Source organism: Perissodus microlepis, chromosome 3 (genome assembly GCF_051167445.1).
Source record: "Perissodus microlepis isolate ML-2025 ecotype Zambia chromosome 3, ASM5116744v1, whole genome shotgun sequence".
Lineage (NCBI taxonomy): Eukaryota > Metazoa > Chordata > Actinopteri > Cichliformes > Cichlidae > Perissodus > Perissodus microlepis.
Genome location: NC_140463.1, coordinates 31,844,047 through 32,132,404, shown reverse-complemented (window position 1 = coordinate 32,132,404; position 288,358 = coordinate 31,844,047). Strand labels below are relative to the sequence as shown.

General features: G+C 41.3%; 4 protein-coding genes across 6 annotated transcripts; 1 reads left to right on the top strand and 3 right to left on the bottom strand.

Moving 5' to 3' along the window:
• Positions 1–125,873: 125,873 nt before the first annotated feature.
• stim2b (stromal interaction molecule 2b) lies at positions 125,874–185,290 on the bottom strand. Its single transcript, XM_084924088.1, has 12 exons — positions 181,725–185,290; positions 155,982–156,112; positions 139,924–140,035; positions 137,624–137,735; positions 135,249–135,364; positions 134,953–135,130; positions 133,811–133,988; positions 132,990–133,151; positions 131,440–131,540; positions 130,499–130,737; positions 130,210–130,399; positions 125,874–127,964 (listed from the first exon to the last, which is right to left on the bottom strand). Exons 1-12 carry the CDS (start codon positions 181,855–181,857, stop codon positions 127,349–127,351), a joined length of 2,268 nt encoding a protein of 755 aa, XP_084780214.1. The 5' UTR covers positions 181,858–185,290; the 3' UTR covers positions 125,874–127,348.
• Positions 185,291–185,393: 103 nt separating this feature from the next.
• Positions 185,394–214,574, bottom strand: tbc1d19 (TBC1 domain family, member 19). The gene is made up of 21 exons (XM_084924089.1): positions 214,353–214,574; positions 214,144–214,216; positions 214,021–214,066; positions 207,713–207,788; positions 207,516–207,590; positions 207,093–207,156; positions 206,295–206,341; positions 206,106–206,216; positions 205,461–205,533; positions 204,777–204,815; positions 200,072–200,184; positions 197,388–197,462; positions 197,236–197,298; positions 193,701–193,785; positions 193,241–193,285; positions 191,501–191,533; positions 191,286–191,395; positions 191,099–191,190; positions 187,486–187,601; positions 187,311–187,381; positions 185,394–186,378 (listed from the first exon to the last, which is right to left on the bottom strand). Exons 1-21 carry the CDS (start codon positions 214,446–214,448, stop codon positions 186,304–186,306), a joined length of 1,578 nt encoding a protein of 525 aa, XP_084780215.1. The 5' UTR covers positions 214,449–214,574; the 3' UTR covers positions 185,394–186,303.
• A 2,184-nt stretch (positions 214,575–216,758) lies between these two features.
• Positions 216,759–224,666, top strand: cckar (cholecystokinin A receptor). Of its 3 annotated transcripts, none has more exons than XM_084924090.1 (6): positions 216,759–216,956; positions 217,086–217,225; positions 217,786–218,037; positions 221,116–221,377; positions 221,830–221,957; positions 222,212–224,666. In XM_084924090.1, exons 1-6 carry the CDS (start codon positions 216,820–216,822, stop codon positions 222,799–222,801), a joined length of 1,509 nt encoding a protein of 502 aa, XP_084780216.1. In that variant the 5' UTR covers positions 216,759–216,819; the 3' UTR covers positions 222,802–224,666. The 3 variants fall into 3 exon arrangements, with proteins under 3 accessions (XP_084780216.1, XP_084780217.1, XP_084780218.1); XM_084924091.1 differs by having other exon boundaries at positions 216,841–216,956; positions 217,037–217,225; XM_084924092.1 differs by having other exon boundaries at positions 216,857–216,956; positions 217,079–217,225.
• A 1,619-nt stretch (positions 224,667–226,285) lies between these two features.
• rbpjb (recombination signal binding protein for immunoglobulin kappa J region b) lies at positions 226,286–281,451 on the bottom strand. Its single transcript, XM_084924093.1, has 11 exons — positions 281,314–281,451; positions 250,700–250,738; positions 242,498–242,593; positions 238,040–238,205; positions 237,603–237,777; positions 235,726–235,863; positions 235,323–235,435; positions 233,917–234,057; positions 233,528–233,683; positions 233,323–233,426; positions 226,286–230,697 (listed from the first exon to the last, which is right to left on the bottom strand). The coding sequence occupies exons 1-11, from the start codon at positions 281,331–281,333 to the stop codon at positions 230,373–230,375; spliced, it is 1,473 nt and encodes a 490-aa protein (XP_084780219.1). The 5' UTR covers positions 281,334–281,451; the 3' UTR covers positions 226,286–230,372.
• Positions 281,452–288,358: the final 6,907 nt, after the last annotated feature.

The window sequence follows — 288,358 nt, the reverse complement described above, 5'->3', positions numbered from 1 at the left end:
GAGCAAAGCGGCATCGCTGATGTGGAGTGAAGCCACGTTAATGACGACATGTACAATCATTGGAGATGTGAGCAGGACAGACGGAACAATTGAGTGTGTGGACTTTATAGCAGTTTTTAAATTGTGTTGATAGGTCACGTAAAACCAGAGTTATGATAAAAATATGCAATGTTTGGTTTTCTTCCTGAATACTATCGTTGTTTATATTTACTGCGGGAAGAAACGGTAAAAACTGCGTTTTATAAGGAAAGCGCTCTCCGCCTGTGAGCAAAGACAAAACCAAAACCCCACCCTTTCCTATTGGTGGAAAAATGTACCATGTCGACGAATCAAAAAATTATACGGCAACATGGCATTTAGCTGTTTAAGAAGGGGGAAGTTTTAGGAGTGACGGCGGTGTTTTGAGATCTTAGAGATTTGCGACGTTTAGCGTGTGTGGAGTTTAAAGTTAGTGTGTTGTCTTGTGTAGTTAGTGTGTAGTGTAGTTTTGTTGTGTGTGTCAGAACAATGAGGCGACTGCTGAATGTTACAGGTGTTACAGGAGTGATACATCTCCTGTTGTCAGGCCTGCAGGTATCAGGCTGTTGTTCTCCTTTATCTCATAGTGGACAGAAATTATTTTTTGGAGTGGCACAAATAATTTGTGTGGCATCAAATTTGATGCAGAACAGCTGATTGTTCTGTAAATAGTTTGAAATCTTTATTTAAAAAACGCCTTGGCTGCATTTTTAGGTTAAACAGCTGCAAAAAACTTTGTTGTTTGCAAAACTCAGTAACTTTTTTGAAGTAGTAACTATATAATTAATTGTCCAACATTGGTTATTATATACTGTATTTTGCAGACAGAGAGTTACAGGACTCTCTCCCAGACCACAGACTCATAATACAAGTCAGAGCTTAAAAAAAATAAGAAAGTTGTGTTTTTAAAATTGGAGTTCAAGTTATTTTTACTTCCAATAGTGTTAACATGCTACACAGGTCATGAACAAGATTTAATTTTCATTGTAAGTGGGCTAAAGCAGTTAATTAAAAGTAGTCTAACATAAATGCTGTAATTTGATTATTTTAATTAACCATGTAACTTGGATGGATTCGATGCTGGCGTGACCACAGTGCACACGTCTGCTGTTGCTCACAGTGGTCCAAAGGATCGCTCAGGGAGTTTGTGTGTTCGCTCAGACACATGAAAAATTAGAGCGAACATTGGTATTGAGGCATCTGGGAAGGGATCTCAAAACTGGATTATAGATAGCACACAGTTGGTGTCGTAAACCACCGCCTCCGTTCAAAGATGGTTGTTCACAGTGGACATAGATGGCTTCTTTCACTCCTCTTTCAAACCATCTGTCCTCTCTGTCCAAAATGTGAACATTGGCATCCTCGAAAGAGTGACCTTTGTCCTTTAGATGCAGATGGACAGCTGAGTCTTGTCCCGTCGAGGTGGCTCTTCCATGTTGTGCCATGCGTTTATGAAGCTCCTGTTTGGTCTCTCCAATGTAGAGGTCTGAGCATTCCTCGCTGCACTGCACGTAGTGTATGCTGTACAGTGCAGCGCGGAATGCCAATGTTCACGGAAATACAGTCTATAAAATAAAAACAGACTTTGTACAATCCTAATGTGCTTGAAAATCAATGGTTGGTATGACCACCTTTATTCTTCATTGCAGTCTGAGCTCTCTTAGGCAGTCTTCTTCTCATTTAAAGGCTCTTCTTTGGATGTTGGCTGCCTTTTCTTCTGTTCTTTGCCAAGATGATCCCACACTGCTTCAATCACATTGAGGTCAGGACTATGGGGAGGTCAATCCATGACTGATAGTGTTATATTGTGTGTTTTTCTATCCAAGTGTGTTTTTATTGCATTGGCAGTGTGTTTGAGATCATGGTCATGGTGTAAAATGAAGACAGTCAGATGCTTTCTAGATTGCATTGCATGGTTGGTCAAAATCTAACAGTACTTCCCTGTGTTTTGTTTCACGGACACCAAACCATGACCTTCATTGTGTTTTATAAATGGCTGCAGGCACTCGTCCTCTAACCTCCCCCATACATAGTAACAATTTGAAACACCTGATAGAGTCAACTCAGTGCATTTAGACATCTTGACATGGTCAAGACCTACTGAAGTTGAAACCAAACATCAAAATGGGGAAGAAAGGTGACTTTCATCGTGTTATGGTTGTTGGTCCCAGATGGGCTGGTCTGAGCGCCTGAGAAACCTGTTAAAAGAGAGATTTTCCTTCCCACCATCACAAAGTACTTAATCATAGGGGATTGCTGGGGTTTTCTCTCAAATATTGGAGGGTCTTTACCTTTTAGTATAAAGTACATTGATATATAAATAAACAGGAATATTTTCTTGGCACACTTTGGGCCCCATCGACCTAACTGAGCATCACTTAAATCCCACCGCTTACCTGAGTATTGCTGCTGACCATGTCCTTCTCTTTATGACCACATCTTCTGATGGCTGCTTCCCAAAGGATAACTCACCATATCACAGTTCAGATCATTTCATACTGGTTTCTTGAACATGTCTGTGAGTTCACTGTACTCAAATGAACTCCACAGTCGCCAGATGTCAATATAACAGAGCACCTTCAGGATGTGGAAGAACGGGAGAGTCTCATCATGGGTGCACAAACAACAACTGTGTGATGCTGTAATGTAACATGGACCAAAATTGAGTAATGTTTCCAGCTCCTTGTTGAATCTGTGCCACGAAGAATGAAGACATTTCTAAAGTCAAGAGGGGGCCCAACCCACACGGTGTACCTAAGAAAGTGGCCAGTGAGTATACAGCACAGGTTATCCCGTATTAAGTGACTACTGAAAAATGCTTTGGCTCAGAATTACCATAAAGCCCTCTTATTACATGTTACATTCATTTGCAACTGGCATGCAGCTAATAACACACAGTTCACTCTTAAACATACAATTTGGAAATTATTGTCCATCAAAATATAATAAAAATTCTTATTTGAACTCATCAAACTGTGACAAAGATGATCAATGGATTTTATTTGCCAGACGCAAATTCTTTATTACGTTATTTTGATGCTGCAGAAGGTAAATTGCCTCCTATTTTTGGCCAGTAATTTCCAAATTGATGCCCTGCATTGTTGAAAGCCAAGCCGGAGCAGTGACAATCAAAATATCAGCCTGCAAGGTATTATTTAGAAAATTATTTTTAAGCCATCTTTGCTTGTTTGTTAGAGAGTACAAAGTGAAAACAGGCACGGATGATAGGGGAAGAGTGTACGAGCACAGAGAGAATGTAGGGCAACCGTGGTCATGAGTCAGACCCAAACTTAAAATGCACCCAGGGATGTATTAGGGTTTCCCATAAGTGTCCCATAAGTGTTTCCACAGAAATAGTCACCAGTGGCAGATTAAGACAACAATTATTTGACACTTTGGAGATAAATCCAGATGTAGAAAAAGACCAAATAATCATCACTTAAACCAAGAGTTCCACAGATATGTTTAAATTATTGTCAGCAATGTTAGTATAACAGACAAACTTTCAGAAATATTTCAGTTCTACTTTTAAACCCACCATTATAATGAGTTGGAGGGCCTTGAAGGTTAATATACTGCACTGTACTGTGCTATTCTACTATACTGCACTATTCTACTGTCCCCCTTTTGCCTTCGGTGTGATCCCGAAGGAAACAACTTTTATCTAAATGTCAAAAATCTCAGAAAGAATTCACTGCAATGTACCTGCAATGAAACTCATTTCTGTTTAAATTATAACAGTACTAAGAACCCAGATAGGCGTTCTTGCATTCAGAACATCTACTGGCACATTACAAACCTTTTCAAAAGGCTATTTTCTAGCTTTTTTCCAGGTTTTTGCAAGTTTGAGGAGGCGATTGGTATCCCTCTCTTGTCTGAAAGTTGAACCAGTTAGCTTAGCTTGATCCACAGATAAGCTCTGTCTATCCAAAGCCAAGCAGTACCTGTAAGCCAAGGCAACAATCAAGGACCCTGTCCATGTAATAGTCCTGTAAAACCTCAATGTATTGTTTGTAGTTAAATGACCTGTTACATGTTCACTGTCACATGCACAAACATGCAGCTATAAGTTATATGGCTCTTATTTCAGCAACATGTTAGCCATATTATGTCCATTCTAATTGTCTTATCTAAATCTTGTCAAGAAAATGAAACAGCATGGGTTTTAAAATGCCCAGCTATTTTTTAGCTAATACGCTAAGTTAGCCAGGCTTAGCTTAAATGCTGCACAATGTGGAATGAGCGATTTTTACCAGAGTAAAATGCAAAAGTACATTTGGCCCCATGACGCAATCGGCAATCGTGCAGCACTGCATACATCTTTATGCCTAGTTTCACCAACTGCCTGCCAGAAACCTCCAGCAACCAGTCGGGGAATACACATTTTTTTTCCCAGCAGCCGGTGGTTACTTGCTGGTCACTGACTGGTCTCTAGGTCTGTGTGACTGGGGCGTTAACCAATATGTAGTATACATTACCAGAATGCTAGAGTTTTATGGGCAAAATCAGCTCCCTTAGCCTGTGGCATTTCAAGGCAGGCAGTGTTAGCTCAGTCAAATCTAAAAATAAACACACCAATGTGACTATCACACATAGCACATTAGCAAGCAGAGCTTTGACAACAGACAGGCTACGTAAAAGCCAGTTTAATAAAACAGGCAAGGTGATAGGTGCAGGCTCAGCCAGCACTTTCTGTTTTGCATATCTGAGAAACCAGTACTAAATCACCACCTTCCCTATATCTCCCTGTAGATACAGACATCTGACCATATCACACCCATTTAATTCAGCTGTTTGTTTGTTTTAATTATATTTTAGTATTGTTGTTTTTAAGAGATGCAGGCCTGTGTTTTCAAATGATTGTAAAGAATGTGATGCATAACTGCAGACTGAACAGAGCAGCTCAAGCTTAACCATCTGCAGCAGTAATGCTGATCCATACAACAGTAATGGGGAACATTTATCTACAGAATGAATACTTGTACTTTTGATGCTTTATGTACAACTTTCCAGTAATGCAGTTTTATGTGTAGTGTTTTCATAGTGTTTGCTAAACGGATAGTGAATAATTTTGGCAATACAGTAGATAGTATTTTCCAATTCTTCAGCCAGGAGGAGTTCAGAAAGGTGAAGACGTCCAGGAAGAGAGGAGCGAGCTGTAAATATATTTGGCATAAGCACAGACTGGCGACCTGTCCAGGGTGTACCCCGCCTCTCGCCCTATGACAGCTGGGATAGGCTCCAGCGTCCCCCGGGACCCTGAAAAGGATTAGCGGAAGCGAATGGATGGATGGATAGTATTGTTTCAATTCAGGTCTGATATATTTCCAAAACCTTTTGTCTACAAACACTCTTATTTAACCAATTTTACTATGACAACAGGGAGTGAACAGACTTTCTAATCCCTATCTGCATCAAATCACTGTATCCACTCTGGATGGTAAAGTTTTGCAAAAAAAAGTAACTACACTTAATAAGTGAATGCATAATTAAACACATGCTATTTCTGGCTTTACAAACCTATATTGAAAGCATTCGCAGTTTTAACTTAGTAAAAGATAACTTTAAAGGTTAGCAAACTTACTCTGTTCTTGATCAGCCTCATGCTTTATTCAGCCTCATATCAACAAAGTAGACCATGTGACCCGGGGTTGAGTTGACTCATCATCAAGCCAAAGCCATGTTTTCCTTCCTTTCTGCTGATGGGAGCAAAAAATAGATTTCAGTTGGGAGGAGAGAAAGACTGTCAAGGATGAGAGGGAGCGTCAGTTTGCCAAGATCAATAGGTGAATCAAAACCACTGCTGATGTTTCACTCTTCAGTATCCCACTTTCATGTATTCACCTTCCTTTTTCTCTATCAAGTCTTTCTTCATCTGATGCTGCCAGAAAGCCAAAAATGCTGACAAACAGTTGTCTGGGTGCTTCCAGCATCTTTATTTGCACTCGATCCAAGAAGAAGAAAAAGAGGAAGATAAAGAAGAAAAAAAAAAAAGCAACCTCCAGCCGCCCTACACCTCCTCTTAAACACTTTGTCTCTCCCACACTCTTGCAAAGCTGCTCTCCATAGGTGAGCGAAACTTAAGTGCTTGTGCCCCGGAGCTGAGGAACACCCTGGTCCCAAACCTCTGTGCAACCAATTCTCTTACTTTGCTACAGTCTCGTCTTCAAACTTTCTGTTTCTGCAGCTAGCCTTTGCTTTGTCCACCCACACTGCGAGCTTGCTGCATTGATCAGTGTTTGCTGCCGTTATGCTTCCTTAACGCATTTTAACAAATTAACTTTTTGCTTGTGTAACGTATTTTTGCTCCTATTATTAAAGCTTCCCGCTTTTGTCTTGAAAAAAAAAATACAAATTAAGAAACAAACAAGCTCTGAATTAACTATGGAGAGATTCACATATGTTAACCATGCAGGGCATGGAGAAGTGACTGTCATTTAGCAAAAAAAAAAACAAACAAAAACAAAAAGACCTACACCTACACCGGAAGAATAGACTATTGTTTCCAGGCTTTCGTTGTCACTGCAGTTTGAAAGAATTAATACAAACCAAAGGGGTGTGTGGGAGACACTCACAATGCTTGATCTGATTTTCTTCAGGGAAGCAACCGTCCTAAGCTACGAGCCAGAGCCTCCTCCACCGGGCTATTCACGCTAACGTTGATGTTTTGACAAATGGGCAATAACAGCGAGTCTACTTTTCTAACTGAAATTGAATTTGTATAGAAATGAGTGGAACAGGGGTGTAGGCCCAGGACAAATAACTTAACTCCATCAGATGTTCCTGGCAAAACTGCATTAATTTGAATCTATTAAGAAGAGAGGATGGAAAGAGGTGCAAGCAGACCACACTCCTGCTTTCAGTTCCCTGTAGTCGCTTAACAACGACAGGTGAAAACCGTCTTATTGGTCTTAAACATGACCATAGCATGAGTTTCACAATAAAAGATTCTGCATATGCAATAACTGCATAAGAAAAAAATACAGCATATATATATATATATCAAGATATATCATGAAAAATTATAGATTTATGTGACACAATGACACAGTGCAAGCCACGCTATATATTTAAAGGCTAATAGGTTATGGGCCATCACAGGTACATGGCAATTCCATACTGTACCATAAAGCACTTTAAATGCAGTACGTCCTGGGGCAGATGGATCCCATAAATGGCCTACATTTTTGAATTCACACATGTCAGCCACAGCACACACCTGCAGATCATTCCTGCCAGGTGAAAAGCTTGTATTGTGAAAATTTGAAAGAAATAGGCCCTTTTTAAGCCATCCTGCAGAGCTTATTAGATATTCTCTTATATTCTCGAGAATTTTAAGATTAGCTTCTAAGACATAACTAAAATGGATATATAAGGACTTTTTGTGCCCTAGCCGTCTACACTGACCTCACTATGTGGACACACATTATTTTATAGACTTAAAAAAATACTTTAACATGAAATAAGCCTCTCACATATTGCCCCATGCCATTTTATTAAATATTCAGTATATGAATGAATGAATTATTCTGAATCTCATCATCTGGAAACCCCCAGGTAAAACAGCCTGCAAGGTCTTACTGTATGTTCATCTTACTAAGGCTGTGAGGAATAACTTGATAAGTAGAACAAAATAAGGGGGGAGTTAATGTTCACGAATTGTAGTGATATATATATACATGCATGGTAAAAAGAAAGAACACACTCTTTCATTTCTTGGGTTATAAATAAAGAAAATTGTTCAGTCAGATCTTAAAAATTATTGAAATTCGACCTCAGATGAAGAACAACAGATGAAATATTACACCGTGTCATTATTAATTGAAGAAAAAACTGAGCTAAAGTGCAGAAGCAGCATGTGGAAAAACTAACTACACCCCATGATTCAGGAGCTTGTAGAACCAACTTTAGCAGCAACAACTTGAACTTATTTCCTGTTTGGCTCGTGGTCCACTCTTTTTTACAGCATTGCTTCAATTCATTGAGGTTTGCAGGAATTCATTTATGCATATCTCTTAAGGTCCCACCACAGCCTTTCATGCAAGGTTGAGATCTGGACTTCGACCGGGTCATTGCAGCACCACGATTCTTTCATTTTTCAGCCGATCTGTTACAGACGTGCTGCTGTTTCACATCATTGTCCTGTTGCATGACGCAGTTTCAGCCACCTCTTAGCTGTCAGACGGATGATCTCAAGACCTGCTGCTGCAAAAGAAGCCCAAATCATCAGAGCTCCAACCATGCTTGATGATTGGTATGAGGTGGTTGTGCTGATATGCTGTTTGGTGCTGTGCATTATGGCCAACCATCTTCACCTTGGTCTCATCCAAAGGACATTGTTCCTTATGTTGAGATTTGCTCAGATGCAAATTTACAAACCTAAAATTACAAATAATTGTAATTTTTTTGAATACTACTTATTTTTTTTGCACAAATGGAGCCAATGCAACAAAATCTCATTGTGTACTACAAGATGTAAATTTGAATGACAATAAAGTATGTCTGTGTTAAAGAGGCTCTCTCCTGATAGGCTTGTTCAGTCTTGTCTTAATTGTGCTGTCAGGAAGCATAACAACAAATGACAAAACACACCATGTACATGTATGTTCATGTATATAGTGTAGTACTGGAATTATATTACTGGTAGGGTGCAGTAGGGTAGTAGTGCACTGGGGCTACGACATACAAACAGAATGAAAGAACATTAAAAATGATTAAAATCTTTAAAAATAATTATGCTACTAAATGGGTTAGACTTTTACTAATGAAATGAAAACAACTGTGTGACCTTGCTCTTTTGTTTTTACCTTTGAGACCTTACCTATCCTTTATCTGCCATCAGGAATAATATGGCTGTAGTTCACTAAAGAGAGCATCTGTTTCTGTTTGCAGATAGATTCTGCAGATGTGTAAAAAACCTGCTGGTGAGCCATATTAAACCGACCGGTAGTAGACTTTGCCTTTATTACAGTAAAGTTGTGTTTTTATTCCAATTTATTTGCAAGAGATGTGAAATTTTAAACTGTTCACCTCCAGCAAAGTAAAGCAAAAGAAGATCCAAGCACTGAACAGCAAGCAGCTCGTCAGTGCAGTTACTCTGACATTACCGTTAAAAGGATTTCATTTATTTTTTTGAGAAAGAAATTCAGGATATTGGATCTATCCTGCTCACATTATAGACTGCACATGCATTTAATACAAGAAAACTTTATATTGAAAAAGATATAACCTTTTTACGCTGTAATAACACTTTCAGTGTTCCCATGACTCATAAGAGCTTTAGCATACTGACACAGTGAGGAGTCATTTACAGTATAGTTTGGCAAACATTGCCCTCAAACGACTTATAGAGCGTCATTAAACCGTCCTTATGGTTGTATATGATCTCATTGTTTTTCTGGCTGGACTGGCAGCAGCGCGTGATTTGTTTTCTTCTCATTTCCTTTTCATGCCGATTAAATTTGCATGTCGGAGAGAGCAAGCTATATCATCTCTTGGATTTGTTCCAGTGTTGAATGTTTTTCTCTTTTCCTCAAAATAGAAATAAAGTGCATTGTTTGCACCATGACGTGAGTGGATAGTAGGTGTTTTGTCCATACTGAAATTGGAATTGTGGGTAGCTTCTATTGCTGAAATGGAGCTAAATACAAACATATGGCTAAAATAGAAATTGATAAGAAAAATGAATAAATGTGGTAGGAAACGGTGGAGAAAATACGGAATTAGTGAAGCAGATTTGGAAGCGATGATAGGTGAACTTTAAATTTAACACAGGCACCTTCTCACACAGATGGTTTATCATGAAGCAGTAGCATCATAATCCAACGAATGGATTAAAGTGATTAAGTTCCAATTGTGGAGCTAAAAACAGACTGCACACGATTCCTCTTGACAAAAGTGTGTGTTCCTGTGAGGCACAGCGAAATCCGTGCCCCAGTTTTGGATTCTTATCAAATTTAGACAAACCTTGTCACATCAAGCTTCACTTATCTCTCCGAGAGCTCCGCTCCCCTCTGTCCTGACGAGACCTCGCCCCTCCCCGCGACACATTTCATCTTTTGACCTTGTCACCAGTTCACACATGACCGGCATTGGCCTAAACCCCTGTCAACATAAGCTTTATCTCTTCCGATCGCTAAAGTTTTTGACAGACATACGGGTCTCGAAGAGCCACGGTTGAGATGAATCTGCCACAATTTGACCATGGATCATGCTTGATCCGGGATAAAACACTGCAATCTTGGCCCTGTCATGAAAGCTGACAGATCTCCTTTGTTCGCGGGGACCAATCGGACAACCAAAACTCTTTGCCGTGGCAACAACTTTGCCTCCATCTATGGGCCACAGGGGTCCATTTGTGCTGTGAGCTGTCGGTTTGACGGCGCCCTGGGCACACCGTGGGACTGGAGATCCACACACTTTGCACAGAGTTGTCACTCTGTCAGAAAAATGTGCCGCGGAGTCGTCACGAGCGGTGGCTTGTGCGCCGCCGCCAATGTTTTTCATCAGATGCGGTTCACCTCACACGGTTTAGGAAATATGTTTAGCGGAAAGCGCAGGTTGTAGCCGAGGTCAAAGGTCGTGATGAAAGTCATTGCAGCTTATCTTGATCCGTGAGCACTCCATGTGACTTCAGCATCAGCTCGAGATTTCCTCGCTGCCGCTTGCTGAGAATGACATCCTTGGAAATTACGATTTTTTTTAGGAAGTTAACTAATACTGCAGAATGAAAAACACTCTGAAATCCTGAAAAGATGGATGGAGATGGAGAACGAGAATTATTCAGAGGTATGGAGGAGAAAAAAAAAGCACCATAAAAAAAATATATAGGAAAATGTTCCCACCTCTTGGTGCTGCAGTGTGCACCATCAGATTCTTCACCCGGGGACTGTGGAGCACTTAGCTCCGTGCTGTCGTGATTTCTCCAATTATGGGTGACAGCTTCCAATCCGCGTGGGAGGTGGATCACCTCTGGAAGTGCCAGGCAGAATACGAAGCGCACCACAACATTAATAATTCACCGGCAGAACATTCATATTCAGTCTAAGCGCTGCAGTTTGGGGCCCATTAGAGATAAAGGCGAGCCGACGCTCCCTTATACCTTTCCGCTTGATGTTCAATCGCAGGTATAAAGCCCACATGTTTGATTTTTAAGAGCTGAAATGCTTTTATTTCATTGCCTCACACCAGGATGCAACCACGGGAACAAACATCACGAATGCTCCTAAGACTCCAGACTACAAGTACTAAAATACTGCAGGGAAAGTTTGTTATGATCTTAAATGGGGTTAAATGATTTGTTAGGCACTGTTTTCACTACGGACACCAAATTAATCCATCAGTGGCTTAATTATTTACAGAAAAAGAAGTTTGCAAAGGCAAAATAAGTCACAGAGAAGTTTGAAAGACATGCTGAAGTTAATTGTCTATTGGTAGCGATTACTGGCATCGACGACAGACGGCATCGGTGCCCAGCAAGTACATGATGTACCCAACCAACTGCCTGGGCTCAGCAGGCTGCAGCACACATTGCTTTTTCATACAACAAGAAAAAAAACACACCTGTTCTCCAGAGGACCAGAATAAAATGAGCTGAAATACAATACAGAGCAGGCATGAAAAATGGATTGCATGTGGGTGCGCGGGAAAGAAAAGCTGGGATGGCAGTCATAGCAAAGCGATGAGCTTCGGTCTAGACGAGTTTTTAAGCAGCCACGAGTCTAAATTATAGCCACAACACTTTCGAAGTCGGCCTTTAGGAAAGATGTGAATTATGTCTCAGAGTTACATTCAGTTAGAACCTGTTTTGTTGGGTATTTGCAAAATCAGCAATTACAAATCTGAATATAACAGTTCATAAACCATTAATAATTAAGTGTTTTTCGCAAACACTTTACATTCTTATTGAGTCCTTCGAAGTATGACCTCAGGCTACACTAGCGTTTCTTTCTGTCTTCTTAGTCAAAGTAGAAGTTTAGTTGTTCAGTGAATAACACTGACAATAGCTCTGTGACCATGTAAACCCTGACAGTGAAGCCTGCACGCACTGGTGAACCTTGAAACGCAAAAAGAATTCCTTCATTTCACTCATCATTTCTTTACACCTATGCTTTTTCTACTGTGACATGTCAAAATGTCTTGTGTGAAGAAGTAGAAGACAGCTAATCTCAGTCTGTCGCAAACCCTTTCAAACTCACCAGGAAAAAGTAGCGTTGAAACTTCTGGGAGACTAAATGTTCTCGAGCTGCAACTAATTTGCTTGATGAATATGTTTTTGACAAAATGCTTTACGTGTTGGCAAAAATGCCCCCGCGTTCAGCAGGTGTGATCTGCACGATGAGCTGCAAGCGTGTGGGAATTTAGGGGTTAATTGTGTCAGTTAATAAAAATGCAAAGAAGTGAAGGGTTTACAAATAGCCAAACAATAACTGTAACGCAAAATAGTGTCAAGTGCAAAGAAGTACAATTTGCATACAATTTCACAGCCTCAGCACAGCTGTACCGCCTGTGTATCAGCTTATTTATTACTTTTCCCTTGTTGTGTGTGTGTGTGTGTGTGTGTGTGCTTCTCAGTTTTTGTATAGGCTCCTTTGTTGTTTGCATTTCAGAGTATGGACTTTCCGTTAAATGGATAAATGTTCTAGCGGTGGGGATTCAGCTCCATTACAGTGCTTGTCACGTTAGCCGACATTACTTTTAAGACGCGACTGGTAGCATCCTATACAAATTAAAAAAAAGTATAAAAAACTATTTAACAATTTATTTTTTTCCACAGCAGCCGAGTTGTTTTGACCAAAAAACCCAAATTAACTAACAAAAGCAACAGACTATTAATCTAATACGGCCAGAGGTGGAGTCTCCCAAGTAAGTTATTTTGAGCTTGTGCAGGCCACCCAGGACTGAGAGAGATGAAGCAGCAGCCTGGCTGCCCACCTCCTTACTGCCCTTCCTGCAGGCCCACTCATACCTCTCCATTCCCACAGTGAGAGAGATGGAGCAGGAGGGCCTATTTTCCTTCCATGTGTATTCCCCTGACAAATCACTACACAGATGATGTCCCTCCCCTGTTAGAAAGGACACTGAAGAAGCGCTAAGGAGTAGAATTCTGCCATTAACCCCACCTTTCAGTAATGTTCTGGGCTCGTTGCTTCCCCAAAAAGCCAGAGAGCAGTGCTGCAGGATGAAAAACCCTGTCTCTTGAGGGATAATGACTGTCCCTCAGTTGAAGGAACTAAAAATATTATCAGCTTTTTAAAAGTTTTTTTTTTTATTATTTCTAGTTTGGCACAATGGTGCAGTAGTACTGTAGCCTCATCGTAAGAAGATTCCTGGTTTTAACCTGATGAGCTTTTCTGCGTGGTCCTCATCACTGCCTCCCCTCCAACACAACAACACATTACAGCCTTTTCAATATTGTGCCAGACTATTGGCTTGACTAAAAGTCACGTATTACAGATTACTCATTACTTTCTTAAAAGCAGTGCAGTACATTATTACTCACTGGAGTAAATTAATTTTGCGCTACTCCATCAAATGGCCTGAAACGCACGCATTTATCAGTTAACAATGTAAACCCGAGTCCCACACATCGACACAGATCCTCAGTCCTAATGAGGACACACACTGGAGCTTTGTTGTAGTTTTAATGTACGAACACAAAGCAAAGTTGAAAAGCAGCTCAAAGAGCCTTTAAAGTGACAGTGATTCTATTCCAGAAACATCCAGGAAGAAATGGAGACCATAATGCTGCAAGCCTGGCTTCTCATCACTGCATATGTTACCTGTTGAAGATCAGACTGGTTGCTGAGTTGGAGTTGACATGCAATCAGGGTTCTTGGCTAGTTTTGTGTTAGCAGTGTTGTCTGTGCAGATGGGTCCAAAAAGTCGTGGACGCAATTTAACTTTACCACCATGCACTTTTGTGCAGTAGAAATAGAAATAAAATTAATTTCCATATCTTCATTCCTCAAACGCTGTAGAGCACAAGTTTTTTTATGTAAGTGTGATATATTGACATTTTGTAACTATTAAGCTGTGCCCTCCAAAGGAAGCTAATGCATGTTACCCCATATGTGAAGCGTCACAAAATTTAATGCCTGTTATTAAATAAGCTTGTTCATGTATCCTGTTCAGTCCTGTTTCATTTATACAGTAGCAGTTGACAATAATAGTCATCTTCCATGACCTCTCCATGATAAATTACTCATACAAAACATAAACAAAACTGTAATATAAGTGCGCGCCAGGAGAGATTAGTCATTATGTGTGAAGCAGTATACGAGTATGAAAAATGTTTATTATACTGAAGGCACTTTGAAAATGCCGGTCAGGTATTGACCTAGAAGAGTAGTGACTACTCTCTGTAGGAGCTTACTAGTATTTTAATTCTAACCAGTTAAGAACAGGCACCAATTAAATCCTGCTCCTGGTGATCATTCACTGATGAGTCCTTCTGATGTGATAAGCATTCCCCATCAGTCCTGCCGATGCTTATTATTAATTACAGAGCAAATGACACGATATATTGGCATCCACTTCACACCTCAGATGCATTACAACAACTAATACAAGAGCCACAAAAGAGCGTTCTTGAGCAGCATGCTCATCCCAGGACAAATAAACTACCTCCAAACTGCCTTTCATGCCACGAGCTTGGTTACTGTTTCAGAGTTACTGATGGGGAACAAACAACCACTGCGCTATCCTCATTCATCAGAGCAGAAAAAGAAAACACTTGAGCACCCCAGAGTCACAGATAAGTGAATTTTGAAACCTATTTTTGCTGCCAGAATAAGTCATTTTTATGACAAATGCTACTTCATGAACACAGTTTGGCTGGGAAGGAGAGATTTCTGACACCGGTTACTGAGTTACACTTTACAAAGTCCTTTTTTTGCAGTGGAAATGTACATTCATTGCGAGCAGGGCTTCGGGGTTGGGAATGCCAAACCGACATCTCAAGAAATCGGATGGTTTTCCTTGAAACTTAGTACAGACATTCATCATTCAGTGCAGTGGTACGCAGTGACTTTTACAGAACGGCAAGTAGAGACGATGACCTCACACAACACTTCCTCCACTGTTTAGCAAGACAAATTGGTACCGTTTCATAATTTTGTGCTGCCCAAATTTTATTTTTTTATATACATTGACAACCTTTTGTATCTTGCTGAGCCTGAACCTGTTCCACTTGCTTGTTTAATTAAACCCGACAAGACAGAAGTTTCCCTCTCTATCACCAAGTCTTTCCTTTCTAACAGAGTTATTAAAAACTTCTTCACACTACAATATAACTCCTCTAGATCACATGCTGGGCAAGTTGGTTAGCAAAACCAATCTGTTAAGATGATGCATCACACTTGTTTACTTGTCAATGGTCGCTCTATTTCCACATACTGTGCAGATCCTAAATCAGAGTAGTGAAAGCAGAGCCAGTGACAATCTATCACCAGCCTCCTAACAAAGACTAAAGTTTATCCATAATGTGCATGCACAAACAACCAGTAACCAATATAATTAGAAACAGACACCCAAATCAGCAAATCAGCAGATACTACAGATTCCAATGACTCAAAGTCAAGCAGAATTAATCCTGCTTCCAGAGACAGCAGCCAACTGTGGGCACGCGATGGCAGTAATTTAAAGGACGGAAACAGGCCAGATGTTTTTTTCACAGAGTGAAGTTTGAGATACAACGAGAAAAATTGCTTTAACTTTTTTTTCTTCGTGTAATATCTTCCAACCAGATGTGGATATGGTGGCAAAATCAAATTCAAATTCAAATTTTATTTGTCACGTACACAGTCATACACAGTACGATATGCAGTGAAATGCTTAGACAACTGCTCGTGACCTAAAGAAAAAAAGAAAAGGCTACGAATAAGATAGGAAATAAATATGAAAATTAAAAAGGGTAAATTTAACTAGGAAGGAATAAAATAAAATATATAAATTAAAGTTGAAAAATAAAATAACTGTACAACAAATACACAATACACAGTATAGAACTATATAAGAATGTATGAAGAAATATAAATATATATATATATATATATATATATATATATATATATATATATATACAATAACAGCAGCTGTACAAGTATTAACTGGAAATGAAGAATATAATGACCAGTGTTGTGCAATCCACATTATTTAGTGTCTTGTGCAGTGCAAATATGCTTAAAGTGATTTAAGTGATGAAGTGAAAACAATGTCCAGAATGTCCAGTGTGTGTGTAAGAACTATATGTGTGGGTCAGTACTGTGTGGTGGTGTGATTGAGAGACCGTATCGCCTGCGGGAAGAAGCTCCTCCTCAGTCTCTCTGTGTTGGTCTTCAGGGAGCGGAATCGCTTTCCTGACCTCAACAGAGAGAACAGTCCGTTGTTGGGATGGGTGAGGTCCTTCACGATCTTCCTGGCCTTGGTCCAGCACCGCCTGCTGTAGATTGAGTGCAGGTCAGGGAGCTCGGAGCGGATGGTGCGCTAAGCTGACCGCACAACCCTCTGTAGAGCTCGTCTGTCCTGCATGGTGCTGTTCCCGAACCAGGTTAAGATGTTTCCCGTCAGGATGCTCTCTATGGTGCACGAGTAAAAGTTCCTGAGCACCTTGGAGGGCAGTTGGAAGTCTCTCAAGCGTCTGAGGTGGTAGAGACGCTGACGGGCCTTTTTCACCACGGTGTTGATGTGACAGGACCATGACAGGTCCTGCGTGATGTGAACTCCGAGGTATTTGAAGCTGTCCACTCTCTCCACTGGTTGATGACGGGGGTCTGGTAGTTCCTCTCCTGCTTAGTGCTGAAGTCCACTATCAGCTCCTTTGTCTTACTGACGTTTAGAAGGAGGTTGTTCCTCTGGCATGGTAGAGTAAGGTCTTTGTGGTCCATGCCTGAAACCTGAAAAAGTATGGGATGGATTTGGTTTAGGCATTCATGTTCCTCTCAGGAAATGCAGCATCTCCTGAGTTATTAAGGACTATTAATACATAGGGCTGTGCGATATGACCAAAATCTCATATCCCGATATAAGACATCTATCGTCCCAATAACGATATAAATCACAAAAATTTTACATTTTCTGTAAATTCTGTGAATCTCGGGCAGCTCGACTTGCGTGAACTGTTTCCAGCTGAGCGTCGTGTAGCTGGAGTCGAATGTTTTAACCGATGCATGAAACGATACATTTTTAGACACAAGTTGTAACGGCCGCCGTTTTCTTTGTGAGTATTTATTACACGGCGTGCTGCGGGGAAAAGCCTGTTCTAACGTTTGAGTCTGAAGTTTATTTTTTAGCACCTGGCGGCTCTTTTTTACTTCTCATCCGTAAATAATCTGCTCTTTCACGTGATTCAGTTTATTTTGAAAAGTCTCAACAGGATCTTGAGCTTTATTGTGAAAGGTTTATGTGGAAAATAAACAAGCGGACACGCGAGGGTTTTACCATCGTTGTTGCTAACGACAACGCATAAAAACAGCCGCTTGTCCGTCCGTAGTGTGGTTATATTAAATATAAGAGAAAGAGAGAACTTTAAGAAATTAATATAGCCACTACAGTAACTATCAAAACGATGAAAAAAATTGCTGTAAACAGTTCATTTTGCGACACCACGAAACAAACGATAGCATAAAATGAAACGATAGACGTTTTTATATCGTCATCCGATATATATCGTTATATCGAACAGCCCTATTAATACATGATATTCTACATTTTTTCCAGTATTTGTTTACACACCCTATAAATGTCTCATCAACCTCTGCTTGGAAACATTTAAACGCTACGGCAAACGTCAGCATTGTAACATACTACAATACTGTAAACATACTAATGCTGTTAGTGATATCATTTCTAGGTGTTTCTAAGTGTTGCTAGCATGACTTCTGCATTGTTTATACCTTCACCAACGTGCCAAACACAAGAGTAATATCTGTGTTGTGTGTATTTGGTAATTAAATCTTTCTTAGTTTTACTGGCATGTTCATTTGTACTTTAATTGGTTCGGAACATCTGAATTTGACCTAATTAGTAATACCCATGACAATGTTAATTAGAAAAAAACAGACAGGAGAAGATAAAGGAGAGAGATGAATATACTCTTAGCCTGAAATTCATGTTAATAGATGCCCTCGGTGTGCACTGTTATGTCTCATGTACGCCGTTTCACATTCCCACGGCTGAAGAGCACAGAGAATGTTTTTAATAACAAAAAAATAATAACTCATATTCCTGTCGGCAGTGTTTAAAGCCGTGATCTCAATAGCGGTTGCACTTTTAAAAATAAAGAAATCTGTGTTTCTTTGGATCCCTAAATGAAGAGCTCGATTTACTCTTTTTAACATAATTATACATTTCATCGCGTGTAGCATATAGTTTACATATTGCGCGAAGATACTGAAAAGAGCAGCACACGGTGATGCTTTAGCCACGAAGGCGTGTAAAAAGAGTCATTACTAAGTTTAAAGGAAAGTGATGACATTCGCCTGTCAGCAGGTGAGTGTGAGCTCCATGAAAGCCATATGACCTTTTCACACAAAGCCTGCTCTCCACTTAGAAAGGAGTGAAAAGGGTGAAGAAATTGCAAGAGGAAGAAAAATATTTCATTTAAGATTATGAACTCCGTATCAATGGTGGCTGCATAGCGACACCTGATTCTTAATAACCTGATTTCTTCAAAGGTATTCAGCAAATCGCGGTGCATTTACATTTCAAAAGGAGAAAAATTGCTTTCATTTCACTCTCCCTGTACCCCCCCCACACACACACACTCTCCTCCTCTAAAGGTGACTTTTATTTCTGAAAGTGTGTTTTTAAGAGTTTATCTTAAAGTAGGTTTGTCACGAGTGATGTCACATCAGCATATGTTTGGGACTATCTCTGGAAAAGTCCTTGGGAATCATCGCAAAGCAGTGACACAAATTGGTGGCTTTTACATAAATGAGCATTGGTTCAAACAGTTTTGGGGGAGAGATTTAAAGAGAGGCATGAGTACACATTTTCCTCTGCCGGGGTTGCACAGTTTTAAGTGTTACTTTGTGCAGCACGACACGATCTAAATGTACCAGAGTCTGCTTCATCTGGCAAAGCCATATTCCACAGTCATGCTGTATGTGAACTTTACCTTTACCTAGGTAGTCCCTATATATGTCTATGACATAACTGAAAGCATGGTTTAGCTTCTGTAGTGATTACAAGTCGCTTTTGCATAGGCTCTGCACTTGAATTCACAGCACTGTTTCAGACAAGTAGCATCACGGGTTCTGAATATGATTGCTTGAGGTTGAACGAGGTGTTTTAAAGAAAGGAATACATTTAAAAGAGTAATTAATCATCTTAATCTCATGGATGCAATGCTCCACTTTGGTATTTGCCTCAAACGCTGTGAGCTGTTCATCAAAGCCAGCCATGTAGGTAATAACTTCCTCAGTGCTTTAACACCCTTCCTGAATTTGCATTTAGATCACAAGATGATCCCAAGCAAGCTCTTCATAATGTCCATTCATCCCTTATAAAGCTGCAGCCATGCGGTACGCCATGCTGGGTGGATACATACTGTAGTTTGATACAGCAGTAAGTACATAAATGCCAATTGATTTGTTCCGTCTATTGCTTGTTTCTTCCAGGGCCAAATGAAAGGTCTGTTGTACCTTTATGACGTGCATCGTAGCCGGTGAGTAAGCCTTTGCGGGTAAATGTCACCAAAACAATATCTTGTGTTTTTATATATCTAACGCAAGACCGAGCAAACACGGAGCGCTGACAGGCGGGCTGTGTGCAGACAGGTGAGAGATCGTGACACGCTCGCCATAAAGAGAAGCGCGCAGCTGCTTAGAGCAAGCAGTCAACAGGGAAATCACCGCTTTTAATTTCATCTTCGCCAGTTAAACACATGCGCCTCACTTCCTCTTTTACCCTTGTACTCACAGAGAGGCACGCTGGGGGATCGTGCACTGTTTTGTGGGTCGTTACAGAAGGTCACAGTCACGGACCCGTGCCAGTTTGTGAATTGTGCCAGGATGTTATGGGGAGAACAGCCTGAAGTGTTGCTGGTTGACAGCACGCGTTAGATTTCTGAAATCTGATGGTTTCTTTAGTTGTGTACAGAGATGGGCAGTAACGCGTTACTTGTAACGCGTTACTGTAATCCGATTACTTTTTTCAACTAACGAGTAAAGTAAGGGATTACTATTGCAAAATTGGTAATTAGATTACCGTTACTTTCACGTAGGAACGCTGCGTTACTGCGTTACTAAAACCGTGATTTTTTTGCGAGAATGTCTCATGACAGTGACGTTTGTGAAAACAGCTGTGTGCAGATCAACAATGGATTGTCACTTTTTGTCACTTTTTATGGAATCAAACTCAAAGTAAGGTCAGCACTTCCACGCTTTAAACGCTGCACGCTCATACTCTCTCCCGCACTCGATATATTATCCATTGTTGATCTGCACACAGCTGTTTTCACGAACGTCACTGTCATGAGACATTCTCGCAAAAAAATCACGGTTTTAGTAACGCAGTAACGCAGCGTTCCTACGTGAAAGTAACGGTAATCTAATTACCGTTTTTGCAATAGTAATCCCTTACTTTACTCGTTACTTGAAAAAAAACATTAGTGTCCGTTGTGCGTGGGAAGAAAACTTATTTTTACAGCGAAAAAAAACTCCTAAACTTCCAAGCAAGCACCGAGTGCGCTATGACGTAATGGGAAACTCACAGAGAAACTCGCGGATTCTTCCACTGACCACTGCGGCACACCTGCACCAGGGTAAACCTCCGCCTACGCCACTCCTGCTTTACAGGTGAAAATAGAGCAAAAGGGCCGCTGAGTCTTTGACTTTATTTATTTTCTGCTGTGTTTTACTTGCATCTGTTTGAAAGAGTGAGTGTAAACACACAAAAAAACAATTATTTTATGTGCTGGAATGTGCAGAAAATAGGTTTAAATATTAAACAAATTTCTTCCAGTCAGAGAATGTTGCATATAATTAATTTTTTTGCTTGATGCATAAAGTTAAAAGATTAAAACTAATAAAACAAGTTTTAAAAAGAGACTTTTCCATTTGATTACATTTTGTATGATGGATTATGCAGAAAAAGTAGAATTGGGCTGAAAGATCTCTCGCTTTATCACCTACTCAGGTTGTAAATCGTGTTTTTAAAAAGTAACTAAGTAATTAATTACTTTTGAAAATAAGTAATCAGTAAAGTAACGGGATTACTTTTTGGGGGAAGTAATCAGTAATTAGTTACTGATTACTTTTTTCAAGTAACTTGACCAACACTGGTTGTGTATGTGTACTGTGTGGCTTAATACAAAATTAGACAGCCAGCAAAGTACGCTCTACTGTTACTTGATAGGGACTAGTATTTGCATTAGCTGTGTATAGAGTCAGGGTTCTGTTATTTCTTTAATAAATTTATAGTTTAGTCAGTGCCTGCAATACAGTAGGATTAGTATCTCCAACTGCAGGCATTTACATTTGGCAAATGGGCTCTGTTCTGTGCACAGCAGCAAGACCCCCTATATAGAGCAGACCATGCATCACTGACAACAGATATCAAACTGACACAGCATAAAAGAGGCGCGGAGGTTGAGGCAGGTTGTAGATGAGCGGTAAGCTGGCTAAATCAGCTTACATAATGCGCCTTATAATAGATCTGTCAATTGGATGTGCAGAAGGATATCAGTGGAGTCATCAGCTGATGTGGCCTGGCACTGCAGCTGATTTTCATGGATTCGATGTAAAAACTCTATTCAGCGTGGTGCTAAAATGTCATACAATTTGTCCGACTCCACAAGAAACAACCGCTACACAAAAATATCACTGAAATATTATTTTAGCGTAAATTCTTGTTTTATTGAAACTGAACTCTTTCAGTGTTCCAATTCAGTGCTGTTTCTTGCATGAAAGTAGTACTGTTTTATCACTCTGTTCTTTTTCATTATGGTAAAACTTTTTGCATCCATATACGTTTCTGCCTTTCTTTCAACTTGGCCCCAAAATGTGTTATATGGTCAAAGAAAGTATAGTCAAGAAAATGAGCTGCCGAGTTAGTTAGAAATATACTGTTATTGTACAATATATATTATATAATCAGCTGAAGTTATTCATGTCCAGTTATTTACAAATCAATACCTATTGTCCGTCACCTACTCCTACATAATGTTTACAGTGAAAATATAATACTATTCCCTTTAAAGTAAATATTGTGCAAAAAGTGAGAGGTTTGCTCTCTCTGAGTGCTTTTTGTTCTATTCTGTGATCTCTCTCTTTTCTGACCGTCTAATTTACCCGAAAATGTTGACTTTAACATTTATTCCTCAGCTTTAGAACTTTAACAACAGGAAAAAAGTGTCCCTGTAGTGTAGTGGTTTAACAAATGAAAGATCCTGAGTTCGATCCCAGGAGGAGACATACTGTAAATCCCTTTGACAGTTGCAGCAGGAAGGGCATCTGGTGGAAAAATCTGCCAACTCAAACATGCAGAGTTACCTGCTGTGGTGACCCCTTGTGAATAAAGGAGCAGCTGAAAGTAGTTTTACTGTAACAACAGTCAAGAAAGAATAGAAAATGTCTATAATAATACAGGAAACTATAAAAAGTCAGTGTTATTTGTGAATACAGTAAAATACTGTAAATGTTGATGGAAAAATATGAACCCACATGCAGGTCATGGATTGTTCACGAGTCAGTGTTGAACATATTGTGAGTGTTAGCAGGTTAAAACAACCTGCTGCACAAACTCAGGTCTCGCTCTGTTTGAATCCACCCAAAACCCGTCTGCTCAAAATCAGGCTCACTGCCTCATTTAACATACACTCAGCACAGACTGAAGAAAGTGCAAACTACTATAACAATTCGAAGAGGCAGTTGCTTGGATCATGGACAATTTTTGTGCTTGCAAGCTCAAAGACTGTAACACCCACTTAACTAATAACTTATTACTGGATTTTCCAGACTATAAGGTGCACTTAAAGGTAAAATCCTTTAAGTGCACCTTATAATCTGGTGCGCCTTATGTATGAATTCTGGCTGTGTTTACTGACCTCGAAGTGATTTTATGTGGTACACGGCACTCAAAAATCTATCAAAAAAGTTTTTAGTATGACTTTGGTAAGCTACAAAGTGGCACTGCTTGATGGATTGTCGGAGCATTTTGGCTACAGCTTTAAATGAGTTAGAAGTTAGCATGAAGTTAGCTCGCTAGTTTCTACCTAAACATGATATAGCATGTTCTGACTGAGAGATTTCTGAAAAAATTAAAACATACAGCTCTGCTATCACTTCCAACATAAATGAAGACAGAAAACTAAACAGCAGTGACGTTTGTAGGGTTACTGAAGTTGGGCTAGCTGGTATATAATGATGTGCTACGTGATAACTAGCATTACAGCTATGTTAGCATAACAAAAACACAGCGAAGCTGGAGGATGAACGCTAACTTTTTTCCACTCGATAAAAGTTAACGTGAGGGTTCCCGATGGTTAGGGACAAATGCAATCGCATGGCAGGATGCTGTAAACGGACCAAACTTTAGTCAGGAGAACAACTGGGATCCATAATACGAGGTTAGTCATTAGTATACTGGAACAACACGGGAATAGAGCAGCTGCGAGAGAATTCAACATTAATAAATCGATGGTATGGAAGTGGAGGAAGCAAGAAGAATGAGTTGAGTAAAGTTTGACCTTTCTGACTGTTTTGTTTCACTTAATGCGCCTTATGGTCCAAAAATACGGTAGTTAATAAGTTCCGGTTTTGGCTGGCTAAGAACAGTGAATGTTCGGCTAGCACTCGATCACCAGATCACATTCAGGCAACCAAAGCCAAAGAACAGGCAGAATGATACCATAAAGGCACTGTTATAGTTTTACAATAATAACAGAATAATCCTGTAAATGCTTAACTTCTTAAACTTGTTACAGTATAATGGAATTCAATTCAATTAATTCAGTTTTATTTATAAGGCAATAAATCACAACAACAGCCGCCTTAAGAAGCTTAATCTTATAAAGTAGAGACCCTACAATAATACAGACAAACCCCAGCAATCAGACGACCTCCTGTGAACAAGCACGTTGGCGACAGTGGGAAGGAAAAACTCCCTTTCAACAGGAAGAAACCTCCAACAGAATCAGTCAAGAATTAAAGCCATGTAGATCCTTAACAATGACTAATATTTGCTTGGTTTTCCAGCCGCACCTGCAGCTTTTATTTGATCACCTTTTATAACTCTACTGTACCTTAAACATATTGAAAGAATACCATACTGATACACAGTGTGACCTTTCATTTGAACTGTTCCTCAATACCACGCATGAAAGTTTCACTATAGTTCAGCGTTTGGATTTGATAGTGTTGTGATAAGACGTGAACACTAATGCTGTGCTGAATCTGAGTCACTGCGGTCCTCGGTGTGATTTAGTCACTTCATTTGCATGTAAAGGAATCCTCCAACATCTCCTTTCCCCAGCATCTGTTTTCACGCACAGACCAATCCCGGCTCTACTCCTCTCTCCCTCATAATATTGGTTGGACTTTCCTTTAATTCACTCCCACTCATGCACTCTCAAGCACATTGCCTACACAAACCAGATCATTTTTTCAGCATACCTGAAGCCATCCGCTGCAATTTGACAGCACAAGGGCAACTCCATTTCCATTCAGTTGCGAATGCAGCGAATACGCACATCTGAGGAGAACAAGCACGTTAATTTAGTTGCGGTCAGTGACAGTAATTGTCATTCTTTGAGCAGCAGTCGTGCAGCATTCATCTACGTTTTTCTTTAGAAGAAACTCCTCACGTGTGGGATGAAAGGCAGATCCGTCCTCAAATCTCCGACTACAAGGAACGAGCAAGACACAAAACAGTAACGTAGATATAAAGAATTCATTGACGTGCTCGCTGTACTTACTACACCACACTTGTATATGCTTAAACTCATATTGATGCCAAAAAAATACACAAAAACAACTGAACAAATATTTTAAGGTCGACAAAAGTTCACTTTTTTTTATTTGGCATGAAATAGATGAACTTTGAGTATGCTCCAGTAACCCTTTTTGCAGTGCTGAGATGACCTTTAACCCCTTCCGCACGGCCACAACCACTACAGGACTTTAATTATACACCAGTTTTGATAAAAGAGCCCAGAATGCAAAGCATTCAACAAATGCCCCAAGGCCACAAGATCCCAAATTCTTAAGTAATCAGACTGTATAGAGCGCAGTACCTCCATTTCTTTTGATGAAACGTGTGCATTATTACTTAAAGTTAAAACCTTTGTTCTTTGTTTGATTTGACACGAGATTGTTGTTGTTGGGGGTTTTTTTTTCCTCCCTCCTCAGAAGTTAGCAAAGCTTCAATATTCCCAAAGTACCTCCCACACTGCCTGTTCCCTGCTATACTGGTGTTAAGATTCAAAAAGATGATGTTTTATCATTCAGACTGAAGATCCAACCTATTTACAGTAACAGCAGGTAGCCACATCAAGGCCTTCAGTCTGACTGCCTTCATCTTCAGTCCTGAAGTCAACTCCCGTATCAGTGAAAAGAAAGAAGGTGAAAATATTTTACGTTGTTGGAAGAACTAATACTTATTGTATTTTAACAAAGAAAGTGTACTGTATTATTCTGGGAGAGTGGAGACCAGAAGCTAGGTCTCTACTGCCACTCGTCTGAGCGATGGACATTTAATGTGTCCCCACTGGAAGGGCGACAGATTTAAGCAGGAAACTCTTAGTGTAGTCTCCGATTCAGCAGCTGTTTTATTTGTCTGAAAATCTAGCATACTTAAAAAGCTCTGGATTTTTCACAACTACTAAAGTACATAGTTAAGTCCTTGCAACTGTGTATTTTGTTTGTGGTAGCTTTCAAAGATAAAGTATAAAACAGAGATGTCCAAGTCATTTGTCCCACATACAGCCCAAATGACCAGAAGTGGGCCAGAATGCTAAAGCCCTTTCATAAGAAAGGACAGTTTTAAAAATGAGATGTCTGAAAACTGAATTTAATTTATATCTCTTTCACAGTACTGTGCAAAAGTCTTGAGTCTGCTCTAACTGCTTTATATTTTGCTTCCAAGGAGCCAGACTGTCTTGTCATTTTTAATAAGAATGATTTGGAAAATAGTTCTCTGGGCTCTCTGGAGGACTTTCAGCCATTGTCCAAAGTTTTCCTGTGGACAATGGCTGCTTTTTCACTGATTTTCAGTTGAATCCTTGTACCTGACCATTTTCAGGGGAATGTTTTTTTTTTTAGTCTTTTAAGCCACTTTCATAGGTCACACTGACCTATGACTCATTCAAGCATAAAACAGCACTTAACTCGGTGGATAAACCAGCGTTGTGTCTACGCATGACGGACAATTTAGCAAAGAATCAATTTTAAATTGTATCTTTTGGCACTTTGTTACTAGCAGCCTTTCACAAAAATACATAACGAAAAAAATGAAGAAATTGAACAAGTAGAGGACAAAAGAAGAAGTGGCAGGCCTAAAAATATCTACAGGAGATGAACAGTATCTGAAAGTCGTGTCTTTAAGAAATAGGAGGTAGAGACAGGGATGTATCTGGACCTTTAGTAGACACAGCCACTGTTCACTGACGCCTCATCAGAAATGGTCTCAAATGGTCTTCTTTCATAAAGAAGGAAAACAAGGAGAAAAGACTGAGGTGTGCCAAATGACACAACTGAAAATCAGTAGCAACACGTCTGATGGAGTGGTGAATTCAAACTTGATGTTTTTGGTTCAAATCAGTAATCCAGTGCACTTTCTCCTTCTCCCTCTCCCTTATCTTTCCTGCTTGGCTTCTTATGTCTTTTGTATAGTCTTGCTTAATCTCTAACCGTAAGAGAGTCTCCCAGACTTGTTCTTGTTGTGGAGCTCTTTTTTCTCCTCGTCTTTCCTCATGGTGTGCATTTTCCATTGTTATACCTCTCTGGCCTGTCTTCCCCATGTGATGCTGTGTAATGTATGTATGGTTGGAAGGGTAAGATGGCGCTGGCAAAAGGTCGGCAGCCTTAACCCAATTCCATTCGGGGTCAACCGTCAGGATCAATAAAGTTTTATTGAATTGAATTGAATTGAATTGAGACACCTGAACAAAATTGAGTGTCTACAGCCAAGGTTATAGTTTGGGGCTGTGTTTAAGCCAGTTTTGGTGGGGAGCTTTGTCAAAATTGATTGAATAATGAACGCAGAAGAGTACCATTTTGATCTGTCATGGAAAACCATCTGAAAATGATCCGATCGGCAACAGCTTCAATTTTCATGAAGATGATCCCAAACACACTGCCAATGCTGTAAAAGCAAACCTGGATAGAAAAACACACAATGGAACACTATCAGTCATGGATTGGCCTCCCCAGAGCTCGGACCTCGACGTTATTAAAGCAGTGTGAGATCATCTTGACAGAAAGCAGAAAAAGGCAGAAAATCCAAAGAAGAGCATTGAATGTCCTTCAAGACACCTGAAGAACTATTCCTGAAGACTACTTAAAGAAAGCTTGAGTTCAGGCTGTGATCAAAAACAAGGATGGTTATACGAAATATTGACTTTCAAGCTCATTAGAATTGTGCTCTTTTATTATTCTTATTTACAGTATTTCCATCTATTTTTGCACATTTTTTAATAACTCACTAAACCTATTGCCCATTTCCTTGCAAAATATAAATGCCGATGGGGTAGTTTTAGACTTTTGCACAGTACTGTACAGTACAGGCATCACATGTAAACTATTAATGTTCATAAGCAAACACAAGACAGCCAGATGATTGGTTGCTGGTTGGGTTTTGGCTAACTTTTAGTTCATCTCAGAAATGGGAATCAGCCTTTCCAAAGAGGCTCAGATCAGTCAAAAGTCCACTTTTTTGTCAAATCCACAAGTCAACAGACCACTTCTTCAGAGTACTCTTTTGAGCTTATAGAAACTGGAAGAAAGACAGAAAATGTGGGATAGAGAGAAAACAACTGTGCCTCCCACTCACAAGTAAATAACAATTGTCTGTTTTAACCCAGGGACATAAGTCAGCAGTTTAGCGGGCAAACATCGTGATGAGCCACCTGCAGCTCTCCCTGCTAATACTATCATTACAGGGTTGATATACACTTTATCACTTACCACCCCCACAGACACCATCTGTCCCAGCACACATAAACACACATACGATTATCCAAAGACAAGCAGCCCCTGCATTGCTTTGGTCAGAAATTAAATCTTAATCACATTGCTTAAAGGAGAAACAAAAAGAGACAAAGAAAAGTGTCTTCATTTTTATCCTGGCTACCACCCTGTGCTCCACTCTCAATGATTTGTTTGCTTCTCTTTGTCCTTCAAGAAGCTAATCTCCTGCACCCACACTCTGTGGAGACAGCCAGACCCTCCGAAAGGTTTGTGTGTCGACGTGACGCTTCCTTCGCCACATACGTATGCGCTCCATTCACCTTGCAATCAGAGCTTTTGCTTGTCCAGACCCCGAGCGCAGGTGGTCCATACAAAGCTCTTCATCAGGAGACGAGATGAAACCCCTGAAAACGCCCGTGCTGTAGCCAGAATGGATTTGTGTGCTCACAGAGCAGCAACACTCATTTCAATTTGGGGCATGATAACACAGTCGTTTAAAGTACAGAGAGAAGCTTCAGTGTCATGTGATGTTGGCATTTTGAGCTGTTATGCTGGTATGTGGTGCATTTGAAATACGGCACGGCATAATGTGGGGAATTGTCATCTTTGTCTGCTGAGAGATGAAGCATCCCCACATGCTGCCGTCTCTTTCTCAGCCCTTTTATGTGCACACATCTGACAATGGGCCTCGGGCACAAACCGAAAACTAATTTACTCTTAAGTGATAAATACATGAGATCTAAGATGGCTTGCCAATATGTGACGAAACAATGTGTTGCTGAGAGTTTCGGCGATGTTGTTTCTTTTGGGTTTTTTTATATGAATATCATCATTTTTTTAAATCTCGTGGATCATTTTTATTTATGATGCTTGCACAAGCACGAGGTTTTGTTTATGAGGGTAAAATACGTTCAAATTTACCATATTTATCTCCTTACTCCACAACTGCTCCTTAGTCTATAACTGCTGAACTACATGCATGGCGTATACGTAGTAAATGCCCAGTCCTCAACTCTTGATGAATGATCCTACAATTCCCATTTAGATATAGTCTTTTTTCTTCTCCCTCCTACCCTTCGGACCAGTACAACAGCAATCAATAATTCCCCGCTGAGTTGTGCATTTATGAGTTCTTTGATCCACTTTGGAGATTATGGATTTCGTGTCAAACAATGTTCTGCGCATTATTCCTCTCCTCAGTGACCTGTGATAAAGGTAGACTGCAGTTTGGAAATCCAAGTGGGAAAACCGAGAAGTTGGAAATGCCACGGATGAGAAATGGCTCAATGAAAGTAAGTAAAACGCCTCAGAACAAACAGTGAAACTCGGTGGGAAAAGGTGATCAATACGCAGTGATTAAGAGTGCTAATTCAAATGCAAATATTCGCATCACATGTCACGGCTCAGTGCGTGTGTTCAGAAACTGTGGAGAAAAAAACCCCGAGTGTGTGTGAGAGAGGACGGAAAAATATGGCATTGGAACAACAAGCGGTCTGACCACCAGGGTAATTAGTCAAACAGACCGTTCTCCTCATCAAAGAGGGCCAGCGGCCATGACTCTGCTGCCACATTATCAGCCTCGCCTTTGTCCTCAGAGGTAAACAAGCAAACTAAGGCCAGACAACATCAAAACTAAACTCCAGAAATCGCTGCCTATAACGAATGGAGAGCCGGGGGGCGGCTTTTCTCTATCAGGTATGCTAACAGGGTAATTTAGAAGCAAACAACAAAGTAGATAAAATGGCTGCTATGGCGACGGCACTTTGCTGTTTGCAGTCAGTGTGTTTAAAGAGATGTGGTATCCTCTAAAAAGATTTAGCATTCTCCACACACGATCCAAAGAAGTAGAGATAAGTAAAGTCGATTTTACTGTAAATCGTGTTAGATTTCCAGTCAAAGGACAGGTTCAATATCAGCTGCTCTAAGGAATAATCAAGCCACAGAAGGAGTGTTTATGATAAGACACTTAAACGCATCACATTTCATTTCAAGGCTCACTTGACGCTGACCCTCTTAGGCTCGCTTTAGCCTCGACGAATGTTGCCCTCACACTTCAGCAACACAAAGTGGCTGAATGAAGACTTTGGTGGGGGCATTGCGCTCACTCTTGAAGGTCAAGAAGGTCGTGGCAGAAAGTGACAACTTGAGGTGAGATTGTCTCATTTACAGGTGGCAGCCGAGGTGGAAATCACACAGGACGTCTCAAGGACAAAATCTTTAGCTTTGATTATGGGCCTAGACGGATACGCTCGATAGTGTCTCTGCTTTTAGACAGTCTGTTCTGTGCTACACTGTCGAATCTTTTATATACTTTTTAAACGACACGAGAGAGAAAAAAAGTCATTTCCATTAAGCAATAAGCTAATTCAGTAAGTCTTTTTGAACTAAAAGCAGGTACAATGAAAAAAATAGTCTTATTTGATTTCTTGCCAAGACTTTGATGATAAAATAAATACTCACTAAAATTTTATTACACACTGTTTACAGCCCTGCACTCCTACCAGAGCCCCGAGGTCTAGAAAATGACTGTCGGGCATTGCTACATCCAGGTTTAACAACAGCTGCAATACGGTCTATGTGCAATGTTAATGTTAAATGCAATGTTAAAACAAAGTAAATACAAGCAATTTTAGAAACGTATGTTATGATATTGAAGTTGGTGTAACTGCATTGTATTATCAGCTGTAACAGTTTTACAGTGTAGATGTAAGTGTTCTTCAAAGGTTGATTAAAGAGGGGCTGTGGTTGAATATTTCCATGCTAGCGTTACCTCATTTGAAACACTGAGCAGACATTAGTGGTGTACGGATCGATACTGACATATCGATTCCTCCGATACCAGTCATTTATGTTGTAGAATTGATTCTCATATTAAAATATCAATATTTTAGTAATTTGGGGTAAATTTGTAGTTTATCATTAACAGAAATACAGTGGAAAGAAACTATATCGTTCGGATCGTCTAGCTTGGAAGGAACGACTTCCTTTTCCGCCTTTCTTAGTCATATGCGAAATATGACTGTATAAAGGTGTCGCAGCCCCTTGGCACACACACTCACGAGTCATGTGTGGACGTATTTTATCTCCACAAACAGCCAAGACACGGTTTGCGATACATGTGGCAAGACAGTGAGGTGTTGTGGCAACACTAACCTCGTCAAACACCTCAGAGTAAATCATATCACAGAATATGACGAGCTTATGTTGAGGCAAACTGAAGAGGAGGAGAGGGACAGGTGCTGCTAGGGCGAGACAGACGTCTCTCGCGGAGTCCTTTAGTGCTGCAGGCAGGTGTTCAAATAGTGCACAACTTCAGGTTTTTGATTTCTATATGATAATTCTGCATTATTAAGCCATAAGAACAAGTAGTCTGATGTCCTGTTATCATTATGAAGCTATGATTTGAAAAACAATAAAATATTAAGTTTTTGTATAAAGTATCAATATTGGATCAGTATCGTCGATACCACCCTGAATTTTACTTGGTATCGGATCGGAAAGGAAATCAGTGGTATCGCACATCACTGGTAAACATTAGGATGACAGCAACCCTGCGTGCAGTCTGCTTTGGGTGCTAGCGGACTGCACGGAAGATACCGCCTTGCCTGCTAACTTTCTCTAACTACTCACCAGCGACTAATGCACCTGTGAAAAGTGCAACTGAAAATGGAGACTGCCCACCTGCAAATTAAAAGCTGTTTTGTTATCATATTGCCGTCATCAGAAATAAACAGGTAGTTGACGGAAACTATGAATAAAATTGTTGGTCAGCGAAATTAAGACTGGCAAGTACGAGTACTTAACCCATGTTTGCACAGAAGTCAACACCAGTATGGGCAACTACAGTAACCTGCAAGCAGCCAGAGCGATTATAAGGGGGTTGTAAAAGTGTCCTGCAGACAGCTAGCAGACACTTTCCTAAGCTAGCTCACAAGTACCTAAACTGTGAAAGTCATTTCTAAGCAAAGAACAAAATAGTATCTTCATTTATTACTACAATATTCAGAAAACTCTGTATACTTTTGGTAATGATTTGAATTCCTGTCCTGTTTTGCTGGGAATAGTAAATGCAGATTTGTGTGGTCATATCCACAGCCTTACCAACTGAAGTTAGAGTTATTTATCTGTGTAAGGCTAGCACATGATTTGACAGCAGAGAACTAATATTGTTGTGCAACATGCCATGTAATATGCCTCAGCTTTTGCCCACTCCCTCATCATCATAATGAGCACTTCAGAGGCTGCTGGCTGCCAGCGTGTTTTTGTTGCGTCCTCGTGTTCTGAACTGAACACTTCAGCTATGCTGTCTGTGCTCACTGGCACTGGTGCAGTCTACAGGGGCATCTGTAAGCCTGTCTGGGTGTACTCACAGGATTAGCCCCAATAAGGCACAAGATGGTGGTGAGACTGGATGTAGGAGTGTGTGTACATTTACTCTCACACGCTGCCACTCTGGAAATCCATGCACCCGAAGTACCTTAGAAAAACACTGTTATTTTTAAATCTGCACATTTTCAGCCCCTCATTTTCTGTTTTGCTTTTTGTTCACAGTCAATGACTAACCTGGGCTTTGGGATGCTCTAATCCCCTTATTAGGTAGCAACTGGATTTTAGAGAAGCATGTCTGTATCTGTGCGTGTGTGTTTGTGTGCCATTGATGCTTTGTCACCCCCTGATCAACCTACCGCTATTTCCAAAGCCCATTCAGTGTGTGAAATTACAGTTAAATTTCACTTTCCTTTTATTTCAAAAGTTAGATTGCAGATTACAAAAACCAGTGACTTTAAAGTTACAATTTTCTATATTTTTTACCATGGAGAAAATTTTCTATATTATTTTGATAGCAATGTTCCTTTTGTAATGTCACATTGCAAAGGGAACATCGCTTATAACGCTGAGTCTTTAGAGAATAAACAACCAAATTTGCAGCTTCCCATGTTTCACCGAGCTTCACGGCACATTTTAGGTCACCTGTTTCCCTGTGGTGTCTTTTTTTCCCCATCCTCAGCAGCTTTCATCAGCGACAAAGAAAAATCACATCCAAACCACATGTACACAACTTCATACAGTACAGTACAGCCAAATGGCAGACTGACATAGTTGGCAACTAAAAATCGTGTCGCCTGAATTTTTTTAGGCTAATACTAGGTTTACAATTATGTCAAAGCCATGTGCCATTTTCTCTATTAGGTTACCTGGATAATGGCCATATACAGTAAACATAACACATACAGTTGGAATATACAGTCCTGTGAAAAGTCCTGTGTCCCTGTTTCTTATTAAAGGCTATCCAAACCTACGTGATCCTATGTGCCTTTGTAAATCATGAATTAACTATGATTAACCATGTTTTTTAGAAAGCTAAGTTCAATTTCACTAGCAACTGTCACAGCTATTGAATCAAGAAATCCCTCAAATAGAACCTGTCTGACAAAGTCTCTCGAATACCAACACATCATATCGCGATCTAAAGAAACAAACTCACTGACATCTAAAATCAGTGTTGGGAAGGTTACTTTAAAAATGTATTCCACTACAGATTACAGAATATATGGCCCAAAATGTAGTTTGTTAAATATTCCGTTAAGTTACTTAATGTGAGTTTTGCATTCCGAATATTTTGGATTACTTGATATATTGCAGTGCTTTTTACAACTACATGAATGTACTATTGCTGTGTCATTTATTACTATTACTGAAGGCTACTTGCCACCGAGCTAACATTGTTAGCTAGCGTTAGCTGAGGTTAGTTCATAGACCTCAGACTGTTAGACTTGAGGGCGTTAACAACCTGCTAGCTGCAAATAATTATGTGCAGTTCTGAGAGCAACACCAACTAGATTTTTAAATCTTAATATAAAATGAGTAACAGTAGGGTGGACATTAGGTAAGGCTGCATTTTTGCAGTGATCTCATGTAGAAAACTATTTCTGTTGCAGTAACATATTTCTTTATGTCTGCTTTTAGAACTGCACATGATTATTTGCAGCTAGCAGGTTGTAATGCAGCCTTCTTTAATAGTAATAAATCACACAGCGATAGTACATCAAAGATACTGAAGTGGCACAAAACCCAGGTAGCTACCACAACTAAAACAAGGTAGCTGCAGTGGGCTAACATTAGGTTTTTTTTAAATGAACTTCCAGATGTTTCTTTAGGTTGGAGTCTTTTGACGCTAAGAGCAGTGTGGTTGCTGGAAAACAGAGTTTCCATTGCACGGTCAGATATCCAGTCAGAGCCTCTTATTTTTGGTTTTGTTTGGGTTCCCGGCAATAGAGAGGGGCCAGCCTAACATATGAAACAGGAAAAGACCGCTGTGCAATCCATTTATTACAACAAAGTAACTGTATTCTAATTATCACCTATTTACACTGTAACTGTAACAAAATACAGTCACTCATATTTTGTATTTTAAATATGTAACGCTGGTACATTTAATCCATTACTCCCCAACACTGACCAAAATTAATCCAAGAGCGCTTTGACGACTCATCCAGGAGGTCACAAAAGAACCCGGAACAACATCTGCAGAACTGCCGGGCTCACTTGCCTCAGTTAAGCTCAAGACTTCATGGCCAAAAAACTGCCAGCTATCACAAATGCATGATTGCACTTGTTGCTGCCAAGGGTGGCGCAAACTTAGTTATTAGGTTTAGGGGCCAATTAGTTTTTCACTCCGCACCAGGTAGGTATGGAAGTTTTCTTTCCCCTTAATAAATTTACTCAGGTTATCTTTGTCTAACATTAAACTTTATTTGATGAGAAACGTGTGAAAAAAGGAGATTAAGAAATCAAGAGATGGGGGGCAAATACTTTCTCACAGCACTTTAGGTGAGTGCTGTTAAAACTGTAAATTAATAAAACTGATGGTGAAAATGGTAGATGGGTATGGAGAGTGATGTGGAGTGCAGGTGAGAAGCACAAAGAAAAGGAGCTGGCTGGGGACGTTAGTGGTTGGTTACACCGATACGCCCACATGGATCTGTCCAGGGGATTGGGATCAGATACTTCATTTGAGCAAAGCAACACTACATCAAAGACATTCAAATGAAGTAGTCTTCTATTGCAAATTAAGCTCCAGGGGTGTGTATGTGTGAGGATGTGTGCGCAACTGTGTGCTCAAGAGTAGAGAGTAAGTGACGGGAAGCAGGGGGGGAGGCAAAAATCAAGAGAGGAAGAGGCTGAAAGAAAGGTGTGTAGGCCTAAGCTCTTTATCCATATCTAAAAGATCTATAAGAAGTGTACACACTTCATGTCTGTGCTCAAATCTCTGTAAGATGTTGAGAACAGTATGCAATGCGTGCCCGTGTGAAGATATAAAGCACTTTGATGGGGGAAATTCTCGGCAAACAACACGGAGATTTGACCGTGAAAATGTTTAAATAGGGAGATTTATTCATTCTGACCCACCGGATATTAAAAACATTCTTTCTTTTTTTTTTCTTGATGACTTCGTCACCTGGACAGTATTGAATGTGTGACGCCCACAAGTGTATGGTCACAATTGTAATTTTTTTGTGAATTGTTTTTGATGTAAAAGACCTGATTTTATGGTGGTATTGCACTTTTCATTTAGAGTTATGGACAATGTAATTGCGTGGCATTGCCACAAGGGGGAGATAGTGGTGAGTGCGATAGGCCGTTGCAACGCGTCTCTGTCTCAGACGAGGAAGATAGTGATGGTAAATTTGGCTGTCTCCCAATTCAGGGTCTGCAGCCTTAAAGTACGGACTTCAAGGCCAATTACGTCACAGCGGCGCGCCGAACGCTGTCCCAATTCAAAGGCTGCTCGAAATGCGGCCCTGAAATGCGTCCTTCATTTCCCTGAATTTTGAGGCTGTGGCAGTGTAGACTTCGTGGCCCAACATATCCCAGAATGCATAGCGCGGCGATGGGTGTGGATAAATTTGCAGAAAAAAACGGCGGATGAGGGGCGGCCGAAGAGTACACTTTAAGTACTGAATATTATGTCACTTATTTATGTGCAAATGTTTAATAACGAAGAACATTAAACATTACTGTTGGCCACATGTCGGCAAAGTTATGTGACATTAGTGACGTTTGTACTAACTTGGTTTTAAAGCCTTTACTTTAAAATATACGCCGTTCAATAGCTGAGCTTAATCTTACAGAGAATGATCAAAGCTCATGTGGAAACAAACAAACAAATGAACAAAAGATTTTCTCCTTCATTTCTGTCAAACAAAGCTATGACACGTTTCCAGTGGTTAGTATCATGGTTGCTAGGCAACCTGGGCAGCGCAACGGAGGCTTTTTATATATATATTTTTTTTAAACTTTATTGACAAACAACAGTATCAGCGCAACGGAGGCTAGACCGTCCCATTACACAAGCCTCGCACTTCCGGCCTTAGCGGTCTTTGAGTACGCGGCCCTTGAGGATCGTTGAGGCTGCGTACTTTAAGGCTGCAGACCCTGAATTGGGAGACAGCCTACGATTCTTTTTACTGAATCGAGTGTTAATGAGTCACTCACCAAAGTGAATCGGGTTTTTTGAGTCATTTGATTCACTGAGTCAGTTGACCAGAGAGTGCAAAAATTTTACATTTTCACTCAAACTTAATTTGTTTCCCTTTTCATGTAAATCCCACTGCTAAGATGAATGATTCAAAAAAACAACAACAACAACAACTATTTTACAGAGAAAAAAAAGAGCAAAAACATTTCTAAAATTAAGCAATTTCCTATCAAAATTGCTTAATAAACATTTATTTTGTTTATTTGTATTTTATTAGTATTTTCCTTAAGTGTGTCAAATATATATTTTCTCATCTAAATGTCCACTGCGCTGTGAACCAGGGGGCGGTAATGCGCCTTAACATTGGTTGCCAACCAAGAAGAGCTGTGAGTCAGGAGGGAGGGGGTGAGTGAGTGAGTGATTCGTTCGCTCGCTCAATGATTCAGCACAGGAGGGAGGGGGTGAGCGAGTCCTGAGTGATTCGCTTACGCTTACGATTCAGCACAGGAGGGAGGGGGTTAGTGAGTCCTGAGTGATTCGTTCGCTCTTTGATTCAGCACAGGAAGGGAGGGGGTGAGTAGCTCAAATGTGTTGTTAGCATGTTAGCAGCACGATGCTACTGTGAACCGAGGAGCTATTTTCTTGATGTGAGCTTCTACTCAGGGTTTTTTCTTCCAGTTCAGAGCAGAAATGCTTTTGTTACGAAACTGGCTGTTGTTTTTTTCCCCCACAATTTTAATTATAAGCTAGATATATTTCTACTGATGGAATTAGTTTGCTAACAGCAACAGGGATGAGTCAGTTGGGCTTGTGAATCATGATTCACGAGTCAGTAAAGTGATTCTCGAGTATTGAACGATTCGTTCACGAATCGAACATCACTAGAGGAAGAGCCTGCAGACCGAACGCAACTGATGTCTCCTGTCTCTGCTTTTCTGTTAAAAAAACAGTTTAAAAACAGACCCCATGAAGGCCTGTAACACATGTCAGCACATTAACGTAGACGATAATGCACGGCTGCTAAAGCCCGGTGTTCCTCTCTGTGGTAAATAGATCTATAATTAATTCTGAATGTGTATTTAACGTTGGGGGGTGGGGGAAGCTTTAGGTGGCAAAGTAATTTCCACATTCCTGCCGCTATCTCCCCCACGTGCCTCCACGCCAGATCAATAAGCTTTTAACTGATCAGCTCCGACTCTAGCAAGCAGCCAATCTTGTGGTTTTTACACAGAGAGCTGAGAGCAAGCATAAAAGCTACTCATAAACTTTTACGAGAAACAAGGAGCAAATCCTGACATATGGCGGAGAAATTTCACGACTTCTTTGCTCCGAAACGCGCCGGTTCTGGTTCTCGGCGTGGGCGGTAAGATTCCTGCTCTTTAGAGGGAAAAGAGGTTATTTCATTATTAAGCACACTATTCAGAGCTGCCCCTTGGAATATTAACACATCCAAGGGAGGCCTCGAGCAGGCGCTAATCGGCTAAGGTGCTTTAACGTTTTTTGCTGAGTGTGTCATACAAAATGCCTTTTTCTTTAATATCTCCATGTTCAAAGTAAAATGTCGACTAAATAGGCCAGTAATAAGTGTTTATGGGATGTAGGTACGTGACAGAGAGAGAAGCTTAAATCCCCAACCCCCACTTTTAATGTTTATTTCCTCCTGAAAGATTAAAAAGTACATAAGCAAACAGGACTGGGTGTGTTTTGACTGGCCCCCACCTTGGCTAATGTGCTCTAATCGCACGAGAAAACACCCGTCTCCTTGTCATGCGTGACGAGCGTCCGACTGGCCAGAAACTTCCCGTGTGGTAGTATCTCGGGCAGGTAATACCATCCCGTCGCAGCTTTACACCTTCAAAGCTCCAACGCTATCTTGTTTCACCAGAGACAATCGCAGGATTTCAAAGGAGCTGCTGGAACATTTACAGTACACACACACACACACCAGAGTAAATCCTTATATTTCTGACGGGAAGTTAGAGAGGAATTTTTGGGTGCTTGAGGAATGCACCTCTGTGCTTTGGACCTGCAGATAAACCAGCAAAGAAACTAATCTTTTAGTAATTTACACAAAACCTTTTTACTGCCGGCGAGCATCTCCCGGCACGATTAGCAAAAGGATTTATTTTTATATTCACCAGACTGGGAATTAATATTTAAGTCCCCCTGGTAGTAGCATTGTGTCATTTCGAAGCTGATAAGTGTATGGATGTGTCTATGAGATTTCTCTCCACTTGCTGGTGGCACAGAGGAAGTAATCTTCCTCTGTCTTCAGTTTAGACGCGTGAATTTATTGTGGCATTTATGAGTTGTTGTTCTTTTTTTTTTGTATTTTAATGAAAAGTCGCTTTCTTTAAAGAACCATCAGGATAAGGAAATGTCCTCGCATTTTTACCGGCTCGTGTTTTGCGAAGCGTTTTACTGGCTCGCTTACATCGGTTTCGGAGATGGGTGAGGGAGGGGAGCGTGTTGTAACTCTGTAATCTGCTCAAATAAGCAACACGGTTTTATCACAAGCTCTTTAGTCATGCATTAAAAGTAAACACGAGTCGCATTCAATATACTGATTAGATGGAAGGTCATAAAGAGGTTAGAGTTCTCGTGTTTACCTTAAGATTGCAAGTCTCTTTTGCATGGTAGACACACTTCACGTTGACTGATGAATCTTCATGAGTGGCACCTTAAAGGTCTTGGAAACGTGTGCGGATAAATGGAGAGAGAAGAAAAGACATCCCCCAGAGAGATGTGAGGAAAAGTGCATGGAGATGGAAATTAGCTTTCAGGCGTGGTGCATGTCTTTGTGTGTTTTTTGTGATGGCGTCTCTGCGCGCATGCAGTTGCCTGGATGTCCTTTGAATCCATATGCATGCAGAGCGCATAAAGAATATGTTCAGCAGTGTCAAGCTCAATGGCCCTTTTGTTAGATACACCATTCTGGTACGGGATTGGACCTTCTTTTGTCTTCAGAGCTGCCTTAATTCTCCATTTCACAGATTCAACAAGGTGCAGGAAGCATTCCTCAGAGATCTTGGTCCATGTTGACATGACAGAATCACACAGCTGCTGCAGATGTGAATTTTCCCACATCCCAAAGGTGCTCTGTGGGATTGAGATCTGGTGACTGTGGGGGTCACCTGATTACTGGTTTGCTGAACATGACTCGTTGTCATGTTCAGCAAACAGTTTGATTTGAGCTTTGTGACATGCTGTGTTATGCTGCTGGAAGCAGCCATCAGTAGATGCATGACTACACTGAGGTTATAAAGGCATGGACATGATCAGCAACAATACTGGGTGATGGAGCCTCGGCCTCTCCGCTATCATAGGGCGAGAAGTAGAATACACCCTGGGCAGTTATCACAGGGCTAACACAGAGGGACAGACACCCATTTACAACTATGGGCAATTTAGAATCACAGATTAACCCACTCAACCCACAACTCACTCACTCAATCTCTTTCAGACCAGTCTCTGTAAACTCTACAGATGGTTGTGAAGGAAAATCCCAGAAAAACAGCAGCTTCTGAAAGGCTCAGACTAGATTGTCTGGCACCGACAACATCGGCACACTCCTTAAGTCGCATAACATCTACCTGTCTTTTAGCCTGTCTCATGTCTTTTATCCTGTTTTCCTTCTCTCACCCCAACAAGGTCGCAGCAGATGGCCCCACCCCTCCCTGAGCCTGGTCCTGCTGGAGGTTTCTTTCTATTAAAAGGGAGTTTGTCCTTCCCACTGTTGCCAAAGTGCTTGCTCATAGCAATCAAATGATTGTTGGGTTTTTCTCTGTATGTATTATTGTAGGGTTTACCTTACAATATAAAGCTCCTTGAGGCGACTGTTGTTGTGCTTTGGCGCTATATAAATAAAATTGTATTGATTGAATTGAATCTACCCAATTCTGATGCTCAGTTTGAACTTCAGCAGGTCGTTTTGACCATGTCTACATGCTTAATGCATTGAGTTGCTGCCATGCGATTGGCTGATTCGATATATATGTTACTGAGCAGTTGAACATGTGTACCAAAAAAAAGTATATGTATTAAGAAGGACTAGATGGTCAGATTTAGTTATTTTACAAGGACTAAATAAATTTTGTTTCACTGCATCTTTAATTGTCATAGTTTCGTCCTTCATCAGCTATGATGATATTTCTTATTTTTCTACGAGAGTTCCTCCTGAAAACTGTGGAAACTGCTGCAGCACGTCTGAAGGGCACACAGTTAATAACCAGACAAAAGTAATTTGCTAAAGAAGACACACACACACACACACACACAAATATGACAAATTCTCAAATCCAGAGTTCAACCAGAAAGTTTGTAGATGACCTGATTTCACAGTACCGGTAACTCCTTTACTTTAGTTTGATCTTCAAAAAGTCTCGTTACCCCTTTGCACCTGTGACTCATTTCACAGGCTCCTCTTCACAAATGAAAGGCGTTGTAAATTAATGCGCGAATCACAAAGTTTGTTTCGCTTTGTTGTGTGCGCGTCGTAAGTACTGATTTCTTTTGATCAGTCAAATGTGCGGAAAAGAGTTTAAAGACCAAATTATCTCGTGTTCCAAGTCGCAGCTCGTGTGTCGCAAATTTGGCGAAACGAGCTCGTGTGATTCTGTGACCTCTTGCTGTGTTTTGCCCTGCTGGGTTTCTTTTAAGTAATGTCACCGCACTCCAAGGTCCCAACAGTTATCTTAATGAGTGCAATGTTGTTACTAATGATAAGACATAAAGGGACACTCAAAACACATAACCGTATATAAATGTGCCTTTCTTTTCTTTAGGGGAGCACTACTCAGCCTGTAAAAACAGCACTCTAATCTCTTGATTGTGGCTAAGCTTTATTAGGCCTGAGAAAATAACATTGATTAAGACATCAAAATTATCTGTGGTTAGACCTTACATTCTCTTATATATATTTTTAAATTAAGATCTGTTTTATAGGCTGGAGGTGTGGTCATTTTTAAACATAATGATATTTAACAAGCAGGAAATTTAAGTGTCAAGCAGTTTTGAAGCTATATTATAGCTGTTTTAACACGTGAACTGAAGACAGTGTTGAGTTTTTCCTTTCACATATGAGACACACTACAGTAGATAATCCGCTTCAGAGCAGGGGCCTAGAACCCTTGGCTCATTCATGCATGTGTGAACACAACGTTTTGTGAAAATGGGTTAGAATCTCAGCAATCTCGACCTCAGGGTCAAGGTCAGAGGTGAAGTTTTCTAAAAATCATGTGAACGCAATAACTCCATAGGTGCATCTACTAGAAGGGCTTTTTTTCTGTCTTCAGTTCACCATCTTTATAGAAGTGCTATACTTACAGTAATGACTGGAGAGCCCATTTAGGTTCTAATAAAACCCGATTATCCTTTAACTTGCTGTCAGTACTGACACTGAACTGAAAGTGGCCTAAGAACCTGTGGTAGCGGGATGTAAGCCACTCATCAGCAGCTTCTGTTGCTGTGCTGATACTGCTCACACTGTACTCCTCCACACCAGAGGCAGCTGTAAAGTGCTTTAAAATAATAAAGGCATTTAAAGTGGCCATTAAAGTCAATGTCACTTCAGATTAACACGTGCACCCCTGCGGTGTGCGCGCATATGAAACAGACATGACGCTTCATTTATTAAACACAGTCACAGCTACAGTGTCGACTGATCTGCTGATTAAAAGCCGTAGCTAGATGAGGTTACACGCACGCACGCGTTCACGGGACGAAACAATCGTCAGCACTGCTGAAGTGCATTTTAATTGAGGGCAAATTTGCACGTTCTCTCCCCCCGAATGTATCGCCGCGGCGTCCCTCTCGTCGGCATGGTGGGTGGGTGATGAACTTCATCATCTATCATCGTTCTTCCTCCCTTTGCATCTTGCTTTCTTTGCATGAATTAGAATAATAACTGAGCTGACCGAAACTGGTAGAAAGGCAAGAAAGTGTGGAAGGGGCAGGGGGCCCCACTTCACACTTGAAGAATTTCTATGCTGGACACATTGGATGATGCCAGCCGAAACACGGAGGAGGTTAAGTTTGATACAAATGCTGTGAGACATGTGCCCGGACTATTATACGTTTTCCTTACCACCGTGGATTTCTTTCTCTTTTTTTATGCTACAAGTTTCTCTCTTTTTATCTTTTGTATTTTTCTGTTTAAAATCCTCTCCCTCAAGTTGGACTTTTTTCTCCTTGGATGAATTTTCTTTTTCCCCACTATCCCTATATTCCAAGTTACAGCTTGCAGACTCTAAACTCTCTCCTCCCTTTACTTTCTCATCCTCATTTGTCCTTCTATCTCCTTTTCACATCCTTATCTAAAGGCTGTGTCTGATAGATGGATCCGCTACATTTACTTGAATCTGACAAATGCGGCGCTTCTCTTCACAAATCATCACATGCTGTGGTGTGACGTGGAGGGCGGACAGTAGAAAAACACAGCATCGTTGGCACCTCCATGAACATGCAAACAAACACTGGGGCTGTTTGGAGGTAGCCACATGCGTGCATGTTTGTGTATGTGACGGTCCAAACCCTCGTCTGCTCCACTGCCTCCATTATTAGAGCTTTTTTCTATTATTTTTGCCCTTTATTTGGCAGCATGCTACAAAAATATGTTTTTTTTTAGCAAACTAAATTATTAAAAGCTATTAATAATGCAACCTTCAAAGCCACAGTGATTCAACCCAAGTTACATTCATTTCTCATTCATATCCTTTGACTTCACTAAGCAACAGCTTAATACATACAATAAAACTTTTCAAACAACTTTTTAAACATTTTAATTATTTGATTGTGAGGGCTGCCAAATGAGCACCATAAAAAAAAAACCCAAAAAATAACAATAGAGCAGGTTCCCTCTTGTAATTGTGCACTGCTGTTTATTTCACTGAGCTTCAGGAGCAGTAACATTTACACCAATCAGCCACAAAAATAAAACCACTGAGAAGAGAACTGAATAACCTCCATCATCTCGTTGCAAAGCAAGGTAATGCTTAGAAACCCTGAGTCCTGCTTGCATTCACTTTTAGCTTGTACCACCCAAACATTGTAACAGACAAGCTGGGGGCAGGGAGGGGTGCCCAGCGGCATAATGCACCCTACCACACCACAAAGACTCCTTAAGAAGAGCTCAGGGAACAAAACAAAGCAGTAACACAGGCTCCAACCTCTCTAGACTCCAGTCAGATCAGGCATCTAGTGCAGCGGTCCCCAACCCCCGCGCCTCGGACCGGTACCGGTCCGTGAGTCGTTTGGTACCGGGCCACGAGAGTTGAGGCTCAGGTGTGAAATGTATGGTTTTCAGGGTTTTTATCGGTTTTCAGCGTTATTTTGTTATCGCTTTGATCGTTAACTCGGTTTTCCTGGGTCTTTTCACGTGTGTTATGAATAAATCTTCTTTTTTTCGGTACCGGTACTAGTTTTATTTTGTTGTATTTATCTGCAACACATTAAAGGCCGGTCCGTGAAAATATTGTCTGGAATAAACCGGTCCGTGGCGCAAAAAAGGTTGGAGAACGCTGATCTAGTGTACACCTGAACCGACCCACCCCACAGTGAAAGAAAAGTCTTCTTTCCGCTGCTCTTTAGGGGTCACCATGGTAACATCATCTACCTCCACCCTATCCTCAGCATCCTCCTCTGTCACACCAACCCTCTGCACTTCCTCCTCCACTACATCCATGAAGCTTTTCAACATCCCTTGTCCAGTATATCCACTATCCCTCCTCTGCACATGTCCAAATCTGCCTCTCTAACTTTGTCTCCAAACTGCTGAGCCTCAGCCGTCCCTCTCATGTCCTCATTTCTACCTTTGTCTATTCTGCTCACTTCCAATAAAAACCTTAGCATCTTCAGCTCAGCCTCATGTACGGTAACCGTCCCGTATCTTTACTGTTTGAATCTTCACTGTTACACCTGTCTCTCCCTCTTATTCACGCTTGTGTTCACATTCAGTTTTTTTCTGTTGCCTTTCATTCTTTTCTCTCTCCTGGGCATACCTCCACCTCTCACTGCAGATCACAGTGTCGTCTGCAAACATCATATTCCACAGAGACGCCTGCCTGATGTCGTCTGTCAGTTGGTCAATCGGCGCTGCAAACAAGAACGGTTTCAGAGCCAAACGCTGAGTAACCGTGTACTTTTTTACTGTAAAATGTTGTACTTTTGTATATTTATTATGTATAAGTTGCAGATCTCCCGACACAGCCGTGAGGTCCTCAGCCAAGACCCTGGTAGTCATCCCACAATCTCGGCCAAGGATGATCGTTTTGGAATAATCTCCATGAGGAGATCTGATGGGTGAGTTCACTTTCATCTTCTAAATCCCTTTTAAATACCTATTTTTATTAGCAGGCTTTTTCTGTGCTTCCAGTTTAAGTTATTGCTACAGTATGTTGCTCTTCAGAATTATTTTATCACCTTCTCATAGTGATCTTTAACTTATTTTAATTCTTCTATATTTGCTTTTAATTGGCCTTTTTTTGTTTTTATTTTCTTTATTCCATGTTTTGCATTTCATTGTGTTGCCAGCATATATATACCTGATGTAGTTTCACCTTCATCTCTTAAATATTTTATTTGCTGTTTGTTTCCCATCGATCAACCACTCTGAATGTAATTATTATTAATTATTATTTATCTCTGGCTCTCTTCCACACCGGATCTTTTCGTTGCCTGATTTTTGGGTTTTTCTCTGTTTATTCTAGAGTCCTTACTTTAAAGTATAAAATGCTTTGCTATATAAATAAAATTGAATAAACTGAAATTGTTTCAGACTCATTTCTCTTGTTGGTTTTTTTGCACTTGCTTCAGCCTCCTGTACCCAAAGTCCTGGACAGATGGCCACCAGAGCCAGAAGTCCTTCTGGTTATTGTGCATTTATAGTGAGTTCCTCTTTTAGGTCCCTCATCTACTTCACAGTAGCCACTGTTATTGTCATAGAGAAAGCTGATGTTATGGAGACCCTCCACATCTGTCTAGGGATGTCAGTAACTAGGGTTAAAAGGTTTCGCTTGTTTTACACGAAGGTGTCGTACATGTGCCCCTCGTTCAAGCTTATCGCCTGCATGTGCACGTGGGGTAGAAGACGGTAAGAGAAACTCATGCGGGCAGCAAATAGGATGGTGCATAATGGGTAAACTTTTTCCTATATGTTGGTTTGATTTCCTTTGACCAAAAAAAGCGCTTTAAGTGGATTTTGGAAAGACGGAATTTTTGAATGAGGGATAAAATGATGAGAGCATGACAAAAGATTATGCACATACAAAAGGAGAAAGCCATTTTTAAAACAACTAAAGCACTCAGAGTGAGTCAGAGACAATAAATCCAGCAATTTGACAACGTGCGTGAAAGGTGCCATTTGTAGCATTTTTTCCATTCGTTGTCATTTTGTACTTTAAAACGTTTAAGACACAATAGAAAACCTGGCCGTGACAGCGGTTGGTAGCTTTTATTTCAGGGTATTTTTTAATTTGCTTGTTTTGTTTTCTTGGTTATTTTAGTAATTAAAGCTCCGTGTCTATTAAAACATTTCCAGTTTTACCCCCTTAATTACTCAAAAACGTGCTTTTTCCTTTGTTGATTGCTCGTCAGTCTCTTCAGAAACTGCACAGACTTCTGCATTTTTTATAAAATTCAATTGTCAGTAATAAATTCATTTAAATTAATAATAATCTAATTGCATTTTTTGTGCATAACATCATAACTTTAACTCTAGAATGAATTAAATGAATGCATGTGGTTTGAAAGAGGTAGTCTGCAGATTAATCAAGGCCTACGTGTTGGTGTTTACAACTTTAGTAAGAGGACAAAGAAACTTCTTTCTTCTGGTCACACTAAGAAAAAAAAATGTGGGGAAAAAGATGTAGGTTATGATGTGCAAATGACCTGTGAGTCATGGTTCTGTGTTGTGCCCTCAGGTGTATCTGGTCTGGCCCGATGAACTAAAAGCCAATAAAAAGGAGGCAGGACGCTGGTTCTCTGTCTCTCTCCCTTGCCTCCTCTCCCTTCTGGCCCCTGAAACAGCAGCAGTTCGTGCTGATTTAGCCTTTGGTTTGCTGTTTTCTTCTCTTTGATCCATCCTGAAGTCCTTTATGTTTTCACACTGGGTTAGGTTAGAAGGAAAGACACTCAATCTTATGGAGCTTTTTTGGCTGGTCTGATTGGATGAGCAGCTTCTCTTATTTTTGTTCATTTTGGCCACCCCACCAGTCTTCTGTTGATGTATGGTAATTCTTTACTTGATTTTAATAACAATAAAACTTGTGGCTTTTTTGTATTTCTTTCTAGTACCGAGACCTCTGGGGGCTGATAATCAAAAACCAATTACAGCAGGCTGATTTTTGTAGCTTGCAGTCTATCTCACTCTAGTATCTGTATCAGTATTGCTAACCTATCTGGTTAGGACATATTTGATCTTTCTGCATCTGGTTTGCGAGCCACTTCCAGGGCTGGATTCTGTGTCTTGGAAAAAATAAAAAAATCCCATGTAAACATCTGCACACATTATCAGGCAGCAAAGCCATAATTCTTTATTAGGTACACCTTGGTATCAGGTCGGGCCCATGTTTTTGCCTTCAAGACCACATTAATTCTTCACAGCGCAGATTCAACAAGGTGCTGTAAACATTCCTCAGAGATTTTGCTCCATATTGAAATTACAACATCACACAGTTGCTGCAGATTTGTCGGCTGCATGTCCATGATGTGATTCCCCTTTTCGACCACATCCCCAAAGGTGCTCTACTGAATTGAGATCTGGTGACTGTGGTGGTCATGAGTACTGTGAACTCATTCTTGTGTTCAAAGAACCAGTTTGAGTCGATTTGAAATTGGTGACCATCAGAAGATGGGTACACAAAGAGGTGTTCGACAATTCTTAGGTAGGTCGTGTTTAAATGATGTTCAGTTGGTACTAAGGGGCCCAAAGTGCGCCAAGAAAATATCATCCACATCATTACACTGAACCGTCGATATGAAGCAGCATGCTTTCATATTGTTAACAAATAATGTTGCAGCAGAAATTGAGACTCATCAGACGAGGAAGCATTCCTGCTGTCCACTTTTGGTGAGCCCGTGCAAATTACATCCTCAGTTTCCTGTTCTTAGCTGACAGAAGTTGCTGACTGGTGTGCTCTTCTGCTGCTGCTGTAGCCCACCTGCTTCAAGGTTCAACATGTTGTGCATTCAGAGATGCTCTTCTGCACACCTTTGTTGTAACGAGTGTCTATTTGAGTTTCTGTTGGTTTGAAGCAGTTTTGTCATTCTCATCTGACTTCTGATATCAGACATTTTCTCCCAAAGAACTGCCACTCGCTGGATTTTTTCCCTTTTCTTTCTCTATAAAACCCAACAATGGTTGTGTGGGAAAATCCCACAATAGCAACAACAATGACACATTCAAAGTCATCACGATGCTCAGTTTGAACATCAGCAGCGCATATTGTCCATGCCTAAATTGAGTTGCTGCCATGTGTTTGGCTGATTAAATATTTGCTCTAATGGCCAGGCAGTGCGTATATATGTATCGCTCACACTATATACATATACATATATCAAGTCTAAATAAAGTCTGTTTGAAAGTCTGCACTTCTACATAGGTCTAATTACTCTCAGCCCAACAGATGGAGCAAACTGTTTTAAAGGAGGAAGAACTGCACAGGGAGCACTGGGGTGTCATGTACGACTGAGCGGGGTTGGCTACATCTGGGTGCCATCAAAAATGTGTTAACACCATCATCAAACAGCCAAACCCTAGTTAGTCACTGATTCACACTGGCATCAGCAAAAAACTACAAAGAGAGGGAATATAGGACTTCTTCTTGACATGTGTGAGACATGAGCTGATCACCTTTCCCACTTTGCATGTAACATGTCATTGTTGTTGTTGTCAGGCTTGTTCTAGGCTGAAAAAGAAATCACATTACTTGTTTAAAAAAAACCGCCACTCATGCGACTAGCACTGAAATTCTCATATTTCTTATTATCTGTCCAAAAAAAGTGAAAATACAAACACCCCCGTGTTCCCTATCTGACATCTCATAGCAAAAAGCAATGTGAGCGCCGCAGCTCTGTGCCTCCCATGCAGCGTCTGTAGCCAGTAAATGGGCCCTCGCTGCGCTGCTGCTAGTTGTGTGACCAATTTGACCAAAAAGCCCTATCAAACCCCTGCCCCTCTTGTTCCAAAAGGTCACAAGCACTTCAAAGGGGAACTCTTATTCAGCCAGCAGTGGGGATATGAAGGAGTAAGTTCCAGTGCGCGAGCTTCCTGCCTTTTCCGCCGCCGTCCAGGCTGTATTCAGAAGCTTCTCAGGGGGATATGATCTACAAATCAAGCCTTGCTCGTGAGTCATACCACCAGCCGAATCCCCCGCCCACCGCCCGGTATTTTTTTTTCTCCTCTTTTTCTTTTTGAGCAAACAAAGGTGTTTTGCTTTTCATCTCAGCCGACATATGGGAATACAGAAGGAGAGTAAGGGAAGAAGAGAGGATTTGTAAGTAAAACACCATGGGGGGTCATGAGATAGATTGTGAGAAAAAGTGGACGGGGTATTTTATATGCTTAGGAGTTAAAAAAGAAAGACAAGCAACTCCCCTCCATCCTCTCCGCAGATCTGCTATAGTGATTGCAGTCTGCGTGGGTTGGGGGCATCAAGTTGATGCTGCGTATGTTTGTGTTTAAAGTGTGTGCGAGATCAAAACCACACCAGATCTCAGCTCGTGTTTGATCTGATTTTCAAGATAATCAAATGCGGGGATGACAAGGCGATCCAGGCTGCACGTAATAAAGAACAAAAAGGAGGATTAAACGACCATTAATGCAGTTCGCTTTGGATTTGATTCCCATGAACGTCACTTTGCAGTTTTCACACCGTGCTCACGCTGCACCAGCACACTGTGTTCTGCACATCCTGACTGAGGAGTGCACGTCTTGTCTAGAGGTGGGGAGATCGATCCAAATATCAATCGTATCGATACCAATGCATGTATTAGTATCTGATCGATACTAGCCTGGTAGGATCGATCTTCTAAGTTCAGTATGTAGCTCACTGAAATTTTCAGAAATTAAAAAGTTGAGTGTTGACTGTGATGTCCAGTTTACTTACAGCCTACGGCACATTTAAACAACGGAAGTCGACCCAAAGAGCCTTTGAGACAGGCACATTTACATTCAAGATCTCCAGAAAACCCAGTTTCAAAATACATGAAAAGCTGAAAGTTGTCTTTTGTTGAACTAATTATTGTTAAAAGTAAAAAACGCAGTGATTTAGTCATAATTAATATCTATGCATAAGCTGCCTTCAAAAGTATCGTTATTGGTATCGGTAATAGTGGCCCTATATTTACTTGGTATCAAATCAATACCAATATTTGAAGTATTGCACAGCACCAGTCCTGTTATATATGTGTGTGTGTGTGTGTGTGTGTGTGTGTGTGTGTGTGTGTGTGTGTGTGTGTGTGTGTAACTCCAGTAAGAGATTTTAGTTGGACAGCCTTCACGTTGATTGACCCACTAGCTTCCAGTAGGCCCCGGTCCAGTATAATTATTGCAAATTCTGCTTCATTTCCTTTTTCAGGCCAACCCCCTTTGTGTTCATTTGTACTTTGGAATTTTATTCTTGAAATACTTTGGTGGCTCTCTGTCATTAACTCGGGCTTAATTGCACGCCATTAGTTTCACAAGAGACTTCCCTTTTTATTTGGAAAAGCAGAGAGGCAGTTCTGCAAAGGAGGGAAAAAAAACGTTACTCAGCATCTTAGCTCTCGCTAAAATGCACCGCTAATACAACATTAATTAGAAAGAATTAGTGTTTGAACCTTTTTTTTAAAGAGTCGCTCTTGCGGTAGATCGGGGTGGGGAAAAATCTTTACCTGGAAATTGATTTGTGAATGGAGCCAAGTGTAACTATTTCATTAGACACACTGTAGCACCGAAAGAAGCTCCACCATCAGTGACTCAATTTCCAGAACCTTCTTCTTCTTTTTTTATATGCAAGTAAATTTGCACATTTAAGCATCAGAATACACACAGTGAGCATTAAAGGGCTTTTCTGCAGATATCTGTGCTTCACTTCGTCCCTGTCCGTGTCTCCAAGAGTGTTAAATACACCCAACTACATCAGCAGACCATTTTCTGCCTCCGTGTATCTCCATAACCCTCCCCACCCTCCTGTCAGAAGACTGGACCGCACAAGCTTCACCAACACCAGCTCGCCTTGTGTCACCTGTCCCCCCCCCCCTCTCTGCTCTCGCGCTCTCCTCTCTCCGTCTCTCACTTCTTTCTTGTTTGTTTTGTTTGTGCCCCTCTCCTCTCTTCCTCCTCTTTTCCAATAAGAACAATAGGTTATGGAACGCATTTTCCTGCGGCATTACTCACAGGCACCAGCCGCCACATGCCATTAGCCTCAGCCGAGGGGAGAGAGCGAGAGAGGGGAGCGTTGGGTGGATGGCGCTTTTGGGGCATATCGTTTCTGCCATCTAGTGGTGCGCGAGCAGAAGTGAACGCAGAGAAATGTAGGGAGGGAGAGAGAGGAGATTGTGTTCATGAGCTGGTTTCTAGATGGCAAATTTCCATCCAATTTGTTGAAAGCAGAATACAATACTTGTTTGTCAAGTTGTTCTTTTTTCTCCAGCTGAACAGGTATGATTGGATCTAGCTCCAACCCGTGCCGTTGCCATGTCAGCCTCTATTCAAAGATATTGCAGCGCAACATGGTTTTGCTTATTACCAGTTATTAAGAGATATTCTTTAATGGGATACAGATCTAATAAAGCAGTACCCCAACCCCCAACCCCACACGTGTTTTTCCTGATTTTCTCAAAATTAAAAAAAAAAAACAACACACACTCAAAAAGCTGGCAAACAGTATAAATTAATTCTTGACTGTGACATTTTAATGACATTAAAAGGCACCATGGGGATTTCAAAACAAAAAACCCAAACATTTCATGATGTCTTGGGGTTCATTAAGTATAATTTTCCTGTCACATATCAAAAAATACCTTCCGCACGTTGGCAATTTGTAATCAATACCGTTAATGGCTGTGATTACTCTGCCTTGAACTGAGCCCGAGTCTTTCTGATGTCACTGTCCAGCCCACACGTGCACCTCTTCTGTCGGTTGTTTTCCTCCGCTGCAAACTGCACGCTACTTTCCGTGCATGAAATCAATCGTTTGGTAATTTTTTTTGTACCTGCAGAGATCCATTGAGTTGCACAGCGGGTGGGTCGTTTAGCATAAGCCAGAGCTTTATGAGTGGAAGGATAAAAGCTCTGTCATATAGGAGATATTATGTTCAGCATGTAGCAGCTCCCGCTGATACACATTGTGGCCACTCTCCAATAAATATCGCTTGCTTTTTCAGGGTTTTTTTTTTTTGTTTCCTGTAGCTTATGAAAAGCACCTGCCTGAACATGACCATCAGATTTCAGGACTTTATTATTAGTTTGTTTGACTATGAAACTTGGCTAAAGCATCGCATTTGTGCTGAGTGCTGCAGCTTGGGGTACGGGGGCAGGGTGGGCGGTAGCTGTATGGGTCTTTTTTGTGGAAGACATCTAGACGTGACAGCGGCCGAGGCCAAATCAAATGAGTCATGGCAAAAATTCGCTATTATTAGAAACTTGTTATTTTCCACTGTCACACTGTTCTGCCTTACTGGGACACTTAAATAGAGAAAAGATCCATTTACTGATTAGCAGCACTTGTGTTGACAGTTCAGGCCTTTAGAGCCAGTTTCACACTATCACATGTTGCACATATTTCGAAATAGCCCAGTTAAGACAGGTTTTATCATTGCTGGAACAACTCTGTGTGGGGGTTTTGTGAGGGTGCAGAAGGCGGGACAGTGGAAAATTACACGTTGGCTCACACTGGTGCAATCCAAAACATCACCCGGACTTTGGACAAGGGAGCCAGCCACTAAACAGGGAAAAGTAGCGTATGTCTCTAAATAGCACTCATAGGTGTGGTTAGTTTTGCTTCATGTGATTTGCAAAGGTTGTACAGTTTTCTAAACCAACTTCATTTCCACATCAAGCACAGAAAATAAGTGGTGCTTTTTTCAGTGTTAAATATCGGTGCAATTACCAGTATTAACGCTAATGCTAATAGCGCACCCAGCTTAAATATTCTCCTCTGTTTTATGCCATGACAGAGGAACTGCCAGAAACACATATGCAACATGATCAGTTGTAGAGCTGTACGACAATTTTGGTGCCAAACTGATACAAAGAATATACATGGCCAGTATTGATGATACCAATACCGATACCAAATGAGCAGTTTGTGTAGGGGTTTTATTTATGAGATGAATCATCATCAATTTCATCAATCACTATGATTTTTACTTTCCACAATACTTAGATAACACATGAAAACACACATTTCAGCTTTTCATGGATTTTGAAACCATGTTTTTTTTGGACTTTGGGTCAGCATCTGCTGTTTAAATGTGATATAGGCTATAAAAAATACATGTGACAGTCAAAACAATAGGTTCAGAAATTTTTCATAGTACATTTTCATTTATTTAAGACAATTCTGTGGAACTTAAAGAATAGAAACAAAGTATCGATCCTATTGGGCTAGTATCGATCCAATACCGATACCAGTGTTGGTATCGATATTTGTAAATACAACTATGATTTTTTTGTTGTTGTTGTTTTTATGTCAAAAAGGCATAACGCATTAGTAAATCTGGGCCTTAATGTCTGATGCAGCTGCATTTTGCACCTTTTGCTGTTTCTGGCAGTTAATCGGGTAATCGTGTCTTTAAAAGTTTCAGGCTCTGCTGCACGTGTGAAAGTGGCTTCAGTTGATGGCCTGCAGGCTGCTGGTGCTGGATCATAGGTCATGCTGTGACATAGCAAATATGTCAGGCTGCACAGAGGATAAATACAACAGAATACAAGTCAGTGCAATGTTCATCACAAATGTTGAGGCTCAGTGTTACGTGCAGTGGAGAAAGCTACGTTTCACTGATCTAGATGATGCTCTCATGTGTATCTTTTTTTTGTTTGTTTGTCTTTAAACATATTGTCCATTAGCCATTTCTTTCATAGGTAATTATTCCTTCTCTTTCTTCTCATGTTTGCTGTTTGCTTCAAATGGTCGACCTACCAAATAGAGACAAAATATAACAAATGGATCTTTGGACGCAGGATTTCATGTACTTAAGTTGTGTTTTCCACATTATTTTGTAATAGCTTCAATATTCTGGGTCTCCATTAAAAGGCTAACATTAGCCAGCTTCAATTTCTGCTGCTGGGAGTTTCAGGTTCAATCATTTTAAAAATATAGGGCCAGCTACGCACTTACAGTTTAGTCACTCTGAGACCATGTGTCTCTAAAATCTTCTATTTACTCTTGACTATGCAGAGAATCAAACAGGAGTTACCCCCACCACATCTGACTGCTGGATTCAAATCACATCAATTAGAAATTGTGTGTGTGTGTGTGTGTGTGTGTGTGTTAAAGTTGCATGAGCGAATGTGAGCAAGACATGGAAAATGGGTGTTAATGTCAGCAGAGAAAGAAAAAAGTGGTGCAGCACCCCTGAGATGAGGGAGGTGGGGGGATTGGGCGTGTGCAGACTTCTCAGCCCCCTGTTCTCGTTAATCTGACGGGGAGAACAATCCACGAGTGAGCATCAGCAGGCAGCCTGCAGACAGTGGGTGAGCTTTTTCTATCTCCCTCTTGTTTGGCTCCCCTATCTCTTTCCCTCCCCTCCCTCCCCTCTCCACTTATGCCCCTTCTGCCTCTATCTCTTTCTTTAGCCTTGCCTCTCATCTCTTTCCATCTCCTCTCCCCCTCTTGCCGTCTCCTCTGATGAATCTCCCCCCCTGCTGCTTTTCTCCTCCTCTGTCTCTCCCCATCTCTCTTCTTCCCTCTGTTGGCCGCTCCCATCTCGCCTGTATCTATTGCTTTATCTCCTCCCTTCCCTCCCTAAGCCTCTCCTTTTGTTTCATCCCCCCACCCCGTACATCTCTCCCATCCCTTCGCCCGCTCTACGTCTCTTCCCATTTTGCGTCCTCTCTCCTTCGCTCATTTCCTCTTTTCCTCTCTTTCTCACTCGGTCTCCGCCTGCAGGACTATTCAGTAGATTAAGTTCAGCGGTGGTGGCAGTGTTGCTGATTCAGCCATATTCTTTCAAATGACCTAAATCCTCAGTCTGGAGAAACCTCACACTGATTGCATTCTTCTCCTTCTGTCTGTCTCGCCTTCTTTTCATGCATGCAGTCACACACAAATACACACCTCTTATTGATCTCTGAGAGTTGGCCTCTTCCTTTTCCTTTTTTACATTTTTTGGCCAAATCTTCACTCTGTTTCTAAGCAGTGTGCGTGTGTCTGCGTGTTTGCTGTCTCTACAGTTGCTATATCAATATCAGTAGCAAACCTGGAGGCTTATTTCAAAACTATTTTTCTTCACCGTCTCCAATCTTCTTTGTTTCTCCTGATCACAGTCGAGCTGCGTTGGCATGTTCATGAAGATAAGGCCGTATTTTTCCCCCCTCTTCAGCCGCAACGTCAAAGCTGCTTGATAGAGAATGTCTTCACAGCCGTGTCTACAAATGAGTTTTGAATACCGCACATTGAATGTCACTTGCAAATTGACGCCCCGACTACATACATTTTTGCTTTCTTTGATACACCCCATATTTTGCTTTTGTTCTGTCAGGAACATGGCACTTTTATTGGCACGACTTGAAAGGAAACAAGAAACCAAATCAAAATTTGCATATGTTATTCCCATGACATTAGACAGCCCCGTGTTGAACACAAGAGAAACAAGAGCAAGAAAGTTTTACAGAAAGTTGCTAAACTAAAGAAACAAGTTGTCACCACCAAACTGCAACTCTGCTCCGGTAATAAGGTGCCTTGGTCAAGCGCCGGCTCATCGCGGAGTGTCGAACAGGTGACAGCAGCAGCTCTGTCAGGCTGTGTTTAGGCCTGCGCTAACATGACCTTTCGCTGAACCCAAAATTATTTCAAGCACATTTCTAATATGTGGTTGCGGGAACACTGCAAATGTTCAGTCTGTAGCTGCATTAATAGAAGTGTGCTATAAATGGACTACATTCTTCCATAGATGGAGGTATAAAACGTACCACAGCAGGTGGGGCTTGGAGGACCAGAGTATAATTAGTTATGGAGTGAGACTAATATAATGAACAGAGTTGTTAAAAATACAGAAGCAAAACTTTGCTCATACTACAATGCTCTTAGTTCACTAACGCTAAAGTCATACTGGTGAAAACAGTGCTTTTACGTCATCGTAGTCTAAGGAGCTCGGAAAGAAAAGCGTCTGGACTTCTTTAAGTTGCTTGAAGACATTTCACCTCTCATCCGAGAACCTTCTTCAGTTCTAAGGTCAAATGGTGGAGAGTCCTCCACATGAGCCAAGGTGTGAAAACGGGTGTGGGTCACAATCAGGCAAGGTTTCGGGTGAACCCACTGTGAAACCTGGCCCCACCCTATCATGCGATTTCCTGAGGTCAAATGACCCGGGATGTGAGTGGGCGTTAAGGCGTCTGGGAAGGGATCTCAAAACTGGATTATAGATGGCAGACAGTTGGTGTTGTAAGCTACCGCCTCTGTTCAAAGATGGTCGTTCACAGTGGACATAGATGGCTTCTTACACCCCTCTTTCAAGTGCTTTCAGACCTCGAAGATGAAAATTATAGTGTGCAATTAACAATCTCAATACTCTTAAAATGATTGCCTCATAGATTCGGAAATTATGCCACAAATAGTGATGTAGGCATTCAGCAACCTTGCTATTATATAGGAATATAACCAGAAAACAACCAGTTGAGTCCCTTACTGTAAAGAGGGGAGTTGCACAGACAGCTGCATATGTTCACTGAATTACTCCAAAGACAGTGGACCACAAATGACAGCTTCATGGTGCCAGTGGAAAAGCAGTAGTGTAACCAAAGTGGTTAAGGTGCATTGCTGAAATGCTTTAAACGTCCAAATCCATTTTTGGAGCTGTCTAAATAATTGGGTGTGATCTTTGACCTGCTAATAGCACTAACTTAAGTTTCATGGGATCAAGAGTTTATTCGGTTTTCTGAGCATCGATTTTCATAATGTCATTTTTGGCATTCAGTACAATCAGTCAAGCATTTTACTTAGAAACCAAAAAGTCGCCTTGTTGATGATGTTAGAGAATAACTAATTATCAGAGGCTTCAGGGTTCCTTCTCTAAGGAAAAGAAATGCTTGCAGTTAAATGTTATGGTAAGTCGTGTAGCTGACATGTTACAATGTGGGCCAGGCTGGTAGAGTCTGACATTTCCATCCCTGGAGCTACACTAACAAAATACTTGAGTTTTCTAATGTTGCCTATTTATTGTAAAAACAGCCTGAAAAGCACTTTTCTCATCCAACACCAATTATTGTCAAGTTGTGAAAGCACTTAAGCCACAGTTGCTAAAGTGCTTTCCAACTGTGACCAACCAATATCTCTGATTAGTAGCACTTAAGGGTGTTTTCACACTAATTACATGAGTCTGAACTGAAGTCAATATCTGTGAGAATACAAATATCATTTGTTTGAGTCTTTCGGACTTATTCACTCATGCTAACTAGGCACTGAAATTGAATATTTGAAACAATCAGATCGGCTATGTTCATCTAACAAAAACAGTTTAGACATTAACCGTAGCGTCTGAATGTGGAAACAGTGTTCAAATTCCTTAATTTGATCTTTACAGAAGAAACGTCATCACTTCTAACACATCTAACCCTTTTGTCCTCTATTAGTATGACTTTTTCAAGCTATCCTCTGATGAAAGGAGACACTTGTTGGTTCTGTTTCCATGTTGGGCAACAGTTCTTCATCCAGTAAAGACCACACCACAAGTCAAAACTTTTTCATGAGAATAAATAAAACAGTCGCCCCTTAAAAAGCTTTAAGAACTAATATTTTGTTGTTGCTGTTATTATTCTTAGGATGAAAAATAGGTCAATCAATCAATCAATCTTTATTTATAAAGCACTTTTCATACAGAAATGTAGCACAAAGTGCTTTACATGGTTAAAAGCAGCCCACCCCACCCCATCCCGCCCTCCAATTCACTCCTCACACTCTCATTAACATAAGCGGTCATGGATACATACACACACATCTCCACCCCCTCCACACACACACACACACACACACACACACACACACACACACACACACACACACACACTTGAAAAGTAAAATTGGGCAAAATTGGGCTTGGCACACATGAGCCAGGTGAGGGAACACTATCACACGGAGCTGTCTGCACCGGGAGCTGGTCACAGACCGCAGCCTCCAGGCTGGGCACACAGCTGGAGGGAGGCAAAGATGCCCCCCAGCCAGGTCTTTGGTTATACTGGTAGACGTGCCACCAATGAAGAGTTGCTAATATACTATAGGTATAAAAGACAGTGAGGGCAATGCAGAAGTGCTTTAAACCTGCATAATTGCTATTGGACAGCAGAAGACAACTCCCGTGGATATAAAATAAAGTCTGATTGTACACAAGTCTTTGATTAAGTGTTCCTACTTTGATTTATGACCGCAGTAAATACTTTCATGATCAGTTTTTGATGTTGCTAGTGTCAATGATTTTTTTTTTTGTCAACCCAGCACTGCATTCATTTTCTAAACCAGGGGTTTACAGCTGTCTAAAAACTAATTTCTAAGTCAAATTAGAGTAAAAACAGGACAACCTAACTAAGATCAGCGGTTGCCCAGTGCATTGAAAGTTTGTTCCTTTTGGCAACTGACTGCAAGTAGCTGCAGCGACCACTTTCCATCACAAGGTGATTGGACAGCTCGGCTGGTGGGAAGCAACTTGTTTCAACTGCAGTCTATCTCAGACTGTCTGGTCTGCAAATGATCACTGTCTAATTTATAAACACAAAGTTAGTTTGATACGGGATATGTCCCTTTTAATAGGGGACTCAAGTAAACTGGTGTCCAACTGGTTGGACTGTGGTTACATTCCTATATAAAAGTAAGGTTGCTGAGCCCTGTGTCATTTTGCAGTTTATTTGCCACCTAGCAGCAACTATTTCACTATCTGTGGAGGAATTTCTGTTTCAAATCTCTCTGTTGACTGTTCAGTCTCTTTACACAGTATTAAATATGTGTTAAATGATTGCTAATGCACCTTGTGAAACCTTCAGCTGCTGATTAAAAGCGATTACCTGCTAAAACACAAGCTGGCTTTTATTGAGAAGCAAGTCTGTTTGGCTGTAAGCAGACACGCTAGTTTGCTCTTGTGTTGAGTTTCTCACCGCTCAAGTTTTTGATTGGGACTAAACAGCTAATGTTATTGTGGTAACCACAGGTTTCACGAGTGGCGGGCTGCTTGTCAGGTGCGCCGAGACATTTCCTAGTGACTTAAGGGCTGTTTTAGCTTGAATCATCAACATGATGTTATAGCAAAAAGGAGCAAGTTAACAGAGCTCCTAGAATCCATGCATAAGATGTCATCTCGACCGTACACTGCTCTCGTTCTCACTACAGTGTAAAAACGCACATAGCCTGCCGATGGAGGAGACATGGAGAGTATCAAGATGCAGACAGAGATGTAGCTAAATACTGAAAAATAAATGCGAGTTATGGACCTGGCCAGGCAAAAACGAACAAAAAAACAAGCTAAAACTAAAGCTATTTATATTCAGTCATCAAGAAAAAGCATCAATTTGAACATTTGACGTACAAAACAAATAGCCTATACCTTTTAAACAGATAATAAGATACAGAGTAAGAACAGTGTCTGCATGTGTGCATTCATATGTGCTTTGACTGGTGAGTTTTTGGGTGCAACCATATCCTTTGAACACTTTCAAAACCCAGTGTTCATATTTAGGAGAGTTAGTATATAACTATACTAGTACTGATGATAGACGTGTTATTAATAAAAAAAAACTACATTCAAAAATATAAATTACAAATTGTTCTTTTTGGAGAGTTATTGGTACAGACTCTCTCTCTCTCAATTTCCTGTCACTCATACTTTGAGTGCAATTTAAATGAAATGGACTAAATTAAAGGTGAATTTTACTATTAGTGCTTTTGTTCTTTTTTCCATATTTTCTGTAGAAGGTATCAGATATCATTACAGTAAATTATTTTAAATGGTCATGTAGGGAAACTCGGAGACAGCCTTAAATTGCACGCCTACATAGTTGATTTGCATTAAGAGATTTGGCTCGAGTGGAGTTGAATTACTGAACTACTGGGTGTCACCAAATTAACAATGACTTTTAAGGACTAAAGTTTTAAAAGGAGAATGTGTGTAAAATCTCACCACTAGATGTCAGTAGATTACAGTCACTTGACTTCTGTGTTCTTACTGCTAGCAATTTAACTGCTAGCTATCGATATATGTTCACGTCTATTTACTCTAGAGGAGGCTGTAAAACTTGGTGAAATGACTCTGATACAAGTGGATGAGTCAGTAAAACTTACTTCTGTCTGATGAGAGTGATATTGAGGTGAGTTGCTGAGCATATATGTACTTTTTTTGTCAGTAAGCGCTGCTGTTTTTTCTTCTGTTACCCTGCTAGCTGTTGCTAGCCGGTTTTAGCCGACGCTAATGAAACTTTCTTTGAAGTGGCTCTAACACTGTAGACTGACTCGGACACTTGGTGAATAAAATTTCATATGATGTGAGAATGTAATAAAACTAGGGATGTGTGAATTTAGCAATTAAAATTAGCTTAGCATATAACCAGCTATTGATGCTATTTAGCCGACTCCTTGTCAGCGATCTGGAGACAGGAGAGTCACACGCCTAATCTGCTGACAATAAGTAGTTTTGACAATATCGGGAATAAATAAGCATGTTATACACGTTTTTGTGTATTAGAACTTTGACTTAAATTCAAGGCAATGAGGCTTGAGGTGAGGAGGAAGAACCTGAGGTGGAAACGAGAGAAGAGCGAGAGCAGGGCTGGAGGAAAAGAAGGAGATAATATACATGTTCAAATGTTAAATGGTCATATATAGTTTTAAAAAGAGCTATTTGTGATCTTTAAATTAAAAGTAACTAATAAGGTATGCTACATATGTATGTGGCCGGTCTCAAACAACACAAACAATTCGCCGCTCCAATGTATTTTTAATGAATTAATTCAAAGTTAATGAGAATGCGTCAGTTTGTTGGAAGATGTTAATTACCCATTAATCAATGGATATTTATCAGTACAACGCTCTGTTTTTTTCTATTAAACAACTTCAAATTGTGCAGATTGTAGCTTTAAGAACTTGTCTACACATTTAGAGAAGTGGAAAGCATTGTGAAAGAATGTGTTTCCAGGCTGCATGCAATTTCAGAAATTCAAGCTCTTCGGGGGGACTAAAAAAAAAATGCTCACAGTGCTGCTAAAAGAATGATCTAATGCTATGCATGGCAGTGGTGGGAAAAGAGAGCAAGCCATTGCTATATATTCACTGGATTTGATATGTGGAATGTGTAAGTTCGCTCTCGCTTTCAAAGGAAACCTTAGTACAGCGGTCCGCCTCATACTTGAGACCTAATGCAATTCAATTCCCAGGAGAGCCTGGACAAGGTTAGACATTAAGAGAAAACAGCAGGAGCTCGGGCTGGTGTCGTACCCAGAAGTGCTGTAACGTGTTCATAAGGACAACCACTCAGCGTTGCTTTGAACACCTCTCCAAATCACCACCTGCTCAGTCCTCTCCAGCTCCTGAATGATGATTAGCTAAAACTCTAAGATTTAATGTAAATTATCAATGAATACTTGACTGTGTGTGTCGGGCTCGCCCTGCCGCTCAGCCCAGCATGGTGTTCGCGCTATGATCCGCTTGATGCAAGACTTGCCGTTTGAAAGCAGAGCCCTGTGCCACATGGATGCTCGCAGCAGGGTTATCTAGCTGGAAAACAATAGCTGAAAAGTTGACCCTTGCATACATGCAGACATGCTGCAAAAAGAAGGAAAGAAAGCAGCGTACGCTCAAATGCACATGCCAATACACAAACACATGGGCATCCCAGCTCTTGCTTGATTTGGGGCCCTCTGTTGGCGTTTTGATTGACCAGAAGGGCTCCCTGTGTCTACACCATGCTCCACTGGAAGGAACGAGGGGCCTCTAAATGTGGCAGAGCACTTTAGACACTTCGTTTAATAGGAAAACAAAAAATGTTTGATGTCAGAAAACTCAAGCTAAAAATCTTCAGCCTTTTCTAGAGTTCACTAAACTCTTTTTTTTCTTCTTTGTTTGGCCAGGCAGCTTTCCCCCCCTCCCTCTGCACATAAATGTCGTTTTTCCTCTTGTGTGATATACTATCTGGGTTATTACCAAGCGTGTAGGTGTTAAAATGGAGAGGAATATAAAAGAGAGGAGCGACAATGAAAAAGGCAGAACGAGAGTGAAGAAGAGACAGACGAGGAGTGTGTGAAAAAGTGTCAGAGGGGCGCGGGAAGCCGGGGTGGAAAAAAAAAAATACGAAGGCTCCGGCTGTCCCAAATTCAATCAAACATCGAGGAACATTCGGAGGCTTTTTGATCAATTAATCTAGCAGATGGCACGAGTGCAGTCAAGAGATAATGCTGAATGAGTGAGCAGGAGAGAGAGAAAGAAGCAGGTGGAAGGTGTGAAAGTTCCTCCTTTCATGTGAAAGCAAAGCTTCTCTGCTTTGAGACGCGGCAACTGATAAGACAGCGAGAGAAGTGTCATGTGACAGACAGTTAAGAGCAGCTCGTGTTGTCGTGCGTGCATTTTCTTGTACGCTTCTTATGGTACATTTGTACTCGCCTCCTATGTCTGTTTGTGTGTCTGTCAGGAAGGGGCGCAGCAGATTGCTAATATAGCAGGCGGCCACAGAAAGAGCGCAAACATCCAGCGATAATCAAAGGAAGACGAGGCTGAATTAGTTCTCTCCCGCAGAAGCTACCTGCTGGGCAGAGCCTGCCCTCCGCTAACCCCCTCCCCGTCACTACACAGAGTTTAGCTGTGGAAGTGGTTCGAATATAGCCGCTTTATATTATCATTTGAGTGGGCTAAAGAGCCACTTATGATACAGTCAATGGCAGCGAGGGAGCGGCGCGAGCAAACCTGAGAGGCACACCTGAGATGCAGCTCCACGTTCACCTGCGAGTGTGAAGGGGACGCTGCTGAAAAGACGGGAAGCAGCTCGAACACCCACCTCTCGTTTTGTCTTTCAACGCTTCGCTTTTTCACCAGACAACTCGGCTCAAGAGCGGAACCAATCAGGGTCAGGCTGACTGCATGTTTACCGCTACCTCAATTTAAACCCCGCGCATAAGTAAAGACAAAATCAAAACAAAAACAAAAGCGAAGGGCTCTGCCGGGTTCTGGATTAACCACAGGCTGTTTTATCTGTGAAATAAATTGCCTTGTAGACAAAAGAACTAATTCACAGGGTTAGAAAAACAAGAGGAACTCAATGAGGAGCATTCTCCCTGCACGTCAGCTCTCTCCCGCCGACGCAGCGTCTCTAATCGATGAATATTGAGTGGCTCCCGCCACCAGCATTTTAGGGGGGGGGGGGGGAAGCACCCACCTTAGTTCATATCTCATATTGATATTTTCTTGTCCTATTTTTTTTCTCTCTCTCTCTCCTCTTCCTTCCTTCATGCTCCTGAAACCTCAGTCAGCGGCGTTAAAAGTTTCTCCGCTCTAATAACTGTTCTAACTTCCCAGCTGTAATGACTGTAGGTGTTTTGCTCAGTTGATTTTTTCTTCTTTTTTTCTTCCCTCTCGCCGTTTTTCCTAATGAAAAGGTTGCAGAGGACCATGTTCCTCGCTGTTATTTACTTCGCCTGCATTTCTTTTTCCTCGTGTTTGACATTCACAGCTCAGTGGTGCAGCAAGCCTGAAGCACGACAGCGTAGGCTAGAGCTGCTCCTCAAGGGGGGGGGGGGGTGCAAGAAAAAATATATTAAGGAGTACTCGTTTGCAATTACATGAAACACACGGGTGTGTGTTAAACACACGTGTATTCGGTGCACACAAGCCAGCGCCACTGAGCTGAACCAGATAGAGCATGTACCGCTGGTTAATAGCCCAATTTATTCAGAGAATATTACTTATTAATTTGCATAATGATTCCGATGATTCAGACATTTGTTAGAGGCGGAGTACTGTGATTGATGGAAATTTAATTATGACACCTCTTAGTTATTAAACGGTAATCACGCTAAGCCACTTATCTTTAATACTTACCTTTAGCACACGAGGGCTGGAAGAAATTAATGGCAGGCAGTCACAGGTCTTAAACTCATAATTTCTTTCTTATATGTTATCATGCTTTCGACAGTACACTGGTTTCAAATTTAACTACGGCACAAGGAATCCCGCTAATTAAAGACAGGCCACATTGTGATTTTTTTCTCTCTTTTTTTGGGCCTTTGTCTGTTATTGTTGTGCTTTTTGCTTTCACATTTCCCCATGCAGGAGAAGAAGTGTTAGGAAAATGCCTAATGGAGAGGTTCAGCACTTGGTTCTTTAACCTGTTGTACCACGTTCTTGACTGAACCTCTTTAAAACTGAGACTCGCTCTTGTGCGCTTTAGCTCGCTTAAGAGGAAGACGAGGCTCCCGCCGAAAACACAAATTGCTTCGACAAATCACCGTTGAGCTGGGGAGGCATTTATCTGCCCGCGTGCAGCTAAACATGCAGGTTGCGATATGGATACCGCATCAGGACTTCAAAATGTAAGCAAGCACAGATAAAATGGCAGCAGCTCAAAGATGAAGCGGCGGCTTCACGTGCCGAACTGAAAGTAATTATCCAGTAATACCGTTGAAAATGTCACATATCTCCCTGTTTACATTCTCCCAAGGAGCCGTTGTGAGAGAGCTACCGTTGGCGAGGAGTGAAAACGCAGCAGTCCTGAAGCACAATAGGAAGAAGCAGACCTTTATGCGGAGGAATAAGTCGTGCTGGGAGAGCTTTGTGTTCCCGTGACAAGGAGGTCTTATGCTGTGCATTTACTCTGCTCAACCCAGTTTTTCCCCATTTGCCTCCTAATTCTCTCTTTTACCATCTTTGCTACTATTTCTCAGGATGTCTGTGGCAGCCACTGAGGTGGGTTTTTCCCACTCTGAAACACTGCACATCCTGAACTGGTCCATTTCACTGATTACTCATCGTGTCTGCAGATGTCTGTGTGAACTTGCTCCACCTGCAGATGCTCTGATACCGCAGCATTTCTACGGATTTGCTTATGATTGAGCTCATATAATGAAAGCCCCAATACTCACTTTTATATACTGTTCTAACTCGGCGTGCAAGGTGTGTGAAACTGCAGGTAACCATAGCAACAATACTTCTTCATGATGTGTTACCAGTTAACTGTCACTGGATCAAACTAACAGCTTTACTCCTTCATTTGCTGACGCTGGTAAGCAAGGGTTTTAAACCTTCATGCTGTATGGTGGAATTCAGTTCAGTTTTATTTATATAGCACCAAATTACAACAACACTCATCTTAAGGTGCTTTATACTGTAAGGTAAAGACACGATGATAGAGAAAAAAACAGCAATCAGATGACCTCCTGTGAGAAAGCACTTAGCGTCAGTGGGAAGGAAAAACTCCCTTTTAACCGGAAGAACCAGCTCGGACTGAACCCCCCGGCTGCCCCCTGGCCGCTCCCTCCCCTAATCCAGGGGGTGAGGGGAGGGAGACCGGACAATAGACACACTGAAAGAGAGTGTATATATATACACAAAGAGCTATATTTTCTATGTTTTAAAAGATGATCCTACTCAGGTGCACATTTCTTTGAATTTGAATATGCCATTTTTATAACTATACAATATTTGTTTCCTTATGTTGTAAATTTCCCTGTGCAGTCTCTTATTTTTCGTTTTTTTATTTTATATTCTTTACTTTAGTGTGAATCTGCATGCTCCATCGGCCTGCCACTTTGCTGCCGGAACACCTGAATATCCCTAATGAGGGACAATAAAGGACATTTCTGTTCTTCTTTCTTCTTCTTTGATGCATAGAGAGTGAAGAAGAAGCACTCAATGCATCATGGGAAGCCACCTGCAGCCTAGACCTATTACAGCAAAACTAAGGGAGGATTCGCGGCCACTTGATCCGGCCCTAACTGTATGCTTTACCAAAACAAGTTTTAGGGCTGATCATAAAAGTAAAGAGGGTGTCTGCCTCCAATCCAAACTGGGATCTGGTTCCACAAAAGAGGGGCCTGAAAGCTGAAGGAACCACAAGTAAGCCTGCAGAGTGAAGAGATCTAATGCAGTGATACAGTCCTATAAGGTCGTTATGATGAGATGGATCCAGGTAATTCAAGACTAACTTAGCTGACTGACAGTCATCTATAAGTGATGTTATTACTGGTTCTACTCTACCTGGGAACTTTACACAGCTTGCCACATTCACCCATTCATACAAGCTTCTGTTCTTCTTAATCTAACATTCACACCGATGGAAGCATCAGAGAGCAACCTGGGGTTAGTATCTTGCCCAAGGACATTTGGCATGCAGACTGGAGCAGCCAGGGATTGAACCACCAACTTTCTGATTATTAGATGATCTGCTCTGAATCTCGAGCTATGCAAAAGATCCCCAGTTCAGTTCTGGGAGACACAAAACCCTTTAGGATTGTGTCATGAAAGGGATCGGGCGTCAAAATCTGCTAAGTCACACATGCACAGCTACTCATTGCAGCAGCCTGTTGAGAATAAGGGAGCAGTTGAAACAAGTTTTCTTAATTGCTTTTTAAAAGCAGTACAACAGTAGATTAGCCAGTTATTAGAAATTGTCATTTTTTTCGACTGATCGCCTATGACCAGTGACCTGGAAGACTTTGCAGCGATGCACCTACATGAACACACATCACAGCGTTTATAGTCTAAATTGCTGTGCCTGTCCTTAGTCGAGCTTTTAAAACAATGAGAAGAATCTGTGCAATAAACTATACAATACAATAAATTAAGAAATGATTGTGGATGCTCGGGCGGGTCATAAAGTAAGGCCGAGATATTCTACCTCTGTTCTAATATTCACCCATTAATCTTTAAATTGAAATTTCACCACATGTTTTTTATCATACTGTTTGTTTACTTCCACACCGTTGCAGAATTTCGTCTGGCCTTTGTGATTAATTAAATAAAATAATGAGCTTTCGAGTTCCTCAGTTCTTTAATAACATGCTTTCACAAACCTTTATAGAGCCACTCATACGTTTTTGAACCGACTGATTTACCCAAAGGTGGCAACGACTTTTTATTTAAGTGTTTGTGCTCTGTCAGAAACTTGCCAGCAATACCCATAACTATATTCATTAGTTCCTCACAAGTATTTTTCATAACATTTCCCACTGCACTGCACTTTGTTTAGTTCATTGAGATTATTAGTAGATTAGCTTCCACACAGGTTTTAGAGTGGCTTTTTTACTCAGCATTGTTGATAATAAAACCATGTTGTGATCAGACAAGTCAAGTAAGAAATTGTATGATTTAATAATTCGTACTTCTCAATTTGAAGAAATTAAATCTATTTGTCACCTGGAAGCTTTTGTGATTTGTGTAGAAAATACTATACTCTTGTTTTTATCTCAACAATGTTAAACTTCAGATTCATGGGAAATAGATTTTAGTCATTTCTCAAAATTATCATAAAATGTACTGTCACACAGAGGAGGTACACCCGCACACCAACTGGGAGATGAAATGGCTCAGTCACACTACAGCAAAAATAGGACAGCAACCTCCTTGTGACTAGGAAAAAAATCAATGGTTACCTGGTGATTAGATTGAATATTTTCCCATTTGGCGATCGATTCCAAGTAGTTCAGGAGAATTAGAGGTTGAGCGTGCAACACTCTTAACCTCTGTGTGACCACTTTAGATCACAAGGTGATTGCACAGGTGCAGCTAACTTTCAAAGAATTGCTGTCTAAGTCAGACTGACTGCAATCACTCTCAGATAGATTGGCGAAGGCTTGCAAATCATTGGTGTCTAATTATATTAGATTCAAGCATTCTGATTAAGTTTGTTAGCATGATATCGATAACATGAATAAAAAGTTAGAACGCACAATTTTCAAACTTTCACACTCAACCTGCAAAACAGCATTTTTCATTAGTTTTCCCGACAACCTCTCCTGGCAACAAGTGCATGTTTTATGAGTGGGCAACTTACATTTTGCACTTCATTTAATCTTTCCACTAACCTTTCTACACCCACCGTGATCCCTGGCCTCCTCACTTCAGCTGTCATACAGTACACAGAAAAAAGTTGAAAAACCTAAAGCTAATTTCTTTTCCTCTCAAACGTGTTTTGCAAACATGCAGTATTTGGGAGAAGAGATCAGGGAAGATCCGAGATTTCCAAAACAGAAAAATCCGACAATACTCTCCATGCTGAATACCTCATTTTCTACACCTTGCCTTTTTTATATTTCAAGGCTACTTCAAAGTTATGCAGACTATCTGCGATGTGCTTTCCATAGAAATCATGTAGAAGGAGGAGAGGTACTTTGCAAGTTGTTAAAAAAAAAAAAAAAAGACAGAGCCAGCCTACATAATATCAAACCAGTCATTCACGAATGACATGAAATTATGCACTGGCTTATGCAACAAGAACATTAAGCACTCGAGAAAGAAAAAGTAGAAAAAGCATGTCAAAACAAACCTCTGTTCCTTGATTAAAGGGTAAAAATCTTATTAGGACAGACAAAAGAAGGCGAGCTAATTCAAATTAGGATCACAAGGACACCGGCGTGTATTAGAAGAACTATTAAAGCCCTAAAAGGAGCAATAACCTGGATTTTCTTGCACAAAATAGAAAAAAGATTGGATAGAGAGGGCCTTTGGATACAGCTGTGGATACGGTAGCAGGAGCATCTATATCCACTGTCAGTACAATTATGTGAGGCCGACAAAAGATAAGCAAGCCAACATGCACGCACGAAACCTCACTCTGAACAAACACATTCAGCCGCAAACTGCAGAAGACTGTGAGCGTGGGGACGTAGTATCCAAAAGGCAGCCCTTACCGGGCTCACAACAGCAGGTTCAGGCATTAAATGCTGTCTGAGCTGAGGTAAGAGAAGAAACTGTAAAACTGGCCCCTGCCAGGAAGTGAAATCAGATAAATTGTGAGTTTGGATTTTAAGGCTTCCACAGAATTTGCTTCCCTAATCACACGAGGGAGTCGATTCCAGAGATGGAGAGCTTGGCTGGAAAACACTCTGCTGCCTGCTGATTTCTTTTTGCCTCGAGTGAGGCGAGTAACCGACAGACTCGATCTGAGGGCGCACGAGGATACAAAAGAAACACTGAGGTCAGATAATGCGAAGCGATGGTGTAAGGCCACGTAGTGACCGCTCCGTTAATAATGCTGAAGTCACAACAACTGGGCGCCGAGACTCTGTGTGAAAAAAAAGAGCTTGAATAGTTTGCCAGTAAATTATTCATGTGAAATGAGAACATGAGGTGGAGTTAAGTGTACTGTAAGAGTTTTAGCATATTTAAATCGCTTTGACACAAACTAACTTTGTACTTTTCTCCTCCGTGTGAAAGAGACTCACGACAAACTAAAACCTCCATTATGCAGACATTTGCACCACATGGACCGAGTCCAAGTGAAAGTAAAAGGCAATTAGGCAGACAAAACAACCTTTCATTTAAGTTTTAGTAGAGTTAAGATGCTAATTTGTAACAGGTTAGATTGCAAAGGTGCTCCAAGAATGTCTAACTGTGCTGCTGAATCCAGAACATTAAAGGATGTTTGAAGGGGGCTTGCATTTACCTTCACAGGGGGTCTTACATGCTTTTGTTACATCTAGACTGGACTAATATAATGCACTGTATACTGGATTAGTCTGTAATGCTGCAGACAGATTACTGGGACTGCGTTACAGAATCCAGTATGCTGTTTGTGTTTAAAGCATAGATGTTAAAGTAATTTTACACTGTGAGGCCACACACAGCCCAGTTTGATCTTAAGTGGGCCCGACCGGCAAAACTACATAATAAATGTGTCAAATTACAGAAAAGTTCTGCTGACTTGTTATTATAAAAAGTATAAAAGTATAGTTGTTGTTAATTCACAGAAAATTTCCTATTTTTATTTGTTTTATTACTGCAGAATCACTGTAATAGTGAAGAAATTTCTCTCATTTAGTTGTTTATCTGTTAATTGCTGTGGTGTACAGTACTATGAATGCCAATTGGGGGACTTTATCAATAGTAAAAAATAAATACAAATAAAAAAGTAAAATACAAAGTTCAAAATATATGCAATCCTTTATATTTTCTAAAGCTGTCCAGCAGTCCAGATTGGAGTCGTTGCCTGGCCTATTTTAGCCCCCGGGCCTTATGTTTGACACCCCTGGTTTAAAGCCTTAAATGGTGTTATATTGTGGGCCACTGTCCATCAGTGTAAAGACATTAAACTGCACACTTAATCCCAGATATCTTAATGAAAAAGGTGTCATTTCAACAGTATGTCTCAGTTTTTCTACATGATGAGGAAATGTTTCTGTAGTTAATGCAAATTAAACCTAATAAAAAAAGAGTTTTACTTCACAGAAAATGCACTATTGAATTATTTTATTTACTTTGCTGTACTCTTCTTTCATTTATTAGTTTATCTATTACTTTATAAGGGTAGGGAGCTCTTTATCAGGAGGATAACCTGTAAAATGTATGAAAATACAGTAAAAGGAGGATTGGTTGTTGTATTTTTTATCATGAAGCACTTTGGTTTTAAATTTACTATATAAATAAAAGTACTTGCTCCTCCCTTAGTTTAAATTGTGAGCTCCATTAAAACTGTTGGGACTTTTTTTTAAATTTAAAAATATATTTTTTTGCAGGTCATTTTCCTCTTTGGCCAAAACAATTTTCTATTGCCTGCTTTTTTCTGGAGTCAGAATCTCTACTGAGGTGGCAAGTGCAAAGTTGGCAACAGACCGGCATCAATTATGAGAATAAGACACGGCTTGGGGAAAAAAAACAACTCTTCAAATATGTAAAATGTATTTTTGTGGATCGAAACTCTCTGGCTGTTTTTGGCTGGATTTTTTTTTGACATCTAATCATCCCTAGACTTGAGGAACATTGTTTTGTTGCCAGGTCTTTCTACCGTCTCTGTCAACTATTGAATAAATTAATATTCTTAAAGCAAAAAAAAAAAGTATTTCTGGATCCATCTTTCTCCTGCTTTTATTACATTTCCCCAATGCTTGTTTTTGTCTCTTCTTTTGTGAGATTCTGTTTTCTGTCCCCAGACACCCAAAAAGTGCATTCCAGCGACTAATTTCCACTGTGCTTATTTACACCACGCCTTGTTTCCCTGCTCTCTGACAGCAGCTGTTCAGAGTAAACATCAGCATGTCAGCTACCCCACTATTTCACCCTGCGTTTCTCTGCTGTAATTATATGTATCAGTTTCTGGGCAGAGAAATAACTACACAGCACTCCCCGCTTCTCAGAAAAATTGTGACAGGGCTCCCTCCTTCCTGGAGAGGAGAATCTACTGAGTTTGTGGAAGTTAATGTACAGCATATCGCTGATTTAGGTGCGGAGAGGAGATCTGCCACGGAAAGGACAAACCTCAGATGGGATGCCAGTTGTAATGCGTTTTGCCAGCGTTTGCTTTCTTTCTCTTTTTGCATTTCTTAGTTATGTCTCAACACTCTTACATCAACTTGCTAGTTGTTCCCTTGCAATCTGCACCCTTCAGAAGCCAACAATCGGAAAAACCATAAACTCCAGTTGAGATACTAACTGGGAACCAATTCAGTGAGGAAAAAAAACAAGACAAAGTGTCGCTTTGGCGAAAGAATCATGTTTGTACGAGTTTGTAGAACTTTTTATTCGGTTGCTAGTTGGTGCATTTTAATAAAAGCGTGCTCCAGATCTGTCCATGAAAACAATTAATTTGGCGACGATGACTTAAGTTTGCTTTTGTTCATGCTTTCCTTTCATTTTTATCACGATTGTGCAGCTCAGGAAATGTGAGAGCTGTGGTTGTATCAGCATGAAATAGTATCAAGCAGTTTCTGCTGAAGGGAAGAAAATAAACTCTGATTTCTCCAGCTATGCCGAGTGCTTGAAGGAAAACTGGAAAGCACAACAACGTGCAAAAGCATTAATATTATCCTTGTTATCCTTTAATGTCAGCGTGAGTAACTGACACATCCGGAAAAAAAAACAGAGGGACCTTCAGTTTGATGGAGCGGGATGGAAAACCGCAATACTTTGTCTTATGGTGACTCTCATTTGTAGCCCACAAGAATATATCACACATTTTTATCACTGTCACCTGCCACTGTTGTGCGTCTCACACACACACACAGACCAGTACACGGCATGTAAGAGCACACGCGCAAAGCTTATTTCATGGCAGAGCAGAGGCCCATCTGTGTGGTGCAGACGGACGCTGCTGCTGCAGTGAGCAGCGGCAGGATGGATGGCAGGGCGAGGGGCTTTAACGGCCGCATTGTGCTCCATTGAAGGAGGAATTGATTAGGTTCACTTGGATGGCTCCGTGGCTTCTCGCTGGAGCGGTGGTAGACGTCTGATGGAGCGGTGATAGGGATGAGCTGGCACTGAAGAGGTTTGTAAAAGGAGGGTGCCAGGGCTGCCGAATGGACAGATGGGTGCTGATTGACAGAAAGATATGGCAGTAAAAGTATGTACTTTTGGGTGTTGCCTCGTAATTAACAATTCTCACTGGCAAAAAAATAACCTTTCCTCAACATTAGGACCTTTAAACTATTGGCCAAAAGCAAGCCATCTCGTTAGCAGTGACCCGCAGATGTATGGAAAGCCTTTGAGGGCAAAATAAAGAAATCAGTCATTCGTAATTCGTTATTGGTTGTGCTATAACATCTGTCAGATCGTATACTACTGTCCAAAAAGAGGACTGCTTGCAGATATGAGATATACCACAAGATATCAAGTAGCATAAACAGTTTCGTTATTGACAAGCACAGTTTTTGTCCTCTACAAGCTCTACAAGTCTCCACTGGAGGAAATTCTTCCTCATTTAGTCCTTCACTGCTGGATGAATCTGATGTGTAGCAGGTGTTTAGTTTTGTTGGTCACAGCAAATGATTTGCATCTTTTCATAGCAATCAGTGACCCTTTTTGGTCTCCATAGAAGCATCTGGATTTGTCGTGATTCCATTTTTGTTTTTGAAGATTCGTACAGTATTTTGTCACCTGTCTATAAAAAAAAAATCCTGACTCTCTAGAAGATTGCTTAACAACTGTAAGAACAGTCAGCTTTTTAAAAATAAAACTATTGTCTTATTATAAAACTACATTTTTAATTACTTCAAACCACTGAAATTTTCCAGTTGACTAGTTGCATATGGCATAATGTTTGTTTCTGTAATGTCACATTTCAACTAGTCCTGTCAGCGTTGATCTCGTTAAAATGACGTTAACGTCATAACTGCTGTGCTAACGCGCTAATGAGCTAACCACGCTAACGCGTTGACGCCATGCAGCCCCACGTCATTTTAACAAGATTAACGCTGACTAATTCCAACACTATATCTTTCATTGTTAGTAGCAAAGTCTGATTCTAAGTACTATTATTTCTGTAATCACTTCAAATTTCTCTGTAATGTGATGTGATGTAAGGCGTTACTGTTCCTAAAATTAATTTATCACATTGCAGCTAATCAAACAATCATGTGATGACTTGTGTTGCAAGCGTTCCACACCAGGTTATGCTCAGGACTAGATTTTGTTTTAGCCAGTATGGTAATTATGGGTTATTCTAAGAAAAACACTGTGCTAGGAAGTTTAGTATAGGCTAGTTTAGTGTAGGCTAATCTGGTTAGCAGCATTGTGGTCAAGTTTACAAGAGTGCTGGATTTGTGCAGAGCGGCTGCGGTCTTTGTGGTCAGTCTGAGATGACATCAGGCTAAATCACCAAAGATAATACTGATTAGATTCAGTAAACTTAGTAACTTTTATGGGTTGGAAATCTGCTATGCTAGCTCAGCTAACTTCAGCTAAATCCATAGAGAGGAGCAGCAAAGGCCAGCATATCATAGCTACCAGAGCTCACACAGCAAATTATGTGATTTATTTCTAAGTGATTCTTTTCCCTACATTGCAGCCCTACTTCCCAAATCCCTTTAGCCCCTGCTGATGACCGCTGTTTTTGGAGTAAGAACACCAAAACTGGATGCAGCACGTTAAAAGTGGTCAGTACTTAATAGTTTATGCTCTCTTTCTTTTCTTTTTTCATTTTAAAGGTTGCAGTTACAATAATCTGAAATATAAACTGCACAAAAATTGTCATCACTGATGAAAATGACATACTATCAAGAATAATGCTAAAACCCACTGCATGGAATCTGAGTTCAGCTTCAGCCTATACACGGCAATCAACCATTCATTGTTTCCAGTGTTTAATAATGTTCAGTGGGTTCTCTTGTCACACTATTTTTTGCTAGTGCAATGACCCATTTTCCCGACAGGGATCATTAAAGTTACATCTAATCTTAATAAATTGTTCGACTCCTAATAGAAAGATGAGAATTATGGATGGAAAAATAGAGCAACTACTCACAAGCTGTCTGCAGAGAATCCTTGAACTGAAGTCAAGCACCTCCCCTGTCTACAGGCTGTGCATAGTGAATGGGGAATGGATTTCCATCTCTGACTTTATCCTTTTTACTGTCTGCTTTTGTGCTGTTTGATTGAAGGCAGCATAGTTTCGGGAGCTGAAAGAAAGCGACAGCTGCAGCTGTGTCGCGCAGACTTCTCTACTCCCAGCGCGTTCACAGAGTGAAAGAAAAGTTTTAATAAACATACTGGAAGCAATGAAGATAGTGTAGCTCTTATTTTTCTCCCTTTTCCATTAGGACTTTTATCCATTTGTCAGCACTTCCCCAACTTCAGCATGGATAAGTGTTTCTTCTAGTGTTAAACATACTTGAAGAGTGAAAAAAAAACATCGCAGTGATGTTAAACATGCTCCGAAAGCTCCAAAAATAGTTTTTGCAACATAGATTGAGTTTGCACGTGAAAGTTTACCTGTTGATCAGGCCTCGTGTCTTTTTGTCTTGCTGCACACAGTGCTCTCAGGTCATTACAGAGTTCCCTCCCTGTTGTCCTGCAAAAGCTAGAAGTGCTCCTAAAATGGAAAAACAGTTTTAAAGTTGCAGCAGTAGGTAGAAATCTAGTGAAGATTAAGAGTTCCAGAATTTGGAAATTTTCTCCTGCAGCTCTCCCCTCCCAATCCCAACTTTCTGCCACTGGAAGAGTGTGGGTATGTGCATGTACTTCGTAGAAAATAAGTCGGTGCTTTATTTGGACTTCACGTGGGACTCAAGCCACACTTTGCCAAGCGAGTGCCCCGTGCTTAACCAGTATCAACCTTTATGGACTTTTTATACCACTCACCTGATATATGGTCTGAAAAAAAAAACCTATGATAGGCCTACATCTCCTGTCGAGGGTTATATTTTTTAAAGTCTGAAAACACTTCCCACGAGAGGTGCAGGAGTCTAGTTTTCTCTCAGGAGCACTAGACTATTCTAGACTATCCCAGCTTATCCAGATAGCCTTTAGTAGTTGCTGTCACTGGTATTCAGGCATATGTATATCTTTTTTTTTTTTTTTTACTTTTTTTTAATTGAGCATCAACAATGTAGTACAAAGACATAGATATAGCAAGGCCACAATGCTCCTTTTTATATATTTACCCCACCCCAAGAACATATTGGACACCGATCCAGAAGGGGAAAGAAATTAAAATAAATAAATGAATAAAGTGAATTTAAATGAGGTACCAGGAAGTTCACCATATTTGAATATGTGCACTTAAAGGGGAATAGTTTACACAAAATTAATCCCAATCACACAGAAAGAAAAAAAAAAAAAAGATTTACGGCAGCTGTCAAGCATCTTTCAGGTGGGTGGGTTTTAATTTTCTCTAAATGTTTTAGCAATTTATCCCAAACAGCAAAGAATCTCTCCTTCGACCCCTTAAGAGCGTACTTTATGTTTTCCAACTGTATAAATTGTGTCAGGTCACTAAACCACAATGGCATATGTATGTCTGACGGTATGTCTCGCGTTAATTTAAGCCTCAAAAAGTGTGATCTACACAATAAGACAATGCTATGAGGCTCCAGATAGAAATAAACTCAGCCAATTAAAAATGCTGTTCCTTCAAAGTGTTGTGATTTTTGCACTCTAGCACTTCCACAGCTCTGAATTGCTGTTAAGAAAACCAATGAACTGCACTCACAAGTATGTCATGGACCCAGAGTTTTGAGTTTCTGTGAACGGTTTAGGATTCTGTTTTGGTTTGTATTGTTTATCACTTTCCTTCATCTCCCTGTGGTCTCTGTGTTATGGTTAAGCAGTATTTAGCTTTTTCCCTTTTGTGTTCCCTTCTGTTCTAGTGTCGTCGCTGGATTTCTGTCTTTCAACATCTCCTGTAAGAAGCTAATCTTGGCTCCACATTCGTGGCTCCTTATGTACCCTTGTTCAGATTATTCCTCGAAAATAGAAATAGAATAGATAAGAGAATCGATAAGGAATCGGATTGATAATGGAATCGGAATTGCTAAATTCATATTAATTCCAATCCCTAACAGCGACTCTCCCATCATCTTGGTGAAAAATTAATGCAGCTTTGGATGGGAAAAATTAACACGTGCGCCATCTTTACCGCTAAAGGCCGTCCAACAAAATATTAGAGTGTGTGACTTTTCAACAAAAAGATTTTTGTCTGATTTGATGTTCGAGTTGACAGTTCATCTCGTGGTTTCTACACAGCCAAAGTGAATAGTCTGTGTCAGTCTGTGGGGGTGTCTTAAATAAAGTTCCACCTAAAGCAGTGAGGGGTGTCCATAGCAACAAAGCCCAGCAAAACACAATGGGATCCAGACATGGTGCTAAACTACATGGAGTGGATAAAGTTTCGAGAGGCACGTCTTTATGACATGTCAACCCACCATGTTTATTTTTTGTCGTCTCCACCTCCGTTCTTTGGTCGGCATTTTGAACAATGAGCTCAATATAGGCAGAAGGTGGAATACAAGAAGACCACAAGTACAGCGTGCAAATATGAAAGAATATGATTGGCTATACAGAAGGTGTAGAAGATTATGTAAAAACATCCACGTGTCTGTTTGGCCAACACAAATAGCTGCACTTGAATTTGAAGGCCGGCAGTTTCCGGTGACAACGTTTGCATGCTCTTCTTATATTTCTACTGCATTTCTCTCACCTTCTCAAAACAAACGCTTACTTTAAAACTCAGCCAAAGAGAGAAACTGAGCCCTCCTAAGTAAATCCTTAGCGTTGGGTGCTGGCTGGGTGCAATAAATCCAGCCAGGCTGGCATGGGTGGGAGGAGAGGAGAGCCAGGAGGTAATTTGTGGACAAAAAAATGGAGCATTTTTCCTAGCTGCTCATAAACTAAAACACCCAGCCTGGCACACTAATCCACGGACCACCAAACTCTCCCCTCACCAGCAGACAGGTTGACATCACCTTCGATCATGGCTAAGCTATTGCGAAGGGAAAGGCCGTCATTTATTTCCCATGATCCCGTGGGAGGCTGGAAGAAGGCAGGGCAAAGATGTGAAGGCAGGATCACACAGAATATTATGACCTCCTTCTCTCACCTCTCCCGCGCTCGTCTTTCTTCTGCTTTTGAAAGGTGGACGGGAGCAAACATTGGTGTGTTTGTGGATGTGTGTGTGTGTGTTTGTGGGTGTGTGCACATGTAAGAGAGACAGAGAGAGAGAAGAAAAGCTTTGATTATGGGGAGTGTGTGTGAGATAGTAGCAAAGAAGGAGATTGTGTGGGAGGGATGTGAGTTGCAACCAGCAGAGAAAGCAGCGCAGGGCCGTTTTTTCCTGATGAATCTTTAACACACACACAGGCAGCAACACACACAGACACACAAAAGAAAACATTTAATTTTTCCAGCAGCACAAATAAGACCTCTCCACCATGAAAGCACCAGACACCTTTATCCTTTTGGCTCTTCTGAGTGCACTGGTGTGTCCGGCGAGGATCGCATGGAGCGGTGCATGTTTATGCATGACGGTTGCACTTTTTTGCCCCTGCGTTTAAGGTTAAGAACACACATCCTCTGCTGCTCAGGTTCTTTTGTATGGAGACATATGCATCTCTTCGGTCAGTGTTATTACCACCTAAAAGCTTGCTGGCTGTGGATTTATACTCGTGTGCGACTCTGCCTGTGTAGCCCGTCCCTTCACGGATCAATGCATTAAAGCCCGCTGCTTTGAATACCAAACAAGGCTTTGGCTTGCACCTCCAGCGCCGCTGTGCTGAACAGATTGCATGTGGTCACTCTCCTCGCTGCACACCAATTGCCTCCCACAGAAATGCCTTCTTCTCCCCGAGCAGCCTGAGAACCACTGTGTGCTATTTAATAGCAGCCCCAGCCACCCTCTCTTGGCGCGGCACGCAGCCTGCCGAGGCTCGCTCGGTAAGCAGCGCTCCCCGTGCTCCTACATGCAAAATTTATGACTGCAGCAAAACACAAAAGAGCGGGATCCAGTTCTGTCTCGTGGAGCAGATATAGGTTTTCAAATCCCAGACTCCTATATCCCAAGACATTGTTCAGCTGTGTGTCAGTGGCAGAAGGAGTAAGGAAAGAGGGAAAGATTAAAGTGTTCCTGTCTAACACGTGTCTATTTTCATCCTACTCTACAGAGTATAAAAGCTTGTGTCTTACAGTTAGAAGAGGGAGCAGACTCCCGAGCACAACTGGGCTGCCTCTCGTACCTGCACTGGGTACAGCTGGAAGATTGGCCCATTTTTCTGGTGCTATAAAGGCAGCACCCGCCTCTAGAGCTGACTCTCTGAGCAAACAGTGATTCAAGTTTGGAGAAGAACGTTAAAGTTTGAATATTAATGTCTGACTTAACTGTGCAGCTGCACAGATAATCACAAAACACAAGAAGACTCATTTCAAAGTAAGACGGCTGATGTCCATACAAGCTTGGAAGGAATAACAACGGTATTGCCTATCAGAATTTAAAGATGTGCACATGTCATTTTCAGTTAAACTAGTGAGCAGATGGAGACTCTGTCGCTTATCCGTCTTACACCCCTTTCACATAGGCCCAGATGCTGGTTGGCGACAACCACGTGTAGGGAAACATTTATATTCCGCAAGTGATTATGAGTGGTTGCTGGAGTAGTTGCTTGGTGAAAAGAGTTGCAAGGAGACTGGTGCTCCAGAAACCTTGTGATTGCTTTGGTTGCTAGCAGATTGTCGTGGACACCAGGAGTCGTCTCAATGAGAGACGTAAACTGAAACCACATGCTGTTCAACCTTCAAAGTAAACTTCAATATATGTTGCTACCGCTCCAATCGTTAAGCCAGTGTCTTCAATACAAACTACTGGTGACTGCGGTTATCTACTAGTGAACAAGGAAATCACAAGGAGATTTTTAAAAGCAACAACTTCTTTACAACGGATTTTACCTAGCAACCTCCAGCAACCACTCATTAGACCAGGGGTGGGCAACTCCAGGCCTTGAGGGCCAGTGTCCTGCATGCTTTAGAAATCACCCTGGGTCAACACACCTGAACCAAATGATTAGTTCATTACCAGGCCTCTGGTAATGAACCAAATGATTAGTTCATTACCAGGCCTCTGGAGAACTTCAAGACATGTTGTGGAGGTAATTTAACCATTTGAATCGCGTGTGTTGGATCAAGGACACGTCTAAAACCTACAGGACACCAACCCCCGAGGCCTGGAGTTGCCCACCCCTGCATTAGACCAGTAGTTACCATGGGGTCACTAGGACAGGGGCATAATGTTGTCAGCACCATGCAAAAAAGAAGGTTTTACCACTACTACTAACACACTGGCCCACTCAATTAGCTCTTGACTACATTTGTATGAAAAATCCCACATGCATTATCTTCTGTTTCAACAAAAATTGCACGTTAGCAAATGTGACTTTGTTTAATATTTGTCGTGTTTGGCATGGTAAAATACTGACTCAGACATTTATACATGACATTAAGGCACAAGCCACAATCAAGTTAAAAAAATGACAGGTCCTGAATAAACTTGGAAAGCTTTTTAAAGTAAGAGTCAACCAAGCCCTCAAACACACACGAGGTTTTGCCTGCTGGGTACCGCTGAATTTAAAGTCAGTCATTACATGCTTGACCCCCATGTCATCTTCACTCCTTTCGAAACTCCTGTGCTCATTAATCCATATTCTAAAATGTCATTTGGTCATCCCCTTTTATTGCCGCTCAGAGTAGGAAGAAGTGATAAAAGATACAACATGGGTGGATGCGCGGGTAATAGCTTGCCCGAGTTTGTGTTGTCCTACGTTTTCCAACCAGCTGCACAATTGATTGGCCTTAATGATATTTTCAAGGGCAAGAAGCTGAAGAAACAAAGCTGTCCGAAGTCCTGATAGAACTCTGTCCATAAAGTGTCTGTCAGTAATTCCAAGGTAGGTCTTTTTTTCCCCTCCTTTCATCACCTCTGAAACAGAAAATAAATGCCCTACCCACATTGATTTAAGCTTTAATAACTGAACTGCTCAGGCACTACATAGAAAGTGAAGAAAAATTGCCAAAGTGGTCACTGCTTTTTGTCACCTACCATTTGGACACTGTCCCTGCACAGAAAATGACTGCATGGGCTGTTTGTACAGGCTGTTATTATGACCCACAGCTGTGTTTTAAAGTTGTGGGACTCCAGCGGTTTTATAAATGAGTGTATGTAAAATGTGAGCTGCTGTAGTCGCCTTCAAATGCAACTACATTCCTCGTGGCCAGAAAATTAGACTTTTGAAGATGTGATTAATGTCGCAGACATGTTCTTTCCTAATCTAGAGACTTTTGGGGTCAAAACCTGTCCACATAGTGATTTAAAGTAAAGCAAAAAAAAAAGGCAAAACAATATCTTTGACTTGTGCTCCTCCTACCACAGTTTTACTGACGGTTTTTGTTCTTTGTAAGTGGAATCGCCCCAAATGCTTAGATGGATTGCTTTAGAAACTCTTCATCTAACATGCTGATTAGGATTTTGTTAAACTAGCTTTGCATTGTCCAAATCTGATATATTGATATTCAAGTTTTGCTTTCTCTGATGTGTATGGATGGTACTGTCTCTTCTGTCAGCCTTTTTTTTTATTTCAATTTATACTATCAACCACAAAACAAGACAGTATCAACCCAGCCATCCATTTTTCTAACCATTTATCCAATTCAGGGTGGCAGGGGGGACAGAGCCAAGGCAAACCCCAAACAGGTCACCAATCCATCACAGTTGAAAATATCAACTGTTTGCACTAATCGTACAATGTTAGCATTTAACTTTTGCTTGTTAGCTGGTGAAATTTAACTCGTATTGTGCCGTTTCTATGCAGCAAATGGCTTTTTTCTGTTACTGTGGTTATAAGGCAAAAAATTAAATCAATCAATCATCAAACCAATAAAGCAATCAGCAGTCCATCATTATTTAAAGACTTATGGGTCAGTCAGTTCGTAAACTAAATCTAACATGGTGATGTAATTGCCTCTCATGGAGACCACCAAAGGAAAAGGAAGACCAAAAGTTCTCTCCTCTGCAGAGGATGAGTTTGTTACAGTTACCATCCTCAGCAATTGCCAATTAACGTCACCTCCGTGTTAGGGTTATCTGACCAAAAAAGGGGAGTGATTGAGTGCTGCATCAGACAGCCTGGCCCCCGCAATCACTCAACCTAAACCCACTTGAAATGGTTTGGGATGCGGTAAAAGAAAAGCATCCTTGTGCACATATGAGGAAACTCCTTCAACACTGTTGGAAAAGCATTCCAGGTGACTACTTTATGAAGCTTGTTGAGAGTAAGTGAGAGTGGGCTGTTATCACAGCAAAAGGTTACTTTGAAGCATCTAGTGGACAGTTCCCAACTATTACTCAGTCCATTAGAACAAAAACATCATCGGACCTCACTTTGGCTCTCTCCGTTTCCATGCTCACAAAGTAGAGATCGATCAGACACAAAATGGGTATTTACAGTAAACCCTAATTTGTCCTTTGTACAGTTTTGTACAGAGATGTTGACTGCACAGTCAACATGGTTACAAAAGTATTATTGGTCAATTCAGCTGGTAACAAGGAAGGGGTTAGGACCAGCATATTTTGTTGGTGCATTCAATTTTGAGTGAAGTTCCACTTTGCCCAAAAAAGTCAGAGTCAAGCCGACTGACGTCATAAATAATCCGATATTGTCGAGAGAAGTTTGGTAAGAGAACAAAATAACAGTTTGCTTGAACAGGCATACATAGGTCAGACCATTAATTGGGTGTTGTGACGCTACTCAAACCGAACGTGTTTGCAGTTAAAAACAGGCTTTATCCATACAGTGTCTGCTCAGGAATAATTGTTTAGCATTGAGTGGTAAATAACAAGTGAGGCTTGTCTCCCATTGTGATGTCAGTGCTGCTGACCTCGCCGACTGATCTATTGTAACACCGTACTGTGCATTGTTCACTAAACGATGACTAATAAATGCTGTTAGACTTTAAAGAGGATCACATAAACACTGTGCACTCATATTCAGTATTTGAAAAGTAGACTGTTGAAATGTATCATAATAAAAATCATCTGATTCTTAGCAGGTCTAAAAATTAGATAAATATACCCTCATGTTAACTAAAGCACATTATGTTGATTGACTCCTTTTATAGAAATATAATTTTTATTCATTTGGTGATATTGTTGTGTGTTAACACAATGCCAAGGAGGAAAAACACCAGCAAAGATCTTAGAGAAGCTATCCGGTCTTTTAGTGATGACGTGATGAACCTCGCTTCCTGGCCCAAACTACACTGCGTTTAATAAGGCTGTTGTCTTTTTAACATGTTTTAATACTTTGTATCTCGTCCTATTTAATCTTAACAAGCCCTAAAAACAGTCAGTGATCACTGTCGGCCTCTCTCGATTTTTATTACCGGTATTCATTTTAAGGCTCAGTTTTCAAAACCTTACGATGTAACTACAGCCCAGCCCATGCAGCAGCATATGAATGACTAACCTCGTATTGTGGATGGATTATCTCAGCATCCTGCCATGCAACTGCATTTGTCCCTAACCTTCGGGAACCCTCGCATTAACTTTTATCAAGTGGAAAAAAGTTTCACTGTGTTTATGTTATGCTAACATAGCTGTGTAGCTAGCAATCAGGTAGCACATCATTATATACCAGCTAGCCCAACTTCAGTAACCCTACAAACATCAACTGCTGTTTACTTTCCTGTCTTCATTTATGTTGGAAGTGATAGCAGAGCTATTGATTTTTTTCAGAAATCTCTCAGTCAGAACATGGTATATTATATTTACACGGAAACTAGCGAGCTAACTTCCTACAAACGTCTAACTCCGTTAAATTTCATAGATGCCTGGATGTTAAACTTAGTTGTTACACCTGGTAGAGCAGCAAGGCTGATCGTTTTATTAAAGATGAAAGAATTTAGACAGTTTTAACTCAGTGATGCCACAATGTTCGTTTGACTTTGGGACCTGCAGCGGAGTTTGGGCCCAAACATAGCTAATGACATCAGACTTAAAGACCGGATTGTTGTTGCCCATCAATCTGGAAGGGTTATTAGGGCACAATTTGAAGTCCAACATTCAGTAAAGTGTGAAAGATTATTGACTGTACTGAAGACAGCTGCCATTCGTCCCAGGAGTGTACATCCCAGGAAAATTCACCCCAAGATTGTGCAATGCTCAGAGAAACTGCAAAAAAGCCTCTGAGCTACATTTGAGGCTCTGCAGGCCTCAGTTAAGCATGCTAAATGTTAAAGAACAGTTTTTATCATGACTCTGTGTTGTACATGTAACATCGATTTTTAATTAATTTATTTTTTACTGCAGATTGTTTCAACTTATTTATTTGGGTCTTTCCACTTACATGTGTTTTTACTTTACTTATATTCAAATGTTAATTAAAGAAAGTTAAGAAAATATAGAAAAATCAGGAGAAGTCTGGATATTAATCCACAGGGCTATTATTTTATGTGCTGTTAACTCCAGCTCTCTGTTATTACATGCTTGAACACACAGCTTCGCTAATACAAAGGCCTTGCCCTTTCTCTAAAGTTTTACCCAAAATCTATTAATTATTGCCGTCTGTGACATTCTCTTTTCTATTTTAAATGTATCCAAGAAATATCTTCATAGTTTCTGGCAGGCTTCCTAAAATGCCCATTAATCTTAATTTTGGACTTATCCGAGTCTCGCTTTCCTCTCAGAGTGATAGTTAGTATTTCCACTGGCGGAGAAAATAGCTTTTTAAGATTGCCATGATGTGGCAACAAATCACATTCTGACATCAGCGAAAAGGGGTCAGAATCAATCAGCTGCCCAGTGGCCTTTGACATTCAATAAACGTCAGCGGGTATTTATATGCGTCCTAACAGCTGGCTAAAATAACAGGCCGCAGATGACAAAATATGATAACAATTAGACAGGCCGAAGCGTGTGGGCCCCTCACATCTGCATGGATCACCGGCTGAATCACAGCCTTGGTGGGAAATAGAAGGAGACAGACTGTAGGGAGGGGAAGATATGAGGAAGATGGAAGGTGGAGGATGAGGGGGCTGGGGTAAGACAGAGTGAGGAATCATCACGCTGATGTGGTCATTTACCAGAAAGCATCGCTCAGCCCACACAAACCCAAATGCCACCATCTAAATCCAGCCTTAATTAGGCCCACGCTGAATGAAGAGGACAGGAGGCTGAGGGGACTAACAATATCAGTTGTTTACAATAAAATCAACCGCCTTGTTATGGCGAATGTGTGACAAGGTGATAAGGTCACACATGGGACTCCAATATAGCAAAGTAGATGCAGCTTTATCTGCTGAAATTGATCCCAGCACCCTTTGCTTGTTCTGGATTACACATTCCTCACAGAGGGAAACACAGAAGCATCCCAGAAAACCTCATTCGAAATCCAGAACTCATTCTAGTATCCGTGTTGTGCTGCTCATTGGAAAATTCTGACGTATACGTTAGTAAATATGACCGGGAAACTTAAGTTCAGCTGGCTGAAGGATAGAGACGAAGCATCCTGCCCTGTGCATAATTCATGATGTATATCATCAGCGTAACGTGTTACAGCGAGAGCAGACAGTCGCAGGATTGAGATTAAAACACTCCCGACGGCTTACGCCCTGCGTATGTGTCGGCTGCAGATAATGGCCAGTGTCCAGCGTGCCTGGTTTTATTCATATTCAGCTTTGCTCACACGCCTGAGTTATGTCCTTCCACAGGTGCGGAAATAACAACCCCACTGCTGCCTTAATGGGCAGTCTCAGCACACTCTGCCTTCCTCTTCTTTTTTTTTCCTCACCCTCTCTTTGATTGATTGTTTTAATTTAAAAATAACCCAAGTTATCTATTTATTTTTGGTTTATTTATTTCACTGAAAGGGCTCCTATCGGTCACTGGCAGGTCGCACAATTCCAATTTCCAGAGACGTTCCCCACCAAAAATGCAGAATGAGTCTAATAATGGCCTTTCGCTCTATCAGCCTCTCTCTCCCGCCCCTCGCCCCTGACAACTTTTGGCTGGTGTTGTCAGTCAGTCATTGTGTTCTTCAGAGCGGGGAGATAGGTCAAAAAGACAGACATTTGGCATTTCATGTGAGGAAATGTGGTGGAGTAAGTTAGCCATTAAACTGTCTACAGTAGTGGAAAAACTTATTCAGCCTTAAAAATGCAGGGTATCAGGTCAGTGCTTCCTATAATTCTATTTTTTGTAAATGGTTATGTATACATCCCACATTAAAGCTCACATGAGAGTTTCTTTTGCAGTATGTGACACTATGTGACTACTTGTAGTCACAATGAGTCTCGTTGTTGTCAGAGTTCAGGGGACAATCACTACAGTGCTTCGTGCTGATAGGAAGGCAACAGTAGCTCAAATAACCACTTGTTACAATCAAAGTATGCAGAACAGCACCTCTGAATGTGCAGCATGTCAGACCTCGAAGCAGATGAGCTACAGTTCATTTCAGTTTCATTTATATAGAGCCAAATCACAACAGTTGCCCCAAGGCGCTATATACTATAAGGTAACCAGGTCATATGACTCCCTTTGAACAAGCACTTTGGCGAAAGTGGGAAGGAAAAACTCTTTTTAGCAGGAAGTAACCTCTAACAGAACCAGAACCCTCAGGAAGGAGCGGCCACCTGCCACGACCGGCTGAGGACTAAGACGCGCTGTAGAAGAGAGCCAGAGATTAATAATAAGTAAAAATGAAATGCAGAGAGGTGTATAAACACATAGTGAGTGAAGAAGAAACACTCCGTGAATCATGGGGTTATTGCAAGGCTTATTGCAGCATAACAAAGGGAGGATCCAGCTCTAACTATATCCTTTATCAAAAAGGAAAGTTTTAAGCCTAATACTAAAGGTACAGAGGGCGTCTGTCTCCCAAATCCAAACTGGGAGCTGGTTCCACAGAAAAGGGGCCTGAAACCTGAAGGCTCTGTCTCCCATTCTACTTTTAAATACTCAAGACCTGGTGCGTCAGCTAAGATCAAACAAACTGGGAAAAAAAAAAACCACATGAAACCATGAATCAATCCTGCTTTGTAGCCAAGATTCATGCTGTTGGTGACAGTGAAGCCAACTTTTGATGGCTGCTTTTTTTGTGCCATGTCATCAGGTCAAATAAACTCAAATTCGATTCTTGAACATGACATAAAGTTCATTGTATTCAAATGGCCTTCAAATTCAATCCAATGGAGCACCTTGGGAAGAAGAGATTGACATCATGGAATTGTAGCCAAAGAAATTTGCAGTAACTATGTAGATGCCATAGGTAGAAGGGTACTAATGGAAGTTTTCAAACTGAGATATAGTGATATTGTGAAGGTAAAGAGTCAGACATTTCCATCAAAACCTTGTAGTCACCAAAATAGAGCACAGCTCATAATAGTTATTCTCTGCCTGGGGAAACAAGGAGTTACTCACACTTATAGTCAGTTGGCAGGGTAAGCTAAAATGAAAGTGAATATTGGACTAGAATAGCTACGGTGGTCATAAACACAACTCTTCCATCCATCCATTTTTGTCCTTTTCAGGATCACTGGGGGACAGGAGCTCATCCCAGCTGTCAAAAGGCAAACCGGGAGATAAATTCTAGACAGCTCGCCAGTCTGTCACAGGGCTAAACATTTGTATCGAATGTTAATAGCTCTTTATGCTATCCATCTATCTATAGCCAAATTCATCTAGTACAGCTACATGATGCATCTGGCAGACATGCAGGTCACTGCTGTATTGCAGGGGAATAGGACCACATGTCTGCAAATCCACTTCCTTCGACAGACGTGTGATTATATGAGATTTGTGTGGCTAAGAGTACAGAACACTCAATGTGCATGTGCAAAGCAGGTGCAAGAATTCAACCCGTGATTAATAACTACATCATTTCAGTGTAAAAGTTGTTGTCAGCTGAGCTGTGTGCTTGCCAATCCTAAAGCTTCTTACTGTGGATATCAACACTGGATATTCAGAAGACGTTATGAAGAAATATCATACAACTTTGATGTCAGCTCCATAGGGACACCTTTTCCTTGTTTGAAAAAAACCTTTTAGATGTGTTTAATTAGCTTGATCTTGATGAACTTGTGAATGTGAAATGAGCTTTGTTTGTTCTGTCTTCATTTAAATTAACCGTGAACGAGGGTTACATGTTTCCAAAAATCAGACGCACATTTAAAACACTGCTTCAGTGCAATGTTCTCTTTGTGAGCCACAGAATAACACAACATCCTGTCCAGCTGAAGTTAAAACCAGTATATATCACATATATCTACCCACTAGCATTTCATTTAGTGTGTGTGTATGTGTGTGAAGTTGCACTTCAGGATTTTTCCTGCCTTGCAATTATTACCACCCAGCCAAATAGTCTCGGGGACCTTATGGAATGTAATTTCCAAGAGGCGCCCCAAGAGTCCTGGCTAGGTTGTGGGAATTGGTAAACACAGAGAACGAGCTGAGTCCCTGAGGTCCTGTAGTGCCTAAGAGAAAGGGTAAGTGAGTGTGGATAACACTGCTATCAAACAATGAGACAGCACAGTTGGCCAGAAAGGGACTTAAACTCATTACAGCTCAGGAAGGCTGGGCTCAGAGTTGTCTAGTTATCGGTGTGAAAATTAGGGCTCTCTAAAGGAGATTTTGGAAATGTCACTCGGCGAAATGAACTCACTTTCAGTGCTTACAGTGTTAACTGCTATCCTGTAGTATATTAGGGCCATTGTGTTGAACTTGCGATGTTGTGTAGAGCAGCTGGAGAGTAAAACGAAAAAACAAGAGTTGGAGTTCGTTTCAAAATCCACCAAACGCATTTCCAAGCGAGGCATCCAAGTGTCTGTTTATTGATCTACCAAATCCAGGAATCTCTTTAATCACAGATGCAGATGAAGGGAAGAAGATTGAAGAGCATTTGAGAGATAAATGTGAAAAGGAGAGGGATGTTTAGGCCTTGAACTAACTGTGCGATCAAAAAGCGTCTGGCAAGGTCATATTGTTGTATATACTGTACTGCGTGTTTCTACCTGGAAAATTTTCAATTTCCTCAGGTTCAAAGATCACTAAGTAAGATTTTAAACCAATTTAGCAGTTTCCACCTGTTCTTTAAAAAAGAAATAGGTCAGAAGCTCTGCACAAGCCAAATGAAAGTAATCTGAAATGCTTTATCGAAGCAGAACTACACGGGCTAATTGGCAACTTTCTAAAGACTCGGAAAGGCTTTATTTTAATGAACACAGTAAAAACTAATTTGATGTTAATAAGTGATGAGGAAACTGAAATCATGCCAAAATTAGTAAAATTATTTGTAGCCTACACACCACAGTTGAAAACTTAAGCATTGCAAGGTTGACTGCAATTAGATTTATGACATTGTTAGAATAGAAGTTAAATCCAGCACTTTTTTTTAAACTGCTGGCAGCATAATTTGCAAGGATATAATCAAAGCTTCAATGGAAGAGTCAGTCGGAGTTGTACTTTTGTTACGAGAAAGTGGGCTAATGAATAGAAATTCTTAGCGGAGTCAGCTACAAGTAAAATGTTGTCAGAGATAATCAAAATATGTCTCAGAGGTTTCCCTGAGAGGAAGAGGGCTAAAACGTCTTCAGCACGTCAAGAAGACTTCGAAGAAAAGGGAAGCTCCTTGTGTATGTCAGTCACTATCAAACAAGCTCTGATTCATTATTATGCCAGGACGTAGTTTACCGGGTCTGATGAAGACCAGCGAGAGACAAAAAGGAGGAAGATCCACCAACAAAGGTCACTGAAAGGCTTTTGTTCTGGAAGTATGTAAAATGCGCATTAGCCTTTAATAGTATATTTGAAATGTCAGTAAGAGACAGCCTTCAATGACATTTACCATGATTATCTGTATATTTAGTGACATATAACATTCAGGAATTATTGCCATGGACGTGTGCATTTTAAGGCTTTAAAGAACAAATAGAAAGTGATTGTCTGTGAAATTACTAGATTTTAGCCAGCTGCAGGAGAAAAACTACTTTAGTTCTTTGTAAAACATTTTCAAAGTTTTAACACTGATTTGTAATTTTAATGTGTTAAAGGCTAAATTATACTCTGTTATGGACACAGACAGCTGTAAACCTGAAAGTCGAGGAGTCCTTCCTGTTAAAATATTTTGACGTATGCTTAAAGACCACCAAGTGTAGTTGGTGCATTTTAATGTAAATTCTCTATGGCGAATCACAAAAACCAAGTAGGTCCGCAGACGTCCACACGGACTGATGACAAAGTTTACGTATTGGGACCTTAGTGCAGCGGTCCCCAACCCCTAGGCCATGGACCGGTACCGGTCCGTGAGTCGTTTGGTACCGGGCTGCGAGAGTTGAGGCTCGGGCGTAAAATTTATGGTTTTCAGGGTTTTTATCATTAACTCGGTTTTCCTGGGTCTTTTCCTGCATTGTAGTTGTGTGTCTTATTTTGAAAGAAATATTTACAGGTTACCATAGCAACCAGAGAGCATCAAGGGGCAGAGAGGCGGATGTTGCTCTCAATGTTGTTGGCGCATTTCAGGAGGACGCTGTTAATAAAGTTACACAATTACACAGTGAGTTTGCATTTATTATTATATTTACAAAATACCACAGTTTTTGTCTTGGTTGTATCATTTTATTTTGTTGTATTTATCTGTGACACTTTAAAGGCCGGTCCGTGAAATTATTGTCTGACATTAAACTGGTCCTTGGCACAAAAAAGGTTGGGGACCGCTGCCCTAGTGGACTCACGAACACGGAAAGTGTTTTCTATGTTTAAGATGTAAAAATTCTGCATATTAATAGTAATATTAGTACATAATTGTTTTGTACAACTGTACTATTGTCAAAGAAATATTTATTCCCAAAATGTTAACATTAAATCATTAAAATAAAAAGTTTTCCATTTAACTTGTTACATAATTTCATAAGAAACTGGTCAAATAAATTTACTTGATTGGCATACAATCAGTTTAATAAATAAACCAGATTTATTTTATGTATTTCAGTTGCATTTTACTCAAAATTATTACTTTGTGTTTATGAGGGCAATTTTATGTATTTTTTTATTGTATGCCTGCAGCAACTGAAGGCAACTTATACTTACAGAGAAAACTCGAAGTGAAAGCACAAACATGAGGGAAGCAGACCACCTCAGTTCCCAGTAGAGGTAACACCCAAGTGTAGACGTGTACCTCACTGTACACAGATAATGAGGAAAATGTATTTGGGAGTCAAGGCTGTTCAGCTAAAGCCAGCGCATTTGATTGCATCTGTGACGATTACCTTAAAGTTACAGATTTAACTTGGAGGAAACACTGGGGCTGCCTTAATTAGATCCCTGCGGCCATATGTTTGAAGTGAGAGAGAGACAATGAAAACAACAAGCGCAAAGAAAAACAGAACTCAGCATTTCCCACTCACATTTTGTCTCGGCATTTAATAAGACTCCCGCCTGACCATCGGAGGCCGTCCCACAACAGAAAGGTCATGCGTTGACCCATTCCATCTCCCCGGAAAGTACTGATTACACTGTGTAGAAACTGCTGATTGAATTGTTCTGTGTGGGGAAAAGAAGATAAAGATTCACAGAATCCAGCTTTCCAAACTGTGTGGTATGAATACATTTCAAAATAGGTCACTTGAGTGTAGTTTTACCCTTCTTGATGCTCTCATCATTATTCTTTGACTTAAACAAGACCCGTTTGGGCCAAATACGACAACAGCTGACGTTCATACAGTTTCCTTCTCGTTGGCTTTCTTTCCACATTTTCAACCTCAAGCATTTTCCACAGATTAAACTGGAACTCGCGTTAACAATCTAAAAATTTCTAACCCTGTGAGAGTGAAATGAAATGTTGGACACTTGGTGATGGTAAATTTGATTCTTTTTACTGAATCGAGTTTTAATGAGTCACTCACCAAAGTGAATCGGGTTTTTTGAGTCATTTGATTCACTGAGTCAGTTGACCAGAGAGTGCAAAAAATTTACATTTTCACTCAAACTTAATTTGTTTCTCTTTTCATGTAAATCCCACTGCTAAGATGAATGATTCTAAAAAAAAAAAAAAAACTATTTTATAGAGCAAAAACATTTCTAAAATTAAGCAATTTCCTATCAAAATTGCTTAATAAACATTTAATTTGTTTATTTGTATTTTATAAGTATTTTCCTTAAATGTGTCAAATATATATTTTCTCATCTAAATGTCCACTGAGCTGTGAGCCATGGGGCGGTAATGCGCCTTAACATTGGTTGCCAACCAAGAAGAAGAAGAAGCTGTGAGCCAGGAGGGAGGGGTGAGTGAGTGAGTGATTCGTTCGCTCGCTCTATGATTCAGCACAGGAGGGAGGGGGATAGTGAGTCCTGAGTGATTCGTTCGCGCTATGATTCAGCACAGGAGGGAGGGGGTTAGTGAGTCCTGAGTGATTCGTTCGCTCTATGATTCAGCACAGGAGGGAGGGGGTTAGTGAGTCCTGAGTGATTCGTTCGCTCTATGATTCAGCACAGGAGGGAGGGGGTGAGCGAGTCCTGAGTGATTCGCTTACGCTTACGATTCAGCACAGGAAGGGAGGGGGTGAGTAGCTCAAATGTGCTGTTAGCATGTTAGCAGAGCGATGCTACTGTGAACCGAGGAGCTATTTTCTTGATGTGAGCTTCTACTCAGGGTTTTTTCTTCCAGTTCAGAGCAGAAATGCTTTTGTTAAGAAACTGGCTGTTGTTTTTTCCCCCCCACAATTTTAATTATAAGCTAGATATATTTATACTAATGGAATTAGTTTGCTAACAACAACAGGGATGAGTCAGTGAGTCAGTTGGGCTTGTGAATCATGATTCACGAGTCAGTAAAGTGATTCTCGAGTATTGAACGATTCGTTCACGAATCGAACATCACTATTGGACACTTACTTGGAGTGGAAATCCAAGGGCAGCTTCACTGATTTCCATCACACTTTCATCATTAAAAAAAAAAGTGTATTTACGGCTGTTTTTCCTGTGCATTCAAATTAGGAATTTTAAAGAATTTTAAAGTCTGGTTTCTATTTTAAATAAGCACCTGTGCTTTCATGTTTTTAATCAGTCAACCTCAACACACGCAGTGATCAAACTTAGCAGAAGTTAAGGTCTAGAGCAGCGGTCCCCAACCTTTTTTGTGCCACGGACCGGTTTAATGTCAGACAATAATTTCACGGACCGGCCTTTAAGGTGTCGCGGTTAAATACAACGAAATAAAATTACACAACGAAGACAAAAACTGTGCTATTTTATAAATATAATAATAAATACGAATTCACTGTGTAATTGTATCTGGTCGTTAAGTCTGACGTCACTAGCCGTGTCTGGGCCTAAACTCCGCTGCAGGTCCATATATCAAACGATCACTATGGCATTACTGAGAGTTGAAAAACTGTCTAAAGTCTTTCATCTTTAATAAAATGATCAGCGTTCTGCTCTACCAGGTGTAACAATTGAGTTTAACATCCAGGCATCCATGAAAACGGAATTTATGACATTTAACGGAGTTAGAAGTTAGCAGGAAGTTAGCTCGCTAGCTTCTATCTAAATACAATATAGCATGTCCTGACTGCGGGGTTTTGGAAACAAATTAAAACGTACAGCTCTGTTATCACTTCCAACATAAATGAAGACAGAAAACTAAACAGCAGTGACGTTTGTAGGGTTACTGAAGTTTGGCTAGCTGGTATATAATGATGTGCTACGTGACCGCTAGCGACACAGCTATGTTAGCATAATATAAACAAGCTAACTTTTTTTCCACTCGATAAAAGTTAACTTGAGTGTTCTCGGTGGTCAGGAACAAATGTAATCGCATGGTAGGATGCTGTAAAAGGACCAAACTTCAGCCAGGAGAACAACTGAGATAATCCATCCACAATACGAGGTTAGTCATTCATATACTGCTGCATGGGCTGGGCTGTAGTTACATCCTAAGGTTTTAAAAACTGAGCTTAAATAAATGATTAGCGGTAATAAAAGCCGAGGGAGGTCAACAGTGATCACTGACGGTTTTAGGAGTTTTTTGAGATTAAATAGAAGAAAATACAAAACATTAAACATGTTAACAACACAAAAGCCATATTAAACGCAGACTACTTTAGGCCCAGAAGTAGGATTCGTCACGTCATCACTTAACGACCGGATATCTTTATTGACTATGTGCACGTTAGCATATGCTACTTCCGGTGCGGAAGCTCCTGTGGGGAGCTTTGTTTCCGGTGTCCTATTCGCGCCTGGTTTACGGTCCAAAACAAGTTAAGCAAATGAATGAATCAAGCGGCGATTTACATTTCTATAGATGTCTTGGGCATTTACACAATATATCTGTAAATGATGTTCATCGACTTGTTGAGTCAAAAGAGAAAATGGATTCAAATGTTATATTTCTCAGCTGTCCCTCGTTTATCGCGGGTGTTATGTTCTAAAAATAACCAGCGATAGGTGAAATCAAGTAGCCAATTTTATTTTTTGACGGTGCAAAACGTTTCGTGGACATCGTGGACATCCAGTACTGCACTTCAGAGTCACACTGCTAGCGATCGATGCAGCGATTCTGTACTGTACAGGAGAGACGTCACGGAGGAGATCGTCTGCAGCGATCAGGACGCAGGACACAATGTGACGTAAAAAAAAATAAGCATGCAAACTTGCACTAAAAAAATCTGTGAAACAGCGAGGTGAAAGATGAACCCCGTTATTAGCGAGGGACCACTGTAATTTTGAAGGTAAGTCACAACATACCCTTCGTACATACTAATGTATAGAAACCGTTACCAGCAATCATTCATTTTTTGTGTGGCTTTTTTCACGGTTTGTTAACATGCTGTGTAGGTGTGTACTTGACTAGCTGATATTAACATAATGGGGGAAACATCTGGTTTGACTATTCTTCACCTGTAGTTTGAATGTTGAACATTTGCCTGTTTAAATCATAAGACCAGTCACTATACAGAGATGTGCTTCTGAATGTGGACGATGTGTCTTCTGCATGCAGTTCTGCTTGTGTTGAGTGATGTAAACAACTGATCGATCGAAACTCTTTAAACGTCAAAATTGATCATTAGTGTTCCCACCTTCTGCTCTTTGTAACTTAAACGCAATCTTTCCGTTTTCGAGTTTTGGACATGATTTTGGAGTATATCTTCGCAGTAGCGATTGACCGCAAAGTAAAGCTACCGGAAATGTACAACCCCACATCCGGTCTCAAACCAGGAAGTTAGCATTTTCTCGTGCACAGGGTCAATTATCAGCATCCTCCTGAAATGCGCCAACAACATTGAGAGTAACATCCTCCTCTCTGCCCCTTAATGCTCTCTGGTCGCTATGGTAATGAGTAAATATTTCTTTCAAAATAAGACAAAATTACAACAGGGGAAAAGACACAGGGAAACAGAGTCAATGATAAAAACCCTGAAAACCATAAATTTTACACCCGAGCCACCTCTCGCTCCGGCCTGGTACCGGTCCGGGGATTGGGGCCTGCTGGTCTAGAAGCTGCTTCGAAAACAACAGATTGCAAAGCATTTTAGTTGACTTTCCCCTTTTAAGTGATAGCAATTCTTTTCCTCTGCTTTTTCTGGTCATATACTACACTTTTAAAAACTAATATTTTAAATTATTATTAAAAATCGTTCCACTACATAGACAGCCCAGTTTTATGACATGACCGTGTCTAAATCTGGCTGCAAGTGCTACAGTCTGCTGTCCTTGTGCTTGTAAGAATGGCACAACCTTTCTATTATCACACCCGCCAGCGCGGCGAACAAATGCCAACAGGATTTTTCCAAGCTAAAAAGACTGGTGAGACAATGTCCTAAATGTCCTTAAAAGGATCTCGTTCGGTGAAATACACGGTATTATCAGTCACTAATGTCCTCAGGTCTTTCAGTATTGTGCTTGATAAATGTCAACCCCTCTTGAGTGGAAAGCATCATTGTGCTGGGTTAAACAGTTCCCTATCTGTGTCTCTCTCTTCTATCAGGATGATGTATGTATTCTTGCATGAGCACAGTTGCTTCTTGATTGTCACATCCTCCTTTCTTCTCTCTCTAGCTCGTGTACAAACTTTGTTCTTCCACTGCTGCCGCCATCCCTCTCTGTCACCAGACTGCCCCCTTCACGCTCCCTTTATATATGTTTTGTCTCGCGGTTCTTTGTCTTTTCACTGCTCTCCATCCACCAGAGAGTCTATCTTTTTGTCATGCTTCTTGGTCCCTCCACTTCAATTTTTTACCAATTTATTTTTTCTCATCTGTGTTTTCATCTAGTTCCCCTACTTATTAATGTCCTCTCTGACAACGGCAGCATTTAGAGCTATTAGATATTAGCTCGGTCGGCTCACTCATAAAGTAGCTCGTTTCTAAGTCAGTTCACAAAACAAGCTTGCGGCAACGGCATTTTGCTGTTCCGCTGGATTTTGTGCATAAGATAATTCCTTATCACGAACACATTTCGGCGTTGCAGACTGAAACAAAAGTGTTATCTATTTTTAACGTTGCTAGAGGAATGAATTCAGAGTGAATGCTTTTTTTTTTTTTACCCAACAGGACGCTATCCACCAGCACAGAAAGCACCTGTTTCCAGGTGGCCCAGTTTACCCTCCATCATCAGTCTTTGCCATCGGTCACCATGAAAATTAATGACGCTGATGAGCCGCGATCTATAAGAGAAAGTCCTTTTTGTACACATCTCAGTAACTAATCTCGGTGTTGTAGTGTAGATGAGAGAAGTTTCTCAAGGCCATACCTCTTGAAAGGCACTTTTCAAAAAAAAGTAGCAGAGTGCAATAGATCATCTCGTGTCATGTTCTGTGTAATCTGTCTTGACCTGTCTTGTACCATTAGATGGCTACTGTACCCTGCTGCTGCGACCTGCGTTTTGTCATTTTCTCCGCCTTGTCTTCTTGAAAGTGTTCTTGTACAATGATTTTCTTATTACCAGTGTAACATCATAAATATATTCAGTTATAATGTATAAAAAATAAAACTTGGAGGGATTTCTAATCACACGTTTTGGAGACACATTCACTGCTTTGTTTTTTTATAATTAGATGTGTAAAATAGGGATGTGTCATTACATTAAACCATACATATTTATTTAATTATTCCTCAGGTAACAGTCAAGCTGAGGCCAAGTTAGTGTGTCTGCCGTCCTGTTTAATTAGAGATTTTGACAGTACAGCAGAGAAAAGGGCAGGTGAGACAAGGCCGGGACATGTTCCTTCAATTCTGTCATGTCAGAATCACAGTATTTTTCATTTAATCGTGCCTAATATACATCACACTGGTACGGATGTTAACACCATCCTAAGGTCAAAGGAACCCCCAATGAATATATAAAAGATGTTAAAAAGTGATTTCATGTTCTGTAGGTTAGTGACCACATGCATTCATTTTTAGCTTGATATTCATTATGACATATCAGAACAGGGAACTAAAAGCAGACAAGCTCAGGTGAATAGCAACAAATGGAAAACTTTAATTCAAGTTTTAATATTAAAGCTGGACAGAGCCACTGGTTTTAGATACTGCATTTTGAAGCCTTAGCATTAGCGATTTTCCTGCTGCCGCGTTCGCTTTCTGAAGCCGAACATAACCACATTTTGACAAGCGGCAACTTTTTAGCTAGCACTATCACGCTAGGTTAGGAGGCTACTGGAGAGGTGCACCACACCAACGCTTTGTCCCTGCTAGTTAGTGCTAATTGCCGATAGCTGAGTCTCCGAACTCTGCTAACTGGAGTAGCCATGAACTCTAACTACATTATCACAACACGTTCTCACTCACAAAGTGTAATATTTTACGCTAGGTGACAAATCGTCAACATATTACGCTTCCGGGCACCCAACACATCCCTAAATGACGAGATCGGAAAAACGAGGAAACATGAGAACCGTTTGGAATCAATCTACATGTGTTCGATCGCTTTGGAAAACTATGTAATGTCATTAAAGTACTGGTTAAAGATAGGGATAAGGTTATGGTTAGGGCTGGAATACATGGCTGGAACGTGTATTACCGCGGGACCGTCATTCTACTGGATTTCACCCATAACCTGGCGCGTAGCATAAGAACCTCAGGAATGCCGCAGGATGTGACAAATCGTTGGGATGTTACAGCTGATTATCAAGGTGAATGAGTTCAAAAACAAAAAATCACCTCTCTGGACACACCTATGAATCAATGAAAAAATGGATGCAAAGAAACTACATAAAAAATATGGGAACACAGGAGAAAAACAGATGTAGCATAGACAACAATGATAATAGAAGTATTTTGTATTATTCTGAACCAGCTATGAGACCATTTTAATTTAATTTCATCGAAATGCATAAGTCAAGGAACACAGCAAGTATGACAGCACAAGGTACAGACTGGTTCTAGCATTTTAGTAAATCCACCTTATATATATCATCTTTTATAACCTGGCATTTTTATATACTGTAGAGCTGTTTATGTGGCATTTTTAGAAGAACTCCAGTTGAAACACACTCAATAGAAGTGCTTAATTAGAGCAGATTCAACAAATTTCAAAGGGTAACATGTTTTCTAGTGGAAGAGTGAATAACAATTGTTCATTGTTTTAAGATCATGTAATAAAAAGTACTAAAATTTGACGATTGGCATATATTCATGAGCATATAAACATGTGGTGGGGTGTTTTTGTGTTACTTTATCTGTGATTGTTAGATGGTCGTGAATGTGGATTTCCTTTTAGCCAGAGCTAACAGCCTTAGAAAAGGATTGTGTGTAGGCCAAAAACTCATTTCACCCATGTTATTTCCAAAAAATGTTGCCAAACTGGGTGAAGAGTTGAATGCCAGTGTTGAATATTTCGTGGACAACAACATTTTATCACAGTCCACAGTTCAGCCATTATTGTATAAAGTGCAATATGCTGCTGAAAAGAGTTGCAAAGATGATGAGAACTGTGAGTCAAGGAGATGCCACCAGAGAGGGGGGAGTTGTGATGAACAGAACAGCAGCAAATGCCCAGATTAATACTAAATGCTGGTTACTGCAACGCAATATCCACAAAGGACTGAAGGATTCGAAACTCTGGAGCACGAGCAGGTTCAAATTCACAGTTGACATTACTGATCATCAGAGTTCAGGGTACAAATCAGGAAGGAACATTTCAGGACAAAATGTCTGCTGGGTAGAAAATTCAAAGCCATGACATCCTAAAAGTTCTCAGACTTCAAATGCTCTTTGACAATTGCAGCAGCTCAACTTATGAAGATGTCATCCTTCTCGAGGAGAGGCATTACATTACTTGTCTTTCATCAAACCAGTGGGATACATATATACTCAGGAACTCAGATGTCAGTAATGACAATTCGCTGCACAGACAGAGGTGGAACAGTACATCTGTTTTCATCCTCCACCTTTGGAGACTGTGATCTCAGGTAGTTATGAAACTATCTGCTTGACTGTGGATTTAAAGAGCCTTTCCACTTCAGTGGTGTTTGTGAATTATTCTTAGCAAATAGATATAAAAGTGGGAAAAGTTGTGTGCAGAAGTGCCTCAAACTTGCCTTAAAGAGGTTTCTCGCAGGGTTATCGTTCACAAACTGGTCAAGAGTTGTCTCTGACTGTTTGGCAAGTGGTTTCCGGAGGTTGGTTATCTTTGCTTGGTGAAATTGACCACGAAGATATTGCTGCACTAAAAAGCTCCTGCAGCACATTTTCACGATTACCTGTAGTTTGCGTGGAAGATGCTAACTTGTCTGCGAACTCTAAAAACTAGCCAAGTTTTACTACTGCTGAGTCACTACTTTCACTTTGAAGGCAAAAATTCCCTGTTTCCTTTGTGTTGCAGTTGTTACAGTTTCAGTTTGTAGAGTAGTATTTGCATATGAGTTGGTGTTAACCTGCTTGCAACAAAAGCAATTGCAAGGACGTTTTCAACCAGTGTTTAGCGGGGGGGTCACTGACCGGTTACTTGGTCTACATGAATGGTACTTTAGCAATCGATTGCACAGCAACTCCCGGCAACCTCCAGCAACCACTAACACCAGAAAACTGTTGGGAATGCTTATTTTTTCTCTGTGACCAGTGGTTGCCAAATGGTTGCGGATCAGTGTGAGCAATACCTTTTTCATTTAACCTTATATTGTCCCACATCTTAAATAGTGGATGAGATAATGTCAGGTGGTTAGCTGTCACATGACTTAAGACCTCTATTAAAAACTGACCAGACGAGTTTGTTGGTCTCAGTCGCTAGTTTTAAGTGTTCATTACAGCGTTCATTTGGTTATTTAGAGTAGAACCAATGATAAAGCAGGGCTAACCTGTGGTCATCAAATATCAGCCATTCAGCACTGGGTCTCTCAGTCAGGGTTGCTCAGCATTCTGTGGTACTCAGAGGCGGACTGAAAGTGTTCATTATCGACTCATTCTTTCCTGTCAGTCTCCAACTTCCAAATAAAAACACAATAAATAACTGATGACCTTGCTAACCAGGCAAACTAGCACTACCTTATCTGCATTTAACTATAAAAAAAAAAACGAAAAATAAAATGGCGATAACCAAAACATTCAATTTAAGGATTTAAATCGGTATTCTCTAACAGTATATACAGTCTGTGACATCATCTTAATATGCTTTGCTAAAAATAAAGAAAATCCAACTCATTAGACAGATAATCTGGTTTTAATAGATCTGATTACACAGTATGTGATAGATCTTTTTTTATATTTTAAGTCTTGAGCTGAGTGTCTTCTGCTGATCAGATCCGAGACGTGAATCACAGGAAGAGGCAGGATGTAGAAATCCTCAGTCGGTCAATACACGAGCCCCTAAATTACCTCAGCGGTACTCACTTTTGAAATTGAATAGGCTTCCTGAATGATTTAAGGGCCGGCTTTATGGGAATAATGGAGAGCAAGTACGGTAACACAGTGCACACACGGTAACAAGCTCCAGACAATAAACAGAGACACAGAAAAATGTAATAGCATAACTTCTAAATGGCTACAACACAAAAGCTATTTGAATACACACAGTGCTCCCTGCATTTTGTTTTATATGTGTGGAGTAATTACACATATGTTACTTGGTTAGGATTAGAGATGAAAAACTACTCAGCTTCAGAAAAAATATTAGGGCTTGGGTTAAAACGCAATAGTAGCCATGTCTTTGTAACTCTGGTTGCCATGATGACAGCTCTCTGCTTTTACAACAAAGAAACAGACGCTTCTTACACAATGTATGACTCTTGTTGAAACACATTACTTACAAATTCTTGTTCAGTGATGCAAGAAACTTTCATTTTTCACAACTATTTCACGAAATGCTCTGAGTGCAACTTTTACCTTCAAGCTAAATGTTCCCTGTTTCCAGTTTGCATGGCATTTTTTTTTCAAGTTTCATTAGATCCCGGAGAGAAAATGGCGAGATTTTGCAGACAGGTTGGCGTCTTCTGTTTATTATGAGCAACCGTGTGAATCTGTGCAAAATTCTGGTGTAGCACTATCTTGTCTACTAATTGTACCTGACAGCCAGCAACCATTAACCAACTGGTCCAGTCTACATTTTATCCCTAGCAACCAACAGTTGCCAGAGGGATGCTGGCCAATTTCTAGGCCTATGTAGCCTATGAGGCTGCTCCTGTTAGAAAGGGCATGGTACAAACATGACTGCTCACACAGAGGGTTACTAAATATAAGTATGCTGGACTCTTTGGAGATACTTGAGGCAATATAAGGCAGCGCTGCCTCTCGACCTCTTTGTTCCTGTTACGATTTCCTGTCATTAACTCGCAGTCAGTCTGATCTTAGGCCTATTCTTCTTCGCTATTCACCTTTTACACGTCATACTCTTTCAGCTTAAATTTTTTGAAATAGGCTCTTAACTCCAGAAAGGCAATTTGACATTTACAATGGTTTTCATTAATGTCTTACTTTTTCAAAGGACCATTGTTCATCTTGTTTCTCATCATTCATTCACACCTTCTTTCCGTCTTCTCTCCTATACCACAAAACTCAGACTTTTTTCTTTTCTTCTTTAACACGTTACTTTTCTGAAACACAGCCGCTCAAGCTCATCGGCACTTTAAATTTTCTCCTCTTGCACTTTTCCTTTTTGTCTTTTAAACCACTCTTCTCCTCTTTTGTCCTCCTCTCATTCTCTGTTGTCACCAAAGGGTACATGAATGGACCATGTAGCAGCTGTATTGTTGCTGTGCAAGTCAAGAGACATTGATACCAAACTGCAGAACCCTTAGATGTATTGCTGCTGTTTGGTGATGATTAGCATTCACTTCACATATCATTTGGTAGCTGCTTTTACCACGTCTTGCTGCCATGCATACACATGTACAGTTTTATCACGCCCGACCACAGGGGGAATCAAACCACTACCCCGACTAGTCTTACTGTCACGCTTTACCAGTTAAGCTATACAGAAAGCTTTCTACTTCCATTGGATTATTCAAAAATATTCAGCAGCATAGGACCCAATGTTAACATGAATTCCTTGACTGCCTTACTAGTTCATGAGTTCATGAAAAGCAGAACACTTTCCCCATTTTTCACACAGGCTTCAAGTGTGGTGCAGTCTTTTGGTGCAACCAACATCCAATCCCAGCTCAGTCAAAGGAAATGCTAAACACAACGACTGGTCAGGAGTGGCACATTTTCAGCAGAACATTTTTCACTTCATACACTACAGTAAGAAGTCCTGACTTGTGTGAGCAGTGATAATTTTCAGGTGTTGCACCATGAAAAATACAGTGTGTACTACACACACGCACATGCAAAAACACATACACATGAAAAAATGTAAGGTCAAAACATAGTTTTGAATACTAAACACTTGAAAGCTGAAGGAAAGCACTTCTGTTAGTAGAAGTAGAATTACAGTTGTTATTCAAGCAGTATTTTTTTTTAACTTTAAAGGTGAATTTCCAGTGTATATGTATCATATTTAGTTTAGTTGTCTGTAAGAGTACGTCAGCCTATACAAACTTTATAATGTGCTCTTTCCAAAGCTTTACCACTGTGTCAACACTGAACGTTGGTATTATATATATAGACACTGAGCTGTCGCCTATTCGTGATTTAAAACCAGCACTGTAAGAGCCGATGACCCCTTTTGTGATCGGAGGCGTCTTTGTGAAGGGTTTCATTGGAAATGTGCTAAAAGGAGTTATTAAAAGTTTCTTCATAATGCCTTATAACTTCTCTACTTGACACGTTTTGGCCAAAGTATGAGAGAACTCATCTGTTGATAAATCACAGTCTAATTTTCTTGTTTACTTACCAAAGATGTCGCTGTTTTCACACATATCTGCCCATATGTATGATGCACGCAGATTGTAACTTATCTCTGAGCAGTGAAAGCAAAGCTGGGGGCAGTTGTTCTCCCACACAGTGGTTCTCCCACACGGGAAACTGCCATCAATTTCCCATTAAAGAAAAAAGGTTTATCTATAATGCACGAGCAAACTACCTGTTAACAGGACACTGACCAATGCAAATTATAGAAACTATAGATTCTGGTGACTTGTACTAAAGTTAGCCTCTGGAGACAAAAGTCAACTGTGGCCACAAGATGATCGAATGTTTGATGCGTAACGTTCACTTTGCTATGCTTGAATTGACGTCTAGTTTTAGATTTCACAGGGCAAGCAGTGCTTACCTTGCTTGCCCTGAGAGAATGCCACTGCATTATAGTCAGTGTTGGGCAAGTTACTTTGAAAAGGTAATTAATTATAGTTACTAGTTACTTCTTCAAAAAAGTAACTGAGTTAGTAACTGAGTTACAATATTTTAAAAGTAATTAATTACTTGAAAAGTAACTATTGCGTTACTTTAAAAAAACGTTTAACCCTCTGGGGTCCAGGGTATAGTTGGCCATTTTTAACTACTTTTGATTTTCCCTCCACATTTCACCTTTAAAAACTATTTACTTTGCCTTGTTTGGTTTCATCCTTTTCAGCACAGCCTCGCGTGTCTGAATTTACAGTTATGTTTTCATTTTGACATCCTGTATTAACACAATTGATCTAACATCAGACAAAAACCATGAAATCAGAGTAGAAAAAGTTATATTTTTTACTGTAACAACCACAAACATGTTTATTGAATCATATTTCATAACTTTAAATGCAAATATAAATTGTCAATTCAGGGCTCGCAAAATTTCAAAATCCCTGGTAGCCCTTCGGGCAGGGACTCTTCAGTTTTTGGTAGCCCAAAATAAATTTAAGTAGCCCGAATAAAAAAGAGAGCAATTTTTTGATTGATGTTTTGTTTCCTGTTTTGTTTCCTTTACAATATTATACATTAAAGTATAATATTGTAACGGAAACAAAACATTAATCAAAAAATTGTTGAAACACAAATTACAACATTGTATAAAAATTACAATCATCAACTCAAATACTTGGTTCTAATTGAACAGAAATTTCTATGAACTTGTAAGAACTGTGTAGGACATGAATCAGTCTGTGTCAGATCCTGAATTTGAAATTTCCACTGAAGTCACGGGTAAGAGGCAAGTGGAACCAAGATCTAGGCCATTTGCTTTTTGAAGTTTGCAAAGACTGCTAAATTTTGCCAGTGGTAGTTCACTCTTTGCAACATAGTACGCTGTTCTAAACAGATTTTTCAGGTTTATTTTTAGTATGTTATTTGCAATTGGTGTTTGTTCTGGGAAAGATATTGCAGACTGAGCAATAATGCATTTCTTGCATTTCTCATGGGTTCTAATGGGGGTCTTTCTTAAAATTACTGGTCCCAGTAACAAAGGCGCTTGTCGACTCAGAAATCGAGGGAAAACCAACAACACACCCGGCAGAACATTATGTTATTTACACGGGTGCACATAAGTGGTCCGCATGTGCGCATTTGCTGTCAAAATAAAAGACGCGCACCAGATAAGAAGTTGCAACGCGTGTTTGCGTCCATATAAAATGCACTGTTTTTGTCCGCTAGAGTGGGATTTTCACGGCACATTCCGCACCACATCTCTGTGCGTTCATCATTTGTTTGAAGCCAGCTCACCTCCTGCAACTACTTTTCCGAGAATACGCGCTTCTTTTGCGGTTCGGAGTCCTTCTGACATTTCTTTGGAGGTGGAGGAACACCAAAGTAATTTCTTAAAGGAGCTTGCTTCTTCGACATCTTTAAGAGTTCTAAACAAATGTCTGTCCTCCTCCAGAAAATCTTATGTACGCAAACACGCGTTGCAACTTCTTATCTTGTGCGCCTTTTTTTATTTTGACAGCTAATGCACCTGCGGACCACTTATGTGCACCCCTGTTTATTATTTAGCTTGTCATATTGCAGCCACAGAAATTCTTTTGTCCATGAAACCATAAAGCTGCACTTTATTTTTTGCCTTATAGTCTGATTTGTCATAACTTTTCCGTTTTGTGGTAACCTTTTCTTTGGCTGTCACTTCTTCACCCTGACCTGTCTTATTTGGCTCAGCAGAACTAAAATATATATCCTGCTGCTTTTACACAGGCACTCACTTAACGCTCAGCGATTCTCTGCGCGATCAACCTCTCACATGTTTAAGCTTGCTGCGGGAGATTTCACTTGTCATGTTTGCATAGTAAGCTAACGATTGATAAGACGATGTCAGAGGAATTGGTGCGCAAATTATCGTCACTCACCAATCAGTACTGTCGCTCTCTATACACAGTTCGCGCGATTGCAAAGTGAAAGCAAAAAAACAAGCAAATTCAAACGAAATTTCCGAAAGAATGCAAAAGCATTGACATATATTTTCCCTTCCTACGATAGCCCGACGGGCAGGGCAGAGATAGATTTTGGTAGCCCGACTGGAAAAATCGCTAGCCCCGGGACGTCGGGCTAGCGATTTTGCGAGCCCTACAATTTTAAAATCATACGCACAAGTTTTGCAGACAACAAAGTTATTTGCATCTATTTACCTTTTACCTTATTTTTTTTAATAACCATTTCAAACAATCAGCTGTTCTGCATTCAATAAGATGCCACACAAATTATTTGTGCCACTCCAAAAACACAATTTCTGTCCACTATAAAGGAGAACATCACAGCCTGATACCTGCAGGTCTGACAGCAGCAGGTGTATCACTCCTTTTTCTACCTGGAGACAGCAGTCGCCTCATTGTTCTGACACACAACACAAAACTATTCACAACACTACACACTAACTACACAAGACAACACATTAACTACACACTCCAAACACGCTAAACGTCACAAATCTCTCACATCTCAAAACTCGCTCTCTCTCTTTTTCTGCTCCGTCACTCCTAAAACTTCCCCTGTTTTGTTTTGTTTTTTTCTCTCATAAGCACAGAGTGCTTGCTGGCGCTGTCCTTAGACAGTAAATGTGAGGAAACTATTTAGGAACAAACACAGCATATATATTGTTTATCATGACTCTGGTTTTACGTGGCCTATCAACACAATTTAAAAACTGGTATATATCACCTTGTTGCTTTGTCTTTAAGTGGTCATGTGATCGGCTTACCACGACTACTTTATTCTTCCTCAGTCAAACAGCAGCACTCATGCGATTGTTTTGCCCCCTTAGCTCCAGGTGTTGTGCTAGACAGTGATCGTGATTGGGGTGGCTGTAGCTCAGGAGGTAGAGCAGGTCACCTACTGATCGGAAGGTTGGTGGTTCGATCCTTGGCTCCTCCAGTCTGCATGTCAAGTATCCTTGGGCAAGATACTAACCCCAAGTTGCTCTCCGATGCGTGAATGTAGTTAGATAGCACTAAGTATAGATAAAGTGCTTGTGTGATTGGGTGAATGTGGCATGTTGTATAGAGCGCTTTGAGTACTCCGAGAGAGTAGAAAAGCGCTATATAAGAATCAGTCCATTTACCATTACCGTCCGCGGGAGCGCGCGCAGCTGCTTAAAGCTGTAGCGTCCAGATTACTTACAGCTACTTCCGTGCAACTGATATAAGATGCGGTATGTTTGTTTGTTGAAAAATAGTAACGGACCGCATTTTCTTGTTAGTAACTGTAACGGCGTTGTAACGATAGGAATAGTAATTAGTTAGATTACTCGTTAGTAACGCCGTTACTTGTAACGCGGTTATTCCCATCACTGATTATAGTACAGTATTTTGAGCTATGCAAATAAGTAACTGACAAAAGATGAGCTTTGTAGAAACAAGGGTGAAATATTTATCAATATTAAAACATTAAGTCGAACAAAAATCGTAGGAATAGCTACATTGTCACCCCATGCTTCTATATTTTTTTTTTGTTGTTTTTTTTTTTTTTATCTGTAATTGTTAATGTGATACTATAGCATCTTCTATTTAGCCGGGTCAGCTTAACACAAAGAAGCACAGAGTCTTAAAATTTTCCATCAGATTGCTTGCTTGAAGTTGTTTTAGTTGCCTGCTTTTTCTGTGAGTCTGCAGGCTGCTTTGCAACCCGCTTCCACCACAGTTCTTTTATATGTATGACTTAGATGTAACTCAGTGTTGCATCTTTTGCCATTGAGCTATGCTGGTGGTCTTCGGCTTCCCATCTATCCATATAAAGGAGCAGGGAGGTATGAGTCATGCTGCCAAAAATAAAATACCACTAATGAAAATATAAAACTTTTGACTAAACTAAATGCAGGTTTTGTTGTGCAGTTGCAAGTATTGAAGTCCCTACAGGAGCCACCACTTAACACTGTATCCTGCATGGTCTATGCTACTGAGATTTATCCATTCCTTTTACCTTTGGGGCACTGTTTTAATTAAAATGTGTCTCACAGAATCAGTCGAAGCTTCTTTGTTTGCTCCCCATTGCACCTCTGGCACTTCGTTCGGTCAACTAATCACCGGGATGATTTGATTTGTGCCAAGCGCCTATCCTGACTTGATTTGATGATGTTGTCTTAATCAGTAAGACTGAGCAGCAAAGTCAATCTGATGTCTGTGTTTCTCCTTATCTAGACAACCTAGCTATGGTGTGTAGATACTCCTTTGTCTAAACCAGAAAGATGATTCACAAATGCAGGAAAACCCTTTTAAAAAGGTGAACAAATATTCACGTTTTGACACTTTGACACTTTTTAGACTTGAGCTGTTGTGAGATAATATGGATAAATGAAGTTTTAATGATCTCCCGAGGCAGAAATTTGAGACAAGGACAATTTAAAAGCTGCAATGATTTATGAACCTTGCAGTGTTTACTGGTGTGTCTGACCAGGCAAAATAAAAAAATAAATGCAATGTGTGAGGAAAACATGTTGAACTCTTTCTCTATGTTCTCTCTCTTACACACACATGGTGTTGGTGGGGATATGGGAGCTGTTAATAATTTCAGGGTAGAGCTGGTTTAGTTCAAGTCTGGAAACCTGCACAGGGCAAGTCTGCCATCTACTGAAAGTAAGAGTGGAGGTATTTTATACCTCAGCCTGTGCATATTGGTATTGTATTTTGATGCATCTTTGTCCAATCTCAAATCATTTTCACTGTGTCAGAAATATTTAAACTTCTGTGGAGTAAAATGAAATACTTTAGTAGTTTAATGGTACACATTTTAAAAATGTTGAATCTGTAGGCATGAAAAACCTTCACTAATAACTCTTTCTTGCTATAAAGGATCATACAATATATTATAAGTTACAAGTTATAAGTTTTGCTAGCCCAAGTCAACCTTTCACAAATCGGTCTGGCATTTCAGCAGCTGTACAATCATTTTTCAGATAGTTTATCTAAACCCAACACGTTCCTTCCTACTAGGCAGCAGAAGCATGTCATGAGAAATTATCAGAAGAATTTGTCATTAATATAGGATACCTTCATAAATGTGGACAGCATGATAACAGGAACTAGTTCATTATTTAAATTTAAAAAAAAAAAGATTATGAAAAAAAAGTGTCATAGCAAAACTCTAGCTTTACTCTCAGGTGCCTGTGCTCATATGGATCCTTCTGCTGTAGGCTATGAAAGATGTTGGTATGTAATAAAGTCAGAAGAAAGACTCCTTCAAACAGCTGTAAGCAACAACCCAGATTATTTATTAATAAGTCTCATTAATCTAGCCCGTAACAAACTCAGTTTTCATTGTGATCATATTATAAAACTGTAACTTGGAGCAAAAAAGGAGTTTTGTTTGTAGACTGTGTGCCAGAAACAGCCTGCGTAACCTTTATATTTTTTCATGAAAGAAGGGCCTTGAGGCTTCACTTTTATTAGGCGTCAGATTTATTTGTGCAGCATGATACGGAGCCTGAAAGTGGGTGTCTGGTGCCAAAAATTGCAAGAGCTGAAAACCACACAATCACAAACATTATGATTGTAGAGGAAAAGGTAAAGGATGGTACAAACCAGTAGCGTTAATCCTCTGGGGAACACAAGACTTTATGAAAATGCATGAAGTGGGAGACTGACCAGCTGGCAGACAAACAAAGGTGGCACTGACTGAACTCTGAGTGGCTCTGCTGAAAATAAAAACACAAAGAGACAGTAATTACTACTAAAATATTGAACACATTAAAACACTCCAAACACTGATCCTTAACACTTTGCGAGTGGAAGTGTTAATGAGTGTTTGTACTTGTTGCATCGCATCTAGCTTAAAAATAAAAGCAGCTTCCTTTCGGTTTTCAAGACTTTTGGAAGGATTGGTGTGAAATGGGTGAGATCCAGTGAGAATATTATTTCTCTGCAGTTTCCATCAGTTGTTAAACGACTTAGCAGCAATTTGACCACCTACAGTACTGCATCGCTGACAAATGTGCTACAGTGAGGATAAAAAAAAATAAAAATCAGTTTGAATAATCGCGTGTGGGTGTACTTTGAATCCCTGCATCCAAAGCTGTTAACTACATTTCTGATTGATTACTTTAAAAAGTAAATCTCATTTCGGTTACTAATACGTCTCCAAAGCAGCCTCCAGCAAACTTAAATATGAATGTCACGCATACGGTCACTAATCACAAAGCTTGTGGAACTGTGGCTATAAGGGGAGAAAAAAACTCCCACACAGTCACCTCAATCTACACACCTCCAATTTTTTGCACAATTGAAAGTTGTACATGGCAGATGAAACCTAAGATTGGCTTTCTTTCTCTTTCTTTCTTTCTGTTTTTCTTTTTCCGTGCAATGCATCATTCATCAAAAAAACTGATCTAAAGGCACCCTCCTGCATGCGTTGCCCCTACCTGTATATCTTCACATTGTGCGGTTATCTGTCCTCGTACCCAGAGCTGAAGATATACAGTAAGAAACTTCATCTTTTCTGTTTCATCCTGCACAGGGGTTCCTATACTGTGTCACCGCAGAGCTCAAAGGGGGAATCTGTGACTTGATAAGTCCGGGTAACATCAAGGAGAAGAAATGTTTTATTCATCGGCGCAAAGCTCCTGAATTCACTCAAATCAAATTCGCCCGCCTTTGTTTGAGAGATCAAGCTTGGGGTTTGACACTCATAGAAATGATTGGATTTCTTAGAGTTATAAAAATAAAATTAAATGAAATAAAGAAAAAATAAAGGAGGGGGAAAGTTATAAAGAGGGGAGAAAAGGAGGGGGAGGGTGGTTGATGAAAATAGCTACGTTTTAAATAATGTAAGAATTTTGACTTAAAAGCGGCGCGCGTTTTCACAAATGTATGATTTCTTTTGAAAACACTTACTAGCCATAAAAAAAATACAAATCGTGTATGTGTGTTTTGTCTTCTGTTTCAGTCCTGCACACGAGCCACTCCAGTGCTGTCTCCAAAAAAAAAAGAAAAAAAAATCAGCCACTCAAATTCAGGTGACCTTGGCACCCCGCTGGTTCTCTTGTTTTGTTGCGATTCTTTCATCCCGTGCGTTTCTCTCTCATGGCGCTCTCCTTTTCACATTTCATTTTTCTATCCTTCCTCTCACCCGCTCAGATCTCCTGCTGTCAAAGAAATTCTAATACTTTTTGTTGAGTTGCGAACACCGAGGTCAGATGAGATTTGCAAAAAAAAAAAAAGTTGAATTTGTTTTAGTTTCAGGTTGGGGGCAGCGCTGTAACCGAGTGCGCCGATGAACCCGAGCCGAGGCTCCCGCAGGAATGTAAAAAATCAGGAGTGAATTTTTATTAAGCACGTTTTAGGTCTAAATCTCATCTGCTCATATTTTCTCTTCCTTTTTTAAAATTTATTTATTAATTTTTTTAGTTCTCTTTTTTATTCTCGTTTTATCTTTTGACTCGTTTCAGTGTGTTTCATCAACTTAAGTAAATTAAAGTAAAACCCCACAGATTCCCTCCACGTATCAGGAGGAACTCATAATGGGATCCTGGTCACTGTAGCAATGTCACACAGTTAAAGTGCCGCTGAGTTCTCCAGCTCACTCCTACGCGAGGGTTAAGCCACACAACTCCAGCTCAGGAGTTACTGTAACAACATGTATGATACTTCAACTTACAGACAGTGTAGTAGTATTAACAAGGAATCCTTATTTCTCAGCGAGAGCTGGCAATGCACGGCACATTTTCACAGCATGCTCGTTTGAACATTTTATTTATAGCTTCTCAGTCATAACACAAAGCAAGAAAAACATAAAACACATAAGTTATAATTCTGACACCCACACCCACACACAGCACGCTAAAAGAAAAAGTCTTCTTGTTTCGTTTCACACAGCGAAGCATTCTCGCAGTGTAAACAGAGAAAAAAATGGAATTTGTTATTCACAGTGATGGAGCAAGGAAATGTTTGAAAAGAGCGGTCAGGCTCAAAATTATGTCTTGTTAATTTTTTTTCCTCTGCCTACCAAACCGCTGTGGGACAAATGCATTTTTTTTAATGGTCACTCACTCTTATCATTTGTTTATGCAGCATGACAGCAATTTAGACTCATCAGGACTCACACGTAATAGTTTTTTTTAAATGCAACTTTCAGTTGATTAAAACTTGAATAGCTGCTAAAGTCATTCTTTTATAATTACTGATAAAGGTCAGAAGATGATTACAATTCAGTGTGTTGTTAAAATGTGACAGAGCAGGTGTACAAACAGTGGATGTTACCTGACGTAAATCCTTTTCTATGAGTTATGATTACTCCACCTAACTGTTTCTGCCCTAAGGGCAGCCTCTGGTGCATCACAAAGGAGTCAATCCCCATGCTTTCACAGGTTAAGATGTCCAACTTTAAATCCAATCAAAAAGCATGTTTAGAACCATTACCTCTGTGCATAATTTAAGTAATATGAATAGTATCGATACCAACAATGGTACTGGTATCAGATCGATACTTGCGATATCGGTATTGGATGATACCATAAGTTGCAGTATCACAGAGCACTAGCAGAGACTGTTTTTTATAACTCATCATCCTGGATCATTAAGTTAGGGGTGTGGCCACAGCGATCTACAGTTGTGCCCAAATGTGATGCTTGCTACCAGGCAATGCAGGCGACTGCTCTGGGTCTGTGAGGGTTGACAGACTTTCAAATACAGTGGTGGCAATGTGTTTGCAGTAACAGTAGGAGAGGCCTGACCTCCCTAAGGGTAGCCCACCTGACTCCACCTGTTGCAAGCTGTACGCATAATTCTTGTGATGGCGGTGAATGGAGCACAAAATAAGAAAAATAATGCAAAATTACCAAATTCGGCTGTTCCTACATTAAATGTCGGGGGAGAGTCCCTTGAATAATGTAACTTCAATAGCATCACATAATTTTCTGGGTTTTGCTAGCAGAGCAGGGTGTGGTGTACAGCTCTACTGGTTTTGATGGGGCCAAATCCCTGAGTGTGAACACATTTTTAATATTGGTGTTTGAATATTTTATAACATAATGGTGATGGATGCTAATTGGAGGCACTCCCTGTGAATTTTTAGCCTATGGACCAAGCAGAGCCATCAGTGTTTACTTGGCCTCATCCAGTACATCCAGTACAGTATTGAATATGTGTTGAGTATATGCTACTGGTGCTTTCAGGATTGTTTGTAGTGGATTATTGACTAATATTATGTCATTTTGTGTGGCACATACTATCCTAGTTGTCTGTGCATCAGTTGCGGTGAGTGAAATTCTACCATTAAGGCATTAATTAACCAATATTTGTATCCCTGCATTGCACCCATATAGTTAATGTAAGCAGCTTGCTTACCAAGCCAGAGATAGTATAGGATATGGAAGTAGCCAGAAAATAAAGCCAAATATGGAAGTACCTTAAACCTGCATTCTATCTAAAGACCACTAGGTGGCGATCCTATAGAGGTCTAAACCCATAAAATCATTTCAGTCAGACTCATTAGAGTCTAATGAGTCTAAGTACTGGATGAGGCCTAGCAAACAACAAAAGCCCTGCTTGGTTCAGTCACTTATTTTGGGTCATATTGAATAAAAGTTAAGTCTATTTTGGAAATCTTGTTCAAACTATATTTCCAAATGGAGATGAATCTGGTGCATGAAACCACAATCATTGGCTGAGAACTGGCTAACAACAAGGATGCGAGTTTACAGTCAGACTCATCACAATTGATTTTTGCAACCAAGATGGTGAAGGTAAAAATGCTCATCTCAAGGCTTCAAAACGAGGCCTCATAAACCAGTGGTGGACGTCACCGTAGCTGCATACAGCTATGAACTAAGCTAGCTAGCATTAGCTGATAAATTAGCTCTCCACCATTTCATCCATAGAAACTAACTTTTGGACTTTTCAATCGACCTAGCAGTCAGGATAGCGGATGGTGCTGCCTATGTTAAAGTCCGAAACCAGTGGGTGATGTCATGGTGGCTACGCCCATTTTTTATAGTGTCTGTGCCTTTTACCACTCGTTGTGTGGTCGCCCATCGGTACTGCCACTGGTTGTTCAAAAGCATTTAGGTATCTAATACTACAGCTATTAACACAGAAGAAGAAATGTACAGCATAAACTGGCAGACCATTACACCATTACAAATGCGCACTGACACAAGTACATTTGTATTACTATAAATATCAGTTGTTTTACTTATTGTCAAACGTAATGCAAAAGAAGGCCCCTTTTGTCTTTATACCAGCACCAAATGCTTTTTTAATGAAATGCGAGTGACAACAGTGCAGAGAAAATTAATATTTAAAATATGTGCTTAAGCTTTGGCACACCAAAAAGAGCTTAACGGACCTGAATCGTTTTTTCAAACTGAGTAATGGGCATTTCAGCTTGTTTTTAACCACAGGTCAACCTGAAAAATGTCCCGCTAAGTGCCCAGAATATATCAATTAAGCAAAGTGGCAGTGAAGAATAAAACTCCTTTCAGGCGAGCGACCAGCCTGTCAAAGAAACATCCTCTGGCATTTTTTCAAACCCACACTGGGAGATGCTGAGCTTCTGTCTAAGTGGAATTTGCCTTGTTAATCTAATAGGTGCTGCAGTCAGTCTGTGGTACTGGATGTCACATCTGTTAGACCTCACCATGACTCAACACTAACTCTGTTTGGACTTCATGTCGTCTGACACGGTGTTGACGATAACAACAAGGTAATTGCGCCGGAAAAGATCTTGACACCTATTAGAATACCATACTTCCTTGCTAGTAGCTGCTTTTTGATACTTGCTTGGGGCTTTCTCTTTAAGTTGCAGCATCACTTAAAGAGCTGGACTGTAACTATCAAATGTAATTTAGGATGACAGGCAAAAAGTCTACATTTAGGCATCAGCTGAAACGCTGAAATGCTTCAGTTGGTCTAGCTGGAGGGACGTAGGAACAGGATCAGAGCAGCAAGCAATAAATAGTCATGAGAAACAGCATTAAAGGAGACTTGTTATGCTTATTTTCAGCTCTTGGACTTGAGCTGCTTTGTATGGTTCACAGTTCAAGATTATCCTTATTTATCTTGTTAAGGGCCTTGGTGCAGCTCTTCCATTTATCCACTGACTGAAATAAGCCCTTTAACTTCAACTTTGTTTTGATTGGTTGCCCCTTGCAAACAAAAGATTTTAACAGTAGGTGGGCAGTTTTGTTAGCTTTTTATTTGTTGCTATTTTAGCATTAGTATTTTAGTATCCTGTAGAGCCAAGAGTAGAAAAAAATGTTAGAAACCATTGGTTTATTCTACTTACCTCAGAAGTCAGATGTTAGAGAACGGAGTCAACCCCCAAGCTGATTGCGTTCCAGTAGAAGTAGTTGGAAAATTCAGGAAAGCAGCTGCTTAGCAAGTCACTGATGCATCACAAGCAATTCCTGTTTGTTTGTTGTGGGTCTTTTGCATCTCACAGATACACGACGATGACAGTAAAGATTACAAGTTTCACAGTTTTGCTGATGGTTACGTGCACCGCCACCATCTTCATAAAAATATATCATACACAACATGATATAGCAAGACAAAGTGTGGATTTTGTTATAGGGGTTACTAAACATCTCAGTTCCAAGAAATCTCAATTTTCTTTCTATTTTTTGGTGGGTTGGGTCTTACAGGGTTAAATTGCATTGTAATGTGTCTTTATACGTTGCCTTTTTGTTTGATTGATTCATTTATCTTTAAATTGTTTTTAATGGCCTTCGCATCCTTAAAGTTGCCTAGTCAACAATAAGCTCATGCAATGCAAGGTTTTCACCCACAGATATGCATCTTTCCCTCAACCCTGAAATATTTTATCTCGTAGTGTGCAGTCAATTCACCGCTCTTCATTTATTAAAGTTCAATCCCCCCATTGTCTAAATAGTGCACTTTTTTGAAAACATAAGTATAGAATCTTAATTCCTATCAAGTATGGAACAAACTCCTGATCCTGAAAGCAGTTTGGGATCAAACTGACCCACCTTTGTCCTCACAAGTGTTTCAGGAACTGGAGCGCTGCATAAATCAGACTACTTTAGAGCCAAAGCATGTGCACATGGTTAATTAGAAATAACGGGGGGAGAGAGAGCACTGGGCCTCGCAGGGTTATCCTGCACGATGAAGTCACGCTGCTTATTTGTGTCAGCTGATAGGTGTGGAGGACTAATATGCAGCTGATGCGACTGCTGTGATCGCCTATGCAAATCTGATTAAGCTCAGCTTAATCGCACCAAATCAATCAGAGCAGTGTCATTCATGTCAAAAGACATTCAGACTACTCCGGTCCCAACAAACATTTTTTACAATTTGTTCATGTTTATTAATGAGGTCTTTGATCTCTTTCAGCTGCTTTAGGGCCAACAAATTAAACTCTGTAATTGCTTAATAAAAAGATGCATGCAGCGCTCAAGTGTAGCGAGATTATTTTTAGCAGCATTTTAATCAGGCCTACCTTTGCTATAAATTAAAGATGAAATTCAAGCTGAATATTTGTTCCTTGGGATCTACCTGCTATGTGTGTGAACGACATGTGTAATGTGCTGCTCTGATGAAATATCTCATTCGATTAGAGTCTCTTATACACTAACTGTGTAGAGACATTTATAGTATCTGGAACCTTCTTGTAGTTCAACAAATATGTCCGTGGTATTATGGGGAATACTGGTTTGGAGGATTTTCTTCTCTCTTTTCTTTTTTTCCCCAGCACGACAAACTTATCTAAGCCGTATTTCCCTTAGCTTTCAGCTTCTAAGCACAAGTGTTAGTGGTGCTGGATCTTCTCTGCATTATTTATTCACTGTTCTGTCCCAGTCAGCATGATTCAGTTGGTTTAATCTGAGTTATATTAGGGTTTTTTTTTAAAAGTTAAATTTACTAAAATTTTAACATGTAGCTAGAACAGAACTGATAACTTTCTCATTTAGCCCGAAGACTGTTATTTGTATCGAGACTTCTCGTCTGATTGTTCAACCAAATTTAGAATAATTTTTTACTTGTATTTCATCAAATCCATATCGGTAGAGACAACGCAACGCTGCAGTTGTGTCACACAGTGCTGTGAAAAAGTAAAACAGATTTTAATATTAAAACGATAACACAAGAAATGCAGTTGTTAAATGATGATTCATTTTATTAAGGAGGAAAAATGATCCAGACCTGCATGGCCCTGTGTGAGAAAGTATTTGCCCCATAAACCCGATAACTGCTTGAGCCATCCTTGGAAGCACAAACTGCAATCATGCATTTGTGATAACTGGCAATGAGCTTTCCACATCACTCTTCTTCGCAGAATTGTTTGTAATTCAGCCACATTGGAGGATTTTCCAGCATGAACAGCCTGTTTAAGGTCAGAAATCCAGATTTTGAGTTTTGAGCTTCAAGGTACGACTGATGGACAGACATTCTCCTTCAGAGCAGAATTAATGATTCCTTCAGTTACTTTAATGAGATGCTTTGTTCGTTTTACACCCGATGTAACGAGACTCAAACCTTCCAAAAAGTTCAGCCTGGGAAGGTGCCCCAAGTTTTCTTCATTTGTGGATAATCACTCTCACCGTGATTCCTAAAGCATTATAAATGGCTTTGTAACCCTGACTGATGGATGTCAATGAGCTTGTTTCTCAGCTGTTTCTTTAGATTGTGGCATGATGTGTTGCTTTTTGAGACCTTTTAGCTTACTTCACTTCATTTTTCACACAGGGCCAGGTAGGTTTGGATTTATTTCCTCCCTTATTAAATGAAATCATTATTTAAACACTGAATGTTGTATTTAGTTGGGTTATCTTTGATTTTTTTTTAAAAAAAAGAAAAGAAAAGGGGGGATACTTTATCACAGCACTGTATATCATGTTTTCTGCCAGCTAGTTAACTGAAAAAAGAAATCCAGCTTTTAAGGTGACTCAGTGCTTTGTAGTGTGGGGCAGGAAGTGTACAATGGCACTTGCAGCCTGTTGTTAGAACATAGACTGTATTTAAAATTGAGTTCAATCCCATTTTATTTGTGCAACTTAATATTAAATCGAGAGGTTCAAAGGGCCTTGCAGGTATAAAAACACATTAAGAAACAAAGTCAGAGCCCATCAGATATACATACACAGCCACAGACACACAGATAATCCTTGAATGAAAATACATCATAAAGAAACGCAAACAGACATGCGAAAAAAGAAACAACCTTGGAAGCAACAGAAGCAGACGGCCAACATGAAGAAGAATCTACCAGACTATTAATTGTGACTTAACTTAGTGGGTATGGCACCAATTTCCTTTGTGAGGATAACTAGACATCTAAGACGTTAGCTGAGTTTCAGAAGTATGAGCAGGTCCGAGACTGTGTAAGATTTTATATACAAGTAAGAGTATTTTAAGATCAGTTCTGCAGGATACTGGAAGCAAGAGTAGCGCTGCTAAACCTCAACAGATGTGCTCTCTGATATTCCTTTTCATTGTTAACCAAGGCAGAATTCAGGTTAAGCAGCAACCTACTGATCATCCAGGAAAAAGAGCTCTGCAGCAGTTAGGACTGCTGAAAATGAGTCAGGACGGGTTGTATTTTGGTAATATTCATGAGATAGGAGAGGGCTGTCTTTAATATGAGCTTTAAAGCTCAAATCTGAATGAGAAAAAAACTTTTAACTTGTGGTTTTACACTCGTTGCTAATGTCCCAAACTTCTGAATAGATAATATTTGATATTACTGCCAATTAAATACAGTAATAGAGAGTTTAGTCAAAGCATCACTGCCTCTACAGAAACATATAGCCGTGTATCATCTGCATAACCACAGTAGCAAATATTATGCTGTCTGATTAACATGTATAGCGAGAACATTAACGGGCTCAGATAGCTGCCCTGTGGAACTCCATAGGAAGTGTCACGAGTGGCTGATAGCTGACCTCCAAAGATGAAGTATTTCCTGTCGGTGATCGTTAATCTAAATCATTCAAAAACACAATTATAAAAAGTAAAATACAGACAACAATCTTGCCTAGTATCATAAGTTAGCCTAACTATGAAGGTTATTATAGTATATTATATAAAAGCTAAACCTAGATGTGGTGAAACTAAAATAAAAATGAAACTTTTGAAAGAAACTAACACTGAAATTAGTTTGTGAACTTAACTAATTAAAATAAAATCAAAGTACTGAGGAAATATCCTTAGTTTATATTTGTTAGTTTGGTAAAAAATTAAATTAACTCGATTTCTTGTAATAGCTGTACTGATTTTGACATGAAATAATAATTTAAAAAGAGTAAAAGTAACTGAAACTAATAAAAAACTAAAGTGAAACAATAAAATCCACTCTGGGAACTAATTAATTAAAACCAAACAGTCTAAATGAAAACAATTTGAAAATACTAAACTATAATAACTCTGCTAACGATCTTGTTGAGGGAATTCACTGTCCAGTGATTTGCTCTATCACCAGACTGGAGCCTAGCAGGATATCACTGATTTGCATAAATACAGCTTTTTCTAATACTTTACTAAAAAAAAAAGGAAGGTTTGATATTGGTCTGTGATTACTCGATATATTTGTGTCCAAGTTTGATTGCTGTAAAAGTGGTTTCATTACGGCTGTTTTAACAGTCTGACGTGACATTTTACAGTTGAAAAAAAGATGAAAAAATTCCTCACATTTATCAGAGGTCTTGATGTACCTCATCTGTAGATGGATTTAGAAACCGTTTGATTGTAGTGAGCAATACTCTGGGATTACTTCCATTGTCAACAGTGAGGTCTTTGGATGGTATTCTCCTCTTGCTTTGCTGGTAGCTTTGTCCTAAAGAGACAGAATCTTTATAGGCTAGACGATGGACTTCTAGTTGTGCTTTTTTCTGTCTCCTCTCAGCAGAGAAGCCTTCTGCAGACCCCTTTGAGGTTGCAGACAGTATTTTTCAGCCATGGGGACGATTTAACCTGTCAATGTCTAGTGTATCATATCTGATACATGGGTTTTGTGAGTTTTTAACCCCCTGAAAAAACTAAATAAATTGCTCAATACATTTTAAGCAATTAATTGCAAAAAAAGCCCTATGTAGAAAACATGATACAAATTCAAACTCATATGTCCAAATGAATATTTAATAAATGCTATCAATATCTAATAAGTGCTATCTAAAGACTTGTTTCTTGACTCTAAACTATCATGTGGTTTTGGTTGCAGATAAAACAGCATCAAAAGACACAGCATAAAGGTCACCTACAGCAGCAGCAGAGACTTAAACGCTGGTGATCTTGGCTAATGACCAGATCAAGTGTCTCACCAAGGTTATGAGAAGGTTCGATACCATGCTGCTTAAAGTCAGAGTTCTCATTTGGGTTCAAAATGGTGTTGACTTTTAGGCCATTGCTGTTGTTTATATGAATAGTAAAACCTCCATCCAACAGGATTGTGTCATAGCGATGTGTAATGAGTGCCATCAATCCTGAAAATTGTGGAAGGAAATTAGTGTCTTGCTTTGGTGGACTATAAATTGCGATAATGAGGACACTTGGTTTAATTTGCAAATCAACTGCAAAGTATTCAAATAAACTAAAAGTACCAAGGTTCATCATTTTGAATACAAGTTGGTTTCAGTGGAGAATTGCAACGCTATCACCTTCTGATCTTGTCTTGCAGCTTGAAAAACACTCAAATCTGGGGACAGATTTCATTTCTAACCGCCACACCATCCTCTCTAAGCCAGGCTTCAACAAAGAAACATTAAATCTAATTCTTTTTCAGTGATCAGACTTCTCATTTGAGAGAGATCATATATTTAATAACCCAAATCCGAGTTTGGACTTGGTATCTGAGTGATTCTGAGCAGTGATATGAATACTGATTAACTACTTGAGCAAATTTTGTTCCCTGTTTATTTCTGATAAGTGGAGGAGCCGATGTACCAACGCCATAGAAAGTAGTGGAATAAGGGGGCAAGTTCACTTTGTTTTTCGAAGGTCCTGCCTCCACACGAGCAACAAGTCTGAGGAAACAAAGATTCAATTCAGGTTTATTTATATAGCTCCATTTCAAGGAGCTTCATACTGTAAGGTAAAGACTACAATATTAGAAAGAAACCCTACAATCAGATTACCCCCTCTGAGTATGCACTTGGCAGCATTTGGAAAGAAAAAAATCCCTTTTAATGTAAAGAGGAGAACAGCAGTGGCAACAAATGAGCAAGGCCCTTGAACACAGCAGGTTTATCTGCCCATAGATTCTCGGTCATAGAGGTTGTAGTAGTCTTAAGAGTTTGAGACAAAGGGAAGTGGACTTGGACTCTCATCCAAGAGCTTTTGTCAGTCTAAACAAATCCATGGTCTGGATAATAATTCTGATTCCAGACCAGAACACTACAACTACGATATCAGATAGGAACCTCACCAAACCAGGAAGCACAAGCAGATTGGATTTAATTGCTGACCTCATTCAATAGCAGATGCTTTGAAAACTGCAGCTGACTGCAAGTGGTCATATATAGTTATCGATTTGAACCGGTTCTTTCAAGGGCAGCAAGACCACAAGTTCATTGCTTACAGTCGTATAATTTGGATCATGCAATGGTCTCCAACCGCTGTTTTTTCCTAGTGTGGCTGTAACATAAGGGTTTAATTCAGCAGGATGTTCTTTTTGATAGTTATTGTCCTAATTAGACTAAAACCATGGGTATAATTTAGGCCCAAGTGTCCCCGAGTATTAATTCAGATCCGCCTCTTGGGGGATGACAGTAAAAAGGCCAAACTTTTGGGTTTAAAATGGCCCACAAACAGTGGGCTGATTTAAGACATGGCTGTGTTTTTATGCAGACTATGTGCTGGAAAAATGGTGCTAAGTTTGGAGAGAGTCAGTCAAAACAGGAAAGTTGAAGGTGGCGATACCAAAACTATGAGCTAAAAGACACAAAAAAGTACAAACTGCAGATTTGGGTAACAGTTCCCCGAAGAGTTTGTCACTACAAATGATACGTTTCGAGTTAACAATAATTCATTTTTCAATAGTTATTTCCATCCAATTCAGTTTTAGTAACCACAGGTGAACCTCCAACAACCAGGCTACCCCTATGAGCAAGCACTTGGCGACAGTGGGAAGGAAAAACTCACTTTAAACAGGAAGAAACCTCTCGGCAGAACCAGGTAAAAATATTTCTGTGTGCAATGTGTCTTTTGTTCTGTCTCCCAGCCCTCATCATCAACTGATCACAGCAGATGGTCGCTCCACCCTAAGCCTGGTTTTGCCAAAGGTTTCTTCCTGTTAAAATGTAGTTTTTCCCTCCCACTGTTTTCAGTTTTCAGTTTTATTTGTCATATGCAAGATAGCACAAGGTCAACATTGCAATTAAATGTATTTGACGAGCAGGGGCAGTACAAACTGACCAGTACAAAAGTTTTTTAGTGGCAGTTGTTACAGTATTGCACTTTTTAAAAAAATATAAATATCAATAAAGTGGAGTGACCAATGCAGATTATACAGAGTACTTGTGAAGCTGCAGGGTAGCTTCTGAGTGCGTCCTGTGGACTGTGTGTGTGTGTGTTTAAGTGTTGTGGTTGAGGTGTCATTTGGCTTGATGGTAGAAACTGTTTTTAAGTCTTGTAGTCCGAGCAGACAGACTCCAGTAACGTCTGCCAGATGGTAACAAGGAGAACGGCTGATGTGCCGGGTGGCTGTGGTCCTTGATGATGCTGTGTGCTTTACGGAGGCATCGCTGAAGATAAATGTCCTGAATGGCAGGGAGCCTCATGCCAGTGATGTGCTCTGCTGCCTTCACCACCCTCTGTAGTGATTTACGGCTGCTGGCAGAGCAGCTTCCGTACCAAACTGTATTGCAGCTCGTCAGCAAGCTCTCAATTGCACACCTGTAGAAATTTGAGGTGATGTTGGCGTTCATGCCAAACTTCCTCAGCCTCCTCAGGAAGTAAAGCCGCTGGCGAGCTTTCCTGATAGCAGTGTCTGTGTGAAGGGTCCAGGAGAAGTCCTCATGATGTTGACTCCAAGGAATTTGAAGCTGCTGACCCTTTCGGCCTTGACACCGATGATGTGGATGGGCTGGTGTTCCCTGACTGGTCGTTTCCGGTAGTCCACTATCATTTCTCTAGTTTTGCTGATGTTGAGAGTCAGGGTATTTTCCAGACACTGTTACAAAGTGCTTGCTCATAGTTGGTTATTTCATTTTTCAGATTTTCTCTGTATTATTGCGGCATAATGGAATTGAACTAAATTTGAATTGAATTAAATTCTAGATCCTGAAAATGTGCTCTGATAGCTGTAATTGTATGAACCCGAACCCCCTCGCAGGTGAAGCCCTTCTGTTTTGGCTCCACTCTTGGTGACAGAAGAACACCACAGTCCCACCTGAAATGGCTTCATTATACCACAAACTGGTTGCAGGTCTCTGTCGCAGAGTTTTGGAGCAGAAACATTAATTTGCAGGGAGCACGTCTGGTTCCAAAGCTGACTTTGTCTGCCTCAGTCTGGGTAAACACGGCAGCCATCAATTTTGACTATCCCAGGCTGTTTAGGACGTCTCTCTGCTGCTGTCGAGTATAATGGTCGAGAGCGCGCGCGAAGCTGCACTGGCACCCGGCATTCACAGCTTCTGTTTTGCAGAGTGATGAACAATTTCTGTTAGTTTGTCTTTATTTACTTCATTCTTTACTGTGAGTTTGTTCCTAAAAACGGGCTTTCTCCCTTCCTTTAATGCTGACCCTTTTATAGCTCATTCCTGTTTCTGCTTCCCTTTTAAAAAACATTCAACCTTTTTTCTCTCTCTCTCTCCGTGGATGGAAAAAGGTAGACGGCAAGCCCAGTAGGTCACAGTGCATTAACCACACTAATAAACCCATTACACCGCAATGGAATGGGATCCAAACGAGAGAGGGAGAGAGAGTTGAGTGATGGGGATAAAGAAAGGAGAGAGGCTGATTTTGGCAGAGAGGAATGGTAGAGTGAGGAGGGAGAGATATAGCACAGTGGCAGGTTGGGTAAAAGCCTCGCTGATACACATTCCCTTTACGTATGTGTGCCTTTAAGCCCTCCGTCTATTCATTACCTTTTCTAACAGCATTCATTAAAGGGAGGATCTGCCATCTTCTGCCAGAGCATTGCATCACTTTTTGCTCCCGTACACAACACTCCTCTTCCTGAGCATTAGCGTCATTGTGGGGCCAATTACAACACTGCAGTACCGATCTTGGGGGGCCATAAATATCCGCAATGTGTCCCCCCCAACCTGCAGTGCTCCTGCGAGGATACAGAGGAAGCAGAGAGGAGGAAAGTAGGAAGACAATATGGGACAAAGAAGCAGCTGAATGCAGCAATATTTAAGGAGCAAAGAAAAGAAACTACGAGCTGAGTCACGCACCGCTTTAAATATTGTGGAGGTGCGGGAATAGATGACCTAGCCTCCTGCGTTTGAGCAATGCCACGATTTGGGAGTGAATGTTTGAGAAGTAAAAATGGCTTAAAAAAAATAGTGTCCACATACTTTTGACCTCATCTCGCTCCAGATTTGTCTCAAGGGTTTGGTTCTGCATCGTGCATCCACAAACATGCATGTTCAAAAGTATGTGGACACGTACACATATTACATATTCACACATGCACAGCTGCTGTGCACGTACACATATTACATATTCACACATGCACAGCTGCTGTGCACGTACACATATTACATATTCACACATGCACAGCTGCTGTGCACATTCTTTTGCATAACAGCTGTGTATTCTGCAGCACTGCTAAACTGCCCAGGCCGAGACATACCAGCACAGAGATCTTACTGGGAAACTGTTGTCGGTGTATCTGTCCTCATTCATCGGCTCACCTCTCATCTTCTCATTAATAAGAACTTAGTTTCCCGGTGTTTTCCTGTTTTGTTGCTGGGCAGCTAGTCGAGTATCAGTGCACCTTTGGAACAGGGGTAATACTTTACTGCAAACATGCAATTTGAAGCTTCTGAACTGCATCTAGCTTCTACACTTATTACAAGAAATGTAATTTGGCACTATATCCGTATAGGAAGCCAATTTTCGCAGAGTGAGTGCAGAATCAATCTTCTATACCAAATTACAGAGAACTAAAAGATGATCAGATTAGCCGTTAGATCAAAACACATTCACGGGGTCTGGAGCTTCCTCTGTGTCTCTCTGTGCGTGCTCCATCTGACAAAAGAAACAAGCCTGACTCTGGTCCTTCACAGCATTCACCAGCCTGCACTGACACTCACACATCACCGTTAGGGAGTGGCTCCTGAGGGTTTTCTCTCCTGGTGCTCTGCTGACACCATGTGGGTGTAGCAGCAACTGCATCCCACCGGGCGGGGGCTTAAAAACATAAGGAAGAAAGAAAAGACAGGCCTGTGTGAAAGGCTGGGGTTTGTTTCTGTGTACAGTAGCACCCAAACAACACATTCATCACCAGCAGACGTCCCCGCTCCTCTCCTGGTGTGCCAAATTGATGAACCATCAACGTAAGTTTCATTACGTTCACTTTATATTGATAGAGCAATCATGCATGCTTTTCTTCTGTGTTTCACCGTTTCCCGACTCGCAAGACAAATGGGGGTGTCAGAATGATATTTCCCCCCACCACCCCGCACTTCTGTGTACCGCTGTGAGGAGGATGTAGGGCTTCAAAAAAGCTGGATCAGGGAGGTTTTATTCCTGTGGGAAGTCACAAGTCAAACTTTTAGCTCAGCTGCTGGGTGGGTTTAGATCTATGCTGAAGACTTTCAAAATGCTGGTGCGATTTAGTTCAGCAAAGATTTTTGAGGGGTGATAATTGATCATTTCAACCATCAGCTGATCAAGAAAAACACTCCCAGCCTTAATACAGGCACTAATAACTCTGATGCCATCCTTCCTGACCTTCATCATCTGTATTAAATGATTTCAAAAATCAAAAGTCATCATTATGGAAAGTGAGAATATCTTACTTGTTGAGCTCCAGGTGCTTCAATCAGGTAGCAGCAATACAGCCTGCTTGTTCCATCTGCTCTTGTTTTTAAAACAGGAGCTTTAAACCTCCATTATTTATAGTGACAGCGTAGGATTTTTAGGTTTTCTCCTGTGTTCGTGTGATTCAGTTAAGTTTTATGTATATAACCCCAATTCAAAACAGTATATTGTAAGATTAAAAAACCTACAACTACAATCAGACGAGGAAGCACTTTGGCGACAGTGGGAAAGAAAAACTCCCTTTTAACAGGAAGAAACCTCTGGCAGAACCAGGCACAAGGAGGGGCAGCCATCTGCCACGTCCGATTGGGGGTGAGGGGAGACAGGACAAAAGACACACATACACCTATCAGCCACTTATTTAGGTTTAGCTATTCACCACTCGTTAAGGCAAATATCTAATCCAACCAATCCTGCGTCAGCAACTTAGTGCACTCAGGCATGCAGATATGATCAGGATGACCTGCTGAAGGTCAAACTGAGCATCAGAATGGGGAAAACTGGTGTCAGAGTGGCTTTTATATGCAGCATTCTTACGTTTGAGAAGCTGTTTATTTTTTATTGGTTATACATTTATTAAAGTATCTCCAATATCAGAAAACCTGCAAAAAAACCCAATGATTTGGTACTCTTTATATCAGGTGAACTGAGCTTAATTTGTTACGTTTACGGATTGCAACTCCGAGCAAATAATCTCATAGCACCTTCTCTAATGGGTTTTTATGAAACAGACAAAACAAGCATGAAACGCTGCTGCAAACATGACACTGAAACATCTCCGATGCCTCCATTTTATTTATTTATTTATTAATTCTTCTACCGTATACAAATATTCACACAGAAAATGTTCTCCAAAAAAAAACCAAAAAATCAACTAATGTCTCGTAAACATTCGTGTCCTCCTCGTCTCGCAGGCCTGTCTTCCTTCATCGTGTGCTGTGTCGTCCACAAGCTTCCAAAGATATATTTATTTAAAAACACTCGCTTCACTGTGCCGTGCTGACACTCGAGACGCAACCTCGTGCGTGGCATCGCCCCCCCCCCCCCCCCCCCTCCACGCCCACCCCATCACGTTTGCCGGGCACGTGCCCGGTCGAGTGGAGTTGCAGCAGTGACAGCCAGGTCCGGGATGAAGGGGAAGAAGCCAGAAATCACAGTGTGAAGCAGGAGCTCTTTGACATCAGTGCGCTCGGTTGCGGGCCCAGAGGTGAGGAGCGGGACCGTATTGCGTGGGTCACCTTCGAGCTTAGTGTGTGGTGGTGGCGGTTGGGGGTAGTGGGGAAAGAGAGGCGGGGACTGGTGTACTGATCAGATCCAGATCAGAAAGTCTCTTATTTTATCGTTGTTTTTGTTCTCCTGAACAGTTGATCCTCGCTGTGTAGTGTCTGTGAACGCTGATAGCGACTGTCTTGTGCATCTTTAAATACAGCATGAATGTTTAAAGCCAATCTGACCAAAAATCTAGAAGTTTGGAAACAGAAATGTACGTTTAACGTTTATTTATGGCTACAGGAAGCAGGTAATCAAGTAATAACGGGGAGGCTAGAGTACAGGGAAAGTGACTGGTGTGAGTTAAGTCTGCATATTCATTAAGATCAAATCATCGCCACCGTTAATCCACTTAAAAACATTTGTAAGAACATAAGTGAAAACAAAGTACGGATATATATATATATTTATATACGGAGACGAGCATAAACAGTGGCACTGGGACCGATCACATAATTTTGGCTCTGGCATTATGCGCTTGCATCCTCAGTGCAGCTGCCCGTGCATTCTTCTCATCTCTGTGTCGATTTCCAAATGTCCTCCGCGAGCAGCGGCTGTTTCCCAGAACAGCAGGAAAGCAGTAGTGCAACAAACTTTTAGCAGGATTTTTTTTGTTTTTTCCCCCCCATCAAAGGAAATTAGTCAAGTACACGTTTAGGATTCAAACGCTTTGCAAGATGCAATTCATCATTTGATCGGAAAGAAGTAAGTCGGGGCGCGTGAGAAAGGAATCGGACGAAATATGGTTTGCACAACCTTTTGTTTTTTCCGGGCTTTGCTCGTGTGCCGCTGTCGCCACTGAAAGCGAGCGTCCCAGTAGGAACAGCGAGCCCCCCCTTCTCTCTCTCTCTGTGCTCAACGTCGACAGTGAAACACTAAACATACACAGACTGCACCTTTTACATCCTTTGACATGAGTGGCTTTTTGGTTCAAACTCGGGATAAAATTAAGAGAAGACAGTGAACAAGTATGACCTTTGACCTTTTCGCTGACTTGACCTTTTGCAGGTTTCCCTGTGAGTGACTAAATAAAAAAGCATTGTTGAAAAATAAGGCTATCAGCCTGGGGAGGCGTTTAAAGGCACCCAGGCTGAGCTACATTCCATCTTTGATGACGAAAAGAAGAACTTAAGAGAGAAAATGAAATGTTTTAGCTTACAGTGACGTCCATTGTTTTAATATTAGGGCTAAAACAACTTTTTAAGATTTGATTTTCTCTCTCACTCACACACACGCAGACACACTCAAGTTTTATTTTTTCTTTTTAAATATGCTTTTGATTTTAGAGGACGTGCGCCTGATTTTCTCTCCGTTGTCGCAGGAGTCCTGGGAGGACGTGCTCTGGAGCTTGTAATCCCTTCCCAGACTCCGGCCCTCCGAGTCCAGGGAGGTAAGAGACGGGTGACGCCCCACATTAGGCAGCATGCTTGCCGGCAGCTGGCCGAAGCTGTAGGACTTCTCCAGGATGCCGTTGTACATGCCCTTGCCCGTCGGAGAGGTCACGTTCCCCAGAGGTCCGCTCTGGGACTCAGGTACGATGCGGGTGAGGTCGGGCGAGCCTCTTTGTGCAAACTGATGGTGCTCCAAGGCCGGGGAAGGCGAGGTGGAGGGCGGGCCTGAAGGTGTGGTGGCCGGGGTGGGAGGCAGAGGAGGAGGCGTGTCCCTGAGACTGCTGCTGCTGCTGCTGGTGTGGGTGGTGGAGGTGGTGGATGCAGGGCGCTCTGCGGTCTGGGTGAACAGCAGCAGCTCCTCGCGGGAGATCTTGCGGTAGGGGATCTCCGAGGCCGCTGAGCAGGGGTTGTGCAGCGACTTGCGGCCCACTGAGCTCAGAGAGTCTGTGTCGGAGCTGCCCTCCTGAGACGCCTCCCTAATAAAGGAGAGCAGACAAGGCTGGTCACAGACTGATAAACAACACTGAAAAACATCTTCTATATGTGCTATTTTAAAGTTAGCCTTTCTCTAAATGCGCCTGCATCCATGTTCAGTCACTTCCCCTCTCTGCTGCCTGATCACCTGATGGACTCATTGTCTTTGTCTCTGCTCTACGACTGGACGACACGGCACTGAATCGCCTTAAATATCCACTCTCTCGTCTTCCAGCGATGCTAAAATCATCTGAGGGAAGACGCTCCTGAGAACATTCTGTGATCCTGGATCAGAGGCTTTTATTTTCATGTTTGCATTTTCCTAATGACAAATATTTATTGCCAGATTTAAAGTGAACATCCCAGCACATGACAGGAACTCCACCATCATTTTGATTTTCCTGGTCTAAACTAGCAGGTGGTGACGGGGGTTTCAGACCCCAAGAACCGAACCGCAGACGGACGGATGTCGACGTTGTTTGAGTGCAGAGTGAAGGTCGGGTCTCTTACAAACTGTCTCTGACAAAGTGAGAAATATAAATCAGATTATTGGCTCCCAGCTACTACCACCTAATGGAAACCCCTAAAAGACAAGTCAGGTGAGCTGAGTTGGTGTTACTGGAAAAGAGGTTGTACAGAGATGCTGCACCCACAAGTGTCAGACTGAGTCACTAAAGAGTTGTGACTTTTTTCTTTCTTGTTATTTTTTATTAATTCTTTTATCAGTTAGAGATAAGAGAAAATATTTATTGAACACAACCCGTCTCTATCTGGGATGTCCAGCCACCATTTAAGAAGTACCTCGACTCCACGTCTGTGACACAAGTTCAACTTTTGGAACCATTTTTCAGCCGTAACTAAATGTTGAGGAAAGACCACCAGCCGACGGTTATTCAGCGTAGAAATGTCTGCTGGGATATCACATGTTGGTGTATTTTTTCCTTTCCTTGATGTTACAATTCCACAGTCCTCATCTGGGATTTATTCTCTCTCACAGGAAACATAGAACTTGAACTCCCTGTAACACTTTATTTTGAATTCCAGGCTTTTGTCCTGTGACCTACCGGCATCACTATGTAGCACATGCACCTAGCATGCACGCCCTGATAAAATAAAACAAGGCGGTACTTCACAGTCTGCCACAGTTACTTGCTCTTTGGAGCCCCTACTGCTAACTCTGTATCCGCCTCAGAGAACACAGAGCAAATGTTGTGATTCTGGCTGCCCTCCAAATCCATTACTAAAATCATTGGTGCTCGCATGTTGCACAGCTAATGTGGCTTGTATATCCACGGGAGAGCTCTGAATTAAAAAAACAAAACAAACAATAACAGCAACTTTTAAGACTTTAAACACTATTTGGAAACAAAAAAAGAACAATTTCCGCATTTCCAGGTCTATGGACATAATCTGCAGTTCAAACAAATGTTTCTGTATCCCACCGACGTTTGACGGCTCATTTTGACTTCTGTGGTGAATCTTTGTAGAGGCTAACTGAAGGAAGTAGCCGACACCGTTGCCAGCATTCATGCTTGCCCCTCAAGTTTACCTCTTTGGTACATTCCTATAGTTTCAGCAAATATATGAGAGTCTTTATATTTGACACTATGATTGTTTTTCCTTATATTAATGTGATGATTGTTATTCTCTCACTGATAAATTCAAACGCTCCGGTTAAAAGCAGCCAACAGTCCACAGGAGGAATCTCAAGTACTGAACAGGTGGACGTGAGAGGTGTTAGGTTACGACCTAACTACAGCGTAGATTTGACACAGAAGTTTAAAACTCCTGTAAAGTATTCTTCCTTCAGTCAGGTTCAGCCTCTACCATCAAGTCTCTCTAAATGCCGCTGGACAGGTTCTGAGTTATTTTGCTGACAGACAAATTATCCTGAAAATGTCTCGAGTTTCACTGAAAACTTCAGCGAGGCCGAGCCGCTCCTTTGCTCTTGGTCTGTCCGTGGTTCAAACAAAGGGCTGAATGCTGTGATGTTGTTACATAACCAAAACTAGATTTTGCTAGACCCGCTGACTGATCAGGGCAGCCGGGGTATTTTAATGAGGTGCTGAACGGCGCTGTGCTACGGCAACTAACAGCAGAAGGAAATGTATGTATTTGAAACATTAGCGCATGAAATCCTATTCTTAGGAGCTAAAATTGAATGAAGAAAGTTTGTCAAATGTTTCTCTTTTGAGTCCTTTTGCAAACTAAAAACTCACACACACACAAACACATGGCCACACATACCCCCTCCGCTCAGAGTTGAACATGATAACGTCGTCGTCCGCCTCGGGGCGATAGGAGAGGGACGAGCTCGCCATGGACAGCAGGTCTGGGTCTGCAGACATCAGCGAGGACTGCGGGGAGCTCAGCAGGCTCCGGCGGGAACGGCACATGCTGCTGTTGCGTGTCAGTGCGGGCCGAATCAACGTAGACCCTGGAGGACGAACGAGGAGAGGCAAACGGAGACGTTAATATTTATGCCGTGCCACTTTTGCGGCTACAAAGCTTCGGCGCGCTCTGCCGCCTTGCTCACCTGTGAACTGTGGAATGATGGGAGGCGTGTCCTCATCCAGGTCGTCCACTCCTCCCGCGATGGGGTAGGGGGGAACCGAGACTCGCGGCATCACCACCCAGCTGTGGTCTGAGTAAAGGCTGGCGGTCAGGCTCGGCAGACCCGAATTATTGACAACAGGGAAGCCGCAGAGCTTCTCAATCTGCTGCCAGCGGTGGAGCCGCTCCCTCAGGCACGCCGTTACCTCCGACAGGGCTTTCCTAAAGTTATGACGAACAAATGAATAAATCAGACTGAGTTAAATTAGAAAAGCATGCAAACACTGAGCTTATTCTGCTTCAGATTACCGATCAACCTTTTCCAGTCAGACTCAGTAAGATGCCAACTTTGCTTTGATCCATCAGGGTTTACGGATTTAAACTTGTGTCTAACACTTTCACTCTGTTCTCACGCTTGATCTTCCTCTTTTGAACACAGATGAATTGTTTACCTCAGTGGCACTACCTAGCTTCTCCATGAGCTCTGAATATATTAAATACGTCTCATTGTGTTTATCGACCCATGAACGTAAAAGCTTTATGTGGTAAAAAAGACAAAACAAGCAAAAAACACACAAGCAGGCAAGAACTTGACACTGTAGAGCTGTTTTTCTTAAATGCATTGAGCGCTCTGATGGCTCAAACAAAAGTATTTAATCCCCACACAAAGCAAAGCTGCCAAGGATAAAGTCATCGTTGGTGTAAAAAGGCACGGAAAGCCTCACTGACTGTCTGTACTCCTGACTGCCAGATCACACCTGGCTGAAACAAATCCTCTCTTCCTGTGTTTACTTTTAGCTGTTGAATTACCTTTATGATCACGTTATGAAGCGTGCAGCACCTCTGTTATAAATGCCTCCTTATAAATCTATATCAGGTGATATTTCTTATTGTAATCTGCACATTAGAGTCTGTCTTTCTTACTTTGCTTCTAGTATCTTGTGGTCCACCTCATCCAGTGACGAGCTGTGGGCTACGTGAAGAGTCCCAAACACAGAACCTCTCTTCTTTTTTATTTTCTCTGCCTGAAATGGGGAAAAAATAGAGAGTTACTTTGGCTGGAATTTCAGCTTCACATCAGCTGAATTTTCTTTTTAATATTGATAGTTCACAACAACCATCATCTCAAAGGACTTTATACACCATGTGATGTAAATATACACCCCAGACATGTGAGAAAGAAAAAAGATGACATTTACATCAAATTCTGTTCTTAGCAGCGAGTCAGAGGAGGTAAAGTTAAAGAAGCAAGGCTGAGATGGTTTGGATATGTGCAGCGGAGGGATAGTGGATAAAATGGACAAAAACGGACCACAGAAGAGATTCCTGGATGTAATGAAGGAGGATGCTGTGACAGAGGAGGATGTTGGGGATAGGATGAGACAAGCTAAAGGAAGCAGCTGAAAAAAGAGCAGGAAGCCGATTAAGAGAAGCTAATATGATAGAATATAAACTCCCTCCCAAGTTTTTGTTAAATTGAGTGAAAACCAAGAAAAAAACAGCATCTTTACCTAAAAAGTCTGATCATTGCACTAAATCTTTCTCTGCTGTAAGACAGATTAATGTAGCTGATGTAAACTCATTCACTGATGTCTATTTGCATCTAATGGAGAGGATCTTCAGCTCCAGTCCATTATGAGGTTCTGCCAGATGCAGGTGACAAAGAAAAATGTGCTGAATAATTTGGTCCTATTTCTTCACTATTTACCAGGAGGTAGCCCTGAGAGGTCAAACGCACTGCAGGTCAAAAAACCCCACTAGCAAATAGCTAGCAAGCGTTTCCAGGGACACAGTGACTTGACGGATCAGCTGTAGGACTGACAGAAACCAGAATGTGACATATCGCACTGAGACACGCTTAAAAGAAGCAGAGGATTCATTAGTGTTGTGGGCTAGCATGCGTTTCAATCACATGATTTATATAATACTGTAGATACATGTTTGCTATTAGCTGTTTACTGTTAGCTTGTCACTTCCTCAGCTGGTCCGTCAGGTTATCGCCGCCCCAAAAACACGTTTTCTTTCATGTTTTTTTTCCCTTTAGCTTTTTCTGATTGCTGGTGCTTTCTATTTGAACTCTCAGGGCCACTGTAATAAAGAGATATACAAAAGTCCCCTGGTGTAATGGTAGTAGTTTAGTAGTAGTATTAGTGTGTCCTGTGCAGTCAGATTTGCAGTTCCATAATATAAATGGCTTTTTCTCCCCAACATCATTCCTTTAAGTAATCCAAACAGGCAGCAAGACCTTCTTTTAATGTTTTAAAATCTCTGCCAGTGCTGATCTTTTAGTAATTTCCAAACGTTAACACTTCATGAGATGTGTGATATCATGCCAAATCACAGCACGTAACCTTTGGAGAGCTTAGTGGTTACATCCTCACAGCAGCAGCTTCTGCTCTCTGTCCAGAACCTCGTGTCCTTCTCGTGTAATCTTTTGAGCCTTGGTAATAACCTATCAAAAGTTAGCCGGTTACCTCGTCTTTGGCGACGCACAGCTGATTTTCGGCGCTCTGCTTCTTGATGTTGTAGTATTGAACTTCCACTTCGTGCGTGAGTTGGAGCCACTTCTGAAGAGCTTCGGGCACCGAGCGCTCCGACTGCATCTCCTTCTCCGCTCGCTTCAGAGCTTTCCGTACCTACACGGGGAAGAGCGCGATACGCGAGAGGCCAATCAGATTCGCTGCCAAAAACCAAAACAAACAAACAAACAAGAAAGCACCCTTTCCCACAGGATATCGATCAAACACATCAGTAAGTGAAGGTTAGCGTTCAGCAAATTTCAAATGAACTCCATTTACTGTTTAAGTCCTGCGTTCGCCGTGTGTAAATGAGCCCAATCCTGGCTCGCCTGCACGGAGAGAACTCATTACAGAGAGATATATCGGTGCTGTATTTTCATGTGAGGGGAAATGAGGCAATCTCGAGGATATGCAAAGTAGGTGTTTTATGGAAGAAATGAAAATTTAATGCGGAAAATATGAAATTAATCCTTTCATTTCAAGTTGTTTGCGCCACAGTAATGAATACATTTACATCCGCATATTGTGATGTCCCAGATTTTCGCCTCTGTCCTTTATTTCATGCTCTGAATCGAATATACAATTCAGTATTTACATAATGATAATAAATGTGACTGTTGTATATGTGAATACACTGGATATTCCTTATGGCGCCATAGATTCTGAAATTACATTGTAGCCAACAGCCAATAGGAGCAGTTTTATGGTTGTGTTTCCCTCACTCTGACTAACAATAAATCTGTTTGCGAGCAGGACTCCGGGGCAACGAGCCGTACCTGTACGAGCTCCTCCTCGGCATATTTGAGCCGGCTCAGCTCACATTCGGCGCCCTCTCGCAGCTCTCGGAGCCTGTGAGCCTCCTTCTTAGCCCCATCAATCTCATCCCTCATTTTCAGCTCGAGGTTCTGCTTCTCCACAGCAACTGTCCGGTTCTCTTCTTGAGCCTTTTCGAGCCTGGAAGAGGACGGGAAGGATACACGGTGAGGCGGAAACATGGGAACACGGGAACAGAGGAAAGTCATGGATGTGGTGACGGAGGAGATGCAGAGGGTTCGTGTGGTTGGGATGGAAGGTTAGAACACAGCCAACTGAAGAAGAAGAAATAGGGGTATTCGTATGCTTAGAAGGACTTTATAAGTACTGTAGGGCAATGAATTCCAAAGTGTGAGCTGGAGCCCCACGGTGGACCGCATCGGCACTGCAGGTGGGCCAAAGTAATAACAGAAATCCACTATATTTAAAATATTTATTTATATAAAAAGTGGATTAAAACTGGTAACAGGAGGTGGTTAGTTTGTGATATTACTGATTATTCGGACCTAAATTGACTGATTTCTATTGAAGTTTGTGTCCCAGCAGCAGGTGACCTTAAAACACTTTGCCTGTGTTGTTTATGTTTTTGGAATAAAATTTTGAAGGGAATGAATCACTTTCTTCTGTATTTTGATTAGAGTGAAGTTTGGCTGGTCCCCATGGGGTTTTCTGGTTTTTAAGTGGGCCGTAGCACTCTTGCCTGTGGGAATAGCTGCTGTAGGCGGTTAAAGTTTTAAATGATTTGAAAACAAAGTTTGGATTTCACCCGCTCTAGATGACAAAGAATTAAGTACATCTTCATGTTTCTCTCTGATTTTCTGACAATTGTTTCATGGTTCAGGCTTTAATTAGTTAAGGGTATAGTTAAGGTGTTCAACTAAGGTGACATCGTTGTTGTATTGAAGTCATTGCATGATGAAAACAAGTGATAACAAGTCTTTAAGTGATACAAAGCCAGGACAGATAGAAGAACATGCCTCGGCCCATAGCGGTGTCACTGCTAACTGCTGCACCACCGTGCTGCTGTTCTCTGTGAAAGGAGAGCGGCAGCACGTGACCATTAAATCAGTGTTTCATCTCAGTCTAATACACGTCCCTCTCTTACCGACTCTGCAGGTCTAACAAGCTTTGCTCAGCATGTTGCAAGCTCTCCAGATCCTTCATCATCTGTGAGATGTGCACCTTGCTGGACTTGTTCTGCACGTAAGCAAACCAGCAGCCCCCGACACCGATCACAATGGACACCATCAGGACGAAGTCTTTCATCCAGTTATGTTGCGGACCTGTGCGGGGAAGGACGAGCAGGAGAAAGAGTGATGGATTCATGCATTCATACATTTTCTTTAAGCTCATTTTCCACTGATATTCATGAAGTGTGATGACACGCGGCTTTATACTTACGTAGCGGGGGGCCGAACAGCACTGCATCGAGCGCCTTTAGGTTTAGTTTTTGTTTATGCCGCTGGTCTAATATCTTCAGCTGCATCGACATAAACGACGGTTCATTTGCCGCTATTCTAAAACAGGAGAGAAGAAAACACAGGACTGAATGCTAAACAAAGTTTTCAAAGCGAACTAAAACTAGATGTGGCAAAAAACACATTTTAAACATCATACAAGAACTGCTGTTTGTTTTAGTCTTCGTCAATTTGTTATCTGCACAACATTAACGATACAATCAGAGGGACACGTGATGCACATGTTTATTGAGACCGGGGCGTTCACATGAGTGTGAAGCTGTGTTTGCATTGCAGTTCTTAAACATCACACAAACGCACTCTGCATAAAAACTAAACCTTACACAAGCAGCTTTAAACAACAGGAACAGCCAAAACTACACTGAGCTGAAGAGAAACATTAAAAATGAAATAAAATCAATACAAACTACAATGACTCTGAGTTCACATGACCTCATCCTAACAACACAAACGTTACCCATTACAACAGCAGCTCCTAACAACGACTCAGCTAAGTAACATCACACTAGACGAGAAGACACAACACGAAAACAGCAAAAAACTGCAGTTTATCTATTGGCCACTTAGCCCAGCTTGTTTCCCCATAAGACCCCCATGTTAGAAAGCATATTTACAGCCAGATAAACAAGACAGCCTTGACCTCCATAGATAGCTTCCTCCCTTTATGTCTATAACTTTTTGTTTGAATTTATCTGGATACTGGAGTTAGAAATAGCTTTGATTGACAGGTGGGCTGACACGGGCATGTGTAGCTAATGAACATCTGTGTTTGTACTACTGGTGCCTGTTAGGGTTCAGTTCCATTTCGCAACAACAGTTACCTTAAAGGTCGTCTTGTAATTATTAAACCCTGCCTCTCTCTGTCGCAGTGTGTCTTTTGGCCCCTCACCTCTTTTTTGAAGCCGGGGGAGCAGATGGCTCCCCCTACCTGAGCCTGGTTGTATCAGAGTTTCCTTCCTGTAAAAATGGAGTTTTTCCTTCCCACTGTCGCCAAGTGCTGCTCATAAGCAGTCATCTGACTGTTTGGATTTCTTTTTAATATATGAAGTGCTTCGAGGCAGCTGTTGTTATGAATGTGGAGCTAAATAAGAAAAACTCAACTGAACTGAAAGGTGCTTTAAACTAAGGTAAAGACCCTACAATATTAGAACCAAACCCCCAACAATGAGTCGATACCCTATACAGCACTTGGCGACAGTGGGGAGGAAAAACTCCATTTTAACAGGAGGAAACCTCCATCAGAGGCAGGCTCAGGCAGGGGGCAGCTGTTTGGGTGGAACATTTAATGCATTTATCTGACTTATATAATGGTGTGTTTAATTTGTCGTTACTTATAGTTTATGGGCACAGATTACTAACAAAGCTAGCTAGCATTAGCTCCATAAAAACCAACATGTCTACAGCCAAAATGCTGAAACCAGTTTGTGACTTTGCGTGCATGTCTTAGGCAGCCTGTGAGTGTAACAGAGTTAGTGATACACTCAGCTCAAACACACTCGACGTGGTGACAGAAAAAGAGTTCAATCCTCTACACCGATGTCTCCCAGGACGCCTTCTTCCCACCACCGCCACCACCACCATCTTAATCGGCGCAGGCAACATGGCAGGCTGATGAAACCCTACCCCTCTCGCTGTGACGTCACTTCATGAGTCAGCTCCTATAAGCTCTGTGGCGTAACATGAAGCTCTTCAATAACCTGCCACCCACCATCCTCCGGTCTACTCATGCCGTAAATACAGAGTGCAGTGAGTCACAGTCCATCTGAATATTTTTCTGTAATGTCGACGCTCATTAAATTTCATCTTCACTGCGCTGCGTGCAGGAATTTTTCATATCCTGGGAGCGCTTTTAAAAGACTGAGCCACCGACCTACGATTAGGTTCACAGCAGATCGTGAGAAGTCAGGGACATCACTCTGAGTTCAAGAGCATTCATAGATCTTTGGGTACTGCTGCATGTTTGACTTCATGACCTGTCTTGGAAAAGAAAAAACCTACAAGCCTTGGAAAGTTTTCTCATTCAAGAGCAAAAGAAGGGCTCTTAAGTTGTGCTATTATTGGCTGTGTTGCCTTTTACAACCAGCAGTGGGCAGCATTGAACAGACTAATGAAAGCTAAGGCTGCTTTCAGATGCTGTAGCACAAACAGTGTGTTCAATAGAAGCAAATGACAAAAGAAAAGACTCCATTTACATGTGGCACACTGCAAATTCCCACAGATGTTGTGTCATTATGTTGTTGCCCCAGGAAAAGAAAAAAAGCAGAGCTGATACGTTTGATTGAGTCGTGCGGTACTGACCGAGGTAAAGTGTTCCCCGTGATCCGGAAGTCCCGGAAGTTCTTCTCATACTGCGGTAGCTCCACCGACTCCTTCAGCCACCACACCGTGTCCTCCGTGGTCCAGTTGTGGACTGATAAAAACAAAGAGGGGAGCAGAAAAATGAAGATGTTTTTGTTATCTTTGAAAGCACACACACAGATCAGTAACTAAGATGATTTACTGCTCGTTATCTGCTCCTCTGCATTCCTCCAAAATTCCCCAAAGCACGACAGCACTCTCAGTCTGGTTTAAGCATCAAAGTTAAAAGCACTCGTTGCACACAAACCCTCCCTGTGTGACGGGTAAATGAGTATATGTTTCATTACCAGGTTGAGATTAATTGCCGTTGCATCATTTTGCTGCTATGGTAAACACACTGGCATTTATAGTGCACAGCTTTCCACTCTTATTGAGCACTCGAAGTGCTATTACAGCACTTTTTAGGGTTCGGTGTCCTTTCCCTGGGACACCTCAAAATGCAGACTGGAGGAGGCTCTACTTTCTGGGCCACAGCCAGTCCCAGAGTTATGTTGGGACACACACTAAGTTTGTGGTGAGTAAATGAAGAGATGTAACGGTGGGAAAAATGATTCAGGATAAGACACCAAGCTTCAGGCTTTACCTACATTTTATTTTTACCAAGACCGATGAAGCATTCAAACAACAAAAATCTAGGAAGTTTATTTTTTTGCTTCAAGCATGAGTGCATGTGAAGAACTTGTTCTAAAACCCAGTTAGCTGCACAGATACATCAGCGTGATAAACAAACAGGCACAAACAAGCTGAGGAAGACAGATTGTGGTTGCAGATAAACCACATATGTCATGGGTTATAAAAAAGGAATTAGAGAGGAGATGAGACACAGTGGCGTAAACACAGCTTCACTTTGCCATTTACAAGGACATTTCATCAGGCAAATAGTTACTTTTTTCTACTGCCCCTGAGAACCTGATAATTACAATATTACAAATAAAGGATGACTGAAACAACCCAGAATTTCAGCTGGGTTTCTTGAATGGAAGTGCGTTTGCTTAAACTCTCATTTCACTTTCTCTACGTTCTGCAGAGTGAGTAAAAGCTCACGCTTTGTTTTCTTTGAGTAAATGTCAGTAGATGTTCGCTCGCTCCTTCAGTCCTGGCTTTTTGCAGAAGTCCGTCTGACGTGTCAGAGAATCATAAAGTTGTTTAAAGTCATTTTTAACTTTAGCGCAGTCATCTCAAAAGAAGAAGGTTCTGGGTATTATTATATTACCAAATAAAGCTACAGCGCTGCTATAGTGGAAGTAGCATTTCATTCTCCGTAGCGGTTTTGATTATGACTATTAGCTACGACGCTGTGAAACAACAGTATGTTGTAACAAAAACATGGTTTATTCTTAACAACACTGCCCACATTCCTAAACTGAAACAGCAACTTCTCCAACTGGTGGAGGTCGCTGTCGACTAAACCCACAAGCATCAGATTGCTTAGTGAGCTTGAAACTTCAGACGTCACAAACTATAGCATATATTCAAAACTGTTATTATACAATACATAAAAATGAGAATGATTAAATCCAAGAAGGCTGGAAGTCAGCTGCTGTGGAATCTGCGATTTGCAATGCATCATGGGATGAGCAGTTCATTCCTATGTACACCGTCGTCTACTTTCAGCATATTTTTAATTTCTTTCTTTTTCAAGACTCGGTTCGAGATTAAAAAATCTTTGCATAAGGATTTTATTAAACAAAGGATAAATGTAGACGTGGTTTTTATCTTGTCCCCCTCCCCTCATCCCCAACGAGGGCAGATGGCTGCCCTTGCCCGATCCTTGTTCTGCAGCGAGTTCTTCCTGTTAAAGGGAGTTTTTCCTTCCCACTGTCGCCAAATGTTGCTCAGTTGTCATGTGATTGTTAGTGCTTTCTCTGTTGTTGTGATTTGGCACTATATTATTAAACTGAATTGAATTTAAATTAATTTCTGAAACAGGAAGCTCCAGGAGTGAACATGCAGAAGTGCTATAAAAACAGACACTTGTTTAGGGAATCCCCCCCCCCCGGCTGTCTTCCTGTTTCCCTGCTGGTATATATCGTCTTCCCGATAAATAGGTTGTTTGTTTTTTTAAGTGCTTCCTTGTTTAACTGCTCACTCCCTGTTATCTCCACTACAATTATAGTACAGGTATCATTTATAGCAAGCCTCCCTACATGTGTCAAAGTACCAACCATCTCATGCGAGACAGTTATGCGGATTTTTGTGTTTTTAATGACATTAATTCAGTCGACCTGCTTGCTTTTTACCTTCAGAGGTTTTCCAGCCCCTCCACAGCTCCTCCACAGTGATGTGCTGGTCTTCACGGTGCAGGTTGCTGTGTTTGTTGGTTTGCTGCTGCTTCATATCTTCTATTATGAACTAGGAAAAGAGAGAGAAAGACACGTGAGTTTCAACAGATTTTCAGAATCATCCTGATGGATGTATTTGTAGGTTTTTTGCAGAGAACATTTTAAAACAAGTGTTTTTCACTAAGATCTCCAGGGGGGATGCAGATGGCTGTGCTTGTCTTTGTATGTCCATGTGTGGTTTTGACAGAGGGAGCCGCAGAGAGTTGGCTTTGCCTAAAAGTCTGGATTTGGATCACACACACACACACACACAGACACACACTTTCTTTCTTTTTGCTCAGCTTTCTTCCTTTTAAGGACTTTGAAAGGAGAAATAGACCCATGGCAGAGGCGCCACTTCCACCTGTGTGTGTGCTTTCAGCTTCCAGCTGTCCTCCTTTGGTAGACTAAAACTAAAAATGCCCCTGTGGAGTATGAGCTGTAGCAAACAAACCCACAAAGAATTGCCAGAACACCGGTGGCATCAACAAGGATCATGGCTGACTACAAAACACCTCAAAACACTCATCTTGGAACAATATTTGTATGTGTGTGTGGCCTTGGCATTGATGTAAAACCTGATCTGCCATCCAATTCAAACCTCGTTGTTTCTGATAGGTAATTAGCCTTTTATATCACACAGTAAAGCTCGGTCTTATTGCATCATGCTTACCTGCAAACGTGACGTCTAAAAATTGCTGTGAGTGTTTCCTAGACTCATTTGAATAAGGTGAAGAGTTGTTTAGATAGATTTAAGGCAATATCAAGAACCACAACAACACATTTACAAGCTATCTGTATGTGACTAACACCTAAAATCTTGTAATGGAACAGAAGGACTGTGCACTTCTTTTGTCCACCGTCTTTTGTGTATCGCCTGTTTTGCATCAAAAAAGTTGGAAACAAGTCACAGAAAAGGTCTGTTTATAATAATGAATGTATAATAAGTATTTAATAAGTGCTTTGACCTAATAAAAACAGTCTCTGAAAATGTCCTGAACGGAAAATCACTAACCAGTTTTCTTCAAATGAACACAAACACTTGGTTTTCTTTCTAGTTTATATTTCGCCATGATTTGTCCCTTTTAATCTGTTTCTGAAAAGATAAAAAAAATCTACCTGAGCAATGCACGAATGACATGTTATTATTCATGTACCTTTCCATGTACAAATATTTGTCCTAGGAAGCCTTAATGTGATGCAAAGTATGACCAAATATCAAAGTAATCCTGCAATCCCCACCTAACTCTTTATTTCCCAACATAATAAAAACATAAGCTACTGGTTCTATTCAAATCTAAAAATGAATAAAAGAAGCATCTAACTTTATGCAGGTATGTTAAGCAAAAACACCCTTTTTGTTTACGCATGCAATCAAATTTAGATTAAGAACAGCAGGAACAGACACGTCTGCACCTCGATGCAGTTAACTGCGGTTAAGGGACAGATAAAGAGAAGCTTATGCAATTAATAGTAAAGATGCCCGAGCTGTAGAATTAAAAGTTCCTGAGTTTTCAGCTTAGGTGTAATCTGCAGGGAGCTCAATATACTGTTCGCAATTCTAGAAAAACTGTCTGTACATGTCTGAGGTAAATAAAATGTACCGCAGGTTCAGAGCCTCCTGACGACGGAGCAAGAAGCACAAAACTGCCCCACCAGCAGCAGCAGCAGAAGCAGACAATGGTACTTCTAATCACGTAGGACTGAATGTTTGAGCAGCAGCCGAGGGTGTTTTGACATTTCACACAATTATGAATCATAATTACAGATCAATGAGCTTCACATCTGACTTGATAAGGATAAAACAGCACACCCAGTCTCTAAAACAACTAGAAAAATATTGTGTGCTCGCACCAAGACAGCTGTTGTCATTGCCGCTCGACTGCGCGTTCCTTTGAAGAAGTCCTAAAAGCATTTAATGACACATCTTGAACGACGTGCACGTGTGACACAGACGTATAGGCGCACACGGGAATCCATCGCCAAAATCAACTGGCACTTTCACGCGTCTCTGTAGCGTGCTCAGAGAGTCTGAAGGAGCGCCGTGAGTTTGACATTGAATACATAAAAGCTGTCTGTTGTTGAGAGGCTGTCTGCTACAAATGTTCCCAGCATTCCTGCTGTCACAGGAGAAAGATCATTTTTAAGTCTTTTCTGAAAGCCCTCTGCGCGGTTCGTGTTGGCGTGCGCTTATATATTCGAATCCACTAACTTGAGTAAAGTGACCGAATCGCTTCTTTTGTCAACGCAAAGTCATATATCTCTTAACACACAACGGATAACTGGCATGAAAAACAGAGAAACAAGACATGATACAGAGAGGGTGATAATGCAGACTTGTAACTTAAAAAATAAAAAAGAAACAGAGGCCATAAAATGTTCATGTTTATTGCCTCTTCCTGCGTTTGACTGTGTCAATATACGTGAGATTAAAGTGCGTCAACTGTGTGTTTATTCAGAAGCTTGATCCGACCTTCACACACAAACCTGGTGTGTGACTCAGCGCATTAATCGAGACACGAACCAGGGTTCCTGGCTGTAGTTCTTACAGCTGAGCAGGGGAACATGGCCACCACGTTTTGCTGAAATCTGAACTTGACCTTGAGGTCACCAGGAGTAGCTGCACCTGTATTGTACCAATTTGAAAATCCTGTGTTGCTTCGTTTTCGAGTTATCCGGTCGTTAAGTGATGACGTGACGAATCCTACTTCCAGGCCTAAAGTAGTCTGCGTTTAATATGGCTTTTGTGTTGTTAACATGTTTAATGTTTTGTATTTTCTTCTATTTAATCTCAAAAAGCTCCTAAAACAGTCAGTGATCACTGTTGACCTCCCTCGGCTTTTATTACCGCTAATCATTTATTTTAAAACCTTAGGCTGTAACTACAGCCCAGCCCATGCAGCAGTATATGAATGACTAACCTCGTATTGTGGATGGATTATCTCAGTTGTTCTCCTGGCTGAAGTTTGGTCCTTTTACAGCATCCTACCATGCGATTACATTTGTTCCTGACCACCGAGAACACTCACGTTAACTTTTATCGAGTGGAAAAAAAGTTAGCTTGTTTATATTATGCTAACATAGCTGTGTCGCTAGCGGTCACGTAGCACATCATTATATACCAGCTAGCCAAACTTCAGTAACCCTACAAACGTCACTGCTGTTTAGTTTTCTGTCTTCATTTATGTTGGAAGTGATAACAGAGCTGTACGTTTTAATTTGTTTCCAAAACCCCGCAGTCAGGACATGCTATATTGTATTTAGATAGAAGCTAGCGAGCTAACTTCCTGCTAACTTCTAACTCCGTTAAATGTCATAAATTCTGTTTTCATGGATGCCTGGATGTTAAACTCAATTGTTACACCTGGTAGAGCAGAACGCTGATCATTTTATTAAAGATGAAAGACTTTAGACAGTTTTTCAACTCTCAGTAATGCCATAGTGATCGTTTGATATATGGACCTGCAGCGGAGTTTAGGCCCAGACACGGCTAGTGACGTCAGACTTAACGACCGGATAGCTTTGACAAACTTGGGTGTCCACGTGCCTGCCCGGCCCGCGACAAGACCCCATCGCTGATGGGCTTAAAAAAGCTAATGAGCACAAAAACTGTGATGAAATGCATCAACACTTTTGTCAGCAAATAAAAACAAGATGAAAATATTCAGGAGAAACAAGATCCAGAACTAATTAAGTTGTGTAGAAAGGCTTGACAGTTTGGAAGTGATCCAATCAGAAGTAATCTCCTCGTACAGTAAGGTGGATTCGCCATTGGGAATTCGCCATAGCTCTTATGCTGCCTGTTTCTCATGAAAAATATGCCAGTGAAATCAAGGAAAAATATAGGCTTTTCTTGGGAAAACTACGACAAACACTACATATTTTAGTCAAATTAATCAGCTTTAGATTTAGTCTGCTACAATTTTATGAGATTTAGGCCACTAAAACTAGACTAAAAAGATTGCGATCGCTTAATTATCACCAAAACGAAATGTTTTTCTCAAAAGTCTACAACTAAAACTAAATTAAAAATGAACAGTGATGACTACTATGCAACCAAATACCACTGCTTAGCGGTAATGTCGTTTTATGTAATGCTCAAAATGATCAGATTTGTTTTGTCGTACATCGATTTATAGCCGACAGTTGGTCACCGATGGACATTCTGGGATCTGGTTGACTAGGTAACACTCTTCACGTTTTTAACCAAGCTGTCACATGCCAGTCAGCAACATCCTTTGCTATCGCTGGTAGCGGCTTTCTTGAATTGAAGCTGAGGAAAGTTGAAATTGGGACCCAACTGCTTCACGCCAACAGCAGATAGTTCGTTATCATTTGAAGTCGTTGGCTTTCTGTGGCTTCTGGTCGCCACACCTCTGTCATATAAACACATAGTGATTAAAAAGGTGAGTGCATCATAGGAAGATCTCAGCAGCTTAATTAAGGGAGGATTCAGGGACACTTGATCCAGCTCTAAGCATAAGCTTTATCAAAAAGGAAGGTTTTAAGCTTTAAAAAGTAGAGAGGTTGTCTGTCTCCCAAATACAATAACTTAGGGTTGAGAACAGTAACCTAAGTTTTATCTTTAGAAGCAGGAAATTAGAGGTCATTCAGGTCTTTATGTCTAAGACATTCCTGCAGACTAACTAATTGGTGTGTGTCATCTGGTTTGAATAGATGAAGCTGGGTATTTGAATGATTTTGCACAAGGGAAGCATATGTAATGCAAACAGAAGTGGCCCTAGCATAGAACCGTGTGGAACTCCATAATTAACCTTAGTGTGTTTATATGAACAAAATCAAGTCAATTAGATAGATATGATTCAAACCAGTGCACTGCAGTACCTTTAATACCTACAGCATCCTCTCTGTAATAATAATCTCTGTAATAATAACCGAATACTGAACTGAGGTCCAGCAGGACAAGTCAGTTTTAGGTCAATTTCCTTCCTATGTGTTTGGGCTTATTACAAAGTGCAGATGCACCCGGTTGATGTGTCGTTAGTTCTGCATGTATTTGGTCAGAAACTGAATTATCGGGTGATCTAAAAAGAGATGGAAAGCTTTCAGAATCCAGTCCAATTATTTGGTTTCATTAATGAAAGAATCATGGAACAGCACAGACTATTCAAATTATAATCAGTGGAATTTCATTTTAAGAGTAACAAATCTACAAACTACAGTTTACACTGTACCTAAAATCTTGGCAGTCCACGTGTTGCTGCCTGTGTCTGCACGTATCAAAGGATTCGAATTTGGTTCTGAAAGGCAGTTTCACTGCATCAGTTGAGAACAAAAATCCTCTGAGAACATTTGCCATGTTCTTCTTTCACAATAGAAATGCTAATTTGTCTTCTTACTGACGTAACACTGGGCACCAGCTAAAGGAACTGACGGCCTGCTGAGTCACTGGAGGGACCGCAATGTGTGCAACGCTAGTCTAAATTAGTGTCTCGAAAAGCCTTTCAATGCTCACTTTATGAAAAGAAAAATATGAAGTGGTGCTGGCAAAGATGTGAACTCCAAGGATATTTCACCACAGATAAGAAAAGACAAAGGACGGCGAATATGGAGACATTCTTTCTGTTGCAGACCTTGAGAGATATCCTGATGGCCACATTTGCTCAACAACAAGCAGAAAAAACACATGCTACAAGTAACACATTAGCACTAGTAAATGAACAACTGTATAAGACAAATAGCTGCTCGAGTGTTATATTAAAAGCAACAGCAATTGGTTGCACTGCTGCACCATGAAACTAATTGCAGGCAGACTAGCAGGGCCTCTTTGCATATGTTGAAAGGCAGCTTTGCCTTTGCTTTATGGGACCATATAAAGTAAGCTAAGAGGCATGAATGCAATGATAGGTCTTTGTGGCTTCTGTGGTTAACAGTTAAGATAGCCCGATAGCTGTGATAGTTACAGACACAGTGTGTAGCTTGCAGAATAAATTTCTGCAAAGTGATTAAACGTCCTTTGTTTCCAGGGATAGACAGCCTTGGTCCTGAAAATACGACAACACGTCTACATACACAGACAGAGAGTGGCACATGTTCAGAGCGAGGCAGACACGCACACAGCAAACAAAGACAGATTTCTTCATATCAGATTCCAGATTGGGGGGAGTTGGCGACATACTTCCCATGACTCTCTGCTTTCTCTAAACAGTCTAGACTCTATTCACCCCCCCCAAATATCTACTGTATCAATCCATCTGTCCTCATCAGCTTATCTAATATTACTGGAAGTTATTACATCCATCACTTATCTATCACCATAACCCGGAGTGATGATATTTTTAATCAACAGCATACCTCAGCGTTAATGAAAGTCATTAGTTTGTGAGTCTGCAAAAGGAGGATAATTAAGTTGATTAATTATTATTAATATGTCGCAGATTTGGAACAAAAGGTGAGGTGCACTTGGCTGCAATTCATTATAACGTGAACTACCAGGAGGTACACCTGATTTATCTCACATGACAGCTGGGCAGACTTTTGTGAAACTGTAGCTCCCATGATAAAAAATCTTTTTCATCCCTTTTTTTTGTGCAGTCAGGCTTGTTACTTCGCTCAAGATCAAAGTGGGTGTCGTTTTGCGTAACATTGTACTCTGGGTTGACAGTTTTTAAAACGTGTTTTCGGAGATCATGTCACATGCTCTTCAGGTTTTATCAAGTTATTCTTAGAACAGCCGAGGTCTGAACTTTCTGTTCTGTCATTAGCAGTGGGTTTTTTTTCCGTTCACATCACTTCGACAGCAAAAATAAAACCTTACTTTGGGAGATCAAAAGGCCTTTTACAAGCTAATGCCTTTATTCTTCCAACTCTCTTTATGTGAGATTCAGACAATGGTTTTTGTCTCGCCTCACTGGTACCAAGAGGACAAACCATACCTTCTGTGTACTGTATTTTTATTTTCTTTAAACTGGAAGCTGTTCCTGATGCAGCCCAGGAGGGATTTGCTTCTCTGCGTCTACATAACCTGTTTTGGTAAAAATTAAGGCTTGTGTCACACAGGGCTAGAAACTGGTCGGCGACACCCCCCCTCAGCAATCTGCTAACGACCAAAACAACCTGAAAGAGTTTTCCAGTGTAACACCATATTCCTCCTTTCACCTAGGAACTGCTGCCGGATCAGGAAATATACATTTTTCCCTAGCAGTTGGCAGTTGCCATGGAGTCATGAATTAATTTCTAGGCCTGTGTGACAAGAGCCTTTCTTAAATAAACTTTCAGAAAAAGTCACTGTGTCTCAATTTCTCTACTCCTATTATTACACTTTGATTTAGTGGACTGTTTGCTTACACAGCATGAATATCATGAGATTATCTCAAATAGAGAGGTGGCGGAAATGGTGAAAGCAGCATTTAACTGTGACTGACTCACTAACCGCTGCTATTTGCCAGCATTTACAACTTGTTGAGCCTCTGACCACACATAGAGAGCTATTAACATCAAACAATGCTACAACACATGTAACATTAACAGCTGATAAAAATGTGTTTTAGCATAGTTTTAGCACTGCTAACCTCACAGATGATACATTTCTCCTTATTCTCCTTATATACGATTGTTTTACTTATTTTGACCTTTGAGGCTTTAATTAATATTCTTGTTCTCTGTAACATTAGTTTAAACATCCAAAAAACCAAGACAGTAGTACCTAAAATGCTAACGCTAGGCTCAATGTTAGCATCAAAGGGGAAGACTGGGAAATACAAACCAGTAAATGACATTAGGTGGCTGTGTACATCTTTTCCATTTATTCCATGGTTTTGTCCTGGTTCTGCGATTCGTCCCACCATCGAAAACATGCTTGGGTAATTGTGCTGTTACTGTGCGCTTCATCAATGCAGTAGCTAACATGTGGAGATCTAAAATTGAGTTTGCCTGCAAGGGGAGATATCTTATCTTAGGGAAAGTAAGTAGAAGAAGTAAGTATCTTAGGAACAAATATGCTTAACTGCTTAAAGAGAGATCGGCACAAACATTACCTTTTATTGTATTTACATATTAAACATGCAGCTAGAACCAGCACTGATTAGCTTTGCTTAGCATAGCTCTCAGACGTAAGGGGAAACTGCCAGCCTGATTCAGGTCAAAATAAATAAACCAGCCCGATTATAAAGAAAGACAAAGAGTGTGCAATCACTTTGCAGTTGCTGACACAGTACTGACACTTCTGGCAATGTTGTCGTACCAAGAGATAATTAGAAGGGATACATGTTAATTGCTGCACTGCAGCTAACACCTTAATGCACAAACTCTGTCCTCTTTCAAAGCTTGGACTTGTGACTAAAATCTCATTTGAATGTTCCCTCTAAGGCATTCCCAGACAAGTCAACAAACCTTCAAGAAGCTTCTTTTTATAGATATACCATACCATGCTCCATGAGGCTCCTCCTCAAGTTTCTTCTCATCATAGCAGCCTCATCACAAATAATAAATATATAATGTACGCTTATATTGGTACAGGCTTCTCACAGGCAAGCCTAATTTTGCTGCTAAGTTATTATGCACGGCCTGTTAGGAACTAATAAAGCACGCACACAGTAGCACCACCGCATCGCCCCTTGCTGTGATCTGGGTTGTGTCCATGTGATTTCAAGTGATGCAACATGATCCAGTCGAACGTCCTTTGGCAGTCGAGCAGCACACAGCTCAGCACCCTGAAGGCAAAGACGTGTACCTGCCGTCCCCGGTGACTGATCTCAGAAACAGACCCCGAAACGTCACTCAAAACCACCCGACAAGACCCAGACTCACGGCGTAATAAGAGACGGGATTATGTTTAACTGGGCTGGATTCCTCGTCACATTTCAAATGCTTTTAGAAGACTGTAAAAAAATATTACTGTGACACTTATGGGTTTCTATATATATATTAACGGTATATATTTAGGATAACGAGAGAGGGAGGAAAGAAAAAGTGCAGATTATAAATATATTATATATGAAACAACTTCAAACATGATGATGATAAAAATGCTTTGATTGGTGGGATTCTCTCTCTATTATTGTGGAGTCATTACCTTGAGCACCTTGAGGCGACAGTAGATTTGGCGCTATATAAATAAAGTTGCATTGAATCCTGGTAAATTTTCACCCTGCCGTGACAATTATTTATGACCTTCCTCTCTTAAAGTGAACTTTCAGAGCAGCCCAAGCCTTTTTTTTGTTCAACATCCTGGTTGATATCTATGTGGCGTGACACGTCAAGTGAACGCTGCCAATGCAAAGGGAACAGAGATATGTTGGCCTCTATACTTCCTTGTTTGCTCTCACTCCTCTATCACCCCGTGCTGACAGTACGTTTAAGGTGGTAACTTATGTATTAAAAACTAGATATTAAGTGAGGCAGACATTGAGATTGGGGTCAAAATGAGCAAAAAGAGCTCAAACTGTACTCAAATACAGGCGAAGACTGTGTATGACCTGCATATGTGCGCGCGTGTGTGTGTGTGTTTGCGTGCGCATGTTTTATTACTTGTGTGGTGATATGACGTGCGGTCAGTGTTGTCTCTGTGGATTCATTTCCATCTTCCATAGCGACAGTGATTGTAGTTAAGTTACAGAAGAATTTTAAAGGTGAAACAGGTTCATGTGTCAGCGCTGCCAGGCAACCGACAACTGTGTGAAAAGATCGCCTTCATACTTTCAGAATCACGCTGTAATGACATTCTTATCATGCTAGGGAAGCGAAACAAAGCTTTACTATGTAATGGAAATATTTAGCTTTTTCAAATGTGGGCAACTGAAATGCAAAAGTCTTGAGCCACCCCTTCATTTCTGTATATTTTGCTCGGGGAATGGGAAATAGGAGGGACAGCAGTTTACTGAAACAAGTGCATGGAAATACAGTGTATGAGGCAAAGACAGAGTTTGTACAAACTAACGAGCTTGAAAGTCAGTTTTTGGTTTGCCCACTTTTATTTCTTTCTCGTCATTTCTTTAGTCTTCGGGAATAGTTCTCCAGGCTTGTCACGGCCTTGCCTTGCTAAGCATTAATTTCTTTCTCTAAATGATGTGAAGATCATATTTACACAACGTGTAAACGTGCTTAAGGTTTGAGCGATGTTGATATACGAACAGCCAATAGAGCTTGAATAGAGGATTATGTGTGTAAAATAAATGGGCTCAACACAGATGCCACTTGGGAAAGCCATCCTCCATCATATCTGCCTTAAAGACAGGTTTTCTCATGTTTTCTATCAAATATACAGACACAGGAAAACATGACCACAAAGCCACTTGCGTCACTGTCACATACGTCATCGCCTCTGTGGAAACATGACTTCATTTGAACTTGACTTCCACCATAAGATTCTCTTGAAATCTTTGTCATGAAAAACAAATATCATGCTCGTGGTCATGACATGATAAATGTCACCTTACTGGGATAAAGGTAGCGGGAAAGAGGGAAAGGAGGAAGTGCAACAGAGGGTGTAGGGTGTCAGCCAGGTGGCAAAGGGGCAAGAGTGTGATTAGGTCTTGATTGCCAAAGGCCAGATGTGAGCTGACCCCACACGTCAGTCTGCCTCTTAACTGTGTACCTCCTTTCAGCTCATCACTGCTAGAAAGAGCCTGACTGTAAATCAAACTGCTGGTAGAATGCGACCAGTCGTCCCACATACCACAACAGGGGATCGAATGGCTAACTGTAGCCCACAAACCCCTAAACCAGACTTTCACATCATAAATACAGTTGTATTAATTACCATTTATTACATTAAGAGCTCTCTTTCTAATCCCTTTTGCATGAATACAGACTTACCAGGCTTCAGTTCATCATAAATATTTCAGAAAAACTAACAACAAGATCCAAAAGACACGCAGAATTTCATTACTATTACATAGTTACTATTTCACATCTGAATTTTAGATTACATTTTAAAGGTTTTGTGGGATCACTGAGGTACACGCGGGGTTGCCGTCCTTCTCAGGAAATAACTAACATGGAGTTACCATGATCCAGCTGAACGTCATTCACGTTTTAAGTGCTCATGATGTTGACTCACTGAGAGACACACAGGTAAAAATTCCACCTTAAACGTTACAGATTCTTTCGTCCTGTTGCGCAGTCACTTATATAAATGTATATTAAACTTCTGCTGTGGAAGCAGTGGATACATAACCTACGAAACAAGTCACAACTTAACATTGTGCGTCATTAATAGTGCTACATCCGTGCCTGCTAAGCCTATATAAGCCTGAGAGCAGCCTATGATCCTGCACTGTGTTTTTGTGTAGGCTGAGGTTAAAGGCTCGGCCCTGTCGGCCCCACTCACTGCAGAGCAATCTGCCGGACCAGACCAAACTTTGAAAAACACAAACACTGTGTCTCACTTCCTTCTCTGGGTGCACATTTATTTAGCACACGGCAGTCCCTGGACTCTTTATTAGGTACACCTGCTCACTTTTATATCTAATCAGCCGGTTTCCTGCAACTCGGTGCATTTAGGCATGTAGACATGGGGAAGACGACCTGCTGAAATTCAAACTGAGCATCAAAATAAGTAATTAAGATTATTTAAGCGAGTGGTTGTTGGTGCCAAGTGGTCTGGTCTGGGTAATTCATCAAGTCCTGATCTGCTGCTTGGCTTTTCCCACACAGTCACCTGTAGGGTTTACAGACATCGATCCCACAACATGTTGAATCTTGAAGCAGGAGCTGACAGGAGCAGCAGAAGACCACACTGCTACTCCTGTCAGCTTCCAATGAGTGGTTGAAATTTCTTAGTGGTCCCTCCCATTGAGTAGCCAGCTTTCTGGTGCTTATGAGTACACTAGACAGTGCTGCTCAGACAGTAGAGCGTGTTGTCTGCCAACTGGAAGATCAGTGAATTGATCCCAGACTCCCACAGTCCACATACCCAAGTATCCTTGGGCAAGGTACTGAACGCCAAGTTGCCCCCAATGCTTCCATCAAAGCGTGAGTGTGTGTGTAAATGCTGGAAAGCTCCGAGGCATAGATAAAAGTGATTTCTGAATGTGTGAGTGAGACCTGTAGTAGGAAAACACTTGGAGTGCTCAACTGAATAGAAAAGCGTTACATAAGGCCACGTCCACACTAATACATTTTTGTTTGAAAGCACACACTGTCCACACTGAGACGGCGTTTTTGGTCAAGGAAAATGGAGCTTTTTGAAAATGCTCTCCAAAGTGGATACATTTGAAAACGTCGTTTTCGCAGCGCAGTGTGGACTGCGTAAACAGAGACTTTTTAAAACAATGCATTTTAGTCGTGTGATGCAGTCATGTGACCAATTAAACTAAGATGAAAGAGGGCATTATACAGAAGTTGTTTTGTTTGCTCTCAATTTTGACAGCCCTATTAAAGATTAATACCAGTTTGTACATGCTCCAGATAGCTTTTCTTCAAATTCCTTAATTCTCACTCGCTTTTGCAACTTTGTCCTTTTGTGTTACTTGCAGCAACAACTCCACCTCATTGTTAGTCCATTTAAAAAACTCGGATTAGTGTAGATGTAGCCTAAGATTGAGTCCATGTAGCCACAGTTGTTTGTGTGAATGCACTCGTACTCTCAGAATAAGAATTGCAATGAGTACTGTATATTCTCGTTTATCTGCACTACTGCACTGTTTTATCTTTGTAAAGCACCAACTAACTTGGTTCTGCAGTGGTCAGATTGGTCAGATTTGTTGATTTGGATTCAAAAAAATTGGAAAAACCTCGCTCGATTTGAAAAAAATCAATTCTCTTTGTATGAAAAATATTTTACGCGTCCAGTGTGTCTGTGGTCGTAAAGGTCAGAACGTGATGTGAGCCGGATTTTGATGAGGCCGAAAAAAGACATCACTTTTTTCAGTCACAGTCTCCTGCTCGTCTTTCATAGAGCCAACTGATGGACAGCCACTAATTTGATAAATTAAATCTGCCCGGCTCTGAAACCCGGCTCCATTTGTCTCAGGAGACCAGAGGAGAGGTTCGAAAATATTAGGTAACAAATAAACAGCCAAAAACAACATGAAAGAAACGATCAGCCACTGCCTTTACTGAGCCAAAAGGTGATACTAAGCATGGGGACATTCAGTATCGCACTCGTATACTGTACACGCAGGCGTCGGTAATCCACACACAGACGGACACACAGCTCCTCCGTGTGGGCTGAGGTCCAGTTCCGACACTCCAGCCCTCAGAGGTCTTTAGACGGGATTCACACAGCATCCGGCCCTTTACTGAGGCGCCACCACAGGGCTGTGGGGTATAAACGGTTTCTCACACCAGCACTTCTCAGGCAGTTAAAAACGTCTCTGCCAGCAAACACACATGCACACACACACACACACATGCACACACACACACACATGCACACACATGCACACACGCACAGAAAATGTGACTGCAGTCCCAAGTGGTTGCTTTTGAATGTAAGGAGGTGGCTGATTACCGAGAGACCCACAGGGCACACCAGGTCAGCGTGATCTCAGATGTCAGCCATACCCTCCTGCACACACACACACACACACACACACGCACACCATCCATGCATAAACACACACTACAGTACCGGTGATACTTTCACCTCTTCAACTATCTGGAGCGTCAGCTTATTTACTCAGAAGTAAAACTTTTCCAAACGACCTTCTGGAGCTCTAAACGCTTGTAGTTTAACCTCAAAAAGCAAAAAGAGTCATCGCATGCTCTCGATAAAACTCTAAATAGGAACAGTTTCAACATTTAATGATAAATTACATCACAAGTCGTATGAAACTGTAAGTAAAGAGTCGTGTGCGTCTTTGATGATGTGTCTGTATGTTAGGAATGCTGACTTGGCCGTCTCCTCTGATGACTTATTGCCTTTGACTGATCCAATGCCACAAGCTTTTATTCACTCTTAGCTTTGTAAACTAAACATTTACTCAGATTGCCAGCTTTCAGCAATCAGTTGGAGCAAGTTGCATTCATAAAAAAATAGGTCAACTTTAACCATTTGGGTGGCCTGTTAAACAACAGGGTGTGTTTCAGAGGGCAAAATACACTTTGTGAAATCTTCTTCACAGAAATGCAATTTAGGTATAATAATTATGTAACCGCAGCAGCTTATTGTACTATAAAATGTGTTTTCATTGTTATCAGCCTATTACGTTTCTTTATAGTCAGAGAGGTCACAAATTTTACAGCAAAGCAGTAATTAAATCAGAAAACTAGGAATGTATAAAAACTGGTGGGATTTTTTTAATTACTTTAGTAAAGGAGATGTGCTGAGGACAAAATATATAAAAAGAAGATGGAGACTAGGCCTTGTGTAAATCAAATGTTTTCACTATGACTGTGTAGAACAGCTCACCTACACTTACGGGACACAGCGGATCATCTGGCTCCACCTCAGCCAAACCCTAACATCCTCCTCTGTCGCGCCAACGCTCTGCATGTCCTCCTTCACTACATCCATGAATCTCCTCTGTGGTCTTCCTCTTTACCTTCTGCCTGGCAGCTCCATCTTTAACACCCTTTGTCCAATATATCCACTAGGGGTGCAACAATACTCGTATCGATATTGAACCGTTCGATACAGTGCTTTCGGTTCGGTACGCATATGTATCGAACAATACAACATTTTTTATTTATTTTATCAACTTTTCTTCTGACGATGCTGTCTGTGTTGAGCGCTCAGTGGATCTGCGTTCGACTACTCCGCCTAGGCTGCACTGTCGAGCGCAGATCCACTGAGAGCAGCGCAAGCTAGCAAGACAGAAGCTAAGCTCGTTGCAACATGGCAAATTGAACCTCCCCCACCCTCATTCAGACCTTTTTGAACATGAACGTTATTTGGAGTTGTGGTTGCTCGTTTTCCTTTTGTTTTGCTTTGTTCATTTGTCTCTTTTAATTCTATTTTGTTGTACTTTTTCAACATGTTCAAAATAAAGATTCAATCAATCAATCAATCAATCAATCAATCAATCTGGCCTTTGGAACTATCTTGGTTTTCATGTGAAGTATGACCCTGAAGGTAAGCGCGTCATGGACAAAAGTAAAACAGTATGTTGGATGTGCCACGCAATGCTCAATTGGTGGGAACTACTGCGTTAGCGCAGTTAGCTTGTTAACGTGTTGACGCCGTCCAGCCCCACGCACGGAGCGATCCGTGGTAACTCGTTAACGGAGATTTGCGGCGTTATGGCGTTAATGTCATTTCAACGAGATTTACGCTGACAGCACTAGTGGGAACACAACGAATATGACTGCACATTTATGCCGACATCATCCTAGTGCAAAGACAAGTGGAAGCAGACAAAAACAACAAGCACGCATGCTACAAACTTTACCTGAGTCATTTAGACAGCCGTTAGCACATGATTCTCCTTATGGGGACCTGATATGTTTAATATGCTGCTGAGAGTATACCCCAGAAGAAGCGTATAGTATAGCTTTTATTTTGGAAAGAGCCATTTCTCTGTAAAAAACTCTTTTTTCCAAAGATGAGTGATTCCTCAATCAGATAGATGTATTTTTATTATTATTTTGTTGTAAACAATGTAAAACGTGTAAACAATCTCAGCCTCACATCTCCAACATCCTCAGCCTGAGCTGTCCCTTTAAACTTTCCCCTTCACTCCTGCTGCTTACCCTCTGTCACAAATCACCCCTGACACACTCATCTCCACCTGCTGCACAGTCTCTGAATTCTCATGTCCACCTGTCTAGTGAACTGTCCGCTGCTTTGGATGGGTTACCCCAGGTATTTTAATTCATCCACCTTCACTACCTCCACCCTTGCAGCTTCACGTAATCATCCTTATCCCTCTGTAGTTAGAACAGATCAGCTGTGTTAAAAGATCCGGTCGAGTCCACTGCCCTCTCTCTGCGTCACCTCCAAACCTCCACAGGTATGTCATCTGGACCCGCCACCTTTCAACTCTTCACCCTCTTCATAGCTCACTTTATGCTTACTCATCTTCTGAGATTCATCGTAACCGCCCGAATCTCAAAGGTGTATGCCCCGAGCTCACCTCCACGCTCTCGTTGACCTCTATCCCCCCATCGTTGTCATCGTCCAGCTGTTTGTGGATGTGTCGCAACGCCTCCAAACTGAAGCGGTCGGCCTCGCCCATGCACGGCGGCATCACTATGAGACAGGGGTCTGCAGAACAAAACAAAACAGAAAAATAGAGATGAGATGGGAAAGGTTGAGATTAACAAAAGCAGTACTCTCGTCTGAGTATAAACAGGTGAAAGTTACACCTGCGAGCATTCGTAAAACCAGCTCTACTAAATGCTACCCAGGCTTTCAAGGAATTTCTGCTATGTTGTTCACTCGCTGCATACTTGGAACATGGAGACAGCACATTGAGCAGAATGTAGGTTACAGTGCCAACAAAACAAAGAGCACACCGGGATGATATGTAGTAAAAAGAGTGAACAGAGACCGGGCGGTTATTTTTATATTCTCAGAGAGGAACGACGTTCTTATAGCGTTTAGATTTTTTATTTGCTGACTGTTTGTGAAACAAAGAAGCTTAAGTTGCCGCTGGATGGGTATGCGGTGATATGCTAATGCAGGGTTATGATAATAAAGTCTCTGACAGCGTGTGTTTACATGGTTTCACCTGCTCTCACAGCCTCGACCACACCCACGCTCCAGGCATTTATTAAAATCAGCTCCACTTTCGTGTTTGAAATGGACACGTGACGTGACACGCGACGTGAAAGCGCTCTACAGGAGAATCCTCCACGTGCTCATTAGTGTTTGTTTAATTAAAGACTTCGATAGCTCAATTATTACAAACGCTGAGGTGACTATGTGTCTGTGTTTTTGTCACAGCAGCGCGCAGGCGAATCGGCGGTCCTGCCGGACTCTGTCGCATGCTGTTATCATTCCTGCAGCGTCCCCAGACATTCCCCCTCTCTCTCTTGTTTTTATTCAGCCCCGTCTCGTCCCAAAGGGGGAAATGAGCCCATTACTTCCAGCCTTCCTAGCGATGGACAGTTTCAGCTGGCTAAGAGCCAAACTGTCTCAATGGAGCCACAAAACCACACACAGAGGCAGATGTGTACAACCACAGAAACCACGGCTCGTGAACAAGCGCACAAAAAAAAGACAAATGTATACATCACAAGTGCAAAGACATCCCTCTGTAAACCACAAAGACAGAGCATTTTTTAAAACACTTAGATTGTAAAAGAAACAACTGAATCCAAGTCATCCCAAGGCCTAACAAATAACGATGCTCCCTGCTGTTTATAGAGCTGCACAGCACTGAAGGCCAACAATACAACAGCGAGACAGACACACACCCAAACACATGCGTCAGGTTTTTAAGTGTTCTTGGCAACAGGCTGCGTTTCCGAGTGCGTGTACACGACCGCCACCGCGACGGCTTCACAGATTGCAAACAAGAGTTGGTAAGAAATCACATTATACGGCTAATAATAGCTCTTCCCTGAGAGCCAATGGACACGCTGCTTTTGAATGCACAGCTGGGCAACTCGGACAACCGTACACCTCGAAAGTGATTCATTTTCAATGTTTAATTGCTCCGTGCATTTACCCGACGACCAAAAAAGGAAAACGCATGCACAAACTGTAGCAATCTTCTTTATTTTTAACGCTAGGACAAGAATCGGTCGACATGTGAAAGCGTGTCAGCCGGTCAGTAAAGATGTTACATGTTCAGCACGTATAAGAAAAGAAAAACATCCCACGCAAACATCTCGTCACGCTGTCACGAGCTTCTCGTCATGGGTAGATGCACGTGTCTTTCTGCTAGGCGATGCGGGTTGCAGGTGTAGCTCGGCAGAAAGAAAAATAGTACCTGGTGAACGTGAAAACACCCGTGAGGTTCCTGAGTTTTATCTGATTGTTAACAAGGGCGTTTTGAGCGCCACAGGAGCCAACTGGTTCCACTATATCTGAGGGAAGATAGAAATCTCTGCAGCTGGGAAACTCGAACTAAATCGGTGTACAGCAAATGGTTAAAAAGCACGAAGTGCAAAGAGTGTTTGACACAGACAGCTTGACAAAGTCTGGTAACTCAGTCGGGGATAATGAGCATCATGACAAGGTTTTCAGCTTTCTTAGTTAACCCTTCAGGCTGTGTGCTCATACAAAAGAGGGTGTTGGTGTTTGATGCATCATTTGACTCTTGTTCTGCACAAAATGAACGGACTGAGTCCCGCCTACATCAGAGGAATGGCTCACAGAGAGTTATGAGAATATCAAAAAATGCTAACAGCAAAAAGACGAGAGAAATGCCGGAGAGGAAAATGCTGTCAGTTCACGAGTTAATATATTTATTTCACCACTAAATGCACAGTAGATCTGCTAAACTGGATCCATTTAAACATGAAGCTCAACAAGTAAATTTAGAGCTCACACTGCAGGAGACGCGGAAGTTAATTCACTTTTTGCCAAATTAATGCTGGAACATTGCAAAACATGCAAACTGATCAGACTGCAAATCAGGACTGAGCACAAGTACATTCCCTCACTGGCCATTAGGTACTCCTCTTCAGCTGCTCCCTAACGCAAGTATTTAATCAGCCAATCATGTGGCAGCAGCTCATCTGGACATGTAGGAATCGTCAAGACGACCAAACCAAGCATCAGAATGACGGAGAAAGGTTATTTAAGTGGCTTTGGTTGTTGGTGCTAGGCAGGCTGGACTGAGATTTTCACACACACACACACACACACACACACACACACACACACACACACACACACACACACACACACACACACACAGAGGAAGAGAACAGTAACTAAAAAAAACAAACCACTTGTTACAAGCAAGGTACGGAAGAGCCTTCTGAAAGCACAACACATTGAAGCTTGACCATGTCCATCCTTTTATGACCACAGTGTGCCCATCTTCTGATGGCTGCTTCCAGAAGGATAACACACCATGCCACAAAGCTCAGCTCATTGCAAACTAGTTTGTTGAATGTGACAAAGTACCTGTACTCTGTACTCAAATGGCCTCCACAGTCACCAGATCTCTATCAACTAGAACACCTTAGGGAACGAGGTGGAACGAAAGACTCGAATCATGGATGTGAAACCGACAAATCTGCAGCAGCTGTGTGACGCTGTCATGTGAATATGGAGAAAAATCTCCCAGGAATGTTTCCAGCACCTTTTTGAATCTGTGCCATAAAGAATTAAAGCAGCTCTGGAGGCAAAAAGGGCCCAATCCTGCACCAGAAACGTGTACCTAACAAAGTGTCTAGCGAGCGCATTCATGTGCTTTCTGCAGAATTTCATCCAAAATGTTTTCTCTCAGCTGAAAAAAAAATTGTGGTGCGCTTGGATCGTGTTCACAGAAACAGAAAAATGCAGCTTCTGACTAATTACATAACCTGCCCTGGAGCAGGCTGCGTTCAGCACAGGTTCCCATCGCAGGCAAGCCGGGTTAAAAGAAAGCCACCTTTGTGACAATAACTCACTAACACATTAATGCCGCTTCATACACACTTGCGAGACCAGAGGAAAGACGTGTATGTTTGTGTGAACTCGCCCCATTAGATCTGCAGGGTCCACTTTTTTAAAGCACCCTGATGAGCATGTACAGCTCGCAGGCAGCCATGTGATATTTTCTGTGGGTTTTTGATGTCAGATCTGTTTACTAAAGCCAGACTTGACACGTTAGTTATAGAACTGCCACTTGGCAATCTACAGAAGAAGCAAAGAGAGGCATTTGATTGGACGCATGCCCGGGGCTAAGTTTGGATGAGAGGACACTGGGTAGGGATGAACGTGTCGAGCGAAGGAACCAGCACTGGCAGAGGGCTGCGAGTGGCCTCACGATTGGCAGAAGGGAGCGATACGCCGCCAGAGGTTAGATAACACCGTGATCATTTGTTCTTGTGCAAACAGATACAGCGGACTGGTTTGAGGGAGTGAAACCACAGAGGCTTTAAAATCTCCACCTCTCAACACGATACAGTGACAGGGCTGGGCTAACTTGAACTGAACTTTTGTTTTGACTGATGTGCTCCAAATTGAAAAATCACTTGCCACTTTCTTTCTGACAACACAGTGTGCACCAATCAGGAACTGACCTTTACTAGGATTACCCTAAGGGCTGTGTACTGTTAGGAAAAAAAAACAGGAACAAAGAGAACCACAAAACACTCCAAACCACTTCCGTCCCCATAATGAAGACAGTAGATGAAGAAGCGTATCTGTCAGTGACAGGAAGTAATATCAGTGCGAACGCGGCTGCTTTAGATAAGCCTCGTTTCGGCAGCGTCTGTGCGCCTGTGCTCGGTCAAAAGCCATCTGATGCTCGAGAACAAGTTACATAATGCATTTGCTTAGCTTGCCAGAAAAGTTTACATAGTCTGCTGTTTGCATAGTATGCACATCTAGTTTGCTGTTTGGTTATTTAAAGGAACCCAAAAAGACTTGACTTTTTTATGCAGAGAAAGAAGCAAAACATGAGCCGCGGTTTAGCCGGAATTCTTTCTTTTACAGGAATGTCGGAACTGACAGCAGCACCCTTTCACTGTCTGTGATGTTGGTTTTCATTCCTCTATAAGTACTACTGGCCTAATTCTGTCCCCTGCATAAAGTAAAAGATGCTTCCAAGATAAAACAAAAGAAGAAATTTAAAAAAAGCTGTCATTCACACGCAGGATTTAAGCTGTCCCACCTGCTGAGATATCCAGAAATGTGACAGCGCAGGCCTTTTCTTCCCCATTTCTGAGTACGTTTGAGGATAGTTGTTAGCACTACAATGAGAAACCATGTGACGGGAAGTGGTCGTCGTTGACCCCCCTGAGCGTTCCAGGGGGACGCTTGCTAAAAAAAAAATACTCAAATTAAAAACAGCCGGGACAAGCGGTCCCGAAAGATGACAAAATTGGAAAGCTCTGGGTTATTTTTAACCTATCAGGCTCCCGGCTGTCAGGATGTAGACGCTCAACAATGGCAGAGGTCTCCCTTGCTCAAACACACACAGATGTTAAACACACACACACACACAAATGAGCAGGAAAGCGGCTGTACAGTAATTTGCTTTGCTATAACTCACAAAATGTGTGCAAGCTGTCACCGTGGGGGTGGGTGGGTACTTCAAAAGAACTTGATAGCTAAAGCATTTATCTGTCAGCTGCTCGCTTTAAAGTCATTTCCAACACCTTTTTTTCCTGCTCTATATGCATGACATTAACAGGGTGTTGTTTCATGTTGACAAAAAAAACGTGAAGTCAGTGAGAAGCAGACAGAGAGGAGTGTGATGTTCGATGTGTTTGCCGTGGGAGCTGTGGGGTGAGGGGGGAACTTCCTTGAATTCGATCCCTGTGACATTTGGCCTTTTGTGTTTAAACGCTCGAATCGATGCGCCAGACCTCATCCCGCTGAATTCTGGGTGTGTGGTCTGTTCAAATGTTAGACAAACATGTCTCCTACAGAAAAAATAAAAACAGCTTTACTCGCTGATCTTTAAGCCCCTGTAATCTTTTCATGTGCTAATATGAGAGCTTTGACAAGCCTTTCTGTTCTCCTATGCTTTTATTCACCTGAGATCAGTGCCGAGGCGGGAGTTTGTTCTCTATTAATGCACACGATCCATCAAGATAGCTACTTTTATAACCTACTGAGCATTGTGTAAATAGCAAATCTTAACAAAAGCTGTTTTCGCCTGATGCTTTTGGACTAAATCGGAGTGAAAAGGGTCCAGGCGTGGTCTGAAATCATCCTCACTGCAGAAAACTTCATGTGTAAGACGTTTTCCCCATACTGGAAACCCAGGTGGAGTCTATCCGGTCGTTGAGTCTGACGTCACTAGCCGTGTCTGGGCCTAAACTCCACTGCAGGTCCATATATCAAACGATCACTATGGCATTACTGAGAGTTGAAAAACTGTCTAAAGTCTTTCATCTTTAATAAAATGATCAGCGTTCTGCTCTACCAGCAGATCAGCGTTCTGCTGGTAGAGCAGATCAGCGTTCTGCTGGTAGAGCACCTTGAAAACTCAATTGTTTTCAAGGTGTAACAATTGAGTTTAACATCCAGGCATCCATGAAAACGGAATTTATGACATTTAACGGAGTTAGAAGTTAGCAGGAAGTTAGCTCGCTAGCTTCTATCTAAATACAATATAGCATGTCCTGACTGCGGGGTTTTGGAAACAAATTAAAACGTACAGCTCTGTTATCACTTCCAACATAAATGAAAACAGAAAACTAAACAGCAGTGACGTTTGTAGGGTTACTGAAGTTTGGCTAGCTGGTATATAATGATGTGCTACGTGACCGCTAGCGACACAGCTATGTTAGCATAATATAAACAAGCTAACTTTTTTTCCACTCGATAAAAGTTAACGTGAGTGTTCTCGGTGGTCAGGAACAAATGCAATCGCATGGCAGGATGCTGTAAAAGGACCAAACTTCAGCCTGGAGAACAACTGAGATAATCCATCCACAATACGAGGTTAGTCATTCATATACTGCTGCATGGGCTGGGCTGTAGTTACAGCCTAAGGTTTTAAAAACTGAGCTTAAATAAATGATTAGCGGTAATAAAAGCCAGGGAGGTCAGCAGTGATCATTGTTTTAGGAGCTTTTTGAGATAAAATAGAAGAAAATACAAAACATTAAACATGTTAACAACACAAAAGCCATATTAAACGCAGACTACTTTAGGCCTGGAAGTAGGATTCGTCACGTCATCACTTAACGACCGGATAGGAGGCAGGACACGCGGCCTGTGCAGAATCTATTCTTAAAACTGGCTCAATCAGACATAAAGTCTGAAAAACGTCTGTTCAACGCCCGATCTGTCCAATTCAGACCACCTTGCATCCCCACATGCAGTTGCCTGCATGATGCCTCAGCTATAATGGCTATAAGTATTACTCATCTGTCCCATTGACCTCTATCGTTGCACAAAAAAAAAAAAAATATGAGTCACAGCGCTGCACCACTTGGTTTGAGTCAATCCCACATACATCTTTGTGCAGCTGTCATAGTGTGTTTGATTCCACAGCTTAAAATAGTCGCCCACAAATCCACTGTTTAAGCAGCGTTTGCCAAAAAAAATGAAGCGCCTGGCTGTCTTAAGATATTACTTAGCTCTAAACACACACATTTGTTTTCACTGAAGATGTGGATCTGGCAGAGAGCTGCAGATTTCTTGACAAATAAATAAGGACGAGAGGCTGATGTAAAGAAGGGGAGCTAAAAGAGAGCGTCTGCTTATACACGGACCAGACTGGATATCACAACATGGCACTTTAAGCCCTTGAGGATTACACTTAAAACATGTGAAATACATAACAATCAATATTTAGTTCGTATACTTCTCATCTCTGCAGACAGGTTTTAGTTCAGTTACACAGGAAGAGTACCAGCGGTGCGTCACGTCAGCACCTCGTAGCCCAGAGTGAGATCTCCACCTGAGAGACAGGTCAAACCCGGTCTTGGATGAGGAAGCCAAGATTCAGTGTAAGAGTATCTGGGAGCTGGTTCGGTGTGTGCAGAGGCAGTGGGGAATTAAGATAGCAGGACGTGATGGGCCTGACATTTGACTCTGGGGAGCCAAAGGGGGGCTGAAGCGGCCTCTTCTTTCCCACAAACTGCTTGAGATTTCTCAGCGTCCTCAGCCATGTCCTGCGCTCACACGCTGACGTCTCCCTTTCTCTCTGGAGTACAGACACGCTAAAGCAAACGAGAGCGAGCTCACTCGTGCGCCTCTTCACGTCGAAGCCTCCTGTCATCTCAGATACTCAGATGACAAAGGCTGAGGAGACGCTAATAAACCTAACTGAGACACATTTAGTTAAAAATGTTTGCTTAAACTGCGCCAACACTTTGCATAGCATGCAACTACTAGAAGTGAATGATAAGTCATAGAATATGACTCCCTAAACAACTACAGCAGATACTTCTGTGATAATAACCTGGCAAAATCTGAATTAGCATAAACCTGCATCCACTTTATACCCGAGTGAGCCACCCTGCCCTCCAGTCACGTGAAGCATGTGCTGTGTCAAGCACAGCTGAAAAAAGAGCACTAGTCCAGCTCCCTGCTTACCTTAATGTGAACATGAGAATCACGCAGTAACTAACAATATGAGCATCTCAGGACGCACTGCCCACAATAACTGTAACATGACACAGCAATCATCTATGACACATCACAGTGTCTGTGTAACAGGAGATTAAATAGCATTAACATACGAGAACAGCATTAATGATGTATTTATTCACGTCAGTGTGTCTTTATCGTTGTTCAGTTTCATTACTGCCAAGTCATACCTCAGGTTGCACATCATCCCCCTGTGAATTTCTTCTGTGCTGTGACTTAGTTAACTTTTCTTCCCTTTCGGTTAATTTAGCTGATAAGAGTCATAGAAAGAGCCTGATTCAGTGGCCAATATGCCAATTTATCAGTACGTATAACGGCCGAGACAGGAGAAACACCCTTCAACCATATTATGATTGTTGATGTTGCATAGTTTGTCCACCAGGGGACAACTTCCCAGTTGGCCAAAAAAATGGGAAAAAAAAATGAAACAACTAGCTGATTCGAGAAGAGTCCAGCAGAGCGTGAACGAGTACTCCTTATGGTGGCAATGAAACATTCATATTGTGATAGCAATCATATTAAATAGCTACACCAAAAAGCTGTTTATGGTTAATGTGTCTGAAAAAGGAAAAGATTTCGGTCGGTATATCGGGAATATCTTTCTTTTTTTTTTGGTGTTAAAAGTCTTACATCAGTTGGGCTATAAATGATATAACTGTCACTGCTGCAGGCAGCAGTCGTGTGGGGTTAAAGGGAAAAGGACCCAATCGCAGGCACTGACTATGCAATGAGTGAGCTTTATTTACATGAGGTGATAATTCAGACAGAGCAGAGATGGGACAGATGGAAACTAAGAACAAACCTAAACTGGGACAATCTAACCAACAAATCTGAAAGCATAACTCACAGGAAAACATACAGGGTGGAACACATGGAGGTAACACAGACAGACCAGTAACAAGCAGAAGAAAACACGGGGCTTATATGCACACAGGAGCAATCAGGGAATGGGAGACAGGTGGGAGAAATCAGAGCTGACGAGACAAAGTGAAGCAAAACCAAACACACTACACAGAGGACAGGGACTGTCAAAGTAAAACAGGAAATACATCATCAGGTATGCACAGACAAGAGCTTAAAACGAGACATCAGACATGGCAACAGGAAAGGAACACAGAGACGCAGAACAGAAGGAGCTCAGAATACAAAACAGAAACCAAACCTAAGAACAAGGAAATCCTAACAACAATTAACCTGAAACATAAGATAATAATCAAAACCAAAACCACTGAGTCCACAGGCTCAGGACCAAGACAATAACAGTGGTTCTGATGAGTGAAATAGCTCCATGTTTTAATAATGACAGTTGCCATCAGTGCATTTTTAATATAGTGCAAAAGGAAGCGGCACGATATAATGATTGATTTGGTCCCACCTGTACTACACGCAGCACTAAATTAAGTGCAAATTTCTTTACTTGGATGCCCAAAATTGCAGTTTGCCGTTTCATTTTAAAGCACCTTTAACTATTTACTAACAATCCCAAAGAAGAAAGAAAATTTAAGAAGAACATTTAAAGATATGCGATGATGCAAAAGTTACGATCAATTTCCAAATATAGAAACTGTTCAATAAATGTGAACTTAACCTCAATAAAGTGCAAACACTTTTACAAAGAAAGGCAACTAAGGCGAGTAGGACACTAAAAAACAGAGGGGGTAATTGCAACATGTGTGTAGGGCTTCAAGAATACAAACAACACTTGGTGGGAAACACTGAGTGTAAACATAAGGTTTGTTTGTCTGCAAGATATCTCCACTGTGCAACTGAGTCAATAAATTCAGATGTAGATAACACTTACTGGAGCTTCTGTAGATAAGCTAGCAGAATATCAGGATGGGGCAACTGGTGGAGTTTGGATTTCACATGTTTTTTTTTACAAATATATATTTCTGTTATTTTGACCCAAAAAGAACCCAGATAGACTGGAGAACAATGAAATAAAACCCTCTCATAATTTTGATTTCCAGGAGATAGCCAGCTTCCCCACAGCCTGCGTGGACACTTGCTCGTGGACACTTCAGCATAGCGGGCCCGCGGTCTTGCTTAACCGGTTTCTTTCTGCTCTCATATTTCGCTACATGTACATGACCCCGTTGCTCCAGCGTTAACAACACCAGTTACAAAACGAGTTCAGGTGACCTCCTGCTTGGGTGTCGCTCTGCTCTCCGGCCATTCTGTGAAGTGCATGCATGCACCTTCCTCCGTACAGAAACCTGCCACGGCCATTTCAGCTGATCCGCTGGCAACGCACCAAACTCTTATCAGCTTCCACACGTTTACGATGCATGCCTTAACCATGTGCATGATAAATGACATGTTAAGAATACCCTTATAAGTTGATCTATTTTATTAATGTCTTGTGCAGCCGTGAACTTCTGCAGGCAGCCTTTGCTTGCTTGCAAGGGGCGCCTCCTTATGTCTGACCCTGCCCTGCGAACCCTTTTATTACCATTTTTTTTGTGCACAGGTAAACACACCTATTAGAAGCTCAAAATTTATAAAAGCAAGGAGCAATGTGATGTCAGTGTGTACCAGGCATGTCCCCTGTATCCACTGCCCATATGGCAGTATCATAAGTCAAGCTGACGGGTCAGTATTAAAGGCAAGTAAATAAAGCTTCTGGAGAGTCTACCATTTCAGCTCATCAGCAGCCATTAATAAGACACAAATATCATTAGCTGCCTACAAATGCCACCCACTAGTCCAGATAGAGGAAGAGAGGTGGTTAGTTAAGAGGAAGAAACAAGATACAGAAAGTATTCGTGTGTTACTCTCGCCTTGAACGAGCTGTTAAAATGAACGCATCGCAGACATGCACTTAAAAACCTACCTCTCTTACTCAACAAGCACTTTAAAATTGAGATTTTGCCAGCAGAAGGGGAACGAACCGGATAAACAATAAACTAGAAACCATAATTAAACAAGACTTTCTCTTTACTACTTTTTTCCCCCCTGGAAGAAGCAATAATTTAAGAAATATTTATTTCTCAGGCTCTGAGGCCTTTGTTATGGTTGAGCTGATGTTTTGTTGACAGGTGTGCTTTCACATTCCTGTGGGTGCCTTGGGCATGGCAGACAAACACAAAGTAAAGTGCCACACATGAATGTATAATTAACTCATTTCCAGGTAGGGAGTGACAAGTGAATGATAGACTTTTTTTTTTTTTTTTTTTAAAGGATGACTCAGATTGTTCGTGAACTGCTTACACAAAAAAGGAGTTACACATGTAGCCTCGACGAATTCTTGGAAAACCTCACACTAAGCTCCACGCTGTCCTGGCTAAAGGCGTTTAACGTGTCTGAACTGCAGCTCGGTCCACCCGCACGAAGCAGTGGAAACAAAAGATGGTGCAATACACAGGTGGAGGTGGATAAGCATGGGCGCAGTGAAGCAATGCAGCGAGTGCAAAACTCCAACATGCACATCTGCAATCTGACTGAGCAGACTGTACATAAAAGATGGACACAGAGATTGTGACATCACCTACTGGTTTGTGGAGCTCCATTCTTAAGACGCCAGCTGAGAGTTTAGGTCGTCGCCATCATGGTTCAAACATCAGAAAAAGGTGAATTTGAGTAAAAAAAAAAACACAAGACAGCCGTGAAGCAAACCCTACTTCATTGTCTGTTTCACTCTAAATGAGATAATTTGCCAAATTAATATAATGTTGTATTTAACAAGTGTTAAAACATTTAGGAACATAAGCTCATCAGGAAAGTGTTTCCCGTGCTCACAAATCGAGCGACCAGTACCAGTGTTATTGTTATAGACGTCTATGCAATCAAGCTTGGCCAGTAGATATAATGCAGATTTTACTTTTTAGACTCAGTGGACACATCCATCTCTTAAATAAAGTCTATTTTTTGGTTTTTGGTACAATGTTTTGTTTTCTTTTGTCACTAGCAGTGCTGTGCAGCATTGTTTACCTACCGAGAGCCAGTGTTGTTTGAAAGTAACACAGAAGAAAACTACAGTTCCGTCCACAAGTCATTTATTTATATTTTGCTTGGAAAATGGGAAATAAGTTATTGAAGCATGTGCAGACATACATGGAAATATATATGGCAATTCTAATTAGCTTGAAAATCAATATTTGGGCTGATCACATTTATTCTTTAGCACAGCCTAAAGGTCATCAAACCTGTTGTCACTGACTTTTAGTCCAGTTCTTGTGAGGTTTGGCCTACCTCAGTCTTTTCTCCTGTTTCCTTTTCTTAATGAGCTTCTTAACAACCACACTTCCACTGAGACAATTTCTGAGGAAGCTTCAATGAACAGTAAATGGATCAAGTGACGGGCCAGATGCATCTTTCAGGTCCTGTGTCAGGGCTTTGCTGGATGTTTTTTCCTGTTTCTTAAGGACATGACTTACAGATATGTTTCATCTGCTGTGAGTAATGTTTTAAGCACAAAACTTCTTCTATTCCTCAAGACCATTTAAAAAACAATTACAAGAAAGTCTGGTAAAATATAAAGAAATGAGGAATGGCTCAAGACTTTTGCACAACACTGTACACTCTGCAACTTCAGTTTTGCAAAAGACTTTCACCTTTCTATCTTTGATTCAATAAGATGGTTGAGGAGACCTTTTGTCTTTGACCTCCTGAACCCAGTCATTTCCATTTATGTTTGGGATGGACCCACATGAGCCACCTTAATGGGCTTCAGTAATCCTCTGCTTAGGTCACAGCTCAAAAAAAAGAGGACAGATAAAGGAGGGAAGAAAACTAGAGGAAAACTTCCAGAAAAGGAGACGCTACTTGCGCCCTGGAGTTCGTGGAATGTTTGAATAACAGCCTCAAACACGAGACGTGTGATACATGCAGCCGGCCTGAAGAAGAAAAGAAAAAGGGAGAGACGGAAAAGACAAAAGGCCGAGCGCTGGCCTAATTAGCCGGCCCGGCTTCAGACACGCTCCTCTGGATATAACGTTGACTGCCCGAATGAAGCATAGAATGTGTGCATAAGGTGACCAATCACAAGGATCCAAGTCGTGCACACCAGCGTGCAAAAGATGCATCCCGCATAATCCCAGTTGGGATTAAGTGTTCCTGGGTCTGTGACATGGCCTAAGGGATGGAAAACTGGGGGTTAAGACTTTCCCAGTGGAGTTTTGAGAAGCACTTTATTTAGGTATGGTACACCATGTTCGCTGACCTCATCACAGAAAGAAAATTAATGTAACAAAATAACACCAAGAAAGAACTAGATCTGCACAAGTAAACAGCAGCAGAATCTGATGATCAAAGCTGAGCAATCAACTGAGGAATTTAGATACAGAGCTCACAAAGAGTCAGAGAGAAAATCTAGAGACCCGATTTTAAGTCACACCAGAATAAAATCAGATATAATCAGACCTAAAAAAAATCACCTGATCTGACCTAATCGCCTTCTTAATTTCAAAAAAACATACATCCATTTTTTACAGCTGATCCAACTTTCATGTGGGCTGAAGTCCTTCCCTGCAGGGCAACTCCACATCCACACCTGCGACCAATTTAGAATCGCCAATTAACCAATTAACGACTTAGGACTGCCGCAGGAAGTTGGAATATCCAAAGGAAGCCCACGCCATCCCAGGGAGAACATGCAAACTACACACAGAAAGCCCCCAGAACCTTGCTCCACCAAAACCTTCTTCATGTTGCTTCTTGTGGAAATTCGAGCCATTCTCAGGTGTGTGTACACAAGTGAGTAAAATGTTTCACTACTAACAAGTAAATTAGTGGATTTATTCAAACATGATGTACTCAGCTCAAGCACCTGTTTGTAAAGATGAGCTCAATAAAGGTGTGGCATCAATGTAAGTGCATGAGTCTCACTCCAACCGGTCGCAGCAGATGGCCCCGCCCCTCCCTGAGCCTGGTTCTGCTGGAGGTTTCTTCCTATTAAAAGGGGGTTTTTCCTTCCCGCTGTCGCCAAAGTGCTTGCTCATAGGGGGTCATATGATTGTTGGGTTTTTCTCTGTATGTATTATTGTAGGATCTACCTTACAATATAAAGCGCCTTGAGGCGACTGTTGTTGTGATTTGGCGTTATATAAATAAAATTGAATTGAATTGAATGTAACATACAGAAGTTTAACACTCGTCCTCATCTCGACGGAGCTCACATTCCTGCAACTTAGCTTTGGCCATTGCACACGCTCGGATGAGATGGATTTTACGTGACTTTATTGCGAATGAAAGGAACACTGAAACATCCTGTTCAAAAGTTTTACAGCCACCTTAAATGCTGGTTTGTTCTTTTTAGTTTCACTCTGAAAAGCGGCAGATTAATGCTGTGGGGCTCTTCTGTCACCGCAGCAGCGCGGCCATGTCTCAGCTGGAAGATTTGTATCTGACAGCAGACATCAGGTTTGGCTCTCGGCCAGCATCCTGTGTATGTCCTCTGCCTTCCTGTCTGACAGGACTCTGATTGTTTTCCTTTTATTTCTGTTCTTTTTTCTTCTCTTTCTTCAGCAGTTGTAAATACAGATGCAAGTTCGGACACCAAGAATAAGTGAGACACTGCAGACAGCAGCAAAGTTATTTAGCACACCTTCCCAGTTTGGATAAAGAGCCGGAGTTCTTGCATGTGGTGTAACACACAGACAAAACTAAAAGTATAGATTCAACATAGGATACTGGTCCAGTATCTTATTCACATAGCTGGACTTGGTGTATGTGAAAAATGAGTTTATCTATTTGATTTCTTTTCGTGTTATCTGACATTTACTGGGGAGGTACCGATTATCAGATTCTGAGCTGATAAAATTTCTGCAGATTACTGACAGTCGTTGTTTTTACCCCACTTGTTCCAGGAAAGGAGAGGAGTACTCCTTTCTCTGGAAATGAGTTGAGCTCTCTCACCAATCTCTGAATAAGCAATCAAACTATAATATAATCACTGGGTCAAAGACACAAGGACATCAGACTCGACTGAACACATCAGATAAACGCCAGCCACTGCCATCAAACCTGACGCTGTTTTACATGATGCATTTCTAACTTGCAGGAATATACTTCTAAACAGAGCCAGTCGTCACCTGATACTGGCCTATCACAGATATAAACTGTGTGCCTTGAGTTCTGTGGGGGAAAGGGTGATCTCAAGCAGAAAAAACATAACTTTCATGGTTTCTTCAGTTGGTTTGTCAAGTCGATTCCTCAGTTTCTATAACACATGTAGCAGAGCATTAGGGCCGGCAACAGAACAAATATGTTGGCCATCAGCAATTATAAGGCTAAAAGGCTACCTTGGATAGCACACTAAGGAAGCTAGGCATGTGTTTTTCGTTACACCAGCATAACCACTTACTACTCCTCGCTCACGTGCCTCAGCTTGCCAGTTTCGTCTCACACAAACTGCACGCCTCTCAGAATAAAAGAGTGAGGCATCAGTCTCAGACCGAAAAATGCACTGACTAAAGGCCTACACCCTAGCTAACCACTCACCCATTTGGTACTGTAGATACAGAAGAAGCCACCACATGTAAGTGATTTAGTTCTTACCAAGCTCTTTGATGTGTAATACGAACTGGTGCCATCGCAGACCACATCAAAGGAAATCCAAATAGGCTCCAAAGAAGTCACCTGTTAGTCCGGACATGCTGCCGTTTGTAAGGCCAAGACAGATTAGCATCCAGCTTAGCACGGCCCAACCAAGAAATGAAGGGTAAAAACATAGTTCAACTGCTTGCTTGAACTCTATACTTTTGATTATTCGAGTTGTGGGAGAAACTTGATTTCCATCTTACATAATAAAGGTGCATAATAAAACAATGCTGATAAGAGCAGTGAGAGTGGAGGAAAAATCCAAAACAAGCTAAAAGATGCTAAAATACTTCAAAGGCCAAAAGGGTGTAGCAGAGGTGCTTGACCGTGCTTCCTATTTTATAATCCATCCATGCAACACGCAGCAAGACAGAGGGCCTACACAGCACGAGGCACCAGTAGGTGATGTTATGGCTGATTAGGGTAATAGTGGAGAAAACAGGAAGCAAGAGATGGCAGAAATAAAAGCTGAAAGGTGCTCAAGCAGGCACCCGTATGATTTCCAGATTTGCATCTAAGTCTGCCCGTTACGCTTGGTTTCTAACTGTGAATCATTTTTTGCTATGAGCACAGGTCAGAGCACGAATGTCGGTGGAGGCAGACTTGCGAGGGGGCAGCATACCAAAGAAATCCACACCGCTCTTTGCCCCCTCGCGCCGAGGCCACCACCACATCACATGCCCTCCACCGAGGGAAAGTCCCTGAAATCAGAGGGGAGTGCTTCTGACGTCCAATATCTAACTTTAAATACTTCTTAAATTTATATATATAGATGCATTTACCCTGATTTTTTTTATTGGGAACTCTGCTGCTAACACATGAAAGCTCCAACTTCTTCAGGTCTAAACAGGAAGTAACTGTGTGTAAGTAACTTTTCACTGAAATCATGTAAAATTTTGCATGCAAAACTTGTAATGGTGAGAAAACTGCATCTGTGAAGGTCACAGCATTGACCTCTTCCTGTATTAAGGCGACAAGTATTATCACAGCACAGTCCCATAATAGAACGAGGCTCTCAGCCTCTTATTCTCGAAAGCATGGAGGTGAAACTGCCTTTCATGTTGTTTCACGAGGATTTTTAAGGTAAAGTCAATCAGAACAAGCAAGCGTTTGAGGTTAAAACAGATGCTTTTTAGAGTTTGCTGTAAAGCCTCTAACCATTTCACTACAGTATAAATCTCACTACACGACAACAGCAGGAGAAAACAGAGGAAGTGAGATATAAAAGGGGAACCTAGAAATTTGTTTTCCTACACATTTGCCTATGCACATCAGTGTTTGCGCTTTTTTTTTTCTTTGCTTGTTGGCTTGTAGTGATGCCTGTTGCATCTGTCACACAGGGGTCACCCAGCCAAGAGCTCATGTAATGCCAGCTAGAGGATCAACACCTTGAAGTGTGGTGCTGGGGGACAACAATAGCCCCCTGTGAGATGGGAGAGGGCACAGTTCTGCTACTGTAGGCCACTCGCAACAGGAAACACTGTACAGCTGAGTACAGTGACCTACATCTTCCACCAAGGCGCTTTCTGCACAAGTGAATCAGCTTACAGTCGGCCAGTGTTGTCTGCTTATGAATGAATTATCTGGAACGTACTGGTGTGTGCATTAGCGAGTCGAGACTGTGAAACAAAGGTTTGTTTCAGCCTCATCTCTAAGTTAGAGGACACTGAAATGAAAAAGCATAGATTATTCAGAGAAGGTCATTAATATGCAATACGAGGAATTTTAACAACGACTTAGACACAGAAAGCTAAGAAAAAACAATAATTGGTAGTAAAGTTAACAGGAAATAGCAGCCTAGCAATGCCCTGATTACAGTGAATCAGGTCATTGATTGTTTCTACACTCAAGTCCAGGCTGTTCTCCACCATGGCTGCTGACAGCGGGCACGCTAGAGCAAATCGTCCGGCTCAGACTTCTAGTGACAGCCACAATAATAAAAAGGTTCGCCCTAAAGCCACAGCCACAACAGGAAGCATGGTGGCTAAAATTTTAAATGCACTCGAGGGGTCTGTTTGTTTGGTGAAAGGCCTCATTAGGTTGGATCACCACCCAAAAGCCCCCAACTGAGACGGGCAGCAGTTGCCCACTTTTGAGAAAAGCCAAAGGGCCAACTTGTGTCAGAGCAGTGCTGCGACTGTGGCTTTGTGACTGAGATGAGGTGTTACCTATGACCACACACCCATGTGTGTTTTTTGGCAAAGGGATTTCACACCAAATACACCCTGTAAACACAACACAGATGGAAAAATACCACGCTTCCACGTAATCGGAAGGTTGCCAGTTCGAGCCCCGGCTTGGACAATCTCGGTCGTTGTGTCCTTGGGCAAGACACTTCACCCGTTGCCTACTGGTGGTGGTCAGAGGGCCCTGTGGCGCCAGTGTCCGGCAGCCTCGCCTCTGTCAGTGCGCCCCAGGGTGGCTGTGGCTACAATGTAGCTTGCCATCACCAGTGTGTGAATGGGTGGATGACTGGATGTGTAAAGCGCTTTGGGGTCCTTAGGGACTAGTAAAGCGCTATACAAATACAGGCCATTTACCATGATAAGTATTTCAGCACTATCTGAAAACAGTATTTGCATATTTGAACTTTTATGCCAGCGACATGCCATACATGGGGCTGTTGTTAGAATATCTGCTTACTGCCTTGCTGGAGTAAACAAGCGCCTTCCCTCCAAAACCGGTATATCTCGTCAACACTGAAGATCCAGTTAAAGAGGTGCAAATTGGCCTTGTCGTTGGTACAAAGCTAAGTTAGTCATGCCTGATTGGTAAACACACGCCTAGTTGTTAACTTTCTCTGGTTTGGTGTGTGCCAACATGGCATCAAAACTAAGAGCTGAAAACGTCACACTTGATCGCGTTGAGGTTTGTTGGTGACGTCCATTCCCTGCGGAATGGCTTCTCCAGCACATCCCAAAGATTCCCTGTGGGATTAAGGTGTGGACTCTTTGGTAGCTAATCCATGTGTGAAAAGGATTTCGCTTGCTTCCTGAACCACTCTTTTGCAATCTGAGCCAAACTAAACCTTGCATTGTTATCTTGGAATATGTCCATACCATACTGGGAAAAAATCTGGCAAACCGGCCCCTTTGTTCCCAATTAGTCTCACTGATAAGTGGTTCTCTTAAGGTTTCACAGCTGTTTAAATCCCTGGAGTTGAAATATGTGTGGAAATGTCTTGATGAATGCTAAATCATCCAGGTAAGTAAATCTCCTGAAGTTGATTCTGTTCGTCCAGATGAACAGAATCACTCATCCAGTCTGAAGACTGAAGAAGTCACTTGGATGAGTGACGAAACGTTTTTCCCACTGAAAACACTACGTCCACATGAACAGAATCAACTTTTGGAGATGTGTGGAAAAGCTCTAAATTTGAGTCTAGTGAGATCTACTGCTGATTTTAATTTTTCTTTTTATTTCAAAGATTTCAGTGATCTCACCCTCAGCCACATGTCTTCTTCTAAGATGGTTCAAAACTATCCTTCGAGGTTTTAATCATGTGTTTCAGAGTTAACCCAGTTTTATTAGCCTGATGAATCTTGTTTGGTGTTTTCATTTGCTTGATGCCAGCCAATAAATTGACCCGTCTGAAATGGAGTAACACGTTTTACACAACCATGTATCTTCCGATGCGGTTGTTTAAGACATGAGAAGTTACTCACTGCATCAGTTAGGCTTAAATAACCTGTTGCCTGCTGAAACAAACTAACTTAAGTAAATATCCAATGTAAGGGTCTTAATTAGCTTAGTTAAATCCAGCTGGTGACTTGTAGGAAATTTAGAGTGAGCAACTTTTACATTACACACAGTCATTTGATCCATTTCCATCATACAAGTTTTGATTAGTGCAGTACGGAAATGTGAAGTGTTCAAAGTATCATTTTGGTGGAAATCTATCAGTGCACTATGTGGGCTGGTAACAGTACTGCTTCTTTTTTTGGCCCAGAGAAACCCTCCAGAACAGTCTGTTCTTGTCAAAAAATGGAAATGGCTTTGCGTGTTGAGCTGTACTCCACAGAGGAACATTATGACTTATTTCACATTCACGCTGATATTTTCTCATCAGCCCCTGAACAACCCCCAAATTCGACCGTCTTTCCTCGAGTGTGCGTGTTAGTCTGATAGAGCAGGGGCCAGCCGGCAGCGGTGGAAGCAGTATAAAATGCAAACTGTCATGCTTGGCGCAGCACTTGAGCCAGCACTGGCAAGATAGGCAAATGCCGAACCTCCTATCCAAACAAATCTCTTTAACAATGCAGCCACTGAGCTCTGAGATAACCAATGTCACCTCTGATTTAGCCATATAAGCAAAGCGATACAGAGCAAACCTTCTCCAAACTTGTCCAAGCTTTGGGCGTGACAGAGATCTAATCACAATTGCTTCAATACATCCAAGTCCATAATTAACCTCAATCTGTAGGTTGGAAAAAAGTCTTCACTAAATGGGATTCCTGTATCAGATTCAGCTATCAGCGAGCAGCCACATTACTTCAACACTGGATGTTCCTTGCAGGCACAAGGAAGGGTTTTGTTTGTTGAAATGCCAACACGCTAAATACACAAAACTATTAAAACGAGGGTAGACCACATTCACTGTACCGCTCTACAGAGTGTGCTCGCAAACACCTCTTCCATTTTTACTGCATCTTCTGCTGACTTTCCAGAAATCTATACCCAGTTTGCTTCCAGTGATGATTTATGACTCCTATTGTTTAGACCTGGTGTGGATTTGGCCTGTGTTAGAAAAACATGCTGATTTTGGATAGATTTATAACACACTAGATTCTCCTCATTGCTGAAAAGGCCAACAATGAGGAAAAAGGTGTTGTTTTACAAACAAAGCACTGCAGGACATTGTACTTTTACTCATTTTAAAGACAAATGCGTCACAAAAACCATTGTTCACTATGACCTTCAACTCAATTTGTGTGTCCCTGGTTATCTGCAACACCACTGTTAGTGATTACTAGTTCAGGCCTAGTTTCATCTCCTCTTTTTGTCTTTTGATGCAAGTTCATTAGTAACTTTAAAATCACGTAATTATAAACTTCAACAAAGATGCTGGCGCTCAATATGAAAACACCTGGTTCCTCGTACACAAATATGCTCACGAGCAATTAAATATATGCTCATGATAAACTGCACACTTAACCACCGTCACTGTCAAATCAATTTCTACTCTCTGAGTTCCTCTGGGTTTGTCTTTGGGAATCACAAATCTCCAAGGAACCCATCTCTGGCCAATCAGAAGTTAAACCCGAACCTTTTGGACTACCTACCTCCACACTGGAACAGTTTAAAAATAGCAGACTTGTTAGTCTGTGTCTCGGTTAAAGACACAAAAAAGCAATTCACCACTGCTGATAGAAAACACTAAAGGCTTTAGGCACAGGCTTTATATATGCCTCGGCAAATATAAGTAGTAAAAACCTTTTATGTAATAACATGCTAGGACAATATGTACAGTGTAAGTGGTTATATATTTAACGAGTCACTTCCCTAAACAAACTTTTGGAGTGCCTTAATGCTAAACTACAGTTTTTCCATTTTGCATTTGTAACGATCATGGTGACAACGGGTCAAGTGAATCTGGCCCCAGTTTCACGAGACTGCGTCGCTCGAGTGACTAGATGGCAAACAGCCGTCATGAGGGAAAACGGGTATTCCCAAAACAACCAGATTACTGCGGTCACTCACGTCTCCTTCTGGGCTCGAAATGGGAATCTGGTCACAGTCACACAGGCCTAGAGAGCACACGTTGACCATCTGACAAACATCACTAGGAGGAAAAAGTTTATTTCCCAACTGGCTTGTGAGTGGTTGCTGGCTGCAAACAGACTGCTGCAGTAGATCGCGTGCAAGATGCACTTTTTAGTTTTACGACTGCTCGGTTAATAGTTAGTGTTTTTAGACAACTAGGAAACTACAAATGTTACAATGTGTTAGCAAGCAAAGCTATCATAAGAATAAAATGTGATGCACCTTTGTTTTGCACCTAAGCATTTTAAATATTCATTAAAAATACATTAAAAACAAGGACATTTGAGGGACTTGTTAAACATACAAATAGAAACTGAGATAGGTCATGCCTCAGGGAAAACAGCGGGTTGTCTACCAATTGCCAGCCTAGCAGTTTCATCCCAAGCCTCTCCACATCCTAAGGTATTCTTGGGAAAGAGGCTGAAGCTAAAGTTATTTCCACTGGCAGGCAAGTAGTTTGCATAGTAGCTTTGCCACCGTTAGTGTGTGTAAATGGGTGAATGACAAATGCATTATTAATGGTTTTGAAGAACCAGTAAGGTGAAAGGGTGCAATAGCATATAGCATGTGCTTTCCCTCAGCTTATACTATCGAAAGGCCACCTTCATGGAAAGCTGACCTTTCAATGAAAAGCTGACCTTTCCACAGTACTGAGTGGGAAATGGTTAGCAGTGTGGTTTTGTTTCCTGTCACCACCGTCTCTATATTCATTAGTTTTCTTGTTCATGGGAAGAGAGAGCTGATATCATCCCTTGGTTCGTATTTACACTGTCATGCTGTTGTGGAACAGGACCTCTGTGCTTTTGCTTTATTAATCAATATACTGTAAAACCCCTGGTTGATTTTTCGGGAGCAGCTTGACACTTGTAAACAGTCATGAATGCTTAACAGCTGTCTGGGGCAAGGTTTAATACCTTCAGGAGGTTTTACAGACATGCACGGATGCACCAGATGAAATAAAGATATAAATTAGTCTATTTGCCTTTATTTATGAGGCTTTTTGTGTGTTTTCAATTGAAGCGCCTAGCAGTGTTCTGTTAACATAGCACAGAGCTCATTTTGAGTTTGTGCAAACGCCCCTAAGTGCAAAAAGTCAAAGCCCAAAAACTAACATTTGAAATTAAGCTTCATGCGATTAAAGAATTGTAATAACAATTAATGCTAACATTTGCCTCAGAAACAACTTTCCACTTTAAAATCTACCTGTGAGGGTATGTCAGAAGATGCAAGTGAGGAATATAACTAAACTAGGGTGGAGTTTAAGGCTACAACGCGTAACGAAACATCAAATATTAGCTGTAAAATGATACGTTTTGGTATTTGGTAAAGGATTATCAGATATGCAGGGCAAGAATCCTAACCCCCATCTCTGAAATGGTACAATCCTGTAATTTCCCTGTAAATAGACCTTGTTTGGATTCTTTGTATTAAAGTTTCTCGTGGGCCGTCACATGGATAATGGTTGTTGAGTGGTTCCTGGAAGTTGCTACCTGTTGCTGGGGGACATCAACAAAGAGGGTGTTGCATCAAAAACCTCTTTGTGATTGCTTTGGTTGCTAGCAGACTTTTGCAATCACTCCCTTAGTTAACATGGAAGACTCCAGCTTGCCTGCAATGCTTGCTAACTTCTAATCAAGCGGTAGAAAAACTTGAAAATGAATATAAGTTGTGCCCCAGCGCTGCAGTCAACCTATTTCAAAAAGGTGTAACTTTTACTTCGAAGGCAACCAGTCCATTTCCAACTTGTCACATAGTTTCACTATCGCTCAAGTAATAGCTAGCAAGCGTTTGCAGACGTGTCACCATCTTCCATCCTAGAATTTACAACCATCTGCTAAGGACTGAAGCAATCCCAAGGAGATTTTCTCCAACCAGTCGAGAAATACATATTTTTCCCTAGCAACCATGGTTGCTAGGGGTCACTAAATAGTTTCTAGGGCTGCACCACTAAGGCTTTAGAAGTCAATTTCATAATGACTGCAAGCAACCATGTACCAACTGGTTGGGAAGTACCCATTTTCATTTTAGAAGGTTATACCTGTATGACTGGGGCCTTGTTCACTTGTCATCATGATTGCCACACTTTCAAAATTGTGGATAAGATAGCATCTCGTGGTTAATGGTCACATATCTGCAAAACCTCAGTAGCCTTAGCTTCTCTGATCTGATTATTAGTTTATGACTTTTAGCTAACTTTAAGAAAATGTTACTGCTGGGTTAGTTAGCCAGCATTATACCTTTTTATACTATTTTTACTACAAGCAGTTAAACAAACTGCTGAACAGTAGCATACCAAAATTATAGTTTACGATGTAGAGTTACAGTGGTGGACAAGTTAATGCCATGTAGTTAACAGCGACAGGACTGCAAAACTTCAAGAGAGATATGACTGAGTTTATTTTTCAGTCAAATCTGTTGTTCATACCTTTGGACGCTCACGTTACCAGACTAAGTTTAAGGAATAGTTGGACATTTGTGGAAATTCCTGTATATTTTTTGCCAAGAGTTAGGATTAAGGTTGATTCCTGTTTGTCAGCCTATTGACTGTCAACTCATAGCTTAGGAAAGTGGGAATAAACAGTCTTTTCAAAGCGAATTCCCGTAAAGAGCATTTTGATTTGAATTGTTTTGTGTTACCAGTAGGGTGCATAACTTGTTAGAGTTCTGATGACAAAGCTCATTTGAGCAGGCTTAAGAAGTCTGAAGATAGTCAAAGTGACAAAACATCGATTAACTTTGATTGCCCTGACCATATACATGCTCCAGAGGTTTCCCAACAAATATACTTTTGTCAGATATTTTGTTTTGGTCTAGACTGACTTGGTTGATTGTTAATCAAACCATTAATACATGCCTGAGCTTGTTCACTTAACCAGATAACGAAATATCTGCTTAAATTTGTCTTTTATCTGAATGCATGTGTGGGGGAATTTTTCTGCAGAAAATTAGGAGGAAACAGTTATCCCACTCTCATCTGTCAGCCAGCCGCCTGTTAGCACATAGCTTCACATGAAGCCTGCATAATGGAAACAAACAAACTGAGTCAGTCCAACGGTGACATAATCCTGACATAATTATATCTTCCTTGATTAAATGTGTACAAAAGTGGACGGTAAAGGCTCCCAACTATTCCTGGACATTCCTCCGACTGCCTGGCAACAGGTCCCACTCAAGAGAGTGAAAAAGGAGTCTTCTGAAAATGTTAAAATACTCCTTTAAATGCTCAGTTCAGTTAACAGAGACTTACCACAAACGGTCAAGGATCAGCACACAGCCATAAACAATTTATGCTGGGATATCCCAATACATTAGCAAGGACACCACAATGAAAGTATCTATATGAACTTATCCAGGTATAAGTCACCAGATGCCTTCAGTATAATACTGCACTCAGATCATTGTCACTTACATAATTATTAGGTTCCAAGGGGTTCCCCAGTGAAAGCACTACACAAAGAACAATAAAAGAAGTGATCCACCCCCTTAGTAATCCAACACTAACCACCACTAAATATCTTACACTGTAGCTTACTAATTTGCTCTTCAACATGAGGCTTCAGATTCAGTGAGGTCGGTTACATAACACTGAAATGTATATTTGCTCAAACAGCAAACACCTATATACATATATATTTACCTGTATGTCAAGTGCCTCCAGAAACAAACAGTTATGTCATTACACAGGTATGCAGTCAAACCAACCGGTGTATCGTTTTAAACTCGACTATAAAGGCCCTAAAAGAAGGCCAGGTGCTGCTAATTAGCTTCAGCATCCCTTTCAGTCCTTGTGTCAAGGTAACTCTAACAAACAGAGAAGGAAATAGTACAAGGCTTTTTTATAATGCTGTCAGTTCAGGACAGTGTGGTGTATAAAAAAGGGCCTGGTTCAAAATATTGCCTGGATGCAAATTGATGGAAATCCTGCTCTAATAAGGTTATGTCAACAGTACAGTTTAGCTGGGGAGGGTTTAGTCACCTGTGGCCTTCTGGAAATGATCAACCCGGCTCAAAACACACAGCATTATAGAGCTATGCTGTGCATTATAACACCATAAGGGCACCTGTCATGTCATCACAGCAGCCTTGATGGCACGGATGTGAGTGCAGCCAGCATTCCTGTCATGTCACGCATTCCTCAGAAATTAACAGAAAGGAGAGGAATTCAAAAAAGAGAAACAGAGAAAGAGACGGAGAGGTGACAGTCGACATAAGATGCATCACTTCCATTAGGCTGCTGCGCAGGGCATTCCTCGGCTTTCCCAAAGGGAGACAGAGGGAGGGGAGGGGTGAGTGTGGGGGGTAACACTGTACATGCGTAAATAAATTAGAGGCACTTGTGTCCGACATGGACTGCGCTTACCTGTGGTGGCTACGTTTTGAGCATCAGACGAGCGGCTGGGTAGATCATTCGAGTAAGAGCACTCCAAGCCGAGTACCGCATAGATGACGAGTCCACGTAGCAATACATTCACTACCCTGTGGATGTAACTCATTGTGGAAATGAGGTGAAAATCTAGTAATCCGTGGGACTGACAGTGTAGATGGAGATTTAAATCACAGGTGGTGGTGGGGGGAATACCCCAGGAAAAAAAAGGACAGACTGGTGAACACAGCCAACGATTAAAAAAAAAACAGTAAAAATAAAAATCTAGTCTTTTTTTTAAAGCGGAAAATATGTGGTGTCACGACAAAAAAGGCACCTGAACTTCAAAAGATAACAATAATAATAATAATCCTGCAGTGGACTAACAGCTAAAAACAGGAGCCAGTCACTGACTGCCGGCACAAAACCTCACAGGAGCGTGGAAAAAGCCCACGAAATAATAGTTCATTGTTCGCCAAACTACCCTGAAAGAAGCCCTTCTTTTAAAAAAGAAAAAAAAAAAGAAATCACTTTAATAGCCTCTAATGGCTTTACTGGCTGTTTCAGAGGGGTGTCTGCTGGGAGGCAGGACAAATGACAACCCCATATCCAAATCTATGCATTCAAAAATATATATTTATGTATGTATATGTGTTAGCTACCAAACACGACCAGGTTGTGTATTAGAGGGAAGCACATGCAGCCTATGTGTAGGAATTCCCTATCCAAAACAAAACCAGACTCAAAAAATGGTAGCAGCCGAGGATATCCGGGAGCTACAGTTAATGCCAAGTGCTCTGTTAAATCCTTACGTGGAGCAGTGAGTTGGAAGAAAATAGTCTCTGTACTTCCACGTATAGTATACAAACACCGGGGACAGCCTCAGCATATTGAACTCGCAGTGTCTCGTAGGTCCGCCTCTTCACACGAAAGCAGCAAATCCCACTGCATCAAGTAAAAATATTAGATGTAAATATAAATATATATGCGCCTCTTCTTGCTCCGTTTCCTGTCCCTTAGTCCTTCTCCGACCGGTATCTGTCGCACACGACATCCGCCTACTTTCCAAATGAAGTTTTTAAGTCAGCTTCTCATGGCTCGGCGCGATACTGTATCCCCCTCCAGTCATATCAGCTGCTCGCCGGCTGATGCAGACCAGTAGGAAGGGAAGCCGAGCGGGGCGGAAGTCGGTATGCAAAATGGTTTGACATCAGGAGCCGGGGGAGGAGGAGGGAGAGAGAGGAGTGCCGGGAGAGGAAGCAACGACTGGGGGGGGGGTTAATTTGCCCCAACCACTGCCGCGTGCAGGTCACCACGGGAGGGATTTGTTTTTGTTTTTAGGGAAATTCAGCGAAGCTTGTCGAGCCAAGGCGAGCACCGCCACCCGGTTGCACCACCCCGATGTTACACGCAGAGGTACCCGCTCTTTACTCACTCCCTCGGGCAGTTTAAGGGTGGCCACGGAGGAGCCCTCCAAAGAAACTTTGGGGTTTTTCTCGTTTCGGTGATGCCCGCCTCATTGTTCACCAGGCACAGCCAAGTTTTCCTCCGTGCTGAGCGCTCTCATTGGTTGCGCTGTCCCAACATGGCAGAATCTGATTGGATGCCTCCCATGGCATCTTTTTTTTGTCTGTTTTGAGGATGTTTAGCGCGGGAAACAAAGCGACGTTAAGGGATTATACTGGGTTTATTACGAGTAAACTCGGTGCTTTACTGAGAGGAAAGTGGCTGCTACTTCTGTTTCGGGCATTTCTACATTCATATCCACAAAAATGTACTGCAAAACTAAATATTGTAACAGAAGCAAAACTAAATATTGTAACAGAAGCATTTCATTTATTCATCTTTATTGACTGGAGACACTCTATTGACCAACGTGAACCAACCAAAAGTTGATTTAAGTTGAGTTTGTATTTGCTTTTTAATGTACTTTTCCCACAGAGAGTATATGAAAGCACCCTAATAATCCCATGCAAGAGTTTAAGATGAACAAGTAAAGGTTCAATTTTAGAAAACGCACTGGTATAAAGTATTTGGGGTTTTTTTCTCATATTTGTCACATTTATATGATTCAGATCATCAAACATATTTTAATATCATACAAAGAAAAATACCTGATGATGATCCTATTTATTAAAGGAAAATGATCCAAACCTACCCAGCTTTGTGTGAAAAAGTAATTACCCTTAAACTTGGCAGTAAGAACTACAAGCTGACATGAAGCAACAAAGCAGGTCTAGACCATCACATTACCACCATGTTTAACTGTTAGGGTGTTATGTTCTTTTAATGAAATGCTGAGCTAGTTCTGTGCTAGATGTAACAGGACCCAGACTTTCTAAAAGTTTAACTTTTGTCTCATCAGTCCACAGAATATTTCCCCAAAAGTCTCTGAGATCATCAAGATGTTTTTTGGTAAATGTGAGATGAGCCTTTGTGGTCAGCAGTGGTTTCCCCCTTGATTCTCTCCCACGGATGCCATTTTTGCCCAGTCTCTTTCTTATTGATGAATCATGACCTCTGAACTTAACTGAGGCAAGCGAGGCCTGCAGTTCTTTAGATGCCGTTCTGTGTTCTGGCTGGCCGGCCACTCCTGGGGAGCGTCAATCGTTTTTGGAGATGTATGGGTATTGATATGCTGAGAACAAAACCCCGTCTTATTCACGAGTATTTTCACCCAAAAACCTGGCTGGTGAAAGTGAGCGCAACAAAAGCACTCATAAAAAAAAATTTATCTGTTGCAAAAGATGGATCGTAACAAAAGATTAGACCTTTATTATTCCATGTTATTTTTCCCAGTATACTATTTCCATATTTACTCAGAATGACATGCTTCTGCATATCATACTCTTTCATTGCTGGTTGATTTTACGCTCATTCCTCTCTTTGTTGTCAGAAAACTGTGACATGCATTTTACCTTCCATCAGGCTTATAAATAAGATTTTTATTGTATGGAATTGTAATCCAAGCGGTCTAGCACAGTGGAATGTAAGGTAGGCTGTTATTGCGGCCATGGCCTAAAACTCTAACCCCATAAATGTTGAGTCATTTCATATCAGCAGTAACAAGAGCACAGAGCCAATTCATGCTGCTGTCCAAACACTTATTAAGCCCACTGTACTTGATACGGCTCTCAACGAGAAATCTTTCAGCGGCGGCCAGCCTCGGTGCTGACAGACACAAGGCACGCCGCCCTGCAATGAAACACTTCAGCCACCAGGAGGAACTGCTGCGTGAGCGAGCTACAGCAGCAGGTGATGCTCGTCAAGAGTAACAGACTTGCGGGAGGCCAAAGGAGGTGTAACGGCTGATAAAAGAGTGAGCCGTGGGAGTCCTAGTAAACAGGTGGCAGATGCAGCGGAGAGCAGGAGACGAAAGAGAAGAACAGCATAATTCGATACGAGCCCGCGGAGGGAGGGAGAGGGGAGGAGAGTAGCCAGCGACCAAGGAGAAATGGAGCAGATGCCGCATGTAGGAGGAGGGAGAGCAACCGGGTCCCTCGGTGCTGCTTCCTGGTCACTTTCCCATTCTGCCCTCTCTGCAAATGACTTATGGTGAGAGTCCAGATTACAGTACGGCATGTCCAAATAACTGGTCCCAAAGAAGCAGGAACCCCACAGAGGTCGACATAATTCACGACTTTACAGGATCACAGAGGAAGAAACTCACCAAAATTAGATTTTATTTGAAAACTGGTGCAGAAAAAACACCAAAAACACGATCTTGACACTGACTGGCAGAGAATACTTTGACCCAAGTACAGACAAAAATGGATTTGACTGAATTAAGAAAAAAAACTGCATAAATAATTGAATACATTCAGGAATTAAATACATTATTTAAAATTTAAATACAATAATAAAGCACAGACAATGGTGTAAATTAAATACTGGCACTGAGGGCGCTAAACGTCTCTTAAGGGTGCAGTGATTTGCATTTCCTTCCTTATACAATAAACCATGTACGTACGCAGCAGCTTCTAATTACTGTATATATGAGCAACAGCGTAATTCAGTTTGTGGCTTTCTTTCAACATGCTGGTGCAGACTGGGGGCGTCCCGGTCTCCTCGTTCATCTGCATCGGCATTATTTAATAGCGTCGTAACAAGAAGGAGCCACAGAGCGGAATAAATTGCATGCGCAAATTAACGTTTCATTAGCCAAGCTTGGAGACGTTACTGTTATTCTCTCTCGCAATACAATCGCTGCTTCGTGCAACACGTCTACTAATGAGCTGATCCAACCGCTGCTGCCTGCGAGTGTGTGCGTGTCTTCTTCCCTGCAGAGCATATGGCTTAAGGAGGCCAGCTTAGCCTTTTACTAGTTTGTAGTCTACGCTTATATACTGTACAGCATCTCATAACACGATATTTACAGTTTAGGGTGCATATGTGCTAAAGGTGGCTTCGACTTTCTCCTTGGGATGCGGTGCGAGATGCAGTGTGGAATTGAACCGTCTGTTAATCGGACCGTTAATCATGTCGGTGTGGGTGTGGCGTAGTAGCTAAGTGGCACTTTATCCCTCCCGGTGATGGTATGCGCGTAACACGGCCCGTGCTGCCGTGTCAGCGTTCCTCACATGGCCGTGGCAAACAGAAAGACCTGGATGAGCGGCATGACCTTCAGAGTTGAAAGGTCAGCGAGGACAGCCTGCAGTGAGTTTGTCAAAGAAAACACAAATAAGAATTCTGACCTCATTCCCCATCTCACCTGTGTGAAGCACACCCTCTCCCCCGCCCCACTTCTCAACAGACAAGAAAATGCAACCACACAGATCCGACACGCATAATAATGATGACGCAGGATCCTTGGGAACCGACAATCCTTGCTTAAGAGTACACCGTTCCCCACCCTGTCCTTTTGAGAGTCAGTGAGAGATTAAATTTAGGGAGCATATCATGTTTAGAGAGAAGGTTTACCATTTCAATGCAGGCCCCAAGGTTCTAAATATATAATATAAGGAGCAGTGTGTTATGATATCTTGTCTCTACTGGGGCAGGTGGTAAATGAGCAAGCAAATAGTGCCGGTCTCATGCATCATATTATAGTTTAACCCCAGCCTCACCCCTTGGAGGGAGGGTGGTTGGAGGGAGGGGAGTCACTGTATGGTCTGCTCCTGGTTTCGGGAGCGGACGGAGCGTACAGTACAAACATGCTAAAGACCTGCATTTAGTGTAACACGAGCGACAGTGCAGGAGTCACCGCAGGCTGCACTTCTTCATCTTTTAGCTGTTTATTTGACTAATTCGAAGCTGTGATGATGATTCTGCAGCTGATCTTTTGTTACAAGACCTCCAGCAATAATTGAAATTAATGACAAAATCTCCTTTTAAGTGCTGCTGGGATTTGGATGAAGAAGTTGGTGTGCTGTGCACAGGGCGGGGTAAGAGGGTGAGGGTTCTTAAGTGTCGGGATTTTTACAGACATCTGCATTCAGATGACTGGGTTACTGGTACTGAATGATCATCAGAGGCTATTTACAGCCTTCCAGGAGTATGTGAGGAGGACAGGGAGAGGGACTGAAGTCAAAAGTTTCAAATGCACACACACAAGTACAAGTCAAATATAACAGACACGTGTACCTCGGCTGAAGCCAGCGACGTCACTTCCATCAGGTTCTCGGCCCGGAAAGCAAACACAGCAGCTGCTAGAACTGGAATAGAAGGATGGGAGTTGGATAGGAAGAACTAATCAGACTCAAGCATGGAGGGCATTACAATAAAAAAAAGACAAGACAAGCATGTTACAGTTGTTTACCTGCAACTACCTCCAGTGAATCATATCCAAGGATTCGATCCCAAAGAAGAAGCAGCTGATCGGTGGAAAGGTAGCCAGAAAAGGCCCGTACCATCCACTTAAAGGCTAGACGCAACCTAGAGACAAAAACATCTGTTTGTAAACTGATTTTATGGCTACAGTTGTGCAAATGTGTCAAATTAGCAAGCAACTCAGGGTAAAATACCAGCATCTTGTACCATACTAATCGTAAGTGGTTTTTAAAGGATCCCTGAATCAGTACTAAGACTGTAATTCCAGTAATTCAACACTAGATGGGAGTAGCTGATAACTATAAGTCTTTATACCATACGAATAGGCAAACATCGAATGTTGATGGCCTAAACAGGAACAGACAAGAATACTAGACCAAAAAAAAAACCAACCAAAAAACCGGTGGCCGCCAGAGCTACCACTCAGCCTCCTGGCAGTACAATCTGTAGATGGCACAAATCTCATGGAAGTACAAGCTCTAGAAGACAATTACCAGGTTTCTGTAGAGGTTAATGAGGTGCATATGAGCCTTAGTGACTTTATTTACTATATCAATTCAAAGGGAAATGTCTACGTAAGAACGAGGAATAATAAATACTAAAATCATAATAAATAAAAACCACTGTCACTTTTTGTGATGGTAATAATTATAGTTTTTTTTATGTTATATTGCCATGGAAATAACACTGAAACCCAAGTGCCTGGAGTGACTAATCAGAAAAGTCATTACATATACTGTTAAAACCCCTTTCCAACTTCCCCACACCAGTATACATCATATCCTGTCAATCTGTTGGAAATACCCAGGAGTGTTTATGACTCCACCCCTTTGGCCTGGTAGGCTTTTACCTCCTCACCACCAGGCTGAGAACAAAGATCCTTTACGTTAAGAAGACTGTTTAACCTTATATGTAATTACCATGAGGTCTAAATAGATATTTCATCACTCACATGTATGGTTGTGTTACACCAGAGCCATGTGTTAACGTTTCAGTAGCATGATAGCATTGTGATTTGGTTTCGTCCTTAATTGTAACTGTTTGTCCTTATCTGAATGTATAGAGAAAATCATCCATCCACCCATTCACCCTCCATTTGGTAAATCTACTAAACCAACATTGTCATAATAAACCTTAAAAAGCTTTTTAGATCCTGTGTTTAAATTTGCACAGATTAGATATTCTGTGGGCCAGCACAGCCAAATCTCAGACTCCTTTTTTCCATCCTAAAGTGCTGGGTTGTTTGTAAATGAAACCCTTTTTTGAAGCCATTTTTGCTGGGTGGTCATAAAATGAAAAGATGCATTACTAGTATTTTAGCTGCATACCTTAAACATGCAACATGCAAGATTTTCATTCAACTTGACCTCTGACCTTGATTTCAAGATCAATGTCATAGACATTTGAACTTACCTGAGATTTTTAGTAGATCCACTTCATTTGAAAATCCTATGTTGTTTCAGTCTTATACTATCATGTTCACATCGCCCAGTGCCGACCCAACCAGCCGGCATGGTGACAACAATACCTCGAGCTTTTCAGGCTAAGTGGGGAAAATTAAATGTGATGCTCCATCTTTTAATGCCAGTTGTCATACTTCATAAAGCAACTAAGACTGAATGCATGAAGTTTAAATACAATCATTGCGAGCGTGAATGTCATGTTAATTTGGGGATTTTAAGGATTTCTTTACATTATTCCTTTTCCAAGGTGATTGTACAGTATACATCTTTAACGACTTAAAAAAACAAGAACTGGATGCACTCTAATTCTCACAGGGTCAATAGTACAGATATTGGCTTAAATATATACTTCATACACTCACTTTTCATAAGTGGTGCTTAAGGTTCAAGAGTATCTTAACTTCACAAGGTCTGTTAACTTCTCATTAGTAATCTTGACTGACTACAACTGGTAGTTTCTCTTTGCAATATCAAAAGGATTTATTGGACAGCACTCATTGGATTGACCAATACTCAGAACATTGGGTAAGTACAATAACTCTATGGAGATCCAAGAAAGACAATGGTAGATTTACACAATTTGCAAAAGTCTGTTGGATTTCTAAACAACTGCAGATTCCAAGATCATCAGTTCAAACAAGTTTTTCTGATGTGGGTCTGGAAGAAGACTAAAAGTGTAATCCTCAGATGAAGAAATTGGTCAGGATGTTCAGGAACAACCCAAGAACCACCAAAGGTCAAGCCTGCCATGAACTGGAAAATGCTGGCACACCAGTATTCCTATCCACAGTGTGGCCAGTTTTATCTCCTCGAGGACTTTTGGTACCCACCAAAAAAGTATGGCAAATACTGCAAATATGTGATGTCTTGATTAATCGAGCAGATATTTGAAGTTTACACAGCACCATTCTCGCATGAAAATATCTTAAAAGTTTATTTTGTGACCCAGACAGAGTAATATTTCAAATTCCGCCACTCTGTGTTCCTCCGCCACTGCCTCGTTTGAGTTTTTCTGGACAAAATGCATTCTGGGATACTGCATTTTGTAATTTCGAGCTGATTGGAGACCAAAACAGCCAATCAGATTTTTTTGCATCCAAGTCTGGAATTGGCTGGTTTTGTGGCACAAATATAACGGTGTACAGAAAGAGTTGAACGCGCACAGGCAGAAATGTTGAGAACGCAAGCAACACATTGCGAGCGAGCGCAAATGCAAAACCTGAGCGAGAGGGGCTGCTATTGTGTGTGTGTGAATAATAGCAAACACTGAAATACATTTTTTGCAAGCAGCAATGAATTTTGTTCACTCAAATGTAACTTTTCTTTGCTCAAAATAAATTTCTCCTCAAAATACAACACTTGCACCTGCAAATTTTTTTTTTTTTTACGTGCGCTCAAATTTTTTTTACGTGCGCTCAGAATAGTGGCACAAAAATAACACCATAAAAAAGAAGCTTCAAACTTGATTGAAATTTGCAGCTGGACAAGTCAGTTGCCTTCTGGAGAAAAATGTTATGCTCAGACAAGACAAAGATTGAGCTATTTAGTAAACGGACTGGTTCTTATATAGTGCTTTTCTACTCTTTCTCAAAGCACTTTAAAAAACTTGCCTTATTCACCCATTCACACAAGCACTTTTTTCAAAGCTTTTTCTGCATAAGTGCATCTAACATTCACACTCCGATGGATGATTTGTGGATATTGCCCAAGGATATTTGGCATGCAGACACTAGCAGCCAGGGATCAAACCACCAACTAGCACATGATCTGCTCTACCCCCTGAGCTACACAAACAATTAGCCACAACAAGATGTATGTTTGACAAGAAGTATGTTTGAAAGAGTAAAGGTGAGAAGACTGCAGCAACTGTCAAACGTGGTGGTAACACAATGCTTTGGGGCTGTTCTGCTGCTAGCGGTACTGGTATATTGCACAAAGTGGAATGAAGAGGACAGGCAACCACTAGATCGTTAAAACTAACCAATGGGACAATGATCCCAAGCACACTTTTAAACTGGTTTTGGACTGGATACAGCGGGGATTGATTGGACAGGAAGTTATTCTAAGCCAATTATAGCATCGCTAGCCGCATGTTCCTGGTGAGATACACTGGACCACAGTGTGGAGTGTGCTACTCACGGCTGCACCCCAATCTGTCGCAGGTGGTAGAAGAGCTGCGGCAGGTGGGTCTGAAGCAGCCGCTCGAACTGCAGGCACAAAGACAGTATACCCTGCAGGAGCACACGAGAAACCACATCAAGTACACGCATGAAGACAGAAGAAGAGACCGTTTGGATGTTGACTTTTAGCAAACACAAAATCTTACCGAGGGGTGGGAGGAAATGGAGTGCAGTCTGAAGAAGTATCGGATGTACATTTCCCTGAATACGTTGTACAGTTTGGAAGGCTCATTGTACAAGAAACACAAAGGCGCAACTGTGGGAGAAATTCAAATACACACTCCCTGTCACATCCTGCTTATACTGTCTCACTTCTGGAAAAAGCAGCAAGAGTGCCGCTCATAATCACAAACATACTCACCATACATTGAAAAGCCATGAAAAGGAATCACACCTGTTCAAAAAAGATATGCAAGTCAGTAAATTTCTTACACATAAACATCAGTTACGTTTTCAGCATGACAAGCCATATTGACTTTAGACTCCAGGTAAACTTTTTTTGTCTGAATGTGTAAATAATTGTGTAAATGCTGTGCTTCTGTCCCCATTCCGCCTGTGATGATATAAGATATAAGACTTTCAATCTAACGTGAAGAAAAGCATTCGGTGACGATAATATTAAACTATATAGAGATGGTTTGATAAACAAATGGCGCCAATCGTCTTTATTTTCATGGATTTATAGGTTAGAGATCAGGGCAATGTGAGCCTAGCTGCCATACTAAATAAGAGTACACACCGTTGCCAGAATGTAGAACACTGACAAAGTATATAAGGAAGTTTAAACATCCAAAAGTACTTTGTATTTCACTTCAGTTCCTAATAACACAAACAGTAAAAAAAACACAAAAACTGATGAACACATTACTGGTAAACTCCTAAACACACTACAGTGGTCTCTCTCTATAACGTGGTTCACCATTCGCGGTCTCGCTGTTTCGCAGATTTGTTTTGGTGCAATTTTGCATGCTTTTTTTTTGTAGTACAGCGCATTGTGTTCTGCGTCCTGATTGGCTGTAGACCATTGTGAATCAATCTCATGCCGTGTCTCCTGTCCAGTACAGAATGCGTTCAGCTTGTCAAATTTAAATAAATCTTCGATCTCTAGCAGTGTGACTCTGAAGTGTTGTACTGTATGTTTGTAAGTTTTCTCCCCAACAAACACAACAATGTCGACGAATCATTTTGCACCATCAAAGGCAACCGCGGGTGTGTTTGGTTTCATTCTTTATAAGACATATTTTTCTAAGAAGGTTTGAACTTTGAGTGTTTAAACAAGAGAGAAAAGTGAAAATACATGCCTGTTTGAGGAAAAGTGTATAAAGTGTCTAGTGGGGGGTTTTACAGCCTTAAAACATCTATAATAATTTTTAAAAAAAAGTTGGCTACTTCACGGATTTCACCTATCGCGGGTTATTTTTGGAACATAACTCCCACGATAAACGAGGGACCACTGTACTCAGTTTGTAAAAAATATCATGGAGGAATACGCTGGAAATAGTGGATCCATGTTGTAGTGCTTAACATAATCGGCTTAGGTCTCAATCACAGGGAGGCCAAGAGACCAGTTGGCAACCATGTGGCAACTACTGGACACTAGGGAAAAACGTGTGTATTCAATAGCTATTTGTGAGTGGCTGCTGGCAGTGAAAAGAATTTCATTGGCTGAATGCAGGCCTAGAGACCGATTATGAACCATGACAACCACTGGTTGCTAGGTAAAACTGTGTATTCTGCAACCAGTTGCAGAGTGGTAGCTATAGGAAAGTTAACCCCATTAGCAAAGCCATCTTACTTTTCTCTAATTCAACATGTAGATGAGCTGAGTCTGCAGTGAGGTAGTGACTCACTGTAATAAAATACATTTAGGTATGGCTGGGTTGTTTAGCATATTATTACAAGTACATTTTGTAACATTATATCATATTTTCACTTGTAATTCTTGCTGTTATCTTTACCACAGGTATATGTTGAATTCAGTTATTCATTTTTTATTCTTATAGTTAATCACTCCCTCAATAGATATCTGGCCCGTTACATAAAATATTGCTGAACAGAGAAATAACACTACCAGAACATGTGAAATAATATTAAAGCTCACCGTTGGGAGGATAAACAACAGCACACTCCTCATCTCCCACCTTCCCTGTGAGACAGACAAGCAATGACATTAGCTTCTAATCTTTTAGTCATTTTAACCACATGCAAGGCTTATCATGGAAATAAAAAATTGTAGCAGCTACCAAAGAGATTTTGACATTCTTGAAAATAAAATCACCAGGATTTTAGTGAAAATACATTTAACAGTGTTTTGATTTGTTTTTCAATAATGGCATTTATTCAAATGACCTGGAAAATACAGACTCCTGACCATACAGACATGCTCACCCCTCTGCATCCCACACTCGTCTTAGGTCAGGTTCAAAGAAATAAACACAGCTAACATGCAAAGTCATCGGTGTATGAGAACCCATGTTATACGTGTGAAGGGGCATTCCTCTGGCCTCGTGCCATGAAGAGATGCGTAACTGTGTATATTTGTCCTTAGCTAATAATCTCACCTTGGATGTATGACTTGGGAGGTGTGGCACTGTTGTATTTGAAGTGCTCCAGGACGGCTGTGTCACGGGAGAAACACAACAACACCTGGGAAGACAAACACACGGAGTCAGGCACATTTTCATGAACTGATTAAAAATTATGGTATCAGATAGTGGATTTAAGGTTTGCAATGCTTAAATTTCATGAGGGATGTATATAGGATATGTTCCTAATATGTAACAGTATCCCCGCCTGACAACCGGGGATAAAACAGACAGCAGTTAATACTCTTATCTGCTCTGTGCTGGTGATGGCCTTGAGTGGCCCTGATTCCTCTTGGGTAAGAAATCTATTAAAGCAGAACATCTGCGGTCAGGGTTTCAGGATGTACTGAAGCAGGCAGTTACTGAGCCTTAAGTGGCTGCTTGTTTCACAAAAGGACCGTATGAGTGAGAGATCTTTCCATTACAGTCCAACTTCTGTATATTTCTGCGAACAAATTTCATTTCCTCTAGCCACTTAAGCTGAATTACATCAGCGCGGAAAAATAATCTCTAGAGAAAAGATGAAACCAGAAATTCGTACAATTAACTTAAGACTGAAGGCGGATGAGGACTGCAGCAAATCGTGGTTTGCTTGACCTTTGAGATTATTTGATGGGATGTCACTGTGGGACTACTTCTCAGGTCTAATTCAAATGCATTTTAGCCATCTTTAACCCTCTAATGCCAAGTCTATCACATTAGATGATATGAGTTTTTGAGACTTCTATATAATCAGCTTTCATACCCTCACCATTTCTACACACAGACAATAAAGCAGTCTTATCAATGCAGTCACATTGTATGATTAGAACAGTGCTGTGGTGGAAAGTCTTTGACCGAAGCATAAAAAAACATCCAAACTCAAATCAAGACAGTTACATTTTTGTATTAAATGTCGATTTAATGACTTTAACAATGTCACGTGAATATATGTTTATCCAAAAGACCTGATGTGGATTTTTCCAGACATATAAAGTTCTGTGCAAATGTCTCGAGACAACCCTCACTTCTTTATATCTTACAATGGAAAAGGGAAATAGTTGCACTGATTTACTGAACCTTCAAATATACATGGAAATACTGTATATGAAGGAAAAACAGAGTTTGGTATGACCACCTTTATTCTTCAACACAGCTTGAACTCTGAGCTTTCTTGTTGTTTAAGTATGTCACCGTGACATTTTTAGTTTAGTTTATTTTGATGTTTATGTTTAAGTTCATTAGGTTAGCTAAGTTCATTTGTTTATTAGATTCCTTGTGTTTTCTACCCCTGTATCTAAGTTTCCCTCACCATTTATGTTTCATGCCGCGTGTTGTATGTTGTCAAGTTTGTGTTGCCCTGTCTGAGTTCCATGCTGTTTCCTGTTTTATTGTGAAGGTCCCTGTCCTATGTGCAGTGCATCTAGTTTTGCTTCCCCTTGTCTCATTAGGTTTGATTTGTCCCATCTGTGTTCCCACCTGTTCCCCATCCCTTCATTATCTCTCTGTGTACTTAAGTCCTCCTTTGTTTGGGGGTCAGGTTGTCTGTTGTTCACGTCATGGTTCCATGTTTCAGGTGTTGTTGCATCCAGGCCAAGTTTCATGTTGAGGGTTTTTTCATGCTTATTTTTAGTTCACCCAGTTTAGGTTAATGTTAGCTTTGCTTCAGTTTGCCCTTTGTTTGTACCTTTGTTACCTGCCTTATTAAACGGCTTGCTTTTTCTTAACATTCAAGTTTTGTTCCCTGTTCCTTGGAGTCTGCGAGCCTTTTCGTCAATCCATACAGTCTGCCACTGCCGGACTGTGACAAAGTAGTCTACAGGAATAGTTCTCCAGCCATCTTGAAGGACATTGAAAGCTCTTCTTTGGAAGATTCTGCCTTTCGTTCTGTTCTCTGTCGAGATGATGCCACACTGCTTCAATAATGTTCAGTTCCAGTCTCTGGGCAGACTAATCCAAGACTGACAGTGTTTCATTGTGTGGCTTTTTTTATAATATGGCATAACATTTCTTGAAAACTCTAAACTTGCGTGTTCTCAAGAAGTAATTTCTGCTTACGTAGCTGCTCAAGAGCAACAATACGTGGATTATTTCAGTGCCTAGTGAGTTTAACATTAGTCAACATTGACAAGAATACTGTAGCTTTGTTCATGTACCTATGTGTTCATTGGTTTAGCATTAGGGAGCATGATGGGCAAACAGTCGCTGAATAAACCGGTTGCCCAGTACATGCAAGTGTTTATCAGCTGAGCACTAAAGGGAAACCGAGCAGTGAGTGCCAGTGAAGCTATTAATACAAGGTCGTATCCGCATCTGGGCTGAACAAGTAAGGCAAATAAAGATGAGCGTTGCTATTAAGTGACAATTAGCTAAAACAACTTTTAATGTTTGGGGCAATCGGTTTCTGGGTGACGTAGAAGCTCTTATCTCACAGGAATATGGAAGACACAACAATGACTTTGTTTAATCTGCAACAGTGTAAACAACTGAACTGTACAACAAAATAAGTGTAACAAATTGATAAGGGAGGCCACGGGCAGGTTTCAAGCCTTTAACTCTGTTGATAGAAGTTAGAAACATGTCAACTAGGGCTGCACGATTAATCGTTAGAAAATCGCGATCTCGATTCATACTTATGTGCGATCTCATTTCCAAATGACAACGATTTAAAAAAAAAAAAAAAAAAAGATGACGACGATTGTACCGCATTTTGATCTGGGACGTAATCTGCATGAAAACAAGCGCTCACTCTTCCTGCTCAACAAATGACAAGGGCGGAGCCTTATACCACGTGATACAGAAGCTGTGCCGTGTGATGCTAAAATTAGCAGGGAAAAAACAACGGAGAGCACGTCAGGGATGACGAGAAAGTGACAGGAGAAAATCCGTCCCGGTCAACCACCCAAACATCAATAACGGGAACCTTATACAGCGCTTCCCTATACCCGTCGAACTCCCGCAGGCACAAAGAAATTACGGAGGCTATTACTTATCACCTGACCAAAGATATGGCTCCCATCAACACTGTGCAAAACGAGGGATTTAGGAAAATGATCAACACCCTAGACAAACGCTACACAGTGCCGTCCCGCAACTATTTTTCTATTGTTGCACTACCTGCTCTATACACACAGTGTCGAGCAACGGTGGAGATGGAATTTCAAGCAGTACAACATTTTGCGGCAACCACAAAACGTGAGACATTTGTTGTTTTTATGTTTATTTATTGTTTTTATGTTCAGTCTCAACTGTTACGAAGTTGATGTGCAGTTAATAAGCGCAATAAATATTTATATTGGAAAAGAAAATCGTGAGAGAATCGTGATCTCAATTCTAAGCCAAAAAAATCGTGATTCTCATTTTATGCAAAATCGTGCAGCTCTAATGTCAACAGATACAAAGTTTTAACTATGCTGAAATGCTAAACAGTAACAAGTTCCAAGCAAGCACTTCATTAATATTTGAGCTCAGGTCACAACATTTTTTGAAACACAACTCCTGGTGTGGTAAGTAAACTGAGAGGAGAGCCTACCTGATAGAGGAAATCTTCAAACACAAAGTAGTAGTCGTCATTACTGGCGGTGAGCTTCACATCCTGTCGGAGAGGACGTTTTGAAATTCAAATGATCTCAGAATGACGTAACGTTACAGATTATTGATGAGCACAGAGACAATATAACTTACCTTATAGATAAGGTTGTCCACCAGCAGGTTATGCTGTATGACTCCTGCCTTTAACTGTTCATAATGCATCACATCCTGAAACAGCAGAGAGCCAACATGTTTAATGTCAACTTTCAGGCGGTTTCACATCCAGAATCCATAAATCGCATCGCAAACGTAACGGGAATATTCCCCCCATTTATTATTTAAAATATACCTCACTCTCTTTAACAGATCCCTCTAAGTCAACTTTATGCACTTTTTGTCTGTGACTACAGCAGGTTTGAACGAGGCTTCACGCAGAGGTGACGTGTTTCCGACCGCATGGTTAAAATCAAGCGCGCCTCCGGTTTGAGACAGGTTATCATAAATGGACCAAAGAAAGAGCACCTACACGATGATCGGCAGTGAAGTGAGAGCAAAAACAGACATTTCTGTGATTCTGACAGCTGAGCGAGGACACTGAAAACACTGTGGTAATATGGACAGCGTCAGCAAAAGATAGCTCCGACAACTTCTGCTAAAATACTTCAAGTTTATATCTCCTGCTGGTATGGAGTGGAAACATGGGTCACAGCAGTTCACTTTACAGGTTAGATTCGTGGATAGTGAAATAGATCTGAATTGGACACCACTCTACAAACTTTAAAAATAAAAGATAAAACAATTAAGAAATATCCCACTGTGTTAAATCAGGTGTAAAATGGCAAACTGTGTGATACAATAGGATCACAAAAAGAGCATGTTTATGACCAGCACTCAGGAAGCTGAGGATCCCTATTCAGAAGTAGGCATGCAGCCTGGCTTTTACTACAAAGTCCTGCCGTTTATAGAGTCTGTATTTATGCTGCTGAATCAAAGTGTGTTGTGTATACCGGTTTGTTTTGTTGTAAATAAATACTAAACTTTGATGTTTTATGATGTTTTATGGTGATGTCAGCCTGCTGTGCCGTCACCTTGTAGAGCGTCATATTGAAAAAATAAGCTCTCTCTGTGCCCCATCATATGATATATTACTCAATAGTGTTGAGTAGTGTTAGCGCTCAAGATCAACTTTGACCTTGGTCAAATGTTTAGCCCACCTAGGTACTCATGTCCGCCAAGGCCCAATATATTGTTGTGAAGATGATCCAAAAAACACTGTGGGTAATACAAAGTTTTTACTCTGACCTTTAGGGTCAAGCTGAAGAACAAGGTGCTGGAAACATTGCCCAGAGATTTAAGTCCATATTAACATGACAGCACCACGCAGCTCACCAGCACATCCCAAAGGTGCTCTATTAAACTGAGATCTGGTGACTGTAGAGTTGCTTTTGTCTTCCTGTCAGCTCAAAGCAGTCTGTCCATTCTCCGCTGACATCCAAAGGCAGAGAACTGCCACTCACTTGACATTTTCTCTTTTTCAGACAAATTCTTCCACATCCTAGCGATGTTTGTGTGGGGAAACTTCTAGAAAATCATCCGTTTCTGAAATAATCAGACCAGCTCATCTGGCACCAACAACCATGAACCATGCAACATTTAAAATGACTTAAATCAGCCTTCTCCCTCATTCTGATGCTTGGTCTGAACATCAGTTCATCTCGACCACATCTGCTGCCTAAATGCATTGAGCCGTTGCCGTGTGATTGGCAGAAATTAAAGAGATTCGAGATTTACACAAGTTGAACAGGTGTGCCTAATAAAACGGCCTGTAAATGTCTATATTTCAGCATCAATGACACCTCCACAGTTGTGCATGTGTGCCATTTGCGCTAAATGCGCCGCCACACCATCGCAGATCTTGTTAACAACTGTTTACAATGCTAATGTGTACTCTTCTTCAGTTACATATAAGATTTAAATGATTTGCACTTTGCATTATTTAGTTTAATTACACTGCGTCACAAACTTGTTTTCAAAATTAGATTGGGACTATTTAACATTTATCAAAGCAACACCCAAGTCATTTGACTGAAGAGATTACAGTCTTCATATTAGATCTACTGAAAGATAATTCTAATTCATAATATACACAATGCAGACAATTTTGCACCAGCCACATTTATCCTGTCTGTAACTAACCAACTGTGACTGCTTAATGTGTTTGCCCTTGTGGTATCCAAAGCCGTGCTAACGCTCTCCAGACCTCAGCGGGTTTGCCCACATAGCTCTCTGTAACGAATCAATCTCTTAATCACAAGCATTGTTTTTGCAACTTGCCACCAACATGAGACTCTGGATTGCAGCGTTTTTACACAGACCTCTGCCACACACACAGGCAGCCACGGTGTTTGTGCTAACTGTGCTACACCCCCCAGCATCTGATTATGTTAACGTTTCTACAAACAGTCGCAGCGAGCCGATAAGCAGCACACCAGCGAATGCACGGATTGTCTAGTGTAGAAATTGCAGTTCAGTTGGTGTTATACATCATGTGTTGGTTTTTAGTGCACGGTATAAATGCAAGGATGCAAAGTGTTTAATCCTGGTGCCGTTCTCCAGGGAAACGAATACACCTGAGGTCCAACAGCCCTTCAGCTCCAAACCGTTAAGCGTGAATATGGACGCAGCTGAAAATTTCCCCTTGTAGTAAACATGCCCTCTGGGAATCACTGCAGCTGTGTGTGCACGGCTGCTCTACAGCAAACACAGCCAGCTGACAGTGGCCACCAGAGTGCAACTCGGCCGTGTGTGTGTGTGTGTGTGTGTACAGTGTACTATACCTGTGGCTGGTTCGTGGCGTTAAGGATGAGGGCCCACAGGTCTGCCCGGAGCCCGGTGGGGCAGCCCTGCCTGCTGTACTGCTGTGCTGCTGCGCTATCCTCCTCCATAACCACTACACAAGAGACATGAAGACAAAACAGACAATGGGTGCATAGCACATCTGTTATTCACCTTAGGACCAGGCGTCCTTCGCCTGGCTATTCCCCACGAAACATTCAGAAAGAGGGTTTAAAAAAAATTCATGAAGTGAAAAAAAAAAAAAAATCACAAATCTGGTTAACTGTGACACATTTCTGACATTTGACAGACTAATTGACAGATGAATACAAGAGATAATAATGGATTACATAAAAAAAAAAATTAGTCATATTCCAGAAGCGAGAATTTCAAATGATGTATTCTTCTTCTGCACAGGAGTTGGATTTGTGTCGGTATTTGTAATTGCTGTAAGAGTACGTCTTAACATTCAATGTAAATACACGAATGTTATTTGTGGCCAAGCCCAAACCATCAAAACTCCACCACCGTGCTGACAGGTGTTATGAGGTGTTTGTGCCGATATGCTGTCTAAATATCTGCAAGTTGGTCTCGTCTGTCCAAAGCACATTGTTCCATAAGTTTGTTTAGATGCACCTTTACAAACCTAAGCCGTGCTGATATGTTCTTTTTATAGAGAAGATGATTTCTCCAGTTATTTGCAGCCTTGGGGTGTCCACTCCTGGGAAGCTCTGCTGCTGTCATGAATGTTTTCCACTTCACTGCTGAATGATGGACTTCAGATTGTTTGGAAATTACTTAGTTACTGTTAAATAATGACACAGTGTAATATGTGCTGTATTTAAATTCATTCAAGTCCTCCTAAGGACCAGAAGATACGTTTTAGTCCTCATACCTAAAACCTTAGAATTAAAAGAGGGTCTACTTTCTTTTTCAATTGGCTATATAAAGGTAAAACAGTAGACTGGAGGAAGAACACATGTATGTATATGAACAACTGGAGGAGAAAAGAGTGGCAGGCCTAAAAAAAAAAACAACTAAAGCAGATGAAAAGTATCTGAATGTCATGTCCTTAAAGAGCTTGAAGAAATCTTGAATAAAGCAAAGACCTGACATAGGACGTTCCTATTGTCCTAGCAAAAACAAATAAATGAAGGGTGGCTCACGACTGTATACAAGATATTCAAAATATTCAACATTTGAGAATTCTGCAAGAATCCTCGACAAGTAGCACAAAAATGAAAAGACTGAGTGTGGAGGATGTTTTTCTCCTCAAAAAAATGTATAAACTAGAGATGGACCGATCCGATATTACTATCGGTATCGGTCCGATACTGACCTAAATTACTGGATCGGATATCGGAGAGAAATAAAAAATGTAATCCGATCCATTAAATATCAAAAAAGCACCTCACAAAACTTGCGACACGGCGTAACTCGGCTCATAACCGTAGCACGTCGGAGCAGTGTGGTCACGTGATAGAGCGGCTGTGTGTATTTGTAGCCTGCTAGCAAACATTTCATCTCCGAGGAAGTTATGTCAGAGAGAAGTAAAGCAAGTGTGTAAGTTCATCTCTGAATGTTTGTAAAGCATTCCCGCGTTAAGCTTAACAACCGATATATAGAGCAACTGCCTCTCTCTCTCTCTCTCCTGCTGCTACTTCAATCGTGAAACTGCTTAATGATCAGCTGATCGGCTTTTCTGTCGCGAGTCCGTCTCTCTTCTTTGTTTATCGCCCACTTTGCACCAGAAAGAGGAAACCAGCGGCTGAACAACAGCAGCACGTTTAAGCTTGATAAGCTGTTGTTAGAATTTATTTAATATTACTTTCTACACCAGGATCTTTTTCTACGCAGCTGACGGCTGGTAACTGTGCAGGGGCGGATCTAGCAAAGTTTAGCCAGGGGGGCCGATAGGGCATTAACAGGGAAAAGGGGGCACAAAGACATACTTTTCTTTCTTATTCTCATTTAAAATATCTAGCTTTTAATTATTTAATAATTATCTGAATCTTACACTCAAAGTTTTAATCTGATGGAAAATGTATAGAAGTCCATTACTGTATATAGTAACTGTTAAGTCTAATATACCCTAGTAAGCTATACTACTTTTTCCTTTGGGAAAGTACCATCTGTGAATTCTGCAATTCTGTTGAAGAAAGATGTTGAATCTATTTAATTATTCTTGAAAAATAATTTATTTCTGTGAATTTTTTTCACCCTGCATCAAATTAAAGTTGATTACATTGATTAAGCATCATGAGGAAGAGGCTGGTTCCCTATTTTCTTTTGCTGGGAGTTTGCAACCCTATTAGTTAGGTTGCTTAATATTTCTGCTAAGTACTCTTTAAAATACCAGAATAGGGAGGATGGAGTAGGTTTAACTTTATTAGATTGATCAGTGTTGCTGATCTATGAAATATTTTGGGTGCAGTGTTTTGTTTTGGGTTTTTTTGTTTTGTTTTTTTTACATACAGGTATAACAGAATAGCTTTAGTGTTGTTGTTGTTTTTTAACTTGAGTATGAACTTATACAAAAAGCAGCAAGATATTAAAAAAACAGTTTTATTGATTAAAAAAACACACTATATCGGATTCATATCGGTATCGGCAGATATCCAAATTTATGGTATCGGTATCGGACATAAAAAAGTGGTATCGTGCCATCTCTAGTATAAACATCAAAAATATTAACAAAGACATTCCCATAATTTCTGCGTAGCTTTCCAAGAAATCACTCAGGCGCATGCTGGAAACAAACTCTTGAACTTCCCCATTCTGCCCTAAATCTCTGTTGTGACAGGAGCCAAAAACACACAGCTCTTGACTTAAGGTGCTGGCCAGTCATAACATAAACGAACACGCTCCTCGTTTCCTAAATTTCGTATTCGAGTGCGCTTACTCCGTCTGGACAACGAGGTGCAGCTTAGGCACAGAGGCGAACAGTAGATCGAGGGTCGTGGTTGTGTAAATAAACTACTGCCTGTGTTTTTAAGACTCTTGTTGGCTGATATCTGATTTTGCCCGTGATACAGGTGGTGTTGTTACAGAGCAACGAGCTAACAGTTAAAGTGTTACCAATCTGAATGCTCGTGCTTCCACTCAGAGGCGGCAGTCATTCACTGAGTCACACAAATACTTCCCGTTAGAGGTGGGCGCATCGATCCAATTATTGATATTGTTGATACAACGCTGGCATTGGTACTGGATCAGTACTACTGAGATAGGATGGATACATGGTTTCCATTAGAGACAGACGCAGGTTGTAGGTTAAAAGTATCAATATTAGTAGTGGCAGTACTAGCCCTGTATTTTCTCTTGGTATTGGATCAGTACCAAAACATACAATATCTCACAGCACTACTTCTCAGTACTCTTTCTGCATCACACTTTCTGCTTGTAACTCTTGTGCCTATTTTGGGGCTTCCATAAATGGGTCACAGTTGATATAATTAGATTAGTTTTGAAAAGATCTCCATAAAAAGGCTCTTAAATACAAAAATTAGAAACAAGACTGTCTGCTCATCAAGTTTCTGTGTCTTATTTGGAGTTATCCTTTAGAAGTCTTACAAAATGACGAGGTAATGACATTCCTGGTTGCCTCTGTTAGGACACTTAAGCTGCTACATATTTGTACTTAGCATAGAGGAATGTATGGGCAAAAATGGCATTTAAAGCAAATATCCTTGTTTTTTGTTGTTTTCTTAAGAGAAATTTCATATTATATTCATTGAAAGGACATGTATTTCCTTCCTTCCCTTCCCAAAAGACAAACAAAGTGGTACATTCTTGACCAATAGGATGTGGATTTACACTACATTGCCAAAAGTAATCACCTGTCTGCCTTCACGGGCGTAAATGAACTTTGAGGGTCATCCCATTCTTAGTCGATGTGGTTTAATATGATGCCGGTCCACCCATTGCAGCTTCAACTCTTCTGGGAAAACCTTTCGAAGGTTTAGGAGTGTTTATGGAAATTTTTCACCATTCTTCCAGAAGCACATTTGGAGGTCAGACACGCCTCCACTCTAATTCATCCAAAAAGGTGTTCTATTGGGTTGAGGTCAGGACTCTGTGCAGGCCGGTCAAGTTGTTCCACACCAAACTCACTTATCCATGTCTTTATGGACCTTGCTTTGTGCACTGGTGTGCAGTCATATTGGAACAGGAAGGGACCATCCCTGAACTGTTCAAACAAAGTTGGGAGCGTGAAATTGTCTAAAATGACCCCTCCACCAATCGTCCATCCGATTGCCAGACAAATAAGGGTCAGTCACACCACATTGACGTTACAACACTTCATCTGACTCTTTGCATTGCACTTAGTGACGTCAGGCTTGGATGCAGCTGCTGAGCCATAGAAACCCATTCCACGAAGCTCTCTATGCACAGTTCTTGAGCTAATCAAAGGCCGCATGAAGTTTGTTGGTCCGTCACTATTGATTCTGCAAAAGTGGGCGACCTCAGCGCACTATACACCTCAATCTAGGTGAGGTGTATAGTGCGCCTAGGTTCTTGATTTTATACACGTGTGGTCATGGAAGTGTTCATTAGAACACCTGAATACAGTCATTTTGGATGGGTGAGTAAATACTTTTGGTAATTTAGTGTACAATGAACAAAATCTCATGAAGAAAATAGAGCTCAACAAACCATTTCCACAAAAAAAAAAAAAATTAGGAATAAAACCAAGAACCAAACACTGACCTTTTTTTCCGATTTGCACATACTCGTTTTCAAACAAGTCTGTACAGGAACGAGAAAGAAAGAACAGATTCATCAGTGGTGCTATCTGCTCGATTTACAAACAGACATGCTGGATTCTATTTCAAGCCTGAACACCAAAGTGTAACAATGTCGATATGTGGCCTTCACCGAGATGTTGTTTGAAAAATCCCAGATGGCCCTTGTGGCACAAGAAAGGAACAAGGACTGATATGAAGTCCCTGTGGTATATACACCATTAAAGCCCTCTGTTCATTAGGTAAACACATTTATTCTAGAGTATTCTTTCTTAATCACAACCAGAAATGTGTTTAGGTCTGGTATTAAAATGCTGCTGAGTGATAATTGTAATTATTCAGATCTAAGCTTGCCTACAAATTATGTATTTTATAGGACAAAAAGTCCTCTGAAAGTTTTTAAAACTAATGAGCTTCTGATTCTGCCAAACGGCTGACACAGCGCTGTAACAGGGAGCTTCTTTTCCTGAGGGTTAGATGAAAACATTGATGGCACTCTCACATATGTATGCCATAAACTTACAAAACTCTTCAACCACCAGCATGTTATCGTTACAGTTTGAACATGTCTTTTAGGGCATGATAACTACCAAGCTAAGTATCTGCTATCAGTCTTCTCATCCTTCTCCTTCCAAGAAAGGAGTAATACCTGGATGGATGAGTGCGTGGTCATCAATCCCCATCTGTCCACTGGTCAGGTTCAGCTCTGAGTAGGCCTCTCTCTGAGAGTTTAACACAACAGACACAAAACGCATGAATAAATGTCAAATCTATTCTTCTTTCAGTTCAAAGAATACACTTCTACCTCAATGCAAGACGTTTTTATTAATAAACACAAAACGTTAAAGAAAAATAAATATATTAAGAGACATTATTGAGACACCCATGACTTCTTCATATTTTGCTTATAAGGCAAGAGTGATGAGTTATGAAAATAAGTGATAAACAACACAGCTATTAGTCAGGATTTAATAGCTTGAACAGCAGTCAGGGAGTTTCACTGCTGCATAATGACAAAAAGCTATTTCCCCTTGTTCAGAGTTTGCTCTGGGCACCACTACCACTGAGCTAAGAGGCCTCTCTGGGCGATACTGCTGTAGAATATCAGTGATATTCAGGTTGAAACAGCTAATAAGCCTTTAAACTGGCAGCCAGAGACTTAGGAATTGGAGTGATGTTAGCTATCCTTTGAATAAGCTGCTGGTGTCTGATCCCGCTCAGAAGGACAAGTTTTTCCAAATCCCTATGACCCACAAACATGTGAAGTGAAGTGGGGAGGAACACAGATCCCTACCAGGTGTGGGATGTCCCTGACATTGAGAGGAACCTGGATGAGTCCCCAGTGACTCCTGACGCTGATGTCCTCGCTGCTATCGTGGTTGGGGTTCCGCAAACCGATTAGGACCTGTTTAGACAGCATTTATGTAACATAATGTTCAATCCTGATAATAGCAGTAAAAAACAAGGCGAGGAATGTGCTTACTTCCAGAAAGTCTTTCGGAGCATAGACAGGCCTGAAGCGACTCAAATCTGCAGCGATATAAACACGTAAACAATCTTTACAATGCGTTATGTAACAGCAGTCAAAAAAGCCATTTCTTTGCGAACTTAATTTATCAACTTCAACTTAAACACACATCTATGCACATTAAAGGCCAGCTCTAAGTGGAACTTCTGTCCACCGTCTTCATAGCACGGCAGTAAATTCCAGTCCCGTGTCATCCTCAGAACAAGGCCGCATTAAGGCTTTGGACGAGAGGAAGGGGTGCTGCTGGTTATCTCCCTACCAGGAGTCTGGACAGCTTCTAGATTCACGATCCAAAATGTTTACAGCCGAAGGACGGCACATCCTAAATGTTATTATACACCACTGAGCACTGATAGCACTGTTAGGACACGAGATTAGGGTGTTCTTTGTAGACGCGGTGACCTGAAGTCAAAGTGGTACGTATCTTCTGACAACAATAAAAACTCTTTTTAAACAACAAAAATGAATTCGTAGCACAGGCTCAGTCGTCTATGGGGAGGCTTGGCAGCACAATTCCAGCGTGTATTCTGCAAAAAGCTACACTGTGCGCTATGCAGATGTTACAGAGCCCGAGTGCCTTACAAAGCCTTGGCTGCATTAGCACGGCTTAGGAAGCAAACACGGAAGTGGCAGATCTGGTTTTGAGATATGCTAAGCTGGCGATAAATACAGCAGCGCCTGGACGCATCAACACTAATCTATCATAAAAGGCAGATTGCTCGAGGCCAAATCTCCTGGGTAGTGTCTTGAGACCTGGTTCATCTGTGCCCATCTCGTTCCATTTGTTGGTGAGCTCCTTCTGCTCCGCCGCGGGCCTCTGTGGAGCAGGCGGAAAGACAAGATTTCAACAAACAAATGCCCCACATCCCGTCTTAAAAATGTCACATCAGTATTGCGTTCGAAATAATAAATCATAAATACAATCGTGCCTGTGCAGAAGCAAGCAGTAAAACTGATAAACAGACTCCAAACAACACAGTCTGGATATCGTCAGTTAAAAAAGCTGCTCGGGTTTAGCCGCAGCTCATAGCTCAGTCGGCTCAGGGTTAAAACGATGCAGGGTTTTCAATTTGTTATATTTGCAACATCTCTAGAAAAGAGGTTGCAAAATAAAAACAAAAAACCCTACAAACTAAAATCTATAAACTTGGCTGTGATTGTCAATGTTTTAGTTACCATGTGAGCCAGAGGCACTCCAAGCTCTGTGCTCATGCTGTTCAGGCTTTTGAGGACACGCTTCTCCCAGCTGGCCTGTGTAAGAGACACACACACATGCGCACACCTTAGTGATTTAAAAGTGAATTTGGCAGACAAAAATGATAGGAGTCAGGGAGAAGCAGAGAAAGTGAGGAAATAAAAGCAGACGGGCCGACCTGTGCCTTGCGCATGTAGACCAGCGGCTCTTTGAGATGCTCCGGGGGAGCCGGGGGATGCCTCGGGGGCAGCTGGCTGGAATAAGCAAATGCAAGTAAGACAACGTTGCTGACTGACACCACTGTGTTTTTTCACAAAACACTTACAGTTTTGGGGAAAATGAAGCCGGTCATGGCACAAAGAGCATCTTATTTTGAAAAGAAACAGCTGAAAGGAGGAAACTGTCAAACAAAAGGGAAATCTTACTTTTTTTTTCCCTTTACAAAAAGCAGGCAGTCAGTCTCCATTAGAGCCCCACAAATGGACACCAGATGAGTCAGAAGACATCTCCAAATGCACAACTGTCACGCCCCCCCAGCTAAGCCAGCTCAGGGCATGCCGAATGATTCAAGGTCTCAGAGCGTTAAACAACGTTCACCCCAATCTAAACACCTATAAGAGCACATAGCGCCAGAAGAAGGAGCCATTAGTCACTGTTATATGTCACCCTCTCAAAGCAACGTATTAAGTCCTTGTTTCAGACTGAGCCTAAGGAGAGACAGTCCGGTGCTCTTCGAGATAAGTGAGTGCAGCACACGTTTCCGAGCTTTTTACGGAAGACACAAAAAGGCCTCCAGCCAAACGGAGATTTCAGATAAAAAGAGTGTATAAATGTGGATAACAGTGGAGGGATTGTTAGTCTTTAACGTTCAGGGAACAATGGCTTTTTAGCTACAATTTCAGTGTTTAAAAACCAAACAATTTTTAAAGGTAAACCAATAACACTAAGAGGGAAAGGCAGAGGAGCCAAACTTGTGCAGGAGAGAGCAACATTTCTACCAAATTAAAAAAAACCTGCATTAATCACCTTTAAATAGATAGTAGTGTACCAGCTTTATTATATTGTGTTATTATATTGTGCGTGTTGTATTTATGTGTAAACAAGGTGTAGAATGAGATGAATCTATAACATTAACGCAGTCTGATGTTGGGTTACGTAACCAGTCTCTTCCATGAAGCCGTGCCCGTGTTGTTGTGCGCGCTCTGAGTCACTGCACGCTCCTGACCCCGTTCTCCCTCTGCTTCTGCAAGTAAACCTGGCTCCACTCACTCACACGTCTTCATTATTTCCAACTTATTTGGAAACCTTTTCTTTTAAAAAAAAGAAAAAAGCAGCGGCTTTCTGCACAAACCTTTGTCATGATGCTGGACTTTATTGAGTTTCCTACTTGTTTTGATTTTGATCATTTCCCCACTGTCTCTTGGATTCTCTTTTTTCTTCACGACTTCTCTCATCTTTCGTGTAACTGCTTCCTGTTGTGTTTTGGTAATTGTTTGTCTTTGTGCGTCTTTCTCTGCCTTGACTTCTTGTGTTTGTCTTCCCTCTGACTCCCCAATGGTGTTTTGTCTTCATCTGCCTGACATCCTTCCTTTGTGACTGTCAGCCTCACCTTAATTTGATCCAACCTTGTCTCCTTCTATAATCAGCTCTCTGTTTACATTAAGTCTTATATAGATCATCTCTATCCCCCTAATGTGTTTCAAAGACTTGCCAAAGACTTCAAAGACTTTACCCGACTATTCTCGAAAACATTTGCTACTCTTCACAAAAGAAGGTTGCCATCACTGCCCTGCAAACACTTTGCATTTATTTTATTGCAAGGCAGCTGACATAAACATGAATGAGCCGATCAACTGTGAATGAAGGTACTTGTGACTTCAGTCTACTTGTAAATATAGGTGAAGTTAAAGAACAGCACTGGTGTCTTAGCAATTTGCACCTTGACCAGATGCGTTTTGTAGTCATCAACAAGCTTCAGGTATAATTCTGGCTGATATTTGATCGCTCTTCTTGGCACAACTGGTAGATTTCATTTAAATTTCTTGGTTTCTTGGCTTTTAAGCGTAGTCCACAGATTTTCAGCAGTGTTGAAGTCGGATTTTTGAGAAGGCCATTCCAGCTATTTAACATTAGCTTGCTTTGTCCGCTCCAAAACCATGTGTTCTTAGGATCTTGCCCTGTTGGAAGACCCAGTTGTGTCCAGGTTTCAACCACGTTGTTGATTTCAGGTGAAGTTGGAGAATTTGGAGGTAGTCCTACTTTCTCATTATTCCATCCACTCTGTGATGGCAAAAAATTTTCCCCAGAAAGTATGTGGCCTGTCCACACATGTAGCTGCTAATTTCAGTTGAACTTGAAGGTGAGCTCTAAGAGACTTTCCCAACTTGTCTAAATCTACAATTCTCCTCCTCAAATCTTCACTGAGTTCCTTGGACTTTCCCAGTGTTCTGCGTATTGTTCAATCCATCGAATGGTGTCAAATAAATCATTTTTGTGCTACAAAGAGAAGTGACCAGTTGTAGTCGATCACAATCACTGGTTGACTACAATGATCAACCAGTGATCATTCGTTAATAGGCCTTGGGTTTGTCAAGTTAAAAGACACTGTAGAATCTTTAGGAGCACTTTTTAAAAGATTAAGTGAGTGTATGTATATATTTGTATATATTTGAGCCTGCAGGTATACTTTGACCTTGTGTGGATTTATGGAAGCCTGTTTCCACCAGTAAAAGAAACAAAACAAAAAAAACCCAACTATTCAGATCTCGAAATTTTGACATATTAACTCGAAATTTCGATTTATTAACTCAAAATGAAAAAACAAAAAAAGTAACTCAAAATTTGGAGTTAGCGCTGCCAATCAGTAATCCACGTCATTTTCCTGTTACCTGGAAGGATCTAGCGTAGAGGAATGCGCACTCAAAACAAGATCAAACATATTGGCACTTTCAAGAGTACGTTTGCTGATAGTAAATAGTAACGCCATGTGATTTAGTTAATAACACAAGGATTTCATCATTTGTCAAGCCATGCTGAAAATAATCAGCAATTTGTGCATACATGACTGGCTGTAATGCACGATCTGATATCGTCGTGTTGGTGTTGTTCGAAGATCAACATAGTAAATGTTGTTCCAGGATCAACATTGCAAGTGACCAATCAGAATGTTGTGACGTCATACTTTTGCGACTTCGGGAAAAAAACGCCGTAAAACAAAAAACTGTAATTAAGCTGCGAGAAACCGCCTCTGTCCGCCGATCAACCCTTTAATAAACGCTAAGCAGAATTGATATTGTCCTTGCAACATTGGAATTTCATAAATGCACAAATGGCACGAAGAATAACGTCACAACAATGTGATTGGTCACTTGCAATGTTGATCCTGGAACAACATTTACTAAGTTGTTCCAGGATCAACACCAACACGACGATATCAGATCATCCGGCTGTAATACTGGTGGCTTAGCTGCAGCATTTGTAGCTGAGGGCTTCAGCTTCCAGGTAACAAAGAAATTACGTTATTCACGTAGATTAGTGATTGGCAGCGCAAACTCGAAATTTCGACTTATTAACTCAAAATTTTCAGAAAATTAAGTCAAAATTTTGATAAAGATAACTCGAAATTTTGAGTTATGGATACTTTTTTTTTTGTGCCAGAAACGGGCTTCCATAGTAGATTAGATCAAATTAAAAATTAATTCAAAACTTGTACACCCACTTTTTGTTTTAAAGTATTCTAAGATGTATGCTGTACAATCATACCAACCTGGAAAAGAACAGTTCAAAGAACAGTCATTGAAACCCAAAATTTCCATGATATTAATTCCCATGATTAGTGGATGTTAACTTCTAACCAACACTGTACTTTCCATTAGAAGTTAGGAACACCTTTACAAGATATTGGGATATTCTGTATACTACATTTTTAAACAGGGAGATAGTTTTTGGCGCTATCAAGCCAAAAGATACAAAGACAGGATTTCTGGTCTAGGTTGCCCAGCTCTTCTGAAGCAGTTTCCCAATGCTAACATCTCCTTCACTGGAGGTACACGTAATCAATCATTAGGGATGGGTATCGAAAACTGGTTCTTGTTGAGAACCGGTTCCCACTGTTTCAATTCCTTGGAATTGTTTGCCATTTTTGCAAACGATTCCCTTATCGATTCCAGTCGCCCCGAATGACGTCACCACGTTGCGGAGCGTCATTTACCTGGCAGGAAACATGGCGGCTCAAACGCTCAAAAGTTTGGTTATACTTTACGAGAACGGATGACAACAGGGCAACTTGCAATACTTGCAAAGTAGACATTTCATTTAAGGGAGGAAACACTACGAATATGCAAAAGCATTTGCTCACAAAACACGCGATGACCTGAAATGAATGTCGTGTTTTTAATTCTGCTCCGGACTCGTGAATCTCAACCCAGCAGCAGCGGTAACGTTTGCACGTCCTCTCCCGTTAATGCGGCAGGTAAATAATCAACTAACAGTGCATATTATGTTAGCGCGATCTGCCTTATCACAAAACCTGCCATTACTGTGCATTTAGGTGACCATGATGAGAGAGACAGAGTCTGGCTGGCTCAGATGCTGGCAGTTCTCGCTGAAGTTTACCGGTAGCGTCTCCTTTCAGGCCAGGATAGACGAATGTCACCGAGCAGTGACTCAGTTTGTGGTCAAAGGCTTGCACCTATTTGCCACAGCAGATGCCCCGATTTTCGGTAAGTGAATGTGTTTAATTGTAGGCAGGGACATTACTGGATATTCTTGTGTAATTGCTACAGAATAATTTATGTTATACTTTGTTATTGCTACAGAAGAATATTTATTTTATTATTTTACATTTACAATTTTTTTTTCCTGGGGACCCTGTGACACCCCATGGAAGAGCCATAGGCTGGATCTCTTAAGATCTCACTGTTGGGTTTGTAAGGCCATGTTACTCCTAAATTTCTATCTTGTTCAAAGAGAAGATATAAAACAAAGTTCTAAGCTAATCGACCTTAGTGTTCTCCTTTTTTTTAAAAAGAATCGATAAGAGAATCGATAAAGAATCGAATCGTTAAACAGAATCGAAACTGGAATCGGAATCGTGAAAATCTTATCAATACCCATCCCTATCAATCATATAATCAAGAATAAAGAAACATGCCCTACTGCATTGTGGGGTGTTTGTCAAGCAGCCATATACACAGATATCAAAAGAAATTTTACCCAAAGACGTCAATAAATCAAATTTAGAAATCATGATGAATAAAATAATTTGTATTTGATGGCTTTTCACTCTGTAGATATACAGAGTGATTGTGTCCTGACTCCTGACTACATTCATGTGTCTTTACAGCATCCTCTGTGTGCCTGATAATGATGACTATAGAATCTGGGGAAACAGCACATGCTGATAACTGTATTTTTGTTTATTCCTACTTTTCTGTCAAGGAAAATGAATCTTCCATAGAAAAAGCAATAACCCCTTTGAAGTCTACCAGCAACCATCAGTAGGCTTATATTAGCCAGCAATACACAGCAGTGACTCAGCAGACCGAGCCATGCATCTTTAGTTTGCTAGGAGACAAAACAAATTAAAATTTCCACTATATCTAATAAGCTAATCATGAGAAGAGGTTTACAAATTTTCCATCCCTAATGTGTAAGCATTCAGTTTCCATCTAAACTGAAATGCACAGAGATCCTCGCAGAGACTATTAGTACATGTAAATGTTTATTTTGACAGCCTAACATTATTTAATTTATAAATGCAGAGATTTTTCCTGGCTCACAACGAGCCTTTGACAGGTGACTACACACATAAGCACGACTGGCCCGCATGGAGGACGCTCTATCTGATTTTTACACTTACACATCTGCTGTTTTCTGGAGGCATTTTGTTTGTTTGTTTGTTTTTAGTGTATTTTAAGCTAAAGTAAATGAAATCCCCAATTTAGAAAAAAAAAACAGATAAAATAGTTCTGTTTTTTTTTTTAAATTATATACAAGAAAAAAACAGTTTACTTTAAAGAGGCCAATGCATTTTTCTCTGCTTTGCCTATTTTATTTTATTTTTTAACAGTTTTATGCTCAAGCAAATTAAACACATTTCAAAATATCTATTTTAAAAGGTATTATGAGCATCAGTTTAGCTCACTGGTTGAGTAGGTGACCATTTTACTATCATCCTGGTAAAATTCATCTCGGGAAAAAGCTCAAATTTGATACAAAAAAATTCAAATTAAGTGCGAATGTTAGACATGGATGGAATGCTTGAAGCCATGATGAGTTTTTATAGAGTGATACCAAACGCAAGCATGGCACAAAACTAGCTTTGAATCATTTTGAGGCTGAGAAAGCCCAAACACAATGACTGTCCTGCTTGAGTAAATTCAACCCCACTCTGTGTGTGTGTGTGTGTGTGTGTGTGTGTGTGTGTGTGTGTGTGTGTGCAGTGCTTCTTCATGCATGGACAGCTTTATACCAAATGTCACTTACATGTGCAGCTCTCTGTACACTGCATTCTGCAGCTTTCTTTCCCAGCCTGGAAAACATTGGAATTTGTTATAGACAACAGCTTAATTATGACTTTGTGGGAAGAGATTTCTTGCAGCTTGCTACCTGATGTTTTGAGAAAACTGCGGACGTCCTCTTTCAGAGACTCCAGTTTTACGTCAGGCTGGTGTAAACACTCCTGAAAACAATGGGGACATGGGGAAATCAATGCTTCACATTCTTAAGACATGATGTGGCCTGGATGCTGTGGTTTTAGCTAAAGGTGAGCTAGAAGCAGAAGCACCGTGTCGTTAGCCACATGCTAGCTCACTCACTTTGGCTTGCCTCTCTATCTGAGAGTGTAAATGGCTTCCTCTGAGCCGCTGGATGATCTGAGCGATGGTCAGAGACAGCTCGATGCCCTCGTCCATCCTCCTTCTGGTCAAAGCCCGTTCAGTTATGCGTCTGAAGCCGAGCGGCTCGCTTCACTGCGGCTAAACTGTCAGCATCCAGCAGCCGCCCCCTGCAGAGGTTACTTAGCAACTGAGGACGGGCTGCGTGTCTGCAGGGGAAACAAGAACCACACACTTTAGTTCCGACCTCAGAAAATAATTCCGAGGGTACCTTTGCTTTCTTTTTTCTTTTTATCGCCTCTCCTTTTTAGAACACATTATGGAGGCTTGTTTCTAGAAAAACTCCTTTTTTCCCATCCAAATGTCAAAATTTCTAGTTAATATCTCCATATTTTGGCTTGATAACTCGAAACTAATGTTTTTATTGTACTATCAAAAATATAGATTTAAGTATAGAGAGAGAAATGTAAGATATTATCCAGATATCGAGCTTCTAAACACAAACAAACCTTAGAAGAGCACCAACTCTAATGATTAAATGTAATAATAATAATAATAATAATAATAATAGTGAGGCAGAATACTTTTTGCCACGTAGACATAAACATGTCCAGTTTGTCCAGTCACCTCTTCCTCTCCACTACTGCTTCAAAAGTATCTGGTTTGCAGTCAATCACAGCCAGCCTTCCTGATCACTTTATTCAATCAGCTCATGTCACCAACTCTAATGCTGTTCCCTCAGCAGACCACAGCAAAGTACACTGCACTCACCACAACCGAGTGATAGAAAATCTCCAACACTGTGCTGCACACACTGATGGGTCTCTCTGCGGCTAACCTTTGTGCCTCTTTGTCATGGATGCCATTGACCTGTGGTATACCAGGTACTTGTATCATAAATGCACAGTCATCATAACTGAGTAAGTCTAAGGTGTTTATCAAGTGTGAAGCACTATTTCGCATGGATACTTATTATAGCCTTACTGAGAAGTAGTAAGGCTAATATAAGTGAAAACTGGTTCTTCTTCTTGATAGTGGTTATTTAATTGTCTGGAAAACAAAACAAAAGAAAAAGACACATTAAAATTTCATGGGTTTAAAATGTAGTCTTATTCAGGTTAGGACTTGTCAAGCTGACTTTGACTGAATCACGTCAGCAGTTTTTCACAGGAATACACCCCACCCCAATAAAACCCCCTGAGGCCCAAACAGGAATTCACACAAACTATGCCTTGTGTGTGAGCAAAGTGTTTACACTGCGTGAGGTTGTGAAATCTCACTGATGACAAAAGATTTCTAAAGTAATTTTTTTTTTTTTAATTAAAAGACAAACACTTTTTAAAATAATGAGAATAAAACTGAAACTGAAAAGAATAAAAACAAAAATAAAATAAAATAAAACTTTGCTGGTTAGGATTTCTATACATTACCAAACATGAAATAAAGCCATTATAAAGCTTCTCACACAGTGATACGTCATGTATTACTATCACATTACAAATGATTTACACGTGTTTGAGTTTGCAATAAACGAGCATCTCTGTCCAGACTAAGCAAAACTGCTCTGCATGAGATGTTTTTGAATGCGCTCCATTAATAAACTGCCGAGGCTCATGATTCTGGGGGATAACTGGAAATGACCCAAATGATATAACGGCATCTGTTTAACTGGAGGTGAAATAGAAAAAAAATCTTCATGTTATTAGCTGTGGTCTCACATCTGGCCAGATGCACCTGAGATAGCCTATTAGTTCTCTGCTCTTCACTTCCTTTGTTTGTTTGTTTTTTGCAGGTGCTGCTGTAACCAGACTAAACGGTGTGAGGCCCTTTTTGCCACAAAGGGCCTCACACCTCTTTGTGTCGAAGCGGCTTTAAATAATAACACATTACAGCAGAAACCCACCCAAAACACCACCAACTGTGAAAACCGTGAACAGCTTTTTTCCCGTGAAGGTTCTCTCTCTCTCTCTCTCTCTCTCTCTCTCTCTCTCTCTCTCTCTCTTAAGAATTTCATCAAACAACTCCCAAGACTATAATTATGACTTGTCTCTTCTCGTGTGAGGGAGTGAAGCAATAGTCAGTGTGACTGACTTCTAAATATTGGAGACAGCCTGCTCCTCCACCCGTCAGAACAACTCAAACTAGAGTAAAAGGTAAAAGAGCTTCTCCAGTCTTGCAGTTCCACGGTGAAATTCGGGCGGGGGGTCGTGGGATATATTGATAGCCCACGGCAGGTGAAGGACTGCAATTCGGTGCATTTGAATTTTTGACGTTTTGGCTTCAACCTTCCTCCAAATGAGCCGGACTATAATCTATCAGCCCTTCTTATCTCTCCTTCTCTCTCTATCAGTGCCATGGTTTGACACGTGGTGATTTAAAGAAAAGGAGGGGGGGGGGGGGGGGGGGTCCAAAGAGGCGGGCTGAGCTTTCAAGAGCGAGACCCTTCCACATGCTGTCAGGAGTTGGAAATGTGGAGCACCAGAGGAGCCCAGCGCGCCACGCCGAGAGCGCACGGGAACTTGTAGAGAGCAGTCCTGCTCTTATTATCGTCATCCCCTCTACTTTTTATTGCCTCGTTAAAATAAGGTAATAATAATAATAAAATCACTATGGATGCTTAGTATTTCTCCGTGAAAATACCCTGGAGCATTTTTCTTTTCTCGAAGGAGCATTCCGGTTGATGTTCATATGACTGATTTCTACTCGAGGCTATAGGAGAAACTGCGAAATGGAGACGTTTACAATCCACGACATGCTGATAAACTCAACGGACCTCAACAGGATTTTGTGCAGTTTTGGGATCAAGAATATTTCCGAGTGCGAGAGCGAGCAAGACGTCTTACCAGAACCCAAAGGTACATCGACTTTATCCGCCAGCAAAATGCCGAGGAACATCTTGTGCAATTTTAGACCACTCCATGCAAAAGTCCGATGTTCCTTTTTTTTTTTTTTTTTATTTATTTAGTGGCTCAAACCGCGTTTATTCTACTCGGGCTTGTACTGTAAGAGCGACTGCTTTGGGCATTTTTCGTGCGTCAGTGCGCATTACGCATATGGCTCAGGTCCTTCTCAAAGCTAATGTAGTCCGCTGTATGTGAGTAGTGACACATAATGCTGTCACTGCTCACTGAGTCCGCATATGTCAAATGAACTGAACTATCTTTGTGCACTTTGTAGACTTAAATAGAGACCAAAGACGCATCAGTGGCGACGTTGTTGAGGCTAAAACCCCCAAAATGAATACAAATCCTGAAGATATTCCAGGTCTCTCTGTGGTTACAGCCTAAATGCATATGAGTGGCTATTTTATAAACATTATGGGGGATTTTAGCATACGGGCTGTGCATTCATTTAAATAAATATAGAAACTGGTATCTGTGTGCGTGTAAACTCGTACTGTGCCCCACTTCCACAGACATCAACCAGACAGTGCGGATCGCCCTCTACAGCCTCATCTTCCTCCTCAGCGTGCTGGGGAACAGCCTCATCATCGCCGTCCTGGTCAGGAACCGGCGCATGAGGACCGTCACCAACCTGTTCCTGCTGTCTCTGGCCGTCAGCGACCTGATGGTGTCCCTAGTCTGCATCCCCTTCACCCTTATCCCCAACCTCATGAGGGACTTCATCTTCGGCAACGGCATATGCAAGCTGGTGATGTATTTCATGGGTACGTGTCCTCCGCGATTCTTCATATTAATCGACAGCCCAAGTTGTTTATTGTTGTTATTGTTAAAACATGACTATTTTAGTTGATTTAATCAGTTAAAATATGTCCAAATGCGTCTGAATGAACTAAATAAAGTTTCACACCAGTGCACATCTGTCCTCCAGTTCAAGGCTTCCTAACATGCCACACAAACATGACCCAGTTCCCCAGCTCTGTGAGTTATTATCGTGTTTTGAATTGTGTTGGTAATGGAATCATACAGATGCTAATTAAAGTAATCTGAGGGCATGTCCAGAGTCCGGTTCATTTCCCTGCATTTTCAAATCCTCCCGGAGCTTTAATGAGAGTCAGCTAAAAACAGCGTGGCTCAGAGACGTTCAGACATGCTGAACACGAGAGTGGACCTTTTTTTTTTTTTTTTATGAGTTTGTCGGTATAAATATAAAAATAGATAAAATCAGGGTGTATTATAAGATGAATTCAGAAAAGGCGGAATTTGCGTTCATGCATGCACCAGCAGGTTTCTGGGATATCATCGATAGTTAAAGCTGCGCAATAACGAGCAGTAATTTTGGTATCGGTCAGATATCAAGTAAATGCAATTAAATGCAAGGGCACTATTGTCATACCAACACCGATACTGAAACGTTTACACTAGGAAGGCAGCTCAGCTTACAAATTTTGAAGACGTTTTAATGACCATTAAAAAACTTTCATTTCTACTTTCCACAATAATTAGTTAACACAACAAAACACTCATTTCAGCTTTTCATGGATTTTGAAACTGGATTTTTTTGAGACCTGAAATTTAAATCTACCCAACAGCTTCTATTGTTTAAATGTGCTATAGGCTATAAATAACATACACATGACAGTCAACAAAAAAGGTTCAGACATTTTCCACAGTGTATGTTTGAGGTGTAATTTTATTCAACACAGCTCATGGGCTACATACTGAATTTAGAGTAAAGATGCAAAGTATCGATCCGATAGCGGTGGCATCGATACTATCGATATTTGGATCATTCCACACACATCTATTGCAAGTTCTTAAACCAATCATGATGAGGTGCAAAAAAACAATTGCAACTTTGCATAATCACATGGCTTTTTTTTTTTTCAATGAGGGGGGAAGAAAATAAATAAATCATTTCTAATCAAACGCATCCAACCAGCCAACACGAGTCTGAAAGGATCAGTGACATCGAATGTAACATTCATCCAGCCCCTCTATTACTCCTCAATTTATACCACTGAGGCTGCACAGCTGAAGACCATGATGCATCTGCTTCCAGTAATTCAGCTCATCACCATCACCAGACGTCAGGTCTCTGTTATGGAGACATGAGGTCTCTGTTACGGAGGATGGATTCCCAAACCGGAAACAAGGGTCTAAAGATAGAGAGGGCTGCGCGTTGCACAGAGTGCGAAGCCCCACAGGTAGATCTGTGGTTTGTGGTGCCGAATGGCGTCAGTGAGTGTTTGGGGGTTTCCTGTTTCTTGTTTGTTTGTTTTACAGTCAAAAAGTTTTATCATTTCCATGCAGTTAACAGCAGATGCCACAATCTATGGACGATTTAAACATTTTTCAAAAGTCACAATCAAAATATTTTCAAGTACTTTCAACAAAAAGCAACATAAATCTTTTTTCTTCTTTGGAGTTTTTTGCTTTTTAAGACTCGCCTCAGTTTGTCCTTCTGTGTCACTTCCTTTCAGAGTTTCATTTATCTGTATTGGGGCATTTGAAAACTTCCATACTAACAGCTTCAAAGGAGATGAGTCAGTCCCATCAGACATGTGAATCACATTTTCTCGCTGCGAGCTCTGTAATAAGGTGCATTCATTACCGATGTTGTATCTACTGCTAATATTTCATTTTCATTAAATTACACGTCCGCGAGGAAATGTGAGTTTAATTTTTCATTTAGCTCTTACCTCAAAATCACAAAGCTCTCCCAGGATTGCTGCATCATCTGTCTGTTTGTGTGTCCTCTCGGATTGCACAAAGCAGCATTTCGAGTGTGTTTGTGCATCCTGTTGTAGTTTCTGAGCGCGCCAATGCTGCCGCGCTGACAGGCAGCGCAGGATGTGCTCTGTCGCAGCTCAGCAGTTAAATTTAATGTGGTGGAGCATTAACGTGTGCAGCGACATTACTGTAAAGTCAGTGACATGTTGTGAGGATGTTTTTGTGGGAGATGCAGCACACAGGGGGAGGAGAGAAAGATGACGATTAACACTTATTAATAGACGATTAGTGTTGCAGTGGCATCTTTCTAAAAAAAATGCAAAACAGGTCTGTGCATGAAGTGAGAATTGGTAGTCAAAGGATTACAGATGCCTAAACTTCAGTTCTTACTTCACACGTATTTGTTTCATTTTGACAGAACTGGGTTCAACCAGAGGAGTCGCCCCCTGCTGGCTAAAAAGAGAGCAGGTTTAAGACACTTGGGAGCCACACTCCTCTGCTCTCTGTTTCACTATCTGGTCTTTCTCTGCTCACCTCTGTGTGTCCTGGCAAAGCAGACACAAGGCAGAGGAGACAAGCAAAGAGAAGAGAGACGTAAACATAATAAGACCAAAGTGTAAATTATCATATGAGTCATTTTGAGGCCATTTTTTTAATATACAATTTTCTAAATTTGCAGATTTAATAAATATAGATGAGCGTGGGGTAAAGCTGTCCTTTTTTATAAAGTTTAATTTCTTTATGCTAAGCTAGGTTAATGGTCTTTTGGTTGTAATTTCGTTGTAAAGAGTGAATGCACTTGTTGTGGTTTTATATGTGGTGGTAAAGCCAAACAATTTCCAATGACTATTCTGTAAAACACACAAACACATACTTTCAATATTTTATGCTCAGACATGAGAGCTGCTTTAATTCTTCACGGCACAGATTAATCAAGCTGCTGATATGACAGCGTCACGCAGCTGCTGCTGGTTTGTCTGATATTCCTGTTTTAAAACAAATGTAACACATTAGAAAAAATGCAGTGTTCTACATTAGTCTGTAATGATGATGTAATGAATGAAGTTTCAGCCAATCAGAACTCGGCAGTGTGGATTTTCTGACCTCTGCAGGTGTCTCTGTGAGCGTCTCCACCTTTAACCTGGTGGCCATCTCCCTGGAGCGCTACAGTGCCATTTGCAACCCCCTCACCTCCAGGGCGTGGCAGACAAAATCCCACGCTGCCAAGGTCATCACTGCCACCTGGTTGGGGTCTTTTATACTGATGCTGCCCTACCCCATTTTTAGCACCCTCAAGCCCTTCACCCGCCTCAACAACAGCACCGGGCACATGTGCCGCCTGGTGTGGCCCAACGACATCATCCAGCAGTCCTGGTGAGCTGATACCCCCCCCCCCAAAAAAAAGTGCACTGCTAAACTGTCCTTCTGAGGCATCTTCACGCTTGGACGTACTCGGCCTGAGAGGTAGCAAAAAATAGCCCTTTGCTAATTTCAGATGGGCACTTTATTGATTTTCTCAGCTTGGTGCTGCTGGCGAGAGACAACCTTTTGGGAAGATGTTTATGCGAGATACAGATTTGACTCTTCAAAGTAAAAATTTTCATTTTCAGTTGCTGCTAATGTTGTTAATCAGTCAAGACAAATGCTGCACAGGAAGATTTAAAATTTAAATGCTCAACAATTAAGCAATTAAATGCATAAAATAGTGTAGAACTGACTGATGAGGGGGTTCTGGTATTCACTAAGTACAAACAGTAAGAGAAACCACACATTTGAGGTATGTGTCATGGATTCTCTCACCCCACCCAAAATATCTTTCTTTCCAGGTATGTGTCCCTATTGTTGCTGCTCTTCCTTATCCCTGGGATCGTCATGATGACAGCCTATGGACTCATCTCAATAGAGCTCTACCGGGGCATCAAGTTTGAGATGTCCAACAGGAAAGTTGGCAGAGGTATGGTACCTGAGCACAGAAAGTAACTAAAGTTTTTAAAATGTGGTTATTTTGAATGTTAACAGTTAAAAGCAAAGATTGAGTAATATGAATTTTATCTTCTCTACTTTAACATTGGGGCACTCTAGCTAAAGTTTCTGAAAACATGGGCTATTTGGGGGGGACTGCTTCACTTGCTCACTGATGGAATTGGCGGCTTTGAACTTCTTTTTTATGCTAGTGATAAATCAGTTTATTATTATCTTCCCTTGCAGACAGACAGTCCAGCACTAGCAGCATTAAGCCAGGTGACAGCGATGGCTGTTACCTGCAGCCATCCAAAAAGAAGAGTTTGACGATGAACACCGGTAGCTCCATGGTGGGCCGCGTGTGTGGCAGCGGCAGCTCCACGTCCAACCTGATGGCTAAGAAACGTGTTATCCGAATGCTGCTGGTCATTGTGTTTCTTTTCTTCCTGTGCTGGACCCCCGTCTTCGTGGTCAATGCATGGCAAGCTTTCGACCGGCGTTCGGCCTACCGTCTCACCGGCGCGCCGATCTCCTTCATCCACCTGCTCTCCTACACTTCCGCCTGCGTCAATCCCATCATTTACTGTTTCATGAACAAGCGCTTCCGCCAGGGTATGCTGGCTACCTTCTCCTGCTGCAGCTGTTTCAGGAGGGGTGGCGGAGGCAGTAGCGGCTTGACGAGGTCAGCTGGAAGCAGACTAACCCAAGGGGAAGCGGGCAGACCGCGAGAAGGGCCCAAGAGCCCTGAGCAGAATGGTCACACGTCACCAAGTGGAAGCAGCACACGCTTCACCTACACAGGCATCCGTGCATCAGCCTGGAGTGAGCTGACTTAAGTTGGATTGATCCGTCTGTGCACCAAGTGTACCGGCCCAAGTGCAAGCATATGATGGAGAGCTGTGGTTTGTTGTTTTTGCGAAAAGCTGTCACAGTGCTTACGAGACTAAGCAAACATTTTTCTTTAGCGCCACTATTTTAATGTGACAAGTAGGCAGAGACTGTGGAGAAGATGTGGTGTGCCGTCCGTAAAGTCACAGCTGTGACTTTATCATAAATGTTTCCATAAAGCTTGCAGAGTGGCCAAGTGATGCCTGTTCATACTTGCTTTTAGGGCCCACAAGCTTGTCGGAAAAGTGCAAAGTTCTGATGAAGCAGAGAATCAGTTCTCATTTTACTTGCTTTTGTTTTATACACGCTAGAAACTGCTTCTGAACTGTACAGCAACCAAACAGTATTTACACATGCTTCATTTGATCCACGTGCATTACGTGGGCAGCTTTTCAAATAACACGCAGTGCCAAAGAGAGGTCAATTTTTATCATTTTAAATGGGTTAATTGATGCACTGATAGTTCAATAAAGTTTTACTTTTATTTTTTTTAATAGCTGATCTAAAGATTTGATGACGTTAATCCCAATAAATTACAATGGTGAAAAATGACCTTTTAAGCCAAAATGACCTTTAAGCATAAATAAATAAATAAAAACCCAACTATCTTTTATAAAATGACAAATGAGAAACTAAACAAATGCGCTTTAGCTTTTATTTATAAATGACAACCACTGATTTCCAGTTATTTTGTAATGTATCCAAATGTGCTTTCTAAAGCTTTTAATATGTGTTATTCTTTGTATTATTAATATTGTTAAAATCGTTGCGTAACAGCAAGTTTTTAAACATAAGTAAAGGCCGACTTAAAGAAAACATTTAACCTGGATATCAAGTGGCTAGCTTAGCAATTAGCAATGTTATTAATGGCAAGAAAAGTGAAATAAAGCTATTAATGGCGGGAAAACCTAGAAAACACTATTGGTGGGAAATGTAAAACAGAGCTATTAATGGCAGGAAAAACTGAAATAATGCTCTTAATGGTGGGAAGAGCATTAAAATGCTATTTAGGGCGGGAAAGTGGAATAAAGCTTTTAATGGAAGGAAAAGGCGGGAAAATGCTATTAATGGCAGATAAAAGATACTCTATAAATACTCGTGAAGAATCCTACTATTATTGGCTCTAAAGGTCACTAATATTTTACTGCTTTTATATGTAATTCACATGTACAAATACAAATGCAATATTTGTTTTGCAATTATGCTATTTGTGTTAAGCTATTTCAATGCAAACTAGTGCGATGATTTCTGCATAGCTAGCCTGTTACGAGAAATGACATAAAAATTTAACATGCAACTCCAGATTTTATATATACATAAACAAAAAAGTTCAAGCTACAAGTACAGTTTGAAGATTAGAGGGTTGTATAACGAGTTAGCAAGATGCTTTTTGTTTTTTTGTTTAGCTGACTATATTTCCACGACAACTTATAACCTTGTCTGGGACAGGTTATGTTCAGAGCTTTAATTTAAAACTGGCTGGGAGTGTCATGTTTTTTTTACAGTCCATTAGTGTGACAGATTCTCTGCTAAAGGAATGTATTTTATTTATGTAACCTTTAAAGCTTATTGTCACTAAAGTCCAACTGTACTGTTACAGCTGCACAAATTGTACCTTCCCACTGGAATTTACAAGTATTCATATTCAATTGATGTGAAAAATGTATAATTTTTTTACTTGTTCCTAATTTGCTACCAAAATTCCCTCTGTGAGACTTTAGCTATTACACCACAGATTGAATTTCAAACTTATCTAATCAGTTTTACAAAGCCAAGAATACCTAATCAATCAATAAAATTAAATTTACTTTGAGCTGGTGATTACCATGTCGGCTTTATTAGGCAGAATCTGAGCCAAAGACACTGAGTAACCTTTAATGTTTAAGTGTTGGCAGTTTAAAGTTTCTGAGCGCTAAATGAGCTAACGCAAAGATGCTTAGCTCATTTAGCTTGACGTTTAGCTCGATGCTTGTGACAAGCACCTCTAGAAGACATTGAGAAAAAACAAACCCCCTATTTGCATTTGGTTATAAGATGCATTTCAATGAATCAAACAAGTGGATAGCGGAGACACGTTGCTGTTAACACCTATTATGCATCTTCAAGGTGTTCAGCTAACCACTTCAGTTCATTTTCTTACTAGCTCCACAAGTCCCACTAGAGCAGGGGTGGACAATTAATTTTCCCAAGGGGCCACATAACAAACTGGGCCCTCCACAACAGTCCCAGTTTGTTATGTAGCCCCTTGGGAAAATGAATTGCCCACCCTTGCTCAAGAAGGTCAAAGCACTAGACAAGCGCCAGTCTGGATGAAATTGAAATGTTTTTCAATAAACAATATGCTTGGATGGGGTTTTCCGGCAATTGATATCAGCCAGGACAAGGTCAGTTGCTACCACCACATCCTGCATCAATGACGTCCTCGCTGGGCACAGACCAGGAAACATTAACTATTACACCACAAAAAGCACGTTGCCTAATGTGTCCCGGACCACCAAGGCAATGGGTCTGAGTGATCATATCTCTGTGGTTGTTTACGCGTGTATATAATGCTGTCCGCTTGTGACCCGATTGCCCAAGATGCATTTCAAACCAAGTGTAAACAGGCTTGAAATGAGCTATAATATCGATATTTAGGAATTTTAAGCACCTAGCTGTGTAAACTTGTGCTTGAAAACAACATTTTATGCGTTGTCTGATCCCCACGCTGCAGATCAGCCATAACTCAATCGCTCGCTGCACAAACGGCTCTGCTGCCGTCCTTGACCCACCTCGTGGGCACGCAGGGGCCTTATCTTTTTCTGGGACTCAAAACACCTGCAACTCCTCTTCAAAGGGCCAATTCCTGGTATTATCCATCCAATTTCCAGTTAAATGTTAAATATAGCAGCACTGATGTAGCAGCTTTTTCACTGTAAATATAGCCCTAATGTTCCACTGTAAATTCTTACTTTGAAGTGCAATGGCTGTGTGTTTTGTTCAATATCGAGGTAATGGGTTCAGACCTGAATGTACAAAAGTGAGTCCAGTGATTTTTATTGCTTTGTAATATACACCTGAGTTTGGCTTTGGTGGAAGATGTTGTGATCTCCTGCAAATCTGCGATCCATCAACCATACAAAGTCAGTGCGTGCGCACACTTCAGCGGAGCGACTCAGAGCTTTTAACAGCTTTAAAGACAGAGGACTTAAAGGAAAGACGATCCACTGGGAGTTCGTCAGATAAGAGCTCCATTTGGGCTTGGTAAATGCCCAAACCTCCCCACCTGCAGTCACCTTGCAGCCACCAGATGTTGAAGCGTCATTGGACGCTGTTGTTTACACACCAAATAAATAAATAAATAAATGTCAATAATGGGTTATTTCTTCTCTTCAGCTACAATCATGATTCAAACTAAAAATAATCAAAGAATCATCATAAAAACACACAAAGTGAGATTTTACATCACTTTTTTTTATTTCTCATTTTTATGCCAATATTGCAAGTTTTTTTCTCATTTTTTTTCTTCTTTTAATGACATACAGATTTGAGCAATGATCTGGAGCTGCAATATGTACAAAAAACAAACTAACGTTATGTTATAAAAAAAAAAAAAAAAAAAAAAGAACCGTCCCCTTTGTTTTTGACGTTATTGCTAAATGTTACAAACGGCACAGGTTTCTACCATCAGCAACCCTTTGAGCACTGAGTATACTACCACAATGACACCTCTGCTTACCATTTTTACTAGAATAATACACAGATACAGTGAGAGAAGTGGAAGATAGTGGAGGGGTGTGAGGAAGAAGAGGAGGAGGAAATGATAAATAAAAGGTGATCTGCAAGCTAAGCGCAACAGGCTGCGTGTTAAAAGGCGGGAAAAGATGAAAAGAAAGGCGAGGAAAATGTGAGTGAGGATGAAACGTGTGAGAGAAATAGAAAAGTTAGAGCTCTGTAGTGCAAACAGCCGAATAAGTCTTGAGGAGAAGTAAGGCTGAGTGCGACAGAGAAAGGGCTCCACACTCCTTTTTTTTAACTTTTTTTTTTTTTTTTTTTAAACACAAAAACAAAAGTCTGTTTAAAGCTGCCTCTCACTCTGCCCTGTTTTTGTTTAGCAGTGCATGAAAACTACATTATAAAAGACATTTGGCATATTAGAGGATACATACATTGTTCAGAGCTCATTATTAACAAAACAAAAAAAACCCAAAAACAGCTGCTTTTGGAGGTGTGAAAAAAAAAAAAAAAAGACCAGACACATACACACAAAGTGAAAAAGATCTGTAAAACAAACAATGAGATGGTGGTTTGTTGCTTTTTTCCTCGTGAAAAAGCTTTATCGAAAGTTTTCTTTTTTCTTTAAAGAAGGCATGTAACATTTTTTTTTTTTCAAATCACCCCTCTAATCTGGTTACGCTGTATCCTCCCTTTGTCCCTTAAAACTCCAGATGTTTTAAGAGAGAGAGAAAAAAAACCAATAAAACTGTAAACCAGCTCGGATTGTCAAGGCGACACATTTTCAGAGAAAAGCGTGCATCACCCCCTTATTTGTGTGTGTTAGTTTACAACAAAAGTGGCGAAGCTGCTCTGTAGCCAAAGGGGAGGAAGGAGGAGGACGGGCGGTCAGCCTAAAGCGGCGGAGGCGACGCGATGCTGTGCAGACGCTGAATTTAGAGCTCGAAGACAAAGAAGTTAAAAATCTACAGTTCAGATTTCGTGACCTCCATCCTGCAGAATAAAGGGCTTTGGGGTGGGGAGGGCTCGACACGCTGCAGAAGAAGAAGCGCCAAATGTTGGGTTTTTGATGCTACGCGGCGGCTGCAGCACCTTCTACGACTTCCTCCACGTTTCCAGGACAAACAGGAAGCGGCCAGACTCAGGCAGCACGGCCAATAATGCACTTTTCTAGTTTTTTTTTTCCGTTTTTAATTCTTTTTTTTTGTGTGTGGACATAAGACAAGGGGAAACTTTGTACCAATAATTTAAAAAATATCAATATTACAATATAAAACATTTAACATTAACGACACACAGGTGGGCAAGAACGGCAAAATGGGGGGAGAAGGGGGAGGGGCATAATTTAAACTTTTCTCTTATTAATATTTTTATTTTATTTTATTTATTTTTTTTTACATGGAAGCGTGGGGGAGGCAAATGAGTCTGTGTTCCTGTTTCGAGGGCGCGAATAAGAAAAACTGAAATACTTCATTAAGCACACATTCAAGTCACAGTATTGTTCTTTGTATACAGTTGTACTGTAATACTGCGATCACAAGTATTGCCTTTGAATGTTTTATCCACATTTATCAGACGTTTAGATCCCGGTGGAAGACATTTAAAAAAAAAACAAAAAAAAAAACAACACCAATAAAAGTTGTTTTTTTCCTTTTTCTCGGAGAGGACGCGGAGCGAGTCTGACTCAATACACCGATTACAGCGACTGTATATGAAACACGCACGCACACATACACATATATTTGCTGGCTGGTGAACTAGTGCTCAGGCGGACAAAACCCGAAACGAAAACAAAAAACTGATGAGATGACCTGTACAATATTGCTGTTATGTTTTGGAAATGCACATTTTCAGTAATACACATTTAGAAGGCCTTTATAACTCCTACAGGTCTCGCCATCGAACATGAATGAGTGCAACTACTCGGACAGTGAGTTCACAATGTACACACGCTTGCTCTGCCAACACATTAAACCACAGGACTTTTTTCTTTAAAGAAAAATAACATTGAGAAAAACCAAAGAAGAAGAAGGCTGAAAAAGAGCTTACAGCGCTCGTGAGACGTTGTACCAAAAAGTGAGAAGGTGCCGGGCACCAGTGTGAGTTTAAAAAAAAAAAAAAAGTGGGTTATTGTACTTGTACACTGGGAATGAAGGCTCCCTTCAGAAGGCTGCTCTGCACGGGGAAGGTGGTTGGAGAGCCTCGGCGATGAGCTCCAAACAGCAGAGAAGCGAGGCGTCGGCTTGCTTTTGTGCTATGCACAGGTTCTCCCAAGGTGAGTAAACAGCATATAAGAAAACTGAAGTGTTTTTCTTCTTCTATTTGAAGTTTTCAGTAAGGCCACATCAAATTGAAAGTGTCTTTTTTCCCCCTCTGTTGTTTTTTGTTTTTTCCTTTTTCTTTTTTTGGAGATAAATGCCACCAGAACTACAGCACGGACTGGAAGACACCTTTGCTAGGTGCAAGTTTCGAGACACTACATTATTGGATACGTTAGCAGTGACAGATAAAGGATATTATCAGATATGTGACTGGCTTACCTGTGTACACAGTAAGAATATACAGTACTAAGGCTATCCTTTGAAGTCGAAGACTATGCTCGGTACATTAGTTTGAAAGCGGCAGACGGATTTGCTCTCGCAGAAGACCGCTTTCGTGTTCTGCAGATGTTGCTATGGCTCCGTGTGACATGTACTGATGTGTATACTTTCCAGGAGACACAGCGCACACAGAGTATTGCAGGCAAGGCAGAGGCGTTGCTTAAAGCTTTTCTTTTTTTTTTTTCTTAAAGACTTCATTAAAAACCAATGATAAAAATAGGCCCTCTGAGGTTTGTCCCCTTTCAAAAGCAAAAAAAAAACAGAACAAAACAAACAAACAAAAAGATCTTTGCTTATGTAAAATCTAAAAAACAAACAAAAAAAAACCCAACCCAAGACTTCAGACTTTTCCCCAAAAAGAAGAAGCAAGTATATCAAAATGAAACCCAAAAAAAGGCGTTTGAAGTAAGGTCACAATAACATACAGGTTGGGATTTTGGACCTCGAAGGGGAGAAAAAAAAATAAAAACAAAGCCCAAGCTCAGAGGAAGAATAGAAACTATTTGGTAACAAAAGTGTACTATATGTTTAATACAAAAAAGGTATGGAGAAAAATGTACCTTTACTAAAGCTTATACAAGATCCTTGGTCCATAAAAACTATGTTATCGTCACGTTTTATGTGTGTCCCTCTGCATCCTTGCACTCCCTCCAACAACAACACATCCAAACCACCCCCGCCCCCACCCCTGGTAAGGGTTTCAGACGTGAATGTGAGAAACAAAAAGGAATAATTATAAAAAAAATAAAAACGGAGCGGGGAGGATAAAGGGGAGGTGGGATGCACACGGTGGATGTACTGTTGTTGTGGTTTCCGTCCTCACAGCTGTAGAAAGGTGCTGGTGCTCTGAGCCTGCAGGAATTCACTCATTCCCAACACCAGAACTGGACAGGCAGGTCCCTAAAGTAACCACAGAAGAAGAGAGTGGGGGGGCTGGGGTGGGGAGGTGTGTCAAGGAGCACTTTATATACGTTTATTCCCATCAGCTGACAACGTTGTGATGTCACTCCTTCAGATTTCCCTCTGTGTAGGGCTCCTCTGTCCCACCGATTCTTTTGTTTTGTTTTCCTTTGCAGCTTCTTTGTATCCAAAATGAACGCAGCACTTTTAGAGTGAGTCAGTTTTGTTTATTTCCTATAGTCTTCATATACCTCAGGGTATATTTGCTCTCAAGGCATGTATGAGTGCCCCCCCCCATGTGTGCGTTAGGAGACCACGGCTGCGGCGGTGGAGGAAGAAGACGTGACTCCTGCGTTGGAAGTGCTGTTGGAGCCGTAGACGCTGGAGCCGGGCTCCTGGCTGCTGTTGCTGAGCAGGCCCGAGTTGCTGGCCCGCAGGATGGCGCCGGCGGCGCTGCAGTGTGGCCTCGGTCCCGGCTCCGGCGTGTAGGTGAAGGTCAGTGTGGTGGAGTAGATGATGCCGTCGTTCCTCACCAACGTGACGGGCACCTGGACGGGCTGCCGCACCCAGCGCCAGCCCTCGCGGAAGGCGGAGATGTCGGGCACCACGCACAGCATGCTCTCGGCACACCTGCAGGGAGACACGATGATGGAGTCATACTGCAGGAAAGACGCCGTCTGGAGTTAGGGTGGAGCTTCTATTCATTTTTACTTTGACTTTATAAGGATTAGACCAAATCAGTGAGTCACAAGGAGCTCACGCTTCAGTAAATCAGCTCTCTGTGGATTTTGGAAAATTGGGTTTTTACATATAAGAAACATAACACTGGAAATCAACTCAAAACCATTTTGGGATTCCTGGTAAATTCAGCAAACATGACCGAACCATAACAAACCCATTACTGCCATAAAGCAGTGCTGTTTACAGATTCTCCAGCTCACACATGGCATAATGTACAGTGAGTAAATATATCAGCTGACAAATTCCCTGCTGCCCAACTTTATCTCCTATAAGTCTAAATATATACCCAAGCAGTGCAAGGACCTCGGTATATGTTTAGACACATCCACACAGTGCATGGGTTGGAGGCTTGGTAGACCTGCACTGACTTAGGTAGGTGGTCACTTTGATGTTCCTGTACTGCGTGTGTGTCACGCTTGGTGGGTGGCAATGATAAACACATGTAGATGAGTCGCTCGGAGAAACTCAACATGACAGGATAAGTTAAGAAAGGGGGATTTTACAAGGTATATGTCGTATATTGTCTATTAAATACATACAGCTAACACAACATGGGCAAATTATATTAACTAATCTGAAGTACCACTAATAAGTATTAAGAGCCAGAGGTGGGTAACGCATTACTGTAATCTGATTACTTTTTTTAAGTAACGAGTAAAGTAAGGGATTACTATCGCAAAAACGGTAATTAGATTACCCTTACTTTCCTGTAGGAACGCTGCGTTACTGCGTTACTAAAACCGTGATTTTTTTTGCGAGAATGTCTCATGACAGTGACGTAAGCGAGTGCCACGTTCGTGGCAACAGCTGTGTGCAGATCAACAATGGATCATATATCGAGTGCGGGAGAGAGAGTATGAGCGTGCAGCGTTTAAAGCGTGGAAGTACTGACCTTTGAGTTTGATTCCATAAAAAGTGACAAAAACATTAGTGTCCGTTGTGCGTGGGAAGAAAACTTCTTTTTACAGCGAAAAAAACCCGTAACTTCCAAGCAAGCACCGAGTGCTACGATGTAATGGGAAACTCACAGATTCTTCCACTGACCGCTGCGGCACACCTGCACCAGGGTAAACCTCCGCCTACACCACTCCTGCTTTACAGGTGAAAATAGAGCAACAGGACCGCTAGTGTTTGACTTTAGTTATTTTCTGCTGTGTTTTACTTGCATCTATTTGAAAGAGTGAGTGTAAACACACAAAAATATTTTATTTTATGTGCTGGAATGTGCAGAAAATAGGTTTAAATGTTAAACTAATTTCTTCCAGTCAGAGAATGTTGCATATAATTAAATTTTTACTTGATGCATAAAGTTAAAAGATTAAAACGGATAAAACAAGTTAAAAAAAAGAGACTTTTCCATTTGATTACATTTTGTATGATGGATTATGCAGAAAAAGTAGAATTGGGCTGAAACATCTATCACTTTATCACCTATTCAGGTTGTAAATCGTGTTTTTAAAAAGTAACTAAATAATTAATTACTTTTGAAAATAAGTAATCAGTAAAGTAACGGGATTACTTTTTTGGGGAAGTAATCAGTAATTAGTTACTGATTACTTTTTTCCAGTAACTTGACCAACACTGTTAAGAGCAAGAGAGTAAACACTTTGTTCTTTAACTGAATCCATCATTTATGCTCATATATTAAACACTGGCCATGTTTAATATGAGCCTTACTCTCAAAACATGAAGACAGTGTATTTACAAGAAATTCCTTGTTCCCACAGCTCTGAGTTAAATAAGCAGAGGGAAAGAGATGGATGGCTCTTTCTCTCTGATGATCAGACTGCTCTAAAACCTCAGCTGTTTTTTTCCTACTATAGGGGCTCTGTATGACATCAGTGAAATGGGATACTCCTAATGTGTCCATCTCAGGTACACAGCTAAAAGGTAAATGGTAAAAGGACTGGTTCATTTCTACTCCGAGCACTCAAATGGCTTTACACTTGCCTCATTCACCCTCACACACTTTCTATGTAAGTGCTTTCTTCTGAGAAGAACTTGGAGATAGTATCTTGCGGAAGGCTCCTTGAAGCATACAGGAGCACCAATGTTCCGACTAGTACGTGACCTGCTCCACCACCTGAGCCACAACTCTGTCTATGAGCACAAAATTCCCGCCCACCTGCTGTGGTTTACAGGGGGCAGCCAATCAAAAGACAACTGGCTTAAAGGGAAGGACAGTGGCTTGTTTTATAATGAGCGGCTGCACCAAGGTCAGGAAAAGAACAGGTGAGGATTATTTCAAACTTTGAATCATGCAAAGCAACTCTAGTGAAGTCCATAAATAAAGGTGGAAATTAGCAAACCAAAACAATCAGTAACTACAGTGCATATTACCTCTTCAGATTACTCATAATGGACAACAATCTTGGGATAAAAAGAAAAAAATCTAGCCACGGTGGTTTCTTTTCCCCCCTTCACTTAACCTGGTAACCTAGAACATGTTCAAAAAGCAGCAGAAAGCTGAGGAAGACACAAAGCACATCCCAGTGAATCCCAACAAAGCCCCACCTGTACATGGTCTCAGCCTCAACGTCTCCGAACCAGACCCGCAGATTTGGAGTGAAGTTCTGTCCCGTCAGCTCCAGCATGGCGACATCCCCGCCGCCGTTTAGCTGCAGACAAACAAGATAAATAAACCTGGGATGTAGTGCAGGTGAAATGTCCTGTTAAAGGGGGGAATTTAAAAAAAATCTAAATGGTCTCTTCTGTATACCTGTAAGCTCTCCACCACAGGCACCGGGGTGACAGGCGAGTGGACGGGGCCCATGCCCTCGTAGAAGGTGTATTCGGCCTTGTCTGTGCTGATGATTGTCCAGGAGGCGCCGTCGTTGATCATCTCCTTGTTTGGTTCCTTTGGGCATGGAGTGGCCTGGGGGGGAGACCCAAGACAACTTGACCAAAACATCTACCCACAGGAAAATAAGCCAGGCATAGAAGAAGAACTGAACTCAAATTCAATGTCAAGTCAGGCTGCCTGGAGCCTTTTTCAGAACAATACAGCAATCATCCTCAGTCATCTGTGAATAGTATGATTGACTTAATCTGAGGGTGACACGACCGCGACCCTGAAATGATGTGTAGAGATATAAGAGTGACACTGACTTGAAACTGGATGATCCTTTCTTGGGAAAGGCACAGGTACATGCGCTCTGTGTCCTTCAGGTAGAAGGCACACTTGTGGAGCTGGGAGACGGGGTCATCGGCGTCCAGCAGCGCCGTCTGCTTGTCCACCTTCCGGATGATCTGAAAGGACATGAGAGGGGAACAGATTAGCCGACTGCACAATGGGAAAAAGGAATAGGGCAGGGTGAGCGTTGGAGAAAATTAAGTGCATAAAACCAGAAAGAAACTGAATTAAGGAAAAAATGACAGTGATCTGGAAGCAAGGGGGAATGAAATGCAGGACTGCATGAGCAGGGAGATAAAGGAGGAGGGGGACAGGACACACAAGCAGAAAAGACAGAAGAAAAGAAAACAATGTCACGAGAAGTTCAGTCAAAACATGAGTAATACGGTACAAACATCAGGCTGCTCCTTTCAGAAAAACTCAGTATTAAAAAGGCTTTCTGCTATTTCACGGTCAGCATTTGCCGAGTTTTTTACCGTGGATACGTCACAAAGGTAGGTTTAAATTTTATTAACTTAAAAAGAAAAGAGGGGTCACTGCGTTTGGTGCTGCTAACCTCTATGACCGCGGCCCTTTTAAGGAGTTATAAAACTCTTGGGAGTGATCTTTGACATCAATCTAACTTTTGATAAACAAATTAATGATGTTGTTGGAACGAGCTTCTTTCATCTCCAGTCACCTGCAAAGGGGAAGCTTTTCCTCTGGTTCAGAGACTTTGAGACTGAGCTATCCATGCCTCGATTTCATCTCGATTCGATCAACGTAACGCTCTGTATTTGGACGTCAGTCTGTCACCGCTTTAGCCAACAGCAGCTGGTCCAAAACGCTGCAGCACGGTCATTAGTTGGCACGTGCTAGTGATACCACGTATTGGCTGTCAGTCAGTTTGCAAATAAATTTTAAGATTTCATTAGTAGTTTTTAAGGTCCCTCTAGATCAGGGAAATCTGCTGAACAAATGCTCCTGTCTCGAGGTCCAGACCCTTAATTTGTCATATTTTAATAATAATTGAACATCTTTTGTAGTAGCCAGTTTATTCTAAGTGTGTTTCTTCTTCTTCTTCATGTCTGTTTGGAGCATAACGTGCCATCTTCAATATGCACGATGCGACGTGCCGCAGTGTTACATGACTCATCACTGAAGAATGTGATTAATGGTTTCAAATACTGTTGTTTGGACAGTTTTTGATATGGTCTATTAAACAGCTCCCACATTTATTCGATATCAACGTGTTTCTCTTAGTTTTAGACTAGTTGGTTGGTCCAGTTCACTTTCATCTGATTCAATACCTTGAGTATGTTAACCAGGAAAGGCTGGATTCGTCCATCCTTGCATTACAGTTTCATATTGTGTCATTTTTGTGAAACAGTGTGATTGTTACCAGTCTGGGCAGGGCCATGCCGGTGACGGAGCAGACCAGCTTGACCGTCTGGCCGTAGTGGATATAACCGTCTCTCACAGTGAACTCCTCTCCTTCTGACTCCTCATCGTCCACTGCAAACACCAAGCACAGGAACAGGCAGTCAATGCTGCAACCAGCTGCCCACACGCACACGCTTTGGTTTATACACTAAAGCCAACATTCAATCTATCAATCAGCCCGTCACGTTCTTTGTCTGCGATGAATCACATGTGTAATTACTACAACAAAGAACAAAGCTACGACTACAATGAACAGTGAGAGGGTGACATGTAGACAAGGTGACAGGCTGTCAAACTGCATCGCTGTTCTCGTCAATGATCAGAAGCTTGTGTAACAGATATGAAACCTGATGGAGACTCACACAGGTGGATGTAGAAAGCGCCCCACTGTTGGGAGCTGGCGTGAAAGTTGCCACCCTCCACGTGTAGATACCGCGTGCTGACTGTTTGGGAGCGCAGTCGGTTGAACAGTGCCACCTTGGTCCCCGATGCAATGCACACTGTGGGCGGAGACGAAAGCGTGGAGACACGGCCGGTTACATAACGCACCAAAAACAAGTTGCTTTCAGGTCGGCGTGGTAACAGAGAGATAAGACGTCTGCGAGCTGGCAGGACGTGTCCTGTGTGTAGCACAGGTGTGCCACATGTGACATAACTGGGTTACTGGACACTCCATTTTCACTACACTGCCCTCTGGTGGTTAGAAATGGTATTGATCGACTAACCGATTAGCTCAAAACACTTTTTTAAAAAAAATTATATTAAATCATAAAATTCTGAGCATATTTTAAAAAGTAATGAACAAACTAAGGCTATAAAATATGCAAGAATAAAACAAGTAGAAAAATGAAGTTAGAAGACAAATTCAAATATTTACATTTCAGAATATTCAGTGCAAGATGGAAATAATGCAAATTAGCAGCTTAATTTAAGCTTTGATCAAGGTTTTAAGCTTTTTCTCAATATCTTCACAATGGCTGTAAAAAAAAAAAAATCAAAAAAATCCCACCGGCCTTCTTATTGGCTCGCTAAAGAAGAAAAGAAATCAAACCTTATTTAATATTAAATGTTTTGGTCCAGGAATTGGGGAGACGCCCATTGGTGCTTAAATACTATAAAAACAATTCTTTATGTCTTCTACGTGCCTTCTTCTCCTGTTTAACGTTCATCCAAGGTTTTAACCTCTGTTCTAGTCTTTTGTATCAAAGCAGTCTTTCTGCTTGGACTCTGGTTAGATTGTGGTCTCATTTACGCTCTTACTTCGTCTAAACACCCCCCCCACACACACACACGTGTTAGTAAAGGCATCTTCACTCCAGCTGATCCATACTTTTACAGGGTAAAATGGTAAATGGCCTGTATTTATATAGCGCTTTACTAGTCCCTAAGGACCCCAAAGCGCTTTACATGTCCAGTCATCCACCCATTCACACACACATTCACACACTGGTGATGGCAAGCTACATTGTAGCCACAGCCACCCTGGGGCGCACTGACAGAGGCGAGGCTGCCGGACACTGGCGCCACCAGGCCCTCTGACCACCACCAGTAGGCAACGGGTGAAGTGTCTTGCCCAAGGACACAACGACCGAGACTGTCCAAGCCGGGGCTCGAACCGGCAACCTTCCGATTACAAGGCGAACGCCCAACTCTTGAGCCATGATCGCCCGCAAGGGTAAGTGAATCTTAGAAGAGATACAACCAATCCAATGTTTTCCAGCTGCAGTGAGAATCAAAGTACTTTTCCCTGAGCTGCTAATGAAGCTCTGCTGACTCTGTGGTAAATCCAATCAAGTCTTCACAATAAAAGCATCCTGCCCTGAGTGTGGAGCAGCAACAGCGGGACGTTTTCAGTTTACATCGGCAGTAACTTACAACACTGACAGGCCTGAAAATGAACCATAAAATAAACTGCAAAGGTGCCGAGAGCCTCACAGAGAGAGCCAGTTTACAAACAGACGTCAGGGTACGAGGCCGGCACGTCCGGGCCGTGGTCTGTACCGAATATCTTGAATGATTTTGCGAATCTAGCGTGCCAACCAGAAGAGAGACCCGTGAAACACTCTAGCTGGCTATGCAGTAAATCATGTTAAGCGCATGTTAATATGTTTAAGGCTGTTGTCAGGGTTTAAATTTACAGCTCTGGCAGACTGAGCTACACACTGATTTGACATGAAGAGTGAATCTAAAAGGTAAACACTCACAGCGAACCTCTGTAAACTTATCACAAATGACTCACAGTCAGCATTTTTGAGGCTCTGCTTCTTTTTGGAGGGCTTGGAGATGACTTTGATCCTCTTGCTGAGGAAGACGCCGATGTCCGCGCTGTTGCCGTAGAACATCTTGACAGACAACATGAAGTGCTTTCTCTTGTCAGAGTCGGATATGTACAAGGTTTTGGCTGTGCAATAATTCTGAATGAGGAGGCAGAAAAAGAAATAACAAACAATCAGATTCATTTCTGTTAATGCATATTAAGCATATTAATCAGCACTACAGCAGAAAAACAAGCTCCAAATGTGCTGGAGGCATGTGACAGACTTCCTGTTTCTGTACTGCAGGGTGCCTGGAGGCTATACCGCGCGGCTATGGCAGCTTCTGCTGAGTAACTCCATGTTCCTGTGCCAAGGTAAGTGACAGAGTGACAGTATGTGTGTGGGTGGGTGCGTGTTGTACCTTTCCCTCTAAGTTGAGCTGTTGCATTTCTTGGTCGCTGTTGCCGATGCCGATGAAGGCACAAGGCTGCGACTCCTGGTCGGAGCAGCCGTCTCGCTCCATCTGGTCCTTCTTTTTCTTCCAGCCGCTGCCCATCAGGTACACACAGGGAGGAGGGCAGAAGAACCTGGAACACACGACACACGTGCAGCTATAAACGCCAGCATCTAAATCTTTAGAGGTGATGAAACAAAGTAATTTTGTTTTTGTGGTGATTTTTTGACACGGAGAGATTTGTTGAGAGATGCCAAAAAACCTGAAGCACCAAAGCTCTTCTTTAAATGTTTCTGCCTTTTACTCTCGTCTCTTTGAAGATGATCCCACTCTGCTTCAATAATGTTGAGGTTGAGCTCAGGGGAAGCAAATCCATGTCAGAAGGTGCTTCACTTTGCATTTTTCTATCCATGTGTGCTTTTACTGCACTGGCAGTGTGTTTGGGATCACACTGAAAAATGAAGCTGCTGCCAATCAGATGCTTTCCGGATGATTTTACACGGCGGATCAAAATCTGACGGTACTTTTCTCGGTTCATAATTCTAATCTTAACAAGATCTCCGACACCACTGACTGAAATGCAGCCCAGACAATGACACAGCCTCCACTGTGTCTTACAGCTGTAAACACTCACGGTTGTACATCTTTCCTGACCTCTGCACAATATACACGATGACTGGAACCAAAAAAAAAAGATCCAATCAGATGTGTCGTCACCGAGTTTTAGTCAAGTTCTTGGGTATTGTGGCACACCTCAGCCTTTCATCCCGTTTCCCTTCCTTATGAACGGTTTCTTGACACTTCCACTGAGTCCATGTCTGATGAGGCTTTAATGAAGAGCCACATGCGTCTCTCAGGTCCTGTTTCTGGCAATGCTGGATTTTTCCCCCATTTCTGAATCTCATGACTTTCAGGATCTGTTCATCTGCTGTAGGTGGTTTTTAGATCTGTTGCTTCTTTTGTCCTGAACTTGTCCAGTTTCCTCAATTTTAAGGACAACTGCACACAACGCAGATAATATACCAAAGTTTTTAGCCAACTTTGGGAATCACTTGGTTGGTGTAAAAATTATATTTAATTATATTTGGAACTTTTCTGCAGATCTAGCTAAAGGAATGGAAAAACGATACGTTTTGTGACAGTCTGCTAACAACGAAGTGTCTGAAGATATAATGTTAAAATTAGTTCTTTGCCACGTTGTCAGAAACTCTGGTTCGTTCCTTGATTTAGGGGCGTTTTTAGGCTGGAAAGAGTCATAGGTCAATGTTAAGTGGTTTAACAAGCAGATGATAGGTGTAAATGTGGGGAAATAAAAGAGAAGAGGAGGAATAAGAGAAAGAACAGAAAAGACCTGAATGTGCACTTCCTAATTTGAACCAGAAGAGGGCACTCTTGCACCAAGCTCCAGCTGGAGTCCAACTCCTGGGTCAACAAGCTGTTGTGTACAGCTACAGTAAAACATCTAAAGGCTGTCACGCTTCATTCTGCAGATGTTACCGTGATCGGTCCAGAACCTAAATGATCTGTCAAGAAACGAGAAGCAGCATTTTGAATGAAATCTAACTTTCCTTCCCCCATTTTTAAAAAGGTCCCTCATTTTACTTCTCTTCTCCTTTCAAACGCACGTTACTACTGTGAAAACAAGAACTCTCTTGAAATAACTCGCAAGTTCAGCTTCGTTAAAAGAGAAATCCACTCATTACAGAACGAGTACACACTTCAAATAAATTCATGTGCGTCAGTGTGGAACTGGAAAGCGACCTATTTCGCAACACCAGTGTCTGTCTCTGTGGGTGTTTGTCTACTTTCACCTCCTATAAAAAGCTCAGACAGCGAGAGAGGCAGCTTAGAAAGAGGGAGACGGCACATTAACATTCTCAGTGCGTCCACTTTTGGGGTTTTTTTTTTCTGGAGCGCTCTCTCTTGTTAAGGCACAAAAAAGGAGGAATTAAGCAGTCTGACGCAAAACATGAACGCTGCCTTTTGCAGGCCAGGAGGATGTTTAAACAAATACCTGCAGCTACACCCGAGCACGGCCTTTGGGAGTTGCTTATCACCTGAAAAAGTTCAACCTCAATGCAAAAAAGAGCAGCATTAAATATGTGTGACAGATGTGTTTGAATGTTTCTCTTCGCTGTCACTTTAACTGGATGAGATGGCTAAAAAAGTCCTCAGAAGAATTCGCCTCAACCTCTTTTCCTATCTCTCTCCCTCGCTCGGTCTTCTGTTGCGCTCCAACTCTCAGAGGTGTCTGGGAGTTGGCGCGCAACAGCCGATTTACCAAGAGATAGGCCCTGATGAGATCGCAAGCAGCGCTGCACCTTGGCCAAGAAACCGAGTGGTGGGGAGGAGGAGGATAGGGGGGCTCAGGAGAGTTGCAAAATGAGCATGAGGTGTGGAGGAGCGCTATAAAAATATGCTTCTAAGCGAGAGATAAAAAGGTGAGTGCATAGTTACAGGAAGGGCCCGAGGAAGATGAGCTAAGAGGAACAGATCCAAAAAAGGAAAAAAAAAAAAAAAAAAGTATGTGTTACGATGGCGAGCTATCACCCTGCGTTTAACCAGCAGCATCAGGTACGGCATGAAAATGACAACATTAGGTTGTCACACGTGCGCTCGCCCGTGAAAGCCCACACCGAAAGGCTTCATGGTGCTGCGAGACGCCCCCTCCTCCTCTTCCTCTTTTATTCTTGTAGCTCTCCGTCGCAGCTCCTTCTTCTTCCGGCTCTCTGTGGTTTTTACGTGGCCTCGTGGAAAAGGTCACCTCTCGCTTCCTTTTTTGACCTCCACAGATATCGGAGGTCAGAGGGGTCAACACAGCCACTCAGCACAGAGGCACCGTGCTGAGGAATGTGCTTTTGTTCGTCCCCTCTTGACTAATGTACACTACCTGTGTTTGCCACAATAGTTGAATATAGATTAGAGGATAGTATAAATGCCTCTGGGCCACAGGTGTCTCCAACCAGTGGGGATGTAATCATAAAGAGCTTTTTAACATAAAGCCTGGAAACTGTGGCTCAGCTACAGGCTAAAAAAAAATAAAATAAAATAAAATAAAATCCAAATTTCATTTTTTTAAAAAAAACAACAACTTTCTTTTGCTTTTTTTTCTCCAAATTTTTAACTAGATGTTAAACTGTGTCCGTTCTTTGAATTTTTGTGATGCAAACAGATAAATAAGTGCTTGTAGCACGTTTATAAATAATCAAACTTCTGAGGAAAAATACACTGCGTTTACAAGAACTGTCGACCGATCGCAATCTAAGCAGCATTATCGCCACGGGCTGAAGACGAGAAGCCGCCAGCATCACTAAGGAAGTAAATTTAGCCGGCTGGCTACCAGAGATGGGCAGTAACGTATTAAAAGTAACTGTAATCCGATTACTTTTTCCAAGTATCGCGTAAAGGATTACTTTGAAAAAAAAAAAAAAAAAAAAAAAAAGGTAATAAGATTACTGTTACTTTCCCGTAAGCAAACTGCATTACTAAACAATGACTTTGTTTGTGAGAGTGTCTCACGACAATGACGTACGAGTGTGCGACATCGAAGTGTGCAGATCAACAATGGATAACATGGAGTGCGGGAGAGAGTACGACCACGCAGCAGACTGAAAGGTCTATTGCTTTATAACGTATTCAGGTTGTGTGTCATGTTTTTTTTAAGTAACTAAGTAATAAAGTAACTAATTACTTTCTTTGATAAGTAATCCACTAATTACTATTTTCAAGTAACTTGGCCAACACTGCTGACCACCCAGATCTCACCCACAGGCGTGTGTGGCTGTGCCCAGCGTATTTTTCTCACATCGTTTTGAGACGCGTCTGCAGACAGTGAAGCTGGAAATTTGAAAAGTCTGTTTGTTTGCGTGGTGAGTCACACAATCTCAGCGTGTTGTTTATGATTTTAAGTTTGTAAGAAGGGGTTAAACATTCAGCAGACTGATGAGCTTTAAAAAGGGCTGCTCAGAGCGATTTACAGTCGTCATTTTCTTCTTTGAAACCAAACAAAACCACCAAGCTGACAACTTAAAAACAGAAACCAATGAGAGACTGGATGATCACAAATACACTGCATGGTGAAATCCATACAATGGCAGTGATGACAATGATGAGTCACGTGAAGGGCTATCCAGCGATCGTCAGTTATTTAGTGAGACGTTCTCAAGGAGGCAGACCACTAAAATATTCAAATAAAACAAAAATCCTCCCCCACAAAGTCCTGTGCGTCTAAACAACTGCAGACTCCAGGATAAAATGTAGCAGGGGCCGTTAAAGAGTAAATTGTGTGATGTGTTACTGTGAGGGTGAAACACTGACCGGCATTAATAGATTTGCTTTAGATTCAAGACCAAAATCTTTTAAGGATTCCCAAAACCTGAAAAAACGTGTATTAGACAAGAAGCTCCCATTTCATATTAAACTCACCTTTTCTCATTGCCATAGGATTTCTGTGCAACTTTTGCGTGTAGGATCATGACAGTTTGGTCTCCTCGCTCCTTCAGGTAATTCCTCATCGCTTCTCTGCAGGAAGAGAAAAAAGAAGAGAGATAAATTAAACCAGCTATTTTCTAATCTGAAAGAGGAAGTGACGTGAGTGCAACTTCACAGAAGACTTAAGAGGAGGCCACCCTCCTTGTGTATACATGCACATGCACTTGCAGCGACCTCTGAAAAGCCAGAGCCTCCACAATATGCTTGCAGAGAAGCTGAGCTCTCCCTGGGTCCATCCGAGGTTTAAGGGGGGAGCAAGAAAACACCAGAGCCAAAAAAACAAAAACAGAGCTGAGCTCATCACCAAAGATTCCTCATGTCGTGTCAAAAATGTTGCAAGGGCCGTGCTTCGATTACTTCTGTCAACTCCGCCAAAACTTCTCACCTCCCGCTACACCCCCACCCCCCCTTCACAGGCGCGAGCCGAAAGCTTGCTCGACTGAGAGGCGCGAAGGTGAAAGATTGGGCTTAGACGCACAATTAAAGCACGTCATGCGCATGGAGAGCAACACACTTTGACCCGATCGCTACACATGCACAGATGTCAGTGACACCTGACACGCCAGGGGATCCTCACAGGGCTTCCCACTCAAACACGCACACACACGGCTTTTCACTCTAGCACGTTATACTAGGCCGCACACTCGGCTTAGACATGCCCTTTGTTATGAAAAGCAAGGGGCCTCCTCAGTGTGTGTGCGGGACACAGGGGCATTCGGGGGAGTGGGCGATACAGAGGAAGAGGAGAAAGCATGATGAGGCAATTATTTTTTTGATTATTTCGGTCTCACTGCAACACTAAAAATCTGTTTTTTCTAAATTACTGATCGCCAGCAGCTATAAATGAGACTAATAGAGGTACGATCCTGGAATTCCACACAGCCTGACATCACTTAAACACCACATGGAGAAAATGATATCAAGCCGGGGTGGACGGGGGAGTGCGTACGACTCCAGTTCGACTCGGTGGAAAACAGTGGTTTCATTAAAACGTTGGACTTCTCCGCACGGATGCATTTAGAATGTGATTACGTTATTAAAGGACGTAACCCTTCTCTGGGAAGTGAATCGCTGGTGTCACACACACACACACACACTCTAATCCCGCCGGGTGGAGTGGAGGGGGACTCCTGTGCTCAAAGCTCTGATTGATTATGGAGAGAAAACACAGTCCAGGCCTGCTGATGTCAGACCCTGCAGGGCACATGTCACACCTCTGATACTGCCTGTGACCTACTGCTCCCACAGGAAGGATGACACACACACACACACACACACACACACACACACACACACACACACACACACACCATCCCATTTATACAGGATTGGGGCAGTTACCACTTAGAGCAGGGGTCCCCAATCCCAGTCCACGAGGCCGGTGTCCTGCAGGTTTTAGATGCGTCCTTGATCCATCACAGCTGATTTACATGGATAAATTACCTTCTCAACATGTCTTGAAGTTCTCCAGAGGCCTGGTAATGAGCTAATCATGTGATTCAGGTGTGTTGACCCAGGGTGAGATCTACAACCTGCAGGGACACCGGACCCCTGACTTAGAGGAAGCTTCTAAAAGATGGTTTGCATCTTATGCATGTCCTAAAGACCCTAAATAAAAACATTTAGATCAAGTCATTCACAAAAAAAGATAAAGAGATACAATTTGGAGCGACAAGTAAAATACATGAACAGTTTCAGTTTGGCAATCACGTGGCCCCCTAACAGCAGGATCTTAGCTTGTCTGCCTAGAGACTGCTCTGCAACCGTCTGACAAACACCAGTGATGGAAAAAGAGTGTATTCACAGACCAGATGGTGAAAATCTCCGTGTGATTGTGTTGACTGATAGCAGACTGCCACAGTTGGCCGTAGTTTCCAACTATTCAGAGCTGTAGTTGTGCCTTACGGCTGTAGTCCGTACATTTCAAAAGAAACAACTTTTACTCTGAGGATGGATTTTTACATTTCTGCAGGTTTTTAGTTTATACTACCGCTCAGCGACTTCATATGCTTACATGTAAACTACAGGCTGCTGTGGCGATCTGCGAGGGACCAACGCAGTCACAACAAGATTTTTGGTGCATTCACCCCGTTTGTCATTTCACCCAGTGACAGCCAGCAGCCTCCAGGAGCCACTCCCCCACCAATCAGTGACCAGAGGACGCATCGTGTCCAATATGGCAGACACCTTGAGCAAAGTACACATGAGAAACTTCTATAACACAGGAACACAGCCTCTCTAATGGCATCTGACATTAAACTAAACCTATCAGTTTTACATAACCTTTAAAACATCCAACAGTGTTAGCTTCAAGCACCTAAATAAATCAGAGAACATCTTTAAATGATGCTTTACCCCCATTTTCAGCTGTTTTTTTTTTAAATCTTATGTGTAAAGCTTGTATAAGTGTGACTTATACAAGCTTTGTATAAGTCACACTTAAAATAATCTATGTTTATCTTTAATAATGGTCTGGGTGCACACCCAGGCAGTTTTATCTGCCATCCCCCTCCTGCTAAATCAGCTTTCTTCTGATTGGCTGCACCTTGCAAACAGAAAACAATATGTATAGGACCATGTAAGTAACATCATCTCTCACTGATCTGATACAGAGTCATGAGTAGAGAAAACAAAACACAAATCCTTGTCTTTGGGCTTACAAAGATCATCTATGCATGTGCTGACCTCCTTATAAGAGCAGCACGACTATAACGGTCCACTCAGACCATGCATTGGGTGCCATACTTAATGAGATCTTTGGGCTCCGTCACTCATTTTGAAGCTCATGTTGTCAACACTTTGGAATCAGTTCTTGTCCTCCTGACAAAAGGAAATAAAACACCAAATTAAAAAAAAGAAACGTTACATCAGCCAGCCTCAGAGTCAGGGTCACGCTCATAAAAAGGGAAGCAGTTTGATCAAATATTTAAATACAATGGCACGTAGTTACTGCACGACCACAAAATGTAATGCTAGTGTTTGTTAAGTGTCGTGCGACAGCCTCGGCTTGTGGTTGACACCGTTTCAGCGCTCACCAAACCCTTCCAGACCACTGTGGCTGAGTTGGGGAGAGACCATTCCCCATCAAGACACAAATGCTTTGGCACGATCGCGCTTTGACTCACAGCGGCTCTTTATGTATGCCGATTTTCACTTCAGAGCACCTCCAAACAACCACTGAATAGATAACAAAGATGCACCACATGTGGCAGCAATCATGTGAAACTGAATATCCTATGATCAAATAGAAAAAAGAAAGAAAGAAAAAAAAAACAAAAAAAAAAAAACAACAACACAAAAGTCCCCAACACTGGGTCCATCGATCCAAACTTGTGCTGTGTAGCCAAGCTTTGTTCAAACCCGCAGAATTTTATATGAAAATCTAGCGGGGAACAAGAGCTTTACAAAGATACCAAATATGTCTTGAAGGATTTCGGGGGAGACGAGTATAAAAGGATGCGAAAGACATCAAAAGAGACGACAGATGACTATCACGACGCAGTGAACCAGAAACATCAGGACTTTACGCAGGAGCTGTGCATCAGAGGGGGAAAACCCCTAAAAATGGATTAAAGCAGTATTTGTGCATTTGTTCTCTATATTGCACTGTTACGCTGTGCATTATTATTCAGTCTTCAGAAATGTGTCAACAGGGTTTTTCCTGTCACCCCACCCAAAAGGTTTGGACTTCCCCCCCTGAAGGAATACGGGTGTAATAAAATATTTTTTTTTCTTCTTACTGAAGCATAAAACAGACAATTCAATATATTTACTGCCTAACATACATTTTGTTCCATATAGAGGTGCCAGAAATATTTTTTTTTCTTTTATACACAAACAGCTATGCCCATGTGTGTATTAATAATAAAGACAATGGAAACGGGGCATGCTTCCAAAATCTTTTTCGTGCTACAAAATGCAGGTGGCAGCAGGAGAGTAACGAGATTCCCGTCTCTTAAATGACTCTTACTCGTACGTCTCACATCGATATCGATAAAGACTTTGGCTTTGATCTAACACATTCACCCTAACACGACAGGGCCGTCTTGAGTAATCATTTGTAGCTTATACAGAGTGAAACACGAGCACACGCACGCCACACAGACTCTGAGCGCTGGAGACGGAAGGAGAAGTGAGAGAGACTGTGACCAGAATCAGCTCTACTTCCTGTGCAAGACTAGCACGCAGCAGATGCACGAAATTCCAGTGCAAATCAAAATACGAGTAAGGTAAGACCAAATTTCAAAACATTACACTTTGTTCATTTGTATTTGAGGGATTAAAAAAAAAACAAAAAAAAAACGGGGTAAAAATAAATAAATCAGCCCTTCGTTCATGCAGAGACAGGAAACGAGGGTCACTTCATTTAAACCGAGTACGCCCACATGTAATAAAACCAATAACCACAGATAAGAGTCTACATCACACACTCACACAGAAAAGTAACAGCATCTGAGCTGCAGGTTTAATTTCTGACGGGCTTTATTTAGGTCCAAAAAATGTGCTAAAAGGCAGTCGGTGACAGCGAGTGAAAAGAAGGAGGGGGGTCAGAAATAAAACGTGAGGAGAGGAGATCGGGCAAAAGAAAAATCGGAACATACGAAACAAAAGACGACACGCTTGAGAGGTGAGACAAAAATGTGCCAGACAGATTTATAAAAGGCGTATCTTTAACAGCAGGCGATATGGTGTGTGTGTGTGTGTGTGGGGGGGGGGGGGTTAAGTCAGGCTACAGATGCAGCAGAGCAGACAGGCATCTGCCCCGTACATCTGCCATAGCGTCTTCAGCAGAGCAGCACTGTCACAGGACCCCCTGTGAACACACTCAAACACACGTACACGAAGAGCAGAGGGGCGGGGCCACATTAATACACACATGCGCGGTGAAACAGCTCAATTAAGATGATCAGACAGTAATTAGTTTGCACCTTGTGCATCACAAAAGGTAGATTACACACAATTGTAGTGTGGGGCTTTGGGTTAAAGCATTAACAATCAGCCACTTTAGCCTCCTTTTACAAGGCTAGGAGACGTGGCCTTCACACACACACACACACACCCCTCACTGTTTGATGTCTGACCTCCGGATGAGCCATGTAAGCTCACACACACACACACACACACACACACACACACACACACACACACAAAAATGGAAAATTGCTGACAACTGTGGGATATTGCTACAGCTTGCACTCATCTCAGCTCTGATCATTTGCTACGCGGTAAACAGAGTAAATCCTCCGCTTTGACATTTCTGCATCAACGACAAAACGTGAGAAAATTAAAATACGCAAACAGAATCCGAATTAAAACAGCGCTGGTGTCGTTGCTTGGGTGACGTCACCGATCACTCAGGAGAATATTGCAGTGGGTACTTGCGCCCTCAGTGTTGGTATATATGATAATGGCAGGTGTAATCTGATCCTAAAACATACAATCAAACAGGCAGATCAACCCACTGTGACCAGAGAAGTGAAATAAATAAATACCTGCTTCTTCTTCTAACTGTAGCTGTGATTAACAGTTTGAAATGGCTCATTTATGCTATTGACAATACAGTTCCTGCAGATATGCTGGTATCAGCATTTATAACTGATGAATGGCAAAAATGTTAGGGAAACTGCTTTTGTTTTTGTGTGTCTGAAAGAAAATAAACATATTGGCCCATATCTTGAATTGTTAAAATCACCAAATATCAAAATCAGTATTGGTTTTAAAGTCCTTTAAGTCAAACTCTACGTGCCCATTAGACTATGTACTCCCTTATGACTAATTTCCAAATTTTTATATTTGGAAATTTGTACTTTTTTAGACTGAATGTGTAAAGTGATCCATTTTCTGTTTCTTGGCTTGTTATTTTCAAAAAAAAAACAAAACAGTAAATTAGTTGCCAGTAAACTTGGCAACCCAGCCTGTATTCTCATGTTGAGTCCGTTTGTGTAAATTTGTGCAAGTGGATTTGTCTGAACCCAAGAAGTGTTTGCTCCAGTTGAGTAGCCTCCCTGACAGTGTGAACCTCTAGGACCTGGAGGTTTGGCTGCTATAAAAATCTCCTGCGGGATGCTGCAAAATTTTAGAGCAGCACCCAAAGAAAACCTGCGGACGCGAAGACTCTACAGCAGATTGACAGGCCAACAAAGACCATAACCATAGTCACATGAACTAAACGAGCTCTGTTGTGCCTTTCGGCTGTTTGTTAAAGAGTGTTTTGTGTCGGACATATTTCTGGCCATCAAAAACCATCAGACGAATCGAAGGGCCAGTGCGAGCCAGCGGACTGGCAGCACATGAATAAAGAGGGGGACACATCAAAAGGTGCAGGGGCCCCTTTTTCCAAAACCACGCTCGGCTGTTCCAAGCAACACGCAACCCCCTCATTTTCCCCGCTGAGTGCCACGCGCAAAAGCCGAGCGACACACACACACACACACACACACAGAGTCTTTGTTATTCAGAACAGCAAACACTAATAAGCAAACAAGTGCGTGCGCACACACACACAATCCCTAAAAAGCAACCCACATCATCCATCAACGGTCTGGATTCACCCAAATGTTACTCCAAGTAACTTGGAGCAAACTTAAGAAGAACACAATAATCAAAAACTTGCAGTACGGCTCGTCAAAAAAGCTACACACAGTAAGACGAGTACAGCGCAGAGAGCGCACATTTGGACCGTGAGGCCTCAGAAAGGGTTATTTATTGCTTCTCTAGCATGTTTCTCCACAAACAACGGCAAAAATAGCACTGTTCATTTCAACACAAGCACATTAAAACAGTCCCAAAGGAGGTGAGTCTGCAGAGATCAATAGCAGAACAAAAATGAGGTAATACAGCAAAGCTGGGGTCAACAGAAAGCAGCTGTGCAGGACTCCACAGTAAAGCTGCACATGTCGTACGCTATTGTTGTATCAACAACAACGTTGCAGCTCGTCAGCAGCGGTTGTTAGAGACGCATTTCTCCGCTTCTGGAAATCACAGCTTGAAATGAGCTCCTCGCTGCCTCAACAGATTTTATGTGGCAAATCTGCTGGTGAATATAAAATTATTAAAACGCTTGTAAAAATTAGGCGTGGAAATCGTAGTTAAAAACAAAAAAGTTCCTGTTAAAGAAAAAAGCGAGGTATTTATTATTCACATGGTCAGTTGGGGATGTGCCGGTGGACAATGTTGAGAATCGTTCATGTTAATAGTGATAGCTCATCAACTAAGGAGGTTTTTTAACTAACATCCCCACTGATGCATTAAGTTGACACTGTCACATGATGAGTTTCATTTTAAACTGTTTCTGCAACGCCACAGTTACACATGTGCCCTCAATGTACAATCAACACTTGCAAAACAGACGGGTATAGGCGTGCACCAGCGCGTGTACAAAGTTCATGCTTGGACTTCTGCACGCTTTGAAGGTAATGTGCGCGTGTCGTGCGTGTGTGTGTGGGTGTAGTGGCTACACGGACCAATCATAATCATGATCTAACAAGAGAAAACAGGCCAAAGAAAGAAAAGAAAAAAAACTGGATGAATAAGCAAAACTAACAGTCTAAGTAAAAAAGAAAAGAGAAATAAATCACTTAATAACTTTAGAGCCTTGCAGCTGATATCCACCCACTAATGTAATCACCCAACACTAGGTTTGGGTGAAGCAAAACACCCAACCTTAGTGTCAAGTGTGCGCCTCTTATGCTTCACCATTTGAGTTTATAAGTAATCATCAATGATTTGAAGTAGCTTTAAGCTTATGTTATTAAGAAAAAAGGGGAGGGGCATGGAGTTAAACGACAGGGTGGAAAAAAATTGTGTAGTTTTTGATGTTTTTTATTGCAAAGGTTTCTTTTTTATTGGTAATCCCAGAGTGGTATTAGTAAGCCACATATTAGGGTTACTTCAGAGGGTCTCTATACTTTAATTCTTTTGAGAATGAAGTGTCCAAAATAGTAATAATCAAAACAAAATCAAATCTAGAAAACAAACAAACAAAAAAAGGTAGCAAATACCTTGGGGAGGGGCGGGTCCCTAGAATAGGTGTTCACAAGAACACAACGGCATACATAAACAAAGGTACACATAAAACCCAGCACTATGACAAGAAAACAAGCTCTAAAGGGACCACGAGTGCGTGTTCACACTCACCTTGTTAGGCGCTGTGGCTGAGGGCGCTCCCCGAACTTCCTGCAAAGACACAAAGTGAGAAGAAAACATGAGTGGGTTGGTTATCAACCACAAACAAACGCAGAGTAAACAGTGCATTGCAAAAAAAAAAAAAAAACCCAGCACATGTACAAACGCACATAAAAAGCAGCGTGGCCTTGGCAGCGTGTTCAAACAGAGGACGTGCCAAACGTCACGCCGCTTGTTTGCCGTGAAAACACGACTTTGTGTTTTCAGGTTCAAGCGAATGAATTTTGTTCAAACTAATTGCCGTCGTGTTGAAACACGTTGAACATCAATGGGAAAGAACCCCACTGGGTTCAGATCAGCTAATCGGTATATTTAGTATTACTACTGAATTTCAGAAACTCAAGTTCAGCAGCTGAACAAACGACGGTTCTTCACTGGCCGACGTGCTCAACAAACAGGTGTGAAGGGTTTGAGATTACAGAGATTTTAAATGGTGCTCAGAGAAGCCCTAACCATATTTATCTCTATTATCTGTGTTACAATAAGCTATAGTCTTAAAATAACACATTGATGTAGTCGTGAAGATCCTATTGATAGCAAAACACACACCCCAAAGACAAAAAAACAAAAACAAAAGGAAAAAAAAACAAAAAAAAAAAACACACACACACACACAAACACACACACACACACACACACACACACACGTTAATACAAAAGCAGCTTTCTGGCTTTGTGTTTGCAAATCTAAATTGTAAAACCTGAACAAGAACATTGACTTGATGAATTTTTTGGCAGTGCCTCCAATCCACTGGTACCTAAGGCATATTGCAGCGATTTAAAAATTACAAACCACGGGGACAGAAATTCTCATTTTAAAATACTGGTACTGCACCAATTTAATTACTTCATTGGTATTTCTGAATTAACAGCAAAAGGCGTGAATTTCAACAAGAAAACTGATCTTTTTAATTTCTCCTGTGAATGCAAATTATTCTAAAGTATTCAGAGTGTGCATAAAATACAGATCGAAAAGCATTTTAGCTGAACCCACTGACATTCTGCCTGCAATTTTGTAAAGAAAGACCGCTCCGAGGCATGGCACTCCTCAGGTTAAAAGGTCTCCGTTATACTGACGGTTCAAGGCTCGCAAAATTTCAAAATCTCTGGTAGCCCTTCGGGCAGGCATTCTTCAGTTTTTGGTAGCCCAAAATAAATTTAAGTAGCCCGAATAAAAAAAGAAATCAATTTTTTTATGTTTTGTTTCCGTTACAATATTATACATTAAAGTATAATATTGCAACAGAAACAAAAATTAATCAAAAAAATTGTTAAAATGCAAATCACAACAACTGTATAAAAATTACAACCATCAACTCAAATACTTGGTTCAAATTGAACAGAAATTTCTATGAAGAATTTCTTGTAAGAACTGTGTAGAACATGAATCAGTCTGTGTCAGATCCTGAATCTGAAATTTCCAATGAAGTCACAGGTAAGAGGCAAGTGGAACCAAGATCTAGGCCATTTGCTTTTTGAAGTTTGCAAAGACTGCTAAATTTTGCCAATGGTAGTTCACTCTTTGCAATATAGCACGCTGTTCTAAACAGCTTTTTCAGGAGTTCTTGTTGTGCTTGATTTATTTTTAGTATGTTTTTTTGCAATTGCTGTTTGTTCTGGGAAAGATACTGCAGACTGGGCAATAATGCATTTCTTGCATTTCTCATGGGTTCTGATGGGGTCTTTCTTAAAATTACTGGTCCCAGTAACAAAGGCGCTTGTCGACTCAGAAATCAAATGAAACTCACAACACGCCTGGCAGAACATCATGTTATTTAGCTTGTCATATTCCAGCCACAGAAATTCTTTTGTCCATGAAACCAAAAAAGCTGCGCTTTCTTTTGGCCTCATAGTCTGATTTGTCATAACTTTTCCGTTTTGTGGTAGGCTTTTCTTTGGCTGCCCCTTCTTCACCCTGACCTGTCTTATTTGGCTGAGCAGAACTAAAATACCAGCGTAAATCCTGCTGCTTTTACACACGTACTTACATAACGGTCAGCGATTCTTTGCGCACTCAACCTCTCACATGTTTAAGCTTGCTGCGAGAGATTTCACTTGTCGCGTTTGAATAGTAAGCTAATGAGTGATAAGACGATGTCAGAGGAATTGGTGCGCAATTAATCGTCACTCACCAATCAGTGCTGCTGCTCTCTGCACACCGTTCGCGCAATTGCAAAATGAAAGTGAAAGCAAAAAACAAGCGCAAATTCAAACGCGATTTCAATATGTCACATATTGACAGTGGCTCATCGATGCCAATGACATAATTACTCAACTACATTGGCGAAAGAATGCAAAAGCATAGACATATATTTTCCTTCCTATGATAGCCCAACGGGCAGGGCTGAGTTAGATTTTGGTAGCCCGACTGGAAAAATCGCTAGCCCCGGGACGTCGGGCTAGCGATTTTGCGAGCCCTGCGGTTCATTGATTCTTCAGGGAAACGATACGAATAAGCAGAGAAGGTAAACGTGCTTAGTTAATGTGAGTCAGCCAAGGACCATAATGAAACGAGCTGGACTGAACGAGTTTTTGAAATGGCTCATTTGGTTGATTGACTGATGATTTTTTCCCCCCTCCATGTATGGAGTCATCACTCAATTACACACCAACTCAAAACATCCGTAATAAGAAAAGAGAAACAGATCAAACATGGAGGAAGTGCTTAATCCTCTTTAAAAGCATGAAAGAATATCAAACCTCTACTACAACTGCTACATCTACCTTTGTCTTAGGACAGTGAGCAAAACTCAGTTCAGTCCTTTGTTATTAAAATGTTTTTGTGCTCCACATTTACATTATCCTGTCCTGTTGCAGGTTCTATGTGGATAAACTCTGAAAGCAGAGCAGGGCCTGCTGTGGGTAGCAGCCGTGTAAGACGCTGTGGTTGCAGTTCAGTCAGCAGGTCCTCTGATAGAATAACAGGAGAAGCAAATAAATGGCGCTTTGAGGACCCAGCTGTGGCTGGCTGGTAGGCAGCAGCTAAACTCGCTAATTAAAACACATACAGTTTATCATAAATAAACTAAAGGCACAGTCCAAGCTTTTAAGGTGTGTGTGCTTAAAACAATGCCTATTAACAGAAGACAGCATGGTGACCAGAGAAGGAAGAATTTGTGAATTGTATATTTATTCTCGAGCCGAGGTGATTTTGCAAACATCCGTCATGATACAAAAGCCTGAATTTAACTCAAACTGTTGGCTGAATCATGACTGGGATGGATAGATCGTTTATTCTACCCAAACGAAACAAAGTGACGTGAGTTTGTGCTGAGAGGGCTGCTCTGCACAGTTTAAACCCCAACGCAACAAAAGAAGAAGATTACAGGATCAGTCAGGTAACCATTTTTCGCCCTCGGCTTAAGGTTCATGACCCGACTTTAAAGTCCTCAAATTTCCGTGACTATGAAGACGTCACATGCTACCAATCACTAAAGTTTCTGCCCCAAATGTTGAAAGCTGACTTGAAGTCAAATTTAGTGTGCTGGAAAACTGATGAATCAATATACTGTCACTGAGTCATACTCAAACTCTTAGTAATAGATGTATCAAGGAAACCACCGCAAACAACCACATGTACGACGATGGGGTGTAAAGTTACAACATATCTCAGCTGAGTGTGACGGTTTTATGGTCAACTTATTTCTTTTATGCTTGTAAAGCAACACGTCGAGCCTTTTACACGCAATACAGAGAAACTGTTTCACTATTCTCCTCAGGACTGAAAAAAAAGAAACAAATCTGCAAGGAACAAAATCTCTTTAGGGTAATAAGTCACTGCTAACCAATGAAAACGTAAAAAAAGGGGAACAAATGATGTGGTTTTGTGACAGGCTGTATCTGAAGACACAATTTAAAAAGAGTTCTTTGCCAAGTTGTAGACACAACACTGGTTTGTCTGTCGAGTTCAGTGCGCTTCTCTAATTAAACTCTGATTAAACAGGTCAGAGTTAAGTATGTTAACATTACACTACTGGTTGAAATTAGTCAGCTATAAGGACTGGACTGAAAATGAGTGAAAAAGCAGCCAAGATCCAAAGAAAAGCTTTGACAGATGTAGAGAAAGCCTAGGGGTATCGCTCAAAAACACGCTTTAGAAAAAAGGAAGAAAAAGAAAAAGGAAAAAAAGGGGCCAAGACTTTTGCACAGTATGGTAGAAACAGTCGGCATGGATACGTGTGCTTGATTGCACCTACACCTTACAACCTCAGTGGGAGCACAAAGAAAAGCCAATTGTCTGAGACTGACCATTACGACTCGGATCCTGTGTACTCGGGTTGGATGGAGCCTCTAAACAATCGTAATAAGGGTTTGGATGTGAAGCAGCGTGAAATCGTCAGAATTACACGCGCTAAATCAAAAAATAGTGGGTGGCAAAAAAATAAAGTAAAAAAATACAATTAAATAAGAATCCAACATTCAGACCACCTTCTGTTTTACAAGAGCGGGTGTCGGTGGTCAGGAAATTACACTTTTTTTGTTTTCTTCCACACAAAAGGCTTCAATATTCTCTGAATAGCTTCTCAAATGAAAAACGCTGCACACTCTTTATAATGTGTGGCTTAATTACCAGGGAATCAAGTGATCTCAACGGAGGCCGGTTAGCTCTACAGTTATACTGTAATAGAGCGGTTTGGAAGCATCAGAGTTTTGTGCACAGCTCAGTGAAATAAGAGCTTGAAAACAGTGTTGGTTTTCTATTTATTGACTCAAGGCTGAAGTTTTATTTAAATTTAAACCCCAAGAATCAGAATCTGCAAACTAAATTTCACACAGACCAAGGACACATCGTTAAAATATCCCATTTTGTCGGACCATAACCCAAAAAGAAAGAATTGGTTCACCGTCACACACGAGAATGAGTCTGAAAGGCAAATGGTTGGTCAAACCTTCAAACATACACATATCTGCAATCACAAAACTGGCTGGGTTTAAGGGCTTATGTCTGCAGATCTACATATTAAGTTATTAAAAGGCAGTTATATAAAAGTGCCCAGTGCCTCTACGAAGAAAAAAAAAAAGGCGATTAGGATTTTCATTCTTGTGTAGGATGTGGTAGCTTTGCATGCTGCCTGTAAGTATGTCACTACATCGTAGATAGCATCAGTAAACACAGAGATACTGTGTCACTCAACTGGTTAGGGGTTTTAGCATGCAAGCCTTGGGCGCAACTTTTAGAAAAGTAGTCATGATGCCACAAAAAGATGGATAAAAATAGCACGAAAAAACAAAACAAAAAAAAGGCAAGGGGAAGAGGGGATGAAGGCCAGGAGAACGGGAGAGAAACTGAAAGCATGATCTGTGCCAGAGACAGACGGAGCGAGTGGAGGTGGAATAATTATAAAGGAGGGCAATCAATAAGGTTCCCACAGTGAAACACTGATGCCTCAACAAGCTAATGGATTCCAGACGGCTCTCTGTTCTCTCCCCCTGCTTCCAAACCTCACCCGAACCACTGAAAGCAGGGACCAAGCGAGGAAGGAACAATACGGGGAAAGTGTAGGGGAGATTACAGGAGAGGCGAGCAACACCGAGAGGATGGTGCATAGAGGAAAGAGGGCGAGGAGATCAAATTTAAGGATTTAGAGGTGGATGGAAGAAGAAAATAAAGACTGCTTCCTTTCTTTTCTGTCTGCACTTAGTTTTTGTGTGTGTGTGTGTATTGAATTCACTACTATCAAATGAAATTAAAGCCTGAAAAATTTATTATAGACAGAATTTACAATACGCACTGATCTCTAATCTTGCACATTCTGATTCTTCATTGGGGTTATATGCAAACATTGTGGATGGCAAGACTGATTTTACTGTAAAGTAGAGCACAGAGATCAAGGCGGTCAATTGTTAAAGAGTTAGCAAGTTCTGTGAAAAACCACAGTCCACATTTCCATTCACCTCCACAGACTCACTCGAGACACAAAACACCAACAAGAAAAAACCTAGCACAGGAAACCACAAAAGGTAGAGCTGCAATGGCAAAAGAAAGGCATGCTGACTGTTGCAGCTGCAGTTTTCGGGTAGGCTTGCCTACAGTCAATGTCTCATTGCGTGCCAAAGTTCATCAAAGTTCAGTTCGCGCTTTGGTGACTCAAGGGTAGCACAAAAAGCAACCTGAACCCCATCAAAAGCGAATCCTCGGAGTGCATGGAGATGAGGTTTTTAGCTACACTTGAGCCTTTCTTGAATAGTTTTCATTCACTTATTAATGTTGCATGCTTAACTGCGTTCATCATTCCTGTTCAGCTGGGTTTGCCTCACTTTGCGCCTGCATTTTAATGCACTTTGCATCTCCTTGGGGTGCTAGACAACAAGCTACTAAACATAAAAATATGTCTCATCTTTTCCTTTGGACTTCATGACCTAAGGAATGAGTAAGAATTTTGTCTGATTTCTTCCTCCTCCTCTAACACTTTCCTATGAATATGACGAGACACAGGGTTTCATAAGCAGTTTAAATGAGACATTTGAAAGTTGAGTTACTGCTAAATAGCCAGCCGCAGACAGGTAGGTTGGTAGCCTTAGCAGAAGAAAAAAAGAAAAGAAAAAAACCTCATTAAGCCGTCACTGAAGGTGGATGCGGTGGAGGAGATACAGTTAACCAGGAAGGAGTGAGGTCATACTAGCAAATGCTTGTTAGGGCAAAAACGGTGAAGGAAAGTTGACAACCAACCAACAAAGATTTTGTGACCCGGGGCTGCCTTTTAGTCATTGCTGCTCCAGCAGGAAAACCCCACCCTGAAATTGGGTTTTTAGGAAGTGACGAAAGTGCAACTCTGTAAGAGACAGGGCTGCATGTGATTCATAACTCAAGACAATCCGCAAATTTCAAAGCAATAGTGCAAAAAAGTCTGTTTTGGCTTTATCATTTGTCTGTCGTAGCCCATTTAAATGTGCTGCAAACTCAAACCCATGTTTAGTTATGTCACCTGTGCTTCCACATGTGGCTCTCCTTTCTAAATTTGTCTTAAAACTCACTCGTTAAAGCCAAACTTTTATCCTCCTCAATCATTTGGTTCCCACTTGCTGCAAGCACCAATATTTTCCCTGTTTCCTCCCCTTTTTCAGTCTTTTACATGTGTGTTTATAAACCCTGTAATGGTCCTTTGTATTGTGGCCATATCCTATTAGGAACCTGATAGGCCCATTAAAATGCTAAGCCAACTTGCTAGTAGCTTACCTTGGCATGGTTAGTTATGGGTTAGTGTGCCAAGGGCAGTGAATAGATATGAGCAGGGACAGTGTGCAGCAGGGACAGTGTGCATTTACAAGTGTGCAGTGCAAGGCTATGCCCTTACTCTGGAGTTCCAATGGAAAGCATGAGTGATGTCTCTGTCAGCTTACAAAGGTGTACTATTGGTGCCTTTTGAGTCTTGGTCTGTATGTATATGTAATTCAGTAATAATCAATTAAAGAGAAGTACAATAATAGAATGTTTTTAATTCCATATTTTGAAAAGACAGACAGAGGATGAGGGATAATCATGCTAAGCAGGCATGGAGTTAGTCAGGACACTAAATCTGAAAATATTATGAGACTTGGGTTTTCAGTTTAGTATTGTAGGAAGAAGAAAGTGGTTTCCAATTTGTTAGCCACAGCTGGCACAGACTTTGTGAAATCAGCTACGTTCTATAGGCTAAATTTTGCAGTAGCCAAGGTTATCCAAATGCTCAAGCGAACATAATATAACTAACTTTATACCTCATAGTAACGATAGCAGGCAACCACCCTAACATTTTGGTCCGTCTTCTCATAAAACTATGAAATTAATATTTTAAATAAAATGAATTTAGGATTCCATGCAGGTTTTTGTGGGTACTGAGAAGTGTGCAACCCTACTGTCACAGACTTCTAAATTTCAGGTATTGTGACACGTCTGTGAGGCAATTCTGGTCATTTATTTGCCAACGTTTTTGAGAGACAAATGAATTTTCAAGAAAGCAAATGCCCATCACTTCCTATTTTTGGTTCTCCAAACTTGAGAATTTGATGGTGTTTGTGGGGGGGGGGGGGGGGGGGGGGGGGGGGTTTATTCTTTTTGGTTAACTCAAACTCTTTCTGACTTTTTTTTTTTTTTTAAACAAAGACGATCTAAACACACTTCATCATACTGTCAGAATTTCTTACAGTCTAAATCCTTCTAAGTGGAAAGTAAAGACAGATGAGTCAAAGATGATGTATATTAACCACAGCCCTGGTTTCAAAATTGTAGCATAGACTTGACACTGATATTTTTAGAAGGAAAAAAAAAAGATTTTTGTAATCAAGTTTTAAGGGCAGTTTGTTTTCAGATTCTGAATTTTATGGTGTAATCACTGGGAGAAAAATCACAAACAAAAAGCCCCCCCACCCACCCTTCTTCCTCTTAATTTGCTGCACTCTCCTCCCACCCCCACCCCCTCTGTATATATTAAATAATGCACAGCCACATTTTAACTACAACTGCGTGCACAGTTGATGTGTAGTTTACCACAATTGTGGGTTTTTTCTCAAGATAAAGGCCGACTTAATACAACCGCACATTCTCAGTATCAAAAATACACCGAGTCTGACATCAGCATTTCTTTTCTATTGCATTTTCTACTACCAGACTACCAGAAGCATCTCGCTTTGCGCCGTCTGTTGGCTTCACTGGCTTGTGAGTGACAGAATGAGGGTCCTGACAGCACAGCAGATAGCTACCGGCTGAAAGTTTTTGACAGAGAAAAATCTGAGGAGCACAAAGTTAGAGGAATGCTCCCTTCTGTCGTGTCACCTGTTTGTTTGCCTAAACCAACGCATGCATTAATCTGGGATGCTGAAGGGAACGCGGCAGAATAGTTTGGGTATTTCCGTTCTTATGCAGCTTTGCAAACCAAAGACTGTCAAGCTTCACCTTTCCAGTGATGGATTAGGTTCACCAAACGAATTGTTCTTAATAGTGTTTGGAGCAAAACCGTACCGAAAGGAAGAAGGGGGAAAAAAAATGAAAAAAGGTTTTTCCCCAATACTGCCAATATCATTTGTTTATATTACTAATTCCCAAAAGCACCTCTTTGTCATTCAGGCTGACTCAGAGTGCACACAGATGGCCACAAATATTCACAAACTGACACCAGACTGACACTTTAATTTCTCAGAGGGTGAACACAGGAGCAGAGACAAGGTGGCAGACCGTATTCTTGTGGTAGCTTATTAAAACCCAGCACCTCTAACCAGCAGCAGACACGACTTAAGACGCAGAGTGTAACTCCTCGCTAAACCTCCCCTCGGGCCTCCTCCGCACAACGTATGCACACAAGTCATAGCGACCATCGCTAAGACAAAAGCATGCACGTTTGTCAAATGTAGACAAGAAACAGCTGACGTCAAGACATGAAACTTAAAAATCGGATTGAATCAAGTATTTGAGTCACTTTATTCGATGCAAATCGAAAAAAAGAACAGAAGCCAAACCATTCATCCACTCCCATCAAATGACTCTAATGCAACTTTAGAGCCAATAAGTTAAATTGATTCATCAAACACCATAATTGCTGGTTGTAGCTTCTCTAAAAAAAAAAAAATAAAAAAATAAAAAAAATAAAAATTAAACCTCCCCCCAGTCTGCAGCTGGCATCAACATTTTAATTGGGGGGTGCTTTTCTTGATGAATTATTACCCTGAAGAACACATCTGTAATTCCTCTCGATTAAAATTAACCTCTGGGTGGAGCGTGGTGGGGAAACGGGGCGGTTGTCTCCCATCCTTCTCTGACAGGTAGCATGACATATGAGGTATTTGTGACAGAGAGGGATGGCAGTTACTATGAATAGAGGATCACCACCCGCCTCCGCGTGCTAGCACGCGAGCGCACGTTAACACACATCGACACATGCGCACGCAGCGGGGGGCTGATTGAGAGAGTGTGAACTCCGCCTGCCGTTCAGACGGGGATGTGTTTGACAGCTGTGACTGACAGTCCAAACAGTGCTGAGGAAGGAACGGAAAAAAAGAAACGCATCAACACCCGAAGGCTCAGAAGAGACACGAAATGCACACCCCGACACGGCCTCTGTGTGTGCTCAACTGAAAACGCACATCCAAAAACACACACATGCTTTTTGCTCTGTTGCTCAGGCATATATCTGATACGACAAATCAAGCAAGAGGAAAGTTGCATTTTCTGTTCCTCAAACTTCTCCAGTCCTTGGAAACACACATGTAGTAAGAAGACTCCATTTTTATAGCAATTTCAAGTCCTGATTCTAAAAAGGAGACATTTTTTAGACTATATGCCCTTCAATGAGTGATATTTGCAGGCCTCATAAACTGTTATGCAAATTTTTTGCTGTTCGTTGACATTTCAGACCTGCTTGTTTTCAAGCATCCCTAGAAGGAAGTGACAAAGTTCAGCAGAAGAAGAAGTTGCTGCTTTCAGCAGAGAAGTACTGCAACACCAGACGAAGGTGGTGCATCTTATCAAGCCGAGCGGCGTCACGTTATATATACACAAGAACTAAAAATTTCTTGCATAATACTGATGGAGAGTGATATCTGTGGTCAGGAAAAGGCACTTAGAGCAGCTTTTCTAGATAACATGATTAGAAGTGCTGCAACACGCACACAAAAAGCACCAGATATAAAACAAAACCCAAATCATCCAAGGCATGTAGATTTAGCTCCCGGCCTCACAACATGTTTTTTTGTAGCATTTTAAGGAGGTGAAGCTCATATAACTATAAATATAATGAATATATACAGTCTTAATTGCAATTGCAACATGAAATCATAGTGGCGAAGGAAAAAACCTCCTTCAAAGGAAACCCAGCACTACTGAAAAGTTAAGCCTGCTGATAACAGGTCCTGTTGCTGTTTTCTGAACCAACGTTGACAAAAACGGCGCAGAAAGCATCGGCGCTGACGACGACAACATCAGTTGCAGGATATTTTCTTGCATTTCCTTACCACAAGGTCACTGGTTAGATGAGTAAGAAGCAGATATAAAATGACTGTGCAGGTGACACTGCTAGATTATAAAGAAGCCTTAGCAATCTGCAACTCGTATGCCCTTCAAATGAATGCATTTACTGTAGCTGATGCTCCTTTTCAAAACAATCAACACTGACGGGAGTTTCTGTGCTGCTCCAGCTTACGCGGCTGCTAATGAAGACACAGCATGTCTCGTAAAATCTCCAAAATTTACAATACAAATCACTCCGGTGTCATGTAAACTTCAGCTCCGATGCTGTGGAAATGATGACATCTCTAGTCGAGAACGTCCATATTTTGTCTACATTTCAGAGAGAAACATGCACAGATACAAGCGCGCACATCTGCCTTCTGTAGACCCACTCGCTTCCCCGGGGACCGAAACACAACATACAGACGCCAGACGCCATCATTCATGTGATCGAGGTCAAAGGTTAAGGTGTAGCCTCTGGGGTCAACTAGAAGGCAGGGTGTTGGTGCGCTGACGGGTCTGCCCTCAAACTGCTCTCCACCTTCCAAGCAGAAGCACGAGGCTTCCCCTGTTAATTGCAGACCGCAACATAATTAAAAAGGTGTTCCAATCACTATTTTTTTTCCAGACATTTCATTAAAAGCAATTTCTTATGATTAAGTCACCCTGTACTTACCAAGTGCGCATTTCAATCCGCACCTAGTTAAGCTGCTTTTCACACATCTGCCACACTTGTGGCCGAGTACACTCTGATAGAGGCCATGTGTGAATATGAAACCACATGTCTGAATCTATGTATGTACTTGCATTTACACCTTTCAGCCGCTGAACACAGAGCACACTCGACAGTAGCATGAAGGAGACAGGAGAGATGAGGGATTAGGCCTATAAAAAAAAAGGTGCCTGGTTTCCCAGCCTGAGGGCTGATAGCAGATATCACAACTCCATGGAGTGGCTGTACACCTCATTTTCAACACCTTGCCACCTCACAGCTTCCACTGGCCTCTGTAGCCACAGGCCCTCTTGAGTGACACCAAATATATGAACCCTGCTCGAAACGAGGCTAAAAACATGGTCCACAGTTGGATGCAACTCCTTTTCTCTTTCTTACAACATTTGTTAAGCAGAAATCTGCAAACAACCAGAGCATGAGTCTACAGACTATGTAGAAAAAGAACTATGGATTCCACTTTAGGGCTGCAGCTAACGATTAGTTTAGTAATCCAGCAATCTATAGATTATACCACCAATTAATCGGTTAAGAAATACTTTTGTCTTATTAGTGAGAAATAAAGAGGAAAAAAAAATTACCTTTACTTTATCTTCCTGGAAAGCTTTCTGACAATAATAGGAGGCCAAATGAGTTTTAACAGTGTTTTATCTCCTGGATGAGGCAGATTGGGTGTGTGTTCATGTTTAAGAGTTTTTGTGCATGTGTGTCTGCATGTTTAAGTGTGCTACTGAACAAATGAGTTTGTGTCTGTAAGCATTTAAAGAGGGATGTGGTGGCTGCAATAAAGAGAAGCAAGCATATCAGCATTCTAAAGTTTGCCCTGTGCTTTGATGCAAAGTTTCCGCGCTGCTGAAAACAAGACGTTATGATGGTGTGGGCGTTAATTAATAATAATTTAATGTCCAACCCAACAACCCTCAGGTCAGTGCCTCAGAGTTTTACTGGCCCACGTACATTTTACTGGCTTGTGAACAAAAGCTTCTCCTTTTTATAGAAGCAGTTTAGTTAACACAATATTTTATATTATTATCCCTTTCAATCTGAAAAATATTATGAAAGTCTTGAAATTAATATGGTCTAGTAGACCCCATGTCCCCCTTTAGACTCACCCCTGTTTGCTGCAGGTATCTTCCATATAAAACAGAACAGCTGTCAGACAAGTTAACAGCTCATCTGCATATTTTAAATTAACCGCTGGAGGCTTACTGCGGAGTTTTCCCTGCATAAAACAAATGGCGGAGGATGGAGTAGCTACAATCTTTGCTTTTCTTCATGAGAGTTGCTGACCAGGTGGTTTGACTGTGATTATAGAAACAGCTCTGCATCAAAGCAAAGCATGTGTGTTGAGGATCTTTTATAAATCTAATCATTCAAATTAATCAAATCGCTGCAGCCCTATTCTACTTACATGATGTATTCTTTGTAGATTCTCCTGTTGCTTTGATTATCAGTGCAGGACAACACAGGTTCTCATCATCAGTGCAACTGCACACTCATGTAAGCCTGAACACATTGGAGAAACTGTGGTAGAAAGGCATGCATGTGACTGTGGTGTGCCACAAGTTTGCCGTCGTCATTTTGCAATGTGCAACAGTCAGAAAAACATGCCTGCATTGATACAAGAACTGATAAGCTTGGAGAAAGTTGATTTTAACTGATTTTTAAGGGCTCCTTCATGGGGGGAAAAATATTTTTTGTGTGCAAAGTTGGTCCTAATACCTTAAATTAAAAAAAAAAAAAAAAAAAGGTCAAACACAAGCTAAAAGCTGGAATGGAAAAAGAGCAAGACGGGCGGCATCAGCAGTTTCATAAACAGATTCAGTGAACGGCTTGCAGATACTTTCACTTCTTTAATTTTTTTTCATGATGCTTCAATTCCAACATTCACGTGGTTTAAATATTTGTTCCTGAAATACAACAACATACTATATACTTCAATGAAATGAAAATACAACTGTTCTCTGAAAAGTGTTACTAGATGTAGCTGGTCTTCAGGGTTTTCCCCTCTCAAAAATTGTGTTTAAAAATGTACAATGCATGCTAAACAAGAAAGAAAAAATGATAAAACAATATTAATCATGACTAAAATTAATATTAAATGAAGATGCATTTGCAACAGTATCGATACAAATGGTGCACTCTTTGCCGCCTCCAGACAGACGCACATTTCCTCCCCCTCAATAACAGCTGAAGTAGGTAACATTCATAACACTGAACAACACTTCAGGAGGAATTTCAAACGCTTTCAAGCTTCAGTTTCCACAACATTTAAGCATTAAACACTCACCATAAATGTTAACCTAGCTGGCACACATGAGAACTTTAGCCCTCAAACTATAAGCAATTACCCAATAGCTACATTTACCAATAGACACTAGGGCTGCCACAAACGATTATTTTGATAGTCGACTAGTCACTGATTATTTTTGCGATTAGTCGACTAATCAGATCATGCATCCATTGGACATAAAACACAGCTTATTGCACCAGCAGCATCTGCTCTTATATAACTATCATTAGCTTACAGCTTTAACTGTTTAAGGTATGTGCTAACTAAAAATAAAGACAAGATGATAGTTTATTAAATTTTAATGAAATTTGCAGATTGTTTTGGTGAAGTTTAATAAACTCCTTGCTGTCTAAAATATAACAGGACACTGGAGTATATTCTCGAGCATCTCATACTTCTGATAATCAGTTTTCTGTTTGATGTTTATTCAGCTGTGTAAAAACTATAACTTTAATCTCAGGAACAAATAAAATACTAAAAAAAAGCCAAACAATAACATTTTGAAGTTATCTAAGTGACTTATATATATTTAACCTGAGTAGCGAAAGACAGCGGTGGGTTTGAAAACGATTTGCCGGGAGTCCGGTGCTCTCACGGCTCTAGTGAGCCTTGCCCCCAGTTAGCTATCGAGCTAGTGGGTAACAGACGTCTCCGAAAACGTCGGAGCACTTTTGAAAATATGTGGTGTCTTGATAAACTGAGCAGATATTTGAAGTTTACACAGCTACATTCTCGCCTGAACACATGTTAAACGTTTATTTTGTGACCCAGAAAGAATAATAAGAGTAATATTAAAACTAACTAGCTGCCACCAATGTTGGAAACTGAGCTGGGCTGCGCTATGAATTCTGGGACACAGCTTCTTCTTCTTCGGGGTTTAACGGCAGCTGGCATCCTTGTACATGCAGTGCTGCCATCTTCTGTTTCAGTCCGTTATTACACTGTTAAATCCTACCACTTATTCCTGCGTCTTTTGGGATCTTACAAAGCTTCAAACGACGCGTCGACCATTAAATCAGTCGTCGACTATTTTGATAGTCGACGTAATCGTGACTAGTCGACTAATCGTGGCAGCCCTAATAGACACATGGAAAACCGGGTAGGTTGCTGCCTGTGCGGAGCAGCAGGAGAAGCACAGCTGAACTGAGCGGAGAGTGCCGAGTGCGGAGAACGAATCCAGAAAAATAAAGAGCGAAATCCAGAGCGCAGCACTAGAACGAGACAGGTTTCAGGACTGAAGAGCAAAAGCTAAAGATGTAAAGACAAGATGATAAACTTTAACTTTTCTATTTTGAGAATAATTCATTAAAATGTGTTTCTTATTTTGTTTCTGCCAGCTGTGAGGTCAGTTTTAAAACACACGCAGTGATCAGTTCTTTCATTTTTATAACTTCTTTATTTAAGTATTTACTAAAAAATATATTTTACCTTAACGATCTGTAATGCAATTAAATAAATAATTCATAAAATGAAAGAAACCTCTAAATCTAATTTTAAAAATACTTATTTTGTTAAATCTCCAGGGTTAAAATTTTCCCTGTGGTATTGAACATGGTATTGAGTATTTTCCTGGGTGTCCGTATCAAGTTTAAAATACCAGTATTGTGACAACTCAAAGTATTGATGGGGTACACTAAGGGTGTAAAGGTAATAAGATTCATTTTTCATTATGTCTTTTGGTTTCTTTTTAAAGTTTAATAATTTTTATATTTCAGCACATTTTCAATTTATGCAACTGAAAAAAGTAATCATGGGGGGGAAAAAATCCTGTTATCCTCTTACTGCTACAGTCAAGCGTCAACAATAAGCTGTTGACTCCCTGCCGCCATGCTGTAGGTGATAGATACCGCATGGCATATTGCCAAAATGTTACAGGTGACGCTCCTCCTCTTTAACTTGCTCTGGGACTCAAACTGAAACATTTTTTACCACACACACACTGCCATCATGCGATTCTGACATCTAAGGTGCTGCCAATACAAATCAGGCATAAACACGGTCGATTTGGATTTGATCTCATCTGATTAGTGCCAAAAAACTTTCCAAAAGAAGAAGAAAAAAAAAAAAAAAAAAGTAAAGCATCAGTCATACTGAATGGCGCCTTTGTCGTGAACACACACCTGTGTCAGTCTAGCAGAGCAGGTCATGCGTTCATCCGTTGAGGTGGAAAAGGTGTTCGAGTTCATGCGTGAGGGCAGAGGGAAACTAGCAATAAGACTGGGCGATCTGGCCAAAACCATCCATCATATCAGGATCTTCTGACGTAGAACTGAGTTGGAATCTGAATCCCAATTCTCTCATTAGATTTTAGTTGAACTCATGTAATCACATAATTACTTGAGCACATAACTGGTCTTCAGTTGAAATGCCAAATTATTTATTTATTAATTTCCCAAGACCTGCATTAGTCAACACCTGCCAACTACTGCACTGACACATGCCAGACACAATAACTAAAGAAAAATTATGGGCTACAGTTACCAAGCTAGACCACTAAAAGAACTATAAAAGACTTGTGAGGAGTTCAAACATGCTCTGAAGTTAGTAAACGTAGTGAAGCCCAGCCAAAAAAAAATAAATCAGCACCATCTGAAAGACAAGAACAGGCTGAGACTGAGAAACTGTGCTCCTTGTTACCTATAAACGACACGCTTTCAAAACTTCAAGACCAGACAGAGACGAAAAATGGTTGGAAACAACAAGTCTCACCAAGCAAGTGGATGCGTAAAGAGGTGTGGAGGGAACTAAAGTTAAGGGAGAAATGTGGAAATTCATACCTGCCGGCTACATTAGTCCTGGGAGCCTACTAAAAAAAATACCTGCATGTTGATGTCACAAACAGTGTTGCGCAGTTATAACACTAATCAAGCATTAAAATCAGTCTTTTGCCTTCACTACACTGTTTTATTCTGTCTGTGGCCCATAACATGGATATAACACACATGCATATATTCAATCATTGAATAAAAAACAACAACAAAAAAAAAAAAACTGTTGCTGTGATGGCAGCCGAGACGAAGCACTAAACTCATATTTCACATAATGCCAGAAGATTTGGTTTAAAACAAATAAATAAAAAACTGCTCAAGGATGCCCTTCCTGACACACCACACGGCAGATATTCTGCTTCACTCTCACTCTCACTACTGGAAATACTCCATCTGTTTTGGGAGAGGGAGCTGGCTGGGTAGGCAGCACGAATAATGTTTTCCTTGCAGTCGACAGCAGACGTTTTCACACTCGTGCAAAACAGCATCTCAGGCATTGCTTCATCAAATTCTGTACACACTCTTCAGCTAATATATTGTCTTTGAACAGACTGGCACAATGTGAAGGTGATAGAGGTTGTGTGGAAAACCCCCAAAAGAAAAAATTATTCAAACTGCTACTTCATCAACAAAGAAGATTAAAGTGTGATCAAAAACCACAAAAGAAATAAAGAAAGAAAAACCTTTATGTTGCGTGAGCAGATGCATGCAGACCTGACTAAGTTATCTGACTGCTGATGAGCTGTCCGACCCTCAAGGCTGACTTACTGCAGATGGCAGAAGTCTGGTAGCTGCCCTGAGACGCCCCGCTGGGGGCAGAATCAAGGGCAGGGCTCAGTAGTGTGTGTGTTTGTGCGTGTGCGTGTGTGTGTGTGTGTGTGTGTGTGCATTTGGGTGGATCACATCAGCCTGCACTTGCAAGTGCTTGCATGCACATATACACACAAGGCACCAGCTCCATCTGTCTCTGACATGGGAGAGCTTAATGACAGAGGCAGAAAAGCCAAAGAAAAGGCCTTCTCGTCGTGTCTCTCGTTTCCTCCCTCCCTTCATTTTTCCTCCCTTCCATCTCTCTCCTTCTTGACCGCACTCTCCAACATCAATGCTCCATATGGAGCTTTCTGGACAGGCTTTTTTTTTTTTAAACTCCTCTTGGCCTGGCACACAATCAATAAGACATCCAGACGTACACTTACTTGCACACCAACTGTACAGCTTTAACGAGGGTAATCTGGCACAGGCGCTGGAACATACTGAGAAAATACATACTCCATTACATTATTGCATATATAATAAAGGCCTGAAAACAAAGTAATGAAGTTTCCAGTGAGTGCTGTGGAGCCAACCAGTACTCACTCAAACTTACAAAAAAAAACCTTAAAGTTCCTTCTATCTTAAGTGAAGTCTCCTTGGTCTCCTCTATACTGCCTGCCACCTGCCTTCACCCAGTCCTCAGATAACCATGCGTCCTAAACCGAGGACACTTCTGCCCAGTCACAGTGGATCTAACAAGTAATTCATTTGCCTTGGTTTAAAAAGTCAACAGGAAACTCAGTGCTACAGAGCAGAAGGTTAAATATCCTAGGTCAGATTGCATTAAGGAAATAGCAGGATTTTTTGCATGAAAGGTTGTTCAACCACCCAACGGCTGTTACTCTATCAACACAGCCCTATCCATCCATTGTACAGACAAACAGCTGAGTGTACGTGCAGTTCCTGCTACGCTGTTGCAGGGGGTGGGAGAAAAATTCCACTTCCAGCATGATGACAAAGTCATATAAGCTATACCAGAGTATGAGCACTGAATCATGGGAAACCACCTTCATGCACAACAGTGATGCCTATAAGGAAACATAAATGAACAGCAGTAGTTCAGGTAGTAGAGCAGGGCATCAACTAATCAGAAGGTTTGTTCCCGTCCTCACGCCTTGGGAAATATACTGAAGCCCAAGTTGTGAAGGATGGATAGAAAACACTTAGGCACAGAGGTCGTGTATGAATGGGTGACTGAGACAAGTGGTATAAAGTGTTTCTGAGTGAAAAGCACTACATAAGAACCAGTGAATTTACCGTCTTGAACTTGAGGTAAAAACAGATATTGATTGATTTTATTGGTCTTTTATTGGACTTATTTTTTGCTTGTTAACCAAACCGTCTGCCTTTCAAGTAAATTTAAATGAACAGCAGCAGGGTAGAAAAATACAGTTAGTTAACAGTTCTTAAAAAACAAGCTAGGAAATGCATACTGTGCTAGCACCAATCCGAACCCTCAAATGCAGCTAACTTGGCTAGTGTGAGTGCTGTGTTCAGTCTTAAGGCTTGCTCGAAGAAGCAGGGCCAGATTTTGGCATTTTAAGCAATTAGTGTGATCTTTAAAATTGCCAAGTAAGCACTGATCTCTAGTCCTACCCTCAATGATGACTGCCTTAATGAAAATCCTTGCACTAAACAATTAAATCTATGAGGCATGTGACAGAGCACTGTCCCACTGTTTCCAAACAAAAAAAAAAAAAAAAAATATGGCACAATTAAGACAAAATCTTAAAATTATGAAGCTCACTGAGCTCTGCAGGAACACTTTTCAACAGCGTGTGAAAGAGCGAGACAAGAGCTGAGACACTGAGGCAAACTGAAGGTTGTTTGTTAAGATCAGTGTGAGCACAGGGCAGATGTGGAGTAGGAACAACAGTGTAGCTGGTAAAGGTAAAGAGAACTGATGCACATTTTAAGGCCAAAAGTCATCAGTGATCTCTATTCAGGAAGAACGACTGGGCAGGAAACACTAAAGTCAAAAGCTGTGAAGCACTGCAAAGATGTCGAACAGAGCGTAAAAGATGTCAGGCCAATGTGTGAATGAAATTCAACACTTAACTGTGCATCTTCACCTGCAGCTCAGTAAAAATGTTGCTGTCACTGTGCAGCAAAACAAAAGAGCAGATAACATCTTTGGATTACAATGAACACTTTGTTCTTGCACGATCCTAATAAGAGCGCGATCATTTCGACATGATTTTTTTCCCCACTGTCCAGGTCTGTGTGGCTGCTATTAAAACAGTTTCTCAAAACACAAGAAAAATAGAAGGGAAAGTTTATGCCAACGCAAGCACCCAATCACGTCACATTTAAACCACACAAGTTTTTAGGTTTAAACAAATGGTGGAGAATAGAAACAGCACATATACATGTGCACAGCCACATCAAAAAGGAAAAAACAACAAAAATAAATAAAATAGGCCAAACGCAAAGATGTAGAGGAATATGATCTTACAGAATTAGACACTGATAGCAAAAAAAAGAAGAAGAAAAAAATCCACAGAAGTGACAAGTGTGACTACAGCCTAGAGAAACCACAAAGAGCGGCTGGGGTTTGGGGTTGAAACAGGTCATGTGCTTCGGGGAGACTGTCAGGAATGAGAAGAGAGGGGACGAGGCAAGGGACACTTGAACCCTGAATGAACCACCCTTTCCCGCTCCCTTCTCCCCCTCTGCTGAGCTGATGACTCACTGCTGGAACGAATGGGAACCCAGGGAGGAGGTATAGTGAGGAGTGGAGATCAGCTGCAGCAGTACTAATGTATGTGCAGGTAGCTGATCTGGTCAAGGACGTTAACCACACTGGCTGCTGTGAGAACGAAACTTGATGCAGTTTATATGTGTGAACTGTCAGAGACTCGGCTCCTTTTGTTTTTTTTAAAAAGCACGTACTTGCACGTGTGCTTGAAGCTGGACGGAACAAACAAACCGGCTTATACTCAAGGTTAAAAGTTCAGCTCTTTTAATTTTAATCTCCTAGGACCTGGTGTCCACTTATGTGGACATCACATTTTGGGTTGTTTAGACCAAAATACTAAATTTTGCTCTACAAGGGCTTGATATCCACTTACGAGGACATTATACTGCTACTGTTCTATTGAAATTTTAGACAAATATCCTCATATGTGGCTCTAATTTTTCTCAGAAACAAAAATCAGGTAAAAAAAATAAATTCATCAGGTACCAATATGCCCAAATATCAAAGAGAAATTAAAAATGCATGCCATGGAAGAGTTCGGGTCTTAGGAGGTTAAAGGTAAGACAGGATGGCTAATAACCGCAGCCATTAGCCAAATGTGTTAACTACTACACCAGGATACACCTGGGTGTTTATTTCTGTAGTGTAGTGCAGTGGCGTTAAAGATAAGACTCCAATCCAGCCACCTTCTGGACATCTTCAGAAATAAGTGCAGAGATTTTGAACTTTTAACTGTATTCTCACAAGTTGTAAAGCTTATCCAATTGATAAAGACCCCAATAAGATCAAAGTGGGAGGTATGTGGCCCGCGATCTAAAATGAGTTTGCCATTCCTGGTATAGTGGTTTACACATTCACCTAACACACCAAAGACTGGGAGGAGGCACAATCAACCTTTACGTACACAAAACAATAAGGTAACCAAGACAATATATGCTTCAAAATATTTCAGAATACCTCTTGAATCTTTCAAAAATTCCTGAAAACATCACGAATGTTTCCATTTTCATTTTGGATGCATTATTTATTTTATTCCACAAAGCCCAGGGCACATTCATCAACTAGAGAGGAGATTTCTGCAGATGCTTGCCGTCACAGGTGTCCCATTTCACAACTACGGCAGCCTGTTACCTACGTACTGAATTTCAATATCGTTCATCTTAACCAGACACCGATCGCACAGAACAAACTTAATATTTTTGCATTTCACCCTGAAGCGTACGAAACCCCCAACAGAGCCTGGTGTTTTGTAACGTGGAGCTGACTCGAATGCTACTTGTTGGTTTTTTTTCCTCTGAGCGTGCACCCTTTCCCTGTCGCCTCGCCATAAAACAGGTCGAGTGGCCTTGTTACTAAAACATTTGCAAAAACATCTCGAGCTTGGCTTGCACTACAACGAGGCTTTGTGTAGGAACACCGTGGCGTTAAACTGCACACACAAACTGCATGTAACGCAAACATTTAACATGAAGCTCAAACACCGGCACAAAATGACCAGTTAGCATCTCTGAAGGCAAAAGATGAATTACAAATCAAACCTGCTCAATCATTCTCATTGGATGAATTAGTTGTTGTTGTAAAGATTGTTAGCTTCCTACAAAACTACATGTTTTCTATAAATGTCTTTTTTCATCCAGTCAACACCTTAAGCTATTTGGTGTTTTCGTTGTAAGCTGATTTAAATGAGTAATCTGTGATCAAAAACTGGACTGTATCGCTTCAGCGTACATGTCTGCCTTTTAAATTGGGACGGTCCAAAATTAAGCTCAGTTTCTGGGCATTTATCAGCTCAGGCAAACTAACCACTGTCTTCTTGCCCTGCCCTTGCCTCAAAAACCACCCAAAGGACTTTACTGCGCTGTAACAAGAGGAAAAAATAGAATTCCTGGCAGAACCAGAGACCGAGGGAGAGCAAGACATGACCTTTAGCTCACAGGCTGTGAGATGATCCGCTGCAAACTGAACAAAACGGAGAAACCTCAGTGTGCTTGTGTGTATGTTAGCAGTACAGCAATGACTTTGTCAGCTCCAGTCTGCCGTCTGGTTTCGCTGCTGCTGTCATGTTGGGGAAAGGGGACGTTGTTCCTGCTACTTGTTCCTCTTCAAAACATGACATCTTCCCAAAATAGGCAGCGCTGTCATTAAAAGCATGTGACACAAGAATCTAAGCCAGCCGCACACACAAACACACACTGGACAAAAATTATTTACTTTTACGACTTTCTGATAAAAAAAATATTAACAGTGTGGAATTCATTAGTTGCTGGTAGAGAGTGGTTCATGATGAAGCAGAGTCTGGTTTATTTAAGAGCAGCTGGTGTTCAGGTTGGCCTCATTGAGGTTCAATTCCAAAGAATCCAGTAGTGATAAGTTGGGGAAACTTTGCTGGTGACTTTTTAAATAAATCCGTAGATTTTAAAAGAAAAAAAATATAAACAAGTTAGCTTCCTTCCATGAGCTCATGGGAAACCTCACATAGTTTCTTCAGCAGTGCTTCCATTATGATGGCAACGGTGGAGGACTTGAAACTGCAGCCACAAGTGCAAGATGATCATCCACAACATGAACCAGACCAAAAAAAGCATTGTTTCCTAAACCACAATCAATAGACCGATCCAGAATACGATACACATGTCCATTACTTCATTGTGATTCCAAGAAAAGGCCAAAACCTCCTGACATCAACAGCCACAGGAATGCCACCAGGCAGATTCTTCAGTAAAACTCTCCAGCAGCCTCAGTCAAACAATCGGACAATGCAAAGCAACATTTGGAGATAACAGTTTGTCTTTCCTGGAATCCCAGATCCCCAGTCTGTTATTTTCCTGACACTTGATTACTTGCACTGTTTGCTCCCTTGCTCTCTCCTTCGCAGAGAGGGGGGTTGCAGACTGCTCATCTCTCCAGGCCTGCCATCACTTCCCTGGTTGTTTCTCTAAAGGCCGGTTTGCAGAAATAGTCTGGTTGAAAAACACAAAAACGTACTAGGGATGCTCCTGGAGATCGAGATACTAATTTATTAAAATTGGGGAAAATAAAACCTTCTCTAAACTTGCCTGTTAGAGAAAGAGTAAGAAAACACACCCGAAAACAGTCACAGTGGAGCACAGTCTAACGGATGAGGTTAAACTTCGTTCATAAATAAATACTGAGTGTCTTTAAGAGACATATGAAACAATCACAAGCTTCAGTGATCCAACCTTATTTGTTTGAAATGCTGAAATTAGGCGCTTTCAAAATACATCTCACTCCACACACACATCAAATTTATCTGTCGAATGTAACACATTCATCATGTGCGTCAAAGCCCTGAACTTTTCTAGGACTTATCAGATACATGTGCATGTGAGAGCACAAATGCCCATCGCTATCAGATGTAGCCAATATTTCGTAGCACTGCTAGCAACTGAGCCTTCCAGGTAGCTCCCTTAGCTGCATATGGCTTTATTCCTACTAGCACCTATTCGACCACTCGTTTTTTAGGGCTTCCCATTAGGTGGTAGGGAGTGATGTCACTGGACGGGTCATGACTTCGACTCCTTCACACGACTCAAACCCAGCAATGAGGGACATGGCTACACATCCCACCACTAGCATCACTGGCTCTCTTCTTTTAGCCACCCTTTTTTTTGTAAACAGTCTGGCAAAAAGCTATAGACCAAGTAGCAGGTATACCATCACCTCCATGTCCTCTGCTGATGTGTTGCGTTTGTGTCGTGTACAAATGACGTCACGGACTTTCAGGCTGCCTTGCTATAACGACTTGACCCACATCAAGGTGGTACTCAAATGTAATGGAAAACAAACTGAAACAGAGCCAAGCTGAGGACAAGGCTATAGACTATTATAGCAATGTTGCAGACCCTTTCCAGCCAAATAAGCCCCACACCAAATCAAACCAATTACAGCCACATCATATCCAAGCATCAGAGAATTGTCTTTTCAGACAAACTACAATCACTAACCTAGCTCATGCATGCAGTCAGCTTACTGTAACCTATTCACACATGTAAAAGAACCAAGAACGACAAAATAAAAACAAAAAAAAACAAGCAAGAAAACAAATGACACAGATGTTATGGCTTTACATGATTTGTTTCAGTTGCTTATGTTCACCAATTACAGCAGTCTCGATCGTACACCTCTCTCTCTCACTTGAACATTGGGAGTGGCATGTCAGAAGTCTTGCACAGCGAGACCCACACCTCCACCTACACCACAGAGCTAATGAAGCCCTGCTAACGCCCCAGCATTGTTGGGTGAACTAACCTTTCAAGTGGAAATCTGGGTTAAAATTCTGTGCTGCTATCGAGGACACAGAGCCACCGGTAGTGTAGTGCTGCTTATTCCCCCCCACACCCCACACACACACACACTTATTCTTTTTCACATGCAAATGTCATCATTTTGTTTAAAATCAATATTCAATTCATACAATCAAATTTACAGTGTTACACATTACTCCAGTCAAGTGTTTATATGAGCCAACCTACATTCTGCTGCCAGGTTGGACAACAACATTTAATCATCTCATCCAACGGTCGGACAAACCTATAACAAACACGTGTTGCAAGTCATGCAATGAAATGACTTGCAAAAAATAAGCACAATAAGCATGATTAGCTCATGGTACACACAAACTTCATCACTGACAGTACAAAATCAAAAACAGATGCATCCCTGAACATAAACCGATGTTGGTCTGTTAAATTGCTTGTTCAAAAACAGACTTGCGAGCATCAATCAAAGCCAAAAAGCAGTGTTTGTATCCAGCACAGGCACGAGTCAGATACCGCTGTGTGGCTATCAGCGGACCTTGCATCATAAACCCAAGAATAAACCAACATTTGTTTGTAGAAGGTTTACTACAGGCTGACTTACTGCTTGCCACTCCCTTCTTATCTAATACAGAAATAGTGGCAGTTGCTTACAGCTGTGGGAGGCGGCTTCACTGGGGGCTTTCCCAACACGGGAGATCCTGTGTATATTTCTACCCTTCCTCTGAATGGATGAAGCAGCCGAGTGCGGTCATCTGAGAACAGAAAGCTCTGACAACAATGCTTCTGAGCCCCACAAACTACATATGATAGTCAAAGGCCAATTACCTGTGTCAACAGAATAAAGAAAATAAATCTCTCTAGTAATTGTCCTGAAATCTAGAGCAGCATATCCGACTGCCCTGTTGCTTTTATCTCCTTTTATGGAAGAAAAACAAAAAGGCAGAGAGAAGCAAATACACAATCATTACAGCCTTCAGTCTAATATTTTTTCCTCTCGAGTTCAGCTGCTCCTGCTTAGGAAGTGGGCGATGGTTTGCTCACTGAACCAGAGAGAACGCAAACAGGAGTCAGACAGGGGGAATCAGCTCGTGTTTTCTGAATGAAACATCCTGAATGTGGACGGACAGCAGGGCCAAAAAGTGCTGACACAGTAGAAACCACCATTCCCTTGGCATGGCTGTAATCACAACAAACAGCAAAGGAACAAGGGGCAGGGAAAGGCAAACTCCGGGTCTGAGGAAACTCTCCTGGAAGTGAGAAAGAAGCGCTCCAAAACCAGAATCGGCAGAGGAGTATGTACCGCCACTTGTCGTGTTCGCCTCGTCTTAGCTTTTTGGTTCTCTTGCCAGCCTTAGCTAAGACATGAAGCAGAGGCCAAGGACAACAACAACACTACCAATAAGAGCTGGGCCTCTATCAAATATGAGGGCAGGGATGTTTTCAAAACTTACATCAGAACGATCTGTGTCATCCTTGCTGAACCAAACAGCAGCGAGATTTTTGGGAAATGCCAGAGATTTAAAAAAAAAAAAGAAAGAAAGAAAAAAAGAAAAAAAAGCTCAGACTAATGTACGCCTTCTACAAGTAAATAAATCCCCCTTGTGCTGTGGTTTTGCATGAAGCATCCAACTCTGTTATCAGGCTTTTTTTCCCTTCCAGCCATGCACCCATGTTAAAAAAGGTCATTAAAACACATACAGCCACTTAGAATAAGCAGAAAGGAAGTGGAGGGGGTGTTATGCTGGTATGTCTAGTTTGCGCACACTTATGCTCGTGGCTGAGGACCAAGAATGAAGACGGCTGACTTGGCAGCGATCCAGGCCAAATTACGAAAAAATGTGCATTTCTATCCCCCTGGGTGTCTCCTGTGGTTGCTCCCCCGAGACAGACGCACACAAACAGCCTGAATAGGGAAACAAGAGAATGAAGACACTGAGTCAAGCAGGGCGTGTGGGGCTTTTAAGCAACCCGCGGTCCTTCGAAACAAACAAGCCAAATCTGAACTCTCAAAGAAACTATAGGCTTCGGGGAATATTTCAATCATGTGAAGTAATGGATATGTATGAACTTCCAAAACAATAGGCTACTGTGCACAAGAAATAAATCCTCCCCTAAAGATGTCTGGCTGTGGCACATTTGCTTTGGTGCTTTTGCTTGTGACTTCTGTGCAGCTTCACGCCCCCCTCCCCTGGCTCGTAACCCCCAAATGCCACACACTTTGAAGATTTTCACAGCTCTGGGTGGATAGGAGGCAGCTGCGGAGGCTGCAGGATCCTGAGGTGGCTTACAGATCAGGTAGCTCTCTCCAGTATCCTCTCCAGTGTTAACCTATCTAGGAGCGCTCTGCCTTTGAGTGTGTGTGCACACGCAGGTGGACATGGGGCTGCTGCTGCTTTGAGGGGTGTGCGTGAGTGTGGGGTAGAAGTGTGGAGCAGGGAGGGAGGGGGGTGATTCGGCATGTCTTTTAACTCTAGCCCGAGCCTTTGCCACCATAAAGGTCAGCGCTTCGACATCTGCTGCTCTCTCTGAATCTGTCCTTTTATGAAAGGAAGCAGGGAAGAGGAGAGGACCCTGGGGAGTGGATGCACATGCACACACACAGATCAACTTTAATGTCTAGGTACACCCTTCAAACGTGCACATTAAACTGGATGAACACAGACCCGGAGCTCAAAGCACACGCTCATCCAAACAAATACAAGAACACAAGTTTGCGCCACAAAGACAGGCTCAGTACTATCATTACACCAGCACAGAGACGCTTGGCTTTTGGCCTAAAAGACTCCTCTCTCTCTTTTTTTTTTTTTCTTTTTTTGGCAGGGGGACAGACGAGGAGTGGGGGGGGTGAGCTAAATGGAATCTCGTCCCCCTGGGGCACACAGCAAAGGCAGAGCAGTGTTGAAATAAGTGATTCATGCTTTTATCATCCCAGGTGAACAGTGCTGCTCTTTCAGCCATCACAATCAGTTTCTCTGGCGGGGGGGGATTACGAAAGCAACGCCATATATGACCATGGTTGTGTTTTTTCCTCTTCTAATACATAAAAAAGGAAGGCTCGAGAGTTTGTTTTTGGGGTTTTTTTGGGGGGGGGTAGCTAATTTGTGTTGTGGTTGCAACATATCAGTGTGTTAAACCAGGGGAGAAGATTGTGTGCACTGTTAATTGTGTCCCCCCCCCAAAAAAAACAACCAAAAACAAAACAGAATCCACATGTATGCATTTTCCTTTGGCCTCATTTTACATATTTAGTTATAAATTTACATCATACAGGGCTTTTTTGTTAGCTCAAAATGGGCTTTAGGGGCACTGATGACACAAGTCAGCATATACAGTCAAGGCTGATGGTCTGTGTTTTCTGTGAGTGTGGAGTCTGCGCATTTTTGTGGCAATTCTGACCATAAATAAAACCTTCAGCAAATTAAACCTCACAAACAAACAAACAAACAAAAAAGCCCACGATTCTTCTTTGGTGGAAGGCCAAAAAAAACAAAAACCTTGAAGGGTGCCAATTTTTTTTTTTTTTTTTTTTTTTACATGCACAGGAAAAACCATGTTCACAGACAAAATGATGAACTGGTGTATTGATTGATTTAATCAACAAATTAGTCAACAATGAAAACAAACATTAGCTTAGCAAATCAATGTATAACCTAGTTAATGTGCAGTTAACGTGAATTAACATATAAAGAAAACCCCATCAAGGTGCTCCACAAACTATTCATAATGTTTTAATGCTGCATGTTTAGCTTAGAAAGCAGATCAAGGGGAACTAAGGTAAAGGACATGTTGCAGGGAACTTCATCAATGGACCTCTTTATTATCAGGAATCAAATAGGCTGTAAATGACACGAATTCAAGCTGACCGCAGGTCCTCATCTTTGTCTAGGAGGAAATTACAAACTGTTCTCGGACATTTTTCAAGCCTGCCTGAGATCTGATAGATAAATTGTGAATAATTTATCATGTGTTTTCTAATGTATCTGATAATAACCAGAGCTATAGAGACATGCACTGAAAGCCCGACACAGATGCTTGTTTTCTGGCACATACATTCGGCCCGCCCCCTAACAACTCAGCATCCACCTTTAGAGACTACGATAGCAAAGTCAAACAAATCTTCGTCTGCAGCCTTTGTACAACACAGCAGAGGAGCTGTGATACTATTAACAACTGTGTGGTTACAGAGCCCCTCCCAGTTTAAAACCAGAATCACACAAACCATATACTAGGGCAACAGGGTGTGTTTAGGCTCACTGGTGCCCCTCTGACCGTTACAATGAACAAGGTCTGCCACTAGCTAAAAAAAAAAAAAAAAAGAAAAAAAAAAAAAAAGGCCTTATGGCACTTTAATTTTCTGTTGAACCTCTCACGCACCCACCCCATCCTTCTCACACACACTGACTCCCTCCCTTCCCACTAGCAGAAAAACACACACACGAATCTGGAGATATCATCTGGACAGGTGGCCAGCCACCCAGACCTGACCCGCCTGCCCTCTTGCCTGCTCCCTCCCTCTGCCCCCGCCCCAACTAAAATCAGTTCACTTCTGCTGGAAAACCCCAAATGAACATACACAGCAGCAGCAGCACCCCCCCACCACACACACACCTCCAGCAAGCCCTGCAAATGTCTGTCACCCACTGTGCCTAGTCTGTGGGGATTACTGCCTGCACAGTGCAGCAGCCAACCAGACCCACAAAAAAAAGGTTGTGTCTAGCTAATGTGAAGCCAAATAATTTTAATCAGGATTTATTCTAAAGCCTGACCAGAGTAGAAAAGCCAATCGGCTCAGTTATACACAGCACCACCTGGTCTACAGCCCATTTACATTGAATTAACACAGTCACACAGTGCTGATGAGTGATGACAAAACAGGCAGGGACATTCAGATCAATGGATGTTTGAAAATGTTAAGCAAGTCACATTTCCTATTAAAAGCATGGGGATGATGCAATTATTCAATCCTCGCCAACTATACCCAGTCATAAAACTAGGGAATGTACAAATTTTCAAGGTGGAAATACAAAACATTACATTTGACTGTTACACACAACGCTTTATGACTTTAAGAAGATGGGCGTCTAATATTTAGGGCTGTCGGTGCAGATTAGCTGCTGTCACACAGATATGATAAATAAGACAAACGAGACGGATCACTCGGGTTAACTGGAGAAAAATGGACAATTTTTTTTTCAGCGATGATGGGGTTAAAAAACACATGGCCATGAGCTGTGCATTTTGTCCTTAGATGCACTCCACATTTGAGAACTAGGTTTTCATAAGAGCCACGTCGCTGTTTATGTAGTAAATACAACAGTGCTACACTTCTTGGACAGAGCTGAAGTCATAAAAGTACATGCTATACACTGTGTGTGTGTGTGTGTGTGTGTATGTGCATGTGTGGGGAGTAGCTTCAATATTGACGGCTAACACGCCGTATTAAGCGAAAACCACGGCGCCAACAGTGTTTTAAAAACCGATGCTAAACGGACAGTTTGGCCACAAAAACCGCAACGTGTTTCAGTCAAACACCGCTAGCTAGCGTCCACTATCGGACAGCTAGCCGCATTAAGTCGTGAGTCCCGATTCGTAAGCGTGCTGCCCCGGCTAGCTGGATGTTGAGCACGTTTCGAAAACAAATACAGGGCGAGGAATTAAAACGAGAGCTCTCAGCGTGAGCCCGGTCGGTGGGGTTCAAACGAAACGGCGATATCGGCGTCAAATTACTCCCGCAAACATGTCTAGCTGTTTAGCCTGGCAGCTAACAGTTCGCCGTTGTCTGGGAGAAAAGGACCACCGGGGGTGAAGTATCGCTTAGCAGAGGGGCTAGCTCACAAAACACTGCAGCAACAGTCAGCTCAAGCAAGTAACTGGTCAAAGAGGGGGAAAAACACTCGCACGCAAAGACACTGACACAAAGAAACGGCTTCTGGCTACTAAACCATCGGCCAGAGGACGTGCAGTATGCTCGGTGATACAACGCGTGGGTTAAAAGTGAGCTATTTCATGGCAATAAGTTATATTCTTATCAACTCCGCTCCCCACCGCCCCGAATCTCAGACTCACCCTGTCACAACAGGCGCCATCTTCCACAAACTCTCACCAAAACTCCAATACTCGCGATATCCCCTTCTCTCCCACAGCCCAACAATCCGCCGAGACAACAGGAGCAGGACTGGAGGTGTAGGGACGAGGGAGACGGAGAGAAAAGGGGGTGGGTGAGGAAGACGGAGAGAAAAAAAGGGGAGGCGGCGGGTAGCAGCAACACATACACGCTCACTCTCTCTCTTTCAGTGAGTGCGTGTGTGAGAGAGAGAGTGAGCGAAAAGGGCAGACGCCACAACAACAGGCGTGGGAAACTTCCGAATTCACGCGAGAATTGGAAAACTCTCACAATAGGCGAGCACAGAGGGAGCGTCCCCTATCGCGAGATATGCGTGAAATCGAGTACTTGTTTATCTTGTGGCGCTGAAATACTATTCCCACGTGTTCACCGGGTAATAAATTACAGCACCGATTGGTTTGAGAGGGGGAAAAACGATAGTGGTGAGGAAAGCCTTGATTTTTGTTTTCCCAGGCTCACGCGCATTTTGTTGTAGGCATCCTGTCTCCATGTGGAGTCCCTGCGTTTACAGCTGTGTGCAATTACAAGCCAAATTGTCATCCATATATGCTCCCCAGCTGACTGCAGACAGCAAACCTGCAAGGGTACCCTGACTTTAAATGAGAGTAGAAATTAATGGAGGGTTTCTACGCCCCAAATATACAATTCCCTTGGGTAACATTACAGTCCCTGTTTAGAATGTGGAAACAATGGTGTGAACACATGCGAATGGACCATACAGAGAAGATTAGTGCATTGCTATCACACTGGGCAGTCCCATGACCACCCTCCACACCAAACCTCAGCCCAAAGTACAAGGGAGGCTATTATTTAGAATGATCATGCTTGCAAATGTGGCATAAGCTTTATTAGCCCCCGCCCCCCCTTTTTTTCTTGTCTTTCTTCTGCCCCTACTCCACCCCTCCCTCAAGTGCATTTCCAACAGTTTGTGTGTTATACCATCCCCACAACAAACAGGTCAAGCCATTCTTGTTTATCTGGGAGGGGGTCTAAGAGCCATAAACCTTCATGTAGGTCCCCATCCCCATGTGTGTTCGTGCCCATACAGCCTTCATTTAAATCTGTTTGGGATCTTTGTTCAGCTAACAAGTGACTTCTGGTGGGAATTTTTCCAACTTCAAAGAGGAAACGAAGGCTTCTGAGACCACACCGATGGCAAGTCAATGCTTTCGTTTGTTAGATGTTGTGTGAGTGATCTGCCTCTGGCTGTTTTGTGTGGAAAAAGTGGTTCTTGGGCGAATGAAGAAGATCAAAAAGAAGAAAAAATAGACAAACACCAAAGGGATATTTGGGAGATTTGCTGTTATGTGTAAATGCACACAATATTTTTAAGGAAAATAGTTTAAGCTTAAAGCTTTTTCTTAACCTTGTAATGTCAAGTGTAAATTTTTCAATACACTTTTTTGTCAATTTTTGAGGCTTTTTGAATTGTCAGTATGCCCCCCCCACACACACACACACAAAAATCTGAATGTTGCAAATATGATACAGATTAAAACTCATATATCCAAATTAATATTTAATTTCTTTTTTTTATTTGTCAAAAAGGTCAATAAATAATCCATCTGGCAATTGTTTGTTAAGGTTTTAAAATATATGGGTAATGACAGATGGGTAATTTAATATATTGGGAAATATGTTCATCTTTTTATATTTGAGTTTTTACAGTTAGTTGTTTTTTATTGATTAAAATATCAACTTAACATTAGTTTTTGAGGGATATTTAAGTTGTTTTGAAATGAAGACGTGCTCGTAAGGGTCTAACCCATTCACTCCTTTGATTTTTTCCTCGTATCTTTTCTTTGACTTTTCATCAAGTCTGTCTTTGTATGGAACAGCATTGTTCTACTTCGTTTTGTACATACCTTTTTTGGGGGGCAAAGAAAAAGCAAGAAGGTATTGGATTCGGAGAATGAACGTTTTGCGGTGCTGCAAATGCTTGCGTTTGATGCATTGCTTGGATTGTTTTGCCATGAGTACCCGGCATGCAATGCGCGAAAGTCACGTGGTCTGTCAATGTCTATTGCAAACAAGTGCATTTCCTCAAATGGCCACTTGAGGCAGGCTTCAAACGTGAGTTAGTTCAACGTTAAGATGTCAGACGTTGCAGGAGACATAAACATGTCTGTATAGGTTCTCAGTCATCCAGGTCATGGTAGTCTAAGCAGTTTGGAAAGAAAGTGAATGGATTCATCCATCCATGTCCTCCATCCAGTTCAGGGTTGCCAGACTCCAGGAGTCTGGCAACCAAAAGTCATGAAGTGAGAGGCGGGATACACCCTGGATAGGCCGCCAATCTGTTGCAGGGCTGAAACGTTGATTATGCTGTATTGTTGACGCAGATATGGACATCCACTTCCACTCAAACCATTGCACTCCACGTTTAATGATGAACCTTGCATCACTCTAACCCAAGCAACAGTAGTGGATTGATTCACGGTGTGAAAAATATAATCAAAGCTTAACACTTGAGTCCAGGAGGCAGAGCTTGGTATAGTGCCACTACTCCTCCACATTAGAGGGTCTTCCAGGCATATCCCAGTGGGCGGAGGCCCTGGGGTCATGCTGGATAGATGATGTGGCTTGGGAATGCCTCGGAGAGCCCCCGGAAGAGCTGGATGAGGTGGCCTGGAAGAGGGAGATCTGGGTGTCTCTACTTAAACTGCTACCATATTACCTACAGCTAATATAGCATATCTTTAGAGTGTAGATGTAGTTCTCCCGGTACTTCTGGCTCAGGACGGTTCAGGAAAACTATGCAAACTCCACACAGAGAGGCTCCAGACGGCTGGTGTATTCAATCCCAGGACTGTCTCACTGTAGGGCAACAGTGCTAACCACCAAATCTCAGCGCTACCTTTATAGCTCAATGACTTGACATTGCTAGGAGCATGCTTGCTTAGACTGACAGCATCTGCCTGCTGGGCTTTACCTCTGCAGTGGTGATTTTTGAAGTATTTTTTATGGTAATTACGTGACAAATAATACATCTTGCTGTGCACTTAATTTTACTGAAAGACCACCCAAGACCTTTTATATGTCAGTGATATGTTATTTCTGCCTGCTGATTAGCAGATATCTGCATTTTTTATGTGAATGCACACTTCTGACCACGCTAGGCTGTCTGGCTCCACTATGATGTCCAAATGCTAAAACTGAGGCTTCAGAGTCAGTGGGTGATGCGGTGTTGGCTACCACCATCTTTTATATACAGTCTGTCAGTCAAAGGCCACTGTGACGTCACGAAACAGGTTGTTGATAGGACACTAAATTGGTGACATTGGCGATCTAAAGTCCTCAGTACCTGCATTATATGAGTCTCTTAGACAGTCTTTATTCTGCGCTAAGCTAACCAGCTGCTGGCTCCAGCTACAAAAGGCAACACAGGAACATGAGCGTGGTATATTTTCAATGAACTGTTAAAGCAAACAGTTTCCAAAATATCAAACTATTCCGCTCACTGTGAGATATGATACGAATCAAGAAGAAATCAAAAAAGTCTGAGCGCATGAAATAGCAGTTTTTGCTCACCTCTGTCCGTGACAGATAACCTATCAGTGTCAGTGCACAGCACCACCAAACAGATTCTCTGTGTAAAGTAGCAGATGTGATATCCCCCAGCGTACACTGTATAAATCTACCCATTTCATATCTTTCAAATGCATAATTCATTTTTACGGAGCTTCACTGTTCTGCCAGAGAGAAAGAGAAAAAAAGGAGGGCGAGTTAAAGAGTTGCATAGAGTGTGCCTGGCCTGCAGCCCGCTCTATGAAGACGCAGAGACCTCAGAGACGAGGACCTCATCCTGCCCTCAACCATTTTTCCTTTCCTTCTTTTTTTTTATAGCCATCCGAGAACCTCCAGTTACACTCAGAGCTGAATGGGGAAGCATAAAGTTTCCTCAAATGTTTTACAGCTGAACACAGTAAAAGGAAAAAAAGCTAAAAAAAAAAAAAAAAAAAAAAAAGAGAGAAACTACAGTTTTCAGAGAAAATAGGAGTCAAATAGAAAAAGAGAAGAAGCTACTTCACTTTTACATTTTAGTGCTATTAGCAATTCCAAAACTTCGAAGTCTGATCTTTGACCTTTCCTGGTTCTCTTTAAACGTAACTCGATTTAAAAGGCCACTTGCAAACACAATTTTAAGGCTTTTTCCTGTCATATACACGTTTCTCTCCTGCTCCAAGCTTTGGATTCTTGATCATTTTTCTTCATCATTTCAATTTCCTCCTTCCCCTCCATGTCCCGTTCTCTCATTAGGAGTGAAAAACCATTTATTTTACCAGAGCCAGGGCCAATTCAGGCAATCATGACTAAGCCGTAAGCCTCGGGTCTATAAATCCCCGCACTTGACTGCTTTAAGCTTGTGGCTCAGAATGAAAGACAGATTGAGATAGAGGGCGAGAGAAATCCTAGTCCCCAGCGGAAACGCCACTAACTCGTACATCATCCCATCAGCGCCGCAGTCTGAACGGTTTGGGCTGAAGGGTGGTGTTGCACCAATCGACAGTAAAGTCTCACAATTCCCCTTCCTTTGAGTACTGAGTTGAAATTGCAAAATTAACGCGTTATTGTTCTGTGAGTTTGGCCAATTTTCACATCCAGCTTATCCCGCTAAGCTGAAGGCCCTAGTAACACTTATAAGAAAAAAAAAAGAAGAAGCCATAAAAGAGGGAAATGATTGTTATCAGCAGATGTGACGAGTCGAACAAAGCGCGAGAGAGAAAGTGAACCAATTAGGGAAGTGCAGATCGAGCTTCCTGACGAGAAACTCTTCGACTTACTCATTACAGCCAGGGTGGTGAAACTTCCTGACACGCTACAGCACAGTAGAAGTGCAAAGCAGCAACAGACAGAGGAAGGTGGGCCGAGAGACACTGCGTCAGATGTAAGACACGCAAGCTGATGGATGCGGACATGAAGGATGGACTCGGTTGCAGGAAAAGTCCACTTACTGCTGTAAACAAACTCATCAGTGCGTTATCGCAAGAATAAAAATTACAAACTGATCAACTCTGGCTCGTGTGTGTCTGAGTTCACGGCAGAAAAGGGCTTCCTTGTCTATTCGTCCATCCGTCAGGTCCATCTGTCTCGCTGCCGAGGCCTCGTGGGAAAAGCCTGGGGCGGACGAGGGCAGACAGTTTGACAAATGGGAAGGACGATGTGTCCGAGTAAGGGGCGCGCCTTCTCTCCCCCTCTCGCCCTTCCATTCAAAGCCTCCTCACTTTTATCACATGACTGTCATTACAATTAGGTCCCAAAGACATCGCAGTGCCCGACTGCTTTTTGCAGAGAACGACAGGGTGATAAGTTTGCAGACTGTCAAGGGAGCTGAAGGGCCTGTTTTGCAAGCCCGCTCTTCTGAAAGAAAGAGGCGAATGGGAGGCATGAGGAAAGAGACGTTTCCCCTTTCCTGGACTCTGAACGGTTCACGGCGAGTTCAAGCTGCCAAACGTATGTGGGGCGAGAACTGCACAGGCACGCTATCTGGCAGCTCTGACACTTCCTTAACCCACAGCTTGGATATCACATAGGAAAAAAAAGGGAAAAGAAATGTTATATGATTGACTTACACCGCTGCTTTAAGAAACACAATCCAGGGCTTATGGGTTTAATAAGAGCCTTTATGATCTATTGTTTGTCTGATAACTGATCGCATTCCCAATTTATAATGAAGAGCGATCACAGAAATCCACAGCGCGTATTCATTAATTATCCTCTCGCACATGCTGTAATAGAGCTAGATTACAGACTTTCACAAGCGTGACACGATCACAAAGAGCCATAAATCCATTAGTGCGATGGTTATCAGTAAAAATAGCGCATTTGCTCCGTTACCTGAGGAGTTACATCACCGTTGCAGCCATGGCACTTTGATGATCATCTTGTTGTGGGTCGCGCACAGCGGATTTCATTCTTGTTTTCACCAGAGGGAAGGCTTTCTCATAAAAAGTTATGTGAGCCTCGCTCTGGGCCGGCTTGGCTTTGTTTCTTGTCGCCATCTTTTTAAATCAGCATTTGCCTCGGGGTATTGTGCTTTGATTAAAAAAGCAGAGCTGACTGTGAGCTCTGAAAACATGCCGAATGCATTATGTTATGGAAAGTCAAGACTGTCCGGTGGAAAACGTGACAATGTCAGAGGGGAATATTCGGAATATTGATGCATGCCAATGGGTTTAATCAAAGCATCCAAACATAAAATTTGCCCTTTTCTGTATATGAAACACATTTTATAATGACATATTATTGCTACTCAGAATAATGCTGAAGGAGTTCTGCAGCAGCCTAAATAGGACATAATGGGAACGGTCAGGCTACTGTAGGCTACGTTCAACAGAAAATGTAGCTCATTCATCATGTGGAGTTATTTGTTCATATGCCTAAGGAGGGAAAAAGGTTTTTTAAATTATCTGCAAGTTCTTTTCACTTTTACACACCTTTAAAGTTTTCCTCAAGCATAAAAGGATCCTAAGTATGCGTACTAATAAAGGAAAGTTGTTCCGATCTCACACGTTTGTCTGAAAATAGCATTTAGTTAGCTTCATTTAGCTAAAAGGCTAACATTAATGGTGATAATAACTAGTCTGCCTCATTCAAACAGTGAAAAAGTCCATCAACCAAAAGCTTAGTACGAAAGTAACGGTGGCTATATAACAACCAGTCTAATTAGCATTGAACACATTTTTAATCTGTATTTTAAATACAGCTTAGCAGTCGTTCTCATCTCTGTCTTTGCCACAACAGATTGTTACACTTTCCGCATTATCATTCAAGAACAAGATTTCAAGATGCTTAAACTCCCCCACTTAAGGCAGATCACTCTGGGGACATTCTGCCTTTTTTTTTTATCACTGATTCGAGGCGCTGATTCTCATTCCTGCTGCTTCACTGTGGGCTGCAAGCTGCACCAATGTGAGCCCCCTCATGTCTCATTCGCCCAGTCACGCTTTCTATCGGATAGAAAAATTGGAGGAAACCTGATCTTTC

Coding starts and splice junctions, on each gene's coding strand:
- rbpjb (XM_084924093.1), bottom strand. CDS start 281,333: ATGGCGCCTGTTGTGACAGG. Junction 242,594..250,699: donor CAGCCACAGCGCCTAACAAG/GTGAGTGTGAAC, acceptor CTCTTCCTGCAG/AGAAGCGATGAGGAATTACC. Junction 235,864..237,602: donor GAGCCTCAAAAATGCTGACT/GTGAGTCATTTG, acceptor CTCCGCCCACAG/TGTGCATTGCATCGGGGACC.
- stim2b (XM_084924088.1), bottom strand. CDS start 181,857: ATGAGTTACATCCACAGGGTAGTGAATGTATTGCTACGTGGACTCGTC. Junction 133,989..134,952: donor TTGTTAGACCTGCAGAGTCG/GTAAGAGAGGGA, acceptor GTCCTCTTCCAG/GCTCGAAAAGGCTCAAGAAG. Junction 131,541..132,989: donor TGTGCGTCGCCAAAGACGAG/GTAACCGGCTAA, acceptor TCCCCATTTCAG/GCAGAGAAAATAAAAAAGAA.
- tbc1d19 (XM_084924089.1), bottom strand. CDS start 214,448: ATGGACGAGGGCATCGAGCTGTCTCTGACCATCGCTCAGATCATCCAG. Junction 191,534..193,240: donor TGTTGTTTATCCTCCCAACG/GTGAGCTTTAAT, acceptor TTTTTTGAACAG/GTGTGATTCCTTTTCATGGC. Junction 187,602..191,098: donor CGACAGATTGGGGTGCAGCC/GTGAGTAGCACA, acceptor TTTTGTCTCTAG/GTTGCGTCTAGCCTTTAAGT.
- cckar (XM_084924090.1), top strand. CDS start 216,820: ATGCTGTCAGGAGTTGGAAATGTGGAGCACCAGAGGAGCCCAGCGCGC. Junction 216,957..217,085: donor TATTGCCTCGTTAAAATAAG/GTAATAATAATA, acceptor TCGAGGCTATAG/GAGAAACTGCGAAATGGAGA. Junction 221,378..221,829: donor GACATCATCCAGCAGTCCTG/GTGAGCTGATAC, acceptor CTTTCTTTCCAG/GTATGTGTCCCTATTGTTGC.